Below are 288,358 nucleotides of genomic sequence, written 5' to 3' on the forward strand. Positions count from 1 at the left end.
AGCATTTGCCGAGATGGATAGATGGAACTGGGATATAGAGGAGCAGAGGGCTCACAGGTTTCCTTTAACACAAAGGAAAACATATAGCGGCTCTCAGAAAGACAAACCAAGAGCCATGCTGGTGTTCATAGGGAATTTCCTGGCTAGGCAAGAATTTATGGATAGAGCTAAACCTCAGGATCGCTGTACATTTAACGGAATAACCTTTTTCGCACGACCAGACTTCAGTCAATTTAACGATCAAAGAAGCAGATAAAGGAGGTAACGTTGTTCTCTTAAACACCTCAGATTACCTATTGGAAGCCCAAAGACAACTGGAGGACAAAACATGCTACCAATTGTTGGACCACAACCCCACCCAACATATTCAAGACAAGCTAACTATTCTATTGGACCTCTGGTATGAAAAAGGTTTACTGAGTATAGAAGAAAAAAATCTACTCTTTATCAAAAACCCAATCACACCAACACTATAGCTGTTGCCTAAAGTGCACAAGCCGGGAAGAATACCAAAAGGACGACCAATAATTGCAGGCATAGATTCCATCTGCTCAAATGTAGGAGCATTTATAGATGCAGAATTACAACCCCTAATGAAAGCACTACCATCTTTCCTTAAAGACACCAAGGATGTTTTACAAAAGCTAGAAAACATAACATGGCAAGATGATTATTTTCTCACAACAATTGACATCAGCAGTTTGTACACCTCAATTAGACACTCCGATGGCCTAGCTGCAGCAAGGAAATATTTACAGACCAGATCAGTCCATCTAATTGCACGAAACAAAATGGTCTTGGACCTATTAGAATTCTGCCTCTTCAACAACTACTTCCTCTTTAATGGCAAGTACTATGCTCAACTGCAAGGGACCGCAATGGGGGCTAAATTTGCCCCGCCCTACGCCTGCCTTCTGATGGGAGCAGTCGAAGAACACTGGCTCTGGCAAGAAAGACCTGATGATGTCATTGACAACATAATTATGTGGGGTCACTACATAGATGATATTCTCCTAATTTGGCAGGGCAGCGAACAGAAGTTGAGAACCTTCATCAAATCTCTAGTACCTAATAGATGGGGCATTGAAATTACATATAACATCTCAAGAACAGAAATAGACTTTTTGGATTTAACTATCTAAGTCTCGGATCAGCAACTACAGACAAAAATACACAGGAAACCAACATCTGTAAACTCAATTCTCCATGCCTCCAGCAGTCATCCATCACACACAATCGTAAATATTCCAGGAGGTGAATATAGACGGGCCCGTCTAAACTGCAGTTCAACTGAAGAATATCAAAGCTACTCTGAGGAAGTAACACAACGACTTAAACAAAGAGGCTACAATGAACAATCATTATCCAAAGCACAAGAGAAATTCTCAAAAATTGACAGACAATCCTTACTTCACAACAACATCACCAAAGAGAAAAAATCAATTATCCGCTTCAATACTGAGTACCATAGTGGACAATACACAATTTGAAAAATCTTGAACAGACACTGGCATCTGATGAGAGATAACCCCACTTTATCAGACTCTCTAACAGACAAGCCACAACTAGGGTTCTCCAGAATCAGGAACTTACGCGACATACTTTGTCCCTCTTTCTTTGAAGTAAAGAACAAAATCAGGGACTTTCCACCACAAACCACAGGTTTCTACACCTGTACAAATTGCTCAATCTGCAAACTTGGCAACTCCAAGACAAAAGAAGTCAACATAAATGGACACAGATATAAAATCAGAGACTATATCAACTGCGAAAGCACCAATACAATATACTTGATCACTTGTCCGTATGGCAAAAATTATATTGGGAGCTCAAGGAGACCCCTTAAAATTTGCATTCAAGAACATTATCGGAATATCCATAAAACAGACACGAGACAATCACTAGTGGAACACTATTTGCAACACCATGAACATAATCTAACATTCTCCTTTGTAGGCATCAAAAGAATAAAGACAACAAAACGTGGTGGTGATGTGGACCGCCTCCTACGAAGGGAAGAGAGCTCACTGATTATAAAAATGGAGGCAGTGGAAAAGGGCTTAAATCAAGAATATGAATGGCACCATTGGCTGGAGTAAATTGTGCCTGTGAACTAGATCTTGACACAAGGACGTTGTGGTTGTGAATTGTCCACTATTGTGAGCAACTGCCTTTTACAAACCATAGAAACATACTGCAAGCATTAGATTGGCTAAATTGTGGACATTATCTCTCCTTTTATGTCAACTAAACATTTTTGACCCTGTTATATATTGATCAGAGTTATAAATGAAAGAGCAAGCTATGTGATGCCCATCTGATATAACCGATATACACTGATTTTGGTGTCCATCCATGCTAATCTGAGTGTGGTTATCTCCTTTCCCGTTTAACATTGTCGTAGACCACGTCGGTGTAACTTTGTACACTTCCTCCGCTAGTATAACAACATCGAAAAAAAAAAATTCTAATACCCCTCTTGTAATCGTTGCAACAATACGTTGCTTTACGGACACTTGTTTTGTCCATTGCTACCACTAATCAAAGAATTCATCTAAATAATACCACTCTAAAATGGCAGAGTCCAAAAAACGCGATCCGACGCCTTAAACAAGTCCGTTGTTGACTATGACTAAAAATACGTCAGCCTGTTTGCAACTTCCAGGCAAACTGACGATAACATTTATACATGAACAAATTAATAAAATAACATGATTAGCTACTAGATAATATTGAGTCTACCCAATTTAGAACATATACTCTGCATGTTCCTTTTTGAAGCACAAGAAATAAAGTAAAAAAACACTCCCCGAGCATAACAATACGGACCCTGCCTTCCGGGTTAATTTCTTCTCTTCCGGTTTAAAAGAGGCAGTATTCAGTCATACACAAAACGCGAAAGCGGAAGGAACATCCAGCAGGTTGCCGACGACGCAACTTAGGGATTTTACCCTTACAAGTAAGTGGCAAAACCGTCGCAATGGACACTCTTCTTTTTGTAAAAATCCCGCTGTGTCCGCACGACCTCACCTTGCCCAAATATCGGACCATTTTTTCTTCCGCACGAAGATTACACGCCGGCATTTAATAACCTTGCTAGCGTAAAACAGTAACAACACCCCAGACCGGAATCTACATGCCAGACTATAAAAACCACTCCCAACTAGCAAATCGCTTTTAATAGACTTAAAAAACAATGTCCCCCCTTTTTTGCTTGAGTGCTACAACTTCGGAGTGTAATAACAAAGATGACTTTATTCACCCAAGTCCACCCCTTTGACTTAATTGTATATATCGCTGTGCACTGTGTCTCAATTAAACCTGCCTTAAAAATGTTAAATACCCTAGAATATAGATAATGGCTTGCATTACTAGTACTGTGGAGAGAAGGCAATGAGATGGTTTCAGCAATATTTCATACCTCAAAATTTGAACCCTTGTTTGGTAAAGAAATACATTTAAATGCAATCTTATGAATATAGCGTAGAAAACTCTCTAAAAATGTAAATGTTGTATTAACAGATTCTCACTTTGAAAAACCGGATTCTGTTTGGAAAGTAGCACAAATTATGAAGAATTGTAAAGAACAAACGATATTGTAAATAGGTATGCAGCACCAACTGTAAAGCTTTTTCTCTCGCTTTACATCCCTCTGGCATGTCATCTTGATCACTTGGAACTACACTATCCTGTTTAACCTGTTTAAATTTGATCATTTTGAATCCCTTCTTTTGTCAATAGCCTGACTAACCATAGTTATGATTTATATACAAAATTCTTAAACACTCATGTATTAAAATCACAGAGGTGAATGGTTCTCGCTCACATGCATCCACCCTCTCTTATGTTCCTAACTTGCCACCGGGGCTTACCTTTCCACTGATCACAAATCAGAAACCTAAACTAGGAAACTATACTAGCGCCTTTCTATCTCGCACCACTCACTTTTTCTTTTCATCTCCATCTCACTGGTATTGGGGTCAAAGGCTAGTTCTTTTAAACCACTTGCGTTCATATATGTATCTCTGATCTCTTACAGCCTTGAAAAAGCCCTGGCGCAAATCGCCACAGGGGGCGAAACACGTGTCTGCTGTGCATGTTTTTATCTAAATTAATAAAGAGCATTTTTCTACACAATATGGACTTCTGACTTTGACTATATGAGCAAGGATTCAGCCTAAGGATATCAAGAACTCTTGCTAACACACTCACTACCCCCCTTAAGACTTCAGTCATGTCACCGTTGAATGGAGATGGCGGTTACGCCAGTTGATTGACCCATTTCAGAAACTAGGATGTGAGGCATATCTGCTATTTCCAGCAAGACTCAAAATAATAGTAGATGGGCAGACAAGGATGCTGTTCTCTGAGATTAAGGCACAGGCCTTTTTGGATGAATTGAAGGAGAAAAAGAGACGCAGAGATCCCTGAACTCGGATAATAAGTTGGACTTAAGGGGACACAAACTGTGTTTGATCAGATGGGGTGAAGGTGGTTCTTTTTGTTGATTTTGTTGATTTTTGAATTGATGTGAGGGTAGGATGGACACACTCTAAAAAAATGCGGTAAGGCTTTGTAAACGGGAGGGGGGAGGAATGCGACACTCTGAGGGTCTAGGAAGCAGCCATGCATAGGTCAGGACTGACCTATTTGCCTGTAAGGGGCGGGGGGTTGGGGACAGGGGGGCACAGGACAAAGGACAGTGGTAGGTTTAATCAGGGGCAAGCGGATGCATTTGATTGCCATGTGGAATTCCAATAGAGTGGTTAAGGGTAAGCCAGGAGCAGGATGGAAAGGTATGACTGGTGTGATTATATATAGCTGGAATGTGCATTAATAATAACGCTAACGTCAATATTAGGATATTGACACTCAATGTGTGTGGCCTTAATGATAAGGGCAAAAGGCAGAAAGACGCACTGATGCTTAAGGATACGCGGGCAGATTACATTTTTTTGCAGGAGACTCATATAGAAGGGAATAAGCCGTTTCTGCTCGAACAATTAGGGTTCCGTGTGTTAGCTTACTCCAAACAGAGTGCAAAGAATAGGGGGGTGGCCATTTTAACTAGGAGGTTTGACACACTGACAAGGAAAAAGCTAGAAGACCAATGGGGGAGATGGGCTCTGATAGAATGCTGGACCGGGGAGGAGTGGGTTACACTAGGTTCAGTATACGGCTCTACACAGGATGTTACAGAAGTAATAGACTTTTTGGACACAGAGTTAGCAACTTGGGCACCAAAAATAATTTTAGCCGGTGATTTTAACATAAATGGAGCTATGGGGCTAGGACTGGATATGAACGGACAGTACACAGGCAGAAAAAAAAGAGTTTGCCGGGCAATTCGAAGGTTGGCTAGTAATAACTCCTTAAGTGATGTATGGGGGAAGTTAAAGCCAGCGGAACCTGGATATACCTATTACTCTGCGCCACATAAGATCTGTGTTAGGTTAGATTACTATTTCAAATCTGGTTTCTCTTTTTCTAAACTGCACATAGAGAGACTTCCAGGTATAGTATCGGACCACAACCCACTCATCCTTACAGTTAGAGGAGAAGGCTTTAAGAGACAAGAAAGGGCCTGGACATTTGAAAAGGAGCTCTTGGTAGAACCAAGTTATGTAAATCACATGAACGAACGGATAAAAGAATTCTGGGACAATAATAGGGGTAGTACCACCTCAGGAAATGCTTGGGATGCCTTCAAGGCAGGGGTCCGCGGCAAGACGCTGAGCTATAGCCTGGCTAAGCAGAAAAAGGAAAGGGATTTATCAGAAAAATTAAAGAGAGCAGTGGTAGAGGCAGAGCGGGAGCTCAAGCGGGCTACTATGGATAGACTAGACATAGAGCAACAGCTCCCAAGGGTTATGGTAGTAAAGATGGCAGAGGAAAGAATAGCAAAAAAGGCAGCTAAAATCTTTGATACGAGAGGGGAGAACTGCTATGAATACAATGAAAAGGTGGGCCACACTCTAGCATTAAGAACCAGACAGAGAGTAGCTAGGGGAGTAATTAGAGAAATACGAGATACAGGAGGTAATATTGTTTCGGATGAGCAGGAGATTTTGGAGGTCTTTAGACAGTTTTATCATAAATTATATACAGCGGACCAGGACATACTACCGGGGGGAATAAACAGATATCTTCAGGATATATTAATCAAAGAAATAACGGAGGAAGATATGGATGAGTTGGGGGCACCAGTGATCGAAGATGAAGTTCAGGAGGCCATGTTGAGTCTGCCTTCAGGTAAGGCTTCTGGGCCAGATATGATACCAGGAGAATTCTACAAAGTGTTCTTTAAGACAATGAAATCTGATATAATGAATACAATACATGAGGCACAGAAAGGAGCATCAATTCCTGCAAGTTGGGCGGGGGCTGATATAATAGTAATCCATAAGAAGGGTAAGCCACCAACTGATCCGGGCTCATATCGACCAATCACCTTAATAAACTCGGATGTTAAAATATTCTCTAAATCCTTAGCAACTAGACTCTCTGGGGTAATTGAACGATTGGTCAGTAAGAACCAGCACTGGTTTATTCCAAATAGGAATACTACACAACATATCAGAAAAGTAATTACTCTATTTGATGCCCAGGGGGTGTCACGGGGGGTAGGGAGGCCCATGGCAGTTCTCCTTTTAGACGCCGAGAAGGCTTTCGACCGTGTGGCTTGGGAGTTCTTATGGACAGTAATGAGAAAATCAGGGTGCGGGGAAAATTGTGTGAAAGCAGTACAATCACTATACAGGGCTCCAACGGCATGCATAAGGGTGAATGCGGGATGCTCAAGCCCAATCAAAATCTCGCGAGGCACAAGGCTGGGCTGTCCATGCTCACCCTTATTGTTTGCAATGTATATAGATCCGCTAATCTCTAAACTTGAACAAAATGAGTGTATACGGCCAATAATTACAAAGATGGGCCCGTGCAAATACTTAGCGTACGCTGATGACGTGGCAGTTATTTCATGCACACCCACTGAGGCTATAAGAGAGATAGAAATAGAAGCAGACCACTTTGGTCAGGTGGCAGGGTACGCTCTGAATAAAGCAAAAACACAAATCATACACAATGCACATACAGAATGCACAGATCCACGGGAGGTGGCAGAGGGGGTATATCTGGGAGTCGCTATTACTGCAGACCTGGATAAACTGGTGGAACTGAATATAAACCCGATAATAAGCAAGTCTAAACGAGACATGGACAGGATACATAATATCCATATGTCTATAGTGGGACGAGTGAATTTTCTGAAAATTAATCGGCTTCCAAAGTTTTTATATTTGTTTAGATCAATCCCCTTATTTTTTAATGCTGGCTGGTTTAACATAATAGAACAAATATTGAATTGCTTTATCTGGTACCACAGTAAAACAAGAAGAGCTCTTAGATTCATGTCACTACCACGGGATCGGGGGGGGGGGGGCTGGGCCATGCCTGTTTTAAAACTATATTATTGGGCAGCAGCGTTACAACAAATGTCAGGCCTTTTGGGGGGGGCAGAAATGGAGGAAGAACGCCACACGGGCTCAACAGAAATCTATGGACTGGCTTTAGGAGTGGAGGTAGAGAATGTGCTTTTGAAACACACTGAACCAAGCTTCTTTAATAAAACCAAATATAAAACAGTTGAGGCAGCCTACAAAATCTGGAGGGCCTTTAGGAAGAGTTTTGGCTTGGGTAGATTTAATGCTCATACCAGATTGCCTAATAACCCTACAATGCCGCAGGATATCTTCGGGGATGCAATTTATGGGGAGTGGGAAAGATTGGGGGTTAAGAAGGTGGGGGATCTTATAGGTCCAGAGGGTATACGCCAATTCTCTGTAATTCAAGAGGTATTTGGAATGAATTCAAGAAGCTTTTTTAAATAATTACAGGCAAGAAGCTTCTTGTCGGGCAAAATAGGGGGTGCACGTGGATTTGAAATTAATACGATATTGCAGGTCATTGAAAAGGGGCAAGGTTGTACAATCAGAAGGTTGTATGCAGACCTAATTAAGAACAGAGAAGATGGTCTGGAAAACATTGAATTGAAATGGATGAACAGAATAGGGATACCACGGGGGATATTCAGGAGGTCACTACAGCTGGGTCATGAAATCCTCTGCTCATCTGCTCTGCAAGCACAACATTTTAAAACCTTGTATACATTGTATTATACACCTGCTAAAATAGCTCAATGGGGGGAACACAGGGGATATCATGTCCTGGATGTGACAGCACGGAGGGTGATACAACCCATATGTTTACTACTTGCCCAGCTTTACGGCCCTTTCTAGAAGCCATGGAGGTATTTATGGACAGGTCTTTAAATGTGAAAGTTAAGCTAACAACAGAAATGATTATGCTGGGGGTCTTAAGTGAGAATTCTTGCTGCAATCAGGAATACCTTCTATTTGTAGCGATGGCAGTATTTCGTCTGTGTATTGCTACGGCCTGGAAGGATAGAACACCCCCTACGCTGCAACAATGGTTAGCCAGGATGTTACACAGGTGTAATTTAGAAAACTCGATTTATGCTAGGAGAGGGAAAAAGGGTAGGGTAAAGGGGCAGCAAATCAGGTCCCCGATAAATAAATGGAGAGAAGGGGTGGGGTAGTGTCTGCAATACATATACGTTTTATCTTTATTTGGCACTCTCTCTTCTGCTCATTAACGACAGAAACGTCTATCCTCTTTTGTTCTTTTCCCTACTATTTCAGGATATCTTACATTTATTTTTTATAGAAATTTACTTTGTAAAATGCATTGGGAATGTAATGAAATGCAATGAAATGTTTTTTTGTTTACTCCTGACCTGAGGTTTAATTGATTTGTCCTGTGGGGGAGGGGGGTGGGGAGGTTAAAAAATTGCTGTAAAAACTTCAATAAAACATAAAAAAAAAAACATGTGAGACATTGATTATTGTGGTTTTATAGTGTCTGGTGTATAGGATTATGCATAAAAGGGATACTTTGTAAGTGAATCGTATTATTTGCACTAGCACTATCTGATATATTATTGTCATGATATATATTTTGTGATCACTAACAATTGTTATAAAATAATTTAAAAAAAATAATTTACAGTTCCACATTTATGTTGTTTGATTTCTATTATTGTGATTTTATGTATAGAATTGGAAATTAATGTTCATTTTAATTTTTATTGTATTTATTATCACTACTATAAAACGATTGTTTATTTTGGGAATTCAATTTTCCACAGAAAAGTATTGATTTCTCATAGTGCCATATTGTAAAATTACTAATTGGAAAGGGAATTCGGAATTGTTGTTGCTATATATACCCCGCCCATTCTCCTGTATTAGAGTATTTCCCTTGTGATTTCATGTTTCAAAATATAAAATAAGGATACATTCATGTATAATATTAAAACAAACAAATTTGCCCATCATGAACTCTGTGTCATCCCCAACACAGAAATACGTAGATAGGCAGGCTCTGAGACTCTGGCCTGAGGTCACTGATTAACATGTCACAGGTGGGGTAGCCTGCAGACAAATGCACAAGCAGTATATCCCCGGTCAATCCCACAGATAGGCACAGCAACACCACCATGGTCCAGGGATATTTGCCCCAATGATGCACACATTTCTGGAGGGGTACACATGCTCCTCAAACACCATAAAGTCAGCCATGTTAAAGTTAGGAACATATAGTCAATCGGGACACAGCACACAAAATACATGCAGTAATCACACTTTCCCATTCCGAATATCTGGACACGTTACACACTGGCCACTAGGTATCCATGCAAGGTCGAGGCCAACCTGGATTCCGTACCAGATACATTAATTTGCGACTCCAAAGACAGAGGTTCACACGCCTTACCGAAAATAATTAATGGACCTGTTTATGGCATTCAATCAATGAATCATACTAAAACCCATTTCAGATTGATTGTCCTCAGACAGACAGTCCTCAGACCCTATGCCTGTGGCTGTTCTCCCTGTGCACTGTTTAATTAAACAAACTGTTCCTACTTTGCTAAATGCCTTTTATCTCTTATTGTTTCAAGGTATTTCATGTTCAAGCAACACCTTCAACTTAGCTGCATGTAACAGGTGTGCTTATGCACCTTTAACCCTTAAAGCCATAGACAGATGGTGCAGCTCCTATCATCTTCTTGGGTTTCAAATGCCAAAATCACTTCCTACTTTTACAAACTGGATTGCTTTTTTGAGGAGCCTGTTAGAACCGGCTATCTCTAGTTGGCAGAGGTATACACTCCTGACAAATAGGGACACTCCTTTTCTAGTTAGGGCAAGGGGATCACACCCTTCGATAACCCCTGCTCACCCCCTTGGTAGCTTGGCAGAGCAGAACAGGCTTATCTCAGAGGCTGTGTGTTAAGCAATTATGACCACATACAGTAATACAGTGAATACACTACAAATGGACACGACACCGTAGTATTATAAAAATAAGTATTTTTATATAAGGCTTAGCACAAGACCAAAATAACGGCAAAACTGTACACAATCGGAATAAATACGTTTAGGAAGGAAAAAGGATAGTTCAAAGGTAGTTTCTTCTTTAGCACAAGAGTCTTTTATATCAAGTAAATCTTCTTCTTGGAAACACAGTTCTTTAGCAACAGGGTAACTCACACGGGAGCTACACAACGCTGGGCAGAGATAATCCACAGGTTCGGCGTCGACCGCGAGGAGCGCTGCGTCGGGCCTGGAGTCACACGGACCCCCAACAACACAGTACCTTAGGAAAATGAAGCACACGATGATCAGCGGCGTCGAGCAATCCGGCGTCGCGTCTTCGGTGTCGATCAGGCCACAGCAGGCGTTGTCGATGATGCAGTTGCACAGAGTGAGCAGCGCTCACGGCGTCGCAGGGCACACGGTTGATGCGATCAGCAGCGGGGCAGACACGAGGTCCTCTGGAGTTAGAGCCGTACTCCTACTCACTGGCGTTGCTGCTGGCGTCGGTTGGGCCCAGCGTCCGGTCGTCGTGATGCTGTTCTTTTCAGAGGTGCTGGATTCAAACTTCCAGCGGATAGCACTTTTTAGCAGGTGAAGTCTTTTGGCCCTGTGACTGTGGCAGGAGACTGGCACTCTTCCAGTCCTTGGAGATTTTCTTAGCAAGCGTGAGAGTACACACAAAGTTCCTCTCTCCTGGTTCCTTGGCAAAAATAAAGAAGCACTGCAGGATTCCCCCAACAACAGCACACTGGCAGAAGGGGTAAGCAGTCCTTTAGATCAGCAGGCTTCTTGTCCTTGGTTACAGGGTTCCTTGTCAGAAGTGATCTAAATTCTTGGTTCAGGGGTCCTCCTCTTATACCCCTTTTCGTCTTTGATCCCTTTGTCTATGCCGGGGATTTCCCAACACCCTGGGTCTGTGGTGGGTGGAGCTAGGCAGTGGCACCTGGCCTATTCATTGCGCCGGGCCGGGTCCTCAGACGCCCCACAGGAGGTGGAGCCAGCATTGACACCGGCAGGAGCAGAGCTATCGTCCTCCTGGCAGGAGGTGGGGCCAGGATCGTCCAGGGCAGGCACAGAGCCATCAGTCGCTTGGCAGGAGGTGGAGCCAGCATTGTATCAGGCAAGGCAGGCTATCAACAACTACTCTCCCCCTACTCTCAACGTAATGTCCCACTCATCCCACACTGACTCATCCAGACCTCTTGGAGCCACCCAGCTCCTGTCACACACACGCAAGACCAGCAGAGACCAGATATGGTTAGATAAGAAAATAGACACTTTCTAAAAGTACTATTTTCGAACCCAGAGTCCAAAAACCATCCACACCAACGGATGCGTAATTAAACCCCGAGTTCAGGGATACCAAACTCGACATTGCACCATGCTCCCCGAGCCAGCTAGGATTATAGCGTTAATAACCCCGGCGGCCCATTCTATCCAACGGAGAGCAGGCTACCTCGCCATAGTGAAGTCCTAAGATGGCGGCACTTCACTATCAGGACATGCCAACTTGGTCAGGCTTGTCCTACCTTATACTTACAATGCACCCTGCCCATGGGCCTACCATAGGGGTGACTAACATGAAGCCAAGGGAATGTTGGAGGGGCTGGCAAGTAGGTATACCTGCGCAGCCGACGTGACAGTGCAGGACTGCACGTGGGTCTCGCAATGACCGACCCGTAGACATTCGTTTACAAGGCCGCTCCTGTGGGTGGCACAACACGTGCTGCAAGCCCACGAGCGGCATTTGTATTTACAAGCCCCGGCACTCCTGGTGCACTAGACTAGGGACTGACAGTAAACCAAATAAGCCAAACATGGATACAATAGATACATCAATTTAACATATGGAGCACTTGCGCTATGGCACTGATCAGCAGTGACACGGCGCCCAAAGCATATACCAGCAAAACATCGTAAAACAGTAGAGGCAAACAGAAAAAATGGAGGAGAGACTCAAGCCAATGATGTCAGGTCTAACAGAGCCCCTTCTGAATTCTAAAATAAATCTTGGAAACAGAACAGAATAGTTCAAGGTTTTGCTGCATCTTTTGGGGCTGCTGAGGAAACCATATGTGCCCTCTCAACTGAGACATCCAAATGCTAGACAGGAAAAAAATGCTTTGAGACCAACTAAGTGACTTCTTCAAGTAAATCCTAATTTTGGCCAAAGGTTTCCAGATTCTTGGAATGGATTGCCTGGGACGGTTTTCTAATTCCTCTACCTTATCTTTCACTTGCAGCATATCCCTAGGATCCAAGATGTGATTTCAGTCTGGGACTGCTGCACATCCTCCAAGTTTGATATCCTTTGTTTGGGTTCTGTACATCTGATTATCAGGTTTTGCAAACCCTAATTTATTGAATCAAGGTAACTCTCCATTTTTCACCATTTGCTTGTGTGCAATTTTCAATTCTTGGCTTTCCAACAGCAGCTGTTTAAGAAGGGCACAAAGTGAAGCACTAGATTTTTCTGACGTTTACTCTGGAACTATTTTCTCTGCCACTAACTTAATGTGATTTCCCTGTGGCTGATCAGAACATGTCGCCTTAGCTAGGCTCTGGACATTTTGCTGGTCAGTGACTAGGAGTGTCAAACTTTGGGAGCCACACTTGTTGCTACTCAATTGGTTAGGGAAATTAATTGTCCGAATGCAGTTTACTGATATATGCCACTTTACCGTTCTTCTCCAGAGGGTGAACAGTTCTCATGCTCTCACATTGTGAATCTCGTGCTAACTGTCTGTTGATGATTGAATATTGTGGCAGGCTCATGGAGCACATAGAGCAGTGACTTCAATCACTGTGAGTTCATGTGTATATCAAAGCCGTCTTTAGCTTTCAATAGGCTATCACTAACTACACCCTCCAATGCTAATTCAGGTTGTGAAGCAGCTGATCTCTCAGTATCCTGAACGTTTTCCAAAGGTTGAAATTAAGGAATTGAGCTTCTTCGGATAAAAAAAGATTCATGATAAGGACTTCAAACATTTTCTAACACAAACAAACTTTTAAGACGCAAATCTACACTAAAGCAACTGAGTTCATAAATATAGAAAATCATAGTAAACACATTTTCACAAACTCCAAAGTGAATACTGCTTCTGACTGTCTCTTAGAGACTCAGAAAAATGCTTGAGGAAAATCTAAAAGATGCTCATGCTTATACAACATATCCAAAATGTGGAACACTGACCAGTTTCTAATTTTAGGGCTTTATTTAGAATTTGCTGGGCAACATAATCCATAACAATGTCACTGATTTCTCGTCGATCGTATTACAAATGCATTGTAGCTTATTGCTCTTGTATTCGGTTAGTGGGACATCCATCACGTTTTCAAAAAGCATTTCGCCCGCCAACCTCTAAAAAAAATCTTCTGATTCTAGGATCAAAAGTTCTCACAAATGTACCTGCAATTTTTCATCAACATATGAAAGTGGGTGTGTTGTCAACCAAATTCAATTTTTTTGACAACTAATTAATTTTCAGGTCTTGCCTACTGCTTTTAAAATGCCTATTGTGTACAATACAAATAGTTACAGTAAGCTTTTGGTCAGCCCTTGCTTAGCATTGTTTGGCATGGTTGTGCATTTGTGTTTTTCTGTGTTTTTCTATTCGAACCAGGAGCGCTTTCACCATGCTATACTTTATTTATCACAGCTATATTATACTTATTGCACACTGGGTCTTTCAGAGTAACTTTTGTACATATTTTACAGACGAGCCATCAATTAAGCCACTAACAGGAGCAGAACACTCTTCAAAACAAGCAAGCAATGCATCACTCCCTGCTACACACACCCATTCTTCACTCAACAGAAAAGTGTAATTTTGTCAACCTTTTTTTCCATGAAAAAATATAGAAGATCACATTGACGACACCAAGATCGCCTCAGTTCTTACACCCACCCTTCTTTTTGAATCCCACAATGATCAGCATTTATAGCCCTATCTCTCCCAGATCTCACTGAAAATGCCTCAAAGCCACTTAAAAAGAAAATATTTTTTGTTACCATCGTCCTTCATTAAAGATCTACCTGGAGATGCTCTTTTCTCCTACTTACCAGTGTCAAAGCATCCCTCACTCAAGGCATTTTCCCAGAAGCTCTCAAGACAGGCCAGATCTTTCAACTTCTGAAGAAACCTACACTAGAAGAAGTGGAAAAAAAATATGTATGACAGCAGGCAGTTTCTATCTACTCACTCAGGATTTCGAACAAGATCCCATATCCAGCAGGCCTGTCCGACACTGCCCCAATTTCTGATGAACATTTACCTCTTTAAAGAACAATACACCACAATGCATTAACCATCCATAACACAGCTTCCTCTCCTCTTACATAATGACTTCATGCTTGTCTTTAGCCACATACAACCCTCCGCTTCCTTTTTGCTAGATGTGTGCTGTTGAAATACCTCATATATGCATACATACATACATTGAAGCTCCAGTCTCTCAATGTGTTTTTCCGCTGTCTAGCAATTCCCTTGATATTTTCTAGACTTTAAATGAGTTTAGAAAATGCAGAACATTAGGCAGCTCCAAGAGTACTTCAATGTGTTATCTTGGCTATGTAACGCAGGTTGTTTTGAGCCTCTTCTTTGTAAACAGTGAGAGAAGGCAGGCTCTCTTTAGGTACATTTTCTTGGTTTTGAAGTGTTGACCATCGATTAGGACATTTAGGAAGCTTTGCTTATGGTAGGTAATTATAACTTTGCCTTCTGATACACATGTTTAGCTCTCTGAAGGATAAAAAACTTTGTTAGCTATGCAGCTGTTCAGATCTGAGATTTGCAGGATACACATGTTGGCTTTTTACATGGCTCTTTATCTTTTAAACCTTACATTTGAGGAGCACTGGAGAACTGTGTCAAAATCTGCAGACAGATCAAGCAGTATCAGTGTCGCAGCCCGACCAATATCTAGCAGCACTCTAATGTTGTCAACCACTGACACCACTGTGGTTTCTGTGCTATGGCCACCCCAAAACCAAAACTGCAAAGGGTCCAGTAGCTCCTAGTCCTCAATAACCATCCTTGCTTGCCTATTAAGATGTTTTTCCATAATTTTGTCCTGAGCCAAAGATGGGATATGGACTAATAGTTTTTTGGATTCTTTCGGATCTAAACAAAGTTTGTTTAGGAGGAGGCTAACTGCTGCCTTCTTCCACAGTTTCAGAAAGCACCCAGTTACAATAGATTACTTGATAATAGACATTAATGGAGCAGCAATGGTTTGCACAACCATCTGAAAGATATTTGGTGGACAGGGCTCCAAAGGGCATCTTGATTTGTATTTTAGTACGTTGTGCATCTTGAACCTCTTCGGTAAAGCTGTGCGCTTGTTAGGCAACATTAACATCAGGGTTGTACCAGACTGGTTCCATGCACACCCTCAGGTTAGGTTGGCCTTAAACCCTGCTATCCCACGGTGCATCATCTGCACCCCTAACCTTGCAGGGTAACAAATGTGTTTACAACCTCAGAAAATGACAACCCTGATGCCCCAAGGATATTGTGGTAACAGGTCTAGAAACCATTAATTTAGACTCTCATGCATACCCAAAGAAATGCACAAGTAATACTCAGCAATGCCTTTCAATATATATTTATTGAAACTTTGTGATTCTTGTGTAAAATATGTGTGCTGTGATAATCAATAGAATAAAAGGTTTAGCATAGTTAGCGTTACAAGAATAGTGAAAGAGATTATGAGTTCCATGATTGAGCTCAGACAGTGAATATGGTACACAGTCAAAATATCGAGTTAGAAATATCGATGTACCAAAATATCGTGCCAATAATATCGAAGGTGCAGAATATCGAAGACAAGAATATCGTTGGACAGAATATCGACCCTAAGGTAAGTAATTTAGAAATACCTAATATCGATGTAAGTCATATCGAAGTTAGTAATATCGATAGCATATATATCGATGTTACTAATTTCGATTACACTAATATCAATATTTGTATTATTTCTGTTGTTTTTTATTATGTATGTGTTATATGTTTTACTTAAGTAATTAAAATAAGTAATATTATATGTGTATTACATATATATATATGAATAAATGTATTTATAAGTTAATTATATGTTTTAGTACCGGAGCGGGTTGTGGGTTTATAGGGGAATAGGGTGGGAAGTAATTTATTTATGTTAAATTGATTAATAATTAGTAGTTAATATTAATTAATTATAAATATTTGGTAATTAGATTTAATTAATTGGTTAATCATTTTAAGTAATTGAATAATTGATAAATATGTTTCATAGCGGGTTGTGGGTTTATAGGGGAATAGGGTGGGAAGTAATTTAACTATGTTAATTTGATTAATAATTAGTAGTTAATATTAATTAATTATAAATAATTGGTAATTAAATGTAATTAATTGGTTAATCATTTTAATTAATTGATTAATTGATAAATATGTTTTATAGCGGGTTGTGGGTTTATAGGGGAATAGGGTGGGAAGTTATTTAATTATGTATAATTAATTAATCATTAGTGGGAAATATAAATTATATTTAAATAATTGGTAATTATTTTTAATTAATTGGTAATTAATTTTAATTGATTGGTAAATAATTTTAATTAAATCATAAATAGATAAATGTGTTTTGTTGTGGGTAGTGGGTTTATAGGGGAATATGATGGAAGTAATGTAAATGTAATTAAGTAATAATTTTTTTAAATGATTATTTTGTAAATAATATAATTGTTAAATAATTATTAAGTGGTAATTAAATATTATAAAATGGTATTTTTTAATATGTATTTTTGCTTAAATATACTTAGGTAATCATGTTTTTTATAATTATGTATATGTATTGTATATGGTTTACATTTTTTAAATACTTTATATCATTATTTAAATTAAAAGATTTTATTTATAAGTATGTTATTTTAACCCCTACGCTATCCAACATTTTCCCTACTGTTGCAGTCTCTGGAGTTGGAATAGTAATTGTTACCCCTACGCTATCCAACACTTTCCCTACTGTTGTACTCTCTGGAGTGGGAATAGTAATTTTAACCCCTACGCTATCCAACGCTTTCCCTACTGTTGCACTCTCTGGTGTGGGAATAGTAAATTTTACTCCTACGCTATCCAACGCTTTCTCTACTGATGCACTCTCTGGAGTGGGAATAGTAATTTTTACTCCTACGCTATCCAACGCTTTCCCTACTGTTGCACTCTCTGGAGTGGGAATAGTAATGTTTACCTCTACCCTATCCAACGCTTTCTCTACTGTTGCACTCTCTAGAGTGGGAATAGTAATTTTTACCCCTACGCTATCCAATGCTTTCCCTACTGTTGCACTCTCTGGAGTGGGAATAGTAATTTTTACTCCTACGCTATCCAATGCTTTCCCTACTGTTGCACTCTCTGGAGTTGGAATAGTAATTTTCACCCCTACACTATTCAATGCTTTCCCTACTGTTGCACTCTCTGGAGTGGGATTAGTAATTTTGACCCCTACGCTATCCAATGCTTTCCCTACTGTTGCACTCTCTGGAGTGGGAATAGTAATTTTTACCCCTACGCTATCCAATGCTTTCCCTACTTTTGCACTCTCTGGAGTGGGAATAGTAATTTTTACTCCTAGGCTATCCAACGCTTTCCCTACTGTTGCACTCTCTGGAGTGGGAATAGTAATTTATATTCCTACGCTATCCAACGCTTTCCCTACTGTTGCATTATCTGGAGTGGGAATAGTACATTTTACCTCTACGCTATCCAAAGCTTTCCCTACTGTTGCACTCTCTGGAGTGGGAAGAGTAATTTTTACCCGTACGCTATCCAACATTTTATATAATTATTTTTAAAAATATTAACAGTATATTTAATTTTTTATGTTTTGTACATTTTATTTATGTTATTGTTTTATGTTTGTAAATGTATTAGTAAATTAGAATATATTTTAATATTTTATAAGTTAGTAAAATAATTATTACAACATATTGTTCAGAACATATATATTATATATTTACAGTATATATTTAATTAATATATTATTATTATATATGTACTATTTATTAAGTTTAAACATTATTAGATACTTATAACTATGTATATTATATTCTTTAGTGTTATTTAATTTATTTTACAATTATATTTTAAAAGAAAAAAAAACTATATTTTTAACATCGATATTTTTAACATCTATATTATTTTTTTGATATTTTTGTACTTACCATGTTGTAGATAGGATGTCGATATTCTTGCCCTCGATATTTTGGACTCGATATTTCTGTAGGTCGATATTTTGGTGGTCGAAATGTTGTCAGTGATCCCCTCGGAGCACTCACCTGACACTGCAAGGTGACTAGATGTCGTAATTCAAACTCAGCTGATTCCTGCTTAATAACACAAGGGATGTCCAGCTCTACACCAAGACATACAGCCTTATGACACTTATCCACAGGTAATGGGGAGTTAGACCACCCAGGCAGGGACTTGGCAGATCATCCATCCTAGGCAATACTAGGTTAGGGAGCGCTAACAGGTGTACACTATACACAATACTTATATGCCCACATATATTCACTGGATCCTGAGATTGAATTACGACATCTAGTCACCTCACAGTGTCAGGTGAGTGCTCCTCTTCATAAACAAGGAAGTGGTTCTGTATATATAATAAACAGCACCCATTTGCCCATGTTGCAACCCCTGTCAGGCAGCAATTGTTTACTCAATTTGGATTTGGTAATCGCCTACCAGACAATAACAATTATGAAATTTGCCCTGTGAACTTTATCCCTCCTACTAAATGTTCAAGGTGTCATGATAGTGTGTCTATGAAGTAGAAATGCAAGCTGTGCCAATTCGGAATGTAATCCTGCATTGACATGCATGCAGATGTGTGTCAAATAGAAAGAAACATAAGTTTGTAAATGGCTGAGGGTATTACTAGACCTATCCTGAGCCTGTGACACCCACTTCTTGGGCGTGAGTGGATAAAAGCTATGCCTAGAAAAATGCTAGAACGTAGGGGATAAGTATACAAAACCTACTAAAATCTCCAAAAAAGCATTGTGCTTCTTAATAACGAAGAGTATAGTGAAAGTCACTTAATAATTGTTAAAAGGTATGAAAATGTATTAAAACAAATTTGAAAAGTAATTCCAGCATTAAAAGAAAATCAAATTAAAAAATGTGTCATGATTCAAAACTGCCAGATTGTTTATGTATTCTGAGAGGTAGACAAAACATTGCTGTTCTAGGCAAACGCTGACGAAGTTCTCAGAGGCACCCATTGGATCAGATCCATCGAGCAAACATGTTCCCATCCATCCACTTCAGCATCTGCCAAAGGTGCAGCAGTAAGTGTGTTGTCCACAAAAGCTGAGCCAAGATCCAGTTCACTAGAAGCAGAAACATCACAGGAGGGGTCGTAGAATGCGTTCAGAAGCAAATGGAAGCACAAGGACAAATGGGCCAATAATAGGCTTACAAGAAGGTCAATTTTGGGTAACCAAACCAGTTGTGTTTCTAGACATTTGTCCAGAGCACACTTGAAAGTGTACAGAAGATAGCGTCATACATGCAGTGTAGCTACCCAGGTCAAAATGGTAAGAACCAGTAATGATTTTGTTCCTGAAGCAGGTGTGCACCAAAGCACTGTATCATGTGTTCAAGACGCAGGAGCACATGTGGAAGTGCTTTTTTCATGTGGCCTCTTGATGGGACAATCATTGTGGTGCATAATGAGTGAAAGCAATGTCTCTACAGTCAGGAACTGAACCATCGGAAAACCTCCAAAAATGATTCCCAGCATAGATTGTGGGAATAATACAATTATTCCGAAGACTGTCTGGAAGACGCTAAACAAGCCAGGGCTGTTTTATTGAATGAATCCCACAGTTTTAGACATGTTAAAATTGTGGTGCACCTGTTCCCCAAAATGTAGCGGTAACTTAGTACGGAGTAAGGACTGTATGTCAGAAGAAGACATTGCAACTTGAAGATTAAATGTCTCCTTTGCAGATGGTGAGGCCACATCGTTCTGAAACAATAAAGTGTTCAGTCTGCTCAGAGCATCAAAGTGAACATTCACAAGCTTTATTGAAGGCCAAAGTGTCACCTCCCTAACTGTACAGGCAGGTGGAAACAAAACTTGTGTGCAACAGTTCACAATGGCAGAAACCATCACCAGAAAGTTGATGCCCGGTTTCATAACCCAGCAGTTCTGATTGCTCAACAACAAATAATTCCCATTTGAGAGTAATCTGAAAACCGAATGGATCAATCAATCAATCAATCAATCAATGAAAGTACTTGTAAAGCACGCTACTTACCCGTGACTGAGGAGAGGGGGTGCCGCTACTGCTGAAAGAGCCAGGTCTTGAGGAGTGTTCTGAATGCTAGAAGGTCCTGGGTCTGCCGTAGGTGGGTAGGAAGGGTGTTCCATGTCTTGGCGGCGAGTAGGAGAAGGATCTGCCGCCGGAGGTTGTTCATTGGATGCGGGGGACAGCGACAAAGCCGAGGATGGCAGAGCAGAGCTGGCGGGTGGAGGTGTAGAAGCTGAGTCTGCTGTTAAGGTAGGCTGGTCCGGTGTTGTGGAGTGCTTTGTGTGCATGGGTGAGGAGCTTGAAGGTGATCCTCTTGTCCACGGGGAGCCAGTGTAGGTCTCTCAGGTGGGGGGTGATGTGGCTGCAGCGGGGGACGTTGACGATCAGTCGGGCGGAGTCTTTTTGGATGGGTTGTAGTCGACATAGGTGTTTGGCTGGGATTCCTGCATAGAGTGCGTTGCCGTAGTCCAGTCTGCTGCTGACGAGGGCCTGTGTCACTGTTCTTCTTGTTTCGGTCGGGATCCACTTGTAGATCCTGTGGAGCATGCGGAGGGTATTGTAGCAGGAGGAGGAGACAGCGCCGACCTGTTTAGACATGGAGAGGGAGGAGTCGAGGATGAATCCCAGGTTGCGTGCATGGTCGGTGGTTGTTGGTGCTGTTTCCAGTGTGGTCGGCCACCAGGAGTCGTCCCAGGCTGAGGGGGTGGGTCCGAGGATGAGTACCTCTGTCTTGTCCGAGTTCTGCTTCAGAAGGCTGTTCCTTCTCGGCTACGGCCTTCATTCCCTTGTGGAGGTTGGTTTCGGCAGTCTGCGGGTTCTTGGTGAGGGAGAGGATGAGCTGGGTGTCGTCAGCGTAGGAGATGATGTTGAGGTTGTGCTGGTGGGCCACTTATGCGAGCGGGGCCATGTTGACATTGAACAGCGTTGGGCTGAGGGATGAGCCCTGGGGGACGCTGCAGATGATGTCGGTGGCCTCGGATCGGAAGGGCAGGAGGCGGACGCTCTGCGTTCTGCCGGAGAGGAAGGACGTGGTCCAGTCAAGGACCTTCTCTTGGATTCCAGCTTCTAGGAGGCGTGTCTTTAGAGTGCGATGGCAGACTGTGTCAAAGGCGGCTGACAGGTCCAGGATGATGATGGCTGATGTTTCACCATTGTCTAGTTGGCGACTGATGTCGTCTGTCGCGGCGATGAGGGCTATCTCGGTGCTGTGGTTGCGTCTGAATCCTGACTGGGACGGGTCTAAGATGTTGTTGTCTTCCAGGTGGCGGGCCAGTTGCATGGTGACGATTTTCTCGTTGACCTTCGCCGGGAATGGGAGCAGGGAGATGGGACGGAAGTTCTTGAGGTCCTTGGGGTCTGCCTTGGGCTTCTTGAGGAGGGCGTTGATTTTGGCATGTTTCCAGCTGTTTCGAAGGAGATGTTGATGACCTTCCGTAGTTGGGGTGCGATAGCATCATCTGTTTTGTTGAATACGTGGTGTGGGCACAGGTCTGACGGAGATCCTGAGTGGATGCTTTTCCATTCTTTCCTATGGGCCTACAGGCCTACAGGAATGAATGGGAAAGCATTCTCAATTTGCAATTACCAAATATGTAATCGCAAATTGCGAATGCAATTTAAGGGTGCAAGTTGGCCAAAAGGCCACCCTGATGCTCCCCCAACATTTGATTTGTGCACATGTGCCACATGGCACTTAGAAAAATGAAATTTTGTGCACAGGGATTGCAAACTACCATCAACTTTAAGTTGATGGTAATTTGCGATTCTTTAATGCAAAGTTGCATTCTGAGAATGCTTCTTGCATTTCATTTAGGGAATCGCAATTTGTGATTCCCTAACTGCATTCGCAAAATAGGTAGCCACAAAAATTGCAATGACCTATTTTGCAAATGCCTTTTGGGTTGATGCATCCCAAAAAGCTATTTACTAGTCGCAAAGTGGTGCGACCTGTAAATAGCTTGATACATGTGCCCCTATATTTTTTCTTTTGACATATCATATTTGCTAGGAATATTTTTTTGTTAGAGCATAACTGTTAGACCTGACATCTTTGGTGTGGTAATTCCCTAGAATTTTAGCCTACAATTCCTGATTTTCATTTTTGTTAGCATTAGGACTCTGTGCACTTTCCCCCTTCCAGCCAGTTACAAAGTTCTTGTGCTCTCTCCTCTAAACATTGGAAAATGAGCATAGACCCAATTGGCACCTTTAATTTATTTATACACCCTTAAGAAATGGGACTGTATGTGCCCAGGGCCTGTAAATTAAATGGTGCTTGTGAGAATGTAGCACTCATTGTGCCACCCAACAAAGCAGCCTTTTAAAATAGATCTCAGGCCTGCCACTGCAGCCTTAAGTGCTAATTATAAACTATCATTTCAACCTGGCAAAATCAAAATTTGTTAGGCCTATTCCTTTCTTTTTAATACCTATACTTCACACATAATGAAGGCCCTAGCCCACACAGAGTGGGTACATAATATTTAACATGTAGGAACATGTAGGTTTACGTTTTACATGTCCTGGCAGTCGTTTTTTACTGTTGTATAGGCTACCTTACTAAGTGTTAACTTCAAATTTGGAGCAGATAGAGAAATTATGTTTGCACTCAAATGAATTGTAATTTAAAATCCTTTTTTACCTTGTAAGTTGAATTTTAAAAAATCCACATTTAGAACAATGGCATATTTCTGCTCTAATCAACAAGTTGGTTGAGGAGGAGTTAGGCCTTCTCTTGATTATACTTCAGCACACATTAGGAAGTTCACACTAGCACATATCAGAACCAGTTTTGGGGGTAGGTCAGGAAATTTACTCACACAAAGGCTGGCAATAGGTTTGAAAGTGGAGCTTTCAGAAGCTCTCCTCAGAACAATCCTGTACCAGTGGAAAATTCAGAAGAAGGACTGCTCCACTTTCTGAAGAAGGAAGATTGAACCTGTTTGCCTTGAACTCAGTCTCTCTGGAGTGACTCCAAAGTTAGTTTGGCTCTTTGACCTACAGGGACACACATGAAACTCCAGATGTGCAAATGCCCAGCTTATCAGCACCAAATGGACTTGCCTGTGCTCTGCTGTTGGCTCAAATGGAGTCATTCCTAATCTTCAAGAGGTCACCCTATACCCATGGCTGGCTTCAGTGGTTACTTCTCCCATAAAAAGGTGAAGTTACAGATAGTTTGGACTCTTTGCAACCTACAAAGTGACCTCTTCACACTGAGAATTGACAGCGCAAGACAACTGCAGATGCAAAGCTCCAGCATAACCTGTTCTTCATAGTTTACAATTACCGCCAGCATAAAGCTCCAGTGAGACCAGCTCTTCACGTCAGCAGCAACAGCATGTGTCAATTGCCAATGTGAATCACCAGCGATCACCATCCATGACACTGAACTCGCAACCTTTTCCTCACACAAACAGACTTCTCCTTGCAGCCCCTACAAACACAAATAAAAGTCTTTGCTCAGGACTTGTGAAGGTAACTCTTCATTGGGACTAACCAGGTACAGATATACAACCTGTACTCCACTGCAGTTAGCCTAAATGTGTTACTATCCCCCCGTGCGGCATGAATAGAAAACCGCAAGTGTCTGTTTCTGCTTTTTAGGCACTATTTTCACTTAAAATTATGAGATTTTTGTTTTTTTGTCATCATGTGATTTATTAAACACTACTCTATTTTTCTAAATTAGTTTGGGATTTTTGTTGTCTTGAGTTTTCACGTTATTACTATGTGAGTGCTACATATTGACTTTACACTTTGCCTCTAGATTTAGTCTGAATGCTTTGTTGCAAAGCAACCAGAAAAGTTTGGGTTTTTCTGCTGAAAGAATCAGATTTATATGGCCCAATTTTGCTAGTAAATGTTTTCATCCGCCATTAACTGCAATTCCAACAACCAGGGTATGTTCTCTGACCAGTTACAACATGCACAAATTGGACAATCTCTGATTGCCATATTTAACTCTCCTGTAAAGTATATGATATGGAAACAACACTGAAAACAAGGAAAATGAAATGTCACTTGTGGACTGCAGCACTTATTTTACCATCCACTACTGAGACAGGGAAAACATGGCTTTGGGATTAGCAGTGTAGCCTGGCTGCTGAAGTTTAAGGTAGGCTTTAGAGAAATATGCAGTTCAATTTGCATAATTTTTGGAACTTTACATTACAGGTTTTTATATTTCATTCCAACAATTATGCCATTATGTCGCTTCTCATAATTATGTGCCATTTGTTGTAAACATATTCTGTAAATGGTGCAATTTGTGGTAAACAATTTAACACAAGAGCACAGGAACAGAAGAATGCCAGCAGCTATTGTTTGTGGTGCTTTTGTCTAAATACGTCCTTTCACCAAAAACTGACTAGAGGATACATTTTATAGTAAAATCCAGCACAAAATAAGTTTAGCATTTTGTGTAATTTTGCCATAAATTCACATAATTACATGAAGGCAACTTACACAACTTTTGTAAAACTTTAGTTTAAACCTCAGTCGGTAATGTCAAAATAATATGTTTTGACAGGGAAACTCTCCCTGTTACTTATTAATATGCCACCCCTATGAAGGCCTTGCAGCAAAGAAGGTAGGTATTTAAAAGTGAAACATGCAGAAATGTAATGTTATGATGACCCTACAGTAGCAAGCCCCCAAAGCTATTTGTACTGTGGCAGACTGTGGCTGTCCTTTGAAGTAAGTCAGAGTTTAGATAAATATATAAATACTGCTATGTTGGATCTGGGACCAACTACAAAAATAGTTCAACCTTTATTACTAATATTTTTAAAAGTCCAATTTAAGGTTAAAGTTGGATTTTAAATGAATATATAGGAAGTTACATTTTCCTTGCTTTAAGCTCTTGGAGGGTAATTTGCATTAGCATTCTAGAAGATGCTTAGTGAGTGTGTTACCCTAATGAGGTGTTAAAACTCCTCCCAGAGCAGATACATTGGCCTGGGTGTGAGAGGTATTTTTCTTCCTCTAGCAGCAAGACAAATCAGGGTGTACACAGGAATACAATTAACTTGTAAAGGGTGTGCCTCTTCCCCTGAAAATTTAAGGTGAGACCTGGAGAAGTCAAACCTTTGTTCTCCCTGTCAAGCTTGCACTAAACACAGTGGGAGTGGAACAACCCTCAGCCAGTTTTGTTTGCCCACAGAGTAGGAGACTGCCAAGTTCCCTTGGTTCACTTGTAGACAGGTATACATGCTCTACATAAAGGAAAAGGGTTCCGCTATCTTGTATTTTAGGAGTAAGGTGCACTATGGGATTTGCTTGTAATTGGCCAAACAGGATCCGCTGAAAAAAGTGGGTAGGTTTGCTCCAAAGAACATATACCCCATTGGTTAGGAAGGTGCAAGAGTCACTGCTACCCAGCTACCAAGTGCCAACCGTAAATGTGCCACCCCAGGCATCCTGCTCAGAACACTGAGGAAGTAAAGAAGAAGTTATGCACCACCTGTTTGATATCTGTGAAGAGACCAGAAGACCAGTTGGCTGACCTTCTGTGTGGCTAACAGAAACAAGCTGCAAGAGGTCGGTTCCCTAAAGTGCCCAGCTGACCATTTACTATTGGACATGTATTTGACCCTGCTGGTGGCCTCTACTGGAGTGAGTCTTAACACCTAAGTGCTGTACCTGAGGTCTTAAGACCCTTGGATGTATCTAACTGACCATGGTCATCCTAAGATACCACCTGCAACCTTGCACCACTGGAAGATTTTTACTTCCATTTCAGAGATTAAGGGCCTGATTTGCAGTTTGGCAGAAGGGTTACTCAATTACAAATGTGATGGATATCCTGTGTGCCGTATTACAAATGCTGCTGGATATAATGCACTTGCAATAAGGTGGATGGGATATGATTCATGTTTGTGACAGAATAACCTGTCCACTGAACTTTAAATCAGGCCCTAAGTCCTAAGGTAAAATCTTTTACTGGGATGAGCCTCCATTGTGTATGCTTGGCATATTTCGCCCGCACTCCATCACAGTTGGCCTGAAATTGCACCTTTGCCCTAGTCACCCATGAGCAGTGTCTACTGTTTGGCTCTTTACTTTTTCTTGCTTTTTAATAATTCATATCTTCAGTTTACATTGTTTGACTATTGTCATTTTGGTGAAATGTTTTATTTTTATTTTACTCAGTTTTTTAAATTGCAGTGGTATTTGTATTGGGCTGTGTTTTTTACTTTTTACTTATTTTAGAACTTCTAAATACTTTACACATTTTCGCTAAGTTAGGCCTGTCAGGTCTGTGCCAGGGCTACCAGGTGTTGAGCTCAATTTTGAATTACTGAATCCTTCTCTTGCACCTAAAAGGATTGTGGCCTTATTACTTCTTTTCATGGCCCCCATCCAACCCAGCTAATTATTAAGGGGTTTATTTATGAGCCCGTGTCACTTTTGTGCCACTGTTGCATCACTTTTTGTGACACACGGGCAGCATAAAATATACGCCACATTGTGCATTATGTAGATGTTCACTTTGTAAAGCCCTGCGCCTCATTATACTTGCATCAGGTATAATGTATTTAGGGTGGGCGTTCCCCTGCAAAAAGCCTCGAAGAAGTGGGGCATTGAAATCTATGAGAATTCAGTGCACTACTTCTAGGAAGCCATTACGTCAATATCTTACGCCTGCCTCACAGCAGGTGTAAGACAGATGCAGTGCTATAATCATAGCCCTCTCCCTGCATTGCTGGAGTTGCATCACGCTTACGACACAACTCTAGCAGTGCATCAGTTTTGCGCCAACAGATACATCAGTAATACTGACTTATCTGTCTTTCCTTGCGACATGATGCATCATACAGTAAATATGACACATCCATCATGTTGCCAGGAGGGCGCAGTGAAAAGTGTCACAGCGCTGTTTTCACGCAGCAATGCAACAATTTTCATAAATAAGGGCCCCAATTTCTTACAGTTGGATTTGAAATTGTGAAGAGAAACAGGTAACATTGTATGTTGGCTCTTTTTAATAGCCTCTACTGCATGTGTAGACTGATTTCTACCTGTGAATAGGACTTCAAATTTAAATCCATCTCTAGTTGTGAGCATGTAAAGGTTTTTAAGGGAGATGTCCCAGCCCACGCATTTAACACTAATTTCGATCCTAAAACTAACGCAAATAGAAAGCTATGATAAGAAAAAAATCTGTGAAGAAAGCAAACTGGCAGAGTACTGCATACAAACGTGTTTTCATATGCTAGAGAAATGTTTTGACACAATTTGCTGCATACATTATCAACATCACGCAATTAAAATAGGATATTGCACAGGAAAGAGTAAAATAGCTTGCTTTAAATAGCCATCTAAAACATGCATATGGTTGCAGGAAAACAAAAGAAGAAAGGTACGCGCGAAAGTCCAGTTTTCTAACAATATAAATTAATTTCTGTACATTTACACACTAAATCTTAACCTGGCAAAATATATATTTATGTGTTATTAATATTCATAAAGCAGCTTAGTCTTGTACCTTGCGGATATAATTGTAATATCACCTAATTTAATTTGAATAAATTGCCCAACCACTAATGTCATCAGCAACTGTTAAATTACTCCTCATTGATGCTCATCCTTCTTTTTTGTAATCAGTTTGTGAATCACCTTTTCTGGGATCATTTTGAACAAATGAAGAGAAATGATGCTACTTTATCTTTTGCATTATGAGATTATTAATTTTTTTGCAAGGTGAACGGATATGTTTTTTAATGTACAAGCTTACGTAATTTTGGTTTTCTATTGATAAACACTGTAGACATCGAAAGGTATATGTTTTAACCAAAAATCCCTTTTATTTAATTATAAACATAATTGTTCATGAGCAAGGTTCAATGTTCCTCGTTACAGATGAGTCTGGGTATAAGGATTGCTCACAGCAAGCCAATATCTATGTATTGAAACCACCATGTGATACCTGACCCTTATCCACCAAATGTCACAACTGACACAAATGTTTTTCACTCATTTAAATACCTATGCACCGTTTTCCATGTTATTTATTTAAAAAGCGTGAATGAAACAATACGGTATCAATATGAATATGATACGTTTGTCTGCAATTCAGGAAATGCTACGTGATAACAATCAATAGTGTGAACACTTTCGGATATCCAGTTACACATTATCTGGAACTATATTGCCTTTTTCATTTTGCAACACCACATACGTGATTAACCACCAACTGTAAGCAAAGATGTTCCTCACAAAAAATAGTGGGATATTTACACCATTAGGGGCAGATATACGAGGCACTTGCGATGCATTTACGCCGGCGCTAGGTCACTTCTGTGCTGCAGCGGCGGTGTAAAGCACGTGCCATGCTGCAACGGATTTACAGCGTGACGCATCTAGGGCAATGCGTCACGCCGTATACCCCTACGCCACATCATACCTGCGTCAGGTATAATGTGGGCGCACCATCACAGTGTAGGCGGCCCATCACAGGAAAGCCTCCAAAAAGTGCCTGAGTGAAATCTTCACTCAGTCACTTTTCCGACGCTGATACGTCAAAACCTTGCGCCTGTTTGCAGCAGGCATAAGGCGAGACGCAGCATGTTAGAGTCAGGCCAGGTTGAAACAGGACTGGAGTTGCATCGCGCCCGCGACGCTACTCTAGCTACTGTGCCAACCTTACGTCGGCAGATACAACACGCATCTGCCTATCCATGCGCCACGGCACGCTGCATTGTAAATGGGGCGCATCCGTGGTGGTGCACGGGTAGTTTTCCGTGTCTCAAGTTTTCTGGTGCATCCCTGCAGATTTGCAGAGATGCGCCAGACCTTGTAGATTTGCCCCTTAGTATTTTACCATAGGATTAAACGCTACTTTCATATGTATGAATTTGCCAAGTGCAAACATACATCTGTATATTTACACAAGTGTCACTGCAGCACAAAATGTAGTTGTACTGTAAAAACTCCCCTTCTCTTTTTGAGCACAGGGACAATGGGGCATATTATCAAGGGGGTTTATCTCCGTTTTTTTGGCTTTAAAAGCCAAGAAAGCGGAGATAAAATTATCTCCCTATGACCTAGATGTCGCTAACACCAGTTTGCGACAGCTAGTAGGAGATAGCGACCATCTTGGGACCCATTTTGCATGTCAGTGATATTTATCACTAATGACATGCAAAGTGGGCGTGCCAAGATGTTAGAGACTGAAAACAGTCGCTAACATTGCTATCTCCTATTACCAACTTTTGGAGATATTCGCGCTAAGCGCAAATATCTCCAAAAGCAAACACCTGCCCTGAGCAGTTCTTAGCCATGTTATCCAATGTGGGAGGTGGATAACATGGCTAAGAGCATTAGCTCGGTAATGCATGAATATCGCTGAATTTTCAGCGATATTCATGCATTGCGGCGATTTTTATCGCATTTGCGATAAACCTTGGTAATACCAAGGTTTATTTGCGGTAAAAATCGTCGCAGCTCAGCGGTAAATTTCTATCTCTAACCAAGCAATAGCGATAATTATCGCTATTACTTGGTAATATGCCCCAATATTCTTTGTGTAGAATCACACTCATGCACAGTCCTGCCAATTTTGTGAGTGGTCTCTCTCAATCTCACTCTTGTTACATATTTAATTGTGCCACATACAGAAAAAACCTCTGATTGTATTTAGGGTGGAAATGAGGGTGGAAATGTATCTCGCAAAGGTCTGTGAATTCCCGCAAATTTTCAAAGAGATGACCACCATGGAACATAGCCTTTTACCCCTGTGAGCATGTATAGTCACACTTAAGGAATTTACACTAGTTACATAAGTCATTTTAGCTCCTGAGTCCCTTTTATATGCCTAAAAGGATAAGTCATTCAGGTCCATTGTGCGTATCTGTTTCTGACATAAGTGCTCTATCCCTAGGAGCAGGGCTGTAAAATGGGAAAAAGAAGATAGCGGTTCTTTAAAAGGGGCATGGCCAAAGAGGCTAGGAATCCTTTCCATGAGGCGCTGTGTTTTTAATTAGGAATGTGGTGTAATACATATAAACTAAGGGGCATATTATCAAGGGGCTTTATCTCCGCATTTTTGGCTTTAAAAGTCAAGAAAGCGGAGATAAAATTATCTCCCTATTACCAAGCTGTCGCTAACCCCAGTTAGCGACAGCTAATAGGAGATAGTGACCATCTTGGGCCCCGCTTTGCATGTCAGTGATATTTATCACTAATGACATGCAAAGTGGGCGTGCCAAGATGTTAGCGACTGGAAACAGTCGCTAACATCGCTAGCTCCTATTACCAACTTTTGGAGATATTCGTGCTAAGCGCGAATATCTCCAAAAGCGAACACCCGCCCAGGAGCAGTTCTTAGCCATGTTATCCATTGGGAGGTGGATAACATGGCTAAGAGCATTTGCTCGATAATGCATGAATATCGCTGACTTTTCAGCGATATTCATGCATTGCGGCCGTTTTTTATCGCATTTGCGATAAACCTTGCTAATAGCAAAGTTTATCTGCAAGTTAGAGACATAAATTATCTCTATTGGTTGGTAATATGCGCCTAAGATTCTCTACTTCCTACGTTGTGCCACCTGCCCAGTATTTTGTTACCTCTCTGTTAGCTTTCGTTTATGCACTGAGACTACTCCCAGCTGAACCGCCCTCCCACAGACAACAAACAGCGCTCCCTTACCTGGAAGCGCCGTGACTCGCACTCCGCTTCCAAGCTGAGTGGTCGCTCCCCTGCTGTTGCGGTATCGTTGTGCAGCGCATTCTGGATTCCGATTATTAATTACTGCCTGCTGTGTGCCCTGATTGCCGCTGCGTGCTTTATTCACCGCGCTGCCCATTTGCATAGCTAAATTGCCGATTTGTCCATTTGCTCTGTGTTACTGCCAGCGTGACTTTGTAGCAAACTTTGTGTTCATTTCGCCGCTTTGCTCATTTACATTTTAACTTGCTATCATAACTCTGTTGCAGAAATAGCGTTTTTCCCCCAAGCCCTCTTGCCGGTCTGACCCCTCCGACTCCATTTTGTTGATATTGTCCTCCTCCTTAGCCCGCCCCGCCTCCCAGCTGAACCGCCCTCCCACAGACAACAAACAGCGCTCCCTTACCTGGAAGCGCCGTGACTCGCTCTCCGCTTCCAAGCTGAGTGGTCGCTCCCCTGCTGTTGCGGTATCGTTGTGCAGCGCATTCTGGATTCCGATTATTAATTACTGCCTGCTGTGTGCCCTGATTGCCGCTGCGTGCTTTATTCACCGCGCTGCCCATTTGCATAGCTAAATTGCTGATTTGTCCATTTGCTCTGTGTTACTGCCAGCGTGACTTTGTAGCAAACTTTGTGTTCATTTCGCCGCTTTGCTCATTTACATTTTAACTTGCTATCATAACTCTGTTGCAGAAATAGCATTTTTCCCCCAAGCCCTCTTGCCGGTCTGACCCCTCCGCCTCCATTTTGTTGATATTGTCCTCCTCCTTAGCCCGCCCCACCTCCCAGCTGAACCGCCCTCGCCCCTCCCCCTCCACTATCCATATATGACAGTTGCTCCCGCGTGCAGCGTCCACGCGCAACGTTCGCGCCCAACCCGCGCCGAAGGTGCGCCAAAGGTAAGCCCGTCTACGCCCGTCCGCACCTGGACCGCGCCCAGCGCCAGACCCCCTGCCCCTCGCGCTGCCCTGCCCTCCCGCATTACCTACGATGCCGCAACACTCCTAGCCCTTAACCCCGGTCGCGCCCCCAACTGCGTCCAAGCTGCTCCTGGACACACCCATGGACCTTTCTCCTGCTACTCCTGCAAATTCAGCGGCACCAACAACTACTCCGCTACGACCACTCCACAGACTCCCGACCCCAACCACCTACAATGCATGCTTCTCAACACCCGCTCGGTCCACAGACACGCCATCGACCTATGGAATCTACTAGACACCATCTCTCCAGACGTCGACGTCCTAACAGAAACATGGATGAACGCTTCCTCCGCCCCAGACATCACCATTGCCATCCCTGAAGACTATAAGATCACACGCAAGGACCGTACCAGCCACACAGGAGGAGGGATCGCTATCGTCCATAAGAAATCAATCCGCATCTCAACCAGCTCTGACGCCAACCTCGCCAACTCCGAACACCTTCACTTCCAAATCCACATCGACCCCAAGACCACACTCAGAGGCACCCTCCTCTACAGACCACCAGGACCCCGGGCAACATTCAGTGAAGACATCACGGACTTCATCACTCCACACGCGCTCCCCTCCAAAGACTACATCCTTCTGGGAGACCTCAACTTTCACCTTGAAAAGATCAACGACCGCAACACCACCACCCTCCTGGACAACCTCACCAACCTCGGACTTAAACAACTAGTCACCTCCCCCACCCACATTGCAGGTCACACACTCGACCCCATCTTCTCCTCCAGCAATCATGTCTCCTTCAGCCACACTACGGATCTCCTCTGGACTGACCACAGCTGCGTTCACTTCACCTACAACAAGCCAAAACCCACCAACCACCTCCAACCAACTCTGCAAAGAAACTGGAACAAAATAACCACCGACCAGATCTCCGCATCGCTCCTTCTAAACACCCCAGCCCACTCTTCTAACCCAAACCAAGCCGCCGCCAACCTCACACTATGGTTATCCAACACCGCCGACACCTTAGCACCACTGAAAAAACGTCAAAGCAAACCTGGCAGCAAGAAGGCCTCATGGTTCAACGAGGATCTTAAGAAGTCCAAGAAACTCTGCCGCTCCCTTGAAAAGGCCTGGAAAAAAGACCCAACCACTAACACCAAGGACGCCTTCAAAAACGCCACCCGCACTCACCACCAACTAATCCGAAAGGCCAAGAAAACAGCATTCAAAGATCGACTTGACAACAACGCCCACAACAGCAAGGAACTTTTCAACATCGTCAAGGAATTTTCCAATCCCTCGGCCAACTCCAACGACATCACCCCCTCTCAAGCCCTCTGCGACTCCCTAGCCTCATTCTTCCACAACTAGATTGCAGACATCCACAACAGCTTCGACAACCAACCCGGAGACCAACCCATCCAACCATTTGCTGAACATCCTCCCCCCGTGAACACCCTTAACGACTGGAACCCAATCTCCACTGAGGACACAATCCGCCTGATGAACTCCATCCACTCAGGATCCCCCACAGACCCATGTCCTCACCACATCTTCAACAAAGCAGACTCCGTCATAGCACCGCACCTCCGAGACGTCATCAACTGCTCCTTCAACTCCGCCTCCTTCCCGGAAGACTGGAAACACGCTGAACTCACCGCCCTTCTGAAAAAACCCACAGCGGACCCCACCGAACTCAAAAATTACCGCCCCATTTTGCTCCTTCCATTCCCGGCCAAAGTCATCGAGAAAGCTGTCAACAACCAGCTCGCCGCTTTCCTCGAATCCAACAAATCACTCGACTCCTCACAATCTGGCTTCCGAGCAAAACACAGCACTGAGACCGCCCTCATCGCTGCAACAGACGACATTCGAACTCTACTGGACAATGGAGACACAGTCGCCCTCATCCTCCTCGACCTCTCTGCAACATTCGACACAGTCTGCCACAGCACCCTCTTACAACGCCTCAATAACATCGGAATACAAGGAAAAGCACTTGAATGGATCACCTCGTTCCTCACCGGAAGAACCCAGAGAGTCCGCCTTCCACCATTTAAATCCGAGGCCACTGAAGTAATCTGCGGCGTACCCCAAGGGTCCTCACTCAGCCCCACCCTCTTCAACGTATACATGAGCCCCCTCGCAGCCATCGCACGCCACCACAACCTCAACATCATCTCCTACGCAGACGACACTCAACTAATCCTTTCTCTCACCAATGACCCCAGCACAGCCAAAACTAACCTACACGAAGGAATGAAAGAAGTTGCCGAATGGATGAAACAAAGCCGTCTGAAACTGAACTCAGACAAAACAGAAGTCCTCATCTTAGGCACATCCCCCTCTGCATGGGACGACTCTTGGTGGCCGGAAGCCCTTGGAAAAGCACCCATCCCGACAGACCACGCACGGAACCTAAGCGTCATCCTGGATTCTTCACTCTCAATGAACAGACAAGTCAGCGCCGTATCCTCATCCTGCTTCAACATTCTCCGCATGCTCAAAAAACTTTTCGCTGGATCCCCACCAAAACAAGGAAAACAGTCACCCATGCTCTGGTCACGAGCCGACTGGACTACGGAAACACCCTCTACGCAGGTACTACCGCTAAACTCCAGAAGAAACTCCAACGAATCCAAAACGCCTCAGCTAGGATCATATTAGACATACCGCGCAACGAACACATCTCCGGTCACCTGAAAGACCTCCACTGGCTACCCGTCAATAAGAGAATCACTTTCCGACTGCTAACCCACGCACACAAATCACTCTACGACATCGGACCAGAATGCCTTAACTCACGACTGTCCTTCTACACCCCCTCCCGCCAACTACGTTCTTCCAGCCAAGCCCTCGCTACTGTACCTCGCATCAACAAGACCACCATGGGAGGCAGATCCTACTCATATCTAGCTGCTAAAACATGGAATTCACTCCCCGCTTACCTTCGCCTTACCCAGAACCACCTAGCATTCAGAAAACAACTTAAAACGTGGATATTTGACAAGTAATCCTCCTCCCTTTCTAAGCGCCTTGAGACCCTCTGGGTATGTAGTGCGCTATATAAATTTTCTGACTTGACTTGACTTGACATTTGCCCATCTGATTTGCAGCAGGTTTGACATGGCAACACTTTCATGGGTAATAATCTACGGCATTTAAAATATGCACCCAGTGGTAGTCTTGACAGGAGATTAGCTCAGGGATTGGGATCCGGCCTTTTGTGTATTTTTGAATTATGAGAAAACGAGTACACACACTGGAATACTTCAAAAGAGGAGAGCTCACTATACAGTCCTTCGTCGCTGCGTGTAACTGTCCACTCGGAAGGGTGCTGAAGTATGGGTGGCTGTGAAGTCTGTTGGAATCCCCTCAGGCTCCTTGAAGCCTTTGTTACCAGCCGGAGCAGTGAACAAAGAAACATTGGAATGTTGGAACTCCAGGCTTATACCAGCCATTATAAGCCCTGAGCACTCCATTGTTTTCAATGGAGCTCTCAACATTCCAATGTTCATATATAGCCTTATAGCCCTCCGTAGCGGGCTATACCGGCTATTAAAGGCCCGCTGAATCGTTAAAGGCCCGAGCCGAAGGCGAGGGACTTTAAAGAGACAGCAGGACTTTAATTGACGGTATAGTCCTGCTAAGAAGGGCTATAAGGCAATTAGAACATTCTGCCACTAGAGGGCAGAATGTTCTAACAAATTAAACAAAGGGTTCTCGAAGCTTGAGGGGATATAAATCCCCTCGAGCTTCAAGAAGCCTTTGTAGAACATTGGAATGTTGCTCTGCGGGCCTTTACAGGCCCGTAGAAGCAGGGAGCACTCCATTGTCTGCAATGGAGCTCCCAACATTCCAATGTTCTAATCCTTCTTTCAGCCAGAGAAGTCAGAGATCAGCCCTTTCGGGATCATGGGTGCAGCTTTCAAGATCTGACTCTTGAGAGAGTCAGTGTGGCTTCCAGTGGTTCTTTTCGGACTCTAAGGTTTCACAGGCTCTTCTATTAAATTCAATTTCGAATTATCACAAGCAAGCTAGAAGAGAATTCGCACCCCATCATATTATGAATTTCTGAACATTTCTTCATAAAGAACTAAAGAATCTTCGGTTACATCACCACTTTCTTTGACAAATTGACAGTCCCAATATAGATACTATGCTGAATAGCAGACTTCAGAGCTAACAACCTCCCCATTAATACTATGTCTTTTATGAATTACATAATCATGTTTAACCTTCAAGGTTCACCATAGCATGGATATCTTTGCTTTGTTTATGTATAATTTATCTTTTTCATTAAGTGACATTCATTTTGATTGTGTAAAAGCGCAAACGTGTTTCCTATGTGATAGTTTATTGACATGCATATAGGTGACTTGATCATATGTAGACCACAATGTCAACTTGTAAGTCTGGTTTGCGCTATAAGAGTCTTATAATAAGAAAATAAAAATGCTCATTATTTCCCCACTGTCTACCCAATTCCCAACATGAAGAATTCACTGTTTCTCAGAGGTTTTTCTAAGGGAGTACACAATCTGAGGATGAATATAAATATGCGCGTCCTCCCTTGGCTGGGCATTTTCTTTTCTTTACTAATTCCATTTTGAAACATGACTGCCATCGAATATTCTCTGAGCTAGAGAAACAGAAGAAGATATCATAAGTGCGAGGTGTTTGTATTCCTCAGATGTATCACAGATAGCGATCAACCATCTCACAGCAAGAGATGGAAATATATATTTGAAGGAAAATTTTTGACCATAACAGCACCTACTTTAAAGGCATTTTCTCCTTTGCTTTAAAAGGAATGATTACAAGTGAGCCGGTTATCTCTTTTGTGGCTAGAAAGCTATTGTTTTCGTCTGCAACTGGATTACAAGCTTACAGGTATATCCAGTCAATTTAAATAGATGGTAATGAGCCCTGAAAATTGTCGCGAACAAACATGCGGAAAGCGGTGGAGAAATCCCACTGTCAACATATTATCCAGCATTTTAGATCTGACCTCACGCGACACAGGTGCAATAATACCACCAGTATCAGGAATTCTGAGTGTGGCATTACCTCACCTTGTAACCAAGCAATTTGTGAACAGTCGATCTGAATGCTGGTGAGCAGTATTACAATAGTGAAAATGTGGCAGAACTGGTTCCATATGTCTCTCCAGGCATACTAAAATTGGGACTAAACCATACACATGTGAATATTGAGTACTGTCCATGTCCTAAGAACAATTCTTGGAATGTCTATATTTTTGATGACCCCGCTCAGGTGTGCTTGCTTTACTGTTGGGATATAAATGATTTCACATCAAGTTTGGATTTCCTTAGTAAAGTCCTCCTCATATTTGCTGTTAGTTGCAAGATGAAAGCTTATACTCACACTTGCATTGCAGGGAACCGCCAGTGAGTCGGGTAGAGGTAGAAGGTTCCTGTAGGTTAAAACACCTGAACATGAAGTGATAGATTCAGATGTTCTTCACCCACCATGATGGCTCTGGTTTGTGATGTGATGTTACTGGTTTCATGCCAAGCCACCTGACTTTAATGGCCCATGGCAGGCTTTACATACGTGTTTGGGATGGTGCAACCTAGGAATTGCCTTCTGGTGTTTAAAAATGTTTCTAAAGATGGCAACTGATATGTTTGCTAGTAGTCACCACCAAACCAGCGTAAATCTGTCAATTTACGTGACCTTCACCCCTTTTCAATGTAGGATGGGCTGTTTACCACTATTCCACTTAGAAATGATGGGCTTGATGTTCATTGTTTTGCATTCTTTCCTTGGAAGTTTTTTCTAATGTGTGTTTTGCTGTGCAGTGTCAGTACTGTAGCGGCCTCAAATCATATACAGTAAAGGGTCTCCCATGTGTTATATGTTCATATTTCAAACTCTCAATTGCGTTTGGCCAACTACATACATTGTTATCTATGGTAACAGGTCTCTTTTTCATCCTCACTCAAAATGATCGGTTAATACTCCTTACTTCTGTGGGTTGCCCACTGATACTCTAAAGCCTTTTGAGTTTACAGCATTTTATCAGATCTATGAAGAAAATCAGAAGCATTCTCCTCATGGTCACTTTTATTGATTGGTTGTGATATGAGACCTGACAACTCCTTACAGGGGGTTGCCTGGGTCTCCCTGGATCTCACCTTGTAAAGGTATGGCATTCAAGTCCTTTCTCAGCTCCAGGTGAAACAGTGAATATTTTCTTTCCGATAGACGAAGGTAAGATGTTCAAATTGGGGCAGGCAAGATTTACTCACAACTTGTCCCTTTTCCGAGTACTTTTTCCTCATTTTCAATTATTGATTCTAATCCATGAATATTCTTGAATATCAGTGTACCAATGCTGCTCCTGAATCACAATATTTAAGCCAGTTCTAATGTGAGTCTCTCATCTATTCAATGGCACACTCTAAGAATTTAGTTTTATATTAATATTTGCAAACTTTTTTCAGGTCAATGTAATAAAGTGTATTTGGACTTTTTAAATTGTCGTGATGACCTCTCATATGGTTTATTGCAGTTAACTTTTTCCTGGATGATGCATTTCAATGTTTACAAGATCTAGCGTCACTGTTTCTTCTTTGCTTTATTGTCTGCATTTTCCCTCAGTTGTTTATAGGTTATGCTACCTAAAATTATTTGTGAGTAGTGGCTAGTAAGGAATTGCTCTCTATTGGCTTCCATCAGGTTCAGGAGCTGTATCAGTTAATGTTTTTTCTCCGAGGATGCCAGAGAATATGTATCTAAGTGTCCTAATGACGTTATGCTTTCTTACCATTTGTGCAAGCCAATATGACACAATATATACAACCACAAGCACTTTAAACTCCCCATTCACAACTACAAGGCTTTACAGAGAACCTGCCCCGCATAGCTAAACAGTTGCAACTACAGCTAACAACTATCCAGACTCCTCTGCCCTCCTGGACTCCTACTCACACTTATCCCACGCATCCACAGAAACAGATTCGGAGAATGGGCCTTCTCCTACATCACTGGCTAGGCATTAAACAATACCCACTGTACATCAGAACCACGTCCTCTCTTCTGGAATTCTGCAAGAAGATGAAGATCACACTTTTTCATTAATCCCAAACCCACCCATGATGAGGCTAGCCCGGAAATTGCTCAGTGACAAGATACCCACCTGGGTAATTGTGCGCTCTACAAATTCACATAACATTATATAACATAACTGTTAGACCGGTCAGCCTTAGGGTGGACTTTCCCCATCATTTTGCCTTACTCCTCAATTTTTTCTGATCCCTTCTTTTCAGGCCTTATGACTCTGCATACTTTAACACTGCTAGCCAGTGCTAAAGTGCATGTGTTCACTCCTTAAAACATGGTAACATTGGCTTATCCCCAACTGGCACCATAGTAAACTGGCACTGCATGTGCCCAGGGCCTTTAAATTAAAAGCTACTAGTAGGGCTACAGCACTGATTGCACTGCCCACTTAAGTAGACCTTTAAAACATGTTCCAGGTCTGCCATTGCAGCCTGTGTGCTTGCAGTTTCAGACTGCCATATCGACCTGGCCAAGTAAACTCTTGCTCACTTTGCCACTGTGTTCAGGGTAGCCAGACTAATGAGGGGTGTTACCCCAAAACCGGTTCCAGGATGCTTGTTTCCAGTCCAGGGAAGACCTGACATGGTAGTTCGGGCTGGACTGTTCCCATGAGGAACAAGGTCAAGACTGATTTGCAGATGGCTGGGTCTGAACTGGGGTGGCAAAGTGACCTAAAAAGCGATGATGGATTCAACCCAGATCTGTGACGGGGGTGAGTGTCTGAAAGGTTTCATCGCTCTGTCCATCATCTTCTTGTGTTTGCTTTGTCCGCCCTAAGAAAACCCTTTTGCCAAGCCCGAACCTTCCTTTTTTATACATATAGGGCCCGATGTAGGTCGGTCGGTAATGGCCGAAAATCGGTATTTTCGGCCGTTACCGATCGGTAAATAGGTGATTGGCATGTAGGGGGCTTTATTTTACCGAATCGGTAAAGTTACTGATTCGGTAATTTTACAGATTCGGTAAAATAAAAAATCGGTAAATTTACCGAATCTGAGCCACCCATATGTAGGTGGGACTCTTCAGAGTCCCAGGAGCCTTACCGAATCGGTATTTTACCATCAAATCAAATTTGATGGTAACATACCGATTCCGGTGTGCATCCACATGTGTGCATGCACACCTATGCCATGTGACAGGCAGACCAGCCCTTAGGGCATGTATGCCTGCCACATGGCACCCGAGCCTGTTTTGGGGGTGCCAGAGGGTGTCAAAGTGACACCCCCTGCACCCTTGTGAAATTCGGTATTTACCGATTCGGTAAATACCGAATCGGTAATGCCCATTCATTCCTAAGGGCTTTAAAGCCCATAGGAATGAATGGCCTTTACCGATTTGGTATTTACCGAATCGGTAAATACTGAAATCATCCGATTCGGTATTCCAGCACATCTGGAATACCTACATGTCGACCCCATAGATTTACCGATTTTAAATTACCGAATCGGTAAAATTCGGTAATTTAAAATCGGTAAATCTATTTTACCTACATCTAACCCATAGTGTAGGCCCTGGACAACACAGATGGCAGGGTGCAATGTATTTAAAAATAGCGGTGGTTGAAAAATTCTTCTCTGCTGGCGGAGTTTGTTGGGTTCTGCTCACTCTGTGTGGAATTCACAAAAACTCCGCAAAGTGATAGAGAGCAGAGTTTTTCTCTCAAGTGGCTCACCAACACTAAGTTGGTGAGTGCTCGTGTGAAAATATTGTTCGCTAGAGCTCCTCCATGTGAGATTTCTTAATGCCGGCAGTTTCGCAAGGTCACAACTGCTCAAGTTAAGAAACTGTCAATTATGTTGAGGAAGCTGCTGCTTGAGTAGAATACCCACTCAAGCATCAGAAAGCAGCAGTGCCTTCTGGTGCAACACATAGTGCTGTTCATGATGATTTTACACTGAGGGACAAACTCTCAGCACTGAAAATCAGTGCGAGCAGTGCAACTAGCAGACTCCGCTGCTGGCAGAAGTCCACAGAGTGCATCAGAGTTTGTCTGGTAATTGTTCCGCAGAGTAGAACTCCGCTAACTCTGCCCAGGCTCATTTAAAAAGTGAGAACTGCCACTTTTAGGTTTAAATGTGCTGGTTGTGAAAAACTCTTACATCTGTTTTTCACCACTGCAAGGTGTTCCTCTCCCATACGATGACATTGGAGTTACCTTATTACACCTTATAAGTGTGATATCTGAACTGGAACGGGTAAACAGTTCATGTTTAGTGTCTCTGGAACCCTAATTTAAAATCCTAATTTATGGTAAAGTTGTATTTTAAATACAATTTTAAAAATGATACTTTTAGAAAGTTCATGTAGAATCCACCAGTGGTTCCAGGAAAAAATATGCATATGTATTGCAAATATTACACTAAAATAAACCAGTGCTAACAAGAACATTCAAAGCATTTGAAATTATTATTAGATATTAATTTGACAAATAAATAATATTGCAATACAATATACAGACAATTTCTGCTCACCGTTTTACCCTAAACAAACACATACAAACAATATACAGAAGAAACAACAATGGCAAAGGGTCTTGAATTCAATTAAGTAGTCCATATAAGATGGAACCTATCACAACTAATGTTTCTTCCCCAATTTCCCAATGATGCGCTGACTGTGTTTTAACCCTTACAATTTATTGAGTCATCATCAGGACAGGATAGAGAAAAAGATGAAAAATGCGAAAAAAAAGTGATAACAATATTCAGGGCAACATGTAGAAATTAGAAGATTATAAATAAAACAGTATGTAACCACTGCCAAGTACTCACATTTTTGAGCACTAACAAAATACACTAAGCATCTCAAGGAACTCTTACCTATCAACTGAGATTGGTTCACCTAGATTGAAAGAAGGGGGGCAATAAATATATATGTCCAATGATTACAGAAATAAAGCTAACTATAAGTAGAAAAATGTATCCACAACCAACAATGTAAAATTATCACCCTAACATAAACTAAAAATCCTACACCACACAAAAGAATCAGTGCGCAATAGTGAAGAATAACCAAAAGGCACGAGACGAGGACATGCAAAATATAGTCTCAGGGTTATAGACACATCACTGACAGTCAAGTCCCAATGTGATTAAAAAAAGAAAAATTTAAAAACGCCACCTACTTGTAGTGTATGCATCTCCCTAAAGCTAGGAGGCCACTGGTTCCAAAGACCCTTCAAATATTTAAGTCATGTCAAAGAATTCTCTATTTAGATTAATTGTCTTCAAACAACAAAATGACACATATCATCACCTTAAATTAACATTTGCAAGTTTATATAAAACTATAACACTATGTATAATTGTACATGCAATTTTTAGTTAAACCAATACCGTTTAAACATACCAGGTCATATAAATACCACTTCATTGCTCATAATGGTTCATTAATAAAAATTAACTAAATATATGTAATTAAACTTGATTACCCATACAGGGCCTTTTTAACTGCATTACACATATTATCAAATTACAATATACATTTTCAAATGTATTTAAAGATTTATCACTATCTAAAATTCATCTTCTAAAATCATTATAAGACCAGTACCATTTAAAAATTCCCAGTTATTTTTATATAACTTCTTTTTCTCATTATAGTTTATTATTATAAATTACCTGAGTACGTAATTTATCTTGTTTACCCAAGCAAAGCCTTTTTAACTGCAATCATAAACCTTCCAATAGCAAATGCAATATCCAGCTAGTGCATGCCAACAAAAAGTTCTGCAGCTTGCGCTTGCTTCTTAATTCTACATTTTACAAAGATTGGGCATAAAAACAGTTTCTGCAAGGACAACACTTTTAAGCAGTCCACTAATATGTGCAACGATCGCATTTTGTGCTCAACTCACATGTAAAATTCCCACCGGGTTGGATCATTTCCATTTTTTATTTCTCATTTGTATAACAGGTGTTACCAATTTTTATTCCTAGTAATTCACACCTAAGCCAGCAAATTGATCATATATTCAAATACAGAAAACAGACTTCATTCTGCCAGGAATTTAACATGTAATGTACTGATTTTTTCCTCACTCAGATACTGCCAATCCTTTTCCTGAGACAAATCCTTTACTAATATCCGAAGCTCGCCCTTTGACACTTCTACTTGTAAGGTCTGATAGCCTAATCCCACCTTCATATACCTACATACAGACTCCAAATTCTTTCCGACTCCTTCGGTCCATTTCGGTTCACTTAGATAGATCTCATTTTTACACCAATGGGAGACTTTCTGTTCCTCTCCCGAACCCAGTCTTTTCCAAAATCTTATTAGTGCATTAGGGCCAGTATATTGCATGAGGTCATACCTGTCTCCAATTTTTCAGCCTGTGTCATGAAGGAGCCTGGTAGGGTCTTTATACATTTCCCTTCTTCAGCATCCCACCCGCTTTTAATGCTGATACAAAGAAATTCCGCTCAGTTTTGTAGTTGCGAGGGTATCATGGCCACAAAAGATTTAAAAACCAGTCTGTGCGATATCTCACGATAGTCTCGGGTTTCATTTTTTAAGTTGCTCACTGAGGCAAGGGCCCTAGCCTTTAGGGCCTCTCTATGGGTATGCCAGCTCAGAGATCTTTCAAACTAGACCCATAGATGTAGGTGCTCAGTTACTATTTCCAGTTCTGTGGGGCCCAAATACAGCTAAAAGTATCTACTTTTTTTATCAACACACATCACGTTGGTTTTATCCATATTTGTTGATCACTAAATGTCAATCTTATTAACCACCCAGTCATTTCTAATATAGACACGTTTTTTCCTGCCTTTGGTGCCACTACTGTGATCAAGTCACTTAAGAGTACAGGATTGTGTAACAGTCCATCTTGGCGCTTTCAGGTAGCTGCAACGAACCCAAACTAGATTGAGGGCATGGTCCAGGCTGGATCTTGGGGCTTTTAACCACCACCTGGCAAAAACAGCTCCTGATCTGTTGGATGAGGCTAAGTCGGATAAGCCACATATTGATCACTTGCTCTTAAGTTACTTGGACCATATTTGGCCTTTAAACCCCTGCCACCCTACAAGGCTACACTCTGAACTCATGGTTTTCTGAGGAATTACAAGCAGCTAAAACTTGCTGGAAGCTCAATTATGATTTTTCCTCTAGGCTGACTGACTGACTGACTGCCTGACTGCCTGACTGACTGACTGACTGACTGAAGTATTTGTAGAGCGCACGTATGCCGCGGCGTCTTGGCGCTAAAGGATACAGAGAGGAGGGGAAAGCGGTAGGGCAGATCGGTTTAGGTAAAGGGCCAGGTCTTTAGATCCTTCCTGAAGCTCGTTTTAGATTTTTGGGCACGACGTGCTGGGGGTAATGAGTTCCACATTTTTGCCGCTTGGTAATAGAATGACTTTCCTCCCCAACGAGCTCTGTATATTCTAGGTAGGGTGACTAGGTCGTGGGTGGCTGATCTCAGTGTGCGCAAGAGTACATATCGGGGCAGTAGGTTATTTAAGTCGTCAGGTCCCTTGCCGTGTAGAGATCTGTGTACCAGGCAGAGAGCCTTAAATTGGATGCGACGTCTGACCGGGAGCCAGTGCAGCTCAAATATAAAACGGCTCTGAAAAGTTATCATAGCCTGTGCAGAACGGCTTGAGCCTCCTACTACTACAATCAGATCTTGTAGGACCATAATTGTCCCCGAACACTCTTTCGAACAGTCAAGGAGTTCTCAACTCCTTTACGATTGTGCCTGAACCAACATTAGCACATACTCAATGTGAGGAATTGGTGCTCTTGTTTGTGAGCAATGTACAGGATATACAACACTCTTTTAGAGAGGCTAGAGGGAAATCATCTCAGCTTTACAGCTAGCACCATCAGCTTCTTAAGCCTCTATTTCCTCAGTCACCCCTTCTGTCCCCCAGACATTGGACACTTGGGTTGCCCTAAACCTACCTTGATTGGTATCCCTGCCAGGGAACACTAGCAGGGAGAGAGATCACAATAGGAAGCGTATACACCCCAACCAAGAACAGATCCCTTTCTTAGAAAGGTTCTCAGGTATCTTAGCAGATGTGGATGCTGACAATCTGATCCTCTGTGGTGATTTCAACTGTGTGTGTGACGTAGACTGGGATAGATATAAGCCCCCATTAAGAGGCACACCTGCATCGAATACGGCACAGGGGCTTCGAGATGGGTTGCGGGGAGGGGATTGATGGATATCTGAAGACTTCAAAACAACCAACAAAGAGAATATTCCTAATATTCTTATCTGTATAATCTCCACACACGACTTGATATGTTCTTTTGCTCCACGACACTGACCTACATGCTAGCTGAAGCTGAATACCTGGGGAGGGCCATCTCTGAACATAGCCCCTGCTTATGCGGTTCGCACCTACCCCTGAGAGAACACTGATTCCCTCTTGTGAGATTGGACTCTGCCCTGCTGGAAGATGATGGGTTTCAACAGCTATTATCACCAGCTTTGACTACCTATTTCTTTGAGAATCAGGGTACAGCTAGCTCCTTGTTGTTGGAATGGAAGAAGTTTAAGATGGTCACCAGGGGACAATGCCTGGGACAGGTGGTGGGCCTCCAGCAAAAGATAATAAGAGAACTGGGAGTGTTGGAGCACCAACTCCAAGCCCTAAACAGGGACTTAGCGAGTGGTTTAGCGGTGTATGACAAGATGGCGGACCTTAAGAGCCGGTATAATACTACATGGGATAGATTATGGACAGTGGACCTGACAAAATATAAAGAGCGTCAGCACGATGAAAGAGGCAAAGCCAGCAGATTGTTAGCATGGCTGGCTAGACCTGAAACTCGGGGGTGCACATCCCGAGTATCGCTGATGATATGGGGCAAGTGCTTGATCCCCGAGGGATATCATTGAGGCCTTTCGTAGTTACTATGAATCCCTGTATTGGCAGGTTGCCCCCTGTCTCCAATGTTGTTTGCTCTAGCTATGGAGCCCTTGGCAGAATGCATTTGACAGGAAGATGGGAGGTTAGGGATCAAATTAGATGGAGCCATTCATATGATTTCACTTTATGCATACAATGTGTTGCTCTTTTAACAGGATGGAGCTGTGGGAGTACCTGAGCTACTGCGACTCTTGGGAGAATTTGCTGGGATGTCGGACTTACGCCTTAATAGGTGGAAGACCCATATATTCCTGTTATGTCCATCTTTACAAGACCACTGACTCTCCCCTTGGATCTAGATTGAGCCCTGATTGTCTTTAAATATTTGGGCATCAGAATCTATCATACACAGATGGATCTGCTTGAGGGTAACCTCTGAGGTATCCTAAGGGGACTCCAGCAAAATGTCACCTTTTGGCACTCCTTGAAACTTCCAGTCATGGCTCGGGTGGTGCTGTCTAAGATGGTGATGCTGCCCCACCTTTTGTATTACTTTGTCAACCTACCAATCGTAATACCACTCAGTTGGTTTAAGAAGTTAGATAGCATATTGAGAGATTTGGTGAGGGATGGTGGCCAAATCATAGTATCCCTACAGACCATGCGTCTCCTGTAGTGTAGTTCCTATATTCCCAATAGGCTTTACGCATTAGAATAATATATCTTATAGATTTGACGTAGGACTTAGGTCGACTAGGTCTCTATTGAATATAATAGACTTACTTGTGAGTGCCAGCTAGCTCAAAGGTCACTGGAAACTTTCACGAATAAACAAGAAGGGATTCGTTTCTGACAACCGCATAAACATGACAACTTTGTTTCCTCAAGAATAAAACTGATCTTCAGAGTCATGGAAACAAAGATAGATATTTTACTCAGTCAATCATGCATGCTTCGTTTCATCAGAGATGCAAAGAAATAGAGAGACAAGCGTTTTCAATGAAAAGGATTTATTGAACAGTCTTCTTTCCCATGCAAGTAAAGTGAACTGCTACAATCGTAATACTGGCTGCAAAGTATAATACATACAGTAAGAATAGTATCATACAATAATACTATAAAAGCATTGTATGGTTTCTAGAACATAGATAAATACATACATAAATAACAAAGGCTACAAAGTACTCAACTGGTGCTTCTAAAATACGCCTACCCCAATGTACCTAACCTAAGTCTAGTACGAGGGAAGAAGTAAGTGAGGTGTAGCATAGGTTTAGTTTGTTTTTGCCAAGAATCTATCCAAGATTTCTCTTAGGGTTTAATCAGCTCTGTACCTTGATTTTAGAATGAAGGAGGTCTGGTATCTCTGTCTCGGGACTCGATTTCCCAACACCCCGCGAGGGGAGCTTGGAAACACTGGAGCTGGATTCTCAGCGAGAGAAAAGACAGCTTCTCGATCAGTGCATCAGCTGGAGGGTCGTCTTCCTGGGCACTTGCTGTAGTGAGTTGGGTCGGACAAGTAGATGGTCGAGCTGCTCCGAGCCACTGTGTGTTTGCTAGGGCAAGTGTAGGCATATTTATACCTTGAAGGTGCCTAGTTTGACGTAAAGTTGGACATAATAACGTCATCAAAGAACCCAAGGGAATGGTATTTCTTTGAAAACTCCATGATTTCGAGGACAAATCAATATTCAAGCAAGGGGATGTCCCTGACTGCTAAAGCCGAGTTTTCCAAGAAATCTTTCTGGATTTTTGGAACTAGTGGAAGTAGCCATGCCTGTATTTCGACTGGATGGGTTATGTCTAAATATGGGTATGATTTCTATGTCTATATAAGGGCAATGTGAATTATACCTATATAAGGGCATGAATCAGTAAATTACGCTTGGATTTTAAAATGCTACACAACTCTCCCACTCATTAGCGGTGGCTTGGGGGCCCCAGAATTCGAGGCCTATTACTTGGCAGCCCAATGGGCGTTGTTTGCTCGGTGACTCGATGGGAGAGGGCTGGATATCTTATCTATTACTCCTGGCTTGACAACGGCGACCCTCCTGCCTAGAATGCTTGATTGGCGCCGGAAGATTAAACCAATGGGGGTGCTCCTTTCGGTGGCCCTGGCATGCTAGGATAGATGTGAGTTAAGGTCTAGAGACGTGAGACTCTACTCTCCTTGCGTTCCTTTGGTGGGTTTGCCTCAGATGGGGGAGCCCGCCCCTCACAGGTCACCAGTTACAGGGTTGGGACGGTGCAGGAGTCCAGACAGTAGGAGACTGTTATAGAGATGGGGGCTTCTACCACTCGCAGATTTCTTGGAGTAGCACGAGTTGCCTCCTGGGCAGTTCTTGTACTATCATAGAACTAGGGGAGTTCTGGCGGAGCTATGGGGAAGAGAGGGGATGGAACGTAATGGTAACATTGGGCACGGCCGGCAACCTAGTGAAATGGCTTTACCATGCCATTATTGATATCTCAAGCCGCCCAATACTTCAGATTCGAGAATGATGGGAGGAGATGCTTGCTAAGCAGTTCACTGATAAAGAATGGGAAAGGGTCTAGGGAGGCCCCAAGAAGGTGTCTCAAAACGTGCCCTTTAATATTTGCAGTTTAACTGGTAACATCGACCGAATTAAATTTTTAAGTGTTCAGACCAGGCATGTCCACGCTGTACTTTTGGTGACGTGGATTTTGATAACATAGTCTGGTCCTGCCCTCAGTTCTGAGACTACTTGAGGAAGGTGGTGGAGCTGCTCAGCAAAGTAATGTTTCAGGGTTTGGCGTGCACACCAGCAGCAGGTTGGCTCTTGTGAGCATTCCTGAGGCCTAAAGCCAAACGGCTGCAGTTTTGATATATCAATCTAGCCTTACTTTTGGCCTCACGTTGCATAGCACTGGGGTGCAAAGTTATGCATGCACCACTATTGGTTAAATGGGAAGAGGACTTGATATGTTGGGCCAGAGCTGAGGAATGGGCTCTGCTCAAAGAAGATAGAGTGACTAAACTACACAAACCACTGGCAGAACCCTCAGCTGACTTAGTTAAGGCTTGGGTTAAGCGTTATGCACCACTACAATCTTCAGATATACATATGACTGATTCGGACACCTAGATAGGCAATTCATAACCTAAGAGAAAGTATATGAAACCCTGGTGGGTATTCATATGTGGGGACCTATATCTACCCGTCTGATGTTGGCTATATCTCTATGCATGATGAACTACTTGAAAAATGGTCAGAAACTGGTACACAAAAGTAGTAATCACAGAGTAGAGGGCAAGGTGGGGGATTACTATAAAACTGAAACTGAACATATCTATCTCCTTGGCACACTGCCCCATGGTATCTCGTCATTGAGGTCTTCTTTCTCGAATAATGAGGATTCAGAACTGCTTTCCAGGTGCTCAAGGATTGTCCATTCCAGGTCATTCGGTGTGTGATTAGTTTGTAGAAAATGGGATGTCAATTTTGTTGTTGATTTCTTACAACGTATGTTGCTACGATGTTCGCATATTCTGATTTTTATGCGTCCAGATGTCATCCCCACGTATTGTAGTCTGCATCTGCAAGTAATCAAGTACACAACATTCGAGGTGTTACAATTTGTGTGGCTGCGTTGTTCCCATCGTGTACCGTCTGTCAGATCCAGAAACTTTGTGTGTGAGGTGAGATGGCAAATGTTGCAATTCCCACATGGGTGGTGTCCTGTGACTGGTGGTAATCCCCATGCGTTAAGAACACTCATTGTTTGGTTGTTATTTCTTTCTTCCCTTGGTCGCGTGTGGACCAGGGAGTCTTTAAGACTTGTAGCCCTTTTGTACGAGAAAAGGGGCTTCCGCCAGTGTGTCTTATTGCTGGTGATGATTTTCCAATTTTTGGATATACATTTGCTCACTGCATTTGATAGCGGGTTGAAAGTTGTCACACACGTTAAAGGGATCTCACCATTTTCTGTTGGAGGATTATCTTCCAGAAGAGCATCCCTTTGTTGGTTTCTAGCCATCTTCTGGCTCTTGTTTATTATCCCCTTCGGGTACCCTCTGTTTTCCAGTTTGACGGTCAATGCATTTGCTTGTTGTTTGTAAGTGGACATATTGCTACAATTTCGCCGTATCCTCAAATATTGCCCAGACGGGAGATTTTCCCGAAGGGCCCGGATGTGGTAACTGGTAAAATGTAGTAAATTGTTTTTTGCGGTTGGCTTGTAAAAGGTTTTAGTCTCAAGCCGGTTGCCTTCCCTCCTGATGGTAACATCCAAAAAGGTTAGTTCGTCATGGGAGTGTTCATGGGTGAATCTCAGATGGTCATCGCAAGTGTTGACCCAAGAGAAGAACTCAAATAGTGTGGTCTCATCTCCTTGCCAAATCATAAACACGTCGTCTATGTAGCGTCGCCATACGGCGATGTTATTGCCGTCTGGGTTCCTGGGATTCAGAATGTGTTTTGACTCGAAATCAAACCTAGTAATTCACACCTAAGCCAGCAAATTGATCATATATTCAAATACAGAAAACAGACTTCATTCTGCCAGGAATTTAACATGTAATGTACTGATTTTTTCCTCACTCAGATACTGCCAATCCTTTTCCTGAGACAAATCCTTTACTAATATCCGAAGCTCGCCCTTTGACACTTCTACTTGTAAGGTCTGATAGCCTAATCCCACCTTCATATACCTACATACAGACTCCAAATTCTTTCCGACTCCTTCGGTCCATTTCGGTTCACTTAGATAGATCTCATTTTTACACCAATGGGAGACTTTCTGTTCCTCTCCCGAACCCAGTCTTTTCCAAAATCTTATTAGTGCATTAGGGCCAGTATATTCCATGAGGTCATACCTGTCTTCAATTTTTCAGCCTGTGTCATGAAGGAGCCTGGTAGGGTCTTTATACATTTCCCTTCTTCAGCATCCCACCCGCTTTTAATGCTGATACAAAGAAATTCCGCTCAGTTTTGTAGTTGCGAGGGTATCATGGCCACAAAAGATTTAAAAACCAGTCTGTGCGATATCTCACGATAGTCTCGGGTTTCATTTTTTAAGTTGCTCACTGAGGCAAGGGCCCTAGCCTTTAGGGCCTCTCTATGGGTATGCCAGCTCAGAGATCTTTCAAACTAGACCCATAGATGTAGGTGCTCAGTTACTATTTCCAGTTCTGTGGGGCCCAAATACAGCTAAAAGTATCTACTTTTTTTATCAACACACATCACGTTGGTTTTATCCATATTTGTTGATCACTAAATGTCAATCTTATTAACCACCCAGTCATTTCTAATATAGACACGTTTTTTCCTGCCTTTGGTGCCACTTCTGTGATCAAGTCACTTAAGAGTACAGGATTGTGTAACAGTCCATCTTGGCGCTTTCAGGTAGCTGCAACGAACCCAAACTAGATTGAGGGCATGGTCCAGGCTGGATCTTGGGGCTTTTAACCACCACCTGGCAAAAACAGCTCCTGATCTGTTGGATGAGGCTAAGTCGGATAAGCCACATATTGATCACTTGCTCTTAAGTTACTTGGACCATATTTGGCCTTTAAACCCCTGCCACCCTACAAGGCTACACTCTGAACTCATGGTTTTCTGAGGAATTACAAGCAGCTAAAACTTGCTGGAAGCTCAATTATGATTTTTCCTCTAGGCTGACTGACTGACTGACTGCCTGACTGCCTGACTGACTGACTGACTGACTGAAGTATTTGTAGAGCGCACGTATGCCGCGGCGTCTTGGCGCTAAAGGATACAGAGAGGAGGGGAAAGCGGTAGGGCAGATCGGTTTAGGTAAAGGGCCAGGTCTTTAGATCCTTCCTGAAGCTCGTTTTAGATTTTTGGGCACGACGTGCTGGGGGTAATGAGTTCCACATTTTTGCCGCTTGGTAATAGAATGACTTTCCTCCCCAACGAGCTCTGTATATTCTAGGTAGGGTGACTAGGTCGTGGGTGGCTGATCTCAGTGTGCGCAAGAGTACATATCGGGGCAGTAGGTTATTTAAGTCGTCAGGTCCCTTGCCGTGTAGAGATCTGTGTACCAGGCAGAGAGCCTTAAATTGGATGCGACGTCTGACCGGGAGCCAGTGCAGCTCAAATATAAAACGGCTCTGAAAAGTTATCATAGCCTGTGCAGAACGGCTTGAGCCTCCTACTACTACAATCAGATCTTGTAGGACCATAATTGTCCTCGAACACTCTTTCGAACAGTCAAGGAGTTCTCAACTCCTTTACGATTGTGCCTGAACCAACATTAGCACATACTCAATGTGAGGAATTGGTGCTCTTGTTTGTGAGCAATGTACAGGATATACAACACTCTTTTAGAGAGGCTAGAGGGAAATCATCTCAGCTTTACAGCTAGCACCATCAGCTTCTTAAGCCTCTATTTCCTCAGTCACCCCTTCTGTCCCCCAGACATTGGACACTTGGGTTGCCCTAAACCTACCTTGATTGGTATCCCTGCCAGGGAACACTAGCAGGGAGAGAGATCACAATAGGAAGCGTATACACCCCAACCAAGAACAGATCCCTTTCTTAGAAAGGTTCTCAGGTATCTTAGCAGATGTGGATGCTGACAATCTGATCCTCTGTGGTGATTTCAACTGTGTGTGTGACGTAGACTGGGATAGATATAAGCCCCCATTAAGAGGCACACCTGCATCGAATACGGCACAGGGGCTTCGAGATGGGTTGCGGGGAGGGGATTGATGGATATCTGGAGACTTCAAAACAACCAACAAAGAGAATATTCCTAATATTCTTATCTGTATAATCTCCACACACGACTTGATATGTTCTTTTGCTCCACGACACTGACCTACATGCTAGCTGAAGCTGAATACCTGGGGAGGGCCATCTCTGAACATAGCCCCTGCTTATGCGGTTCGCACCTACCCCTGAGAGAACACTGATTCCCTCTTGTGAGATTGGACTCTGCCCTGCTGGAAGATGATGGGTTTCAACAGCTATTATCACCAGCTTTGACTACCTATTTCTTTGAGAATCAGGGTACAGCTAGCTCCTTGTTGTTGGAATGGAAGAAGTTTAAGATGGTCACCAGGGGACAATGCCTGGGACAGGTGGTGGGCCTCCAGCAAAAGATAATAAGAGAACTGGGAGTGTTGGAGCACCAACTCCAAGCCCTAAACAGGGACTTAGCGAGTGGTTTAGCGGTGTATGACAAGATGGCGGACCTTAAGAGCCGCTATAATACTACATGGGATAGATTATGGACAGTGGACCTGACAAAATATAAAGAGCGTCAGCACGATGAAAGAGGCAAAGCCAGCAGATTGTTAGCATGGCTGGCTAGACCTGAAACTCGGGGGTGCACATCCCGAGTATCGCTGATGATATGGGGCAAGTGCTTGATCCCCGAGGGATATCATTGAGGCCTTTCGTAGTTACTATGAATCCCTGTATTGGCAGGTTGCCCCCTGTCTCCAATGTTGTTTGCTCTAGCTATGGAGCCCTTGGCGGAATGCATTTGACAGGAAGATGGGAGGTTAGGGATCAAATTAGATGGAGCCATTCATATGATTTCACTTTATGCATACAATGTGTTGCTCTTTTAACAGGATGGAGCTGTGGGAGTACCTGAGCTACTGCGACTCTTGGGAGAATTTGCTGGGATGTCGGACTTACGCCTTAATAGGTGGAAGACCCATATATTCCTGTTATGTCCATCTTTACAAGACCACTGACTCTCCCCTTGGATCTAGATTGAGCCCTGATTGTCTTTAAATATTTGGGCATCAGAATCTATCATACACAGATGGATCTGCTTGAGGGTAACCTCTGAGGTATCCTAAGGGGACTCCAGCAAAATGTCACCTTTTGGCACTCCTTGAAACTTCCAGTCATGGCTCGGGTGGTGCTGTCTAAGATGGTGATGCTGCCCCACCTTTTGTATTACTTTGTCAACCTACCAATCGTAATACCACTCAGTTGGTTTAAGAAGTTAGATAGCATATTGAGAGATTTGGTGAGGGATGGTGGCCAAATCATAGTATCCCTACAGACCATGCGTCTCCTGTAGTGTAGTTCCTATATTCCCAATAGGCTTTACGCATTAGAATAATATATCTTATAGATTTGACGTAGGACTTAGGTCGACTAGGTCTCTATTGAATATAATAGACTTACTTGTGAGTGCCAGCTAGCTCAAAGGTCACTGGAAACTTTCACGAATAAACAAGAAGGGATTCGTTTCTGACAACCGCATAAACATGACAACTTTGTTTCCTCAAGAATAAAACTGATCTTCAGAGTCATGGAAACAAAGATAGATATTTTACTCAGTCAATCATGCATGCTTCGTTTCATCAGAGATGCAAAGAAATAGAGAGACAAGCGTTTTCAATGAAAAGGATTTATTGAACAGTCTTCTTTCCCATGCAAGTAAAGTGAACTGCTACAATCGTAATACTGGCTGCAAAGTATAATACATACAGTAAGAATAGTATCATACAATAATACTATAAAAGCATTGTATGGTTTCTAGAACATAGATAAATACATACATAAATAACAAAGGCTACAAAGTACTCAACTGGTGCTTCTAAAATACGCCTACCCCAATGTACCTAACCTAAGTCTAGTACGAGGGAAGAAGTAAGTGAGGTGTAGCATAGGTTTAGTTTGTTTTTGCCAAGAATCTATCCAAGATTTCTCTTAGGGTTTAATCAGCTCTGTACCTTGATTTTAGAATGAAGGAGGTCTGGTATCTCTGTCTCGGGACTCGATTTCCCAACACCCCGCGAGGGGAGCTTGGAAACACTGGAGCTGGATTCTCAGCGAGAGAAAAGACAGCTTCTCGATCAGTGCATCAGCTGGAGGGTCGTCTTCCTGGGCACTTGCTGTAGTGAGTTGGGTCGGACAAGTAGATGGTCGAGCTGCTCCGAGCCACTGTGTGTTTGCTAGGGCAAGTGTAGGCATATTTATACCTTGAAGGTGCCTAGTTTGACGTAAAGTTGGACATAATAACGTCATCAAAGAACCCAAGGGAATGGTATTTCTTTGAAAACTCCATGATTTCGAGGACAAATCAATAATCAAGCAAGGGGATGTCCCTGACTGCTAAAGCCGAGTTTTCCAAGAAATCTTTCTGGATTTTTGGAACTAGTGGAAGTAGCCATGCCTGTATTTCGACTGGATGGGTTATGTCTAAATATGGGTATGATTTCTATGTCTATATAAGGGCAATGTGAATTATACCTATATAAGGGCATGAATCGGTAAATTACGCTTGGATTTTAAAATGCTACACAACTCTCCCACTCATTAGCGGTGGCTTGGGGGCCCCAGAATTCGAGGCCTATTACTTGGCAGCCCAATGGGCGTTGTTTGCTCGGTGACTCGATGGGAGAGGGCTGGATATCTTATCTATTACTCCTGGCTTGACAACGGCGACCCTCCTGCCTAGAATGCTTGATTGGCGCCGGAAGATTAAACCAATGGGGGTGCTCCTTTCGGTGGCCCTGGCATGCTAGGATAGATGTGAGTTAAGGTCTAGAGACGTGAGACTCTACTCTCCTTGCGTTCCTTTGGTGGGTTTGCCTCAGATGGGGGAGCCCGCCCCTCACAGGTCACCAGTTACAGGGTTGGGACGGTGCAGGAGTCCAGACAGTAGGAGACTGTTATAGAGATGGGGGCTTCTACCACTCGCAGATTTCTTGGAGTAGCACGAGTTGCCTCCTGGGCAGTTCTGGCGGAGCTATGGGGAAGAGAGGGGATGGAACGTAATGGTAACATTGGGCACGGCCGGCAACCTAGTGAAATGGCTTTACCATGCCATTATTGATATCTCAAGCCGCCCAATACTTCAGATTCGAGAATGATGGGAGGAGATGCTTGCTAAGCAGTTCACTGATAAAGAATGGGAAAGGGTCTAGGGAGGCCCCAAGAAGGTGTCTCAAAACGTGCCCTTTAATATTTGCAGTTTAACTGGTAACATCGACCGAATTAAATTTTTAAGTGTTCAGACCAGGCATGTCCACGCTGTACTTTTGGTGACGTGGATTTTGATAACATAGTCTGGTCCTGCCCTCAGTTCTGAGACTACTTGAGGAAGGTGGTGGAGCTGCTCAGCAAAGTAATGTTTCAGGGTTTGGCGTGCACACCAGCAGCAGGTTGGCTCTTGTGAGCATTCCTGAGGCCTAAAGCCAAACGGCTGCAGTTTTGATATATCAATCTAGCCTTACTTTTGGCCTCACGTTGCATAGCACTGGGGTGCAAAGTTATGCATGCACCACTATTGGTTAAATGGGAAGAGGACTTGATATGTTGGGCCAGAGCTGAGGAATGGGCTCTGCTCAAAGAAGATAGAGTGACTAAACTACACAAACCACTGGCAGAACCCTCGGCTGACTTAGTTAAGGCTTGGGTTAAGCGTTATGCACCACTACAATCTTCAGATATACATATGACTGATTCGGACACCTAGATAGGCAATTCATAACCTAAGAGAAAGTATATGAAACCCTCGTGGGTATTCATATGTGGGGACCTATATCTACCCGTCTGATGTTGGCTATATCTCTATGCATGATGAACTACTTGAAAAATGGTCAGAAACTGGTACACAAAAGTAGTAATCACAGAGTAGAGGGCAAGGTGGGGGATTACTATAAAACTGAAACTGAACATATCTATCTCCTTGGCACACTGCCCCATGGTATCTCGTCATTGAGGTCTTCTTTCTCGAATAATGAGGATTCAGAACTGCTTTCCAGGTGCTCAAGGATTGTCCATTCCAGGTCATTCGGTGTGTGATTAGTTTGTAGAAAATGGGATGTCAATTTTGTTGTTGATTTCTTACAACGTATGTTGCTACGATGTTCGCATATTCTGATTTTTATGCGTCCAGATGTCATCCCCACGTATTGTAGTCTGCATCTGCAAGTAATCAAGTACACAACATTCGAGGTGTTACAATTTGTGTGGCTGCGTTGTTCCCATCGTGTACCGTCTGTCAGATCCAGAAACTTTGTGTGTGAGGTGAGATGGCAAATGTTGCAATTCCCACATGGGTGGTGTCCTGTGACTGGTGGTAATCCCCATGCGTTAAGAACACTCATTGTTTGGTTGTTATTTCTTTCTTCCCTCGGTCGCGTGTGGACCAGGGAGTCTTTAAGACTTGTAGCCCTTTTGTACGAGAAAAGGGGCTTCCGCCAGTGTGTCTTATTGCTGGTGATGATTTTCCAATTTTTGGATATACATTTGCTCACTGCATTTGATAGCGGGTTGAAAGTTGTCACACACGTTAAAGGGATCTCACCATTTTCTGTTGGAGGATTATCTTCCAGAAGAGCATCCCTTTGTTGGTTTCTAGCCATCTTCTGGCTCTTGTTTATTATCCCCTTCGGGTACCCTCTGTTTTCCAGTTTGACGGTCAATGCATTTGCTTGTTGTTTGTAAGTGGACATATTGCTACAATTTCGCCGTATCCTCAAATATTGCCCAGACGGGAGATTTTCCCGAAGGGCCCGGATGTGGTAACTGGTAAAATGTAGTAAATTGTTTTTTGCGGTTGGCTTGTAAAAGGTTTTAGTCTCAAGCCGGTTGCCTTCCCTCCTGATGGTAACATCCAAAAAGGTTAGTTCGTCATGGGAGTGTTCATGGGTGAATCTCAGATGGTCATCGCAAGTGTTGACCCAAGAGAAGAACTCAAATAGTGTGGTCTCATCTCCTTGCCAAATCATAAACACGTCGTCTATGTAGCGTCGCCATACGGCGATGTTATTGCCGTATGGGTTCCTGGGATTCAGAATGTGTTTTGACTCGAAATCAAACACATAGAGCCCTGCCACCGATGGGGCAAATGTGCTGCTCATCGAAGTTCCTGTTGCTTGCAGGTAGATCTTACCATCGTGTTCGAAAAAGTTCCGTTTCAGGGCGAGGGTGGCGCAGTCAACTACGAAGTCACGGGTGGTGTTGAAATTCCAAACCGCTCGATCTAATGCTTCCTTGACCACCTTAATGGTCTCATCCTGCGGAATGCAGGTATACAAACTCTCGATATCCATCGAGACAAGGAAACAAGAGTCATTGGGCAAGGTGATTGTGCTGAGCAAAAGGAGGAAACTCTTTGTGTCCTTGAGAAAGGTACTGGTGGATTGCACAATAGGTCTTAGAAAAAAATGACAATATTGTGAGAGGGGGTCCAGGAGTGAGCCCAATCCGGAGACGATCGGTCTCCCGGGGGGAGGTAACACATTCTTATGTGTTTTAGGTAGTACGTAGAAGTACGGGACTCGTCCCTCCGACGTTGTCAAAAAGTCTGCCTCATTCTTAGTGATTCAGCCATCCCTTTCTGCAGTTGACACAAGTTCGCAGATTTTGTCTCAGGTCATCTGTTGGGTCCACTTCGAGGGGGATGTAATTAACGACATTGCTCAGAAGTCGTCGACACTCAGTTTCATAATCTCTTTTATTGAGAATCACGATCCCTTCCCCTTTGTCCGCACTCTTGATGACAATGTCCTTGTTCTTTTTTAAGGATTGGATGGCCTTAAACTCATCAGCGGTAAGGTTCTTAAGAGGGGTGGGTTCTTGCAACTGTTCCACTTCCTTGAACACAGCTTGTTCAAAGGCCAGAATCTCTGGTGTGACTGTGTGTGGGGGCGGTGGGAAAGTCGATTTGAGTTTGAAATCGGTATCACTTTCAATCCCTTCTGCTTGGTCTCTCTCAGTGGATTCAAAGAAATTTTTTAAACGGAGTTTCCTGAAAAATTGACTCAGCTCACAATGAAGTTTAAAGCGATCAAGCCTAGGAGTAGGGATGAAACCTAGTCCTTTTTCCAAGACTTCTGTTTCAGCTTAAGAAAGGCTATGGGAGGATAAATTAACCACTAGGGTTTCGCGTTGCTGGGACCCGGTCTCTGGTCTATTGGTGTTGTGTTGGTGAGATCCCCTGTTCCCTCTTGCATGTCCCAGTGTACTTGGTTGGAGCCTTTCTGCCTCCCCCGGTTGCCCCGCCTGCCTCTGTCCTGAAAAGGATGCGGGTATCCTTGGGGTTTGAAATGTGGATATGGCATAAAGTGTGGGTTCCAGCCCATCATGGGAGGGAATGGTGCCTGAAATAGATTAGTATGATACGGACCCATTGCTTGTTTAGGGAATGGTGCTCTCCAATTTGGCGGGTGATATTCGTTTGGAAATTGTTGCTGCCCCCGCCCTGATCCTTTGCCTCTGCCCCTCCCTCTAGGTCTTCTCCCGGTACTCTCAGTGCTAGAACCACTGGTATTAGAATCTACTGAGGTGTCGGAATTATATCCTGCACTCGTAGTAGGGTTGAAATCAGGAGTAGAGTAGGGATAGACTTTGGCGTAGGACCATCTCTTCAGGTCTTTCTGTAGCTTCTGCGATTTGGATTGGGCCAGGTTCTCCTTGAACTCATTCTGCTCTTTGTTGAGCTCATCGAGTCTCTTCTTGTACCCCGTAATGGTGGTTTTGAAATGGGCTTCTGTGGTCTGTATTTCCACCAACAGGGCATCAGAGAGGCGTAGTGCAGTCTTTATAATTAAAATGCCCCAATCCCGCGTGCAGTGCCACGCTATCTGCGCCCACTCTTTGCAAAAAACTGCATCCTCAAGGAATATCCTCGGTGCATTTGTAAATAATAAGCCCTTCGGTGCTGCGTTGTTATTCAAGTATTCTTTGATCATGGTTCCATGTAATATGGCCCTAATCCTGCTACGCTTGAGTTCACCCAACTTTTCCCAGTCCCCAGTTTGCGAGATGGCATGCGCCAATAATGGGTCAGAAAAAAGCGAATCATCCCCTAGTATAGCATCTGCTTCCTCCGTAGTGAAAGAGAGACCCTGATCCTCCATGTTATGATGAAAAAGCTATGACACTGCAGCAAATTAATTATTTGCAATGAAAACTAAATGATACTCTCACAGCTGCACGCTGCTCAGTAATAGTCAATACCAACGAGAGAGGAAGGGCATGAGTAGGCACTCCTGTACCCCAATCAAATGTAAATTAACAACGAAGGAGTGACTGTGGTAAAGGTGCTATCAAACTAAGATAGTGAGGTGTGATGTTATTTCGCTATGTGCTGCAAATTTGATCAATGCTCACACACGTGCATGCACACAGCAAAATCTCTCTGTCTCCCTATGCACGCCCAATAGGTCCTCCTCTGAGGATGAAACCTGGTGGGTTTAGTAGTCACCCAGTGTTAAAAAGAGGGAAAGAACCTTGCTTATTAGAAGGACCCTCACTCACCACTAGTTGGTGACATGCTTCATCATTGGGTCCCCGCTGGGGTGACCGAATGTCCCCCCAGCGTGCTACGACGCCTGATTACAGCGGAGCAGGATGTGGTGAGTGCAACAGTGCCCAAATTAGGAGGTGACTAAACGTGAATGTGTAAGTGTATTAAAAAATGCAAGGGTTGTGCCTTTACAAAAATCTTTTATAATGGCCAACCTGCATTGAGTAAAAACAAAGTGGACGGACTCCTCAGGTTCTGAGTTAAGGAACCGGAGTCCTAGTAAAGATCAGAAGTTGGTCAACATGTTTCTGCTGTAAATTTGCAATTAGCTCAGCATTTGTCAGGACCTACGCAAAAGTCCTCCGGAGGTGTACGCGCGCTAAGGCGTACCCTCCCGGGAGGCTCGAAATGTGAAAAATATATACAGTGATGAAGTTCCGGATGGTTTACGTGATTTACCCACTACAATTTTAGTAGGGATACATAAAAAACCTGTAGGGAGAAAAGAGACAGACAAAAAACATACATGAAGGAAAATTAAATAATTAATTTCTTCAATGAGATGCAATCGTTAGCATTAGTCTTTGACTGTGCAGGCTTTGGCGTAATACTTGATTCATATCCCACCAACTGTGAGGTGCTTGCCCGGGCTCTGGGGTTAATTGCACCTAAATCAACTTGAATAACCGTCCATATAGCAGAACCGGCATCAAGTAATTGCTCAGCTGTTAGATCGTAGCAAGCAATGTACTAATTGTTTCTCGGTCATGAAACGTTAGGTTGAAAATGCAGTGTTTTAAAATTTTTATCATGCCCGAATGGTTAGGATCAAAAACGCTGAGCAGACAGGGAACTCCCCTCTAAGAGCGGGAGAAATACGAAGCAGTTGCAATTGTCGTGAAAGTTAGTGGACTCACTTCCTTAGAGGCATAATACATTAGTATGTCTTGCTAATTGTAATAATATGTACACTGCCGGGAATGTAGTATATCTTTGTTGATTAATTGAATTGATTTTATTGGAAATATTGTATGTATGTGCTTTTATGATTTTGTTTAAAAATCGATTAAAGCTAAATAAACTGAAACTGAACTACTTGCTAAATTACTTTGGCGTCAGTTCTCCTCCACAGTTTTAAGAAAATTCAGGTGCTACGGGTCGATGTGGCAGAGATCCAGGTGCTGTGTTGACTTTTATAGCTGCACACGGTTGATGCAGAAATTTCTTTAGCCACACCCTAGGGCCTGGTTGGATCCAGTGCTGGGGTCTCGGACTTCAGAGACCTTTGCATGGAATTCAGCATGCAGCTATCCTTCGGGCCACTGGCAGTCAGTAAGTAAATTTCTTTGGCAATGCCAATGTGTGCGTCTGGATTTTCTTCTGCATGGTAATGCTGCATCAGAAAATCCAGCTGCAAGAAGAACAAAGAGTCAATTATGCAGATTTCTACAGATCTGTGTATATCTTTGTAACAGGAACAACCTGTAAGGGCCCAGAACTGAAGTTAGCACCACAATGCGAGTCAGAACTCCCAGCAGTGGAGTTCAAGGATGCTGAAGGGGAATTCTGTGTCCCTGAGACTTCAGAACAGGAAGCAAGCACGCACAAGCCCTTGGAGAATCTTCACAAGCAGGAAAGTAGGAAAGTCCAGTCCTTCTCCTCTCTATGGCAGGAGAAAGAACTGCAGGCCAACTCAGCAAAGCAACACACAGCAAAGGGCAGTTCTCCTCCCTCCAGCTCTTCAGTTATTCTCGTTGTCAGAGTTTCCTCTTGATATCAGAAGTAGTCCAACGTTCTGGGGTTTTAGGTCTAACACTTATACCCCTTTTTCCTTCAACACCTTTTTTCAGAAAGTTTCTTTGCTCAGTAAAACCAGTTATGTCCTACCTGGTCCAGCCACACTACAGGGGGCAGAGACAGCACTATGCAGGGCAGCCACAGCCTATTCAGGTCCTCCACCCGCTCTAGTCCATGATGACTTATCAGCATATTCAGGGCACACCTCATGTTCCTTTGTGTGAGTGTCTGGAGTAAATGAACAACCCCTGTCAGTCCAAAACCAGATGGTGAATCCACGCACAGGGAGAGAAGCACAGGATGGTTAAATAAGAAAATGACAACTAAAAGTTGCAATTACAAACACACAATTCAAAAACCATCTTTATTAAAAAGTGTGTTATTACATTCTGAGTTTAGAGAGCCTAAACTCTAAATCTCTAGCTGTTCCCATTGAAAGTTACACTTATAAAATGCAGCTCAAATGTTAGTCTATAGGAGAACTTGTCCTTGCAATAATTAAAAATGAAATACACAGTTTTTCACTATTAGGACATGTAAAACACACCAGTACATGTTATACCTTTAACATACACTGCACCCTGCCCATCGGGGTACCTTGGTCCAACCTTAGGGGTGACATACATGTAAGAAAAAGGAAGTGTATGGGCTGGCAAGTGGGTGCACTTACCAGCTCGACATGGCAGTTAACAACCGTGCGCAGAAAGGGTGGCAGGTCTGAGACACATTTGAAAGTCTACTGGTGTGCTGCAGGCCCCCTAGTAGCATTTGATTTAAAGGCCCTGGGCACACACAGTGCTCTTTACTAAGGACATATCAGGAAATAAGGTATGCCAATCATGGATAATTAATCATAATTACAATTTACACAGAGAGCATATGCACTTTAGCACTGATTAGCAGTGGCAACATACCCGGAGTCTCAAAGCCAACAAAAATGTGGTCAGGAAAATAGGAGACAAAAGGAAAAATGTTTAGAGATAACACTGCAAAAAGGGCCAGGTCCAAAAGTTACATATTAAATAGTTAAGGAATTTTCATTTTTTTTGTCACCTTAACCGGCTTCCGAGCCAAACACAGCACCGAGACCGCCCTCATCGCAGCAACAGACGACATTCGAACTCTACTGGACAACGGAGAAACAGCTGCCCTCATCCTACTTGACCTCTCCACAGCCTTCGACACAGTCTGTCATAGCACCCTTATACAACACCTCAGCAACGTCGGAATACAAGGAAAAGCTTTGGACTGGATCATCTCGTTCCTCGCCGGAATAACCCAGAGAGTCCGCCTCCCCCTTTTAGATCAGAGGCCGCCGAAGTCATCTGCGGCGTACCACAAGGATCATCACTCAGTCCCACCCTCTTCAAAGTGTACATGAGTCCCCTCGCATCCATCGCGCGCCAACACAACCTCAACATCATCTCCTACGCAGACAACACCCAGCTGATCCTCTCCCTCACCAAAGACCCAAACACCGCCAAAACCAACCTACACGAAGGGATGAAAGAAGTAGCCGAGTGGATGAAGAACAGCCGGTTAAAACTGAACTCAGACAAAACGGAAGTCCTCATCTTATGTTCATCCCCCTCCGCCTGGGACGACTCATGGTGGCCACCGGCCCTAGGAAACGCACCCATACCAACGGACCACGCACGCAACCTGGGCTTCATCCTGGACTCCTCCCTCTCGATGACCAGACAAGACAACGCCATCTCATCATCATGCTTCAACATCCTACTTATGCTCAAAAAAATCTTCTGTTGGATCCTCACCGAAACAAGAAAGACGGTCACCCATGCACTGGTCACAAGCCGACTGGACTACGGAAACACCCTTTGCGCCGGAACCACAGCCAAACTACAGAAAAAACTCCAACGCATCCAAAACGCCTCAGCCAGACTCATCCTAGACAGCCCCCGCCAAGCTCACATTTCTGGTCACCTGAAAGACCTCCACTGGCTCCCCGTCAACAAGAGAATAACGTTCCGTCTCCTCACCGACGCACACAAAGCCTTCTATGACCTAGGACCCGAATACCTCAACACACGCCTGTCCTTTTACACCCCAACACGCCAACTACGATCGTCCAATCAAGCCCTCGCAGCAATTCCACGCATCCAAAGATCCACCATGGGGGGAAGATCCTTCTCCTACTTAGCGGCCAAGACCTGGAATTCTCTCCCCACCCACCTCCGCCTTACACAGAACCACCTCTCCTTCAGAAAACAACTAAAAACTTGGATATTCGATAAGTATTCAAGCACCTTGAGACACTCTGGGTGAGTAGTGCGCTATACAAATTTTGAACTTGAACTTGAACTTAAGGAATGATTACATCCTAATTTCAATTACCTTGATCAGTATAATTAGTGATGCGTGTCAGTGTGGAATTGCAGTATATGATCATGCTCCAAATTATATTTCACTTGATCCTCATGCTTGTCCCAGGACATCTCTTACGCAATGGATATAGAAAACAAATGCATGCAATATGAGATATCTCAAAAGTTAGAAATGAATTCGGACTATATAGGTCATGTATAACAGTCTAGGATTCACTTAAAGCTACACAGGGGGCAAAAGCCAGTTTCCGCCCACAACCTCACCCCACTGTCACCTTCCCATAGTGTGATGGTGCTCCACATCGTGGTCAGGGAGCCATGCAACGATATTGTCCAACAAAAGCCATTAATCAGATTCTGAGGGCACACACCAGCTACTTATCTCAGTCAGCCTTGGGGACCGCGCACTAGAGGGCCACGTAGCTAATAAAGATAGCTGAAAGTTACGAATGTGAGTTGCTGTATGCTTTCCCAGCCCAGAAGAAGAAGCATCCCAGCTTCAAAACACGTCAGCAAGTTGCAAATAGGAGGGTTGGGGGCAAGTTGTGAGGAGGAATGCCGAAGGGCTGGCAAGCTGTTGTGTGCCCTCGGAATCTGCTTTAGGGCTTTTTTTGGACAATTCTAATAAGTAAATAGATGTATGTTAGTTTTTATTTTCAGTATTTTTTATGCAAAGAAGTTTATATTTTCATTCACTATTACGTTCTTTTCAATTTCTTTTGTTAGAAAATGGATTATAATATTTAACACAACACATAAATCATAAATGTTGATGTCATTCACATTTTATTATACATTATAGTATATTTGTAATACTCAGTTTTTATGTTTACATGTTAAGCAAATCATATATTTTTATATATACATTTTTATTTTTACAGTTTTAAAAAATAGTAAATTTGTGGGTAGCATAGTCATGTAATGGTAAAGCAAAATTTGTATTGTTCATTATTTTTCAGTACCAAAATGAAAATATTTGTATACATTTTTGTTTACATTTTTATGATACATTTTATATATTTTATTTGTTTGAAAAATTGTATAATGTGTATTTGACAATGTTATAATTTATTATTTAGTGTATTGAATATTACTTTAAATAAATAATATGTAATATGTTAAATAATTTACTATATTTTTAAGAGAAATATTTTGTACAACATATGAATTTTCTTTTACAAAAATAATCTTTGTTGTGCATTTAAAGTGTGTGAAGTAAACATATATTAAATATTATATTTGAGCTTTTTTGGATAATATAACATTTAATGTGTATTTAAAATTTTTTGTACATTTTTTTTAAACATTGGGAAAAAAATCCAATGTATATTAAACATGTTTTTTTTTTTTTTTATAAAATTTTTTATTTTGATTTTGGTTTACAGAGAAAAAACAAGCAGGGCGAGGGCCCCCGAGGTGCCATCAGTTCCCCGCTCAAGGGGCGCATTAAGAAGCAACAGGGCATACATTATATACTGACACTCGTATATCAAGTTCAAAGCAATAGTAGCTGAGTCTGTGGGTACGTCTCAAAAGCTTTCAAAGTCCAACATGAGAGCACAGCGTAAAATATCCACAAGTTCAGGTGTCTAATCAGCTAGATGGCTACCGGCCCAACAGCGCTCTCCTCAGGGGGCTCCCGTACCCGAAACAGAAGAAACCAAACCCCCCCCCTCCCCACAACCCCCTCCCTCCCCCATGGTAGTGATCCCGCAAACACTCCGACTGGTCCACCGTCATTCACACTAGACTTGAAATAGATGAAGTGACCTAATAGAGGCCGGGCAAACTGCCGAAGGCAACCCTTTAGAAAGGAACTCCACTAGAGGACCCCATTGATAACGAAAATTCTTGAAATTGCCCAAATAGATGTCCGCCATTCTCTCCAGACTCAAGTATCTCCACAGTCTAGCGTGCCACAAAGAAATAGCAGGGGCTCCTTTCTGCTTCCAAGCGGCAGCCAGAGTAAGTTTGGCGGCTCCCAAGCATAGCCACAAGATCCTTTTATCCGCCCGGGTCTGGTAGTTCAGGTGGGGATCCCGCAGGCCTAACAAGACCGACGCGATGGAGTCCTCAATGGGATAGCTCAGAATGTCCTTAATATGCGAGAGGATTTCCTCCCAATAGGGCCGAATCACTGGGCAGTCCCACCAGATGTGGCGAAAGTCACCCAGGAGTCCACAACCCCTCCAGCACCTATCGGATGTAGCCGGGTATATGCGATGAAGTCTAGCTGGGCAAAGATACCAGAGTGTAAGGGTCTTAAGGTGTGCCTCCCGTAACTGCAGGGAGTGGTTGAATGCAGTGACATCCCTCCATAATGCCGTCCATTCGGCATCGGAGATTCCTCTCCCCACCATGTCTTCCCACTGAGCCATATACCGCGGCCTTGGGGCCACAGCAGAATGAAGCAGGTGGCGGTATAAAAAGGAGATAGTCCCCTTCATGGTGGACGTCCGAAGTAAAAAGGCCTCAAACGGCGTGGGTGGTCTCGTAGCCGCGTCACGCACCCCAGGCGATGTGGCCCAGTGGAGCATCTGTAGGTGGCGAAATCGCTCAGTCTGGGAAACCCCATAGTCCCTCATGCAGTTGGGAAAGGAGAGGGGATCCAGTCCATGAAACAGGTGCGTCAGTGCCCTACAACCCCCCTCCCTCCAGGCGTCAAAGGCTCCATCATGGAGCGCCGGAGCAAAGGCAGGATTAAAATGGATGGGCGTAAAGGGAGAGGGGAAGGTCGTCCAACGCTCATCCGAGGCGAGCTTGTCCCACACCTTCAGCGTTGTACTCGTCGGAGTACTGATATACGCGTTGAGAGGCCTGTCCCTCTTAGGCTTCCACGCGAGGTCCCATATCGACCTGCCAGCCACACTCCGGTCCATATGGAGCCAGTGCTTTTCAGATGTTTGCTGCGACCACTCCACCATCACCCTCAATTGAGCCGCTTTATAATAGAGTTGCAGGTCTGGGAGGCCCACTCCCCCTTCCGTCCTTGGACGACGCAAGACCGCAAAAGAGAGACGAGCCCGTCCCCCTTGCCATATAAATCGCAGTATTTGCGTCTTGAGGCGCCGAAAGAAATCATTGTCCAGCGGTATAGGCAGTGCCTGAAACAAATAAAGAAACTTAGGAAGGAGAACCATCTTCACTGAGTGGATTCTACCTAACCAAGACAGAAATTTAGGTTTCCACCTATCCAGTTCTGACCGTGTCCTGGCCAAGAGAGGGGGGAAGTTGGCTGAAAACAGTTTGCCCATCGTTGGGGTCAGATGGACCCCCAAGTAGACTATCGAGTTGACGGCCCAGGCTGGGGGTGTCAGCGGACGAACCCTGTCCACTTCTGCTTGCGACAGGGTGAGATTCAGAACATAGGACTTACCGTAGTTGACTTTAAAGCAGGCCACAGTCTCAAACTGCAACAATGCTTCCCTGAGGCAGGGTAACGACCGTTCCGGGTCTGCCACCGAAAACAGAATGTCATCCGCGAAGAGCGTTATTTTATGCTGCTCTCCTGCGAACGGGATGCCCTGTATCCCCTCACATGTCCGAACCGCCAGCGCCAAAGGTTCGATGCTGAGCGCAAACAGCAAGGGTGAGAGAGGACAACCCTGCCTTGTGCTTCTAGAGTGAGGAAAGTACACCGATTTGTGTCCGTTCACCGTCACTCGCGACCTAGGGTTGCTATAATTGGCCTTCACCATAGTGATAAACCTGTCCGAAAAGCCAAACGTCGACATAGTGGCAAATAGAAAGCCCCAATCCACCCGGTCGAAGGCCTTTTCGGCGTCCAGCCCCACAAGGACCGCCGGGATACGAAACCTGTCGGCCTTTTCAATGAGATGCACCACCCTCCACGTGTTATCATGGGTTTGGTGCCCCTTAATAAAGCCGGACTGGTCTGGGTGAATAAGCGCAGGCATCAGGTCTTGCAACCTACGGGCCAGGATCGCTGAATACAATTTAGAGTCTAAGTTTAGAAGCGCTATGGGGCGATAGGAAGCACATTGGGCAGGGTCCTTCCCTGGTTTGGGCAAAACCGTGACCACTGCCTCCGCCAGAGTACCAGCTGACAAGCCAGAAGTGGCCATGTCATTAAACAGGGCCACCAGAAAATCGCAGAGGTCGGAAGCATACGACTTGTAGAAGATGGCCGTGTAGCCATCCGGACCGGGCGCCTTGTGCAATTTGAGGTCCTTGATGACTTGAAGGACCTCTTCCCTGGTGATCGGGGCCTCCAGCAGCTCATTCCACTGCTGTGACACCTGAGGAAGTGGCAGCTGCTGCAAGTATTCCCGCTGTGCTTCCGCGTCTAGCCCGTCCCCTGCGTAAAGGTCCGCATAAAAGCGGCCAAAGATATTCGCCTTCTCCTCGTCCCTATGTTGTAGTACGCCTGCTTCGTCCATCACTCCTCCGATGTATTCCCTCTCCCTCTTCTCCCGCAGCTGACGTGCCAGGTGTCTCCCCACTTTATTCCCAGAGGAGTAGGAGTCTCGTCCCAGTCGCAGCATTGTGAGTTCTGCCCTGTTATTATAGTGGGCCCTCAACTTCCCCCGAATCGCCGTCAGCGGACGCAAGGCCGCCCTGGATGGATTAAGCTTGTGCTCCCGCTCCAGCCTAGACAGTTCGGCTTCCAATTCCTCCCGATCTTTCCTCCGCAGCTTATTAAGCTTGGCATTAAGTGCTAGGCAGGTACCCCTGACTGACGCCTTAAGTGCGTCCCAGGTATTGGCTACCGACGTATCCGATATGGGGTTGAGGGCAATAAATTCCCGAATGGCCTCCCGGAGTGCCCGGCTGGAAGCTTCATCCCTGACCACCGAGGCAGGGAAATACCACTTCCGCAGCCCATCGCCAGATGGCGACCAACGGAGGGTGAGCACTAACAAGCTATGGTCGGAGACCGAGAGTGGGAGAATGGCAGCATCTTGGATATCCCCCTTAAGTGCCTGACTGATGAAAACATAGTCTAGTCTGGAGTAGGACTGATGCACATGTGAAAAGAACGTGTAATCCCGAGAAGTTGGATGAAAGAACCTCCAGCTGTCAGCAAGGCCCAGTTCCCCCAGCAGCCCTTGTGTCGCTGCCGAGAACACCCCCGCATCAGCCCTGTGAGTCCTAGAGCTATCCACAACCTTGTCCCACACCAAATTAAAATCACCCAGAAGAAACAGGCATCCCTCAGCGAATTCCCCCACCCTCTGCAACAGCGCCTGTAGGAACTTATTCTGGCCTGCATTAGGAAGATACAACACAACAAAGGTACACAAGCGACCCTGAACCAACCCCTTCACCATCAGCCACCGGCCGTCCCTGTCAGCCCGTACCTCAACTGGCTGGAAGTGTAGCGCCGCACGGAAGAGGAGAGCCACCCCTCGGTGTTTTGTGGATGCAGAGGCCCTGTAAATGATCGGGTAAGCCCTATGCCTAAGGCGCATTTCATCTTTCCGTGCTAGATGGGTCTCCTGGAGGCCCACCACATCCAGCTGATGGTCCACCAGATACTTCCACACTTTTTGTCGCTTCTGCGGTGAGTTAAGCCCTTTTACGTTCCATGTCCCTACCCTAACTGGCATCGCAAATCCCCTCCCCCCTCCCCCGCCTTACCAAATCACCCCTTGACCAAGCACCCCACTCAACCTTCTCACCACCACCATGGAACCCCCCCAGCCCCTTCCCCCCCCCGACCAACACCCCACAATTCCTCCCTTGGCGGAGGCAGCCACATGCAACTCCCCACAGCCCCCCACCCAATCCCCAAACCCCATGTCAAACAAAAACAATAATACGTTACAGTCTCAACGAAGACTCCCAGAACAGTGCAGCGCACCGGAAAGTCTCTGGGAGTGGGGTGAAAGACCTCGGGTGGGTCCTCCAAGGCCGCGGTCCCGGGGGTCTTCTCACAAACTTCCTGCTGCCCCATGGACCGATGAATGAACGTGTGCCCCTCCGGAGCCTCCAGGCCCCTATTCGGCCGATATGCCGCCCCAGAGCTCTGCTGAGAGGATGTCAACGTTGCAGAGGCGACGGAGGCCACTGTGTCTCCCATCGCTTGTAGGCTGGTAGCCCGATCAGGCCGCCCGCGATCCGCCGCCTGCCCCACTCGATGCCAGGAGGAAGATCGATGTCGCCGTCTAGGTGACGGGCTGCCTGCCCTCGATGTTGGTGTCTCTTCCTCAATGCCTAGCAAGTCCTTGGCCACCTGCAGCGAGCAAATTTGTTCCAGCTTATTGTTCCAGCGAAACACTATGCGGAAAGGGTGGCCCCACGAGTAAGGAATGCTACGCTGCCGAAGGAACGCCGTGACAGGCCTGAATTCACGCCGCTTCTGAAGAGTCGTTGCCGCCAAGTCCTGGAAGAGCTGTGGCCGGTGCCCACGGAACTGGAAGTCAGTGGTGTCCCTCGCCTTCCTGAGGATCCTCTCCTTGAGCTGAAAGTCGTGGACACACACCAGGATGTCTGGGGGTGGTCCACCTCCCCTCCTTGGCAAGCCCACCCGGTGAGCCCGGTCCATTCTAATCTCACGCACATCCTCTTCCCCCAGAAGCTGGATGAAGCGGTCCTGCACGTACTCACGGAGGTCTCCCGCCTCTCCGCCCTGCGGCACCGCCCGAATGCGAATGTTGTTCCTCCGTGAGCGATTCTCTAAATCCTCCGCATGGGATTGCAGGTCTAGGTTCTGTTCGGTGAGCCTCAAAACGTCCTGCTGCAGCTGGTGAACATCATTCGCCATGCTGAGGTCATGGTCCTCCAAAGTGGCCACCCTTTCCCCCACCGCGTCTACATCTCTCCTTACTTCCCGAAGATCAGATGTGAGTTGTGCTCGGAGATCTGAGATATCCTCCTTAATGGACTTAAAAAGGTCCGCCATGAAGGCTTTAGTGGCCGGCGCTTCATCATCTGAGGGCCTAGGAGATGTGCTCGGGCCGGGTGACGCCGGTTGCTGGGTGTTCTTCGGTTGGTCCTTCACCGTCTTTCCCTTGCGTACCACCATAGCCATCGCGGCCCCACGTGTCTTCCTGGGAGGCACCCTAAAGTCCGCTCTGCTGCCCCCAGACCAGGGCTCCACGAGGGCTCGATTCGGCGCCTTCGCGCTAGGCCCAAAAGCAATCACCTCCACAGAAGCATTGAGGCCCACAGACACTCCGCGCCAGTCAGAGCGGGGGCCGCCCCACAGGTGCCGAGAGGGCTCCCCCTCCGTTCAAGCTCCTCTGCCAGGCTACTAGATCCCCAAGTAGGACGTGCCAGGGGTCAGATCGCTCCGCTCCGAGCAGTGCTCCCCCAGTGACTCACCCTCCCAGCTGCCGCCGACCCAGAGCGCTCGTCCGGGGTCGCGCCGTGTGCCTCCTTCCGCACTGCTAATTGTCCGGTGCCCTCTGCTGCCTGCGCCGGTGCAGGGGGCTCGGAGATCCGCTCCAACGGTCTCTCCCCCTTCCTCCAAGCTCCTCCACCTGGCTGCCGAGCCCCCAAGTAGGACGTGCCAGGGTCCGAGTGCTCTGCTCCGAGCAGTGACCCGGCAACGATGCACCTTCCCAGCTGCCGCCGACCCAAAGCGCTCGTCCAGGTCGCGCTGTGTGCCTCCTTCCGCACTACCAACTGTCCGGCGCTTCCCGGTGCCCTGCGCCACCGCAGGGGGCTCGGAAATCCGCTCCGGCGGTCCTCCCGCTAGGCCTCAGACCCCGGCCTAAATTAGTTGGATGGCCGCTCCACTGCTCCAGGCTCGCCGGGCATGAGGCTCCGCCCCCGCCGTGGTCCCGAAGTCCGGCACCGACTGGCTCTCCTTCCTCGCCAGGTACGGTCCGCAGTGCCTCCCCTCAGGGTCCGGCGGGGAGCACTGGTGCTCGCTGCTCCTCTCCCCCCGTCTCCGGTGCGCCGCGGCCACTGCCTCACACCACTCTCCTCGGGCCCGGTACAGCCGCCTGATCGGGTGTTCCGCAGGCGGATCTCCTCGATGTCGGGCAATCGGCTCTGCCGGCCACTGCCACGGAGGGTCACTCCGACCACCAGATACCCCACAAGAGCTCCGGGGGTCTCACCAAACTGCGCTATGTAGGGCCTGGGGCCGGAGGGGACACGAAACACGTCCTACCGCGCCGCCATCTTGGCCACGCCCCCCCTATTAAACATTTTTTTTATATTTTTGATTGTCATCTATGGGGAGTTAGTCTTTTTTTCATTTTATTTATGTAGCCATTTATTTTCATTTTTCCTCACTTTTCTATCTATCGGTTTTGTTTTTAGGTCTTTTTGGAAGATGGAATGTCACGGTTGGGAGCTGTTTTCCGTCCGTTTAGGTAAGTTGAATGTTATATACTTTTAAGTTAGATTTATGGTAGGTGTAAGGTAGTAGTAGTATAAATAGATTTGTTAGGGCGTTATTTGATCGTTTTGGTGTAGTTAGGTGTTGTTTTTATAGTTTAGTGTTGTATGTGTATGGCATAATGCTGGATATGATTAGAATGTTATGTAGTGTTAGTTATGTGTTTAATAACTGTATCATTGTATATTTAATGTTGGTGTTAATGCTTGTGGGTTTGCCTTTGTATTGTGGGTGGGTGTTGTTTTCCTTTGTATTTACTGGTTTTTTCTTTGGTGAACGGATGGAGTTGTCAACACGTATTTCTTTTTTTATTAAAGGGAAATGTAATTTCTTGTTTGATAACAAGTTACTTTACATTTCCTTTTTTTCCCGGTTTGCTGTAGCGTTTTTTATAAACTATTTTTGGGGTTTTGTCATTAAGAACTTTGTGGCTTAGGAATTTTTTCTACAGTTGTATTTTTGTGTTTTCTTTGGGCTTTGTTATCCAATGGATTCCTATGTAATTGGTTTACTGTGGATGTTATCGCTTTCGAGGCTATTCTACTGCTACATAGCTGTAAGTATGGTTTTTGTGTTATTACTATGGGTGGGTAATGTATTGTTTTTACATTATCCCTGTTTTTTTAATATTTATTTTATGTCTTAATTTGTGCTGTTTTTTAAATGTTATGACATAATTATATTTATTAATTGAAAAAACAGAAATCTGTTGACTTTATGTTTCATAGTTGTGAGATTTTAATGATGTTTACTATTTTATTTAGTTTAAAGAACTGATTTAGCAATCATGTCTAGGTATTCTAGACCTTGGGTATTTGGATATTTGGATATAACCTATTTTTATGTTGTAGATATTCGTACTTAGATTTTAGGTTGTTTACTTAATATACAACCTTTTTAATTAGTGATTGCTCTAGTCTTAGTTCTTGGTAGCTCTGTTCTTTTTTAATTGCTTCTGTGTGTCAGTGAGTTTGTGAATTGTTGGTTGTCCCCTTCCTATTGTTGCTTGAAGGCATTATAGCATCCTTCCACCGCATTGTTTGTTTTGTTTTTTTGAGCCACAGTACTGACATACACATTCCACCAGGGAATCTAAAATGTAGGTTGTCTGTGGTGCCTTGACCTATGTAACCTTCCCACCAAGGTGTATTTGAAGTAGTCCAGGAAGGGACTCAGTTTTGTTTCATTAGCTTGATAGAAAGGACTTTCTATATATAAGTAAGTTGTAGTGATTGGCTACTTCATTAGTTTTTACATAGGCCAGGGCTACTATTTTTTTCATGTGATAGGTGAAGTTGGCATTTGTAGAATAATCTATGCTCATAGTTGATTTCTGAAGGTGCCTCCTTATGCTCTGATTAAAATGGTAACAGAAACCTTGTATTGCAGTGTGTAGGTATAGTTTGAGGATGGATTGTATCATTGCCTGCTCAAAGTCTATTATGATTCTTTGGGGACAGCAATTTTCTGTGAATTGTTTGACTATTATTAGTAGTTCTATATAAGTGGTGTTCTGTTTATTAGGCAGTGATGCCTAATAAAGGGGATATGTGTATTCTCATATTCTTCATGGATGGTATACAGCTAATAGAATGGTTTGGGCAAAACATTAAGGGGCCCATTAGGATTTTCAGAAAGACACACATTCACTGGATGGTGTCATCAGTGATGTCATGAGTGATGTCACTGACCATGTCATGAGTGATGTAATATGTGACGTCATCAGCAGTGCATTGCAGGCGTGCAAGTTATAGTGAGTCCAACTAACTATAACGTGGGAATTTCAATGGTTTTATGTCAGTAAAATTTCCAGCTAACTATAACTGGTGTGAAACCTATGTTTTTTTTCAGTGATTTTAATAGGTTTTTAAAATGCTAATTCCTAACTATAACGGATGTGAAACCTATGGTTTTTTCAGTGAATTTCATAGGTTTTTTAAATGCTAATTCCTAACTATAACTGGTGTGAAACCTATGGTTTTTTCAGTGAATGTAATAGGTTTTTTAAATGCTAATTCCTAACTATATATTAGGCCCCAAACCTATGTTTTTTTCTTTGAATTTCAACATTTTGTTAATAGCAAATGTCTATAGCTATGAAATGTAATATTTTTGAAAATGAATGGATCCTATATTATATTTGTATTTACATTTTTTTTAATGTATATATATATATATATATATTTTTTTTTTTGCCCTGGGGCACTCCCGGGGCGCGCCCCGGTGAGCGCCCCCGAAAGCGCCCCGGAAAGCGTAGTCTTTTGAAGCGCCCCAGGGCGCGCTCCGGAGAGCGTCCCATAAGCGCCATTGCCGCGAACGAAAACATCATCGTGACGTATCGCGTAGCCGCGTCCACGTGATACGCACGGCGTAAGCGCACCCGGAAGCACTTGAGTGAATACGATCGCGCAACGTAAACATCTGACGTGCTTACGCGACGCATCTGCACCACCACCACCATCACAACCATCAAGAGGACCACCACAAGATTACATTGGTGGTCAACAAGAGGAGGAGAAGGAGGAGGAGGAGGAGGAGGGGAGGAGAAGGTGGCTGCAAGAACACAATACCCCATACCAGCCAAGACCAAACATTGTATGGGAGTTTTTTTCAATCCCAGAGGGCAAGAAAAAAGTCAATGTGGCCAAGGTGACTTGCCTAATCTGTGGCATGGAACTTTCAAGGGGGAACCCTAACAAAAAATATTCTTTTGGAAACAACACCATGATTCGCCACATGCAGCGCAGGCATCCGATCAACTATTCTGCTGCAGAGATGAGGGAACTGGCCAGTAACCCTCGCCAATCTTCAAGCACCACCTCCAAAAGAAAGCAACCCACTCCATCGGGACCAGAGGCAAGAGAGACGATCCCTTGCATTCAGCCACGGTTTGGGGATTTCCGAATAATATTTTTTCATTGTGGTAAGACCATCTCCTATGGTGAACTGAGCATAAAGCTCATCGTCCTTTTTTCTCCAGTTGAGCCATTTTCAATTCCCTGTTTTTTCGTTTCTTCCCATAAAAATAAAAAAAAACATAAAATAGTTCATAAAAGCCAAAAAAAGTACAAAATGTTCCAAAAACACCCAAAAATATAAAACAACAAAAAGAAAAAAAAACTGTTCTTTTTAGAAATACCTCCAATTTATAAAAAACTCTGTCATTCTTCTTTCCCCATGGGCCGCTCCTCGGTCCGCTCCCGGGTCAGCGTACCGGGCATTCCCCCTGCGCAAATCAAAAAAAAAATATATTATTTTGCACTGCGGGCCCTTTTATAGCCCCCACATCAAACCTAGGGGGACAGGGGGGGTCTACCCTGCCCCCTTATGGTCCTTTCCCCCTTTTTTTTTCCACCTCTTGTGTCTCTATCCTACCGAGACACAAGATGGTGGCCGGTCCGGACTGTTTCGAATGTTTAAAGACACCCGAGAGCCAATCAGCTTTCCGTGCGCACCTCGCGTGTCGCGCCTGCTGCGCTCCCTGGTGCGCGGCCATAGATATATATATTTTTTTTAACCTAAATTACTCAAAATCCACTGGAGCACATATCTTGAGACATAGCAAAGGTACATCGGGCTACCAGTCCCTACAATTTTGCCAAGTTTGGTGGAAATCCATTCAGCCGTTCGGGCTAAAAGTGAGTTCGACCGCCCTATGGAAATTAACATGGAGAAAACACGTTTTGGGAACCCCCTTTTATCTCGGCCCCCGTTTGACGAATCCCCCCCCAAACTTTCAAGGAAGGACCGGAGCTCCGCGAGGCAAATTTGAGGAAATTTTCAGGCAGATTTGTCAACCGGCGCCACAATAGAATTTTGAGATTTTGCTTTGAAAAAAATCCTAACTATAACTACCTACTGGCGAGCGCCAGTAGGTTATATATATATATGTGTATATATATATTCACTGAAAAAACCATAGGTTATAGACCATATATAGTTAGGAATTAGCATTTACAAAACCTTGAAAATTCACTGAAAAAAACATAGGTTATAGACCATATATAGTTAGGAATTAGCATTTACAAAACCTTAATTTACTCGCACAAAACCATAGAAATTCGCATATATAGTTAGTTGCAATAACTATATATCGCGCACCCGCAATCCACTGCTGATGATGTCACATATTACATCATTCATGACATGGTCAGTGACATCACTGATGACATCACTAATGACATCTCAAATGACATCACTGATGACATCACTGATGACAACATCCAGTGACTGTATGTTTCTGTAAAGTTAAAATATGTCTTACATATTGAAGAATGAGTGGATGTATAAGTGTCTGGATGAAGGATTTAGTAGGTGCAGGACTGACTGTATGAGAGAGTGATTAAATGTGTCTCACTGAGTGCATGGGTTAGTGACTAAACTGTCTTAATTTGTGCATCATTATATCTGTTGTTCTATGAACTGCTGCATGTGTTGATCAGTAGCTATATGAGTAACTATATGGGTTATTCATTGGTTGCCCAAGTATTTGTATGGGAGACTGAGTGTGTGTGTGGGTGGCTGGGAGGTGTGTGACTCTGTACATACATGTGTGAACAGTTGATTCACTAGATCTATGGGTTCAAAACTGCATGTGGAAACAGCTGTATGGGTGGTTGACTGTGTACGAGTGTATTGGTGAGTGAATGGATATCTCAGTGCTACATGTCAAAGTAAGTACATATGTAAAACACAGTACATGTGAGAGTTCACATATATAAATTACTGTGTATAAGAGCCAGTGAATGTGTGAGTGGCTGCATGGATCATTGTAAACTTGTATCAGTGATTGTATAAGACAGTAAATATGTGTTAGAATATGTTTGAATAAGTAAGGTGTGTATAACTGTATAGTTGAGCAAATGGAGATGTGATTGATTCTTTGCATGTCTGACTAGGTGTGTGAGTAACTCCATGGATGATTGACAGTATGTGAGTGTCTGTTTACACTGAGTGTATCTAAGGTTATATTAGAGTCTGAAGAGGTTCATCGTATTATCACATGAATGATGTCATCAGTGATGTGATCAGTAATGTCAAATGAGATGTCATCAGTGATGTTATCAGTGATATCATTTGAGATGTCATTAGTGATGTCCTCAGTGATGTCATTTGAGATGTCATCAGTGATGTCATCAGTGATGTCATTTGAGATGTCATCAGTGATGTCATCAGTGATGTCACTGACCATGTCATGAATGATGTAATATGTGACATCATCAGCAGTGGATTGCGGGTGCGCGATATATAGTTATTGCAACTAACTATATATGCGAATTTCTATGGTTTTGTGCGAGTAAATTAAGGTTTTGTAAATGCTAATTCCTAACTATATATGGTCTATAACCTTTGTTTTTTTCAGTGAATTTTCAAGGTTTTGTAAATGCTAATTCCTAACTATATATGGTCTATAACCTATGGTTTTTTCAGTGAATTTCAATGGTTTTTTAATAGCAAATATCAAAAGCTGTCAAATGTCAAGTACGTGATAGGTAAAAACATTTTCGTGTTTATGCACGCTGATGTGCTTTGAACGCTGCCCCCCTCCCTCCCCTCTTTTCTCCTAGGAGTACTCTCTCTTTGCAGATAGTGAAGGGTAGTTAACGCAGGCCTTTACCCCCGTTGTAATCCGTCGTGCCTGCTGCCCTCTCTATTTGATTGATTGTTATCCAAGCATTTACTGCTTTAGAATTGGTTCTCTTTGGTTCATTCTCTATTTACAAACAAGCACATAATCGCAATACTCTGTTTAGTCTTTGCAGATAGTGAAAAATCGTTTAAAAAAACAAAAGGAATCGAGCAAAATCAGTAGGCCACTAATGGGATCTCTTTTTGACGTCGCTAAAATAGAAACATTAAGAACAACCCCTCATGAGAAATACGAAACTAGTGAGATGAACTTAGCTCCACACCATGATGGCTGCAAGACAGCTCGGCTCCGCCACCCACCCCACCCAAAATAACGACAAACCCTATGCAAATATTATAAATATATATAACACACCAGCAAAGTAACAGGGTAAAACATGTTATTAAATAACTATTTACATAACTATTTTATACTTTTTGTTGCCCGATCCGGCTAGCTCAATCGATCGAGCATGAGACTCATGCACTCTGATCTCCTTGGCCTCAGTCAAGCATTAATAGTAAGATTTTCATACATGAGTGTACTTTTTGCCTTTTGGTGACTCTTCCATTCTGAACATTGTCCCACAATCCGTTTGACCTGAAACGATTACACAAATAAAACATTTGTGAGTTTTAAATTTCAGGAGAAGTATAGTTCACCAATACCTTTCTCTCTAGATCTTTTTCCATTAACAATCCCAGTTCCATCACCCGCCCAGGATATCACTACTGTTAGTTGTCATTGTTGCTTCTGTTTTAATAAAAAATGTTTTAAGGTGTTTACTGTTTTTGTTGCGATGTATATATTTATAAGTTATTAAAGTGTTATAATCCTACTAATTTTTTATCGATTATTGCTCTTTGAGATATTCCCTGTCTACAAACAGAGAAGAATAGGAATATTCTGTCTCCCTTTGCAGATAGTGAAGGATAGGTAATGCAGACTTTTGTCCCCCGTTGTAATCCGTCATGCCTGTTTTTCTCCCCACTGATTGATTGATTGGCTGGACATTTATTGTTCAAGGAATAGTTCTCTCGAGGTATTCTCTGTTTGCAAATAACGTGGAATAGAAATATTCTGTCTAGTCTTTGCAAGTAGTGAAGGGTGGGTAATGCGGACCTTTGTCCCCCGTTGTAATCTGTCATGCCCATCTACTCCCCACTGATTGAGAAACTAGTTCCACCCGGACCATTTATTAGAGGTACATCATCTGGCTCAACTGGAGAGTACCCCTAATAAAGAAGACATATGTAAAATACGAAGTAATCACTGTATTCTGTTAAACAGAAACTTTAGCATGAAACACACTTGAAAAGGAAGGGAAAGAAATCGAACAAAATCAGTAGGCCACTGATGAGTTTTTGACTTCGCTAGAAATAAGAAACATGAAAGTAGTGAAAGAAGCCAAGCTTGACGTTAGGGCAGCCACGAGGTCGCTAGGCTCCGCCACCCCCCCACTGCTCCAAGCATGTCTGTCCCACCGCCCGCCACGCCCAATAACGGTAACATGAAATAGATACAAATCAGCAGATACCTACCCCCATTCCGGAAACTCCTGAAGTGCAACAGGTTTGAGGCTACGCCCATCCGGAAGACGAGGCCTTCGGCACGTGTAGGGCGGGTCCTGCTGGCAGCCGTCGGCCGGGGAGGTCATCGCCTAAGGTGGGCCAGGAGAGGAGCCGAGGCCGACGGGATTCTTCTTCTTTCTTAAATAATGGCTGCGACAACGGGGGGGGATGTCTTGCACATGCCACCGACCCCCCCCCCCTTATCGCCTGGTCCGGAGATCACGGATATCAACGTCAGATGTCAGCGTGGGGTGCGCTGGGAGGGAGAGGCGGTGCGAACGAGCCTCTCCCACCCCCACAGGTGGGGGCCCCTCAGCTGCACCCCCAACGCTCCACTCACCCAACAAAAGGGTTGTCGCGTAAGGTGGACCAGGAGAGGAGCCGAGGCCGACGGGATTCTTCTTCTTTTTTCAATAATGGCTGCGACAACGGGGGGGGGGGATGTCTTGCACATGCCACCGACCCCCCCCCTCCCTTTACCTCGTATCTCCTGGTCTGGCCCCGGCTTGATATGAGCTCCCCGTTCGGTCCTGAAGCGGCGCCCTGCAGACAACGGGGGGGGATGTCTTGCCTCTGCCTCCGACCCCCCCCCTCTTATCGCCTGGTCCGGACATCACGGATATCAACGCCAGGTGTCGGCGTGGGGTGCGCTGGGAGGGAGAGGCGGCGCGAACGAGCCTCTCCCACCCCCACAGGTGGGGGCCCCTCAGCTGCACCCCCAACGCTCCACTCACCCAACAAAAGGTCTCGTCCACTATTGCGAGGCAATGATGCTCCGCTCACCCAGCGGGGGTCTCGTCCACTGTTGCGGTGCAACGGCACTTCTGAGTTCAACTAGAAAATGAGTACTGCATCCAGAAACGTTCTCCTCAACTTTGAAGATTCTATAAGAGCCACGGGGGCCCCCGACCCCCGCAGACACCCCCGATGGGGAATGACTGCCTTGATCACCCACGGAACGACCACGACGTAGCCGCGGGACGTCGGCGCGCTCATGCCGGCGCCGGCCTCAGTCTTGAAATGACCAAAATCCTGCAAGACTACCAACTTGATCAGTTCCGGTGGGACAACAGTATGACCCGGTAGGAGAGATTGTTGCATCCCACCCCACTTTGACTGATGGTTCATGTCGGCAGTCCCCTCTGCTACCCTTCAACGAAAACTTTTGGACTGCCGAAAGAGGTCCCGGTCCAACCACGAGTTGGTGGAGACATTTTGACTATACTTGGACCTTCCTGACCTCACCCAAAATGGCGCCGGTACAAATGAAACTCTCAACTCCTTGTTGTGCCCCGATTGCTCAGCCTTGATATCATGAGATATGTATGCAGTTTTTAGCACATGAATTGATATGGGATAAGACTGATTATATGTTCGGACAATGAATTGATCCGGGATGGGTATTAATTATACGTTCGAACAATGAATTGACATGGGACGGGTACTGATTACACGTTCGGACAATGAATTGATATCAAGTTCTAATGCATCATTGATTACTGTATTTATTATTGAAGGTTCGAATTGTCGACACTTTTGGTACTTGCTCACAATGAATTATCGATATGATTTTGTTGCACTTGTCGCACTTTTTACTATGAAATCAACGACCACTGACTCTGTTATGTTTTCCACAAATAAATACCCCCCCCCCATTTACAGTTCCAGCCTGCTCCGTGGCCAGCCCACGGGGTTGTAGGCCCGTATTTGTGCACCAACATTTTTATTAAAGGTTTTGGAAAAAGCAAACATAGTTGTAACGCGTAGATTGGTAAGTTTCGAATAAATGGCCACTGTTTCCGATTTTTTTTTTTTTTTTTAAAAAGCAGGTGAAATGAAGCAGCTCAATTAGTTAAGGGTCAAAAAGTATAGTACGCAGAAACATTGAAAATATGAATGGTCCAGGTTTGTTGTATGTGTTTTTCATTTTTGTACAGCATAAAGCAATCGATAAAGATCCTGGTATTTAGCCTCTACTTTATATGCTACCTGTATCAGGGAAGTTGTTTTAAATGCCCCTAAGCCACCCCGAAGGAATGTCACCTGGCCCCCCTAGTACAAACAAAAACGACCCCGTACCACTGTAGGTTATCTCTCTTCCTCAAAAATGACAAAAATTACTTTCTAGGACGTTTTGGACATTGATGATTTTCATATGATCTATTTATTAAAGTAATACTCATCTCTCCACATGAAATTAATTTTCCACATGCTACACAAGTCAATCTCATCTGGCCAAAGTTCTTTTACAGATTTGGGACCGTTTCCCTTGCCTCTGACTCACTTATTGCTAACTCATTGGTGGATGTTTTTGCCGGTCGGGGGTTATCCACCAAATCTCGAAGTTGCGCTTTAGAATAATTAAGAGGGTGCCACCTCTCCATGTGCCGATGCATGGTATGATTACCATAGCTATATTTGCTTTTCGGTCCCTCTCAAGAGTTTTTTTTTGCAGCTGAGGCAGGTAACGAACCTGGCATTAACTTTCTTTTCATGAGAAGGAAAAGAAAATAATTGCCAGAAAAAATTCACTTTCACATGGGACGTTCTTGGCATTTCTTTCAGAAACTTTTACATCACTGTGTCATTTCTTTGTCTATCCTGGTTAAAGCAATGTCATGTTTAATATAAGCACTTCCACATAGGATTGGGTGCATTGTTATAAGGCATGCTTTAAAAGTGATTTAATGAAATGAGCGACATTTCACTGAGTGAGTTCAGCAACACTGATATATGAAAACATTGGTGGAAAATGATATTAAATGTTACATGGTGTTCTTTGCAGGAGTTTAAGTCCTTTGTTGCAGTGGCAATTCTGCCTCAGGATTAGGGGGCCGGGGGCTGAGTGGTACTTGTATGATATGTAGAGTGAAATAACAGGCTTTCCTCATGAGAAATAAAACTCTGTTCTTGTGTTCCTGCTTCCAGCGCCCGTCTCTTTATTTGGTAACCGTTCAAGATGGGAACTAAGTGGCGTCTTGTGCCAGCAGCCTGGGCATCGGTTGTAATCTGGGCTGAATTTTCCTCAGCACGGGGTGTGATTCTCAGGGAAGAGCAGCGCATATGGGAGGAGGTTTATGGCCCATACATGAGAGAGAGAGCGTGGGTGACCAGTGCATGGGGGAGATGCTTGCGAGGGTGGGGAGCCATGCTGAGGATCGGCAGCGTGCAGAGAGTGGGTCTGGTCAAGGCATCTAAAATGGCTGCTGTGCACGACAAAAGTGTGGCATTGGAAAAAAAGCAAGATGGCGCAGACAATGTTTATCAATACGGATTAATTTATAACAATTATTTTTAACAATATATTTACTCGCAGTGTCAAAATGGCGGTCAACACTTCCTGATTTCGTTCAAATCAAACGTTGACAGAAGTCAAGCAGCAAAACAAAAAAAAAAACGCTCACGCGCAACCGCTGGAAGACAAGTATCAACATATATGAGCCTCCTCAACCACCCTCAGAAAACATAGGGGGTCAGGATACGTCTCCCATACCCCCTTATACCCAATACTCACATTGCTTTTCCTCCATCTTGTAATTTATTTAAATCGAAACACAAAATGACGAATTCCCGTTTCGCTACCAGTTTGCGACCCGGTTCGCGAACCGGGAAGCGCTTCTACCGCGAAAAATCGAATTTTTTTTATTTGCCCCACGGGACCCTTTAATAACCCCAACATCATTCCTAGGGGGTCAAGAGGAGTCTACCTTGCCCACTTTCATTAAATTCCCTCTTTGTTTTTCTCCTCCTCTTGTCTCTCGATCCTACCGAGAGACAAGATGGCGGCCGCACCGGACTGTTTAGAATGTTGACAGACACCAGAGAGCCAATCAGCTTCGCTTCGCAAAGCTCCGTTACGCGAAAAGTACGCGATCTGGAGCGCTATCCGGGATGCTGTCACAGATATATCTGTTTTTTTAAACGTTAATTTCTCAAAATCCACTGGAGCACATATATTGAGACCCAGCAAAGGCACATCGGGCTAACAGTCCCTACAATTTTGCCAAGTTTCGTGTAAATCCATTCAGCCGTTCGAGCTAAAAGTGAGGCCAAACGCCCTATGGAAAAATGAATGGGAAAAACGCGTTTTGGGACCCACCCTTTTTTCTTGGCCCCCCCTTAACGAAACCCCCCCAAATTTTAAGGGGCTGCTCAGAAACAAAATGTGCCATTTTCCTGAAAATTTCAGCCGATTCCGTCCACAAACGCCAAAGTTATTAGACATAGAATTTTCAAAAGTTCCATAGAGAAAAAATCCTAACTATATATACCTACTGGCGACCTCCAGTAGGTAATATATATAATATCATCATATACATGTAACAGCGGGGAAAAATGATTGTGTTTAAAAAACCCATACAACCTAAGAAATCTGAATTCAAAACTCCTTAAAATTAACTTACTTTCCATGACGTCGAAGGATGTCCTATGAACAGCGTACACTCTGTTGTGCTATTAATATTTTCAGCCCGCCACTTTCTGAAAGAAAACCTCCATCGTTTTGAAAAATATGTTACATACAATAAAAGACTTCTCACATTCTACCACATGTTTCCACATGGCCAAATCATGTTGGAGCGATTTACAACTCTTGTAATTCTTGTAATCAAATCCCGTCATTTTCTATTTTCGCAACTTTCAGAAAGAAAACATTTAAGATTACTTTCACAATCCTGGACTACTAATATCTTACCCTTCTTGCTCACTCATGTTCTACTTTTCCTATGACACTGATACTGCTTACTATGAAGCAGGCTTGCTTGCATCAGGTTTATATAGTTGGGTTTTTAAAATGACATTATAATTAAAAGTTTTGGACCAATAATCTAGACAGCATTGCAGACTTACATTCCCTCTACTTCATGAACCTTTTGCAATTCCTCAGAGCAAATCCCGAGATTCTTTCCTTAAAATTTTGGTTTTAAAAACACCAGGTAAGAATTTTTAAGGTCAAACGGCAATTTGTTTTTGAAAGTTACAACAGAATCGTTGCAGAATGACCAGCCGTTTCTAGACTTTAAATAAGCTGTGTAATGTCCTGATGTTGTTGAAGGACCATCCTGATAGATAATTGCTGCAGTTACAAAAGTCCTTCCTGATATTGACAACTGCGAAGCAACAACATTTTTTATTAAAGTTGTCAATTTTGATCCATCAGGCCTACATCGTTGGATCATTAAAATGACATACTGGCCATATCTTCGTATAAATAATGTTGACATCATTTCAGATTTACATTGGCTACACTCCATGTTGTGATCAGCTGCTTTTACTAGCTTATTAAAGGAGACTGATTTACTGTCTGGCAAAGTTAAATATATAAATCTTTCTGAGTCTACACTAGTAGTACTTGATACCATACAGTTCTCGCAGTCATGCTGCCATTGATAAGAAAGCCCAAACAGGTGATCTACATCTACACCCTCATCTTGCAATACATCAAGCATATACATTAAAAACTCCTGACAATCCTGCTGAATATTTTCAGAGAAGTCTGTTTGACCTGAACATTCGTCTAATAGATAACGAACTTCAGACACACTTTCTACTCTCGTTCTATCAGCACTACATTTCTCTAACACAGAATTCAACAAACAGCATAAACTTTGTTCCGAATTGTTCACAATCTGTTCTTTTAAAGTCTCTAGTGAAAAGAGAACATTAACCACTACATTAGCATAGCAGTTGACACCAGAACTGTTTTCAAATTGAAAACCGACAACATCTTCAACAGAATCCATTTTCTTTCTGCTTACAATTTTCGGTTCATCGACTTTTGAGCTTTTTGCTACAACCTCCCTACTATTACTGACATTTCTTCGTTTCCGGCCTACCACACGTATCTCAAACAAAGGATATTGAGGCAAATGTGGCGCATACTCTTTTCTTAACCTATTGTATTCCTTAACACAATCTAGATCCGCACAAATGTTTGTGACATCACAGTCAATCAAGTACAATCCCGATAAAGATCTCACTTGTGACAAAGCCACATATGCCATACCTTCCTTGAACACAGAACTTCCAATATTCACCAATGCACTATCTACACTTAAACCTTGCGATTTATGGATTGTCACCGCATATGCCAAGCAAACAGGAAACTGTTTACGGCGAACATATAAGTCTTTAACAAGCAAAAACCTAGCAGAACAACGACCAATTACCTGTACTTCCTCAATGCCATCAAATTTAATTTTTAAAAATTCAATTCCATCTCTACTTCTGTATTTCTCAAAATCAACAACATTACCCATTGATCCATTTACCAGACCTCTTTCAACATGTAAATTCCTTCTCAAAATGATTCGGCAATTTAAACACACATTCAAATTATTTTCAAAACCCGCTGTTTTAGATATAGTCTTCTCTAATGAATCCAATTTTGATTTCAAATTCTCAGACAAAATAATTGTTGATCCCATATGCTCTATTCTGTCAATAGCTTCAAGTTTCACAATCTCTTGCTTTTCTAAATTCAACATTTTGTTGTTGAAGATGGCACATTCTGCAAGAGTTGGCATCAAACATATTCCGGATTTCTTCTCAGTAATTTTCTGAAAAATATTCTCAGGCACAACGTCTTGTTCTGGATATAAATATGACAGTAATCGTGCATTTAAAGCTTCTTTCCCATGCTCGGTCACTTTTCCAATTCTAATATCTTGTAGAATATTCTTGTAATCTTCATCCTTTGTCTGACGCATATTTTCATGCAGTTCAGCATAATTGAAGTTTAACCATATATTGACATTGCCAATGCTCCCTAGGCACTTCCTAGTATCTTCATGCGTGAGTATTTTGAACACAGGTTGTCCTTTTACTGGTGTCAGCTGCAGAAGATCTCCGAAAACAATGATGTGTTTGCCACCAAATAACACATCATACTCAGTTTTAAGAACTTCTTGCATTCTCAAATGCACAAAGGCAAGCATGACATTGGAAACCATGCTTACTTCGTCAATGATAAGAAGTTTCATTTTCCTCAAGACTCTTGAAACTTCACAACAAGCATCCCCAGATAACTTGTGGTATTGTAATTTGTTGTCATGCTCCACTGGCAGCATCAGTAGACGATGCAAAGTAATACCTTTAATGTTATGTGCTGCCAGTCCAGTAGGAGTGGTAACAACACAAGACAGCGATGACTCAGTCCTTTCCTGCAAATAACAAGAAATTGCTTTAATAAGGAAACTTTTTCCAGTTCCCGCTTCTCCACTCACGTACAGTCGGACAGGCTTCAACGACGTACATGAGCACTCTTTCTTCTCATGACTTAATCCATGATCAATTTGCTTGGTAAGTTCGTCATATATTTTCCTCTGCTCAACGTTGAGTTGTTTTTCCAAGTCTTCTAAGTTAACCGCGTCCTCCTGAGCATGTGCAATGGCTCTTTCCACTTCATTCATAGCAGTGGCAGCTTCATTTTCGATAATAGGTCCTCCTAGTGGATCCTGACTCAATGAAACAGAACTCTGACTGTCCTGAGAACTGTCTCTGGCAATCTCGGCTGCAATCGTTGCTTCCTGCTCAATTTCCAAAGTCAACATTTCTTGATATTTGGGAAAAGCAGGACATTCTATGGTCTCCTTTGCGGCAGTGAAAGAGTCTTCGTAACAGAGGAAATCTCCAAGCAGTTCCTCTTCTGCACGCCAAGGCTTGAACAGTTGCAAAAGTGCTAAATAGAAAAACTCCTTTTTTTCTGGAGATTCGCCACTCAATTTTCGATGGTTTACTAATTGGCATTTTCTTTGCTTGACCAGACATCCCTCACTTCCAATTACAGCATACACTCCTTTCTCAATATCTTCTTTGATGTTCCTCTTGAATATGTAATTTTGTAGAACATCATATAGACAAACATTCTCAAGGTGACTGCTTCGATTTGGATAATATGTATCCAACATGCTGGTCTTCAAAATGTCGGTACTGTTTAGCTCCTTTTCCGCCAAATACTCAATTTCCCGGACAGGTTTTAGAACTCGATTTCGCGTTGCAGCAAGACCAAGACTCGCCCAAACGATACTCCTGGATTTGGCATAGAGACTTGCTGAAGACAACCGGTCAGAACATTCGTAAGCTCCGATTTCTCGATGCGACAACATCTTCAAACTGAAACTGTACAACTTCTTGCTGAGGCTTTTTTCATGGGAAATATCCTCCCACATATCCTTCAATTCTGTCTTTTCTTTTTTGGTGATGTAAGATGTCACATACCGAGCCACAGCCATACAGTTGTCAGCCACAAACTGTATATCCATGTTAGCATTCCACATGGACAAAATCACTGGGTTGTAGTCGTTGATGTACTTGGACTCTTCGTTCCTTTTCAAATTGTATGTATTTTTGGGTGATTTCCTCATCACATTATGTCGCAGAGAAGACATCAAACTGTTCACTCTTTCTTTAGAAATCACCGGTCGTGGAAAGTTGAAACGACATTTGGTGTAGAACTTGTCCTTGTTTCTGAATTTACGACGACAGTACTTTCCACAACGATGGCTTTGGAAACGTAGAACTTGTTCTCTTAGTCTTTTCTTCTCCGTTGCGTTTGGAACAGCACACATAGAATACTGTTCTATGAAATTCATCACTAAGTCATCCGGATCTGTTCCAAATTTAGGTGCATCCTTGATCCACAGCAGCATATGTATATGAGGAGCACCTCTTGCTTGGTACTCCTTTCTCCAGAAGAAATCCAACACCTCTCCAAGAGGTGGATTCTTCTTATTTGTGATGAAAGACATCATAGCTTCAAATCTATGATTGAAGTACCTGCATACATTCACTGGATCCAAAGAACACAGTTCTCCAGGTGTCTTGAATTCAATGTTTTCAATATTTCCATTTGCCTCTCGTAGAAATTCAAGTAAGTCTTCCCAGCCATACTCGGCACAGCTCAGAGTGAGGAACCATGTTGGAGTTCCTAAGTTCCTCAGCATACATTTTAAATCACCATGACGACGGTACCAGTACTCATTAGTACCACGCTGACACGCCATGAGATTAATTAGGTGAGAATCCAAAATACTGTCTTGGACATTGACTTTATGCATAAAGTCACTTGCCGAGATGTTTCGCATCTGTATACCACTTTTTAAGATGTGGTTCACTGCATATGACAGTCCAGACAGATCGCTTTCAAACAGGAGATGAAACAAATAGGGAATGCATTGACGAAACCTAGAATCTTCTGCATACAATCGTAAAGTCCGGAATTCAGACGCAGGAATTTGATGAAGTCGCTCATCATATCTTCCTCCTTGACCTGTTGGAAATAGCTGTGGGAAACACCGAGCTTCCAAACTTTCCTCCCAAACACTAATGGGACTCCCTTTGGCTTGTTTCATTTGAAACAACTCAATAGCATTCCCCATGACTTCCTTGGAATGCAAAGGATGAACACTGTAATGTTCATATATTTCTTCACTTTTAGAGGCCTCTACTTTCTCAATTTGGCCAGCACACAAATCGCTATCCTCTTCATCACTTACTTCCTCTTCTGCAACATATACATTCTTATAGTACTTATTATTTTTCTTCAAATACAATGTTGCCTTTTTGACTTTCCTAACATCCACTAAATCTTGCCACATTTTCTTATTCTTTGTCGGAACCCCATTTACCAAGATAACCAGAGGTTCCTCTTCCACTTTTTCTACTCCAATTGTGTTTATGTTTTTGTTCAAATCTAGAGGCAAATAAACAACTCTTCCCTTTAATCCTCTCTGTAAATCTGATGGAGGCAACTTCCCTGTCTTTGGCTCCATTCTTACAATAGCCTGAAAGGGATGGATACTTTGAATCAAAATAGATTCATAAGTATTTAAATCCTTCAATTCAGAAGGAATCTCAACCAATTACAGATTATTATGAACCACCCTAGCAGGCATCTGGTTTTGGTTTAATTTGTTACAACAATAAGTACACACACGTTGATCCGATCCCAAATCAAAATAATTTTCTACCATCAAGTATGTGGCAAAATCCTTCCATTCACTATTATTTTCCCTTTCACTTTTTGCATATAAATCCACTAACTTAATCTGATTATTGTAATAAGTGCGTCGACAACACACACAAGTGAAATTAGGCCTCTCACTTGATTTCATCTGAAACGTGGCAATTTCCTTCTGAAAATTATCTGTACTGGAAACCTCTACATTATCTTCAACATTACCCTCTACTTCTGGGTCAATTTGAACATTCTCATCTTTACTTCTAAAGTAACAAAACTCAATTTCTTCACAAATATTCTTGACATCTATTTGAGAACCATGCAAACGAGCAGCACATAATTGTTTAAGCATAATTGCTGGACTCTTAGCATAATACAACATTCTCACTAATTTCCTCACTTTATTATGATGCACTGCTAGCATCCTGAAATGATGAAAAACACTCTGGCATACTCTCCTGGAAAGACAAGCCAGTGAATGACAACGCAAACCTGTCATTTGTCTCACTCTGCAAGGATCTAATTCTTGCAACAACTTCATTTTCTGCTTCAAACTTTTCTTATTAAATGTCCGTACAAAATCACAAAGCAAATTGATGGAATCCTGTCGCACACTGCAAATAGAACTACACTTCCAAATGTACACAGGACCTTTAGGACGTCTTTCTAAAACCTCATTACCTAACACCTCTTCTATCTCTGTTGTCACAAGTTTTTCTTTTTCAACTGGACAACCATCCTTCACTTCATAAGCTCGTCCACTGGTGTCAACTGCAAACACCAAATCATTATCCTGAAAATAACTCTCCTCATTAAAAAATGCCTCACAACTTGAACTATGCATCCATTCTCCGGAAAAAACTTCACAAAAGTTACTACGATTAACTACTCTCTTCCATCTACTATTTGATTTGAAATCAGAAATTACCTTGTTTAGTGTCCTAATTCTATTGATTACCAAAATAAACAACTTTCGCTTAATTTCGAAAGCATGATCAATAATTTTCTCTACATTTTTCTTTTTCTTATAAAATGCCACTTTCTGTTGGCCTTTCTTAATATTTTTTAATAAATTAACTATTATCCTGTTGCGGAACATTCGTTTTCGAATGTCCCTAAACTGTTGTTTCCTTCTACTATCATGCACAGAGTTATCTCTTGCTCTAGCAGTAACATTTTTGATTGGTCTTTCCTTTCCATTTAAATTGCTTCTCTTTTTCTGGACTGAAACATTTTTTGTTGAAATACTTTTTTTACTACAAATATTTCTTATGAATGATTTCGTGCTCTTACCCGGAGCTTTCTTGGTGATTTCACAAGTTTTTTTGGGATAGGACTGCTGCAATAATAGATGATCCTGCTGTCTTTGACGTTTTCTAGCCTTTCTAATTCGATTCTTATTTGGCATTTTTCAAATTTTGAAATGATCTGCAGTTGAATCTGTGGAAAAATATAATAAAAAATGTTATTAACCACTATTACCAAACAGTAAATGAACAATAGTCATCAAAAATTTAACACCCTACTTATTATTTAACATAGCAAATCTTTTGCACCACCACTGCGTCACAAAAGTGACGCACAGTGGTACAAAACAGGCATACACCTATCATAAATCTCTCCCTAACATTTTAAATGATTGATTCAGGATGACGATAAGGTGTGGCCTATCTAGAGGTTTGTTTGGGCCCAGATCTTTGGACTGGGGTGAATGTGTGACATTTTTCCACATTCGGTCCATCACCTGTTTTGTTTGTTTGAGGTGAGGCCAACACACGGTTGCAGATGAGATTTTCGCTTGTTGAAGAAAACAAAGGAAATAATACATGTGAAGGCCTACCAATGAAGTAAGTCATGTCCACTTCACTCTTGAACAAAGGGCAGACCTCTTTTGAATCTGTGGTCAGACCTAAACTTCATCTGCACAATGTCATTCATAAACTTAGGAAACACTAGTGATGTAATTGAAAAATGTGGAGTTTCTTTTCCTCATTTCTGAATTACATCACCTGTGTTTCCTCATTGACTTAAAATGTCCTTAAGACACATGAAAGCGTTTTTTTGATTGCCCTTGCACCATTTTTGGGTCATTTTTAACATGGCTATGTAACTCCCATAATCAAAATCTAAATTTGCCAAGCACAGGTGGGAGCGTATTTACAAGAAACTTGCCCCATGGAGAAAGCTCTTCAATTTAAATGGGAAAAATAACATCATAGACACTCAAATGCCTTTTAAATATGCTCCAAACAACCTATGAAGCTCTAGCAGTACATATCCAGAAATGTAATTGATTTAAAAAAACGTTTTTGAACACAACATATAAATCAATTGTATACCTACATTCAGTCGGAAATGACTGAAAATGTCCTTAAGACACATGAAAGCGTTTTTTTGAATGCCTTTGCACCATTTTTGGGACATTTTTAACATGGCTAAGTAACTCCCATAATCAAAATCTAAATTTGCCAAGCACAGGTGGGAGCGTATTTACAAGAAACTTGCCCCATGAAGAACGCTTTCCATTTAAAAAGGGAAAAATAACATCATAGACACTCAAATGCCTTATAAATATGGCCCAAACAACCTATGAAGCTCTAGCAGTACATATCCAGAAATGTAATTGATTTCAAAAAATCGTTTTAAAACACAGCATATAAATCAATTGTATACCTATATTCAAGAGGAAATGACAAAAATGTCCTTAAGACACATGAAAGCGTTTTTTTGAATGCCCTTGCACCATTTTTGGGACATTTTTAACATGGCTAAGTAACTCCCATAATCAAAATCTAAATTTGCCAAGCACAGGTGGGAGCGTATTTACAAGAAACTAGCCCCATGAAGAAAGCTCTTCAATTAAAATGGGAACAATAACATCAGAGACACTCAAATGCCTTATAAATATGGCCCAAACAACCTATGAAGCTCTAGCAGAACATATCCAGAAATGTAATTGTTTTCAAAAATCGTTTTTAAACACAACATATCTGTTTCAGCTTACATGAGAGACCATGGAATGGGCTCCATGTACAACACTAACTTGTGTTACTGCATGCCAGATTTCTACACAGAATATGCATTTACAATTTCTCAAAGAAACAAAATCTATTTATATATCACTTGAGAAAAAGCCACATTTTAAAAACACAGCTTTCTTCATCATTTTCTCCTTAAATCATACTATTCTCTATCTAAATTAAATAAATCTTTTCTCACCTTAGCAAATACTTTTTGATTTTCAAAACAGTCTCAAAAATACACCAAATTGTCTTCAGCAGAACAAAGAGGATGCACTCCAGAGGCTGCAGCTATAGAAAGCCCAGAAATGCTGATATTCATTACACATATCTCTCATATTAGCCAATCATAAGTCTTCCCTCACTTTTTTCAAATCAAAACCCTTCCCCCCTCTGCCCTCTCTGCCTTTTTTGCTTAGCAACCACCTCCTGAAAGACCTCTCATGTTTGCAAGTTCACACAACAATGTTTCAATTGAACTCTGAACTCTCAGTGCACCTGTGCATCCAGTGCAATCTTTCATTAAATGTTTTTTCCTTGACCATTCAAATTACATCTTTCAAAGAACACATCCATGCACCCTAACTTTCTGTTTTCAGAAATGGAAATGCACCAATCACTGCTAATGAATCATTAGCACTGGAAATCCACAGTTTTTTTTCTTTACAAACTCCTACTGTTTCGACTGCCCTTTCATTACCACACTTCATCTGACTGCAGCACAACCTTCTCCCACCATGTTTAATGTCTGGATTGTTGGGCATAGTTACATCTACTGGGCTCAAAGGTATGCTGAGAACAGAAATTTACCTAACCTCAATTTACAAGATGTGGAAATTAAGTGGTTGGGCCAAAGAGGATTAAAATGTCACCAATTGATACCATTGGTGAAAACCTTTATGCATTTGCCAAAACCTGACCTGTTAATTGTGCACTGTGGAGGTAATGATTTGGGCACTTTGACTGGGGTAGGTCTGGAAATGATTTTAAAGGACACCTTTGAGCAATTAATGGCACTTTTTCCTCAAACTGCCTTGGTATATTCCAATATATGCCAAAGACAGAAATGGAGGTGGTCCAACCAATTTTGTCCACAAATTGAGAAGTCGAGGAAGCATGTAAACAAATCTGTTTCAGCTTACATGAGAGACCATGGTATGGGCTCCATGTACAACAATAACTTGCGTTACTACATGCAAGATATCTACAGAGGAGATGGAGTTCACTTCTCAGATGAGGGCAACAGAATTTTCATTTTGAATTTAAGACTGTGCATTGGTACCTACTTTTAAGTACCTAAATGTACCATAAACCCAAAAGCTCTTCTCAGAGCTACCCTACATCTGATCACTCACATTTATTATTTTTCTCTAACTTTTTTCTATAATTTTCAACAAACTACGCTCCCCGGAGCGCTACCCAGTACGCGAACTGGAAGCTAACCGCGCAAAATTTAAAAAAAAAATGTTTTTTTCCGGCACATATGGTCCTCCTCAGCCACCCTCAGAAAACCTAGGGGGTCAAGAAAAATCTACCGTGCCCCCTTCTACCCATTCTGAACATTATTTGCCCTCCATCTTGTATCTTGATTCGACCGAAACACAAAATGGTGGACTCCCGTAACTCTGCTGGTTCGCGGACCGGGACACATACCGGGAAGCGGTCCAATAAAAAAGGTGGGAAAGTAATTCACAGAAAAACGACTGGAGACACTCTCACCAAATATAGATTAGCTCATACTACATAACAATCCCTTTCATTTTCACAAATTTGATTGAAATTCCATTTAGCCATTTAGCCTGTAGACCTCTCTAAATACCGTGAGGTAAATTACTTCACAAAACACATCTGAAGTGTTGGAATTGACAACCAATGAAAATGTTACTTTCATTTTCTACTTTTATTACCTGACATTTGATTGGTTATATACCTGAATATATATAAAGGAAGAGAAGGAAACACAGCCATTTTGACTGCTACTTCTTGTTGTACATTACATTTGAATTATCACTAAACACTTCAACTTGTTTGTAAAGGTAAGTTGTTATTTTTAAAACTGAAGTATATTGTGCACTATAAGTTAATATGGTAAACTTTTTCTGATAATAATATACTATCCCTCTGTAGTAGTTATAGATTTAGATAGACTTCTCTGTTATAGTTATGGATGGAGTTAGGCTTCTCTTGGTTAAATCACATACACTTTTTTTATAGTCCTACTTCCACTCTGATACTATACACTGCCAAAAGATAAATTCACTGATAAAAACTGCCTATCTAAAATTAATCCCAACAGTGCCCTATCTCTACTAATATATATTTTTTTTATCCAAATTTCAGGCAAAATGGAAGGCGAACAGAAAGTCGAATTTAAAATTGTACTGCAAGAGAGCAGCCAAGAAATCATTGATCAAAATGAAAATGAATTTATGGATGAAAGTAGGGACCAGGAACTACTGCAATGTGTGCAAGCAGTAGATAACCTCCTTAAAAATGAGGACATTTTACACCCTCAAAGACTATAAAGTATATTCAATGAGAATTATGAAATTTCTGACATTGAAATGTTAGAAAGTTTAATAAATTATGAAACACAATCACAATAAAAAAATGTATGAAAAAATAAAGAAATAAAAAAATAATCAACAAAAACAACAAACAATTAACATACAGTATTTGAAAAGTCTATCATTCTTTTTTCCTTATAGTACGCTGCCCAGAACGCTTTCTGGTTCGCGGACTGGGCGCTCCCCACGCAAAAAAAAAAAAAAAATTTTTTTTTTTGCCCTGCTGGGCCCTTTTAAAACCTCCACATAAAACCTAGGGGGTCAACGAGGATCTACTATGCCCCCTTATGGTAATTTCCCCCTTTGTTTTGGCCTCCTCTTGTCTCTCGATCCTACCGAGAGACAAGATGGCGGCCGCTCCGGACTGTTTAGAATGTTGACAGACACAGGAGAGCCAATCAGCTTCGCATCGCAAAGTTCCGTTACGCGAAAAGTACGCGAACCGGAGCGCTACCCGGAGCGCTGTTACAGATATATATATTTTTTTGAACGTTAATTTCTCAAAATCTACTGGAGCACATATATTGAGACCTAGCAAAGGCATATCGGGCTAACAGTCCCTACAATTTTGCCAAGTTTCGTGCAAATCCATTCAGCCGTTCGGGCTAAAAGTGAGGCCAACCGCCCTATGGAAATTAACATTGGAAAAACGCGTTTTGGGACCCCCCTTTTTTCTCGGCCCCCCCTTGACAAACCCCCCCCCCCCAAATTTTCAGGGGCTGCTCAGAAACAAAATGTGCCATTTTCCTGAAAATGTCAGCCGATTCCGTCCACAAACGCCAAAGTTATTAGACATAGAATTTTCAAAAATCCCATAGGGAAAAAATCCTAACTATATATACCTACTGGCGACCGCCAGTAGGTAATATATATATATATATATATATATATATATATATATATATATATATATATATATATATATATATATATATATATATATACATTACCTACTGGCGTCTCGCCAGTAGGTATATATAGTTAGGATTTTTTCCCTATGGAATTTTTGAAAATTCTATGTCTAATAACTTTGGCGTTTGTGGACGGAATCGGCTGCAATTTGCAGGAAAATGGCACATTTTGTTTCTTAGCAGCCCTATAAAATTTGGGGGGGTTTTGTCAAGGGGGGGCCGAGAAAAAAGGGGGGTCCCAAAACGCGTTTTCCCCATGTTAATTTTCATAGGGCGGTTGGCCTCACTTTTAGCTCGAACGGCTGAATGCATTTGCACGAAACTTCGCAAAATTGTAGGGACTGTTAGCCCGATGTGCCTTTGCTAGGTCTCAATATATGTGCTCCAGTGGATTTTGAGAAATTAACGTTCAAAACAAGATATATATCTGTAACAGCGCTCCGGCTGCGCTCCGGTCCGCTTACTTTTCGCGTAACGGAGCTTTGCGTAGCGAAGCTGATTGGCTCTCCGGTGTCTGTCAACATTCTAAACAGTCCGGTGCGGCCGCCATCTTGTCTCTCGGTAGGATCGAGAGACAAGAGGAGGAGAAAAACGAAGGGGGAATTTAATGAAAGGGGGCAAGGTAGACCCCTCTTGACCCCCTAGGAATGATGTTGGGGTTATTAAAGGGTCCCGTGGGGAAAATAAAAAAAATTGATTTTTCACGGTAGAAGCGCTTCTCGGGCCGCGAACTGGGCCGCAAACTGGTAGCGAAACGGGAATTCGCCATTTTGTGTTTCGTTTTAATTAAATTACTAGGTATAAGGGGGTGCGGGAGATGTATCCTGATCCCTTATGTTTTCTGAGGGTGGCTGAGGAGGCTCATATATGTTGATATATGCCTTCCAGCGGCTGTGCGGCCGCCATCTTGTCTGTCGGTAGGATCGAGAGAGAAGAAGAGGTGAAAAAGGAAGGGGGAATTTAATGAAAGGAGGCAAGGTAGACCCCTCTTGACCCCCTAGGAATGATGTTGGGGTTATTAAAGGGTCCCGTGGGGAAAATAAAAAAAAAATGATTTTTCACGGTAGAAGTGCTTCTCGGGCCGCGAACTGGGCCGCAAACTGGTAGCGAAACGGGAATTCGCCATTTTGTGTTTCGTTTTAATTAAATTACTAGGTATAAGGGGGTGCGGGAGACGTATCCTGATCCCTTATGTTTTCTGAGGGTGGCTGAGGAGGCTCATATATGTTGATACATGTCCTCCAGCGGCTGTGCGTGAGCGTTTTTTTTTTTTGCTGCGTGACGTCTGTTAACGTTCGATTCGATGGAAATCAGGAAGTGTTGACCGCCAATTTGTCACTGCGATAAAATATTTTGTTATAAATGAATCCTTATTGATAAACATTGTCTGCGCCATCTTGCCTTTTTTCCAATGCCACAATTTTGTCGTGCACGGCAGCCATTTTAGATGCCTTGACCAGACCCACTCTCTGCACGCCGCCGATCCTCAGCACGGCTCCCCACCCTCGCAAGCATCTCCCCCACGCACTGGTCACCCCCGCTCTCTCTCTCATGCATGGGCCATAAACTTCCCCCCATCTGCGCTGCTCTTCCCTGAGAATCACACCCTGTGCCCGCCCGACACCTCCCTTTCACCCTATTCACTACCCCATACATGACAATAACCCGATTCAAGGCCTCATTCACCCGATTTTTAAAAAATATATAGTACTCCAACAAAGTAGGATTATAAAACTTTATTAACTTTATAAATATATCGAACGCAACAAAAACTGTAAATACATTTAAACATTTTTTGGCAAAAAGAAGCAACAATGGTCAGTAGCTGTCTTTTGTGCGAATAGTCCCAAGGCAGCACAACGTGCTGAGTTCTGGACGGCACCCAGGTGATGTTACCTGGGTGCCGCACTGGTTTTTGGTTTCCTACAATGCAGCTCAGAAAAACAGCGTGGGGCGTCCCGGGTGGTGCGCGGGGAGGCCTCGTCTGTAGCGGTCTGTTGTGCGAATAGTCCCAAGGCAGCAGAACGCGCTGAGATGTGGATAGCACCTAGGTGATGTCCAGTAACTTGCCTCACTGGTTTTGGTATCCTACAATGCTGCTCCGAAAAACGGCGTGGGGCGCCCCGGGGGGGGGGCGTGGGGGAGGCGGCGTGAACGGGCGTCCCCGGGTGGAGGCTCGTCTGCTGTACTGGGGCGCCCCTTTACCGTTTCAGTTGCCATTCCGCCTGCTTTTGCTACACTGTGCCTCGTCCTCCATTCAGCTGTTTATCGCCCGCTCTTGCGGCTACAGCATCTCGCTCACCATGTAGTTGAGTTGCGCCCACTCTTGCGGTGCAGCGATAGGCGGCTGCCATTGGATTCTTAAAATGGCGGACGGCTCTTCGGATTTGGGCCTGGTCCACTAAAATGGCCCTGGGACACCTTGGAACTCGGACGGTTGCCTGCTAGGGCTTGGGCTCCATCCTCGAAAGCGTCCCCTCAGCCGTGAAGATTCTACAAAAGTCTTGGGGGCCCTCGACTCCTGCAGGCTTCCGGTTGGGAGCGGCTGCCATGATTGCTCGCGGAATGACCACGACGGAGCCACGAGGTGGTGGTGCTCTCATGCTGACGCCAGCTTCAGTCTGAAACATCCAGAAACAAGGTGGGGCTTTCATCGTTTGGGAAAAAAAAATGTTCTAAACCAATGAAAAGTGTTATTTTTAGGTCATATGACCAAGCCTTCCATCTTTAGGAAACCAAAAGTAAAATGAACCAATGAAAAGTTTTATAAACAAGTCACATGACCTGTTATGCGGCATAGGGCTACAAAAAGCTTAGAAAATCCGTTGGCACGTGAGGCGGCGTCAGTAGCGGACCGATGTGCGAATAGGCCGAAGGCAGCACAACGCGCCGAGATCCGGATGGCACCGTGTTGGTGTCCAGCAAGTTGCTGCACTGGTGTGGCTATCCTACAATGCTGTGCCGAAAGTCGGCGTGGGGCGCCCCGTTGGCCTGTGAGGTCGCGTCAGTCAGTGGGGGCTGTGCGTCTCCCCCAAGATGGAGGCTCCTCGGCTGCAGTGCGGCGCCCCTTATCTTTTCACTCGCCGTCCAACTGAGTTGCGTCCGCACTTGCGGCTACAGTAGGCCGAAGGCAGCACAGCGCGCCGAGATCCGGATGGCACCGAGGTGGTGTCCAGCAAGTTGCCGCACTGGTGTGGCCATCCTACAATGCTGCGCCGAAAGTCGGCGTGGGGTGCCCCGTTGGCTTATGAGGTGATGTCAGTAGTGGACCGATGTGTGAATAGGTCGGAACCAGCACAAGGCGCCAAGATCCGGATGGCAAGTCCTGGATGTTGAGTGCCATAGTTGAGAGTTCTGAGCAGTGCTTGTAAGACTATCTGAAGCTTATTTGCACCTGCTGCAGCTTCACTATTGCCCGAGGTGGTGTCCAGCAAATTGCCGCACTGGTGTGGCCATCCTACAATGCTGCGCCGAAAGACGGCGTGTCCAGCTGAGTTCCGGTCACTCTTGCGGTACAGTGACTCGAACGCGCCGAGATTCGGATGGCACCGAGGTTGTGTTCAGCAAGTTGCCGCACTGGTGTGGCCATCCTACAATGCTGCGCCGAAAGTCGGTGTGGGGTGCCCCGTTGGCTTATGAGGTGATGTCAGTAGTGGACCGATGTGTGAATAGGTCGGAACCAGCACAAGGCGCCAAGATCCGGATGGCAAGTCCTGGATGTTGAGTGCCATCGTTGAGAGTTCTGAGCAGTGTTTGTAACACTGTCTGAAGCTTATTTGCACCTGCTGCAGCTTCACTATTGTCCTGGTGTGGCCAAAGATCGCCCATGACATGGGCGGCCGGCTCCCGGAGTCCGGCGGAACTTTTTCCCTTTTCCATTCTGCATCTTGTCCCACAATCCGTTTGACTTGAAGACACGACCAGGTCCCTGAATGTGTGCAGGGGGATGCTATTGATTGAATCAAAATGGCGGCTTCACACAAAGCTGACTCAAGCGTTGCTGTTGATGCTATACAGACAAAAATTGGTTTTCAGTTTGTACATTCTTCAGGATTTTTTTTTCCATCCAAGGCTGGTTGAGAGTTTGTAGAACAATGGCTTCAGATTTTCAACATACTACTCTTCAACATTCTTCCTAAATGTAACAATGTGAGACTCACTAGGAGAACGGCTGTTTATCTTTCCTTTCAAAATGCTGCCAACAATATTTTCTAAATGGAAGACACCATCTTGTAGCATAAAGGGCCGAAAGGGGTTCTGGTCTGGCCGATGGTTGGTGGAGACATTTTGACTATATCTTGGACCTGCCCGGCCTCGCCCAAAATGGCACCGGTATAAATGGGACTCGTAACTCCTTGTTGTGTACTGGTTGAACAACCTTGATATCACGAGATATGAATGTAGTGTTGATGCTCATGGCGGGCGGGGACGAGAATTGATTGAATATTTCGACATCCCTATTGATATTAAGTTCTGATGTGTTTTTGATTACTGTACTATTGAAAGTTCGAATTAACGTCACCCATGGTACTTGCCCGCAAATGTATATCTAGATGATTTTTTTGTAAGTGGCTTTGTCGTATTTTAATTACAAAATGTACGTCCACCGATTCCGCAACTGTTAGACACCTTAGTTCTTGCAACCTAATGGCCCGCTTGTTACGTTCCTCTACAGTGTAAATGTCTCCTCATCATATACGTTTCCAGTTTGCTCCGTGGCCGGCCCACGTGGTTATAGGCCCGTATTTGTATACTGACATTTTCACAATAAAGGTTTTTAAAACAAAACATGGTAGTAGTATTTACATTGGTAAAGTTTTTACTTTTAGTCACTGTTTTCGAATCAGTAAAAGGCAAGTGAAATAAAGCAGTCCAATTACATGACGGATAAAAGGTATAATACGTAGGAACGCAGTAAAGATAAATGGTCAAGGGCAGTTGTGTTTTCCACTCCTGCAACATAAAGTGATCGATAAGAATCTGATAATCAGGCGTATCGGCGAGTAAAACAGCAGGCCGAGCCTCTTTTACTCAACGGCCCCGTCATGGGACGAAGAAACGCCCTTTTTCTCGAAAAAGGAATATATTTTACTTGCAGGACAGTTGTAAATTTTCCGGGAAAGTACATTAGCCTGGAATATTACAACATATATGTTTAAAAAAAAATAATGTTCGAAACCAATAAAAAGCATAATTTTTAGGTCATATGACCAAGCTTTTCATCATTAAAATAACAAAAGTAAAATGAACCAATGAAAAGTTTTATTAACAAGTCACATGACCTGTTATGCTTACGTTACGCGCTGCGCGCCGCGCCCCGGATCACTTCCGGGTGCGCTAACGCGGCGTGTCATATAACGCATTACGCGACAACGTAGGTCAAGAATATAGTCAAAATGTCTCCACCAACCAGCGTTCGGAACACAACCCCTTTCAGCAGTCCAAAAAGTTCTGTTAAATGACAACAGAGGGGACAGGCAACAAGAACCATCAGTCAAAGAGGGGAGGGCAAGTTCTTTTCTACCGGGTCATGTTGGGGCGCTACCGGAACTGATCGAATTGGTAGTGTACAGTGTTTCTGGATGTTTCAGACTAAAGCTGGCGTCAGCATGAGAGCACCACCATCTCGTAGCTCCGTCGTGGCCATTCCACGAGCAAACATGGCAGCCGCTCCCCACCAGAAGCCTGCGGGAGTCGGGGGCCCCCAAGACTTTTGTAGAATCTTCACGGCTGAGGGGACGCTTTCGAGAATGGGACCCAAGCCCTATCAGGGAAGCGTCCGAGTTCCAAGGTGTCCCAGGGCCATTTTAGTGGACCACGCCCAAATCTGAAGAGCCGGCCGCCATTTTGAGAGTCCTGTGGCAGCCGCTTATCGTTGCATCGCAAGAGCGGGAGCAACTCAACTACATGGTGAGCGAGACGCTGTAGTCGCAAGAGCGGGCGGTAAACAGCTGAATGGCGGAAGAGGCACAGTGTAGCAAAAGCGGGCGGAATGGCAACTAAAACGGTAAAGGGGCGCCCCACTACAGCGTGTCTTCAGGTCAAACAGATTGTGGGACAAGGTCCAGAATAGAAGAGTCATCAAAAGGCAAAAAGTTCCGCCGGACCCCGGGAGCCGGCCGCCTATGTCGGGGGCGATCTCAGGCTACACCAGTGCTATAAGACTTGGGGAGGGGGTCGGAGCCAAGCGTCTTCTCCGAGTCCGTGCCATCACACCGCCCCTCGGGGGCCTCCGTCAAGCGGTTTAGGGAGGTACTATATCACATTGTTTTCAAATGCAGTCAGGTCCACAAACGACCCTCACTTACTTTGAGAATAGTGAAGCTGCAGTAGGTGGAAATCAGCTTCAGACAGTGTTACAAGCGCTGCTCAGAACTCTGAACTATGGCACCCAACATCCAGAACTTATGCCATTTGAGAATGGCAGTGACATCGAAGCAACTCAGGGACCAAAACCATTAACGTACTTTCACGTATGAAAATCTTACTTGGGGAGGGGGCAGGAGCGAAGCGCCCCCTCCCAGTCCGCGCCACCACAACGTATGTGGAAAATCTGAAGCCATCGTTCTACAAACTCAACCAACCTCGGATGGAAAAATCTAGAAAAATGTACAAACTGAAAACCAGTTTTGGTCTGCATAGCATCAGCAGCAACGCTTGCTATCAGAGTGCATGAGTTTCATGCTCGATCGATTGAGCTAGCCGGATCGGGCAACAAACAGTATAAAATAGTTATGTAAATAGTTATTTAATGAAATGTTTTTCCCTGTTACTTTGCTAGTGTGTTGTATATATTTTTAATATTTGCATAGGGTTTGTCGTTATTTTGGGCGGGGTGGGTGACGGAGCCGAGCTGTCTTGCAGCCCTCATGGTGTGGAGCTCAATTCATCTCACTATTTTCGTATTTCTCATGAAGGGTTGTTCCTAATGTTTCTATTTTAGCGACGTCAAAAAGAGATCCAATTAGTGGCCTACTGATTTTGCTCGATTACCTTTATTTTTTTACACGATTTTTCAGTATCTGCAAAGACTAAACAGAGTATTGCGACTTTGTGCTTGTTTGTAAATAGAGAATGAACCAAAGAGAACCAATTCTAAAACAGTAAATGCTTGGATAACAATCAATCAAATGGAGAGACAAGCAGGCACGACGGATTACAACGGGGTTAAAGGTCTGCGTTAACTACCCTTCACTATCTGCAAAGAGAGAGTACTACTAAGAGTAAAGAGGGGAGGGGGGGGCAGCGTTCAAAGCACATCAGCGTGCATAAACACGAAAACGTTTTTACCTATCACGTACTTGACATTTGACAGCTTTTGATATTTGCTATTAAAAAACCATTGAAATTCACAGAAAAAAACATAGGTTATAGTCCATATATAGTTAGGAATTTGCATTTACAAAACCTTGAAAATTCACTGAAAAAACCATTGGTTATAGACCATATATAGTTAGGGATTAGCCTTTTCAAAACCTTATTTTACTCGCATAAAACCATTGAAATTCCATATATAGTTAGTTGCACTAACTATATATCGCGGACCCGCAATCCACTGCTAATGATGTCACATATTACATCATTCATGACATGGTCAGTGACATCACTGATGACATCACTGATGACATCTCAAATGACATCACTGATGACATCTCAAATGACATCACTGATGACATCACTGACATCTCATTTGACATTATTGATCACATCACTGATGATATCATTTATGTGATAATACAATGAACATCTTCAGACTGTAATATAACCTTAGATACACTCAGTGTAAACAGACACTCACAGACTGTCACACATCCATGGAGTTACTCACACACCTAGTCAGTCATGCAAAGAATCAATCACACCTCCATTTCCTCAACTATACAGTTATACACACCTTACTTATTCAAACATATACTAACACATATTTACTCTCTTATACAATCCCTGATACAAGATCACAATGATCCATACAGCCACTCTCACATTAAGTGGCTCTTATGTTCAGTTATTTATATATGTCAATTCTCACATGGACTGTGTTTTACATATGTACTTACTTTGACATGTAGCACTGAGATATCCATTCACTAACCAATACACTCATGCACACAGTCAACTGTCCATACAGCTGTTTCTACATGCACTTTTGAACCCATACACCTAGGGAATTAACTGTTCACACATCTATGCACAGAGGCATACACCTCCCAGCCACCCACACACATACTCAGTCTCCCATACAAATACTTGGGCAACCATTCAATAACCCATATAGTTACACATATAGCTACTGATTTAAACATGCAACAGTTTACAGAACAACATATATAATGATTGCCAAATTAAGACACTTTAGTCACTAACCCATGTACTCAGTGAGACACATTTAATCATTCTCTCATACAGTCAGTCATGCACCTACTAAATCCTTCATCCAGACACTTATACATCCACTCATTCTTCAATATGTAAGACATATTTTAACTTTACAGAAACATACAGTCACTGGGTGTTGTCATCAGTGATGTCATCAGTGATGTCATTTGAGATGTCATCAGTGATGTCATCAGTGATGTCACTGACCATGTCATGAATGATGTAATATGTGACATCATTAGCAGTGGATTGCGGGTCCGCGATATATAGTTAGTGCAACTAACTATATATGGAATTTCAATGGTTTTATGCGAGTAAAATAAGGTTTTGAAAAGGCTAATCCCAAACTATATATGGTCTATAACCAATGGTTTTTTCAGTGAATTTTCAAGGTTTTGTGAATGCAAATTCCTAACTATATATGGACTATAACCTATGGTTTTTTCTGTGAATATATATATATATAATTTCTATGGCAAAATGAAACCCCTCATTTTGTTCCTTTTCAAATTAAATGTATTAAGTGTTACCACTTTATTCCAATCAAGATGACTTCAGGTGTGCCATACTTTTGTCATAAGTAAGACTGTTAGCGTTCTAGTTGTTCTTTAGAACACTCTGGGACATTCTGTCATTGGGCTATAGTTGGGCTACATCTGGCTGATATTTGGGCTACATTTGAGCTCTATTGTCTCTGGTGGCCATCTTGGGAGACTGCATATCAGAATTTTTTTAATGAAATATAAGAGGATTTGAGAAGTCACTCAAAATGTGCCATAATTTTTCTTTCTTCAGCAATAATAATAATTTCTATGGCAAAATGAACCCCCTAATTTTGTTCCTTTGCAAATTAAATGTTTTAAGTGTTAACACTTTATTCCAATCAAGATGACTTCATGTGTGCCATACTTTTGTCATAAGTAAGACTGTTAGCGCTCTAGTTGTTCTTTAGGACACTCTGGGACATTCTGTCATTGGGCTATAGTTGGGCTACATCTGGCTGATATTTGGGCTACATTTGTTTTTTTTTGTCTCTGGTGGCCATCTTTGGGCTACATTGGGCTACATTGGGCTACATTTGGGCTCTAACATATATATAGCCCAATGTAGCCCAATATATATTTTTCAAAGTAAATTTTTGGAAAAACCACAGGAGCATATATCTTGAGACATAGCAAAGGCACATCGGGGTACCAGTCCCTACAATTTTGCCAAGTTTGGTGGAAATCCATTCAGCCGTTCGGGCTAAAAGTGAGTCCAACCGCCCTATGGAAAACTCAATGTTAAAAACATGTTTTAAGACCCCCCTTTTTTCTCAGCCCCCGCTTGACGAACCCCCCCCCATACTTTCAGGGGACGCTCAGAAACAAAATGTGCAATATCCCTGAAAATTTCAGCCAATTCCGTCCATCAACCCCAAAGTTATTCAACATAGAATTTTCAGAAATCCCTATTAAAAAAAATCCTAACTATATATACCTACTGGCGACCGCCAGTAGTTAATATATATATATATATATATATATATATATATATATATATATATATATCACTTCTATGGCAAAATGAAACCCCTCATTTTGTTCCTTTTCAAATTAAATGTATTAAGTGTTACCACTTTATTCCAATCAAGATGACTTCAGGTGTGCCATACTTTTGTCATAAGTAAGACTGTTAGCGTTCTAGTTGTTCTTTAGAACACTCTGGGACATTCTGTCATTGGGCTATAGTTGGGCTACATCTGGCTGATATTTGGGCTACATTTGGGCTCTTTTGTCTCTGGTGGCCATCTTGGGAGACTGAATCGGAAAAACCGAAGAAAGGGAGAAGGGTGCCACCGAGGACTGGATCTCGGCATTGGTTTGGTGCCAGTCTCAATGCAGGCTGACCCAATGAAGCCCGTCATTTTATTGAGGTACTCTGAAGCAAGCGCCGTCAGAACAGCAGCGTAGCGCTCAACCCACTGGAGGGTTTAAAATAAACTACAGACTCCTCAAATCACTGTCCGACTTCTCGTGTCAGAAAACAATCAACTGAACACAACAACACTGAGGGAGACACAAAGTAAAATAAAACAACGTTTAAAGAACCCGGACTGTGAAAGGAAGAGTCTGCAACCAGAGCACGACCACAAGTACCACAATGCATTTTTAACAGGAAGTGATTCCGCAAATGAATGCCATTGGAGGCAAACAAAATACATTGAACATTGGACTGTGGTGTGAACCATGAGCAAAGGCTTACCTTGAAAAAGTTCCAGGCGGAACGAAACATGTCGGACATAAGCCACAAGCTGCTTGTTTTAAACTCATTAAAAACGACTGAAATGAGGCTTCCAGGTGTGACCAACAGTTTTTTCCTCCGGGATGAAACCCTGTTTGAATATATATATATATATATATATATATTACTTCTATGGCAAAATGAAACCCCTCATTTTGTTCCTTTTCAAATTAAATGTATTAAGTGTTACCACTTTATTCCAATCAAGATGACTTCAGGTGTGCCATACTTTTGTCATAAGTAAGACTGTTAGCGTTCTAGTTGTTCTTTAGAACACTCTGGGACATTCTGTCATTGGGCTATAGTTGGGCTACATCTGGCTGATATTTGGGCTCTTTTGTCTCTGGTGGCCATCTTGGGAGACTGCATATCAGAATTGTTTTAATGAAATATAAGAGGATTTGAGAAGTCACTCAAAATGTGCCCTAATTTTTCTTTCTTCAGCAATAATCATAATTTATATGGCAAAATGAACCCCCTCATTTTGTTCCTTTGCAAATTAAATGTTTTAAGTGTTAACACTTTATTCCAATCAAGATGACTTCAGGTGTGCCATACTTTTGTCATAAGTAAGACTGTTAGCGCTCTAGCTGTTCTTTATGACACTCTGGGACATTCTGTCATTGGGCTATAGTTGGGCTACATCTGGCTGATATTTGGGCTACATTTGTTTTTTTTTGTCTCTGGTGGCCATCTTTGGGCTACATTGGGCTACATTGGGCTACATTGGGCTACATTTGGGCTCTAACATATATATAGCCCAATGTAGCCCAATATATATTTTTCAAAGTTAATTTTTGGAAAAACCACTGGAGCATATATCTTGAGACATAGCAAAGGCACATCGGGGTACCAGTCCCTACAATTTTGCCAAGTTTGGTAGAAATCCATTCAGCCGTTCGGGCTAAAAGTGAGTTCAACCGCCCTATGGAAAACTCAATGTTACAAACACGTTTTGGGACCCCCCTTTTTTCTCAGCCCCCGCTTGACGAAATCCCCCCAAACTTCCGGAGGATGCTCAGAAACAAAATGTGCCATTTTCCTGAAAATTTCAGCCACTTCCGTCCATCAACGCCAAAGTTATTCAACATAGAATTTTCAGAAATCCCTATTAAAAAAAATCCTAACTATATGTAGGTAATATATGCCACAAATTCCGCCAAGTCCCCAAATCACAATCCAGGGAAAAAACGAAACCGGACCCTTACGGATATTTTGCAAGTATTAGTTTATTTCATCCAGTAGTGCATAGAACACGCCGCCATGACGCGTTTCGGGACCTCCGTCCCTTGATCACAAGACATGGTCGATCGTACACCCATCCCTCTGAAAGTGCTAGTACACAGTCAGCTGACCCCACAGCCTGTGGAAATAAAAAACATACTTCAGCCTAGTTCAGTAGTGCTTAATTCATAAATTACTTTTTGTTCAATTTCAATAAAGTGCTTAGTGATCCAGAACACATTTAAAGTTTAACCATGCATTTAAAAAAATATAGAAAACCAAACATTTTAAAAAGAGAGTGTCACTCTTCTTTGGTCTTTCAGCTCTTACTCCCAATGTTTCCTCATGATTATTTCCTCATAAATAAATTGATTAAAATTATTGAACCAATTTAGAAAAATAAATTATTTCTACTTAATATATTAAAATCATGGAAAAAAAATATATATATATACATTTATACACTTTATACATTCTGTGCAAATTCGCTATCTCTTGTGCAAATTGTGCAAAAGGAAAAACATCATTATTTAAATGGGAGTACATGGCTTGGATCACTTTTTTCAAAATTGTGCCCCAGTGGGCATTTGCTGCTACATCTAACCACTGCATCCACACTGCTGCAATAAGGGTTCAATTGCTGGGGCACGATAAAAGAATATCATAATCTTGATTATGATACTTAAAACCCTATAACCTGGTGATTTAAAATAATTTATAATCCCTTCACCATGAGTTTAAATTAAAAACACGGGAGGCAGACTATTTACATGTTCGACTCAAATGCATAATTACCCCAATAGACATCTGCAGTTGCTGTTCAAGTATGGGCCCAAACGGTCTGAATAATTAGATCCCTAATAAAGACAAGAGTGTAAGTCTTCCGTTTGATTCAAACCGTAGGGAGCCTTGGAATTAAGCTCTAGAATATAGCGTGTTTCCAAGACTCTCAATTTGGCCTCTCTATCACCACCTCTGCGGAGAGGTGGAATCATATCAATGGCATAGTACTGCAAACATCCTATGTCCCCACCATGGCACGTGTTCACATGTCTGGCGACCGGGTATGCCTCATCCTTATTGCTCACTGCCCTGAGGTGCTGTAGAATGCGCTTAAGGACCTGCAGCTTAGTGCTGCCCATGTAACGCAGGCCACAGGCACATTCCAACACATAGACCACGAAGTCTGACTTGCAGGTGATTTTCTTTTTGATAGTTCTCACCTCGCTGTTGAAAGCAGTCATGTAGGTAGTCTTGTTTCTACCTATCCTACATGCTTTGCAGACTGCACATTTCAAAAAGCCCTTGCTCTTCCCTAGCCAGTTGTCATCGGCTACTTCCGGGCTGCTCTTAACTATCATGTCGCTCATGGACCTAGCTCTGGTATAGGTTATGGCTGGTCTGCTGGCTAGGGTCCGCCCAATGACCGGATCTCCCTTAACCACTTGCCAATTTTTGCGAATGATGTTGAATATTTCTTTGTGCTGTCTGCTATATGCTGTTATCAATCTCGGTTGGCCAGACTCCTTCTCTACGGATGGTGTAGGCACCGCATCTGTTGTTAGACTATGCCCTGAAGTTAAATTGGCACGTCTCATAGCACCCTCCACCACCGTTCGTGAGTAGCCCCTCTCAATAAATCTCTTCTTGCTGGCTTGCTGAGCTCTCTCACAGCTATCATTCGTGCTGCAAATCCTTTTGATCCTCAGCATCTCCCCGTAGGGGATGCTGCAAATCAAATGCGCTGGATGGTGGCTTGTGGCGTGCAACACCGTATTACCTGCCGTCACCTTTCGATGTAGGTCAGTCACTATCCTGCCACTGACAACGCTCACCTCCACATCTAAAAAGGTAACCTTAGCGCTGCTAATCTGGCCAGTGAAATGTAGGTTCAAATCATTTACATTGATGTTGGTTATGAACCTATTCGCATCTGCCTCTGTCCCCCTCCAAATGATGAAGAGGTCATCAATGAACCTATACCAGGCTATGATGTTGTTAGCCATGGTATCCTCATAGGTTCTTGCCAGGACCTGCTCCTCCCAATGCCCCATATGTAGACAGGCATAACTTGGGGAGAAGCAGGCCCCCATTGCAACCCCCCTCAATTGCTGGAAAATCTGCTTTTGGAATAAGAAGAAGTTGCTTTTGAGGCAGATCTCTGTCATCTCTATGACCATGTTATAATACTGTAGCATGCAAGCAGGTCTACGCTTCAAGTAATGTTCTACCGCTCTTAGGCCATCATCGTGGTTTATACTGGTGTCTAAGGAAGTTACATCTAGCGTTAACAATAAGTAATCTTCCTGCCATTTAATGGTTTTGATTTTATCCAAAAAATCACCAGTATCCCTGATGTACGAGGGAAGCCCCTTCACGTGCTCTTGCAAGAAGTGATCAATGTATTTGGAGGCATTCTCAAATGGACCCTGTCTGGCGGAGATGATGGGCCTACCAGGGGGCTTGGTCAGATTCTTGTGGACCTTGGGGATCATATAAAACACCGGGATTACAGGATAATTCATTTTCAGGAACTTTTGTTCATCCCCACTTAGTAGTCCCATTCCCTTCCAAGCATATATTCTGGTGTGGAAAGCATCCCAAGCTTGTCTAGCTGTCCGCCAATCGCTCCTACAATAACAATTCCTGTCATTCAGTTGTAGTAGGGCCTCTTCCATATACATTGTTTTTGGCCACAGGACAATGTTGCCCCCCTTATATGACTGCTTGACAATCACAGTGTTTTCCCCCTGTACTTTTTTCATTAGGCTCCCATAGGCATTATTACACTTTTTGTTACATTTAGTGTCTTTAATCCTAGAGGCCTGATGCAATTCCTTTAAATCAGATATGACCAGATTATTAAATGCTTCAATGTTATCAAAAACTGCTATTGGGTTAAATGTTGATTTGGGTTTAAAGTGCGTGGCCCCTGGGGCATCTGTTCTTACATGCTCTTCTCTTTCAACATCAACTGAAGTTCCCCCCTCTCTGTTTAAATCAACCAAGTCCACATAGAGCTCAACCTCTCCCGCCAGGCATGGACCTGAATCCGGATCAGTTCTATAGTTTTCCTGCGGTGGCATGCGCGTTTTTAACCTGGTCTGCAAGAATAACTTTCTCAATTTATTTTGCGTATATATTTAAAAAAGTCCATTCTTGTTTGCGCATAATCAAATGTACATGGGGGGCAATAAGTCAAGCCCAATGATAAAGTTCTAATCTCATTATTAGTCAAATGAACATTTGAAAGATTAATCACGGAGAGTTGGTCGCTTACTTGTTCGTTCACTTGCGATTCCATCGCTTGCGACCCCGGCCCTTCGCTGGTGGTTTCGCTGCGCCGGTTTGCTGCCCGACTCCTCCTTCGCCACTTGCGTTTGCGGTTGCGTTATATATATATATTACCTACTGGCGATAGCCAGTAGGTATATATAGTTAGGATTTTTTCTCTATGGAACTTTTGAAAATTCTATGTCTAATAACTTTGGTGTTTGTGGACGGAATTGGCTGAAATTTCCAGAAAAATGGCACATTTTGTTTCTGTGCAGCCCCTGAAAATTTGGGGGGGTTCCGTTAAGGGGGGGCCGAGAAAAAAGGGGGGTCCCAAAACGCATTTTTCCCATTCATTTTTCCATAGGGCCTTTGGCCCCACTTTTAGCTCGAACGGCTGAATGGATTTACACGAAACTTGGCAAAATTATAGGGACTGTTAGTCCGATGTGCCTTTGCTGGGTCTCAATATATGTGCTCCAGTGGATTTTGAGAAATTAACGTTTAAAAAAACAGATATATCTGTGACAGCGTCCCAGATAGCACTCCAGATCGCGTACTTTTCGCGTAACGGAGCTTTGCATAGCGAAGCTGATTGGTTCTCCGGTGTCTGTCAACATTCTAAACAGTCCGGTGCGGCCGCCATCTTGTCTCTCGGTAGGATCGAGAGACAAGAGGAGGAGAAAAACAAAGGGGGAATTTAATGAAAGGGGGAAAGGTAGACCCCTCTTGACCCCCTAGGAATGATGTTGGGGTTATTAAAGGGTCCCGTGGGGCAAATAATAAAAATTAGATTTTTCGCGGTAGAAGCGCTTCTCGGTTCGCGAACCGGGTCACAAACTGGTAGCGAAACGTGAATTCGCCATTTTGTGTTTCGATTTAATTAAATTACTAGGTATGAGGGGGTACGGGAGACGTATCCTGACCCCTTATGTTTTCTGAGGGTGGCTGAGGAGGCTCATATATGTTGATACATGTCTTCCAGCGGCTGTGCGTGAGCGTTTTTTTTTTTTTTTGCTGCGTGACGTCTGTTAACGTTCGATTCGATGGAAATCAGGAACTTTTGACCGCCATTTTGTCACTGCGAGTAAATATTTTGTTAAAAATAATTGTTATAAATTAATCCTTATTGATAAACATTGTCTGCGCCATCTTGCCTTTTTTGCAATGCCACACTTTTGTTGTGCACGGCAGCCATTTTAGATGCCTTGACCAGACCCACTCTCTGCACGTCGCCGATCCTCAGCATAGCTCCCCACCCTCGCAAGCATCTCCCCCACACACTGGTCACCCCCGCTCTCTCTCTCATTCATGTGCCAGAAACCTCCTCCCATCTGCGCTGTTCTTCTCTGAGAATCACACTCTGTGCCCGCCCGACACCTCCCTTTCACCCTATTCACTACCGCACCCTCTGACACTCCTCTTCCTCTGTGTCCGATTGTCCAGGCCGGTCCCAAGCTATCACCTAGCCCTGCAGATGTAGTTTATGGCCCCAGCTGTAGAGATTCATCCCTCTTCAAAGGAGTTACAGTAGATCAAGGCCCCCACCCGATGAGATCCGTCACACCACACGCGTTCCTACTATCTGATAACCATCCTGTATTGTGCTTGGGGAGGGGATTCTCACTGTGAGGGTGTGTGGGTCCGAGCCTGAAGCGGAAGATTCCAGGGATGCCTCTTTGTACATCAAAGTTTTTACAATTATGTGTCACATTAAAAATATATAGCACTCTAACAAAGTAGTAGGATAATAACACTTTAATAACTTATAAATATATACAACGCTCCAACAAAGTAAACACGTTAAAAAAAACTTTTTAAACAACTATTTACATGACATTGCTTTAACCAGGATAGACAAAGAAATGACACAGTGATGTAAAAGTTTCTGAAAGAAATGCCAAGAACGTCCCATGTGAAAGTGAATTTTATCTGGCAATTTTTTTCTTTTCCTTCTCATGAAAAGAAAGTTAATGCCAGGTTCGTTACCTGCCTCATCTGCAAAAAAAAAAACTCTCGAGAGGGACCGAAAAAAAATATAGCTATGGTAATCATACCATGCATCGGCACATGGAGAGGTGGCACCCTCTTAATTATTCTAAAGCACAACTTTGAGATTTGGTGGATAATCCCCGACCGGCAAAAACATCCACCAATGACTTAGCAATAAGTGAGTCAGAGGCAAGGGAAACGGTCCCAAATCTGTAAAAGAACTTTAGGCAGATGAGATTGATTTGTGTAGCATGTGGAAAATTTATTTCATGCGGAGAGATGAGTATTACTTTAATAAATAGATCATATGAAAATCATCAATGTCCAAAACGTCCTAGAAAGTAATTTTTGTCATTTTTGAGGAAGACAGATAACCTTCAGTGGTACGGGGTCGTTTTCGTTCGTACTAGGGGGGCCAGGTGACATTCGTTCGGGGTGGCTTAGAGGCATTTAAAACAACTTCCCTGATACAGGTAGCATATAAAGTAGAGGCTAAATACCAGGATCTTTATCGATTGCTTTATGCTGTAGAAAAATGAAAAACACACAACAAACCTGGACCATTCATATTTTCAATGTTTCTGCGTACTATACTTTTTAACCCTTAACTAATTGAGCTGCTTCATTTCACCTGCTTTTTTAAAAAAAAAAAAAAATTGGAAATAGTGGCCATTTATTCTAAACTTACCAATCTACGCATTACAACTACGTTTGCTTTTTCAAAAACCTTTAATAAAAATGTTGGTGCCCAAATACGGGCTTACAATCCCGTGGGCCGGCCACGGAGCAGGCTGGAACTGTAAATGGGGGGGGGTATTTATTTGTGGAAAACATAAGAGAGAGTCAGTGGTCGTTGATTTCATAGTAAAAAGTGCGACAAGTGCAACAAAATCATATCGATAATTCATTGTGAGCAAGTACCAAAAGTGTCGACAATTCGAACCTTCAATAATAAATACAGTAATCAATGATGCATTAGAAGTTAATATCAATTCATTGTTCGAACGTGTAATCAGTACCCGTCCCATGTCAATTCATTGTTTGAACGTATAATCAATACCCATCCTGGATCAATTCATTGTCCGAACATTTAATCAGTCTTATCCCATATCAATTCATGTGCTAAAAACTGCATACATATCTCATGATATCAAGGCTGAGCAATCGGGGCACAACAAGGAGTTGAGAGTTTCATTTTTACCGGCGCCATTTTGGGTGAGGTCAGGAAGGTCCAAGTATAGTCAAAATGTCTCCACCAACTCGTGGTTGGACCGGGACCTCTTTCGGCAGTCCAAAAGTTTTCGTTGAAGGGTAGCAGAGGGGACTGCCGACATGAACCATCAGTCAAAGTGGGGTGGGAGGCAACAATCTCTTCTACCGGGTCATACTGGTGTCCCACCGGAACTGATCAAGTTGGTAGTCTTGCAGGATTTTGGTGGGTCGGGGGCCCCCGTGGCTCTTATTTAATCTTCAAAGTTGAGGAGAACGTTTCTGGACGCAGGAAACTAGAAGCGTCGTTGCACCGGAACAGTGGACGAGACCCCGCTGGGTGAGCGGAGCATCATTGCCTCGCAATAGTGGACGAGACCTTTTGTTGGGTGAGTGGAGCGTTGGGGGTGCAGCTGAGGGGCCCCCACCTGGGGAGGTGGGAGAGGCTCGTTCGCACCGCCTCTCCCTCCCAGCGCACCCCACGCCGACACCTGGCGTTGATATCCGTGATGTCCGGACCAGGCGATAAGAGGGGGAGGGGGGGTCGGTGGCATGTGCAAGACATCCCCCCCCAGTGTTGTCGCAGCCATTATTGAAGAAAGAAGAAGATACGGTCGGCCTCGGCTCCTCTCCTGGTGCACCTTACGCGACGACCCTTTTGATGGGTGAGTGGAGCGTTGGGGGTGTAGCTGAGGGGCCCCCACCTGTGGGGGTGGGAGAGGCTCGTTCGCGCCGCCTCTCCCTCCCAGCGCACCCCACGCCGACACCTGGCGTTGATATCCGTGATGTCCGGACCAGGCGATAAGAGGGGGGGGGTCGGAGGCAGAGGCAAGACATCCCCCCCGTGGCCTGCAGGGCGTCGCTTCAGGCCCGAACGGGGAGCTCATATCAAGCACACGTGGGAAGCGGGTCAGCGAGCCAGTCTAGAAGAACACCCTCCGGCCTTGTTGACTGAAACTTCATGGACTCACACCAGGAATTGAAGGCAGCGAGCACGTCGCCAAGTGTAGGAAAACCTTTACAGTATTCAACAAACGTGCCGACACCTGGCGTTGATATCTGTGATGTCCGGACCAGGCGATAAGAGGGGGGGGGGTCGGAGGCAGAGGCAAGACATCCCCCCCGTGGCCTGTAAGGCGGCAGAAGAAGGGAATCGGGAGACCAGTACATTTTGGGCCATCCACCCCATGGCTGATGGCGGTTAGCCGGGCCCCGCCCTGCACGTGTCGAGGCCTCATCTTCCGGATGGGCGTAACCGTGGCCCTGTTGCACTTCGGGAGTTTCCGGAATGGGGGTAGGTATCTGCTGATTTGTTTCTATTTCATGTTACCGTTAATGGGCGTGGCAGGCGGTGAGACAGACATGCTTGGAGCAGTGGGGGGGTGGCGGAGCCTAGCTACCTCGTGGCTGCCGTAACGTCAAGCTTGGCTTTTTTCACCACTTCTATGTTTCTTATTTCTAGCGAAGTCAAAAACTTATCAGTGGCCTACTGTTTTTGTTCGATTTCTTTCCCTTCCTTTTCAAGTGTGTTTCATGTTAAAGTTTCTGTTTATTAGGATACAGTGATTACTTCGTATTTTACATATGTCTTCTTTATTAGGGGTACTCTCCGGTTGAGCCAGATGATGTACCTCTAATAAATGGTCCGGGTGGAACTAGTTTCTCAATCAGTGGGGAGTAGATGGGCATGACAGATTACAACGGGGGACAAAGGTCCGCATTACCCACCCTTCACTACTTGCAAAGACTAGACAGAATATTTCTTTTCCACGTTATTTTTAAACAGAGAATACCTCGAAAAAACTATTCCTTGAACAATAAATGTCCAGCCAATCAATCAATTAGTGGGGAGAAAAACAGTCATGATGGATTACAACGGGGGACAAAAGTCCGCATTACCTATCCTTCACTATCTGCAAAGGGAGACAGAATATTCCTATTCTTCTCTGTTTGTAGACAGGGTCCGATTATTGCTCTTTGAGATATTCCCTGTGACAGAGAATATCTCAAAGAGCAATAATCGATAAAAAATTAGTAGGATTATAACACTTTAAAACTTATAAATATATACATCGCAACAAAAACAGTAAACACCTTAAAACATTTTTTATTAAAACAGAAGCAAAAATGACAACTAACAGTAGTGATATCCTGGGCGGGTGATGGAACTGGGATTGTTAATGGAAAAAGATCTACAGAGAAAGGTATTGGTGAATTATACTTCTCCGTAAATTTAAAACTTACAAATGTTTTATTTGTGTAATCGTTTCAGGTCAAACGGATTGTGGGACAATGTTCAGAATGGAAGAGTCACCAAAAGAAAAAAAGTTCCGCTTGACCCCGGGAGCCGGCCGCCTATGTCGGGTGCGATCTCAGGCTACACCAGGGCAACAAGACTTGGGGAGGGGGTCGGAGCAAAGCGTCTTCTCCGAGTCCGCGCCATCACACTGCCCCTCGGGGGCTTCCGTCAAGCGGTTTAGGGAGGTACCGTATCACATTGTTTTCAAATGCAGTCAGGTCCACAAACAGCCCCCACTTACTTTGAGAATAGTGAAGCTGCAGCAGGTGCAAATAAGGTTTAGACAGTGTTACAAGCGCTGCTCAGAACTCTGAACTATGGCACCCAACATCCAGGACTTATGCCATTTGTGCAAGGCAGTGACATCGAAGCAACTCAGGGACCAAAACCATGAACGAACACTCATGTATGAAAATCTTACTATTGATGCTTGACTGAGGCCAAGGATATCAGAGTGCATGAGTCTCATGCTCGATCGATTGAGCTAGCCGGATCGGGCAACTAAAAGTATAAAATAGTTATGTAAATAGTTATTTAATAAAATGTTTTACCCTGTTACTTTGCTGGTGTGTTGTATATATTTATAATATTTGCATAGGGTTTGTCGTTATTTTGGGTGGGGTGGGTGGCGGAGCCGAGCTGTCTTGCAGCCATCATCGTGTAGAGCTCAGTTCATCTCACTAGTTTCGTATTTCTCATGAGGGGTTGTTCTTAATGTTTCTATTTTAGCGAGGTCAAAAAGAGATCCCATTAGTGGCCTACTGATTTTGCTCGATTCCTTTTGTTTTTTAAAACGATTTTTCACTATCTGCAAAGACTAAACAGAGTATTGCGACTTGTCTGTTTTTTTGTGGGGGTAGCAGTCATCAATAGAAATTATATTTATAATTTGAAGTATAATGCTGAATGTCACTCATTAGCAACATATTGTGGTGAAATTTGTAACCTATGTGCTGACGTAAGTGTTCCATAAACTACTACTATGGTAACAGGCAAAATACTGTTTGGGGGTAGGGTATAATACGCTGGAATGCAGTAAAAATAAATGGGCAAGGGCTGTTTTGTTTTCCACTGTTGCAACATAAAGTGATCGATAAAAATCCGATAATCAGGCCTATCAGCGACTAAGACAGCAGGTCGAGTCTCTTTTGCTCAATGGCTCCCTCATGGGACGAAGAAACACCCTTTTTCACGAAATAGGAATATTTTACTTGCAGGACAGTTGTTAATTTCTCGTGAAAATACATTAGCCTGGAACATTGTTAGTGATAAACTGTAAACATATCTGGGTCCTTTGCTTAAAAAAAAATATATAAAATATATTTGTGAATTAGAATAAGAATATATGTTACAGCTATAGATATTTGCTATTAAAAAACCATGGAAATTCACTGAAAAAAACATAGGTTTTAGGCCATATATAGTTAGGGATTAGCATTTACAAAACCTTAATTTACTCGCACAAAACCATAGAAATTCGCATATATAGTTAAATGCAATAACTATATATCGCGCACCCGCAACCCACTGCTGATGATGTCACATATTACATCATTCATGACATGGTCAGTGACATCACTGATGACATCACTGATGACATCTCAAATGACATCAGTGATGACATCTCAAATGAGATCACTGATGACATCACTGATAAAATCACTGATAACATCTCATTTGTCATTACTGATCACATCACTGATGATATCATTCATGTGATAATACGATCAACCTCTTCAGACTCTAATATAACCTTAGATACAATCAGTGTAAACAGACTCTCACAGACTGTCACTCATCCATGGAGTTACTCACACACCTAGTCTGTCATGCAAAGAATCAATCACACCTCCATTTCCTCAACTATACAGTTATACACACCTTACTTAATCAAACATATGCTAACACATATTTACTCTCTTATACAATCCCTGATACAAGTTCACAATGATCCATACAGCCACTCACACATTCACTGGCTCTTATGCACAGTTATTTATGTATGTCAACTCTTACAAGTACTGTGTTTTACATATGTACTTACTTTGACATGTAGCACTGAGAAATCCAATTACTCACCATGCACTCATGCAGATAGTCAACCGCCCATACAGCTGTTTCCACATGCACTTTTGAACCCATACATCTACTGAATCAACTGCTCACACATCTATGCACAGAGTCACACACCTCCCAGCCACCCCCACACACACACTCACTCTCCCATACAAATATTTGGGCAACCAATCAATAACCCATATAGTTACTCATATAGCTACTGATCAACACATGCAGCAGTTTACAGAACTACAGTAATAATGATGCACAAATTAAGACAGTTTAGTCACTAACCCATACACTCAGTGAGACACATTTAATCATTCTCTCATACAGTCAGTCATGCACCTACTAAATCCTTCATCCAAACACTTATACATCCACTCATTCTTCAATATGTAAGACATATTTTAACTTTACAGAAACATACAGTCACTGGATGTTGTCATTTGAGATGTCATCAGTGATGTCATTTGAGATGTCATCAGTGATGTCATTTGAGATGTCATCAGTGATGTCATCAGTGATGTCACTGACCATGTCATGAATGATGTAATATGTGACATCATCAGCAGTAGGTTGCGGGTGCGCGATATATAGTTATTGCATCTAACTATATATGCGAATTTCTATGGTTTTGTGCAAGTAAATTAAGGTTTTGTAAATGCTAATCCCTAACTATATATGGCCTAAAACCTATGGTTTTTTCAGTGAATATATATATATATATATATATATATATATATATATATATATATATATATATATATATATATATATATATATATATATATATATATATATATATATATATATATATATATATATATGTGTGTATGTTTAATAATTATGCAACTCTGAATAATAAACATTCTAGTATAATTATTATTATAGAGCATATGTTTACATTAGTGTTGCTTTACTCTTGTTGATGGTATAATTTAATCCCTTCTGTGCACATGATGGCCCCTGGCAGTCCTGCATCACGGTGGGTGTGTGCAGATGATGCCCCCTTCCTTCCGAATCCCGCCCACTATTTAAATCACCTGCATAGGGCGCAAATGTGCGCAGTGCCGAAGGAGTTAATGGTCATTGTTTATTCACTGTTATAATTTCTGTTGGTATGAAAGCAAAATGTTTATGTTATTGAAATTTTATATATATATTTTATTTGATTGTATTGTTTTGTATTTAGTAGTAAAACAAGTAATACTTACTAATTGTAGTTGATGAACTTACTTTTGTGGATTTTTTTTATTGGTGCAGTTTGTAGAAACTGGGAAGAGAAAAGTATTTATTAGTTACAATTGTTTTTAATTTAATTTATTGTTTATTATTTTGTTCTATTTCTTAGTTCCTTTATATACTTACTTACTTTGATGTTTTTATTTAATGTAGACTTTGTTGCTTTGTTCGAAGAATCTGTTGTAGTGAAGTGTAAGCTGTGAAATAAAAGAGAAAAGGTTATATTTTTAGTTTAATATATTATTTTTATATTTTATGACCGCATGAATGAAGCTAAAGAATTGTGAATTTTTAGTAATGGTTTCTAAGGAATTGCTATTTAAGAGTCGCAATTTTTAATGCATGTAGGACTTGATATTTATACACAATCTGTAATAGGAGGTAGAATATTTTGTTATTAATTGCTATGGGTGTAGATGGCTTGAGGAATGAATTGTACATTATTTGCAGTTTAACAGTACCTATTTTTTATTGTGTTTTTAGTTGATGTATTTTAAAAGTACTTTTATCAGCCGTAAATGAGGCTATCTTGAGATTCCGCTGGTTTGCGAACGGTAATAAGTTTGATGCATATGCTCATTAGTCTGTCTTTTAAAACTTTTTATAATACAAATTATTTACTTACTAATTTTCGTTAAAGACGTGTTTTTTTGTTGATATTGATGTTTAGTAGAGTTTTGTGTTAGCTGAAAAAAGAAAAGTAATTGTAAGCTATGTTTGGTACATTTATTATGTTTAAAAAATCAAAATAATGTACTTTCTTTGTAGGTTAAGTTCTGTATTTACTTTTTTATAAATTTAATGATGTTGAGTTAAATATTGTGGGCACGAACATCTGTGTCCTGTATTTTCTAGGTGTATTTGTAATGAAGTTTAATTTGTGATATTTAAAGAAAAACATGTAATGATTTTAGTTAATTAAATTTAAAAAGATGAAGTATTTATATTTTGTTATAAAGTTTTGTTCTTACCTATGTTGTAGATTTTTTGATATAGTTGTTTATGTACCTCTTCTTTCTTTTGTGTTCTCCCTCTCTCAAAGAAGCAGTCTTCCCCCTTGTTTGGCCGATATACAGTAAAATTGCCTTAATTCATTCATTGTTTTTATAAAGTTTATTTCATTAGTTAACGTTTTCTATTGGTTTTGTGTTTCTTTAGTTTAAGTTTATTCATCGAGATTCCTTTTTATGTTTTTAGCTGTTAACCTTTAATTAGTTTAATATATATGTTTATTTAATGTTTGTATTTATGGTATTTATTGTTGTTATTTAAATAGATATGTATATAAATGTCATTTAAATTATTTATAGTCGAAATACTTTAATTTTAGTTTATTTTCGGTTTGTTGGATATTTATTTAATATTGTATTGTTAGTTTATTTATTTATTCGTGTTAAAATATTATAGTATTTGTTTTCAATAATTTAATTTTGTATATATATTGTTATACTTTATTTTAAGTATTTGGGACGTGTAATTTACTTATATAATTGTAAATAGTCTGTTTTTTACTTTAAATGGTATTTTCAATATAGTTTATATGTATTTTGACAATATTTGTGTTGTTGATATTGTTAATATCAATATTTTGGTGTGTTTCATTTTATTTTAATGTTTTCAATATTTTTGTAAGCTATATAATTGTTCTCGATATTTCTGTCATCAATATTTTTATAGACGATATATTTTTATTGATGTTCGTGTTATTTCTTGTTTAAGTATAGGATGTTGATTTTTTTGTCTACAATATTTTTTCCGCCATATTGTTTAGTTTGAGGAATTAGGAGTCAAGATTGTATCAGTGATCCACATGCGCCATCTGAATGATGCCCTTAACTACTTGGTTGGCTCACTCACAAAGACTGTTCCCCTGTGATTTGTACAAAGAGGTTCACTGATGCACTACCCTACACTTGCTAAGAAAGGTTTGCTTGTCACTCAAAGTCCATTGGGTGCCATTGTCAGTGATGATGACAGGGGGAAACCCTCTTCATGGAATAAACTGTTTAAAAAAGTAATAGTACTCTTAATGGTAATGTCCCTCATAAATTTCACACTTAACCATTTGGAAAAGACATAAACCACAATGATAGCAAACCTATCCTGTGAGGGTAATTCATCCGTGGGACCAATGAAGTCCAAACAAATACTGTGTCAAGACATGCCTGGGTCCCTGATGTGACTCATCTCAGCCTTTGACCCCACCTTAAAAGTCCTCTCACCCTCCCTGCACATAGAGCATTGTTCAACCCAGGTAGTCACCTGTTCATCCATGCCTGACCACCAAAGATTTGCCTAAAGGCAGTGTTGGGTCAGCATTTGGCCCAAATGACCCTCATGTGTGAGAGCCAGTAAATTTGTCCTTGATCCAAAAGGTGGAACAAACCTGTCACCTCACATCAAGACGCTACCTCCACACACAGACAACTCTTCCAAAACCGTGAAGAAAGGGTGCACAGACACTAGCGAACAACAACTTTCTCATCTGGAACCCAAATTAACTAGATTCATTACCCCCTTGAGAACCTCACCCGCCTCTATTTCTCTGAACCACTTCTCAGCCGTGGAGGTTCCTTCTCCAACCACAACCACATCTTTCACAGAAGTGACTCCACCATCCTCACTGGAGTGAGAAACCAGAGGTCCATCAACCATTGCCCAATTCAGAGACAACCTAGAGAGACAATCTGCCTGAAGGTTTCTCCAACGCTGAATATGTGTAATCACATACTGGTATTCTTGAAGTCTTGCCGTGAGTCTAGCCATGGATCCTTTGCCCGCACCTCCAAGAGACAAGATTCTCAATAATAGCTTGTTGTCAGTCATAAGTGAAAATATTGTACCCCAGAGATACGTGTGATAATACCAGACTCCCCAACTGCCACCAGTGCCTCCCTTTCTACAACCAAATAGTTCTGCTTGCGTACGTAGGCATCCTGGAAGCAAACGCAACTGTTTTCTCCCCCCCTGGATGCTTCTGCAAGAGAATGGGCCCTAGCCCTGTGGTACTGGCGTCAACCATAACAATCAACTTGAATTTGATATCAAATGGTGCCAAGACTTTTGCCCTACAGATTTCATTTTTGATGTTATTTAAACAGTTGGCATGTCGCTCCATCCCCCACTCAAATGTTACCCCTTTTTTAAACACCTGCCTCAAACACAACATCTTATCAGAAAAGCTATGTACAAGCTTAGAATACTTCTCTATCAGGCCCATAAAGGATCTCAACTGATCCTTGTTGATAGGAGCCAGGCCAGTTCATGGATCTTAGAACGTTCTTTTAGGGTTTTATCCCTAACTCTGATATTTCATAACGATATGCTGAATCTGTTCTACCAGGAATTAGCATTTATCTTTGCATATGGTAAGCCCCACCTCTGCAATCCTCTGCAGTACTGACTTCAAAACTTAAATTTGTTTGACGACAGTTTTGCCAAAAATGAGAATGTCATCTTGAAAGTAAACAGCTTTATCAATACCTTTGAAAATGTCACTGACCATATGCTGAAACACACTAGCAACTGGCGAAAAACCAAAAGGCAAATGTGTGAACTGAAATGTATATTCTGTGGTGATGAACACTGTCAGGTGTTTGGAATCCTCTTGCAATTTTATTTCGTGGTACAGACTTTTTCGATGGAGCTTAGAGAAAAACCTGGCAGCTTTTAATTTGGAAAAATATACCCTATATTGGGTAAAGGAAAAGTGTTTGCGACCATGCACTTATTCATCGCTCTCAGGTCCACACAAAATCTAAGTTTGCCATCAGTCTTTTTGGTGATTACTACCAGAGATACCCAACGAGAAGCTTCTACAGGCTCACTCACCCCACCATCCAACATCTCCTTTATGAGGGACTTCACCTTATCCCTCACCACTAGGGGTACTCTTCTCAGTTTGTGCTGGATCAATTTGGCAGCCTTCCCCAACATGATTTTATGGACATGCCCTTTCAGCTGTCCCAACTCTTGCCTAAATCCACACCAGCCTCTGTGAGAATGTCTTCCCTACCCTCATGATCTATCACCATGACCTGCGTAGGTGCTCTTGGGTTCACTATGATGTGAAGGTCATATTGGTAGATCAAACCCAAAATGGGGGACCCTCCTCTTCAACATACACCTTGCCTCTAGTGGATCTGTTGGAAAATACAATGTCTGCTTCATAATAACCAAAAAGGTCTATAGAGTCCCCCTGATAACCAGTGGGTGAGATATTATTGGGCAGTAGTGGTCTCCCTTCCCACTTATGCTAAAAAATATTTATTTGCATAATGGTGTACCTGGATCCTGTGTCTACTATTAAAGAAACATCTTTGCAATCTACCAGGAATAGGGCTTTAGACCTATTCCTCCTCCTATCATCGTTGATAAGGTCTTCTTCATCATCTTAGCATTCTGTCATTTTGTTCACTCTTCCAAGCTACACTGTCTTGAACAAGTGCTACACTACCACGTGTTCTGGTTTTACACATCCTAGTGAAATGTCCTAAACGACCAAACTTAAGGCATTCCTTGTCTGTGGCCAAACAAAATTTAGAGTCGGATGCATGCCTACTGCTACCACATCCGGAGCAGAACTTCACAGCCATTTTGGTGTTGGTGCTTTTCTTCCCACTGAATTTGCTCTTGTTTTTAAGTACTGCTACACTACTAGCATCATCATCCCCCTGTTAACTCCCTTCACAAGCATAATTCTCAGAAATTACGGCAATGTCATGGCTGAGGTTGCGTTTACTGTAGCTCCTTCATGTAACACTTGGACTGTTCTATAACCTTGGCACAATCAATGGCTACTTTCAACTAAGGGTTTTTGGCCGCCTACAACCTTTCCTGAATATTTTTATTGCTACACTGAACAATTAATTGGTCTCTTATTAATTCATCAGCAATGGCACCTAATTTGCACTTGATGGAAAGCTCTCTTAACCTGGCTACAAACTTATTGAAAGATTATTCGCTTCTTTGGTGGTGGGTACAGAATTTGAAGCAATTCATAACTAAGTTTTTTTATTTTGCATATCTATCTTCAAGTATACACACAGCTTCCTTATATTCACCTGGCATTATTCATTTTCTTGTAGGGCTTGCTGGAGGTATCTAAAAATATGTTGATCCTCCTTACCAAAGGTACTGAGTAATAATTATGTTTTCTTCTTGGAACTAAACTCTTGTATATCTATGTTTAATTTTTTATTATGCATAGTTAATTAAAACCATTGCAATGCATGTTACAAAATTCTTAAAACATCATTATCTAAAACCATTAAAATAAAATATAAAATTGGAAATTCATTACTATTTGCACCAAGGACAACTAAATACGGCTGATCAAAACACACTTTTTACATTGAGTGGTGAACAGTTCTGATCCCCGTGTTGGATTGTTCCCGTCTTGTTCAGCCTTGTGCTATTTTTGCCGCTAGCGTTTTGCTTTCCACAAGAATGACCCTCTGGTGCTAGACGGATGTGTGCAGTGAATTTATCCTTGCATACTATTGTCCGTCTGCTTAACGGCCTGAGTCTGTGGTGTTATCCCCCGATTTTGGCAGTCTTGGCATTCTTTGCTCGGCCGTTGTGAGACATTATACAAATCTGCAGTTTCGTTTGGTGTTTAATGGATTCAGGCAGGGGAGCACCGCTTGCCTTCTGGTGCTGATCCTTTTTTGTGTGAATTGATCTTTAAGAAGCAGTTGGCGTGCTTGTTGCAGTTCTACACATAAGCAGGTAACGTGAAGAATATTGCCATTCTTTGAGTTGCATAGCATGCACGCTTCATTTCCGTCTTTCCTAAGCCATGGTGGTAGGTGCTCTGTACTTGGCAGAATCTCTAGTCTGTTTAAGAGCTTCATTTTTGTGGCTTTCGGGTAACCCTGGTTAAAATATATTTGTGGTGTTAGAGATTTGTAAGAATTGAGGGTCATCCATGCATGCGATATTTTAGAGAATAGTGCCTTATCCTTCAGTAAGGAGAGTGATTTAACATTTTTCCAGATTAGTTTTTTAAAAGTGCTGTGCCCTAGTTGTGTGTCCCAGAGCACTGAGAGTTTGGTAGCTTCCAATGCTGCCTGCAGGTACGTTCTTGCCTCAGAAGCATCCCTGCTTGTATGTCTTGCCATAGCAGAGAGTTTAATGTATCTGTAGTGGCGCTTCTAAGTTTGTGCCAGCAAATGATGTATGCCCAGTACCTGGCTAAATCTTGCTTTTGCAGGCCGAACTCTAGTCTTATTTGAGCCGGTAAGGTGTAAAGCGGGAGCGAGAACATTGTTCTGTAAGCTTTGACCTGTGTGCTATCCAAGTCTTTGGAGTCTCTTCCCCGCATAGTCTAGTTGCCATAGGTAATCGAGGGAAGCAGCTTCGCCTGGATTATTTTCAAGAAGGGGGTCAGAGTCGGCCCCATCAATTGTATATCTATGGCATATAGGTAGTTTTCAAAAATAATGATCCAATCTTCCCAAGGTATGGGAGGAAGACTGGTTTGCTTTAGAACATGAGGATGTAACACAACGGAAAGATGTGGTGCAGACATGGCTGAAGGAAGTGCAAAAGGGTTGAGGCCAAAATCAGGATCTAATTACCCTGCAGTGGAGTGAAGATGAAGAGAGGTGTGCACATTACTGGGAGAAATTTGCGGTATAAGGTGAGCGTGTCACCACAGACACACTTGAGGATGACCTGAAGTGAAGGATGACATGCAGGCAACCGTTTAGGTGTGTGTGCCACCCAAAAACATGCTAAGAAAGGTACAACAATAGTGAAAGAAATCCCACACACAACGGAATACCAGTGGTGTTCCTGTCACCATAGAGGCATGAGCCGATACCGATGAAAAAGGTACCTGGTGGCAGAACTCAAAGACGTAAAGCTTTTGTCTGGTGTGATCGGTGAGCTCTGAAGAAGTTGTACCAATATGACCACCAAGCTTGCTGCCTCACGAATATCGTGCTTGAAAGGCAGGAACGACAAATTTTGTGACATCCAGGGGTGAACTCCTACCGCCAATATGGGCGCTGAGCATCACATTGCATCGTGATGTGGGTTGAGGCAGGCTGGCTGAGGATAACATCACAGGTGGCAGAGGTGAAACCCAAAATAGATGCTCTCACCCCTCCCTCCGACAGGCTCGCAGTGTTCTCTTGACGAGGTCAGGGAAAGGCTGGAACGATGCAAGCAAATGCAAAGCTGGGCGTGGTCCGAAGTGTGCGCTGCTGGGCTCCGCCAATAGGCACTTCAGCGAAACAGGGCATAACGCAGTAAATGCTCTCCTAGTCAGCACTGGCGACATTGTAGCCAAAACCTGTGGTAAATAAAGCATGCAAGACACTTCAAGCAGGTAAGAAACGTCGTCTTTATTGGAGGCAGCAGCGTAACGGACACTTCACAGCTGACCAAGGAGTAACCGACAAGCCAGGAACGTTCACTTAATAAACAGCACAAGAACGTTCAGATAAGGTTATAGAGGGACAGGGCAACAGGGGACATCAAGAAAGGGCTAATAGCACAAGTACAACACATTTCCTTCATGAAGAAAAAGATGCTATTTGGCATGAGTTAGATCTGGTTAAAAGTATTGAATACAAAAATAAGGCATTCTTTTATTCACACATCTATTAGGTAATTGTGTGCTAAAAATAAAATGTATTAATGTGTTTCTCTCCCAGTCACGCAACACAGCGTGCAGCACTTGCCTTCCTGTGCTGCATTTTGCAAACTTTAGTAAATAATTTATATTTTAAAATACTCATTCTTTAGATCTATAAATTCAAAAAATAACATAGAAATGGTAAAAAAAAATGGTGCTACCACTCGTTATTCAGCTCTGCCATAAGTCCATTAGCTACTCTGGCAGATGCACATAAGATGGAGACATCTAGGCCTGGTGTGCAATGATCTCTCGATATGGTGGGTGGTCCTCCACCAGGTGGGTGGAAGTCAAGACCTTAGCTGGCCTGGTAGGCTAGTAGGTAGCGCCAAAGGTCAAAATTACCTGGATGATGTCTAAGCTTAATAAAATTACTGAGATTTGTAATGAAATGTAAATACTGAAGCTGGCTAAATAATTGAAAAATTTGTATTTACAAGACCTGCATTGATGGTATTGCCCTATTGTAGGAGGAATGCGAGTATGTTGAAGAAATGTTGCAAACCACATAAAAAGGAGTCAAGATAATTTTTTTAATATTCAGAGGTGTGAAAACCTTAAATTATTGTGCATATTACATACCTTCTGAAAAAGGACATGACACTCTTGAAAATGGTTATGCTCGCTTAACCCCTTCAGCGCGGCGCGAATTTTCGCGCTGTGCTGAAGGTTCTAATGAGCCTATCGGCTCATGACAGAACGGTTCCGTCATGAGCACAGCTCAACCGACGCTCATGACGGAACCGTTTCGTCATGAGCATGGAAGGGGTTAAGAGATATCATGTCAAACTAATCCATCACTCACAGATGAGTTGATGACAGATGTGTTTAATGTGCTTTTAGACATCAAAGATTGGATAAAGTCAATAGAATGGCTTTTGTGGCCTGCGCCGTAATGCAAGAAGGCACTTTAAATGGTATGTTTCCTCCTTATGTGGTAAACTAAAGAAGGATTTTTATTTTTAACAATCTTCATTGACGAACAAAAAGCAACGTCCACTGCTTAACCTAGACTAATGTCCTAAGGGGCTTATTTACAAGAGGCCTGCGCTGTTGAGTCCCACTTTTTTGATGATCCAGTGGCTCAGGACTCTCAATCATATTTATTATGCGATGCAAAACCACTGCAGTAAGTCTAATAGATGCCTTCTCTGCTTCAAGGAGGCTTTCCACAGACATTGCAAGGGTGTTCCCATGGATTTTGATTCTGCCCCAGAATTGCAAAGTCACATAAACCTGTTCCTGTCCTGCACATCTAGTCTGGGCTTCTTTTGGAATTCTATAATGCATATTAGCAAGACCATTATCACCATTTTAGCTGCAGTTTCCTGCCGTGAAAAGGGCGATAATTTTAACAAGGTTCTTGCTAATATGCTCCAAAGTTCTAGTGATTTGGGTTCTCCTATATGAATTGATAGTGATGTCATTCTTCTTAAATCTTTTACCACAATGCTTGAATTTATAGAACTTGAGCTTAATAATTAGGATACAACTAAGTGCAAAAACCTTACTTTACTGTAAGAAAGAATGGCAGTATCAACTGGAAGAAAATGTTACATAGGACGAGTTACTATAACTCATGGTTCCTCCACAAACAAAATATATCTGTTGAAAGGAGGCTTTCCCATACATCCATGAATATTCCAGAACTACCAACGACTAGCAGTTCCTAGGAGTTCTGAGGAATGTCAAGTAGGTTTAACCATCAGGTGGCTTGGGACCTCAATAGGCACTGATCATCCTCCACTGAGGAATGGAACAGGGTCACCCAGAACGTTTACAATATCTTCAACAGCTCTATGGAGCAGGTTTCCATCAGAAGTGAGCACTGAACAGGCCGCAAAAATACAAATAAACAAATACATAAATTACAAGGTCAACTGTCTAATTGTTGCAAATATGAAACACAGTTTGTTCTCTGTTGCTGGGTAAAAGGACTGTTTATCCAGCTCCCTTATTATGCAAATGTTGTGATATCCCTGATCATGACAACACACTATGCTGGAAATCTAGAATTGTCAAGGCAGCTTTGGCAAAGATATGTTCTGTCTCCATGTCACCAAGTACCACCCAGGATACATGTTAAAATCTGAAAGTCCTCCCATTTTACTCCAGTTTTTGTTAATCTATTCATGAAACAATATGTGCATAATTATAGCCCTACAAAGGGGTGTGTTTTGTTTATCAATATATACAGGTATTTATTACTACGTGAAGATTTTTCTCGAGCGAGCTGCAGATGATACCAATAAAGTGTCTGTTGTTCCTATACAAATAGCACATTGAAGAAAACAAGAATATCAGTATACCTTTATCAATGAAGTCCCATGAAAACAACAAGTGGTAGAAAATGGCTTGGTTGGTTCAGGTGCTGGTCGCATCCAGCTCACCCTCCTCTAAGACCAGACAATGATAATAGTACATTGCAGGGGGAGCATAAAATGGCCTCATCAACAAAACATGAAAAATGCCTGTGCATACAACTGGCAGTACAAGGGGCTAGAGATTCATTTATATTTATTCATATAGGGGCAACAAAAAACTAACTCAGTCCATCATTGTGAGCAAAATCAATGCATGCCATCTCGGAGGCGCAGGCATCCGGCCCTCTCTCTCTGATTAAATGCAAGTCTGTTGTTCTTCATCGGGGCGGGGGGTGGGATTCAATCGACGAGTTTGGATCTATTTTCTAGCACGTAATTTAGCTGAAGAATTATTCAATTATTCAATTAAATTTTATTTGACATAATAGAGCATAATTATTGACTTCTTGCTTCTTTCAAGCTAACACGTCTCGTTGATCAATTGATATGCAGCGCATCTCTAATAGTCAACCTCGGCACGAGCATCATTTGTATAGGCAGTACATATTTCATATTATTCTTCGACCAATCGATATGCATCTCCTTCATTTGTAAAAAAAAAAAAAAAGCAATGACATGCAGAATGCTGTAAAGGAGTTATATGTTATATTGGCATTCACAAACAATCGAACTTTGTAGAGGTTTAACTTAGAACTTGGTGCAGACAGTGCAAATCGTGCTCTTTTTCTGTAATAAATAAAACTCAAATTGTATCTGTTGTTCAAAATTTCCAAATGAAATCTGCGTATAAAATCAGATCATGCAAGATAAATAAAGTAAATATAACCAAAACGGAAGTGGATTTAACATCAGAACAGTGCAGGCAGGCGGCTAATTCTGTTGAAAGCAATTTTTGCCTATGATGGCAAAGAATGGGTGGGCAAACCTATGAGAGATCTCTGTAGATCAATGCACCTGCAACAGAGTCATGTTAAATGAAAGTCATGTCATTGATAAACATTGTGTTTCCTAATCGTCTATGCTCCCAAGGGCCAGTAAATAATATTCACTGTTTTGGGCATTTAGCAAATACATGGGTCATTTAGAATTTGGTGGAACGGGGGATGCTCCATTCCACCAATCTAGCATTTGCCCTGCGCCTTACAGAGGTGTGTGTGTGTGGAGGGGGGGGGGGCACAGCTTTCTGATGACTGAGCCTCATCTGTCTGTACCAATAGGGACCTCTGACCTGGCAACCTGCCTGCCACATGGCAAGCAAGCCGAAGTGACTGTCTCCTCGTCCTATTTACTGTGGGGGGAATTTCTCTCTTTTTCCCTACCAAGGACTGTCAAGCGAGACCTATGTTGGGAAATTGCATGTAGAGAGAGAAAGCTCCCTTTTACATCATGGTCATTATTATTTTATTGAATAGTAATTAAGAATAGTAACTAAGTGGGATGCCAATAATGGCTGTAATTGACTACAAACACAGGGATGGTGCCCACAAAGAACTGCATACCACCATTTCTGTGTCTGCATTACCACCGCAAACCGTTTCTTTTTTTTTAAAGAAGTCTGTGTTCTTTAACGGAACTGATGATGCTGAAAAAGAATTATGGGGCATATTACCAACAACTAGCGATAATTATCGCTATGTTGGCTTAGCAGCAATATTTTTATAGCCGAGCTGCGGCGATTTTTATCGCTTAGGAACCTTGCTATTATCAAGGTTTATCTCCAAAGAGATAAAAATCGGCCGAAATGCATGAATATCGCTTAAAAGTCAGCGATATTCATGCATTACCGAGCTAATGCTCTTAGCCATGTTATCCACCTACCATTGGATAACATGGCTAAGAACTGCTCAGGGGCAGGTGTTAGCTTTTGGAGATAATCACGCTTAGCGTGAATGTCTCCAAAAGTTGGTGATAGGAGATAGCGATGTTAGCGACTGTTTCCAGTCACAAACATCTTGGCACTCCCACTTTGCATGTCATTAGTGATAAATATCACTGACATGCAAAGCGGGGCCCAAGATGGTCGCTATCTTCTACTAGCTGTCGCTAACTGGTGTTAGCGACAGCTAGGTAATAGGGAGATAATTTTATCTCCGCTTTCTTGGCTTTTAAAGCCAAAAAAGCGGAGATAAACCCCCTTGATAATATGCCCCTATGTTTCCGCAAATGGAGGTAACAGACAATTGTGTCTTGGACCCCACTTTGCTAACCTTAGCGTCACCTGACTGATCTCCAAAGGATAATCAGTGTTACAACATCCACTTTGCAAATCTTTTGCAACCTCCTTTGAGGAGTTGGTAACTTTACAATAGTTTGTGACCATAACTACGGTCGCAAACCATTGATAAAACCATTTAAAACTACAATTAGGAAGGAACGGCCTTTTTAGGATCCTTTTGAGAAATGGTCAATAATGCAATTTTGTAACTAGTTAAGACTTTTCTGACTCGCAGAATCGTATAGAGCATTGTCAAAAGCCCTTTTACTGTCATAAACCAAGTCATTTTGCGATTTGCAGGATTTCTGGCCATAAATTTGTTTTGTACATCTGGCCCAAATTATTTTTTTCTATAAAACAGTGAGTAAGTGACTGGTGCTGCAGACTTAATGTAGGAAATTAGAAAAACAGGCTCTTGTCATCTATGTAACAGTTTTTAGCAGTATAGTACTTCATTAATACAGAAACATTTCTCTTTCCCGTAAACGAGACCAATCAGTGCTGAGGCTGTTTAGTCCTCTGGCTTTAAATGCAACTACCACCCTCTCTTTAATTCAGATGTAATAAAAACAACACGAAGCTGCTGCCTATCTATGATTTCTTTTTCAATTTTTTTTTTTTAAAAAACGAAGTTTCAATGTTTAAATAGTCAAGGAAGTGTCAATGTGCAGTTGAGTATCTTTACCCCTGCAAAATGCTGACTAGGTCTCCATTACGCAGACATCATTAATGATGCACTGCAGATATAAAATGCAGCAGTTAGAGTAGATAGCTCTTCTGCGCGGCAATGTGATTAGCAGCAACTGTATTTACTTGTCAGAAAGCCAGAAGGAAACTCCATTAACTAATTACTGAAATATTGCACTATCTAAGGTTTGGTTCATGAAGAAAAGGCGGCATCTCCAAGAAAGACATTATTGAAAAGAAAAATAAATGAAAACACGCTTGTCTTGCAAAACCAAAAACTGCTTGATGGACGGCAGACGGAACAGATTTCCTCATTGCGAAAACAAATGTGCTGAAATGTCTAAAAATGTGGCTAGCCTGCGGACTGCTGCAGTTTAGCTTCAAATAGTCGGCGCTGTATAATTTAGTGTTTGCATTTTGTATGGTCCCATCAGTACTAATGGATATTACATCCGCGCGTTAACCACTCCATCAGAATCAAAAGAGTCGCATGCGCCGGGAAGGGCGTTCTGAGCGCTTTCATGGCTAATGTTCCCAGGCGAGCGCCTTTCCCGCTCTGCACTTGTTCAGCACATCTGTCTCACGGCGCGTCTCTTGGAACTCACAGAGCAGCCACACACTCCGCGTCTCGAGCTCCAGATCCATAAACTGCGTAGGCAGGATCAGAACAAAAAAAACAAAAAAAACAAGCAAGATAATGGACTGAATGTTCCCATTTAGGACTTTTGCAATATAAAATTCCCTGTGAAGTTGGGAATGTGAAAGACTAGAAGAAAACAGGAGAATGGGAGGATTGGGTGGCCTCGTGAAATTATATTGGAAATAAAAGAAGTATTGTAAGTTCCGACAAGATGGACGCTCGGCTGGAGTCTTAGTTACATTCTTTCTTACTTGCAGTGGACATTTTGTTGAAAAATAATTGCAGGGGCTCACGGTCCTTTCATAAATGTAAAAGGCCTATTGCCTTGTTTTGTCCTTTTTGTACTTCTTAATCTGCTGTCTGATGGTGCACTGGTTGTTGGTATGCCTTGATTTAGCAAAGATTCTGAGCTTGTCTGCAAGGTAAGTGGGGGGTGCTGGTCATGATCAACGGCTTTTGTAGCTGATGCAGACAAAGAAGGGGTGCCAAAGGAGTTAAATCAACACTAGTTTGATGTGATCATATTGCCAAACCTGCTGCAGAATGTGGTATGTCTCTAAGAGGTGCCTGATTAGAACCTGGGAAGCCATGAAGCAGAATATTACCACCATCCAGATGCAGCCGTACAAGGGCTTGAACAGCCATGCTGAAATCCATCAGGATGGGAATGATGTTATCATATTTCTTAAGTCCCTGGATGAGGCATGCTGCTGTGTGTAGGATGCCCTTGAGGGTGTGTAGTCTTGATTCCACCTAATACCTCTATCTTTAACTACTCTACACATACTGCCTTTTTATTTCACTTGTCTATCTTTCTGTTTATCCCCTGATTCCTGCTATAATATTCTCCTTTTTCTGCACCTCTTTCTATCACTGGTTCAAAGTTTGATAGTGAAACTTAAGCCCAGCTTCTTGCCAGTCTGGCCTGAGGTAAACCCGAGCACAGTGCACTCATTGTTAAAAACAGAACAAGTCAGAATTAAAATCTATGTAACAGAAGTGACATCTGACTAAAGGTTGGAGGACAGGTGGAAAATGTAAGCCCTACTGGGAAAGACAGGTGCGAAATATGACTCCATACAGATGTGAGATCTGTCAAGAGCCATAGATGCACAGGTGAGAGCTGGGAGCGAAGAGGCAAGTGTCTGACTGATGGCAGAAGTAATATTTAAAAATTCGAATGCCTTATAGGATGATAGGTGCAAACTATGACTATAATAGGGAGTGGTAGTTCCTCTAGCTGACAGCTGGCAGGTGTATAGAAGGCTCATGAAATTATCAGTTGCAAAAAATGAAATGTTTGTTAGTTGGAGATATAAGTGTGAAATGTGATTGTTGGCAGAAGTGAAATGTGACATTTTGTAGGAGTGATCAGTGAAAACACTTACTGCTGGAGAGTGTCAGAGGCAAAATATAGAGAGAAGGGCAGTAAAAGTGTGAAGACGAGTGTAGTTACCCAGGCAGATATCTACTGCCATATACCAGCTTTATTCTTCACAGGTAGGTAACAAGAAACTATAAATAAATTACCTATACCCCCTAAGCTAAGACTAATAAACACGAATAGTATACAATAAGCATTACGTACAACATATCATATTGTACATTCAATGCAGGGTTAATATTTAACAGTTGAATAATACAATTAAAGCAGTAATTCTCCCCTTATCCCTATGGTCCAGTATTTCCACAAATTTCAAAAACTCCACTCCTACCTCCATCTAATGTAACCACAGAACTCTTTACCTTTATTACTTTCCTTAGATGAGAGAACTTAATTTCTCAGTTCTTTTACAAATCCTGCTTTCTTCACCACATTTCAAATGGATGTTCTTCACACCCTTCATGTAATTAAAATATATCTCACAAGATCCTTGCAAACCCACTACTCTTAACTTCATACTTTTATAATTCACCCACATCTGTTTTTTTCTCCTGTATCCAACTAGTGGACTCCTTTGTAGCTGACTCAATTTGCCATGAAAAAATTGAAGTATCTCCATTATATTACAGTTTACTCTCTCTACTAGATCATCTGTCTGAGACATGACCAATGCCACTTTCTCATAGCAGAGACCTAACAGAAATGGACATTGAAATGAATTGTAGTCCATTGTCAGTAACCTAGACGTTATGGTACGTTATGTTATGTCAGTGTTACTTAATATAGCACAACAAATTCTCCCCGGGGGATTATCTTGGCGCTTTGCTGAAGTATTGTTCAGTAGCTAAACTAACTATAACAGCCACGTTTTTAGGAGTTTTTAAAACCTTTCCTTGCTCTGTATGCAGACACATTTGTAGACAAGGTTTTTTTTCAGTAGAGAGGGGCCAAATAGAAAAATGCACCCCTCCCCACCATCCAAATCTAGAGGTATGGAGCCACAGAATCTGAAGTAAGGCTTTATAGGTGGATCTCAGTAATCTAGTCTTCTGATAGTATCTGAGTCTATTTTGCAAATAAGATGGAGCTGTTGCCATTCAGGGATTTATGGGTAACAGCTGAAAAATTAGCCTTTTCCTAAGATGTAGCTGTTAGAAATGGGATGTCTAGTTGACTAAGGCTTGCGCCAAAACCATGCAGAAACCACCACTCTAGTCAGGACAAGGGAGTTACACGCCAAAGATAAGCCCTGCTCACCCCCTTGGTAGCTTGGCACGAACAGTCAGGCTTATCCTGTAGGCAATGTGTAAAGCATTTGCGCAACACACACACAGCAGCAACCCACTAGGCACACCACAAAAGGATCTCCACACAAGGTTATATATAAAAATAGCCTTTGTATTATCATAAACACATTAGAATAGTAATCACACAATATACTCTGTGCCAACTGGCACTAGGCAATATTTACAGGGGATTATATACACCTGACAGGGCCAACTGGACCACTGTTGGGACCATCACAAATTGAACATAGTAAATGTAGAACATATAACAAGGGCAGAACACAACCTGTAATTACTGGCAAACACTGTATTCAGCATTATATTGTGCAACACAAATCATAATATGCATCTGTTAGAACTGGGGGTCTCTAGTTGGCAGAGGTAGGTACCACTGTCCAAATATGGACACTTGATTCTAGCCAGGACAAGGAGATAACCCTCTAAGATTACCCCTGCTCACCCTCTAGGTAGCTTGGCACAAGCAGTCTAGGCTAACCAGAGGCAATGCGTAAAGTATTTGTACCAACACTCACAGTAACGCAGTGAAAACACCACAAACTGACTCCACAACAGTTTAGAAAAATAAAGGTATTTAATCTAAGCTATACAAGACCAAAACGACAAAAATTCAACATACACAGTTCAAGAATATGGTTTCAAAAGAGTTTTTAAGGTTTGCGATAAAATTCTTTAGGTTGCAATACAATAATCCACAGTTGCGTGAAAAGTTCACAGTTGGTTCACCTTACAGACACAGTACCTTTAGTTGCGACAAAGTTCCAAAAGCAGAAGCTGGTGCGGTGGAAAACATAGGATGCGTTGCTCCTGAGACCCTGGGGAGGCGATGCAACAGCCCTACTGCAGCAGCGGGCGTGTTGCGACGAATCCGGTCTGTATGGGGAGAAAGGCCACTTGTATGGATTCCGGTGCGTAGGTTCCGTAGGAAGTTTGTTCTCGCAAAGGCACGATGCAACGATCTCGTAGGGGCTGCGACGATCTCCTGGGCGACGATGCGCGGTCCAGCGGGGATCCTCTCGCAGCTCCTCGATGCGATGGTTCTGTGACGATGCTCGTAGCGACGTAATGCGGTCCGCAAGTAAGCGGTGCGGCGATCTCACCCAGCAACGACAGACTCTGCGACGACACTTGCAGCAATGTTTGGCTTCCCGCACCGATCGGGTGCATCCCGCAAACGAAGGATGCGATGGCTCTGGCAGCGGCGTCAGGCGCTGCGACGATCTCGACCTTCGTAGCGGCGGGGAAACTTCTCGCACTGTCGGGGATGCGCTCTGCAAGCAAGCGATGCAACACTTTTCAATTGCAAAAGTCTCTCAAGCTTAGTTTCAAACTTCCCAGCACAGGTACAACTTCCAGAGGCACCACAACTGGATCAAGCACTCTAGGAAGAACAGAAATCTCCCAGCAGAGTTCAGGGAAGCTGGGGGGTGAAGTCCTTTTGTTCCTGGGACTTCAGAACAGGGAGCCAGCTCTTCTCCGGCCCTTGGAGATTCCTTCAAGACAGGGGACACAGCACACAGCAAAGTCCTTCCCCTCTCCTTGGCAGAAAAGCAACAGGTCAGTCCAGCAGAGTCACAGCAGGACAGTCTTCCTTCTTCAGGTTCAGCTTTCTCCTTGGCAGAGGTTCCTTCTTGATTCCAGGATGATCTAATTTTCTGTTGTCAGGGGTCCTGTTCTTATACCCCTAAAAGTCTTTGTTCTCTTTGTGCAAGTGGGCCCTGAGCCCTGTCTGAACCAGTTTCTGGTTGTCTACTGAGTACTTTGTTTTCCTGGCTGCTCCTTTCCTTTCAGAGTGAGGGGCAGGGTCGTCAGCCGCCCAGCAGGAGGTGGAGCCAGCATTGTGGAAGGCAGGCACAGCCCTATTAAGGCCCAGGTGCTAACTCCTCCCACCACTCCAGTTGCAAATGAAGTCATTCAGCCTAGGGCTGACTCAGCCAGCCTCCTGGGGAATCCCCAGCCCCTGTCACTCTCAAACCAGACAGTCAATCCACAAACAGGCCAAGGCACACAGAAGGGTCAGACAAAAGAACATTAACTTTCTAAAAGTGCTGTTCTCAAACACAGGATTTAAAAACAACCTTTCCTAAAAGATGTGTTATTAAATTCCGAGTTCAGGGATACTAGATACTTATATCCTATCTTGTTCCTATGAGAAAAAATACTGGAAGCCACTGTAGCCAGCATCCCCCATGATAATCTATGGAGCAAGATAGCCTTACAGTAGTGAAAAACGAAAATGGCTGTAATTCACTACCAGAACATGTTACCTGCTCCAGTACATGCTCTACCTTTCACATACACTGCACCCTGCCCAGGGGGTACCTTGGGCCTTCCATAGGGGTGACTGATGTGCACAAAAAGAGAAGGGTTAGGCCTGGTCAGTGGGGACAATGACCAGGAGGATATGGCAGTTTCTATACTGCATACAGGCACTGCAGTGGCAGGCCTGAGACACCATTTTAGGGCTACTCATGTGGGTGGCACAATCAGTGCTGCAGGCCCACTGGTAGCATTTGTCATCACCAGCCCTGGCACACCCAGTGCACTTTACTAGGGACTTCATCGTGATACAAATATGCCAATCATGTATATCCAATCATGATAACAATTTACGCAGAGAGCATATGCACTTTAGCACTGATCAGCAGTGGTAAAGTGCGCAGAGTCCTATTGCCAACAGCCACGGGTCTGGAAAAATAAGGGAGGAAGAAGCAAAAAAGTTTGGGGATGACCCTGCAAGAAGGGCCAGTTCCAACACAACCCCCTTCCAGCCTAAAGCCAGGGTAGACCAAACGATACCTTGATGGGATTCCCGGCTTAAGGCGATAGAACAAGGAACCTGGCCCAAACAGCAGGGCACTATTCCTGTTCTATGCCTTCCTGAACCTAGTTGGATCACTCCATCCATACTCTCAGGGTCCACCATGCCAATCCATGTGGAACCCTTCACCTCACCTGTGGACACCACCTGTGCAGCACCTAACCTTAATTCCTCACAGGTGTGTCCCAACAGACTGACAGCAAGCCACAGGGACCACCAACAGTGATCAGGGATGAGACCCAGGCCTCATGCATCTCATGGCTCTCAAACCCCTGTTGCGTCAGAGGGTAGGGGGCGGTACCCCCAGGTGCTTGGCACCCTTTGTCCCCTCCCTCTCTTGTCAGGTCAGGTCTGACATTCTGACACTGACGAACCAGCCCCGGACCTGTATCCAGCGGCTGGACAGGAGGCTAAGGTGGCCTTCTCCACACCCGGTCATCCTCTTCCTTGGGACTCTGCACCCTCCAACCTGGAGCGGTATCCCCTTCTAGAATAGTCAGGGCACCTGTGGCAGGTGTGCTGCACCATTCATCCACCAGTTCAGGGGTTCTATCCTGCAACTGGTATTCCAGGTCAGGGGGGACACCCCGGACCTGGCCCTCAAACCTAGGCTCCAACGCCTCCAGGTCAGACAACACCTGAACCTGGCTTCCACACCCAGGGACCAACCCCTGCGGTGGAATGCTTGCCTGGCGTACCAGGACTTCACTCACTGGTGAGCCCACACTAGGAGACAGTACCCACCTGGCCAACACCAGGGTGTGGCCTAGTCCACCCCCAGGGTGAGACTCCTGCCCTCCTTCCAGGGGCAACCCTGTCCACCAAGACAACCAGGAACACAACTTTCCTACCAGTCCAGGACCTCCCTCCAGCAACTGGTCTCTCAACCTAGGGTTTAACCCCTCAGGTTGTACCAGGGTCAGAAGCAAGGACTCCCTCCCTCTGCAACTACTTCCAGAGCGCTGCACTCTCCCTACTGGAGGGGTACCCCTGGGAACCAAATTGGTCAGGACACTGGTTACAGATGTCCCTCCTTCCAGGTCAGGCAGATCCTGAACCTGGTCTCCCAACCCAGGGACCAAAACCTGTGGTTGTGCATTCGCCTGGCATGCCAGGACTTCTGGGGACTCACATAGTACCCCCTTGAGGGTGACACACAACTCATGAGTCCTGTGACAGTCTGCCTGGCGCAGATCTCCCGACCCCTGTCACCCTGACAGTGCAGGAAGATCCCCCAGGACAGAAGTGGTGTCACCATGGTCACTCCTGGGAGACTCAGCCCTTCTGACTGGTCCCTGACCGACTGGTTCTCCCACTGGGGACTCTCTCCCCCTCTCACCCCTCAGTCTGGACTTCTGCACCCTCCCAAATGGAGCGGCACCGCCAGACACCAGAACTGATGGAGGCCTGGTTACAGGCACTCCCCGTTCAACAGACACTAGGAGATCCTCCTCAACGGGCCTACAAGTACAGTCTAGGTCCCCAACCTGGTGTTCCCTTAAGGAACCCTCCAGGCCCGAGACTGGGTTTTGAGCACCGTGAGACACACCGTCCCACACTCATTCCTTCTCCACTGAGACCAGACATGAGCCCCCACACCCCTCCCACTACACTGGGACCTAACTGGGCTACACTGAGCCTCTTCCACCTCACAGGTCTGGAAGATATCTAAGCCACTCCTTTTGGGATCACTCCCCAATGCCTCCTCAGACTCTCTGGAATCCACCAAGAGGTCTGCCTCCAACGCAAGCTCTCTGGGGTCAGAGAACTCACACTCCACTGGGTGTTGGCATAGCTCTGGAAAACAGGGACTTAAAATATGCTCTCCAGCAAATGAATCACACAGCCCCCCAGCTACCCTTTGCCTCACCCTCCAGTGCCTCACACAAGTACCCCACACCACTCTCCTGAGACTGGCAAGACAGTATCTGACTGTCTCTGTCACACAACCCACACTCTTCTGGCTGGTCTTCACACACACACACCAAGGTTTCTACCCTGGGGGAACCCCTCTCCCTGTGCCTCTCTTCTAGAGTAGGAGAGTGTTCCTCCCATCACTAGGAATATGGTCCCCTGTGCCAGTCCCCCAATCTACTTAAGGGACACTGCACTCCACTGGAGCTACATCATAAACCTGAACCCCCTGGTGTATGTCAACCCCCTCCCTCAAGTCAGGCGCCACATCTCTGGGTGTTTGCACTTTTCTCTCAGCACTGGAACCTATAATCTTGCTGCCACCATCTGAGCTGGACTCCACCTTCAACTCAGCAAAGCTCACCTCTTGAGCCACCCATGTTTCTTCTTCAGCTGAGACTCTCATGGCCTCAAGCCTCTGGAGCTCGAACTCAATTTTCCTAATTCTTAATTCATGGGCCAAGGTCAATTTCAATTCTTCCAGGGCACGGGCATTTTTTCTCTCCTCCGCCGCCCTTTCTCTTTCTTTTTCCATCTGCTTCATCTTCATTTCGAGCCTCAACATTTCTAACTTATGATCTCTAGCCCTTTGGTTTTCCTCCAACTCCTCTGGGGAAAAACTTTCAGCTGAATGGTTGCTGCTAGCCCTTGAGGCTGCTCTGGACACAGGCAGATCCTGTGGCCTGAAACCATCCCTTTGTGCATCCTTATCCACTTCGGCATCATCTGTCTCCCCAGCCTCTTTGGTCTTCCACCAGGCCCTTACGGCCTCCTGTAGCTCCTCCTTCTTGGAGCTGCGCTTCATGGGACATCCAAAGCTCCTGCAGAACTGCCTGAGTTGACCTACTTTGTAATCACTTAACAGTTCAATATCAAACTCCAGTTCTGCAACATCACTTGCTGGTTTATCATTCTCAGACATGATGCTTGGATCCTTTCAGGAATAAAAAATGTAGTATGCGGTGGCGTAGTGGTCTGCACTCTCTAGTGATGTACACCAATCACTGTGGGTCTAGTACAAATACAAGTTCAAATACCACCGCCTGACCACCAATGTTAGAACTGGGGGTTTCTAGTTGGCAGAGGTAGGTACCACTCTCCAAATAGGGACCCTTGATTCTAGTCAGGGCATGGAGATAACCCTCTAAGATAACCCCTGCTCACCCTCTAGGTAGCTTGGCATGATCAGTCTAGGCTAACCAGAGGCAATGCGTAAAGTATTTGTACCAACACTCACAGTAACACAGTGAAAACACCACAAACTGACTCCACAACAGTTTAGAAAAATAAAGGTATTTAATCTAAACTACACAAGACCAAAACGACAAAAATCCAACATACACAGTGCAAGAATATGATTTCAAAAGAGCTCTTAAGGTTTGCGATAAAATTCTTTAGGTTGCGATAGATTAATCCACAGTTGCGTGAGAAGTTCACAGTTGCGTCACGTTTCAGACACAGTACCTTTAGTTGCGACAAAGTTCCAAAAGCAGAAGCTGGTGCGGTGGAAAACAAGCGATGCGTTCCTCCTGAGACCCTGGGGAGGCGATGCGACAGCCCCGCTGCAGCAGCGGGCGTGTTGCGACGAATCCGGTCTGTATGGGGAGGAAGGCCACTTGTATGGATTCCGGTGCGTAGGTTCCGTAGGAAGTTTGTTCTCGCAAAGGCACGATGTGACGATCTCGTAGGGGTTGCGACGATCTCCGGGGCGACGATGCGTGGTTCAGCGGGGATCCTCTCTCTCGCAGCTCCTTGATGCGATGGTTCTGCGACGATGCTCGCAGCGACATGATGCGGTCCGCAAGCAAGCGGTGCGGCAATCTCATCCAGTGACGACAGGCTCTACTACGACACTCGCAGCGATGTTCGGCTTCCTGCACCGATCGGGTGCGTCCCGCAAATGAAGGATGTGATGGCTCTGGCAGCGCCGTTAGGCGCTGCATCGATCTCGACCTTCGTAGTGGCGGGAAACTTCTCGCACTGTCGGGGATGCGCTCCGCAAGCGAGCGATGCAACACTTTTCAATTGCAAAAGTCTCTCAAGCTTAGTTTCAAGCTTCCCAGCACAGTTCCAACTTCCAGAGGCCCCACAACTGGATCAAGCACTCTAGGAAGGACTGAACTCTCTCAACAGAGTTCAGGGAAGTTGGGAGGTGAAGTCCTTTTGTTCCTGGGACTTCAGAACAGGGAGCCAGCTCTTCTCAGGCCCTTGGAGATTCCTTCGAAACAGGGGACACAGCACACAGCAAAGGCCTTCCCCTCTCCTTGGCAGCAAAGCAACAGGTCAGTCCAGCAGAGCAACAGCAGGACAGTCTTCCTTCTTCAGATTCAGCTTTCTCCTTGGCAGAGGTTCCTTCTTGATTCCAGGATGATCTAATTTTCTGTTGTCAGGGGTCCTGTTCTTATACCCCTAAAAGTCTTTGTTCTCTTTGTGCAAGTGGGCCCTGAGCCCGGTCTGAACCAGTTCTGGGTGTCTCCTGAATACATTGTTCTTCTGGCTGCTCCTTTCCTTTCAGAGTGAGGGGCAGTGTCGTCAGCCGCCCAGCAGGAGGTGGAGCCAGCATTGTGGAAGGCAGGCACAGCCCTATTCAGGCCCAGGTGCTAACTCTTCCCACCACTCCAGTTGCAAATGAAGTCATTCAGCCTAGGGCTGACTCAGCCAGCCTCATGGGGAATCCCCAGCCCCTGTCACTCTCAAACCAGACAGTCAATCCACAAACAAGCCACGGCACACAGAAGGGTCAGACAAGAGAACAGCAACTTTCTAAAAGTGCTGTTCTCAAACATAGGATTTAAAAACAACCTTTCCTATAAGATGTGTTATTAAATTCTGAGTTCAGGGATACTAGATACTTATATCCTATCTTGTTCCTATGAGAAAAAATACTGGAAGCCACTGTAGCCAGCATCCCCCATGATAATCTATGGAGCAAGATAGCCTTACAGTAGTGAAAAACGAAAATGGCTGTAATTCACTACCAGAACATGTTACCTGCTACAGTACATGCTCTACCTTTCACATACACTGCACCCTGCCCAGGGGGGTACCTTGGGCCTTCCATATGGGTGACTGATGTGCACAAAAAGGGAAGGGTTAGGCCTGGTCAGTGGGGACACTGACCAGGAGGACATGGCAGTTTCAAAACTGCATACAGGCACTGCAGTGGCAGGGCTGAGACACCATTTTAGGGCTACTCATGTGGGTGGCACAATCAGTGCTGCAGGCCCACTAGTAGCATTTGTCATCACCAGCCCTGGCACACCCAGTGCACTTTACTAGGGACTTCATGGTGAAACAAATATGCCAATCATGTATATCCAAGCATAATAACAATTTACAGAGAGAGCATATGCACTTTAGCACTGATCAGCAGTGGTAACGTGCGCAAAGTCCTATTGCCAACAGCCACGGGTCTGGAAAAATAAGGGAGGAAGAAGCAAAAAAGTTTGGGGATGACCCTGCAAGAAGGGCCAGTTCCAACACAACCCCCTTCCAGCCTAAAGCCAGGGTAGACCAAACGATACCTTGATGGGATTCCCGGCTTAAGGCGATAGAACAAGGAACCTGGCCCAAACAGCAGGGCACTATTCCTGTTCTATGCCTTCCTGAACCTAGTTGGATCACTCCATCCATACTCTCAGGGTCCACCATGCCAATCCATGTGGAACCCTTCACCTCACCTGTGGACACCACCTGTGCAGCACCTAACCTTAATTCCTCACAGGTGTGTCCCAACAGACTGACAGCAAGCCACAGGGACCACCAACAGTGATCAGGGATGAGACCCAGGCCTCATGCATCTCATGGCTCTCAAACCCCTGTTGCGTCAGAGGGTAGGGGGCGGTACCCCCAGGTGCTTGGCACCCTTTGTCCCCTCCCTCTCTTGTCAGGTCAGGTCTGACATTCTGACACTGACGAACCAGCCCCGGACCTGTATCCAGCGGCTGGACAGGAGGCTAAGGTGGCCTTCTCCACACCCAGTCATCCTCTTCCTTGGGGCTCTGCACCCTCCAACCTGGAGCGGTATCCCCTTCTAGAATAGTCAGGGCACCTGTGGCAGGTGTGCTGCACCATTCATCCACCAGTTCAGGGGTTCTATCCTGCAACTGGTATTCCAGGTCAGGGGGGACACCCCGGACCTGGCCCTCAAACCTAGGCTCCAACGCCTCCAGGTCAGACAACACCTGAACCTGGCTTCCACACCCAGGGACCAACCCCTGCGGTGGAATGCTTGCCTGGCGTACCAGGACTTCACTCACTGGTGAGCCCACACTAGGAGACAGTACCCACCTGGCCAACACCAGGGTGTGGCCTAGTCCACCCCCAGGGTGAGACTCCTGCCCTCCTTCCAGGGGCAACCCTGTCCACCAAGACAACCAGGAACACAGCTTTCCTACCAGTCCAGGACCTCCCACCAGCAACTGGTCTCTCAACCTAGGGTTTAACCCCTCAGGTTGTACCAGGGTCAGAAGCAAGGACTCCCTCCCTCTGCAACCCCTTCCAGAGGGCTGCACTCTCCCTACTGGAGGGGTACCCCTGGGAACCAAATTGGTCAGGACACTGGTTACAGATGTCCCTCCTTCCAGGTCAGGCAGATCCTGAACCTGGTCTCCCAACCCAGGGACCAAAACCTGCGGTTGTGCATTCGCCTGGCATGCCAGGACTTCTGGGGACTCACATAGTACCCCCTTGAGGGTGACACACAACTCATGAGTCCTGTGACAGTCTGCCTGGCGCAGATCTCCCGACCCCTGTCACCCTGACAGTGCAGGAAGATCCCCCAGGACAGAAGTGGTGTCACCATGGTCACTCCTGGGAGACTCAGCCCTTCTGACTGGTCCCTGACCGACTGGTTCTCCCACTGGGGACTCTCTCCCCCTCTCACCCCTCAGTCTGGACTTCTGCACCCTCCCAAATGGAGCAGCACTGCCAGACACCAGAACTGATGGAGGCCTGGTTACAGGCACTCCCTGTTCAACAGACACTAGGAGATCCTCCTCAACGGGCCTACAAGTACAGTCTAGGTCCCCAACCTGGTGTTCCCTTAAGGAACCCTCCAGGCCCGAGACTGGGTTTTGAGCACCGTGAGACACACCGTCCCACACTCATTCCTTCTCCACTGAGACCAGACATGAGCCCCCACACCCCTCCCACTACACTGGGACCTAACTGGGCTACACTGAGCCTCTTCCACCTCACAGGTCTGGAAGATATCTAAGCCACTCCTTTTGGGATCACTCCCCAATGCCTCCTCAGACTCTCTGGAATCCACCAAGAGGTCTGCCTCCAACGCAAGCTCTCTAGGGTCAGAGAACTCACACTCCACTGGGTGTTGGCATAGCTCTGGAAAACAGGGACTTAAAATATGCTCTCCAGCAAATGAATCACACAGCCCCCCAGCTACCCTTTGCCTCACCCTCCAGTGCCTCACACAAGTACCCCACACCACTCTCCTGAGACTGGCAAGACAGTATCTGACTGTCTCTGTCACACAACCCACACTCTTCTGGCTGGTCTTCACACACACACACCAAGGTTTCTACCCTGGGGGAACCCCTCTCCCTGTGCCTCTCTTCTAGAGTCAGTAGAGTGTTCCTCCCATCACTAGGAATATGGTCCCCTGTGCCAGTCCCCCAATCTACTTAAGGGACACTGCACTCCACTGGAGCTACATCATAAACCTGAACCCCCTGGTGTATGTCAACCCCCTCCCTCAAGTCAGGCGCCACATCTCTGGGTGTTTGCACTTTTCTCTCAGCACTGGAACCTATAATCTTGCTGCCACCATCTGAGCTGGACTCCACCTTCAACTCAGCAAAGCTCACCTCTTGAGCCACCCATGTTTCTTCTTCAGCTGAGACTCTCATGGCCTCAAGCCTCTGGAGCTCGAACTCAATTTTCCTCATTCTTAATTCATGGGCCAAGGTCAATTTCAATTCTTCCAGGGCACGGGCATTTTTTCTCTCCTCCGCCGCCCTTTCTCTTTCTTTTTCCATCTGCTTCATCTTCATTTCGAGCCTCAACATTTCTAACTCATGATCTCTAGCCCTTTGGTTTTCCTCCAACTCCTCTGGGGAAAAACTTTCAGCTGAATGGTTGCTGCTAGCCCTTGAGGCTGCTCTGGACACAGGCAGATCCTGTGGCCTGAAACCATCCCTTTGTGCATCCTCATCCACTTCTGCATCATCTGTCTCCCCAGCCTCTTTGGTCTTCCACCAGGCCCTTACGGCCTCCTGTAGCTCCTCCTTCTTGGAGCTGCGCTTCATGGGACATCCAAAGCTCCTGCAGAACTGCCTGAGTTGACCTACTTTGTAATCACTTAACATTTCAATATCAAACTCCAGTTCTGCAACATCACTTGCTGGTTTATCATTCTCAGACATGATGCTTGGATCCTTTCAGGAATAAAAAATGTAGTATGCGGTGGCGTAGTGGTCTGCACTCTCTAGTGATGTACACCAATCACTGTGGGTCTAGTACAAATACAAGTTCAAATACCACCGCCTGACCACCAATGTTAGAACTGGGGGTTTCTAGTTGGCAGAGGTAGGTACCACTCTCCAAATAGGGACCCTTGATTCTAGTCAGGGCATGGAGATAACCCTCTAAGATAACCCCTGCTCACCCTCTAGGTAGCTTGGCATGATCAGTCTAGGCTAACCAGAGGCAATGCGTAAAGTATTTGTACCAACACTCACAGTAACACAGTGAAAACACCACAAACTGACTCCACAACAGTTTAGAAAAATAAAGGTATTTAATCTAAACTACACAAGACCAAAACGACAAAAATCCAACATACACAGTGCAAGAATATGATTTCAAAAGAGCTCTTAAGGTTTGCGATAAAAATTTTTATGTTGCGATAGATTAATCCACAGTTGCGTGAGAAGTTCACAGTTGCGTCACGTTTCAGACACAGTACCTTTAGTTGCGACAAAGTTCCAAAAGCAGAAGCTGGTGCGGTGGAAAACAAGCGATGCGTTCCTCCTGAGACCCTGGGGAGGCGATGCGACAGCCCCGCTGCAGCAGCGGGCGTGTTGCGACGAATCCGGTCTGTATGGGGAGGAAGGCCACTTGTATGGATTCCGGTGCGTAGGTTCCGTAGGAAGTTTGTTCTCGCAAAGGCACGATGCGACGATCTCGTAGGGGTTGCGACGATCTCCGGGGCGACGATGCGTGGTTCAGCGGGGATCCTCTCTCTCGCAGCTCCTCGATGCGATGGTTCTGCGACGATGCTCGCAGCGACATGATGCGGTCCGCAAGCAAGCGGTGCGGCAATCTCATCCAGTGACGACAGGCTCTACTACGACACTCGCAGCGATGTTCGGCTTCCTGCACCGATCGGGTGCGTCCCGCAAATGAAGGATGTGATGGCTCTGGCAGCGCCGTTAGGCGCCGCGTCGATCTCGACCTTCGTAGTAGCGGGAAACTTCTCGCACTGTCGGGGATGCGCTCCGCAAGCGAGCGATGCAACACTTTTCAATTGCGAAAGTCTCTCATGCTTAGTTTCAAGCTTCCCAGCACAGTTACAACTTCCAGAGGCCCCACAACTGGATCAAGCACTCTAGGAAGGACTGAACTCTCTCAACAGAGTTCAGGGAAGTTGGGAGGTGAAGTCCTTTTGTTCCTGGGACTTCAGAACAGGGAGCCAGCTCTTCTCAGGCCCTTGGAGATTCCTTCGAAACAGGGGACACAGCACACAGCAAAGGCCTTCCCCTCTCCTTGGCAGCAAAGCAACAGGTCAGTCCAGCAGAGCAACAGCAGGACAGTCTTCCTTCTTCAGATTCAGCTTTCTCCTTGGCAGAGGTTCCTTCTTGATTCCAGGATGATCTAATTTTCTGTTGTCAGGGGTCCTGTTCTTATACCCCTAAAAGTCTTTGTTCTCTTTGTGCAAGTGGGCCCTGAGCCCGGTCTGAACCAGTTCTGGGTGTCTCCTGAATACATTGTTCTTCTGGCTGCTCCTTTCCTTTCAGAGTGAGGGGCAGTGTCGTCAGCCGCCCAGCAGGAGGTGGAGCCAGCATTGTGGAAGGCAGGCACAGCCCTATTCAGGCCCAGGTGCTAACTCTTCCCACCACTCCAGTTGCAAATGAAGTCATTCAGCCTAGGGCTGACTCAGCCAGGCTCATGGGGAATCCCCAGCCCCTGTCACTCTCAAACCAGACAGTCAATCCACAAACAAGCCACGGCACACAGAAGGGTCAGACAAGAGAACAGCAACTTTCTAAAAGTGCTGTTCTCAAACATAGGATTTAAAAACAACCTTTCCTATAAGATGTGTTATTAAATTCTGAGTTCAGGGATACTAGATACTTATATCCTATCTTGTTCCTATGAGAAAAAATACTGGAAGCCACTGTAGCCAGCATCCCCCATGATAATCTATGGAGCAAGATAGCCTTACAGTAGTGAAAAACGAAAATGGCTGTAATTCACTACCAGAACATGTTACCTGCTACAGTACATGCTCTATCTTTCACATACACTGCACCCTGCCCAGGGGGGTACCTTGGGCCTTCCATAGGGGTGACTGATGTGCACAAAAAGGGAAGGGTTAGGCCTGGTCAGTGGGGACACTGACCAGGAGGACATGGCAGTTTCGAAACTGCATACAGGCACTGCAGTGGCAGGGCTGAGACACCATTTTAGGGCTACTCATGTGGGTGGCACAATCAGTGCTGCAGGCCCACTAGTAGCATTTGTCATCACCAGTCCTGGCACACCCAGTGCACTTTACTAGGGACTTCATGGTGAAACAAATATGCCAATCATTTATATCCAAGCATAATAACAATTTACAGAGAGAGCATATGCACTTTAGCACTGATCAGCAGTGGTAACGTGCGCAGAGTCCTATTGCCAACAGCCACGGGTCAGGACAAATAAGGGAGGAAGAAGCAAAAAAGTTTGGGGATGACCCTGCAAGAAGGGCCAGTTCCAACTGCATCGTATCACATTAGGCTTAAAATACATTATGCACCAACTTCATAAGCCTAAATATATTAGACCATAACCTCCTAATCATAAATCACGCTAGGGGCATAAATCACAGTAGAAAGAAACCTCATGACATTAATCACATTAGGCCTGAATCATAGCAGGCAAAATCCACAGTAGCATAAACACACTAAGTAATAACATGCTGTGCACCATAGAAACACTAATTAGGTGCATACATTACCTTAGCATAATTGCTGATCTGATCCCCAGGTCTACTGGCCTCTAACAGGGGCTCAAATGCCGTACGTCCCAAAATGTCAGGGCCTATCTGCAAATGCAGCCAAATCAAAGTGTGCACTGCTCTGTGGCATGGGGGGAGTGTATCTCCCTCCTGTGCCCTGAGTCCTCCACTGGGACTCTACAAAACCACTATGCCCAATTGTGCGTGGGGGTTGTTCTCACCCCTTCCTTATTATCACTGTAAAATGCCCCCCAAGGTGCAGCTGCCCGCAACTGCAGTGCAGCTGTGAAGAAAAATACACTGCCACTAATAGGGCCTGGGGAAGGGATCACAGGGGAAGGGCACCGACAATGTGCCCCGACACACCCCCTGACTTGGTAGTGGAGGATCAAGTGCCCCCAACATTGGAGCAGCACGCTACCCTGCGGGACCACTCCAGCACCAACAAGTTGCAACACCGAGCCCCCACTCACGGTCTGCTTGGGCACTCTGCTCCTCAACTTGCCTCTCGCACTCCGGTTTGCTGCAGAGAAGCGGGAGACTTCCCCTCATTCTTGCTGCCGGTCTTGGAGGGGACTGCAGGGCAGAGAGGGCCCTCAGGACTCCGGTCCAGTCTACTGGGGCACCACCACTTGTACTTCAACCAGTCCCCCTTCCTGGGACCGTGACTTCGGTGTAGGGCCCGCGAGGCTCCTGACGTGGAAAGCTGAAGGCCCCACCCACAGTCAGGCATCTCTTGCCTGGCTTCCGGGTTGGGCCGAATAATCGGCTGCTGTGTCTCTCTTCCTTTGGCAGTGCGATGTTGGGTGGGCACCCGCTATTCTAAGAGGTGCAATGCGCAGTGGACACCCGCAATAAACACCAAACGCAGGGTGGGCACCCGCTTTTCTTTGCACAAAGCGGTTTGGGCTCCCGCTTCAATAAGGAACTCAAGGGGATATCCCACACACCGGAATTGCCTTGTGCTGCAGCAGGGCCAGCTCCTCTCTCGTTAGGCAATTAATATACAGCACTCAAAAGGCGCTAGGAGCCATAAAGTCATTAAAAGGGCAGAAATAAAATAGTCCTTAGTGCTGGGGAGACCACAGCACAGCGCAACCAGGCATACCAGCACGCAGGGACCCCCAGAAGACAGCAGCTGGGTTCTGCAGTGGTTCCTTCTAGGCAGAGGGTCATCTCCAAGTAAACACAAGCACAGAACCACTACATGGGGTCACACCCCTAAATTTATACCCCATTGTTCTTTGTATGTGGTACAGGGCACGGGGGAACCAGATGAAACTGATTCAGGGGGAATTGGAGCACATTGTTTTCCAAGCTTCTCCTCTCCGTTTGTCAGGTGGGGACTAGGGGATCAGACACAAGACAGGGGGCGGAACCAGCATTCTAAAGGCTGAGCACTGTCCTATTCAGAGTCAGGGGATTGCTCCTCCCACTACCCCAACACAGATATCCCATTCAGCCTAGTGCTGACTCATCCTGCCCCTCCTGGATCCCCACACAGCTCCCATCACCTTTCACTCACAAGCCAGACATGCAATTCACATCAGGCAGGCAGACGCATAGCATACCGAAATGGCAACTTCTAAAAGTGGCATTAACCACTGACACACCGATCAGGGGATCACCAATGTACAAAATGTACACAGAGAGTGCACAAACTTCACACTGGACAGCTGTACTCAAGTGCCCAGAGGCCTAAAACAACCAACATCATGTCAGAAATAAGGCGGAGAGAAAGGCATAAAGTTTAGGGATGACCCTGCCAAAAGGGCCAAGTCCAACAGTAGCCAATACAGAAAGTGTAATATTGGGTAGAGGGAGAACCAGATGTAAGGTTGCACACAAGTCTGGCTGCAGTATTATGTACAACCTGCAGTTTAGACAGTGAAATCTCATTGGCACTTACAAGTAGAGCATTTCTGTGGTCGAGACAATTTGTGATTAAAATTTAAACTAGGGGTTTTCTAGAGGTAGGGCGTGCAGAGTAAAGGCTTTTTTCAATTATTGCATGGTGGCAAAACAGGTTCGGCTGAGAGTTGAAACATGTTCTTTCATAGACAAATGTCCAGCTCGACACCAGCGTTTTTAACTGCTTATTTTGGGGACATGGCAAGTCCAAGTTCAGATGGCCACCAATCCAATTTTCACAGGTGTTGGGCTTTTCGAATAGACAATCCTTGGTTGTTTCCTCATTAAGTTACGGGAAGTTGTTGGACATCCAAGAAGCTGTTTTCTTCATACAATTGGAGAAACAGGATTTTACCCCTTCCAGATCTGAATCACAGGTGATGACTGTTAGAAATGGGGGTCTCTAGTTGCAGAGGTAGGTACCTTTGACCAAATAGGGGCCTGAGCTTCTAGTCAGGGTATGGCGGAAATACACTCTAGATAACCCCTGCTCACCCCCTTGGTAGCTTGGCACAAGCAGACAGATTTATCTTCAAGGCGATGTGTAAAGTATTTGTACCAACACTCACAGTAATGTAATGAAACACTACAAATGGACACCACACAGGTTTTAGAAAAGTAAAGTATTTTTATCTAAGTTATGCAAGACTAAAACGACACACTCCAACATACACAATTAATGCTCTACTTTGAATGGTTCTTTGGAAAGCTCTTTTTAAAAACAAACTTGTAGATTCTGTATTTCCATAGGAAGATGCAAAACAGTCACAGGTGCAAGGTAACCCAGGACGCAGTTCGCGTAGTATTTATTTATTTATTATTATGCATGATTGATTAAAACCGTTGCATACAGTACATTTAACAATAAAATAAATCTCATTGCATTAAAAGGATTAAAATTTAAAGGTTTGAAAAATGTATCGCTACGTATAGCTATGCGAAGTGCACTACGCACTACGTGAGCTACACGAACGGCATAGTGCACTTGCACTGTGCAAATTGCTGTTCGCACTGATTGCACAGTGCCGGATGCTTGTACTCACTGTGCAATCAGTGCAAACTGCATCTTGCAAAGTGCAAGCAGCCGTTTTCTGCCGCTTGAGTAGATTTCTACTCGAGCAGCAGCTTTCTCAACGCGGACTGGTAGTTTCTCATCGCAGGCAGTCGCAAGCATACGCGACCACTCGCAATGAGAAACCTACCCTACCTGCGTTGAGAATCTTACTGAGAGGTTTATTTTACATGCTCACGATCGGCAACTTGAAGTTGCTGATCGTGAAGGAGGAAAAAGTCTCGCTGGGATGTCATTTTGCTCGCTCGCAGTCACCATCTTCATGTTGAGGACCGCGAGCAAGCAAAAAAATGACCTCTACGCTATTCATGTTTGCACTGTGCTACATGCAATTTGCGTAGTGCGAAGAAGCGCAAACTTTGCAAACTACACGAGCGTATCGTAGTACTTTGCCCAGGGTTAGTGCATGGTAGGTTACTTTGCAAAGACTGTTTTAGCTTTAAAAACATATTGTTACAAACACTTGTCACTTGTCACCGGTGCGCGGTGCCTCTCTTACCTTCAATTTTCTTTGCCAAGGAAATTGCTGACTCCGTGGCCAGACACAGTAAACATATGCCCCAACTGCATTGTCGCTAAATAGATTGGTGGGAACAGGCCCCGGTACCACAACTCTCTACTATGCCGGTACGGGCCCATGTTGCAATGAACTTGCAAACAGTCTACGTCAACCCTGCTTTTGAGGGAAAGTGACAAACAGCCCCCCGGCAGGCCCACACGTGGTGACTCAGAACTTAGCTCCGAGCATTACCTGGAGGGACAAGGCAGGAATTGGCTCGAGTCTCCTTCAGTCTCCGAGTCATGGATCCTCCACGGTGCCGCTCGGGGTGAGTGGGGCAGCTTCTTCCTGGTTGGGGACGTGGCCATGCTGAATCGGTGATGACAGCGGACATCTTACAGAGCGGCTGTGGGTGAGATGACTCTTGATTGCTGGGTGATGCTTCGTTGTTGATTATCCTTTCTTCGATCATGGTAGGACAAAGCAGGGGAGCCCTTGTTGCCAGGCAACCCCTTGTAACCATTCTGGTTATGGCATGGCTCCTTCCAGTGTAATCAGTGGCGGTGAACGCATGCAACACTGTGGGGCAATGTAGACTCCCAGAAGGTCTCAAACTGTGTGCTGACACGCACACAGCGTCATAGAGACAATTCTTGGGGCAAATCACTTGCAGGCAAGGCAGGTCTCACGTAGGGCACCAGCTGTGTGCAGGCACACACACACAGTGTTGCAGGGATCTTTAGAAACTTTGGTATCCCTGAGTTTCCACAACAGGAGGCCAGCTCTTCTCAGGCCCTTGAAGATTTCCTTTTCAAGCAGGGGACGCAGCACACAGCAAAGTCCTCTTTCTTCCTTTGGCAGAATAGCAACTGCAAGTCTGCCCCAGAACACACAGCAAGGGTAATCCTTCTTCCCAGTCTCTTCGGCTCTTCTCCTCATCACAGGTTCCTCTTGATTCCAGGATGATCTAAATTACAGGGGTTTCATATCTCATATTTATACCCCAAAAGTCTTTGCTCTCTATGTGTAAGGGGTCCTGGACTCAGTCCAAACCAGTTCTGGGTGCACTCTGCCAGTGTACAACTTCTTCCTGTGTGAATGTGGGCCAAGGTCTTCAGACCCGCCGCAGGAGGTGGTGCCAGTCTTTTGTGCAAATCATAAAGAAAGGTGGGGTACTCAATATACCCTTGCGGGCTTCGGCAAATACTGAAAATTAAAAAAGTGCCAGCAAGGGATTTTTCTTGAAGGAATAATTAGCAGATAACAGAATTGCAACTTGTAGTCTATATTAATCTGTTTCAACTCAATCGATATCTGATCAAATTTAAATTGTACGTCTATCAATTAGACAAAGAAACATTTAAATTAATTAGGAGCAACACAGGAAATCTTTTAATCAAAAATATTTCTATTATATATATTTCGAGCAAAAGTTCATAGGGTACATTTCAACAGTAAGAACTGATCATAATGCTTTCAAATGAACAAGAAATTTAGAAATTATTCCTATAATTCATCTGAACAAAAAGCCCAAACCAGTACATACAAAAAACAAATGACTCTTATTTTTCTTAAAGTAAAGGTCACTTGTGTAGTTAATAGTAGATGAAGTAATGGACTCAGTAGTCAACGTTTCGTTCTTTTGTTGTATGACTCCTTAAGACCTTCCTCAGGACAAAAACATAAGCATATAGCTGTGACCCGCTAAAAAGACATAAGTTAAACCATTACTTATATGCCCCAACAATTTTGAATCTTTATATTCATTTCAAATATCCTGTGTGCAGCAGACAACCATAATGTCTCTATTGATTTCATTTTAACATATTCTTAGTCTCATAAACAAATAAAATTCATTATAGCAAGGTAGTTAGCTAAATTACTTTTTTTTGTTGGTAATTCATTCATATTTAAACAAATTTTTTCGAATTAAACAAATTGTCTCATAAGTCAGCTTACTTTTTTGAGTCAATCCTGTTGTAACTTTAAGGTCAATGTAATATAATAGACTCTTAGCAGTAGTCTTGATAATCTAGGATTAAAAAATCAGCATATCAAGAGATTGTAACTTGAAGTACGGGCATTCATTACCTCTGTTGATATTTAACAGACATATACTTGAGTGATTTGTATCTCATAGCTTAGTATACGTTCAGAATTTCCTTTATTACGAGCAGTCGTTTCTTTTAATCCCTTTGATTTATTGACCTGTGTTCCAATGGCCAATCTGAAAAATTAGAGTTAAAGTACTCATTTAATATACATGCGTGATTAATAGCAGCATCTACGTAGTAGACGCAGAAAAATAAAAAATGTTTTTAAATATCATCTTCAAGCCTCAAGTCAATACAACAACGGCATATTAGAGACAGATACACCGCTTTGTCCAGGAGTTGCCGGGCCACAATGTATTATAAACATATAGGATGCTTAAGCAATTTTGTGGGGTATCAAAAACAAGCAGGTACAGAATCTGCATTTTTAGAATTGTCATGCGTAATTAGTAACAGCAGCTACATAGAAGTCGCAGATAAGTAAAAGATGTTTTCAACTATCATCTTCAAGCCTCAGGTCAATACCGCGTGGGCATATTAGAAACAGATACACCGCTTTATCCAGGATTCACTGTGCCACAATGTTTTTTAAACATATAGACTGTTTAAGGAATTTGTGGAGTGTCAAAAACAAGCGAGTACTAAGTCAGCATTTTTCGAAATTGTCAATTAAGCCAAATATACTGCTTTCTTGAGGAATTAATAGACTGCGGTGTATTTTAAAAAGGAAGACTGTTTTATCAATTTGTAATATCTCACAGGGACATAAAGCACCATGCCTAATGCAGATATCAAGAGTGCACATTGTTGATGTATCATATATTGAACCAAGGCATTGCCCCGTCATATAAATGGTGGTTCCAGGCGGTACGCACTCGCAAAATAATTTATTGTCCAACACATGGATGGTTACCGATGACAACTTCTTTATTATGTAAACACAACTGGCAAGGAAAGGGTATTAGTCATCAGTTGACTTACTTGCAGAAATGAATTCCCCGCAAAAACGTGGAGACGCTGAGATCTTCTGGGGGGAATGCACAAGTTTTACAAATTCACGTGAAATCTGGCATCAGCGTGACTATGGTGTGTCTCTCTTTTTAAAGGTCACACTCCCAATGGGAGCCCTTCTAGATTTGCTGTTTAATGTCGGCCATCTTGGAATGTTTTCTTTGTTCAGCCATTGATACAATTCAATTACATTAATACAAATAACAAATATAAAATGTAACGCCCATTGTGACAAACATTATGGGGATAAATGTCTATTCCTTGGTCAATTTGTCGGGTCCCAACTAATTATGGTTGATTTAAAACGTATAAACTCATAGTGCTCATTTTCTTGATGTATAAAAGATATTGACCCTCCAACTAATCGATAACCTTCAGACGGGTACATTTCAACTCCAACTCGATCATTGATTGAGAAAATTGGCTAGGAAAAGAAGTAAATCAATTTTCGCCATCTTAGATAAGTGTGACACATACGATTTCAACTGTGTAACAGAGACTTAATGTCACATCAGTATTTCGGAGATCGCTGTATAGCTTTATAATATATTACCGAATTTTACCGATTCGGTAATTAAAAATCGATAAATCTAAAGGGTGGATATGTAGGTATTTCCAGATGTGGAAATACCGAATCTGTAACAATCGGTATTTACCGATTCTGTAAATACAGAATCGGTATTTCCATTTGATTCCTATGGGCTTTGAAGCCCATAGGAATCAATGGGAAATACCTATTCTGTATTTACAGAATCGGTAAATACCGAATTTTGCAAGGTTGCAGGGGGTGTCACTTTGACACCCTCTGGCACCCCACAAATAGGCATGTGCGCCATGTGGCACACAGACATGCCCTAAGGGCATGTCTGTCTGTCACATGGCTAGTTGTGCATGCACACATGTGCATGCACACCTGAATTCGGTATTTTACCACACAATAGGATTGTGTGGTAAAATACCGATTTTGTAGGGACTTTGGGACTCAGAAGAGTTCCACCTACATCTGAGATTTACCGAATCGGTAAAAATACCGATTCGGTAAATTTACCGAATCGGTAAATTTACTGCTTCTGTAAAATTGTACCCCTACATGCCAATTCTTGAATACCGGTCGGTAACGGCCGAAAATACCAATTTTCGGCCGTTACCGACCAACCTACATCGGGCCCTAGATGTTGTAGTGTACATAGTTACTTGTCGGATTGAGTTTCGACACTAATATAGCCCGATATAATAATTCAAAAGAGATGTGAAAGAGTTTCGCCATCATAAACGATCAATAAAAATAACATGATTGTTGATGTCATTTTGACCATATGAAAAGTGCCATGAGTATACTTATGAAACTAATTCTGTTGCTGTAAAAATGCGCTCACAGTCTACCCCTGGGGCAAAAAAATTGTCATTAAGGTAGTTCATCTTTTCATTGAATTGATGTATGGAATGCCATATGAGCTTGTTGGTGCTATGATCAAGACTCATTGTATATTCAATAAAACCTGGTTCTAATTAAAAAGGCTACATAACAGTCAGGTAAGTTAGATGTTCACACTATACATGCTAATGTGTTCCACTCTGTAGCTGAATTCAAGCCGAATTTGATACTGTTGGCCTGATGAGTCCACAGGTGAGCACATCGGGTACCTGCCCAACCTTTTCCCAATTCTGCCCTCCCTCGTACAATCCTGTTGAATTTTGCTGATATTCGAATAAAAGAGACCATTTTATCAAGGGCCATTAAACAAGGTCAATTTGCTGCCAGTGCTACAGCTAAATGCAGGATTTTTTCAGACATGTCTCCGGCTGCTGCTCGCCGCAGAAAAGAATTTGTTAAATTACTTCATTGTTTAAGGCTAAGGGAGCCCAGGCCGCAATCGCACAACAGTCTAAACTTAAGGTGCTGATCAAGGGCAAATTTCATTTATTAACCGATGTTGCAGAGGCACAAGAGCTGCTTAGTAAAATGTCGCCTGGCTAACGATATGTGATGGAATTGTGGAGGTTGTGGGTGGGTGGTCAGGGAAGGGGTGCTGGGAGTCAATGGGGTGTAATACCAAGACACCTCTAAGAAAAGGGAAGAGAACCAGTGGCCAGCGTGGGAAATACAGGCAGAAGAGGGCCACAGGTGAAAGTGAGGGTGGGGTTGGGACAATGGATGAAAAAATCGAAAAAATTGAGGTTGTGTGCAGTAGAACTGTTTTTTGTAAAAATTCACTTCCTAGGTACTTTGGTGATATAAGATATTTTGTGGTTAGAATCTTTGTATTATTTTCAGCAGTTAATTATGTATCATGTCGCTCAATAAGGGGTTGAAATTGGTATTGTTTAATGTGAATGGCTTGAATAATGGTAGAAAAATGCAAGCAATGGAATCTTGGACTAGGACTGAAAGTCCTGCGGTGGTAATGTTACAGGAAACTCATATTACTGCTTCTGAAACAGAGGACTTTAATATGTTTAAAACTTGGGCTTCGTATCGAGGTTTTTCATGCGCAATGGGTTCACAACGTGGAGTTGATCTCTTTCTGAATAAAAATTTAGAGACTGAGATTGTTCAGACAGAAAGCGATCCTTCAGGTCGCTGGTGTTGGGCTTCATGCAGATTTAAATCCTATCGTAATCCAATTACTTTTGTTTGCTTTTACGCCCCTATAGACCCCAGATATTTGAAGCTCTGTTTCAATCTCTGTTATTGGTGGGTGGAGACATCGTTATAGGTGGTCATTTCAATATACTTATGAACCCTAATTTAGATTCCACTTCGTCTTTTAAAAGACAGTGCAAACCTAGCTCTTATAGGACTATGTTAAACTATACATCAATATTAGGATTGTGTGATCCATGGTGCCTGATAAATCCTCGAAAAACTGAGTTTACCTGCTGGTCTGGTAGGTTTAAATCCTCATCCCATATAGTTTTTTTTTTGCCTCTAGACAGCTCAAATTTCTCTCGCAGAAATTCTACCATAATGGTTTTTTGGATCATGCCATGCTGGTAATTAATTTTGACTATGAAGAGAACATTCAAACTGCGAAAAGATGGATGTTTAATAAAATTTACTTACAGGATATGAAGTGGGTATCTGGGCTAAAATTAGAGATCACAGAATATATTGATCGAAATATAGGTACAGCCCCTCTTCATATAATTTGGGACTCTTTAAAGGCCTTTATACGGGGTATAGTCATTAGCAAAGATGCGGCTGAGTGGTCTGTTGTGAAAATCACTAGGAACTCTCTATTACAAAAAATTCAGGATCTTACATTAAGTCAACATTGTAAACCAAATGGTGATGTATTAAATCAACTGGGAAAAGGCCAAACATGAACTCAGTGCCCATTACTATGAACAAAGCGAAAAGGCCTTCCGAAAACAATCACAAAAAGAATACGAAGAGAGCAATTTTACTAGAAAATTTCTAGCTTGGCAAGTAAAAGAGCTGGTGGCTTCAAATATGATTAATTCTTTAAGAGATCCTGTCAAGTCAAGTCAAGTCATGAAATTTGTATAGCGCACTACATACCCAGAGGGTTTCAAGGCGCTTAGGAAAGGGGAGGAGGATTATTTGTCAAATATCCACGTTTTAAGCTGCTTTCTGAACGCTAGGTGATTCTGGGTGAGGCGAAGGTAAGCGGGGAGTGAGTTCCATGTTTTGGCAGCCAGGTATGAAAAGGATCTGCCTCCCATGGTGGTCTTGTTGATGCGAGGTACAGTGGCGAAGGCTTGGCTGGAAGAGCGAAGTTGGCGGGCGGGGGTGTAAAAGGACAGCCGAGAGTTGAGGCAATCTGGTCCGATGTCGTAGAGTGATTTGTGTGCGTGGGTAAGCAGTCGGAAAGTGATCCTCTTATTTACGGGTAGCCAGTGGAGGTCTCTAAGGTGACCAGAGATGTGTTCGTTGCGTGGGATGTCCAATATGAGCCTGGCTGATGCGTTTTGGATTCGTTGGAGTTTCTTCTGGAGTTTAGCGGTGGTGCCTGCGTAGAGGGTGTTTCCGTAGTCCAGTCGGCTCGTGACCAGAGCATGGGTGACTGTTTTCCTTGTTTCGGAGGGGATCCAGCGAAATGTTTTTCTGAGCATGCGAAAAATGTTAAAGCAGGAGGAGGATACGGCGCTGACTTGTTTGTCCATTGAGAGTGAAGAATCTAGGATGACGCCTAGGTTCCGTGCGTGGTCTGTCGGGATGGGTGCTTTTCCGAGGGCTTCCGGCCACCAGGAGTCGTCCCAAGCCGAGGGGGATGTACCTAAGATGAGGACTTCTGTTTTGTCCGAGTTCAGTTTCAGACGGCTGTGTTTCATCCATTCTGCGACTTCTTTCATTCTTTCGTGTAGGTTAGTTTTGGCGGTGCTGGGGTCCCTGGTGAGAGAAAGGATCAGTTGAGTGTCATCCGCGTAGGAGATGATGTTGAGATTGTGTTGGCGAGCGATGGCCGCAAGGGGGCTCATGTATACGTTGAAGAGGGTGGGGCTGAGTGAGGATCCTTGTGGTACGCCGCAGATGATTTCAGAGGCCTCGGACTTGAATGGTGGGAGGCGGACTCTCTGGGTTCTTCCAGTGAGGAACGAGGTGATCCAATCAAGTGCTTTTCCTTGGATTCCGATGTTGTTGAGGCGTTGTAGAAGGGTGCTGTGGCAGACTGTATCGAATGCTGCAGAGAGGTCGAGGAGGATGAGGGCGACTGTGTCTCCATTGTCCAGTAGAGTTCGAATGTCGTCTGTTGCTGCGATGAGGGCGGTCTCAGTGCTGTGTTTTGCTCGGAAGCCAGATTGTGAGGGGTCGAGGGATTTGTTGGCTTCGAGGAAGGCGGCGAGCTGGTTGTTGACTGCTTTCTCGATGACTTTGGCCGGGAATGGAAGAAGCGAGATGGGGCGGTAGTTTTTGAGTTCGGTGGGGTCTGCTGTTGGTTTTTTCAGAAGGGCGGTGAGTTCAGCGTGTTTCCAGTCATCCGGGAAGGTGGCGGAGTTGAAGGAGCAGTTGATGACGTCTCGGAGGTGCGGAGCTATGACGGAGTCTGCTTTGTTGAAGATGTGGTGAGGGCATGGGTCTGTGGGGGATCCAGAGTGGATGGAGTTCATCAGGCGGATGGTGTCCTCGGTGGAGATTGGGTTCCAGGCGTTAATGGTGTTAGCGGGGGGAAGATGGTCAGCAGATGGTAGGGTGGGTTGGCTTCCGGGTTGGTTGTCGAAGCTGTTGTGGATGTCAGCAATCTTGTTGTGGAAGAAAGAGGCTAGGGAGTCGCAGAGGGTTTGAGAGGGGGTGATGTCGTTGGAGTTGGCCGAGGGGTTGGAAAATTCCTTGACGATGTTGAAAAGTTCCTTGCTGTTGTGGGCGTTGTTGTCAAGTCGATCCTTGAATGATGTTTTCTTGGCTTTTCGGATCAGTTGGTGGTGAGTACGAATGGCGCTTTTGAAGGCATCCTTGTTGCTGGTGGATGGGTCTTTTTTCCAGGCCTTTTCAAGGGAGCGGCACAGTTTCTTGGATTTCTTGAGGTCATCGTTGAACCATGAGGCCTTCTTGTTGCCAAGTTTGTGATGACGTTTTTTCAGTGGTGCTAAGGTGTCGGCGGTGTTGGATAGCCAAAGGGTGAGGTTGGAGGCGGCTTCGTTGGCATTAGAAGAGAGGGCTGGGGGGTTTAGAAGGAGCGATGAGGAGATCTGGTCGATGGTGATTTTGTTCCAGTTTCTTTGTAGAGTTGGTTGGTGGTGGTTGATGGGTTTTGGTTTGTTGTAGGTGAAGTGAACGCAGCTGTGGTCAGTCCAGAGGAGCTCCGTAGTGTGGCTGAAGGAGACATGGTTGCTGGAGGTGAAGATGGGGTCGAGTGTGTGACCTGCGATGTGGGTGGGGGAAGTGACCAGTTGTTTAAGTCCGAGGTTGGCGAGGTTGTCCAAGAGGGTGGCGGTGTTGCGGTCGTTGAGCTTTTCGAGGTGGAAGTTGAGGTCTCCCAGGAGGATGTAGTCTTTGGAGGGGAGCGCGTGTGGGGTGATGAAGTCCGTGATGTCTTCACTGAATTTTGCGCGGGGTCCTGGTGGTCTGTAGAGGAGGGTGCCTCTAAGAGTTGCCTTGGGGTCGATGTGGATCTGGAAGTGAAGGTGTTCGGAGTTAGCGAGGTTGGCGTCGGAGTTGGTGGAAATGCGGATGGATTTCTTATGGACGATAGCGATTCCACCTCCTGTATGGTCGGTGCGGTCCTTGCGTGTGATCTTATAGTCTTCAGGGATAGCGATGGCGATGTCAGGGGCGGAGGAAGCGTTCATCCATGTTTCAGTTAGGAAGGCGACGTCAGGAGAGATGGTGTCTAGTAGGTTCCAGAGGTCAATGGCGTGCCTGTGGACCGAGCGGGTGTTGAGAAGGATGCATTCTAGGTGGTTGGGGTCGGGAATCCGTGGTGTGATCGTATCGGAGATGTTGTCGGTGCCGCTGAATTTGCAGGAGTGGCATGAGAAAGGTCCATGGGTTTGTCCAGGGGCGGCTTGGACGCAGTTGGGGGCGCGACCGGGGTTAAGGGCTAGGAGGGAGGCGGCTTCGTAGGTAATGCGGGAGGGCTGGGCAGCGCGAGGGGCAGGGGGTCTGGCGCTGGGCGCGGTCCAGGCGCGGACGGGCGTAGACGGGCTTACCTTTGGCGCACCTTCGGCGCGGATTGGGCGCGGTCGCTGCGCGTGAACGCTGCGCGCGGGAGCTACTGTCATATATGGATAGTGGAGGGGGAGGGGCGAGGGCGTATCAGCTGGGAGGCGGGGCGGGTGCACGAGGACGATGAGGACAACAAACAAAATGGAGGCGGGGGGAGGCACAGCGTAGCGCTACAGGTAAATGCGCTGAGAGCGTAGGGGAAGCAGTTCTAATCTTACAGAGCGCAAATGAGGCACAAAGCAAGCAAAATGTCAATAAAGCGGCACAATTTCAGAAGCCACAGAGCGCCAATGCAAAATACACTTTGAGCAGGTAAACAGCGCAGATCAAGCAAAGCGCTACTTAGCTATGCAGCAGGCGAAATGGACCAAGTGAATATTTCTGGCAAGCGAGGCAAAGCAGTGCGGAGAAACCAGCTGTCTGCAGGGACAGTGGGAGCGACTCCTCAGCTCGTGGGAAAGGAGCGAGTCACGGCGCTTCCAGGGGCAGGGAGCTATTTGAGGACAGTGGGAGGGCGTATCAGCTGGGAGGCGGGGCGGGTGCACGAGGACGACGAGGACAACAAACAAAATGGAGGCGGGGGGGGGAGGCACAGCGTAGCGCTACAGGTAAATGCGCTGAGAGCGTAGGGGAAGCAGTTCTAATCTTACAGAGCGCAAATGAGGCACAAAGCAAGCAAAATGTCAATAAAGCGGCACAATTTCAGAAGCCACAGAGCGCCAATGCAAAATACACTTTGAGCAGGTAAACAGCGCAGATCAAGCAAAGCGCTACTTAGCTATGCAGCAGGCGAAATGGACCAAGTGAATATTTCTGGCAAGCGAGGCAAAGCAGCGCGGAGAAACCTGCTGTCTGCAGGGACAGTGGGAGCGACTCCTCAGCTCGTGGGAAAGGAGCGAGTCACGGCGCTTCCAGGGGCAGGGAGCTATTTGAGGACAGTGGGAGGGCGTATCAGCTGGGAGGCGGGGCGGGTGCACGAGGACGACGAGGACAACAAACAAAATGGAGGCGGGGGGGAGGCACAGCGTAGCGCTACAGGTAAATGCGCTGAGAGCGTAGGGGAAGCAGTTCTAATCTTACAGAGCGCAAATGAGGCACAAAGCAAGCAAAATGTCAATAAAGCGGCACAATTTCAGAAGCCACAGAGCGCCAATGCAAAATACACTTTGAGCAGGTAAACAGCGCAGATCAAGCAAAGCGCTACTTAGCTATGCAGCAGGCGAAATGGACCAAGTGAATATTTCTGGCAAGCGAGGCAAAGCAGCGCGGAGAAACCAGCTGTCTGCAGGGACAGTGGGAGCGACTCCTCAGCTCGTGGGAAAGGAGCGATACATTAGTTCAGGACGAAATAAATTCTATTATGCTTCAACATTACAATAGAATTTATACTATAAATCACACTATTGATCACAAAAAAATTATCTGATTTCTTGGGGCGACATGAAATTCCAAGTCTATCTCTGGAAGATCAAATACATAAGCAAAAACCATTTTTTAAAGCAGAATTGGAAGCAGTGGTAAAAGATCTGCCATTCGGTAAAGCTTGCGGCCCTGATGGCCTTTCTTCAGAATTCTTCAAAGTTTTCTTTAGCTCCTTTAGTGATTTATTTCTATTATTATTAAACTCAATGCTTGAAGGAGGGCGAATCCCTGAATCCTCCCATGAAGGTACAGTCATTAGTTTTTTGAAAAAGGGGAAGGAACCCAAAGATCCGAACTCATGTAGGCCAATTACCCTACTAAACTCAGATTATAAAATAACCACCAAATTGCTTTCACTTCGCTTTAATAATTTTACCGCGGAGTTGATCCATCCCGATCAAAACGGGTTCATTATAGGTAGACAAATATTTACAAACACACATTTCTTAGTTGAGGCATTAGATTACTTTGACTCACCGGGGATACAGGCCTTAGTTATTTTACTGGACGCAGAGAAAGCTTTTGATTTGGTGGTTTGGGACACTCTTTTCTTTATTTTAAGAAAGTTTGCGATTTCACAACATATTAATAATTTAATACAGAATCTGTACATGGGTGCTAGAGCAAACATAATTATAAATAAATCATCAGTAGGCTCAATAGCAGTACAATGCGGCACCAGGCAAGGTTGCCCCTTGTCACCTATTCTTTTTGCTTTTATTATCGAACCACTAGCTGTTGCCATCAGGAATTGTCTCCAGATCACTCCACCAGTCACTGCCATGGCCAAGATCAAACTCTACGCAGATGATATCATGTTACTAATTAAACCCAATCTTGCATCACAGACACACATACTCAAAATTTTTGAAGATTTCGAAACCCTGGGAGGTTACCGCATTAAGAAAAAAAAAACTGAAATATTAGTTTGTGGGGGGGCAGACCCAATCCTCCATATAGATCTACAAGGCTGCATCAATTCAAAACCGAAAAGATATTTGGGGATTCTGTTCTCTCCTAATATCCTAGACTTATATACATTAAATTTTGCTCCATTAATTAAAAAGGTTCAATTAATGTTTGCCCGCTGGGACCCTTTACCGTTATCTATTCTTGGCCGCACTGCTTTGATTAAAATGTCGATCCTTCCACTTTTTAATTTCTTATTTTCATCAAATCCAGTTTATTTACCAGGTTCTTTTTTTTTCGAAAATAGAATCTATGTTTTCTAAATTTATTTAGGCAAACAAACCGCCTAGAATAGACTTACGAACTTTAACTGCAGAAACTGAATATGGAGGTCTTTCTTTACCAAATTTGAAAGATTACTATTATGCATACTTTGCGCAGTACCTAGAGAGATTCAAAAATATAAACCCAGGTACCTGGTTTTTTAGAAAAAAAAAATTGATTTAATATGTTCAGAAATTCAAATCCCATCCCCCTTGCTTGTACCGAAATCACCCAAATTTGTTGGCTATAAGACTTTAAATTGGTTCTTTAAACGGCGCAATGCTATGCATAAGAGGTATTCGCTTCCTCCTATCCATTTAGCAACTCCCTTAATTGGCGCCTTTTCTTTTTTAAGGATTAAGATCGATCCAATTGTTATAGAAAATTGGTGGAAGGCAGGGTTTAAAACATTATCTGATTTCCTAATGAATGGGACCTGGTTCTCTGTCAACGATATGATATGTCTGATTTCCGTCAATTTTTTGTTAATCGGGTCCTACACTAACTTGATATATCCTACATTGATGCAATTTGACCCCAGTATTATTACTAATAATTCCTCTCCATTAGAGAAAAGGCCAAGGTGCACCACTTCAACATTTAGAGGAACTAATATATTCAATAAGGTAAACAGTAATGATCACATCAAAGAAGTTTTCCTTCTTATAATCTTGAGAGTTCTTTATTTAGTTCAGATGGTAAAAAAATATACAGGATCTACAGCCGACACGTTTCGTCCACAAGGGACTTCTTCAGGGCTGTTACAAAACAAAACACAATATACAAGACATACAATTAAAAGGTTTTGAAGTTAAAAAATGTTCTTTTTTTTATTTTTTAAATCAGCGACTACGCTAATACAGAGAGTGCCAAGCTTCATCAACAGTACATAACAAGATTTAATAAAGATGAGATCCTAAATTCCTAATGCCAACAAATAAGGGTATACCTAAAGCTAACTTGATTATCTTGGACAGAAAGTTTGTTAACATATTATTGTGAACAAGAGAATGACACACATTTAATAAACTTTTCTGTCTGGTTCACATTTAATGAACTTTTCTGTCTGGTTTGAAAGTGGTATCAAGTTGCATTTACTCTTCTCATTTGTAATCTTATTGTCTTTCACCAACTGCAGTACTTTTTCTTATATATATTTCTATTTCTCACTCTCTCATGACAACATGATGCTAAAATCTGCATCTCATTCTCCATATATTTGATTATCACTTTAAGCTTAAATTCATAATTCTCTCTCTTTCATGACAACATGATGCTAGAATCTGCATCTCCTTCTCCATATATTTGATTACCACTTTACACTCAAATTCATAATTCCCCTTCGAGATCTCAGAAACAGCGGCCCAAAATTGAGAGAAAGAAAAGAAAATGAGAGAGAATACCCAGGGTGTGTTATGCACAAAAATAAGAAAGAGGAAGAGCAATCCTACCAGTATAGTCAATGGCAATGATGTCCCTGGTTCCTGGACCGTTGATAAGGGATGTATGAATATGCCCGAGTAGTTATATTAAGCATCAGATAGCATCTAGAGGTGATCAATGAGAGGTCATTTGATGAGAAAAATGGCTTAGGATTAGGAAAAAAGCCACATGTGAGCACATTCATAAGAGGCCACTAGTGAGTCTATTGGCTTGGGTGAAGTTGAAAACTTTCCACCTACCATGTCTATTTAGAAATCTATCCAATTGGATAAATGGCGTTAGAGATTCAACTGCAATCAGATCGCACCAATGATATGAGGTGTTTCAATATCTTGTGTTCAAGCCACCTATAGAATAGACACAAGAAGTCAGTGAACCCAGAGTTTTTGTCTTACCTGTAGATCCTAATGATGGTCATATTGACCACAGTTGGTTGGATAGATTTCTATTCATTGACTATACTGGTAGGATTGCTCTTCCTCTTTCTTATTTTTGTGCATAACACACCCTGGGTATTCTCTCTCATTTTCTTTTCTTTCTCTCAATTTTGGGCCGCCGTTTCTGAGATCTCGAAGGGGAATTATGAATTCGAGTGTAAAGTGGTAATTAAATATATGGAGAAGGAGATGCAGATTCTAGCATCATGTTGTCATGAAATAGAGAGAATTATGAATTTAAGCTTAAAGTGATAATCAAATATATGGAGAATGAGATGCAGATTTTAGCATCATGTTGTCATGAGAGAGTGAGAAATAGAAATATATATAAGAAAAAGTACTGCAGTTTTCTTTGCAAATGGTGAAAGACAATAAGATTACAAATGAGAAGAGTAAATGCAACTTGATACCACTTTCAAACCAGACAGAAAAGTTCATTAAATGTGAACCAGACAGAAAAGTTTATTAAATGTGTGTCATTCTCTTGTTCGCAATAATATGTTAACAAACTTTCTGTCCAAGATAATCAAGTTAGCTTTAGGTATACCCTTATTTGTTGGCATTAGGAATTTAGGATCTGATCTTTATTAAATCTTGTTATGTACTGTTGATGAAGCTTGGCACTCTCTGTATTAGCGTAGTCGCTGATTTAAAAAAAAAAGAACATTTTTTAACTTCAAAACCTTTTATTGTATGTCTTGTATATTGTGTTTTGTTTTGTAACAGCCCTGAAGAAGTCCCTTGTGGACGAAACGCGTCGGCTGTAGATCCTGTATATTTTTTTACCATCTGAACTAAATAAAGAACTCTCAAGATTATAAGAAGAAAAACTTCTTTGATGTGATCATTACTGTTTACCTTATTGAATATATTAGTTCCTCTAAATGTTGAAGTGGTGCACCTTGGCCTTTTCTCAAATCTTTCTATAGTTCATGTTTTGAACCTACACTGTGACAGTGGGTGTATTTTGAAGTGTGCACACAGACTGCCCCATGTACTAGAGGGTGGGCCTAAAAGAAAGATATTTCTTGGAGAAAATTTGACTAGGTGCTGTTCTTTTGGGAATCCACCACTGTTGCTTTCCTTTTTGAACAATTCCTCTCCATTAGCATTAGATCTTTTTGTTAACAATCAGGTGAATAAACCTGGGGCATGGAAACAGTGCCTGGCACAGAGTAGGGAGGATGAGTTGACCTCTAAAGCTATCCGTAAATGGGATATACAGGAAAATCAAGTACTATCAACTGAAATATTGAAAACTATTAACCAATTTAATTTCTGTGTTTTGCGTGGCGCAAATTGGCGTTGAATGCTTTATTTTTGCAAATGGCTATTACACCGCCCACCAGTAATCATTGCTAAAATGTACAATAATGCATCTGCCAGTTGTTTCAGACATTGCAATTGCGTGCAGGCCAATTGGTCTCATATTATAGTGTATTGTCCCAAAATTAAGTCTTTCTGGGAAGAAATCTTTGTTTTTCTAAAAACTTTCTAAATGTTATTAATTCAATGTAATGCAAAAATGCTTTTATTTGGATATGATCCTGAATGCACATTTACAAATTATTTGACAAAATTGATTTATTTTATAATGGCCATTGCTAGATCTTTATTGTTACAGAACTGGCTTTCAACAAAAGTTCCGACGTTTTTGGAATGGTTCGAAAAAATGAAAAAGGTTAGGAGAAGTGAACAATTGTATGCTAAAAGCGTCGAAAGTACAAAAAAGTTCGATCAAATTTGGGGTTGTTATTTTGAGTAAATTGCTATATATTGGTGTGAATTGAAAATGAATGTAATTATAAGCGTTTGTGAAATGTTTTACTTTGTGATATATACTGTATAATACTAAATACAACTTCAATAAAAAATGTTTAAAAAAATAAATAAATAAATTGACGAAGGAATAGACATTTATCCCCATAATGTTTTTCACGAGGGGCGTTACATTTTTTATTCGTTATTTGTATTAATGTAATTGAAATGCATGAATGACTGAACAAATAAAACATTCCAAGATGGCCGACATTAAACGGCGAATCTAGAAGGGCACCCATTGGGGGTGCGACCTTTAAAAAGAGAGACACACCATAGTCATGCTGATGCCAGATTTCACGTGACTTTGTAAGACTTGTGCACTCCCACCCAGAAGATCTCAGCGTCTCCACGTTTTTGCGGGCAATTCATTTCTGTAAGTAAGTCAACTGATGACTAATACCCTTTCCTTGCTGGTTGTGTTTACCATAATCAAGTAGTTGTTATCGGTAACCTTCCATGTGTTGGACAATAAATTATTTTGCGAGTGCGTACCGCATGGAACCACCATTTATATGACGGGGCAATGCCTTGGTTCAATATATGATACATCGAAAATGTACACTCTTGATATCCGCATTAGGCGCAGTGCTTTATGTCCCTGTGAGATATTCCAAATTGATAAAACAGTCTTAATTTTTAAAATACACCGCAGTCCTCAAGAAAGCGGTATATTTGGCTTAATTGAATATTTCTTAAAATGACGACTTAGTACCCGCTTGTTTTTGACACTCCACAAATGTCTTAAACAGACTATATGTTTAAAATACATTGTGGCCCAGTAAATCCTGGATAAGGCGGTGCATCTGTTTCTAATATACCCACGCTGTATTGACATGAGGCTTGAAGATGATAGTTGAAAACATCTTTTACTTATCTGCTTTGACTATGTAGCTGCTGTTACAATTACGCATGACAATTCTAAAAATGCCGACTCCGTACCCGCTTGTTTTTGATACCCCACAAAATTGCTTAAACATCCTATATGTTTATAATACATTGTGGCCCGGCAACTCCTGGACAAAGCGGTGTATTTGTCTCTAATGTGCCGTTGTTGTATTGACTTGAGGCTTGAAGATGATATTTAAAAACATCTTTTATTTTTCTGCGTCTACAACGTAGCTGCTGCTATTAATAACACATGTATATTAAATGAGTACTTTAACTCTGATTTTTCAGATTGGCCATTGGAACACAAGGTCAATAAATCATAAGGATTAAAAGAAACGACAGCTCGTGATAAAGGAAATGCTGAGCATATACTAACCTATGAGATACAGATCACTCAGGTAAATGTCTGTTAAATATCAACAGAGGCAATGAATGCCCGTACTTCAAGTTACAATCTCTTGATATGCCGATTTTTTAATCCTAGATTATCAAGACTACTGCTAAGAGTCTATTAGGATTACATTGGCCTTAAAGTTACAACAGGATTGATTCGAAACAGTAAGCTGACTTATGAGACAATTTGTTTCACTTCACTTTGATAACTTTATTTTGGTCAAAGACCATAAAAGTGTAATAAAATATGTACAAGCACAATGATAAAGCATAAATACTTCAGAATTAAAAAGTTATTAAACTTTGGTTATCAAATGAATAATAAAGCATAAAAGCAGCAATTTGTTTAATTTGAATGAATTTGCTTAAATATGAATGAATTACCAACAAAAAAATAATTTAGTTAATTACCTTGCTATAAGGAATTTTGTTTGTTCATCGGACCAAGTTTATGTTAATATAATATCATTAGATACATTTTGGTTGTCTGCTGCACACGGGTTATTTTAAATGAATATAAAGATTCAAAATTGTTGGGACATATAAGTAATGGTTTACATTATGTCTTTTTAGGGGGTCACAGCTATATGCTTATGTTTTTTGTCCTGAGGCAGGTCTTAAGGAGTCATACAACAAAAGACCGAAATGTTGACTACTTAGTCCATTACTTCATCTACTATTAACTACACAAGTGACCTTTACTTTAAGAAAAATAAGGGTCATTTGTTTTTTGTATGTACCGGTTTGGGCTTTTTGTTCAGATGAATTATATGAATAATTTCTAAATTTCTTGTTCATTTGAAAGCATTATGATCAGTTTTTACTGTTGGAATGTACCCTATGAACTTTTGCTCAAAATATATATAAAAGAAATATTTTTGATAAAAAAAAAAGATTTCCCGTGTTGCTCCTATTTCATTTAAATGTTTCTTTGTCTAATTGATAGACGCACAATTTAAATTTGATCAGATATCATTTGAGTTGGAACAGATTAATATAGACGACAAGTTGCAAATCTGTTATCTGCTAATTATTCCTTCAAGTAAAATCCCTTGCAGGCACTTTTTTAAATTTCAGTCTTTTGTGCAAGGCAGGCACAGCCCTAGTCAGGGACAGGTACTACTCCGCCCACCACTCCGAATGCAGATTGGCCTATTCAGCCCAGGCTGACTCACCAAGACTCTGAGAGCCACCCCAGCCCCTGTCACTCCAAAGCCAGAGAGCTAATCCACAACCAGGCTGAGGCACACAGGAAGGTTGGACAAGAAAACAGCCACTTTCTAAAAGTGCTATTTTCAAACACAGAATTTAGAAACCATCCTTCCTAAAAGATGTGTTATTAAATTCTGAGTTAAGGGATACTAGACTCTAATTTTCTATCTTACTCTTATGGGAAGATATGCTTGTAAATATGTTACACTGCATTCCCATTCTGTCCCATGGGCAAGATAACCTTACAATAGTGAAAAATGAAATTGGCAGTATTTCATTATCAGGACATTGTACACACAACAGTACATATCCTACCTTTTACATACACTGCACCCTGCCCAGCGGGGTACCTTGGGCCTACCATAGGGGTGTCCTATGTGTAAGAAAAGGGAAGGGGGAGGCCTGGCCAGTGTTTACACTGGCCAGGTCAAAATGGCAGTTAGCAAACTGCTTACAGGCCTGAGACAACATTTTAGGGCTACTCATGTGGGTGGCACATTCAGTGCTGCAGGCCCACTAGAAGCATTTGGATTACCAGCCCTGGCACACTCAGTGCACTTTACTAGGGACCCACTGGTAAACCAAATATACCAATCATGGATAACCAATCACAATAACAATTTACACGGAGAACATATGCACTTTAGCACTGATCAGCAGTGGTTACATGCCCAGAGTCCAAATGTCAACAACCACAGGTCAGGAAAAAGTAGGAGGAAGAAGCAAAAAAGTGTGTGTGATCTGCATAGAATATTGTCTCAAAACTGCATACCTTGATGATTTTAGTGCAAGAAGAGCTATTCAAATATGAGATAAGGTGGGGCTCAGATAAAATCCAAAGTGATTAATACTTCTACAACACACTACCACCTTATAGAAAGGTGGAGTAGTATGTGGTGATGATGTTTAGGCTTCATGCTAACTAGTGTGAAAGATGGGAAGTCCCTTCTTGCTGGTTGGAGCACTGTCACAATACCTCAGGGTATCAACTGGTTCAAACTGATAAAAACCAGAATAAGCACTCTTCAGGAAAATTATATATCCATCGTTAAGATGTTTAATGTTCATTAAGTGCAATATCCAGCATACAAATTCATCACCATAAGCCATCCAAAGATCCATCACATATTAATAAACGTAATGCATTCCGGGTCATCCATTGACCCTTCCTCAGGGGTCACTCAATGAATTCTAAGGAATAAAAATGGAAACAGGAGACCGTTCATCATTCGGTCCACAATGAGCTCAAAATATTCAATGCTCAATGAGGTTTCATTTGCTCATTAAAAAATGAGTTGAAGGAATGACATGTGCTTGATAAGAAAACGTGAAAAATGCCAAGTGGGGGCGTATTCAGATCTGTGCTAAAGCAGTGAAATAGTGGCTCAATCCACAACCGTGGTAATGTATAAATGAATTGCTGGTGATAAAAGTAACACAAACGAAACCAAGGTAAATGCGGGTGTAACAGGTGGTGTAGCAATCACTCGGAGTTCTCCCCCAAATCGGCATCTATGACACTGAGGGTATGTATCGAGTTAGTGCTGGTGGGTCAAGTAACAGTCATTAGTTCTAGTAGTATGCGGCAAAGCTATCACAATAAAAACAGTCCAATGTAAGATTAATGTGGAAATATCTTGCCTTTAATTCCCTTAGATAAAGTTAACAATCCTGTGCGCCAGGGTCTGATACAAATTGTTTAAAGTGAACGTGGAGATTGTAAAGAGAAGTTTCGAGCTTACCTGGATCCCTCCAGCTAATGGAAAGCGAAGCTCGGAAGTAAGTGTGTGACGTGATTACGCGTCCACGTTTTAACGTGATAGTGAAGCCTTAAGGCACAGTGACAAAGTGGTGTTTTAAATCAACCATGTGTAATAAAGTTAGAGAAGAAATAAGAGAAAGAGTGTATACCATTTTTACATTATATCGGGGATAAACAAGATGTATATTGATGTAAATTAAACCACGAGCCTCAAAACTATAAAGATTGTGTATATTTTGAACAAAAGGAGTAAAACCGCTAATCTGTGAAGTGATTTCACGAGCACTTGAGCATGTCATTAGTAGAGCTGTTGTGCATATATAACACAAACAATAATTCAAAGAAGAAAACTGAACAACAAAAAAAATCTACATAATCAACAAGTAAACATGAAGGTTAGTCATAACCATTCAGAGTGTGAGTCCAATGAATTGAGATCAACCTTATAACATCATTACAGAAAGCAATTTGCACTCAATTCTATCATTCATCCCTTGAGGCTGCTAGGGCATGCAATTTTTGGTCCAATAGAATTCAGATCTAGCCAGTGCTTTATGAGGATCAGTGTCATCTCTGAATTTCAGTGCCTCTAATAAGGTGTAACAAAGTTGCGCTATGTTATATTAAGCTTCTAACCAGTGGGTTGCCACAGTAGATTTCACATTTCTGTTGCAAATGTTGCTCTTATGTTCTCCTACACGCACTTTGACTTTTCTTTTAGTTCTCCCCACGTAAATTTTGCTGCAGAGACATTTCAATGCGTAGATGACGTTAGCTGTGTCACACGTGCTGGAGTGTTTGAGTTCAATCGTGTTTCCCTGTGTGGGATGAATAAACCGGTTACCAACTATGACGTTGTTGCAATGCACACAGTTCATGCATTTTTGCATGCCTCTGTAATTCTTTTGTGGTGACTCAGACTTTTTGTTCAATAATTCTTTCAGTTTATGAGATCTCTGCATTGCGAAAGTTGGCCGTTGTGGAAAAAGCTTTTTCTATAGCAAACTGTGTATTACATTTTGAAAGTTTTCGTTTTCACCTTGAGTGCACGTTGGCAACAGTTTTGTTTATATTCGATTTTTAAGCTTCACCATACAATACTCTCACATTAGCTCAGAGATGGTCCTTGGATTCACAATAATAAATCCTGAGATCAGTCCTGCTAGAAGTGCAGTCTGGCTTTACTTGCGGAACATGTGTTAAGCATTTCAGAGAACCAAAATAGATGATAAGTAATTGACACAACTGGAAAGAAATCTGACACCAATTTATAAAAAATAAGCTGATTTGTATTGAATTTTAGACACCAGAATGAATCAATTCAGATCAGTATACTGGAGTTATGGATTTTAGAAGAAATATTAAATCAGTGTAAAACTTTATCATTGCAGACAATGGGAAAATGCACTAATGACAATCGGTCACTTTCAGGTCAAGCTACGTGGAACCCAAGGAGGGTAAAGGTTATGCTGGTCCCAGGACCAAGACACAACAGTCAGTTTGATTTTACCTGGCTCGAAATGTTCGGGTGCAGAGTTGTCCTGGCTGTCCATGGTGCTGAAGTGGAAGCCATGGGAAAACTAGTTTTATCTCTTACACTGTGCACAAAGAGGTAACAGCAAAGTCATTGCTGATGTCAGATGAAGGTTTTGAGGACTTGCAGTTTCAAGTAAACGGGTGGGGGTTGCTGGACTGGCAACCAACAAGCCTTGCAGTAGTAAGCACGGCTGAAGGAGGTCCAGAGGAACAGAGCAGCCACCCAAAACTTTGTGGAGGTCATTACTATGTCTCCCACAATGCACAGGACCATCTACTTCTGGAAGATCCCTTGGAGGGCACCGATGGGAGCAATTCTTTGGTTTCGGGATATTGTTTGTTTCCTGTGGGGTGCAGGGGTCTAGTGCCACTAGTCCAGGGGAGTTTTGCAATGCCTTTAGCCCTCAAAGGGGCACCTCTCTCTGGAGGATCTGAGCTTTGGTCCAGTATAGGTCGCAGTCACGAAGATCCATGAAGGTTGCCCAGATGCAGGGCATCACACCTTTAGTTCATGCAGCTCCTTTTGTCACAGACTTGGGTCTCATCTTATGTTCTTTGCTGCAAGTCAGATCAGAACTGATGTTTTGGTTTCAGGGGTAGCCCTTAAATCCTAGATTTAGGGATGTTAGGGGTGTGGGTGCAAGTGGACAATAGGGTACTAGCCCCAGCAGCTAATCCACCCCTCAGGTGCCCATATCAGGGGGTGTACCTTACCAGTCCTATCCAGAAGCCTCTACTCTACCACTTTCCTAAATACAATTAGTCTTCCTTAGCTGTGCAGACCATGTAGCCCTCCCTAGAGGTGGGGCTAGCCTTCTGGTGGTACACACCTCCTGAATGCCTAATTTTCCTACCTACCTGGGTGCAGTTATGCCTGAGGTCAGGGGGGGCTGTTTCCTCTATTAGGAGGCAGCCTGGTTGCATATTACAGGTTGTACAGCCTTTGAAGCTCACCACCTTGATGTGCCTTTTCACTAGCCCCCCTGTCAGGGAGGTGTGATCTTCTTCCAGACTAGGCCATTGGTTTTGACTCCTGGGAGAGTTCATATCTCCAAGCAAGAGGTTGGATTTCTGTCTTATTGGAAGCAGCTACAGGCTGTCAGCCAGGGTATGAGAAAGTCTGGGGCAACCAGATAGGAAACCCCTAAAGTAGCCGCCTGAGTTTATGCCACATTGTCTCAACATGAGATTCATTTCAAGGGTGATGAGGCACGTTGATTGTTACCAAACACAACATATTTAGGCAGTACCATAATGGAGCTGCCAAGTATCTATCACTTACAGCAGCCTTTAATGGTAAAGGCCATAATAGGGACAAATAATCTTGCACTTATGGGTCTATACCTTTAATATAATTTCACCCTGCATCCTGGGCTGAGGAGGCCTTCCTTATTGGTGTCTGGCATATATTAAAAATGGTGCATTGGTTTTGCCGCACATGGTGAGGGTAAGTTTGAATTTGACCAGTGTGTACTGATCCTAAAGTCTGCAATGGGAGGCCTGCTGTTAGTCGTTTACTTGGGTAAGTCAGGGTGGCACTAACAGTGGTTCAGGCCCTTGTGACCCCTTTAATACCCATACCTCGGGTACTATTGGTTTCTGTTACAAGGGACTTATTAGGGGGTTAAAATCCTTGCCAAATGGGGTTACCAATTCACACATATCAGTTTTATGGTGAGAGCACTGGCACTGGGGCCTGAGCAGAAGGTTCCAATGCACTTTCAGAGTCATAACCATTAGCACTGGAGCCAAATTGCGGGAGTGACTGTTAGAAATGGGGGTTTCTAGTTGGCAATTGTTTGCATCTTTGTCCAAAAAATAAGGACCCTTCCTTCTAGTCAGGAAAAGGGGGATACCCTATTGAAATAACCCCTTCTGGCCCTCTTGGTAGCTTGGCACGAGCAGTGAGTCTCAGAGGCAGTGTGTGAAGCATTTATACATAACATACACCAATGCAGTGAAAACACTACAAAAGACACCACACCAGTTTTAGAAAAATACCCAATATTTATCTGTGCAAACAAGACCAAAATGATAAAAGACCAACATACAGTGATAAAATAATGTACTTTTCAAGAATGACTTTAAAATGCCATTCCTTGAAGCTGGTAGCTCTGCCTGGGGCTACTGCTGTGCTGTAAACAACAGAATCTAACAATTCTGACTGACCACGTCAGTGCGGACCGGCATAAGTGTCATCTGATTCATAAACGGTGCACCGATGCAGGCCAGTTTTGGCAACTATTGCGGTTGCGATGTAAAACGTAGCAGTGTGGCGAGTGGTCCATCAAGTCGCGGTGCCAGCAGCAGCTCGGTGACAGTCGTCCAGTGACTTCGGTGAGATCAGGGCTGCAGTGCGTAGCTGGGCGATGCTCATTGCAGTGCTGACAGGCCATGGTGCAAGCAGCAGTGCCGGTTGATGGAAGCTTGATTCAGCTCTCCCAGACGGCAATGTGGGATGGGGCGGTGCATCATATGACTAACGAGTGGTGCCCCCAAATCATGGTGCAGTCATGGGTGTCGTGGTCAGCATGCAGTGTAGTTGTCAGTGAGACGAGGGTGGTGGAGTGAAGTGAGGCAGTGGGGAGTGTGGTACCCACAGGTCACAGTGCAGGCAGCTGCTCGGTGGCACTGGCAGTCATTGATGTCCTTGAGACCAGGGTTGCGGTGCGAATGCGGTGGTGCCCTCTGTGATGCCTTCAGGACACGGAGCCACCAGCAGTGTCAGTGAAGGATGTCGGCTTCTTTCCCCCTCTGTGAAAACTGAAACCCATAGTTCCAGAGGGGGTACCTAGAGGTAAGTGAAGTCTTTGCTGTCCCTAAAACTTCATGAACATGAGGCAAGCTCTATTTCAAGCCATTGGAGATACTCAGAAAAAATTGAAGTAAGTTCAGTCCAGTCCTTTCACTGCCCAAGGCAGAAGTAGCAACTGCAGGCCAAACCAGCAAAGCAACAACACAGGTAAGGGGCAGTACTCATCCTGGCAGTGCTTCGAGGTTTTCTTCTTGGCAGGTTGCTTGATCTAAGTGATATCTAAAGTTCTGGGATCTGGGCCCCAATATTTCTGTTTGTTCTCCTGGGCAGAGAGTGCCTGTGATTATCCCAAACCAGTTTGTCCCTTTCCGTCCCAGCTTCCTGGCAGGAAGTGGAGAGAGCATTGTCCAAGGCAGACCAGACCCAGCCAGGTTCCAGGGAATCTTCTCTCACTACTCTAAATACAGCCCAGGTCTGTTCAGCTCAGCCCTGACTCATTCAGGAAAGGCAGTACACACATCAACACCCCCAGTAGCTGTCTGAAGAGATTGCATATCCCCAGGCCCTGTCACTCCAAAGCCAGACAGTCAATCCACAACCCAGCAGGGGCACACAGGAAGGCTAAGCAAGAAAATACCTACTTTGTAAAAGTGGTACTTTCAAACAAAGAAAATAAAAATTGTCTTCACTAAAAGATGCATTTCTACATTTTGAGTTCAGGCATACTGAACTCCCTTTCTCCATCTTGTCCCAATGTGAAGATATACTTGTAAAATGTTACCCAGTACTTCCCATTCAATCCTATGGAACAGATAGCCTTTCAATAGTGAAAATCGAAATATACTGTATTTCACTATCAGGACATGTCACACACACCAGTGCATGTCCTACCTTTCCAAATACACTGCACCATGACAATAGGGGTACCTTGAAACTACCTTAGGGGTGACTTACATGTAATGAAAAGGAAGGGAGGTCGTGGCAAGTGGGCGCACTTGCCAAGTCGACATGGCAGTAAAAACTGTGTGCAGACACTGCAGTGGCAGGCCCGAGAACCTTTTGAAAGGCTTCTTGTGCGGGGGCACAATAAGTGCTGGAGGCCCAATAGCAGCATTTGATTTACAGGTCCAGACATTCTCACTGCACTTCACTAGGGACTTACCAGCAAATTCAATATGCCAATCATGGCAGCATTAATCCATAATGTCATTTAAAATAGCAGCACTTTGCACTTTAACACTGAATAGCAGTGAGAAAGTGTGCTGAGAGGCTAAACCAGCAAAAATAGATTCAAAACCGTGAGGTCAAAAAGGAAAAAAAGACAAATGAAACACGCCAAACTTTGCCAGGTATGGGGCGTGACCAAGAAAGCTATCATGGCAGACGCAGCTTAATGGAGCTCCGTCCCGCCTGATCACTAATCCGCCTAATTATCCTGTCTCCCCCTGCTCCCGCGTGCCCCGGAGCGGAGGATCCGGTGTCGGAATCAAGTGGCAAGCACCCGGCTTTCTCCTGCGCCATTTGGGTCAACGGGGGTGGGTGATTGCAGTGGTGAGGAGTGCGGCCTGGGCTGAGGCGTGGAGCCCGGGACCTCGATTTTCGCTGCGGTCGGGGCAGTGGAGGCGCCGACGCGAGTACCACCTACGGCGAGTCCCTGGCCAGGCGAGATTAGTTGTGCAACCCGGGGGTGTAGCTTGACCTCCTCTGAACCCCCGCTGATGGTGGGGCCCGGGTGGAGGGAGCCCCTACGGGTTCTGCACTGCGGCCTCCTGACAGTGGGGCCTGGAGGTGGAGCCGGGGGCTCGAGTTTGGTGCCCATCCGTAGGTGAGATCCTGCGGTCGGCCTAGAGGTGGACAGTCGGGGTGCAGCTCGGCCTTCGGGTCAGGAGCCACGGGAGAATGGACTCGGCCATTGCTGGTCTACAAGGCTGGACTAGGCTAGCAGCCCACTCACGGTGGTCAGGTCGGACCAAGACAGGGGCGAGAGAAGTGTGGGGCCGGAGCGGACCTGGGGCACAAGAGCAGCAGAGCGAGGATTTGGTTCACGACTGGCTTACAAGGGACGGTTGCCTGTCACCAACTTTACACCAGCTGAACTGGGTCACTGAGGTGAACAAAGCGGTGTGGCATACTGCGAGAGATGGACGGCACAGATCCAGAGGGTGAGCTTGTGCCAACAGGTGCCATGTTCAGGGGGGAGCTACCCAGATACGCCCACGCAGCCCTAGTTGCGGTTGAGTGATCCAGCTGGTGAGAGTGGAGACCGGCCTTCCCAGGGGCAGAGCCTAGCACCTGGTGGCCATGACGCGCGGTGATGGAGGGACTACAAAGCAGGGGCCAATCGATAAGTTTACTGAGTCCGGTGGAGGTACGGGGGTGGCGGGCAGCCAGAAGGGCCCGGACCAGACTGACTGATGGCAGCCATAACCCAGTACCGGGACATGTTAGACGCAAAGATAGCTGCAGTGGGATCGGAGGTCACATTACTGCGCCAGGACTTGAGAAACGCAGTATCCCGCATAACTGAGGCAGAAACACGCATATCAGGGTTGGAGGATGATGTCGCCACCCTGAAGCACCCTGAAGCACCAAATGGCCAACATGGAAAGTATACAGAAGGGCCTAGCACTCCATGCTGAGGATGCAGAAGGGAGGGCCCGGTGGAATAACCTGCGCTTCGTGGGGCTACTGGACGGTTGTGAGAAGAGCAATATGGAGGGCTTCTTGACACAGTGGCCCCCCCCGGACTCTCTCTCTAAATGCTTTTAATCGAGCGGGCTCACAGGGTCCTCATGCAAAAGCAGCCGGTGGGGGCTCATCCACGGCCAGTGAAAGCCAAGCTATCAAACTATCACGATCGAGACACTATATTGTGACAGGCCAGGGTGAAGGAACCGCTTCTTTATGAAAATCAGCGTATTTTGATCTTTCCAGACAATACCCGTTTGGTGCAGCAGCAGAGGCAATCAATCACAGCGGCAAAAGCTCATCTTAGGGACCTCAAGCTCCCATATGCCTTGCTTTACCCAGCCCGCCTGCGGGTCGAGTTTCAGTCCAGAGCCCATTTCTTTGATAACCCGGAAGAGGTGTTCCGATGGACAGATGAAACAGTGGTGGTGAGAGTGCATACACCACCGGGGTTGGAGTCGGATTCGTCTCTGAGTGGGACGCAGCCGCAGGCCTCGAGCAGGTCACGGAGGAGGGGTAACTGAAGGTCACGGTCCCGCCGACCATCGGCGTCTGGCGGTGCCCCCGAGGAGGAGAAGAGAGCTCCCGAACATCCGCCAGAGGGTACCTGATGTGTCCAAGAGGTGGCCTAAATAGACTAGATTTGTGAAGTACCATGCCATGTCTTTCTGTTTCTGTTCATATTTGTGCGGACACTGATATGCGGGCAAGAATACGGGGCTATATGGCTTGTATTGCGACAGGATGTACGGTGGTGGGGCAGGGGGGGATATGTTTGTGGGTGGGCTTGTCCCCCTAGTTGAGGGTTGGCTGAGGGTGGTTCAAAGGTTTGGGGGCTTTTAGAAGGGGATCCATTGGCATGCTCGGCATGCCACAACAGGTACTTCACTGTTTTTGAGGTATGGAGTTGGGGGGATAGGGGGGTTGGTTGTTTCCTGGGGGGTCTTTAGTTGGGGTGGGGGGTGAGTCACACAGTTACAAGGAAGCTTCAATAGTGGGTATGTGTGCACATTCATGGCGTGAGTTGTGGCTATTTGATCCAGATGTTCCCTAATGTCAAACCCTGATGATATGGCCAGTGGGCCCAGGGTTCCCTTCGTGTCCTCAGTTGGAATGTTTGGGGAGTGCTAGATAAGATAAAATGGGGCGGTTTTGCGGCAGGCAAAGAGGGCAGTGGCTGATGTTGTGATGCTACAGGAAACACATCTTTTAGGTAATAAAATATTGTGTCTGCAGCGCTATGGCTTTCACCAGGTCTTTCATGCTGGCTTCACTAGGGGCTCCAGGGGGGGTGTCCATCTTAGTGCACCGTCAGATCCCTTATGTCCATTTCACCGACTGGTTAGATACACAGGGCCACTATATATTTGTTAAGGGTACAATGGGGAGGAGCCTCGTGTGCTGCGATGTGTGTACCACCCAACCCTCTCTACAGTGGTCATTGAATAAGAAGATATTTGCAGTGTGGGCAGACATCCCGAACATACTGGCAGTGGTGAGGGGAGATTGGAATGATGTCATGGATAGCGCTCAGGACAGATACAGACCGGAGGGGTGGTCAGGGGGTAGATAATCCCACCAAATTGAGTGACATGATCAGGAGCCTAGACTGGGTAGATACATGGAGACACCTGCATGATACCAAGCTGGAGTATACGTTCCTATCAGCTGTCCACAAATCCTTCTCCAGGCTGGATTACGTTTTTGTCCCCAGGGCTCTAGGTAGAGTGGAGTCCGCGGACATATTACCACGTGGGCTGTCGGACCATGCCCCCACTGCAGTCGACATCTGCTTGGACAGGAGAAGACAGCCGTTTTGCTGGCGTCTCTCTGTTTTTGGCATCTGCAGATGGCGGACTATCAGAAGCACGTGGGTGAGGCCATTGCTCATTACTTGACCGAGATTGTGGGGACGGTTGCGGATACTGTGACATTATGGGAGGCCATGAAACCCACATTGCGGGGAGTAGACATTGCCTGGTGCGCGGCTGCCCAGAGGAGGCGCATGGGAGAGTTAATTCAGGCCGAGGCTGAGATTGAGGTGTTGGAGCGCCGCGGAAATACAGAGGGCGAGGGCCTGGCAGTGGGGCAGTTAATACTAGCAAAACAGTCCTATGCCTCGTTATTGCTGGATGAGGCGCGGCAGCTATGGCTGGCGACGTGCAGCAGAATATACCAGTGGGGGGACAAATCGGGGACGATGCTACACCGGCTGTGTCAGGGCGTTTTTCAGGAGCAGACCCTGCCGGGGATACGGGATAGTACAGGGTCCCCTGTCACGGACCCCAAAGAGCTTGCTGAGGGATTTGCTGCCTACTACGCGGATCTCTTTGCCCCGAATGAATGTATTCCCGCAGATTTGGTAGACAAGTTCATTGCTGACCTGTCACCGCGGGCAGTCTCCGATGATGTACGGAACCGCCTTGAGCTTCCATTGAGGGAGGAGGAGCGGGGTACCGCTCTGGGTGAACTTAACACTGGAAAGGCTCCCGGACCTAATGGGTTCCCTAGCGAATTCTATAAGAAGTATCATCTGCAACTCGATGCCCACTATAGAACAGTAGTGGAGGAGGCCAGGGAATGAGGTAGCCTCCCTCCAGACTGGAGGCATGCTGAGGTGGTGGTGTTCTACAAGCCAGGTCAGCCCCCAGAGCAGAACGCCTCATACCGCCCAATCTCCCTGTTGAACGTAGAGGCCAAGATTTTGGCCAAGGCATTGGCCAATAGGTTACTGCTGTATATTACGGACCTTATACTCCCCGATCAAGCTGGCTTTATGACTCAGAGGGTGACAAGGCACAATATTTGATGGGCTCATGTGGCAGTGGCGGCAATTCGGTCAACAGGGGTGCAGGCAGCACTTTTCCTGGCCGATATGGACAGGGCGTTTGACTCGCTGAGTTGGATATACCTGTTTAACTTTGGACCCCACTTCATGTCATATTTGCGATTACTATATACCGATTTGACGGCATCGGTTAGAGTGGCGGGGCTATGTCCTCAAGTTTTGCCAACGGGCTGCCCCCTTTCTCCGCACCTATTTGCTCTGGCTATGGAGCCGTTGGCCGCATGGGTGCGTGTGGATGCGCAGATGCGGGGGTTTGAATGGGAGCAGGGACTGTCCGATGGAATAGCGCTATACGCGGATGATGTCCTGTTCTTTCTAACGGACCTCAATTGGTCGGCCCACCTCCTGCGCATCTTACAGATCTTCAGTGAGACCTCAGGGCTATATATGAACTCACTTAAATCTACCCTTTGGGTGTTGGGGAATGGCCCGGGGGTTGGGAACTGGGCCTCATTGCTTCAGGTGGTGGTTGGGGGCGTTAAATATTTGGAGGTATTCCTGTCGGAGATCCCCACGGTTTCTTGCGAGCAAAATATAGCACTGGTCTGGGAGCGGGTCCTCTGGGAGGGAGGCGCGGTCCGTGTGGCGCTACGCACCTGCTTTCTGTCAACGTATTGTGGCGGTTTGGTGACCTCAGATGTCCTCTCTTATTATCAAGCTTCACATCTTCTAGTGTTAAATGAATGGTGGGAGACCCAGCCTTTGCCTTGGAGCGTTTCCTGATGGGGCCTCACACGCTGCATACTATCCTATATGTGGCGCAGGTGAGAAAGTCGCTGCCGCCGGTTACACAGGTAGTGTTTGAAATTTGGAAACAAGCTCTACATCGCATGGGGTGGTGGAAAACCCTGACAGGGGAAACTCCCCTTTGGCATAATGGACGTCTACCTGGACTGACGACGTTGCAGGGCTTTAAGGGATGGGATGATATAGGGATATCTGAACTGGGAGTTGTCATGTCAGGTGTGACTCTTAAGTCCTTCCAGGATCTAAGCAGTGAATATGGTATGCCCCGCTCTCAATTTTTCAAGTACGTACAGCTCCGCCACGCTCTTGCCCTGTGCCTGGAGGGGCTGGACTCCTCCCTGAGTTTAGCCCTTTGGAAACCAGGGTGTTCACGGGAGACTTGTAGACAAAAAAATATCACACATATATCAGTCCCTGATCATACACTGTTCCTCCTCATTGCAGAAATTAAGGGAAAACTGGGAAAACGACATCTGAACACTGGAGGAAGAAGACTGGAGGGAGGCTTTGGCAAGCCCCAGGGGTGCTGCCATATCAATTCGCGTAAGCTTATCCAATTTAAGTACCTGCATAGGGTATATTTTAGTAGGCAGCGGCTGTTGTGTGCGGGCCTTTTTGCATCACTGGACTGCCTTAGATGTGGCCAGGAAGTAGGGGCATTCCTACACACAGTGTGGAGCTGTGGCTCCCTGGACAGGTTCTGGAAAAGGGTGTTGGATGGACTAGCTGAGGCTCTGGGGTGGGAGCTTCCTCGTACACCACAGTTAGGTCTATTGCATGTGATGTCTGGGGTGGGGGCAACATCTAAAAGAGGCACCTGTTACTACTAGGACTTACGTTAGCCAAGAGAGATGTAGCCAGGGCATGGAAGGATGCGCATGCCCCATCTATAGTGGCAAGGAAGAGAGGGCTTGATTTTTACATGGGGATGGAGAGGCCCATATTTTTTGCCCGGGGATGCTCACGTAAGCACTATAAAATTTGGAAGAGGTGGGCCGGCTTCAGGGGATTATGGCTTGAGCCTCCGGCAGAGCAGGACCCTTCATTGGATATATGAGGGCGCTATGATATCCGGTGTGTGCATACTGTCAGCGGAAAGTATTGTGAATAAGAGAAGTGTGATGGTAATCGTGTGGCGGGGGAGGGATCCGGGAGGGGGGAGGTGTTTGGGGGGGAGAGTTGGAGGGGGGGTTCTCATTGATTAGATCATGTTTCATTGTTCACTGTACAAAAAACAAAGTGGATTGCGATGTCATTACTGTGCATATTTGACTGGCAGATACCTCTGGGGTACAGAGTTCTGCGATATGTTTGCGATCTGTCAATAACATTAATTTTTTTTTAACTTTGCCAGGTATAACACATGTCCCCTTCAGCTCAAAGTAGGGAGAACTACCCAACCTCATTAGAGTTCTCTTTACTAAGACGAAAGAACCTGGGCAGACCATCAGCATTGGCGTGTTCTGTGCCAGTGTGGTCTTCCTCCCTAAAGTCCATTCCCTGTAGGGAGATGGACCACCTCAACAGTTTTGGGTTCTCACCCCTCATTTGCATCAACCGTCTGAGGGGGCCTGTGGTCTGTCTGAACTCGGAAGTGAGTCCCCCAAACAGATAGGGTCTTAGCTTCTTCAGTGCCCAGACCACAGCAAAAGCTTCTCTCTCTATGGCACTCCACCATGTTCTCTGGGGAGTAGTCTACTGTTAAGGAAAACTAAAGGCTGGTCTAGGCTTTCATCATTCAGTTGTGAGAGCACCACTCCCACACCATGCTCTGAAGCTTCATTCTGCACTATGAATTCCTTGGAGAAGTCGGGTGCCTTGAGCATGGGTGCTGTGCACATTGCTGCCTTCAGTGCATCAAAAGCCTTCTGGCAGGCATCAGTCCACATCACCTTCCTGGGCTGTTTCTTGGAATTAATTTCTGTCAAAGGGGCAGCAATGGTGCGATAGCCCTTGGCAAATTTCTTATAGTAGTTGGTGTCAGTCTTAGGCTATAGGGGCACCACCGGGCCATTATGCCTTAAGTACACCACAGATCCCTGGCACTTACTGGTCTTTATCATGAGGCCTGCCCTCTGTAGAGCCTTCAACACTTCCCAGAGGTATTGCAAGTGTTCCTTCCAGCTGAAAGTGAACACTGCAGTGTCGTCCAGGTAGGCTGCACTGAAGTCCTCAAGTTCAGCCAACACCTGGTTGACCAACCCCCGAAAGCCATGTCTTGTGGCTCACTGGACTGATGTGTCCTCTTCAGGGGCCTTTGTTAGACCTCATGGTCCCAGGTTCAAATCCCGGCAGGTCCACTCAGCCTTTCTTACATCTGATGTCGATAAAATGAGTACCATTGTGTTGGGTAACAATACACATCTGTTATTCAGCACCAAGATACCCTTCTGGGTGAACATGTGCTTTACAAATACAGATGTTATGTTATGAAAGGGTGCACAGGCATTCTTCAGCCCAAAGGGCATCACCTGAAACTGGTAGTACCCCTCTTGGGTTGAAAATGGTGCCCTCTCCCTGGCCCCATCGGTTAAGGCAATCTGCCAGTACCCAGACATCAAATCAAACATGCTGAGGAACTTGTCAGGGCCTAACCGATCAATGAGCTCATCAGCTCTGGGGTTTTGGGGGTGGGGTGCTCGTCAGTCTTGGTGATGGCGTTGAGCCCATGGTAGACCACACAGAACCACAGTTCAGGAGTTGCACCAGATGCAGCAGCCTTTGGGACCAAGACCACCGGGCTGGCCCAAGGACTGTTGGAGGGCTCTATCACCCCTAACGCAAAAATCTAGGAGAACTCCACTTTGATGCTGGCTCTGACCTGCTCATAAAACTGTAACTCTTGTGTTTCACAGGAGGGCTGTCCCCAGTGTCCATGTCATGGGTATACCAGTGAGTAACACCTGGGGGCAGGGAGAACAACATGGCGAACTGCCCCAAACATTGGTGAGTTAATCTGCTGCTCTGGGGTCAGTGTAGGGGAGAGGATCACACCTTCCACTCACCCATCATGCTCCTTGGTAGACAGGAGGTCAGGGAGAGGTTCACTCTCCTCTTCCACCCCATGTTGCCAAAAGCATGCTCACTTCGGACCTCCCAAAGTGAGGCTTCAAGTGGTCCACATGGAGAACCCTCAAAGGATTCCTGAGAGTCTGCACATTTGCCAAGTAGGTGACATTACTTTTGTGCTCCACTACCTAAAATGGCCCAGCCTACTTGTCCTGCAAGTGTATACAAAACAATATCCCAAAGGGTGTAATTAAATGAAACAATAACCAATATCTGATAAGGATATCTGTACAGTATTATCCTAAAAGGAAGATCAAGGAGTCAATTATTTTGTTCATGATTGTGCTAAAAAAGCATCAGTTTATGATTTTCAAAATTATGAAAGGAAGAATGAATAAATACAAACAGTTACAGCACTGTATAAATATTTAAACAATTAACATAAATCAGCCCAAGGAGTATGTACAAGGTGCACGAGTGCAGTGAGTGGTGACACTACGGCAGCGCAAATGACAAGAGATACAGCGTGAACGGCGCAAAGTGCGAAGTGCAAATATATACAGTGAAAATGCAATGGTTTCCAATTCATTTAGTGTTTTAGTTCAAAGTTCATTAGGGAAACCACTGAAGGGGCGCCTAAAGTCTGGCTGTGTAGTCGACGGCGTTTCGATCCGTATCACTATGGATCATCTTCAGGACAGGTAGGGCTGGGTGCAGTGCGTGGTCCAGTGAATTTCTGGCCAAAATGAGTAACCTTGATACGAATCAGGTAAGGGAAGGTGTTGATCTGGGTCGTGGAGCACAACAGAGTCCTGGAAGGTCCAGGAGGGGCAAGGGCCGTGAGGTGGCGTGAAAACGTCCACTGCGGCGTCAAGAATTTCAATTATCTTTGAGCTGAAAATTGCGTCTCCAGACGAAGGAGCAAATCGTCTTCTCTTTACACGATGAATCAAATGACTGCTGCAATTCGATTCATCGTGTAAAGAGAAGACGATTTGCTCCTTCGTCTGGAGACGCAATTTTCAGCTCAAAGATAATTGAAATTCTTGACGCCGCAGTGGACGTTTTCACGCCACCTCACGGCCCTTGCCCCTCCTGGACCTTCCAGGACTCTGTTGTGCTCCACGACCCCGATCAAGACCTTCCCTTACCTGATTCGTATCAAGGTTACTCATTTTGGCCAGAAATTCACTGGACCACGCACTGCACCCAGCCCTACCTGTCCTGAAGATGATCCATAGTGATACGGATCGAAACGCCGTCGACTACACAGCCAGACTTTAGGCGCCCCTTCAGTGGTTTCCCTAATGAACTTTGAACTAAAACACTAAATGAATTGGAAACCATTGCATTTTCACTGTATATATTTGCACTTCGCACTTTGCGCCGTTCACGCTGTATCTCTTGTCACTTGCGCTGCTGTAGTGTCAACACTCACTGCACTCGTGCATCTTGTACATACTCCTTGGGCTGATTTATGTTAATTGTTTAAATATTTATACAGTGCTGTAACTGTTTGTATTTATTCATTCTTCCTTTCATAATTTTGAAAATCATAAACTGATGCTTTTTTAGCACAATCATAAACAAAATAATTGACTCCTTGATCTTCCTTTTAGGATAATACTGTACAGATATCCTTATCAGATATTGGTTATTGTTTCATTTAATTACACCCTTTGGGATATTGTTTTGTATACACTTACTTATACCCTAATCCCAATTGGTTGATGGGTTCATTTATTTTTATTTTAAAATCTTATATAGCGCGCAGCTACCCTAGGGCATCCCGGCGCTTCAAGACAACATCGGATGGTAAAAGGACACAGCATCAAGGCGTTATGCTGGAAACAGGAAGGTTTTAAGACTCCTGTTCTCAGTACATCCTTGTCCTGCAAGGCACAAGGTTGACTGGGGCTATGACCCACACTTTTTTGCAATGCTGAAGCTCCCCCAGATTGGCATTCTGGTCATACCAGCTTTTCATCTCCTCCTGGCTTTCTTCTAGGTTCTCCTGAACTAGTTCTCTGAAGTGTAAAGTTTGGTTCCAAAAGAGCTAGGCCAGCAAGTGGCTAAATACATCCTGGGGAGTTTTCTGGGAGCTTTCTCCCAGCCTCCCTTGACCAAACTGAGAGGTCCTCTCACAGGGTGCCCATACAAAAGCTCAAAGGGACTGAACCTTACTGACTTCTGTGGTATCTCCCTATATACAAAGAGAAGGTATGCAAAGAAGCCATCCCACTTACGTCTTCAGGGTTATGTTAGACCCTTGATCATGCTCTTCAAGGTTTAGTTGAATCTCTCCACCAAACCATTACCTTGTGGGTGGTAATGAGTGGTGAACTTGCAGGTCACACTGCACTCTCCCCACAAGGATGTCATATACTTGGATTTGAAATTGGTCCCATGGTCAGATACCACCTCTCTGGGAAAACCCATACAGGAAAAGTTCCACCACTGGCACCATCGTTGTCCTGAGAGGGAGAGCCTCTGGGTACTGGATAGCATGGTCCACCAAGACCAGGATGCCTCTGTTGCCCATGGCTGTCATGGGATCCAGTGGCCCTACAATGTCCATTCCAACCCTTTCAAAAGGGTTTCCTACAACTCAAAAAGGTTGGATAGGAGCCTTACATTTCCTCCCATGTGCATCTGAATGCCTTTGCATTTTGTGCCAAAAGAAGTGGGTGACAATCCTGTTAAAGGTCTTGTCCTGTCCTAAATGTCCCGCCAAAGGCATGTTTTGAGCCAGAACCAGTAGGAAGGTCCAGAAGTGCTGGGTACCATCATCACGCAGGCTGACCCAGGCTCAGCAAACTTAGGCTCGCTGTACAGGAGACCTTTCTCCCAGTAGATCCAGTATGATCCAGACTGATCACCAGCTGCATGGTTTGCAGCTTGCCACCACAAGCCTTCCATAGAAAGGCATTCCTTCTGCTCCCTGCAGAATTCTTTCCTGGTGGGACCACATTCTTACTGCCAAAGGGTCAGCCCAGATAATTCCCCAGTTCAGCCACTTGCTCCCCTGTAGGTACCAGGTTCTTCCCATCAAGGTCAGCCTCCTCTGTCAGGAACCGTGTACCCTACAACAGTGCGCCTGCCTAATGACAAAGAACTACCAGTCCCACAAACCCATGTGGCGAGTAGGCTGGAAATAAGAACTTCCTGAACCCGGGGGACGTGTTGTATTGGATTCCGCGTTTGCATCGGCTGGTGTGTGGTGCGACTTTGTACTGACTTGTGATCTGTGGTGCTTTGCATGTTTTCCGCGAAGACACAGCCGCCATCTGGTTGCTGTTGGTGAAGGGAGGAAGGGCTCTTTCTCCCCGCTGGTAGAAGCATCGTGAGTCGGCTGACTCACGGCTACGGGTCCTGTGGTGTTTCGCTGGCTTCTTTCGCAAAAACACAGGCCCGCTATGATCCGGACTTTGTTTACCGTTTATGAGAGGATCGGCTGATTATTTCCCGGGGTGCGTGGTGCTTCGCGGCTTGCTGTGCGAAGACACGGCCACCCATTGTTTAAAATCCAGGCGATCCGAGACGAGGCGCTGCTCGTTGGTTCAGTCTCGCCTAGCTCCACGGAAGTGTCCTCCTTTGGTGAATTATCTTGTGTGGACGCCGGCTTCAATCTGGATTTTTGTTTAACCTCAAGTTACCTCTGGAACGCTATATTAACGGAAGAGCCCAGAGACTCTGTTGACTCATTCGTTTGGCGGTGAGGTACTGAGGAGAACTTCCCACTCAGGATTCCTTGTGTTTTCTTTATCTTTTTATTTGGGATTTTGGTGCATGTTAGACATCGCTTCTGTGACGTAACAGAAGGGATATTTTGAGTCTGCAAAGGGCTGGTTTGACTAATTTATCTAGGTACTCTGGCTTCCTTGTTCATTAAGGAAAGTCCTGTTGTAGTCACCAGGTATGTAGAAGGTAGGCTTTCGAGCACTGAGAGGGAGGGGCGATATAGAACAGAGAAAGTAAGACCTGTGTTTGAGTTCACAGGACAGAGTCCTGGAGTTCCAAGGTAGAAGAGACCCCAGTGTATACCCTGGTCACCAACTTCACGGGTTCGAGGTAGGCGGAGTTCCAAGGGAATTAGGGGAGAGGGGGGATCCTGGGGATGAGACACCGGATTACACTAATGGTTTGTCCTTTATATTTCCAGGTTACCAGCCCACAGAGCACGGAACCGGTCCCCCTATTTTCCCTCGCCAGATCACCTCTAGGCTCTGGGTGCTACCTAGAACCAGGCCTGGGGAGATCCGGAGGTGGACCCTCTATTGCATCACTCGGATCTCGAAGAGCATCGGATATCCCTGACATCCTCCTGGAGCATGGGAAAGGTGGAAAAAGATTATTTTTCGTAGTTTATGTCCCATCAAACACCCTCTCAGTCACGTCCCCTAGCCCATCATGTCGGAAAACAAGCAAACGAGAACACGAACAAACCCGATCACGCGAACACAAAGTTGCACACGCACTCTCCTTCCTCTTAAATTCAAAGCTACATTCTTATGGTTAGGGCGATTCCGAGAAACAGCTTCCTCACTCAAACTGTACATTACAATGGTTAAGCTGATTCCGAGAACAAGACCCCCCCATTTGTAACCATTTCTCTATAATCGGGCCGATTCCGAGAAATAGGCCCCGTTTTGCTAAACCACAACAACCAATTCCGAGAAGAAGCGCCCCCGAATGCTGAAACACGACAAACAGACATCCTGTCACGACCATCTCTCTCTTATCTAAGGAACCAGCCTAGGGTTATTTATCCACATTTCTGCTTCTCTCGTGCTTCCTCATTTAATCATAACGAGCCTCATCTCCTCTGCCATGTTTCCTCTTTTTTATGATGCAGTCTCTTTTCTTTTGTCATGACTCCTGTTTTATTGCAACATATGACACGTGCCTGCATTAAAGGGAAGCTCCTTCCTCATTTCAATGTATAAATATACTGTGTTCTGAGAATAAAGTTAGAGATTGTTCCGATCCTCCTCAGGTGACGGAGCTCTCCCTTAACTCGAGTTACTGAATAAAGACCCTGATTTCGAACCACCACGGACTCTGCTCTTCATACTTGACCTTATTGATATTATAGAAATTCCTATCAAGGTAAATTACTAAAATGTTTACCACAGCAAATTGGCGCGCGAACAGGAACTTCTCTTTCTCCCCACACGCCGGTGATGCGGACCCAAACCGGTCTCTTCAAGACATCGACGGACTTCAAAAGAGTGCACGCTGCAGGGTGTTCCTGCATGAACTCCTTCGTGTCCGAGAGAGACTGAACCGAGGTCCGAGCATCCATACGAGGTGGTGAGGACGACAGCGGAAGTCTCGACCCAGAGCCCGAAACCTGTGAAGATTGCCGAGTCCGAGGTTTTCAGAATCCCGCCAAGTCCCCCGATTAAGAGCGCAGCGCAACTAGTACAGTGTCCAGATCTTCAAGATCTTCAAGTTCTCTGCACCTTGGTGAGTACTGCTGGGGGTGTATCAAGACGGGTTCTGATTTTTCAGAGCACGATCAAGACGGGTTCTGATTTTTCAGAGCACGGTCAAGACGGGTTGTAGGTTTCTAGAAAACAATATGTTTGTATTCTGATACTCAGGATATATCAAGTTATCAAGTGTAATTTTTGTTGTTTGTTGTTTTTTGTCACAATGCCTTTGTTTTCAAAGTTGTGTAAACTGGGTACCCGGAGGGGGTTACTGGAACAAGATGTACCAGTCCCCCCAAAGGATACTCCTGGTTTTCTTATGTATACAAAATATGGCATAGGTGCCGTTTTGTACTTGGATTTGTGGAAAGAGTACACTCAAGATTTAGAAATTGCGATTAGATGGCCAAAGAGTGGCACATGGGATTTGAATTGTATCATGGCAGTTGAAAAGAAATGTTGGGAAAAGAAAGCAAGACCCTCGATGTTAGAAAGTATCAAATTATGGCGAAAGGAAGCACATCAAAGGGAACAGAAAGAGCAAAGGAAAGTAGAGAAAGCAAATAGAATGTCAGAAGAAAGTAATATGAGAAAGTTATGAGAACAGAATGCGGATATTAATTTTGAACAAATAAAGAGAGAGGCCTCGGCCTCCGTGACAGGAATGTACCCCGTCCTTTCACAAAAGACAGAGTCCGATGATAACCCTAGTATTCCCACAGCACCTCCATGTCTTAAAACTCCTTCTGCTCCCAAAGACTTCATTACCACTTACTTAATGGAACCTCCTCCTGCTTATACCAATCAAATAACAGCCAGACGAATAGTCACCCATACCGAAACTATCTCTGACACCTCAAGCAGGGATCCACCCATGGTAGAATGTGATTACGACCCAACCCCAGGGGAAGGTTCACAAGTAGATATCTCCCTTCAGCTACGAGAATCTCTAGAAGGTATACAAGAGGTACCGAATGTCTCAAATTGCCTGAACAAGATTTACGAGACTCTCCGAACAGGAGGAAATTTAGAAGCCCTACAGGAAGCTATTAAAAATAGACCCATAGTGCATAGAAAATGCCTCTCACGATTCATGATCACTTGTTTTATCAGGATGATAGCCAGTGCAGGAAAAAGAGTTCCTGATGATTTATTACAACTATATCAAGCAGTAGTCGCAGGTAGTTATAATAAGATAAAAGAAATAGATCTTTTTATTCCACTCTTTACAAGCAAGGTTTCTGACTTCCATCGAAAAGACAACCCTTCTCAGGAAATAGAGAATGAGAGTAGAGACAGGGAAGAAGAAACTCTTTTTCAAGGAGCAGTACGCTCCTGTATCCCTCGTTCCCAGAATAGTGGACAAATCAAGATTAAAAGTAAGAAATTGTCAGCTCCTACAGATAGGTTCTTCCAACGAACACAAGAAGCTCTAGATGATTGGATGGACGACGAACCTCCACTCACTACCCAAGAAAAAGAACTAGCTCGATCAAGCACCCATTGGGTATCTCAATACTCTATATATGGCCCTTATGTAGTCGCTCAAATGTTTTTATCGATCCCTCTAACATCCCAAAGGCTAGCAAGCATCTATATGGTTCTACACCTCATTACGATGTACGAAGATACTGGTTGCCTGCCCAAAAAGTTACATTCTCTCTTGTGAGACTGCTTAGAAGGGAGGTGGGTGGCCAGGGGACAAGAATTCCTTAATATCTTCTTTGACCTACGACAGCGATATGTCCAATATTTTTCAGACAGTTATGACGCAAATCCCCATCACTATGATCAAGGACAGTTCCCCCTCCAAGAAGTACATCCCATTGTAGATTCTGGAGGAAAGCTACAACAAACATATGTCTACACACCCCTGACAAAAATAGAAATATTAGAAATGAAGAAAATGGTCCCTTCTCACGAAAAAGATCCTTCAGGTTTCCATAGGGAACTCAGGGATATTCTCCAAATGGGTTCCTTTACCTATAAAGATCTCAATATTCTCCTCAAAGTCCTACTGCCTCAAGGGACATATGACAAACTAAAAGGAAAAGATTGGGAGGTAGAAGGGAAAAAGATAGCATGGACAGCTTTAGAGACAGAAGAAAGTACTTGTGCTGCTGGAAAAGGCTTGGGACCTCTAGTCCTAGAACTCCCTTGCCTTCTCCCGAAAAAACTCTCCCAGTTGCTGATCACTAAGAAAGAAGATTGGGATGCTATCTCTGCATGCAAACAGAAACCAGATGAGGATATAGGGGACTATTATACAAGGTTAGAAAAATGTTTTCTCATCAACAGCGGCCTCTCCTCAGGTGGAGCTGCCTATAGTCGATTATTTGTCTCCAAATTCGTAGAAAATGCCTTGCCTGCAATCAGAAATAGAGTACTGGAGGTAGAGAGTACTTGGCAAGCAAGCTCCCCTTCACAAGCACTGCAGATGCTCCAATATCACCAAAATAGAATTAGAGATGAACAAGAACAAGAAAAGAAAAGAACAAAGGATACTAAAATGAAGGTATTGGTAGCACAGACTAATACAATACAGCAGACCCCTAAACAACCTCAAATGTCACAAGAAAAAGTTACTTGCAATTCTTGTAAAAAGCCAGGTCACTTTGTGCGTGACTGTCCAGTATTACAACATAATATTGCCACTGGGAAGACCCAACCCCGTAACTATCCCCCACGACCCTCTGTTCCCACATCAGCTCCTCCAACTGATACTAAACCTGCCACCCAACTCTACCAGTACCCAGTGTCATCCTATCCTGAATTCCCCTCAATTTCATGAGACAGCTGGGAGGAACATGATAGTCGTCCACTGATCCCGGTCCCAGTCGACCAAAAGGGTCCCTATGTAAATGCTAAGCTCTTAGTTAAGGAAACTAAATTTCTAAAAGACACCGGGGCCAGTAGGACGACAGTACAGCACAACAAAGTTCCCAAGGTACCCCTCTGTGGCTCGAATAGTATTTCCTTGGGTTTTTCAGGTACACCAGTCATCAACCAGGTTTCTAAACCAGTATCACTTCAAGTTGTTCCTCTCACAACATCCACTGATTTGGTGCTTACTAAGTCATGTCCCGAAAACTTACTCGGCATCCAGACATTAAAGGAACTGGGTGCTGTGATATGCTGTTCCCCGAAAGGAATACGACTATTCCTCAGAGATTTCAAAGGTCATTTCACCACACGAGAATTAGACATCAGACTAAGAGACATTCCTGCTACATTATGGGCTACAGATCTGACTGACGTAGGGTTCATGGACATCACACCACACATGGTCACATTAAAAGAAGGTGTTGTCCTACCTCGTGTCCGACAATACAAGTTACCTCCAGGTGCAGAACAAGCCCTCATCCATATTATCGATGACTTAATACAGAAAGGAGTAGTCAGAGAAGTACCTTCCAACATGTGTAATTCACCAGTCTTATCAGTAAGAAAGAAAACAGATGACGGTGCACCACCAGTTTACAGACTAGTAGTTGACTTACGTGAAATAAACAAATGTGTGGTACCACAATACCCTGTGGTCTCTGACATCAGTACTCTGCTAACAGCTATAGATCCTGAAGCCACACATTTTACTGTAACCGACCTGAAAAACTCTTTCTTCAGTGTACCCATTCACCAAGACAGTCAGTACCTATTCGTATTCTCACTACAAGGTTGTAGCTTCTGTTTCACAAGAGCTCATCAAGGGTACACAGAAAGTCCCAGTATCTACAGTCAGGCACTTAACAGACAGTTAGACGACATTGTTATGCCCTCAAATACAACATTGTTACAATATGTCGATGACCTACTGATCACCGCACGCTCTGAACCAGAATGTGAACAAGCATCACGAATTGTCCTAATGTTCCTTGCACAACATGGCCACAAAGTGTCACCCTCGAAATTACAATTGTGTTTACAGCAGGTGGCCTACATAGGACACCTGCTGTCGAAGGAGGGTAGGGCACTCACACCTGACTCTAAGACACAGAAAGAAGTCCATGCCTTTATTGGCCTCAAGTCCTACTGTAGACAGTGGATTCCCCAATTTGCATACTTGGCCAAACCCCTGATACAGCTAACGACCACGACCTCTTCCCCATTGCCATGGACACCTGATCATACTTTTGCTTCTGATACCCTTAAACAAGCATTCTGCTCTGCACCCGTCCTAGCTACACCCGATTATGCCAAACCTTTTGTCCTCTTTGTCACAGAACGGGAAGGTACAGCCTTGTCAGTACTCACACAAACACAAGCCAACAAACATCGTGCCTGTGCTTATTTCTCTAGCACTCTTGACCCTGTTGCACAGGGTTTGCCTGCCTGTTTGAAATCTGTCGCAGCTACAGCTCTAGCAATACGACAAAGTGATTCCATAGTACTAGGACACTTTCTTGAAGTACAAGTTCCACATGCAGTAGAACTACTCTTGAATAGGACACAAACACAACACTTGACCATAGCCCGCCTCACAGGTAACAAAGTCACTCTGTTCCAACCCCACATCATCATCAAAAGATGCAATATCCTCAACCCAGCTACATTACTGCCTACTATTCCAGTTGACAATCAGATTCACGACTGCTTAGAGGTAGTCGAACTAGTCACAAAGCCCCGGTCTGATCTTACAGATGTCCCTCTAAGTACACCAGAACACACACTGTTTGTAGACGGTTCCGGTATGCGCCTCCAATCAGGCGAACTTTCAGCAGCCTATGCTGTCACTACAGAAAACACAGTCCTCTTAGCAGCTAGGATATCCATACATTCAGTGCAAGCAACAGAGCTAACAGCTCTCACAAAAGCATGTGAGTGGTCTAAAGGAAAACGAGTCAACATCTACACCGATTCACAGTACCCATTCGGGGTAGTCCACAATTTTGGTATTTTGTGGAGAGAGAGAGGTTTCCTAACCTCTCATGGAACAAAGATCCAACATGGAGATCTTATCCTCCAGCTACTAGAAGCAGTACACAGACCCACAGAAGTAGCTATACTGAAATGCAAAGCACATACCAAAGTCATAGACTCTATCACTAGAGGCAATGCTCTGGCGGACGCCACAGCTAAACATGCTGCTCAGACAGGAACAATAATCACTGAAACCATAATTAGAACTATCTGTCCAGTTATCGATCCCACCAAAGATGTAGTAGACATCCAAAACCAAGCCACAGAGACCGAAAAGAGAAAATGGGAGGAAGAGGGAGGCTCACACACAGATCAAGGTTGGGTAACAAAAGACAAGTCCAAATGGTTTCTCCCTGACAAAATGGTTCCCGTAATGATAGAAACTGCCCATGGTCCTGCCCATCTAGGAGAGAAAGGAATGTTAGACAGTCTGAATTTGATATGGCACAACAAGCATCTGCGTGCAGCAGCCAAACAAAAAGTACGAACCTGTATGATTTGCTGTCAGTTCAATCCCGGGAAAAGTGCATCAGTTGAACAAGGAGGGTTCCATCCTCCAGATCACCCCTTTGAAGTCCTCCAAATGGATTATATCCAAATGGAAAGATGTTGAGGATACAAGTATGTCCTCGTACTAGTCTGTAATTTAACCCGATGGATTGAATCTTACCCTGTCCCAGACTATGGTGCCCAAATGACAGCTAAACAATTGGTGAGGGAATTTTTCCGAAGATACGGGTTGCCCAGAGTCATCTACTCTGACAATGGACAACTCTTCTCCTCTAAATTAATGGAAGCAGTTTTCCTACTGTTAAGTTACACCTGGAAATTTCACTGTCTTAGGCATCCTCAAGCAGCAGGCCTGGTGGAGCGACACAACCAGACATTAAAAACCAAGGTGGCAAAAATATGCACTGACAAGCAAATAGACTGGGTGACAGCCCTTCCAGTTGCCCTGTTCTACATGCGAATGGTGGCACATTCTCGGATGGGCCTGTCACCCTATGAGGTAACATATGGGAGACCTCCAAATATCTGGGGTGTCCCATCTCCTAAAAAGCTAACTGATATTGACGCAAATGTACTGACAGATTACTTGGCTTCTTTGATGTCTGCACTACGTTCTTGCCATTCACAGATGGCTGCAGCCTTTCCAGACAAGACCACGCCCGCCAAGCACTCCCTTCAGCCTGGCCAATGGGTGTTCGTCAGAAACTTTGACCAAACCAGCCCTCTGGAAAGAAGGTGGACGTCTCCCAAACTGGTGCTGCTCACAACGAGGACCGCAGTCAAAGTCGAAGGAAGAAAAGGGTGGCTCCACGTAAGCCACTACAAGCCTTTCTATGGACCAACTCCTTTGGACGCTGTTGCTGATCCCGAGACCAGAGACACTAAACCATCAGACTTTAAAGACACTGAAACGACAGACTTTATTTCACCCCTTCCAGAACGTTTGCCCAAAAGAAGAGTACAAATCGTGGCTGCGATCTTATCCAAAACAGACTTGAGAAATTGTGCCTGACCTCGACCTACCAGTGGCTAATTGAACCCAAGACGGACGCTTGGTGAAGCGGTTGCTGGGAAGTGTCCGGTCACTGGCGCATACTTTACTCAGACTAAGCAGCGGAAATCATGAAGACAAAGACTCATTGTACGAAACTGTTACTAAACAAAGTTCACATTTTCCTTTCTATCATGATTCCTATTTTCTGCATCATGGCTTGTCTAGGTTGGTTCCTTCATCTAGCTTTTCCACTTTCTTCCCCTACGCTTTTGAACAACACTGCTATGTATTCACACGCAGATCTTCCCCCGCATCTCGAAAGTAGGAGAAAAGAATTCTTCAATAACACATTCATCTCCACACTCCATCAACACCAACCAGTTATCAACAAAACCAACTGTTGGGTCTGCGGCCTAATGCCACACTCCGTACACGGAGGTATGCCTTTTATCCCTCTCCCTTTCGGCTATGCTGGATCTACCTATGCTCTCTCTGTGATAATTTCCGCCTCTGTTAGAAACATTCCTGAGACCAAGACCAAGAACACTAGTACCCGGAACGAGATAAAAACAAAGACTGTGCGCGCTGTTCAAAAGATGGTAGATTTCACCGCAACATGGGGACGAGCAGATAATAGTGAAAATACCAGTTATTCCCTCTTTAACGACACTACCTCCTTTAGAGAAACATTCTCAGTTCAGAAGAGACAGACAGAGCAGGGAGGATGGGCTGTGCCTCATAAGGGCCTGTTTGTGTAAGAGGTAAGGGCAAGGGTCAGAAGATGGGAGACATACAACCCACCTGATTTAAACTTCCCAACAATGACCACCGCCCCAACACTTATTTTATTTGTGGACCTCACGCACGTACTTGGCTACCTCAAGGCTGGTCCGGGAAGTGCTACATTGCATTTCTCCTCTCCCCTACCCACACCGCCCCAGCAGATTATCATTTAAGTGATCCTCCGACCGTGATTAATGGACGGCGAAGGGGGGTCATGGATGCTGAAGACACAGTGGATCAGGAGGCTGGCGATTTCTTCAAAGGAATCATCCCTTTCTGGGGGCCCATGATCAATAGCCGCCGCATAAGACAACTGTTTCGTGTAGTTCAGGGAGCCGTAAACGAAACAGCTGGTGCATTAAGTAACATCACCGCTGAGATGGCTTCCGATAGGCTCATGACGTTACCGAACCGTATGGTCCTAGATATCATATTAGCGGACCGTGGTGGCGTATGTGAACTGATTGGATCCAGCTGCTGTATATACATTCCAGATAATGCTCCCTCAGTATATTCTGCAATTTCCCGCCTTCATGTACTTTCAAAGAAACTAGACGCAGACACCGGTGCCTGGTCCCTGACGGGATGGCTCTGGGGCCTCCTGTCCTCATGGGGGTGGAAGATCCTTACGATAATAGGTCTTGCTCTAGCCATTCTCTTCACCTGTTGCCTCTGTATTCAGTATGGCCCAGCTCTCTGTAGTTTCTGTACCACTGCCTGCATTCCCAAACCCCAGTCCAGAAAGAAAGAATAAGAAAGAATCATGTTACAGGAACAAGTAGACGCCCTGATGAGTATAGAGGTAGACTAAAAAGAAGAAGAATTTTAAAAGGGTATATTATGGGACAAGGAGGGAATGTGGAAAAAGATTATTTTTCGTAGTTTATGTCCCATCATACATCCTCTCAGTCACGTCCCCGAGCCCATCATGTCGGAAAACAAGGAAACGAGAACACGAACAAACCCGATCACGCGCACACAAAGTTACACATGCACTCTCCTTCCTCTTAAATTCAAAGCTACATTCTTATGGTTAGGGCGATTCCGAGAAACAGCTTCCTCACTCAAACTGTACATTCCAATGGTTAAGCCGATTCCGAGAACAAGACCCCCCCATTTGTAACCATTTCCCTATAATCGGACCGATTCCGAGAAATAGGCCCCGTTTTGCTAAACCACAACAACCAATTCCGAGAAGAAGAGCCCCCGAATGCTGAAACACGACAAACAGACATCCTGTCACGACCATCTCTCTCTTATCTAAGGAACCAGCCTAGGGTTATTTCTCCACATTTCTGCTTCTCTCGTGCTTCCTCATTTAATCATGACGAGCCTCATCTCCTCTGCCATGTTTCCTCTTTTTTATGATTCAGTCTCTTTTTTTTAGTCATGACTCCTGTTTTATTGCAACATATGACACATGCCTGCATAAAAGGGAAGCTCCTTCCTCATTTCTATGTATAAATATACTGTGTTCTGAGAATAAAGTTAGAGATTGTTCCAATCCTCCTCAGGTGACGGAGCTCTCCCTTAAGTCGAGTTACTGAATAAAGACCCTGAATTCGAACCACCACGGACTCTGCTCTTCATACTTGACCTTATTGATATTATAGAAATTCCGATCAAGGTAAATTACTAAAATATTTACCACAGAACCTCAGGGATGGGTTTCTCTCACCCCTGCTCTTTCTCTGCAGGATCCCGGGCAACTGTTTCAGGCTCAAGGTCCTTCTGATCACCCTCACTGGCTGCCGTAGTTCATGCATGCTCACTCTGGCAACCCAAGCATCTCCAAGTGAGACAGGAGTTCAACATCCTTCCACAATGACTGCTCCGGGTCATTACCTAGCAGACAATCTACAGGCAAGGTAGGGCTCACAACCACCCTCGTGGGACCTGAGACCTCTCCAATTCTAAGGTAACCTGTGCCACCAAAAATTGGCACTCTGAGTTGTCCACAGCAACTACTTGGTGGAATGCCCCGGGGACTACTTGCTCCTCAGAGACCAGGTGGCACAGAACTGAGGTCACTTTGGCTCCAGAATCTCTTAGAGCCTCTACCCTCCTCCCATTGATTGTTACCCAGGTGCTGTATTTCTTAGTGTTAACAGGCACCTGGTTTCCTGGGACCACCTCACTGTCCCCTAGGTAGATGAAGGTAATTTATATGAGATCCCCACCCTCCTGTGGGTACCCCTCCTTCCCAAGCACTACACTAGCCAACACCTTGGACACCCACTGGTGGGTAACTGTGTCCTCTTGGGATACTTGGGGTCCACCTTCAAGTGCCCACCTGCCCCCAGGCATAGCACTTGAAGACATCCCTTGTTTTCTATCTCCTGGAGTATGGGAACCTTTACCCTGGGTATTGGTTTGGTGCCCTTTAGAGAACTCCTGTGCTTACCCTTGCCCTCCCACTCTTCTGCTGGGGACCCTGCCCACCTTTGGCAGAGTTTACCCACTATACCTTCTTGTGGACACTGGTACTCACCCAACAATCCGCCTCCATAGCAAGCTTCCTGAGGTCAGTCAGCTTACTATCAGTCAAGTGCTGGCAGAGCTCTGAAAAACATAGACTAGACTGGTGCTCCAATGCAATCAAATTATAGAGCCGTTGGAAAGCTGTCACATTACTGCCCTTCACCCAACCAGTGACCTGTAAAAAGAATCCGCACATTTCAACCAAGTGTTTGTATCAGTTTTCATTACTGGACCTAAACTGATCCCTCTTCTTGCCAGGAGTGGGACCATACCTGTTGAGAAGGGCCTCCTTCATGTCAGCATAGGTGAGGCTCTGTCCTTTACCCAAAGCACTAAAGTGTGCCTCCCCTCTTCTGGGAAAAGAGGCTGGAATCCTGCTCCCCAATTCCATTTCAGGGACCCTTTTCATGTGTTTAGATTCCTCTTAACCATGAAACCTACTTTGTATGTCATCCCCTTCTTGAATTCCTTGCCTACATTCTTAGGGATGTGCACAATTATATCTGCCTGCATAGAGGAATTGCTACAACCATCTGTGATGGACCTAATTCTTAGCTCCAGCCTCTTAATTCCACATTAATAATCCACGATCATATTCCTTTCTTTCATGGCTATTCTTTGTCTTCCCTCTCATTCTCCAGTCAGAGTTTTTCCAGTTAAAACTTCCTTGTCTTCTGCCTGTCCTACAGCTCCACTGGGGACAAGTCACTGCTGCTTGGCCTGGAGGATTCTCCCCTCCCAAAATCAAACCTTTTGTAGAGCTTCTTTTCTGGTGAGGTCCCTTATTTAGATTTTGAGGTTTTTGCAGATAGCCTTCAACTCCTTCACATTGTAGGTTTCTAGGCTCTCCTCTTTAAAGGCTGTTTCCAAGGATGCAACCAATGATGCTCTTGATTCAGGCATGATACAATGGAAAGTTCAGGTTAAAAAATGATGGGATCACAAAAATAGACTAAATAAAAACAGTATGTGGTACGTAATGGTCTGTGATATGGTAGTAGCATACACCAATCCCTGTGGGTCAAGTGCAAACGCAAGTCCTATCCTCACCCGTGACAACCAATGTTAGAAATGGGGGTCTCTAGTTGCAATGGTTTGCAACTTTGTCAAAATAGGGACTCTTCCTTCTTGTCAGGATAAGGGGGATACCCTACTGAAATAACCACAGTTCACCCATTGGTAGCTTGGCATGAGCAGTCAGGGTTATCTCAGTGGCATTGTGTAAGGCATTTACACATAACATACAGTAATACATTGAAAACACAATGAAAGGACACCTCACTAATATTTATCTATGCAAACAAGACCAAAACGATAAAAGACCAACATACAGTAATCAAAAATATGCACTTGTGTAATTTACAATGGGAGCACTTGCTCTTTAACACTGAACAATAGTGAGAAAGAGCACAGAGACACTAGATGAGCAAAAACAGAGTAAAAACCAGGAGGTTGGAAAGCAGCAGAGATGGGAGAAACATGCCACAAGATTCCAGGTCCAACAGTGACCATACAAGGAGGACAATTTCAAATACACCTTTTTTATATAGCAGAATAAGTCTGTCCTGTCCCTTGCAGTCAACAAGAAACAACACCAATATCTCTCTGTTTCCCATTTATCTTCTGCAACAATGCAGCTCCATGGTCTACATTGCTAGCATCAGTTATGACAATCTTTATTGACATCAAAATGACCTAGGCCCAGATGTACGACTGTTATTTGCGATCGCAAATGAGCTTTCATCACCTTTGCAACTGCAAAATACTAGGTCAGCCCAATGTACTAACCCGATTTTGCAAGTCACTAACCCATTAGCGACTCCCAAAATCAGGTTAGCGACACGCTAGTAGGAAGGGGCCTCTCAAGCCCATCCCTTACGAATAGCGAGTCCTTACCCAATGTATGATTGTTTTGCAATCGTAATTGCGGTTGCAAAACACTTGCAGTTTACCACCCTTCTCAGAAGGGTGGTAAGGCAACTGCAAATGGGAAGGAGTCCCCAGGGGACCCGTTCCCCTTTGTGAATGGATGCACAAATCTTTTTTAGAGCAGGTGGTGATCCCAGGGACCACTGCCTGCCCTTAAATAATGAAACTGAAATGTTTTCTTTTTCTTTTTAAATGCATCCCATTTTCCTTTAAGGAAAACGAGATACATTTAAATTTAAAAAATTGCTATATTGATAAAGCAGTCCCAGACATGGTGATCTGATGACCCCAGCAGGCCATCATCCCTGGGGGTACCAGCCATTCCCAATGGGGTCGCAAATTGCGACAGCCTCATTATTCTTCATGAGGCATGCAATTTGAAACTCCATTGGGAATTGCAAACATTGTCTGAGACACGTTGTGTATTGAATTTTGACAGTCGCAAACTGCAACTCGCAATTTGTAGCAATTTGCGAGTCACAAAACTCAATGGTCATACATCTGGCCCAAAATGTTTGTGCCTTAACATTGGACTTTTGGATTTTGCCAAATGCAGACTCACATTGCTTTCCCCATTCAAATACACAATCTTTTTTAATAACATTCACATGGGTCCCACTCCCACAGCAACATTATATATAAACTTTGCAAAGTCTAAGATACATTTCAGTTGCACTTTATTGCACAACCATTTGGATGACTCTATTAGCTCAACGGATCTCTGTTTAATTACATTACATAATGTTTGTGGGAGTAGTTGATTCTTGTCTTCAACCAGTTTTATAATTTACACTTGCACTCCGTGCTTTTTTTTTGATCTGCACAATTTAACACAGGGCCTTCTGTTGCCACAAGACCAACAAATTCCGTTCTTTGCTCTACATGCATTACTTATATCAAGGTGTCAAGGACACTCACACTTGCAATACACAATACTTCTACATTTACTAGTGGTGTCACTATTTGAGTTTACATACTTGGTTGCTTTTTTCAAATTAATTTTCTTTACTTCTACTATTTCCTCTTTCTGTGTAGCCTTGGTATTTTTCTCACTCATGTCAACTTCTTTGAGCCAGATGGCAGCATGCTCCATACTTCTTGCAATTTGAATCAAATTGGGATCCTTAGATAATAACTTTTCATTCAATTTCTTATAATTTGTTCATCCGACAATTTGGTCACTCATTAGAGGATCTGTCAGATTTTGAAAGTCACAGGAAACTGCTAAGCCTCTTAACGTGTCTACATCATAACTCATTAGATACTCATTACGTTTTTGTGTACAACAAAATTATTTATGTTTTCAAAAGACATTGGCTTTGATTAGAATGCCGTTCAGACACGTGTCTGACCTACATTGTTTTGCAATGGAAACCGACCGATTAGGATGCGACTGCACATGAGGCAGTCCGAAACATCAATTTTTCCATTGCGGCCCATGCTGTTGCCAAAAAAGCCGCATTGGAAAAATTGATGTTTTCAAACACAGGTGCCCCCCCAGGCCTCATAGCGGAGTCTGCGGAGGGACAGGGGCAATGCTATTTCCTACAGCCTTTCAATGGCGGTCGGACCTAACCATCTAAAATTCTAAATAACTACATTAGTCTTTCTTCTTTTTGTTAAGAAATCCTTCTTCTACTTCACTTATGAGGTAGTGTTTCTATCTTTCTGTCATTAGAAGTTGCAGCATGCAGGTTTAGATCTCTCTTCTTCAGCAATGACCCAAAACTCTTTCAGGCTGAAGGCAGAATGCACTTCAATCAACACATGCCACATTTTTCCCCATGTATGTGGAGAATTCCGCTGCCAAATGACCAGAGTGTACTTTGTGAGGTGAAACATTCTCATGCCCTCCTTTATTTAGCCTTGTTGAGTGGAGAAATATATAAACCGAGGCAAGATACTTCCCCACGCTCCTTTGTTCTGTTTTAGAGTGCTCGCTAAATGGAAGCACCCAGTGAGTGAGCAATCCACATGTTTTTTTTTATTTTTGATGTGCTTGGCATGGGGGAGACACTTGTGCGCTCCTTGCGCTTCTTTAATGTCTTAAAATAAACACTGTGTCGAGAACGGGTCGGACTGGAGTCGGAGAAGGTCCCAATATTAATCCCAGGTGCTGATCGCTCATTAGTCTATTCGCTTGTAGCAACCCCCATAGACAGCAGCACTACCTGGAACAGTAACAACAGAGAGGCTTGCACCCTATGCTAGGACTGGCCAAGTAGTCCAACTGAATGTTCCTGATCGATCACCAATATGATGTTCATTCTGCAGTTACAATCAGTGTGATTCATTAGCCAAGTCATTCCTTCATATGATTCCTCTCCTTCATAGCTGGTATTTATCTGCCGAGAGTGCTGAGTTTTTGTGGGGAAGTGAAAACGAAAAGTTTTGCATCTAAATATATATATGGATATATGTATATATATATCCAAGTAAAGTCCCTCCAAAAGAAAAGACCAGAGGACAACAACAGGGATTCCAGGTAACCTTTAATTTGTCGCATTAGGGTATAATGCATTTCGGCGTTTTTGTTGCCTTCATCAGATGCCTGTCCATGCCATAGGTCTGTCTTTTTCCCTCTCAAGGCTATCGCGGTAACTCCAAATATTTAGAGTCATGCAAACTCCGCCTTGATGTTCTGCAGCTGTGGTTGTTACCTCCAGGACTCCATATCCCAGAATGCACTCATCAGTTCAAAGTTAGTGCGGAGGAAGCTAATGCTTCAGTGCGCCTTGATGTACCTGTTGCCAAGGGGGGAAGGGGACAATTTTGAGTCCAGACAGTCCCGTAATTAATGACGTGAAAGGCCACCTCAGGTCCCCAACGCTGCAACCCCAAGACCAGTTTCAGACGGGGCCGTGACGCCGTGATACAGTGATCCAGCGTCTCTGTACAATGACAGACTGCATTCAGCAGCAGCTCCTTGTCCGTAGTGTTTCTCACGGTGGACCCTTGCAAACTACCAATACCTTGGTGAATTCTGCCACGATGCCTTCACTGTTTGCAGGCCACTTGTGCAGCGGGTCCTCTGTTTACACGCGCCAAGGCACAGCTCGTGAAATGTATCCTAGTAAAGTCCCTCCAAAAGAAAATGGAAAGGGAAGACCACTCGGTCCCCCCGAACGTATGGATGGGTGCCCCGATCCCCCTGGGAAACCGTTGTGGGCGGGGGTGTGTCTCGGCTGGTATGCCCAAAGCGGCGACAGCCGGAGCACGCCCTTCCCGCCCAGAAGGGGTTGTCCAAGACACCCGCCCAGAAGTCCGCGCACGGATGGGCGTACCTGAGGCGAGCCCCCGCCCTCCCGCAGATGGATAAATAGAGCGGGAATCCAACGAAGCTTCCTCTTGTTCCAGTGCTCTGAACGCTGCACCAGTCGTCGCTCGTGAGCCCTCGAAGGAACAAGCAGCAATTTTGAGAACTTGTAATCTTTGTTCTTTCTCTTTCAGTGTCAGGTGTGTGGAAGATCGAGAACCCTTGAGGATCGAGTCGGACGGAGTAACCGATGTCTGGCAAGAAAGCAGGAAAGAGCTCTGAGATGGAGAGGATGCTACGCACCTTGGTGAACCTAGTAGCGGTGATGGACCGGAAGATGGGTAAAGTGGATGAACTCGGTCAGGGCTTAGCGGCCATCAAGAAGCAGATGGCGGCCCAGAATACCCCCTCGGGCGGCCTAAAAAAGTCATAGGACCGGCCTTGCCGAATGTCGCCCCAGGGGGTAAGGGTAAGAGGAATAAGGGGAGGGCAGGTTCCAGGGAGGTCCCAGTCCCAGAAGTGCCTCCATCGAGCCCGGGCGCAGACAGCCCAGTCGCGCCGGTAGATAGCCCGGTACCAGGTCCGGATGGGGGTTTACCGATCCCCGTAGTGATAACGCCAATTGGGGATGACCAAATGCCCCCTGAACTGGCCCTTCAGTTAGCAGCGGTGTTACCTTGGCTAAAAAAAGGAGCATGGGGATCAGTCGCTGCGGGCGATCCGGCTGAAGAAGCCAGATTAATTATTGAGCAGTTGCGGCAGTCAAGGGATGCCGGGACAGCGAATGTACCTTTTATTCACCCGCAGGTAGCGACGGGGGTCACGACGGACGGTCGAGCTAAGACAACGGACACGGCTGGGAAGACGGCTGAACCCGGTAAGACACCATTGCCATTGATGGGGGGGAGTTCAGTACCTTCAAGGCGGGAAAGTTTATCGCAGCATATTCCTATGGCTACGAAAGAAATGATATGGGGAGATAAATACATCAACATGTTTTCATTTTTGACTGACCATTGTGAGGTGGAATATGCAAAGACCCAGAAAGATTTGTGGCACCCCAGCGTATGGCGAGCCAAGATGGCGGAATTCAGGGTCGACGAGACCATGGTGAACTGGGTCAGGGCCTTTTCTATTTTTACGGCAGTTATGGGTGAGCGTAAACCTGAAGTGTTGCCCGACTTATCATGTTATCAGAATTGGATCATGAATTTCTATGCAATGTACGGGGGGAATGAATGGAAAGGTTATGACGTTACCTTTAGAAAAGCAAAAGAGTTTAACGAGGCTTTAAGATGGGATTGTCTGGACACGGTGTCGTGGCATAACCAGCTTTTGCCGGGACCGGCGAGTACGTCGGTACCAAGCACGAGCGTGCCTGGGACATTCCAACAGAAGCCGGCACAGCCCTTTTGGGCGAACGCCGGAGGGGATCCGCATCCCAGGTCCGGCGGTAACGGAGGCAAGCGGGGGGTTTGTTGGGGATTCAACAAAAGAACCTGTAACAGGCCTCAAGGGACGTGTAGGTTCCGGCATGCTTGTTCGGGCTGTGGGAACTCCTCACACCCAGAAGCTAGCTGTCGATCCAAGTCCAATGGTGCGGGAGGAAAGGGGGGATCCAAGCAGGATTGAGGTGGTGCCTTGGAAGAAAACATCTTCGCCCATTGATATCTTGGCTTTGACCCCCTGGCTGAACCCATACCCAGATCATGTGTCCGCCGGGATTTTGAGGAATGGCTTTCTGTATGGCTTCAAAATCCCGGCGGGAAATTTTCAGGGGAGCCCCTTCTGTAAGAACAAACTGTCTATTCAGCATAACCCGGCGGTGGCCGCCAGAAAAATAGCGAAAGAAGTCAGCTTGGGGCGGGTAGTGGGGCCATTTGCCTGCCCGCCAGTTGCAGAATTTGTGTGTTCACCTTTAGGAGTGGTTCCGAAGAAAAACCCAGGGGAATATAGACTCATCCACAATCTATCGGCCCCTAAGGGGGCCTCAGTAAATGAGGCTATTGACCCTGAGGTATGCTCAGTCAGATAGGCATCGTTCGATGATGCAGTCGTTCTGTTGAATCGCCTGGGCCCCGGTGCACTGTTGGCAAAATCAGACATCGAATCGGCATTCAGGTTGCTCCCGGTACACCCTCAGGACCAGCGCTTGCTGGGATTCACGTTCCAAGGAAAATATTACATGGATAAATGTATGCCCATGGGTTGTTCAATTTCATGTGCATATTTTGAAATGTTCAGCTCCTTTTTGGAATGGGCGTTCACCGAGGCCACAGGGCATAGACAGGTGATGCACTATCTGGATGATTTCCTTTTTTCTAGGTCCGGCGGGCACTCCGGAATGTGCACAAACACTGCAGGACTTCTGCACACTCATGCGGGAGTTTGGGGTCCCATTGGCGCCAGGTAAAACGGTGGGGCCATCTACCTCACTGGAGTTTCTGGGGATTGAGCTGGACTCAGTGGAGGGGTGTTTCCGTCTGCCAATTGAGAAGGTGGGCAAGTTCAGGGCTTCTTTGATACAATGTCTTCGTAAGGACAAGGTGACCCTACATCAGTTACAACAGGCAGTGGGTCAGCTTAATTTTGCCTTAAAAGTGATACCGATGGCTCGCCCCTTCTCACGTTCCATAGCACAAGCTATGGTGGGCCTGAGGGAAGGTCACCACCGCACTAGACTGTCGGCAGAGGTTCGCCAGGACATGCGCATTTGGTTAGCATTCCTGGCGGATTTCAATGGTCAAGTGGCGTGGAACAAGCCCCCAGCATCGTCTGACGAACTGGGCTTGTGGACCGACTCGGCTGGGAGTGTGGGATTTGGCGCAATCTTTGGTAACCGATGGTCGGCGCAAACATGGCCGGCGTGGTGGCACTCAAGTGGCCTAACAGGTAACATTGGGTTCCTGGAGCTATTCCCCATTTGGGTGGCTCTGTTGGCATGGCCGGATGACTTTAGGAACCGCTCAGTGGTGTTTTGGTCAGACTACATGACGGTGGTCGAGTGTATTAATCACCAGGCAGCACGCTGCAAGTGGATCTTGAGACTGTTGAAAGAAATTGTATTGCGATGCATGAGATTGAATATACAATTCAGGGCAAAGCATGTACCAGGTGTACTGAATAATGCAGCTGATGCACTCTCTCGTTCACACATGCAGGCTTTCAGGGGTTATCTACCCACAGCGGAACTAGTGGCGGCACCGTTCCCCAAAGCACTATGGCAGATCGGTGCCCCGGATTACAAGACCTCGTGGCAGCCAGTTTATTGCCCAGGACAAGAAAAGCTTATGAGGGAGCGTTTCGTTCATACTGCGCCTTTTTAGGGCCGGTAGGGACGGGAGACATAGCTGGGGGTGGGAAGAATCCTTCCTCGGGTTTTTGGTGGCACTTCATAAGGAAGGCCGATCGGCGGCAACTGCCATCAGATATAGGGCAGCCATATCATTCATGGCACAGCTCCACGGGGTACGGAACCCGACGGGTTCCTTCTTAGTCAGGAAGGCGCTCCGCGGAAGCAGCGCCTGGAAGGTCGCAGACAAGATACAAGGCACCCGATTGGGCTAGACAGATTGTCCTTGCTACTAGCAAAACTGGATGAGACATGCTCCTCGCCCAGCGAGGTAATTCTGTTCCGAGCGGCTTTCGCATTGGCATTCCATGGGGCCATGCGGGTAAGTGAACTCGTAGCAAGGAACAAGAAGGATGTGGAGGGAGGTTCATGCAGGGATCATGTTCAATTACGGGGTGATTCTCTGTTGATCTCGATAGCCAGGTCCAAGACAGACCAGGAAGCTTTGGGGAATAGTGTGGTTTTGCAGCGCGCCCGAGGGAACCCCAGTTGTCCCATAAGGTATTTAGAGGACTACCTGGCACAGAGGTCGACAACAGGGGGGGGCCCTGCTTAGACACAAGGACGGCACCCTGTTGACGAGATTTCAGTTTCGGAGGGTGCTGGCAATTACGATTGCTGCGGCGGGCTTGAACCCATGCGATTTTGGGACCCACTCATTCAGAATAGGGGCCGCTACTGAGGCTACGGCTCGGGGTCTGGGTACGGAAGAAGTGAAACAGTTGGGCCGTTGGTCTTCGAACTGTTTCAAGAGGTATGTGCGACTGCACATGTTGTAAAAGACTGATGAAATACACTCACGCTTGTTGTCTTTTGTTTGGATTACAGTTTCGCAAGCCTGTGACGCGGGGCGGAAATTGGGATCGACCCAACACCAGAGGACCAGCGGTCAAGGATCACCGACTGGAGATCAAGTGGTATGGGTCGTAGGCCACTCATACGTGAGGCGTGCTGGGGACGTATTCAAGGCAGGTGACGCAACTCACGCATCTGGGGAATACGAGTTTAGAGTGACCTTCCATGGAAAGGGAGGCCTCTGTTTTGACCAATTTCAAACCTTTGTGGAGGAACTCTTAGGGCGGCAAAGGTCACCGCCATCTGTAATCATAGTACTTCTAGGAGGCAATGACTTGATAAGACTGGGAAGACAGGTGTTAGTAGAACACATATTGTCGGCAGTCAGCTGGTTGGCTAAGAGGCTCCCGGGGTGTACAATTGCCTGGTCCCACATGATCCCCAGAAGAATCTGGCGGGGGGGTATCTCTGTGTCGGCGTTCAACCACTCGGTAAAGAGGGTCAACATCAAAATTGAGAAATTGTTTCGCTCCGTGCATTTACAAAGCATCCCCCATGGGTGTATTCGGGGTGATCACTGTTATTTGAATGATGGGGTTCACCTGTCCCGGGCTGGGAATGATTTACTCATAGGAGACTTCATAGCATGGCTAGTGGCATTGAGGAGACATGACCTTTAGGAGGTGTGGGGGGGCCGGATAGTCGGTCAACTATCCGGCCTGTGGCGGTAAGGTAGCAGTGATTTCAAGGTCCCTAGGGGGGGCGCCACCCAGTACGGATGGGAGCACCCGGGTGGAGGCGGCCATTGGCCCCTCCCACGGGGAGGCGGCACCCACTACGGATGGGTCACCTAGGGGGAGACGGCCATAGGCCCCTCCCAGGGGGAGACGGCTATATGCCCCTCCTACGAATTTCCCGGGGGCCGGATATCCGCTCCGGCGGAAGAAAATGTGGGGAAGGGGGGGAGTCCACGCTGTCTTTCTTACGGATACCTTGCACGAGAACTCGGACGACCTTTAAGATGGCGTCGAGTGAAAGGGGGCCCCCACGACAAGGGAAGTTACAGTTGGCAGCGAGGGTAAAGTCCTCTGCGCATGCGCCACTCACACCGTGAGGGCGGGAATTTGGTAGTAGGGATCTGACACCGGTTAAGACCTTACGTTGGCCCTTAATGCTAGGATGTACAATTTTATTTTAGAATGTTATGCATTTTCAGGATGCTAGACTCGGCTAGGAAACCTTTGTATTAGAGATTTGTTAAGGTTAGCCAAAGAACTTGTCTTCATCAAAATGTAATGGAAGTAAAATTGTACATGATTCATGAAACGTTTTTAATTTAAAGTTTTAAATGTTGTTTCATATTTTAATAAATACGGCCGGGGGGTAACTCCCCCCGCCTTCCAAAAGTTCAAACTTGTGTCTGTCTCCTCCCATGGGGAATTGTTGTTGGGATGGGGTGGCGGGCATCCCGGCCCATAGACCAGAGGACAACAACGGGGATTCCAGGTAACCTTTAATTTGTCGGATTAGGGCATAATGCATTTCGGCGTTTTTGTTGCCTTCATCAGATGCCTGTCCATGCCATAGGTCAGTCTTTTTCCCTCTCACGGATATCGCGGTAACTCCGAATATTTAGAGTCATGCAAACTCCGCCTTGATGTTCTGCAGCTGTGGTTGTTACCTCCAGGACTCCGTATCCCAGAATGCACTCATCAGTTCAAAGTTAGTGCGGAGGAAGCTAATGCTTCAGTGCGCCTTGATGTACCTGTTGCCAAGGGGGGAAGGGGACAATTTTGAGTCCAGACAGTCCCGTAATTAATGACGTGAAAGGCCACCTCAGGTCCCCAACGCTGCAACCCCAAGACCAGTTTCAGACGGGGCCGTGACGCTGTGATACAGTGATCCAGCGTCTCTGTACAATGACAGACTGCATTCAGCAGCAGCTCCTTGTCCGTAGTGTTTCTCGCGGTGGACCCTTGCAAACTACCAAATATATATATATATATATATATATATATATATATATATATATATATATATATATATATATATATATATATATATATATATATATACATATATATTCATACACATTTATATTCACTGAAAAAAAAAAGGTTTCAGGAACATTGTAGTTAGTCTGACATTACACTAGGACAAAACCAGAGAAATTCAGCTGTTATAGTTAGCTAAGATGAATATGACTCACACACCCGCAATGCACTGCTGATAACGTCACATATTACATCACTCATGAGATGGTCAGTGACATCACTGGTGACATCTCAAATAACATCAATGATGACATTATCTAGTGACTGAGTTTTTCTTAAAAGAATATATCCTCACCGTGCGAATTCCAAATGAGCGAGCGGCGCTCGCACTATTGGCGGTGCGTTTTTTTCTCCGGCAGAACCACTCCAGTCCCAATTTTCAATATATATATATATGATAACCATGAGAGTGATCCGGGATTCCTCAATTATTTTGCAGTTGACAGAGTTCCCCTGAAAGTCAGAGGAGGAAATAGGATGATGAAACTTAGACGCCTGGAATCGAAATATGTCCTCGATCGCAATACAAAATTCCCTGCATGCTTGAATAGGGACACAAAAATGAAAGTGCATCTGGGTTAATTATATGCAGTGTGCTGCAGTTTCCCTTATTATATACAAATAATTGAGTTCTCCAAGACATTCATTGATTAAAGGACTTTTAGTGGTGTAGTATGAATTGCATGAATTAGTTTTTTTGCTGTCCTATGTATTTATTCCCCGAAAGATATTTTCTTATTTATGAATAACTGTTGGATATCAAATGATCAGTCAACCGAGTGGGGGGGATTTATTATGTTGAAAGCTTATTTGTTTACATGTTGCTACATTTTTCCACAATAGGGGGAGGTTTGTTCAGAGTGAAATCATAATGAAGATATAAAGCGAATATGAAATACTCTTAACCCTCAGTGGGGCATAGTGAAATAGGAGGAATATAATGATCATTTATGTGCCTCCTATGGATGTTTTTCCAAACACTAATCTATATGTATTCATTTAGATGTTTATTCTTGTACTTTTACATTAGGTATGTTTGAATTTCCTTTGAGGGCAGGTTAAGGAGAATAAGATGTATGAGGGGAATATTAATTGTGGCGTCTCCATGGACAATATATGATAGTATATGAGTTTGATAAATGAGAGTATCAACATCATGAGATATGGGCACTGGCCCAGTGTTACATTGATGAGCTCAATTCCCTCATGTCTTGAATACTATGCACAGTGAATAAAGTTTGTTTGATGAAATTTCATACAAAAAATTTAAAAAATTGCAAAAAATAGAAAATGTATGGTAATTTAATGTCAAAAAATGTATATGATTTTTATGCATTATGAATTTTAGCTGCAAGGAAAAAAGAAAAAAGAGCTGAAAAATGTGTTTTAAATAGTCTGTTGTCTATATCCATGATGTTGATGTGTAACGCTTGCACTGGCTTGTGGGTCATGGATACTTTGAAAAAGGCTGGGATCAGTCGTAACGTATTAGTATAGAATTACTGCAATAAAGAACGTTGAATTATTTGCCTTGCCTGGAGTACCCACCTCTTTTTCTCTTAGTGAGGAGAAAATAATAATATGAATATTCAAAGATGAATAAGCAGATATTATTATATATATAAATATGATATATATGTTCTCCAACTTTCCCCCAAATTGAGGATGAACTCAACAAAGAGATGACTCTCTAAATCCTTTATTTTCTAAAAAGAGGCATTAACATTCCAAATCAATTCCTGGTCTGACATCGTTCTGAGCATGCAGCTCCTTACTCATAGGCTGCATTGAAAAGTCTGAAGTTCTGCTGACACACCCTCTATACTCTGCATGCTGCTGATTAGTTGCCCTCCGGTGGGCCTACCAAGTGAGTAGATTTTCAATCCATGCTGGAACTTCCAGTGCATGTTAGCACAATTCCTACCCTCCAGTGAGTCCTGTGTTATTTCAATGAATATATTTCAAAGTTCAAGGCCCTCCAGTGGGCCTCAGAATAAAATGCATTTTTTATTTATAAATCTGTTTTGCTGCCGTTGGGCTTAGCATACTTCCAAGCCCCCACAGCCCCACATGATATTTCAGTGGTTGTGCAGTCCTTCTTGGCTGGGCTGCCATGATTTATGTTCTCCAACTTTGCCCCAAATTGAGGACGCACTCGACAAACAGATGACTCTCCGAATCCTTTATTTTCTAAAAAATGACATTAACATTACAAATCTGTTCTTGGCCTGAAGTATTTCGGACCGTCAGCTCCTTACCCATAGGCTGCCTTGAAAAGTCCACAGTACTGCTGACACACCCTTTATCCTCTGCATACTGCTAATTAGTTGCCCTCTGGTGGGCCTCCCAGGTGAGTAGATTTTCGATGCATGCTTAAACTTGCAGGGCATGTCAGCACAAATCCTTCCCTTCAGTGGGTTCGGTGTTAGGTCAATGAATACCGTTTAAAGTTTAGAGCCCACCAGTGGGCCTCAGTATGAAATGCGTTTTAAAAAATATATATATAAATCTTTGTTTCTGCCTGTGGGCTTAGCATACTTCCAAGCCCCTGAGGCCCCACATGGCATTTCAGTGGTGGTGCAGTCCTATGTAAAAGGAAGCAGGGAAATCAGAGTGGTTACCAATTTTAGTTGGAGAAAAGCTCCTTTATATGGAATACCCTACAACACCCCCAACACTCTGAATTTGCTCACCTCAAATGTATATTTCTCTAGCTGAGTTTTTAAGCACTTTAACTCCAAGCTAGAGATTGACAACGTCTTTTGTCATTTTTGCAGCAAATTCTTTAAGCCTGGAATTAGGAAGTGCCATGTAGGACGAGCTGCAAAATGAAAAAAAACTTTTACTGTCCAGGAACAGTGTTTCAGCTAATCCAAAGCTTCTCCACTTGAAAGTTCACATTACACAATTCGAAGTAATTTTTGCAAGCAAGAGACTTGTTCAGCTAGGAAACATCTCTCCAAGAAACATTTTTTGCTTAATACAGTTTCCTGTCTGTACCACACAACACTTTTTTACCCAATGTGCACACGCACATTAAAAAACGTGGACGATATACCAGCAAACAACATTTTGCTGTGAAAGCATATTTTAAGAAAATGTCAAAGATAAAAATGATGCTATTTCTCCCACGTGTAATGTACCATTGTTACATTGCCTTTAATGAAGAACGGTTGTCACTTTGTAATTTATTTCAGTTTCTGTGAAAATTCTCATCCCTTTTGAGTAACAGACAGTCCAAGTGAGCATTTGATAATCAACTAGACAAAAAACCCACATAAACTCTGACCTTCCCACTTGCTGAATGAAACTCTATGGGGCATATTCTCAAGATAAATTTATCGCCGCTTTAGCGGCAGAAAACTGCCGCTAAAGCGGCGATAATGGGCTTATCGCCGCTTTAGCGGACGTTTTCTGCCGCTAAAGCGGCGATAATTTTAATGCCCGTCCTTGATAATATGCTCTTATGTGCTTTACAATTGGGTGTACATCACAGTAAAAGCACGAGTAGTGGGAAGCATTATAATCTTATAATAGTCATATTTATGAAAACATAATCCAATCTCATCACATTCATGTGTTAAAACCATTATTTTTCTGATTATTTAATGATGACTCATTACCCTTAGTTTTCATCTCTAATGCCATTCATTGATTTGTTTCTACCCCTTGGGTGAATATATTATTTATTTTTCCAGAGGAACATTGTTTTTCACCCAGGTTTGCTTCTATTTTAGAGGGCTTCCTTGTTTTCTAACAGAATTGTTCTGTTAGAGGGCATCTGGGGGTACTGCCAGGGCGATAGCATATTGGATGGCACTTTCTCATCTTAAGTTTAATGGGGACAAGACAGAACTGATGTTCCTGGGTAAGTCTCCCTCTCCCAGAGCAGCGTTGGTGTGGCCTACCTGTCTCTGCAATATGAAGGTGCCTAAAGAGCAGATTAAGAGTCTGGGAGTGTGGCTGGATAGCACACTATGCTTTAATCACCAAGCCACCAAGCTCTCCGCCACTTGCTTCGGCCTTATGAGGTTACTGAGGAAAATGTTGCCCCTTCTCCCTTTCAAGGCTCATTGGATTATGGTGCAGGCTCTCATCCTGTCCCGCCTAGATTACGGGAATGCTCTGTATCTGGGTGCACCACTGGCCACCATCAAAAAATTGCAGGTGACCCAGAATTGCACGGCCCGTTTACTTCTGGAGCTTCTTTGGATGCAGTCTGTTTCACCTGCCTTGAAGAAGCCCCACTGGCTGCCTATCCAGGCCAGAATTCGAATTAAGGCAATATTTATTGCTCATAGAGCCATGTGGAAATCAGGCCCTGCTATGATCTGTTCTTTAGTGACCCCCTACCACCCTTCTAGAAGCTTGCGCTCCAGTACAGCCTTCCTTGCAATCCCACGGAAAGTACAATGAGCCAGATGGGGGGACGCTCCTTCTCGTGGAATACTGCCACTTTTTGGAACTATCTGCCACCCACTCTGCGCAGTGAACCCAATCTACGCACTTTTTGTAGACTTTTGAAAACTTTCTTCTTCCGCTAATCTGTATACTCTGGAATCATTTTCGTGCCTGCCCGCCCCAAGCGCCACAAGGCATCAGGGTAGAAGTGCGCTATATAAATTTAAATTTCATTCATTCATTCATCTAGCTGTGTGTCCAATACTTCCAGTGTGCTGCATTATTGTCTGGTGGTCAATTTTACCTAATTCTGAGGTTGGGTCTTTGTGTGTTAGAGATATGTTTGTGTGCCACAAATTCTCAAACGTTGCTATTAAGAGAGTACCCAGAGACCAGACACCACATAACTGGGCACTGAGCTCCGGCTTTGTTTGTCCCAGTTCTCTGATCCCTCTACTGTTGGTTAGCAGTGAAAAGATACAAAAGTTAGCAATTGACATCAGATATCTTAGTTTTCTTGGAATGCACAAAAGTGGCAGATGGATTACTACTGCTGACGCACTGCCCAAGTTCTTCTAATTAGATTGGGAAAGTTTGAATGGCTCTTGAATCAAGCTTAGATTAAGAAGAACTTGACAAAGAAGTTTATATACAGAGTGGAGGATAATCACAAACCTATCTACAGGTCTGCTAAACTTTCTTGAGCACTGACTCTTAATGGAATCAAGTATTGCAGTCACTGCCAGCTTCAAGTGGCCCACCAATGGTGCTCGTGGCCTCTCCGTCCTCCTTCTCAGACACAGTCTCTTTACTTAGGCCACAACATGGTGCAGTTGCTAACTTTGGTCCTTATGCTGCACCCGGTCCAACACCATCCATGACCCTGGATAGGCTACAGTAGAGATGGTAGCCTCTTCTTGGTTTCGCAGCAAACAATCAAGGCACTGAACGTATCCTCTTCCCTTGTAGAGATTTCCCTTGTGCAGAATGTCCCACTCCCTTTAGCGCACACCATCCCTATATCCTCTGATCTGTCAAAGGGCACACGTTCGACTACACTATACCACACCATAGCGTTCTGCTATGCAATTGCATTGAATCTCAAGCTTTCACTGCTTTGTCCTATGTTTATATGTTTTACCCCACCCCCTTCTCTCCATTTCTTTTCTTTTTACTAGTTTCCACCCCTTATGGGTTCCAAACTGTTTCATCCACAATACTCTATCACAATGCTTGGATGGCATCATTGTTCTTGATTGCCCATTTGGTGCGCACCTACTGTACTGTGGGTTTGTATTTTGGATAATTCCTGGGTGTGATTGCTGTGCGCCTGTGATTCGGGTTGGTCCATTTCTGATCTTTTGTAAACTCTGAAAATTACAAATATTGATTTTTTTAAAAGAGGGACGTGACAGATTAGCAAATAATATGCATTCTGTTTTGCTTCTGAACCTCCAATTTACTGACAATGGTTAAGAGCTGAGGCTGAGTCACTTCAGATTCATATGTAGCATGGTGCACGACAGTAGGAAAGCATTGGCACTAACACATAAGACATACTGATTGTATCCATAGGATAATTATGAATATAAAGTAACTATTATTTTGGATCTGTTCAATAGTGACAGCAAGTAAATGAGATCCTCAAGATCAATTGCCCTCTAAAATATCAAGGTTATTATCAACACCAGTGGTGCTATATTATCAGTTATTTCCAACACAGTAGATAATACATCAACAATTGAGTCCTCTCATCATTTAAGGTACACACTGACATAAAATATCTCATCAATCACTCATTTGTTAGTATATTACGTGACTTTGAATACAAGGAACACACTTGTGCTCAATTTTCACCACCAAGTGAGTTTTGCAACATTCCAAATAATTTTGAATAACTTTCATGAAATATTATTAAATGTTGGAAAAAAGTCAAGATTTTGCACATCCCTAATCTGAATGAGCGAATATCAGAGTCTGTCTGCAGTAGGCAATGAAATGACTTCTAAGGGCAATCTGCCAACTCCTTTGGTCAAGATTCTCTGTGATCACTCTTGGTGAGCATTTTGCAATGAGACACTTTTAGATTTCTGCCTTTAAAATAAGGTCTATTTATGTTTATGTTTGATAACTTTCTCAATCTTCCTGGCCTAGGTCAGTTATACGACTGGGATTCCTGTCTGGATACTTTTTTAAGATTGGAAAATACCTTAGTAAATCAAACCCATGTGTCTTAAATGGATAATTAAAAAAAAAATGAAAGTAAAGGGGCAAAACAAAAATGGATAAGTCATTATGAGTTTAGTGAAACCCTGCCGATCAGAGGGGGGGAAAGAGCTAAAATACATCTGGAGTAAACTGCCCCACTCCTTGCAGACACTCCAAATAAAAAACTTAAATTAAAAAAACACACTAATTCAAGTATGTGTTAGTGAAACATCTGGCATTCCATTTGATAACACTGTCCTGTGCTACCCCTGGCGTGCCTGTTTTGATGCATTTCCAAAACTCTGTGCTGTGAGAAATCCAAGTTATACGTTAAAACGTAACACTGACAAAAAACTCATTTTCTTCCACATTTTGAATAACCAAGCACAGAAAACATCTATTAACCATGCTACACAGATCTGTGTTCTATTTTATTTTACCACAGTAAATGTGAAAATACACTATTTTGTTTAAGCATGGCAGGTCTTACACATTTTGGGTGTAAAATATGTTCCATGTTTGGATTTACAGTTTTGCTTTTGTGTCAGTCCCAAACACGAGTGCACCTATAGTGTTCATTTCATCATATAATTGTACATGCTGTTAGAGACACTCCTTTTCACTCATTGGAATGTGTCATGATGACAATGCTATTGTATATAATACTGTTCAGCTGGAGACTGATACTAAATGTAATAATAGTCTGAAAAAACTATATGCTAAATTGCAATGCACTACATCTGCTGTCCTACTACATTGTACACTGAATTATGTTTTATATATATTAATTTAGCTTACTTTTCTTGAAAAATGTATTCTTTTGCACTGTTTTATTTATATTATACTTATACTTCATTGATTTCTATTTTACCGGCGCACAAGGCATGTAGAACAAGGTCATATGCAGAATTAATGAATTCAAATCTGCCCTCATATAGAAATCCTTCCCAAACCCATCAATGTGGTTCTTCAATAATCTACAAGAACTATCCGCCTGATTCATCAAGCTTTTTTGCGCTCGCAAAGGGTCAGATTCTGAGAATCTGGCCCTTTGCAAGTGCAATTTTTGCTTTTGGGATTCATCATCCCAAAAGCAAAAGTCTCTATTTAAGAAATCGCATATTTGCGAGGAATTGGATTTAAGGAATCTCTAATAGAGATTCCTTAAATCCAATTCATCAACCAATTAGAAAATGCGAAATCTCAATATTTGGTCGCAATTTACCACCAAGTCGGACTTGGTGGTAAATTGCGAAAAAAGAATAAAAAGCACTTTAGTGCATTTTTTTCTTTTGCATGTTACACACACACATGTCCTTTGGACATGTGTGTGCGCAACACCTGTTCAAATGTGCATTTAAGGGGTGCTACAGGGTGTCCTTTGGACTCCCCTGGCACCCTTCAAATCGCTATCTTATTTGCGATTAGCAAATTGCTAATCGCAAATAAGGAAAAACTCCCCATTCATTCCTATGGGCCTTTTGGCCCATAGGAATGAATGGGGAGTTTTTCCTTATTTGCGATTAGCAATTTGCTAATCGCAAATAAGGAATTTGTAGGAATCGCATTTTATTTTGCGATTCCTACATGAATACCGTTTTGCAAGTCTCTAATAGCGATTCCTTATGATTCTCTATTAGAGACTATCAAAACGGTACCTTGATGAATCAGGCTGTATGCCTTTAATTAGGAAATCTTAACTAAGGGGCCGATTACGAGCCATTTGGAAACTGTTCCGAACAAATCGGTCTCGGAATCGTTTCCATATGAATCGGGTCCAGCGAGTCGGACCGACCGATTACGATGCTTCCCAACATCAATCGGTCGGATTCGCATTGACGTCAAAGGGAGCCTGCGTTCCGCATGAGAACACAGGCTCCAATGAAAAAAGGGGTGGTTGGGGAAAACCTTGCACCCTGTAGTGGGTTCCCCATGGTGCCTGCCGCATTGTGCATGTTTGGGAAGAGAGGTACCTTGAATACCCCCACGGGCCCAAATCGGACGCCTCCGGGAAAAGGGGGCCCCACAACGGGCCCCCAAAGACAGATTCCTACAGCCGTTTCATGTCAGGAAGACCGAATCGGAATGACTGTCCGAATTAGTCATTTTAATTGCTCATTCAGAAGCCGTGTCCATAAAGCTGTACGATTTGGCTCTGAACGACTCAGGGTGTCTGAATGTATTTAGGAACAGATTTGGACTGCCCAAACGGTTTCCGAGCATTGTAATTGGTAGTTGGGAAATGTGTATGATTCGATCGTAAACAAGGGTTCTGAATCAGATTCTGCAATACTGAATCCCATCAGGAGCCTTTCCGAACTACATTGTAATCAGCCCCTAAATGCTTTTACAAAGACCTTGTGATTTCACTTCTGTGTTGGCATCAAGGTAACATATGGTTACTTTGATGTGATAATGGTCATTTCCCATGTAGACAAATAATGTGTGATATCACTTCCACTAATCCTGATGTTTCTGGAAATAGATATATATGCATTTCAGATAGACGCTAGGTCATGGAATTTTTACCCAGTAAAAGCACATTTAGAAGTAGACTATGTTCTGCTTTTCTTGTAGAGAAAAGCTGCTAAAGTAAAAGCCAATTGAAGTTTAAAAATTGTGTGGTTTTATTCGTAGTATAAATAGATATTTAATTGAAGTACTTAAATACATGTCTAAAAAGCTGACTGCTAGAATCGTAGAGGTGATATTTTGGGTCTTTCACCGAATGCTTAATTTGTAATAGAACAAGTGCTGGGCACAACGTTTTACTCAGAAACCTGCAGTCAGCCCTATCGACTGTGGGTGCCAAATAACAAAGCTGCAGAGTCTTGATTCCCCCTCATGCCCATTTCATCGAATAAGTGGCACTGACACCACTTTATCTCACTCTTGCAGGTTCTTTTCGTCCCTGCTTTCTCCCTTTGTTGCTCTTTTTCCACCTTTTCTTTCCTCCTTTTATTTTTTATTTTTTTACTCTAGGTCAAAACTCTGATGTGGAAAAAAAGTGCCAGTTCCCCACTGGCTCCTCAAATTAAGCACTGCTTCTACCCAACTTATGCATTCAAATATGGAACACAAGTTTGCGTTGCCAGTATTTTCACATTTAAAACCTTACAGTGGTTTTGCTCCTTCAGTTTCAGCATGTATCTTTCTGTGTCTATAAGTATCATGTTTATTTTGGGTAAACGTTCAGCCCTCTGAAGCATCTCTGTCTAGGTTTGCTCTATAAAAGTGTGCACAAGAAAGTGATAAATCCGAACACTTGCTATCAAACCGGAATGCTTGCGACCAAAAATAGCAGTATCAGACAAAAAAAAACACCAGTACATCTTAGATGCACCTTGACCTACTGTTCACGCAAATACCTCATTGTGAAAGGCTGCACAGACAGACAACATAGCACAGAATAACATAACATAACATAGCAATAGGACTAAATAAAAGAAAGGAACAACACATTTGTAATACTTTCAGTGCTAAACTCGTGCGCATAATAAACAGCAAAAAAGTTAGTATTATCTCTCTGAAAGCTCCATTTACTCCAGTAACCTCTAGCTGAAATAGTGACGCCCATTTTCAATATTGTCTTTCGCCAATGCCAATCATGTTCTGAACATTGATAAAGCGCGGCGTCTTCTTGCCAGTGGCAGCATTCATCGAGGAATGCTGGCAAGAAAACTATTTTGAACAGCCCTGACCAAATAATTAAAAATATTCAATTTTTTTACTAAAATGCTGCAGGAAAGTCAGGTTCATCACCTCGGGGATAACGAAAAAACATCGAACCAATTTAATAACAGGCTTTAGTTCATTATTTATCCTCCAGCATGTAAATTATAGATTGCCATAAATATTTCAAACCTTTTTGTGCCCACTGCCTAATTCATGCGAGAAACATAAGGTGGTGTTACAAAGAGCGAGCTCTGCAGCTCTGTGCGCGAGAAGCATCTCCTCTGCTTTATGACAGACCATAATCTGTCAAAATGAAAAATTAGCAGAGGCGCTCTAATTCATCATCTTCTCCCTCTGTTCTATTAATGACTTTCTTTTCTCTTTTTTATTGCACTTCCTCAGCTCTAGCTCAGTCACACTACGCAGGGCTGGTACCCGAGGGAGGGGGTTTGTGGGGTTGGGAAGATAAACAGATCAGATGACTGCTCAGGCTTATGGCTCGTACCATAATTCATCCGATAGACGAATGGCATGTTTAATATATTAAATGGTTTGGGAGCGACGGGGTTTAGGCAGCTTCTATGTTGTTTTATGTATTAAAAATGCATTCCTAAAGTTCTAGCCGCTGAATTCACCCTGGTTCGTAACTCCAAACAGAATTCACTGAGATTAAACCGAAATAAAAAAGCACTCGTCAAAGCACCCCTAAACCGGAAACGTAATATAAAAAAAAAAAAAAAAAAATAGGCGCAAAACCAGGCCCACATCTAGACTAAGCAAATCATATAATTTTGAATGGTTAAAGGAAGGGTTTGCTTTAAATTAAATGCGGTCTGTATTCCATTTAATAAAAAAAAAACAGCATTTGCAATGCAATAGGTCTCGCATTTACGCGAATTTGAGCTATTGGCATTGTAAATGACAATGACTTTTATTTATGTTTTAAAAACAAAAAATTAAATAAAAGGCATTGCTATTTGCAATGTCAATAGCTCAAACTCGTGTAAATGCGAGACCTATTGCATTGCAAATGCTGGTTAGATTAGTGAGTAGAAATTTTCCTTTTTCGGCCTGAGCGGCAAATAAAAACAAAAATAGGGCTTACCGACTTATAAAGGAGACTGTGTAACACCTCAAGTAAAATATCCAGTCCTGATGGGAGGTAACAAATGGCGACAGGGCAGTAGAAGGAGGGACTAGCAAGCCTCATTATCAATTGGAAGCCAGTATTTACCAAGGACAAGGACACCATCAAATCAAAAATATGGGCGCAGAGAAGGGAAGGCTTCCACAGCATACTTGACTACTGCATGCCTCGCAGAGCAAGAAGCACATGCGTGCTGCCGCTAGACTCGACCTAATAAATGGGGGGGTTTAATTTTAACACACTTGATTAACATATGCACTAAAATCGTAAAAACTGGCCCATTTCAACTTCAAATGAAGGCAAAACTCATAATCATTGCATATATTGAGGTCTGATATGTCATATCACAAGTACACAAGCACCTAAAATACCACACCTCCCCCACACTGGTAAAAAATCCAGTGGGTTAGTAAAAAAAAATCGGATACTTAGCATTAGCCGCTCACATATTTTATTTTGGACACCCACTGAACAACTCCCAATTGAAGCATATTCCATCTTGGTAGTGGTTGTAACTGTCTAATGAAGTCTATTAGTTACATTTATAAAAAAAGTATGGAATATAGTTTTCTTTTCGTATGCTGTTTTCCTTATGCATGTATGTCGGTATGTATGTAGATGGAACTTAGTCAAAAGGCAGCTGTGCACTGTACAGGACAACAACAAGCATAAAGTCATTCAGTAATTGAGAAGGTGGCTGGTCTGTGAGCTGTTATTCATTGGGATGTAGTGCACTTTAAAGATATGTGTCTTTGTCTCTTTCCTATATTAGAGCAGCTTGGGAGAGTTCTGATGGACACCAGGATGTTCTATATCCTAGGTGTAGGGATGGAAAAGGCCTGTTGCCTTGTTTATTTTCTTTCTTGCAGTTCCTAGTCTGTAGATTGGTAGCATTTTGGCTGCAGGTGATGCGAGAACCACCACAGATTATGTGCTTGTCTGCAAGATAAGCAGGATTGTTGGTTGTACGGGCTTTGTAAATGATGCAGCTGGCTTTCAAGATGTTCTGGCCATCAAGGAAAACTAATGCATTTACATCATTGTTGGGTTGGCGGGAAAGGGATTGGATGGGTGTGATGCAATCATATTTCTTTTAGCGCTGATTGAGATCTTAAAGTTGGCTTACACCTGATTCACATATTTAATTTACTTATAGTTTCCTAGTAAAGTGGTATACCATACACCCAGAGCCTGTAAATGAAATGCTACTGGTGGGCTTGTGGTGCTTTCTGTGACACCCAATTAAGTAGCCCCTTAAAAAACATGTCCCAGGTCTCCCATTGCAGTCTGAATACAGTTTTAAACTCCTACTTCAATTTAGCAGTATACCCCGCTCAAAGATATATTTTTAAAACAAATCCCCTCAAAGGCACCTTTTACTTTTTCACTGTCTTCACACCTGCATTGTTCATGCAACCAGCTCTGAGCCAGGTCAGGGGAAGCTGGAAACTTCAAACACTTCAAAGAGAATTCTCTAGAAATGTCTCTGGGTATAAACATAGGACCCTCACACCCACTCTTCAGTTCACTTTCATGACCTGCGTAGAACTCTCAGAGAACTGCCTGCTACTGTGGCCTGCTGTGTACTCCACAAGACTGCTCTGCTGCACCTGGAAGGACTGTTGTGCAGTCTGGAGCATGTCTCCACGCCTCAGAGGACAGAACTGCTGCTTGAGGCCTGCATCACTGCTTGACTACCAGAGTGCCTCCAGGGGCTAGTTGGCTGTTTGTCTGATAAGATCAGATCCTCAGGGAGAGAAAAGGCTCCAACCATCTTGAATCCAAACCTGGACACAGCTTGAGTGAGTCCTAATCCCTCAAGTAGTATCCTTCCAGTCCTGGACCCTTAGTTGTGGTTATAAAGGTGCCCACTGAAGCAAAATCCAAAACTTGGGACTTGGAAATTTGTGGGCTAAAAACTGCTCTGTGAATTGAGAGGAGACTAGTAAAACCCTGCTCATCTATCTACCCAAGGTGCATTGCCGGGCAGCCTGACTTCATGGCAGATCCTGCTACATTTTTCTCTGCATCAGCAAATACTGTGCAGTGATCCTTCACCAAATGAGTTGCTGACCTTGTGCAACTCTAGTCAGCTACAGCCTCCAGCCTTGCCTCACTGGAGATTTTTTAATTCCAAAAAAGAGACTAATTCAGAATGTTGACATCTTCACCATGACTTTATCCTGTGCCTCCCTTGACTCGCTGACCATTACCTTCTCAGACAACTTTTGCTGTAATTTCTTCTAAGTACGAAAGTAATCACTGACCGGTCTCAATCCACTTTTTTGTATCTAACTTGTGCTCCATCGCAATTGGCTATATATTTTGACTTTAAGCTAGTCTCACGTGACTAGATGACCGTAGTTGGCACTTTGATCTTTTAGATGCTAGTTTTTACCTTAAACTTTAAACTTCCATAACTTTGGTTCTACTGATTGGTTTTTTTGTTTTGAAAGTCAAATCATTTATTAAAATTTACTAAATTGGTGCAGGATTTTTCTTGTGTTTTGTTTTCGCTTTATTACTGTTTGTGTGCTGCATTAATACTGTACACATTGCCTCTAAGTTAAGGCTGACTGCTTTTGTGCCATGCTACCAGAGAGATAAGCACAGGTTAGTTTAGTGACATTTATGGTTCATCCTAACAGGGATTGTGGCTGTGTCTTGTGCAGGGATAACACCTGACTCAAACAATAACCCACTTTCTCAAATTTTAGTTCACTTTTCTTGGCAGATAACAGGAATTCTATCTTGGTTAGATCGAGCTTCCAGTTGGGGCTGCACATATCAGGTCTGGATGATGTACTGTCAGTGTATCAGCTGTTGGATGCCTGAAGCAGGGGAGACTTTCAAGTAGTATTGTGTATCATTGCCATACCAGTGCTTCTTGATGCTGCTATCTGTGAATGGAGCAACAAGCATCTCCATGTAGAGGTTGAACATGACAGGACACAGTATGGATCTCTGGAGGACTCTCGATAGAGATCTGTTATTACCTGGAGGTGGCCATGTGTACAAACTGGTGGCAGTTGGAGTGGTAGAAGAACCAGTGAAGGACATTTGTAGCAATGTGCATTAAAGACTTGTAGGTGCCTACGAGGTTGGAATGGTCAACCGTGTTGAAGGCAGTTGAGAGGTCTAGCAGAATCCTGAGGCAGGGGTCCCTTTCCTCTCTGGTCAGGAGGGCATTGTCCATGTTGAATAAGGAGCTGATGATATTGTATGTCTCTATTTTACAAAGCATACCTTCAAAATGGTAAGTGTACTTATCGCTACACCTATACAAGTTTGAATGTGTTATCAGTACCACGCCTTTCAATGTCTCACATGGGGGTAGCAGGTGATACGTAAATGTTGCACTGAAATAGATTATAATATGTTATGCACTGTTCATAATCCAATGAAAAATATGCATTGCCATTTGCCCTTAAAAACATTTTTGTCACAGTGTGACATCTGAAAAGCAAAAAACTACTTCCCTCCAAAATAAATGTTTGCGATTACACGATGGTCATCCTCAAAAAATGAACATTAGCTTCTTGAGTAAAAATTAGATATAGTGCACACTGGGTTTAATGATTTACTTATTTATCCACTGTCTTCCATAGTGATAACGCCAACCAACCTGGTTTCAAAGCGCTGTACAGAAATACAATTTGACCATGCATTGCTTGTGGTAGCATAAGAATCATATTGTAAAATATTTCACAATTGATTATTATGTTTCCAGATGTAAGTACATTCGCATCACATGATATGAACATAGAACATAAATAGCAAGCAGCACATTGGCCTTGAAGACCAATTGCAAACATTACCACGTTCACAATCAATACTATACATTCATATAGTTCAGGGGAACAAACATGACACTATGAGAACAATGAGGAGAGACACAGAGAACGACCAGGGTAGCGTTAAAATAGAACAATTATTTGTTCAGTGAGGAAGGAAGCAGGAAGGATTACATATGTATTGAACCTCTAGGCCAGAAAACGGAAATGGAGGACAGCTATTCTAAGAGAAACAAGCAGGAAATATAGACTGTATAATCAGTAGTTGAAAGGAGCAATATACACATGCAGGTTTCGCAGCAAAGTGGTATATGCGACTAAGGATAAATCAGGAACAGAGAAAAGCAGATGAGTGAATACATGTCATATGCATAAAACGTTAGGCAGCAGTACCTTAGCCTGGGTAAAATCATTCCTGATTTGGTTAAGAGTGTGGCCAATCTCTGAAGCTTGGCATGCCATCAAGCACTGCAGGAACTCTTAAGTAAGGCTGTCACAGACCACCTTTCATGGGTAGCTCATGTTAGAGCTTTGGCCATGGAACTGATTGGGCCTCCACAACCACACGTCATTGCAAGGCTCTCCAGGGTGGCAGTACTTCTAGAATTGTAATCGAATAGTTGGGCAAAATACTTTGTTTAAGAAAGGTGGTATTAGAATATGTATGGTCGCCCTGCCTTAGATTTTGATGAGAAGTGTTAACTTAGGCAACAGTCCAAAGCAGAAAAAAGTTCTAATGAGAGAAACATTTCCAGTTGCATGCATTTGCAATGATGTGTGTTATGAAACACATGGGAAATTAGTAAGAAATATATTCTTTCAGCATTAAACTTGTCAGAAGTTGGATCTCACAATTTGCACTAGCCTTCCGTAAAGCATCCAATAATTTAGGTGTTCTACTTAGTGTGGCCCATTACATTGAATGTGCCTCCGTATGGAAAAATAGTCATCGAACAGAAGAGAGGTTTTGCTTAGCCATAGTTGGGGTTTATTAAACTTTTTAATTCAATTATTTTAATGAAATTTTAAGTTAACAAAGTATACAATTGTGAGTTAATCTTACAGTTTTTCACAATGCCTGGCATTCATCAGACCAGGACGGATCTTCTCTTTAAGAAAAATATCGGGGCAAATATATCAAGACTTTGCATGGCCACAAAGTGATGCAAATTGATACAATGGGCCTAATTGCAATGTTGGTCGGAGGCTTTGTAGGTTTAAAGTACGGGTGTTGTATTATGATGACGAAGGTCAGAGTTTAAATAGGCCGGGAAATCCGACACGGTTTTGCTCAAGGAGCCCTTCGGCCAGTTGGAAAGGCCTCATAATCCCTTAAGGACTGCGTTTCCGCAATCAGGTTTATGATGTTGGTTTCCGACAGCCAATCCATGTCACCTTTCTGACATGTTTGGGTGTCATAAACTGACTTTGTCCCTCAGTCACTCCTCATTTGGCACTGGGGGCACATATGGTGCCCCCCTAGTGCCCCCTAAATATCCCTGCGCCATTTGGCAGGCACTATGGGAGTTTATGCTGTGGGCGTTTTCCGTCCAACGCACAAGCTCCCATAGAAAAATGGTTGTTTCTGACCGCATTGTGTAAGGTCAAATCCAAAGATACGGTCCGAACCACCAACCTGAGGTCAGTCAGTTACCATTGCGCAATGCTGACATCATAATCAGAGCAAAAGTCTTGGAAGGGTATTTACTAAAATGCTCCCTTTTCCTGAAGCAAACAGCTCTTTGCACCACTTTGTACCACTTTGCGTCTAAGGGGTGTTACATGGGTGTAGCTTTTGCTAATCAGCGCAAGCGCCCATACTTTGATATAAAGCCTGATCTTAATTGCTTTAAACATTCATTGCATGTGTGCTGCTCAATACGACACAAATAAAATCAGGGTCACTGAAATTATGCAATTTTTGGCTGCATCATTTTCTGCATAATCATAGATTTGACTCATTTGCCACACAGATCATCACCTGCTACATAAACTGCAGATTTTAACAAAAAAACTTTGATTCTAGCTCAAATGGATCAACAAATTAATAAAAACACAGCAACACATGTTGCAGCACAGTGGAAGGCCCTCTGCAAAGGTTGACTGGTCCACTTTGTGTTGCATATTGCTGTATTTGGGTGCTAAACTGGGGCTAAGAACATGAAACTTTTGTCTAGACAGTGTTAACCTGTGTGCAAATAACAGAAACGAAATTAATGCTATCACAAAATGCGCCACATTACACCGCTTAATTTACCTTTTCTTGCCACATAATTTGGTCCTCCCTTGTCACATAATTCCGGTGGCCCTACATATAATGTGTAGCGTGTTTTACAAAATGTCTAGTCAAATTATTTTTTACTGGAAATGTATGCTTCTGGTAGAAATTCATATACTACTCAGTACTACCTCTGTACCATGATGCAAAGGTTGTGTGTAAGTTTCAGATGCTTCTTTATATGCCATGCAGAGGTACTGAGAAGCAGCAGGCCATTTTTTATAAATACGGCTTTGCACTGATTTCTCCCTCTTGCACAATGAAGAGCAGCAATTTTGGATGCTGAGCTCGTTGCAAAAAAAATAAAAAGAAAGCAATAAATCTACCTACAGTAGTTTAGTAAGACTGGTGTTTTAGGAGGATAACATGTTTTGATTTTTGATTATCTTTTAGTCAGGATTTATTATTGAAACCACCATTAGTGATTGGTGGCATTTCAAAAATATTGAGCAGCATTTGCATACTTTTGTTTCAGTCCGTGTGTATCATTGATTCTCTGCATAATCCGTGACTGATTTAATAGTCATAATAACGAATGGATTTCCTATATATTAAACGGATTCTACGTTATTGTTATTATTGCTGAAAAGGATTTCAAATGGGTGTGAAATGTTTCGATGATCTAGTTCCCATTGAAATATGTCAGTAGTTAAGTATTCCAAATTCCTACACAATTAGAAAACCGCACCACTTTAGCATTGTCAACTGGAAAAATCCAATATCCACATTTTTTGAATTTTTTTTATAATCCTTGTAAAATCACAAAAATGTTTAAACATGTGACAAGAAAAGAGAAATACGTATACTCAGTAAACCTCACACAGTGGCATGCTGCCACAGTGATTGACCTGGCATCTTGGCACAGAGGAAATGGCAATTAATGAAAGCGACAGAGTCGGACAGATTTCTCAGATCATAAACACTTCCGAAAATCATAGTCCGGGTTAAATATTTGGCAGTTTAGTTCAGGCCACAGCTTGTTCACTGGTTGCTATAGTTTCTGGATGGTTGATTTATTGTCCTGTTTCCGCTCCACCCATTATCACACTTTTTATTTTAACAGAGGTAGGTTGGACATCCTGAAGAAGAGTGAGGACGTTAATAAATAATTTACTTGTGGGGGCCCTTCATTGGGGCTGAGCGTTTGACATTTGCGAGAATCAATGTGTGTAATTCAAACCATGGGCCTCATTTATGAAAAGTGACGCATCGCTGCGTGAAAACAGCGATGCGTCACTTTTTACTGCGCACTCCTTGCGACACCAATGATGTGTCATATTTAATGTATGACGCATCATGTCGCAAGGACTTACAGATACGTCAGTATTTCTGACGCATCTGTAAGCGCAAAAGTGACGCATTGCTGGAGTGTGTCACAAAAGTGACGCAACTCCAGCAATGCCTCCTTTCACATGGGGAAAGCCCCATGTGAAAGGGCTTGCTTCAGTCTTACGCCTGCTGTGAGGCAGGTGCAAGATTTTGACGCAACAGCATCCTAAAAGTGACGCAGTGAAATCTCATAGATTTCACTGCGTCACTATTACGAGGCTTTTTGCGGGGGAACGCCCCCTCTGCATACATTATACCTGACGCAGGTATAATGTGGCGCAGGGGTTTAAAAAGTGACACATCTACCTAGATGCATCACTTTTTAAATATGGCGCAACAAGGCGCATTTTGTACGCCGCGGGTGCGTCACAAAAAGTGACGCACCGGCGGCGCAAAACTGACGCAAGGCCTCATAAATAAGGGCCCATGAGTTTTGGTGTGCTTCATGGCAGTCCCAAAAAAAGGCTCTTCGCGTGATTGGAGCGGAGCAAGCAGTGAGCTGCAGGGCATGTCTTTGTTTCCTGATCCCTTTAACAAACAATCAATGTGCTTTAGTTATTAATGTACACACACTGTATTTTTTCCAGGTGTAGTTTAATACGTTTCTGGTTATCTGAAACAAATGCCCTATGTTTTTGATATAATCCCTATGATAAAGGTAGAATATTGCTCATTGCATCCAGTGCCTAATTTTTGCCGTTGTTTGCCAGTGCTCAGCATTGACACTTATTTCTTTACAATGGCACATGTTTATGACAGTCCACCACATGGCGGCTCTTTCTGTCTTGTTTTTAAAACATTAGCATTTGTCTTGTAAAATACATTAAAAATAGTAATACGAGCACCACCAGGCTGTTCTTACAGCTGTGGATGGCCAGGAACAGTCTCCACATTGTCACATTTGCAGGAGTGTGATGGTAAGTAGCTAGCATTGGTACTGACATTCGGCAGAACTGGTAGGGAGAGTGGATGGGGAAAGCTACAGTGGTCTCCTGAGAGATAGCTTTTACCCTGAAACATATTTTTCCGCAAATTAGGCACTGATCAAATAGGCAGGCATACATACATGACAGAATGATAACAAATTTAGCTTATTTACTTCCACAAAAACTCTGTTAAGCTGGCAAACCTTGCTGAAAATGAGAGGAGGGGCCTATTGATAAGGTTTACATTTATATCTGTCAATGTTTTCCTGAATTATACGTTTGTACTAAGCATGTACGATCAGTATGCAACTTCTTCTGAGGCTCTCCAATTATTTCACATTGATGTTCTGAGCATTTACAGTGTGCAGTGCCTTATTGTCCAGCTGGTTTCAACTGGACTCACTGTCCCACCGTGCCACAGGGCTCATATCACCTAGGAAGGTGGGGTTGCTGTGCTGCTGCCATAAGAGGAGCCTGGGCTTGGAGCCAGTCGGGTGTTCCTCCAAAACTACAGCAACTACAGCGACTACCGCCATTGGACTCTCTGTCTTGGGGTGCCGCTGGGCTCTCATTGCCTAGTACTGTGGGAGTGCTGTGCTGCTGCCAAAAGAAAAGCCTGGGCCATCCAGCCCAGCACTACCCAGGCAAAGACCAGCCAGAACATGAATCAACTGGGCCACCTCTTTTGACTTTAAGACTTCAATGCATTGATTTTACTCTATTTAACCAAGAATCATGATGAAAAGCAAATCCACAGTTTCTGTTGGCGAAGATCCTTCCATATCTAATTCAATTGTGGACTTTCTAACAAAATCCATGGTTGCCCTAGATCAGGAAATTGGTTCAGCAGAAGAGCAGTTGTCTACTGACATCAAGTCGGTTCTTGATAAAACATCTAGTAATGCCAAGAGTTCACTGATTGCTCTATTGCTGCCTGGCTCAGGCACTTCAGAGAAGGGCTAAGGGTCTAACTGCTGTCTCTTTGATTATCATTCAACAACTACAGAGTGTGACAATCTGAGTTCCAAAGCAACTTTTAATTTGCCTTGTTCCTCCTACCAGCAAAAAATGAAAAAAAAAATCAAGCACGCCCATTGCGGGAAATAGAAACTTGGGACAAACACATAAGAGCTCATAGGTAAGGACAATCCCTCCAATGCTGGGAAAGATTGTTGGGCAGTTAATGAACTTACCTTAATTAGTTATAAGAGGGAATCCCTAGAGAGTCAATCTATAGATTTCTTGGACCATATTATAAGCCAGCTAAATTATATCAAAATTCAAATATCAAAGTTGCAGACAAATGAGACACATTCTGCTATGTTTGTTAAATCTGATGCATCAACTTCAACAACCTTGGACTGGACAGATTTCAATAAGCATTAATAGTGATTCTTTTAACTCCACCTATGTGTCTTTGCCTGAGTACTTGCCTGTTTTAACATCTGTCGCATCAGCACCATTGGTGGGGAAAACCAAAACTTTGAACCCAAACCTACCCATTAAGGAATCTCAATCATTACATCTTCCACAAGAAGCTACACCAGTTACCATCATCCTCAAAGAGGTCCCACAACTTAGGCCACTCCAAATTGAGTCACATGATCTGTTGGTTATCAATGTTCCCTCGGGCTAAAAAGGAGAACTGGTGTCAATTGTTCATTTCATTCTGAAATATCCATGGTGTGGAGGAATCCTTCAGTATGAAACATGCCTTGACATGTCTACTTTGGGGTCAGCTTTAGGAATTAACTTGTTGTTTGCGATCTTCAAATCAAGCTTAATTTTACAACCCAGAGCCAAAGTAAGCTTGAAACACCTCCTCTTGACTACTTTTATCATCCAAGACAACAAGTGATGAGACTGGACAAGGTATAGAAAGTAACTCTCTGTACTGTTTTAGTGTCCCGGTTGTGAACGGACATGCAGCTTTATTTAAGTTTGAATCTTTTGACTGAAAATGCAGCTTGGCTGCAGCTTTATCTCCAAATGCAACCATAAATGTGGTCAATATGCTCCAAGGAAAGGACACCCGAAACAATGTGACCTAAGCCTGTTTGTCTCTCCGATCGACATCTATTAGTCATCAGATTCTAATCTGTGTTGATAGTTGAAAAGTGTGGCCTGAAACTGTTTTTAAATTCACAACATGGAATATTGCAGGTTTAGGGGCATAGCTAGATAATCCATAATGGGAAAGCTTTATAAAAGGCATTGATATTATTTGCTGCCAGGAAACTTAGGCTTTAGAAATACAACATGTAGACGGCTGTAGTTTGTTTTTTTTATAGCTCATGCTCCCTCCCTGGCTGCTAGAGCTCAGGTCCCAATCACATTACCTGGAAAGTATTTATGGTCCTATCTGGGTTCCCCATATTCTCAATTGTTTTGATTAGCTTGCAGCCCCATGCATTTCTTACTAATTATCTTTCGTAATAATAACTTTGATTTGCACAATACTGAAATTGTGAATTCCCTTTTGAGGGTAATAGCAGGGTTTCTAGATAATCAAAAGAGCCCTGTATCATTCCTATGGATGAGGGACTTTAATCACAAATCATGACCTCTCTTTAATTTGGATTCTTGTCTGCTTATGGATCAGAGAAGAGAAGCTTTAACTCATTTATGCCACTGACTTCATGGGAAAGTTCTTAACTTGCTTCTTTCTATCTATAGTTTTCTCTTGACTCCTTGTCCACAACTCTGATTTTAAAACCTGCCTTTATCAGAATTGATTGTAACAGTCTAATGGATTTCACGCTATTTGCATCAGACATTGTGAACTTCCTATCCAATTATTCTGCATTAGAAACCGCCCAGAGGTTTGCTCAAGGAAAGATAGCAGATCATTTTCACAGGTGATTAACCTCTTGTTTTTCAGAGATTCTTCTGACCCAAGGCTCAATGTTGTTATTTACGCTGACAACTGGTTTGCCCACTTTTTGGAGGTTAACAGTGGTGACATTTCAAGTAAGCATGGGCGAATTTTGCGAATCTCGCGTTCGTGAATTTTGCGGATTTGCGAACTCGCAATTCGCAAAATCCGCGAATTCTCGCGAATTTGCGGATTTTTTTTTTGTGTTCGCGCGGGTTTCTGCCAGTTCGCGAGGGTTTTGTACAATTTCGCAAACGCGAAATTACCTGTCGGGTCGCAAGTTTTGCGAACTTGTTTCTACGTGTCCAGCCTGTTTGGGACACTCTTCTTCATCACTGCCACTCTCTGTCACCACTGCCACTCTCTGACTACTCATGCCACCCTCTGGTCCACCCATGCCACGTTCTGTTTCATCACAGCACCCTCTGGTTGTCCAGTCAGTGTACATTATTGTGGCAAAGCAAAGCACACCTTCCCTGCCTCAAGTGACCTGAATTAATTTGGGGCTGATTAATGTGTCACAGAATATTTTTTTAGCTGGCACCTGCTTCCTTAGTGCTTCCTGATTAGTGATCTTTTGAACTTGCTAAGTGCTTTCAATGTTGCAAAATTAGTTACAACACCTGCCCTGCCCCAACTGACAATAATGAATTAGGGGCTGATTAATGGATTTGAACTTCCAGCCTGGCTCCTGCTTGTCTCCCTTAGCTGTAATTCAGGATCTTTGTGGCATATGTGTAACTATTCTGAGGTTCAGAGCAGGGTCACATAATAGTTGCAAGTAGGCAACTGAACTCTGGAGGGGCCCCTCAGGAAGCACTACAGGAAATGGCTACTAATGATGAGCCTGAACTTTTGAACCTGGTAAGTAGTTTCAGTTTTGCTAAGATCGTATTTCTGCAATTTAGTGCTTATTCGCGGGGCGTGAAGTTGTACTGGGAAGCCACGAACTCACGCGAACAGTGCGAGCAAAATCCGCTGCTCGCGGATTTGCGGATTTTGCGGGAGATTCGCGAATCTCGCGGATTGCAAATTTACCGAAAATCCGCAAAATCCGCGAGCGAAACGGATTTTCCGCCCATGCTTAATTTCAAGTGCCATGCTCATTGGCAGTAAGGCTATAAAGTTCTGAGGCTTTTCCATGGATCTCAACAATGTACTTTAAGCCATTAGCCGATACTCTATGGGTAAGGTTCCGGACCATTAAGGGGGACTTGTAGATTTATTCAGGGCAACACAGATTTGTTTTGAGGGCCTTTGCCAGCTTCGGTCCCTCTCGCTCTTGGCCCCGGGCTATTATTGTGCTGATCTATAAAAAGGGCAATAAAGGTGATCCAAACAAAGCGTTATTCCCCTATGGAGCACTGACATAATTTTGATGCATACGTTATCAAAACACACAAGTATCAGAAAATGAATATTGATAACAAAACTATTGACTTTCTATACTTAACTAGTAAAATAACAAATATTGAGAACACAAATGTTGTTGATACAATATTGAATTTACTTATATCTAAAATACAAATATAAGAAACACAAATATTGTTACCTTTTAATAAACATATAATATGACAAAAATATCATTTCATAAAATATTGACTACAATAATATCATTAAATAATTAAATTAACAATAATAATATATTTTGAAAAAGCACTTTTCACATAAAACAGTTATTAGATATCAGCCTAAAACATTTTATATACATGTTTAAATGAAACATATAACTAAAACCATAACAATATAACCTCCAAAAATTAACATTTACTACAAACACTTTGATAACAGCCTAAATATTTATATATATATATATATATAAATCTGCACTTGAATAGAGGCCATGGCTCCTGTGTGATTCCTTGTCTACTATCTAAGGAAGGATTGCGCTGGGTTTGAACGTGTCGAATATATATATATATATATATATATATATTCAATGAAAAAACCATTGGTTATAGTCCATATATAGTTAAGAATTAGCATTTACAAAACCTTATTTTACTCGCATAAAACCATTGAAATTCCATATATAGTTAGAAGCGCTAACTATATATCGCGCACCCGCAATCCACTGCTGATGATGTCACATATTACATCATTCATGACATGGTCAGTGACATCACTGATGACATCACTGATGACATCTCAAATGACATCACTGATGACATCACTGATGACAACATCCAGTGACTGTCTGTTTCTGTAAAGTTAAAATATGTCTTACATATTGAAGAATGAGTGGATGTGTAAGTGTCTGGATGAAGGATTTAGTAGGTGCATGACTGACTGTATGAGAGAGTGATTAAATGTGTCTCACTGAGTGCATGGGTTAGTGACTAAACTGTCTTAATTTGTGCATCATTATATCTGTTGTTCTACAAACTGCTGCATGTGTTGATCAGTAGCTTTATGAGTAACTGTATGGGTTATTGATTGGTTGTCCAAGTATTTGTATGGGAGAGTGAGTGTGTGTGTGGGGGTGGCTGGGAGGTGTCTGACTCTGTGCATACATGTGTGAACAGTTTATTCACTAGATCTATGGGTTCAAAACTGCATGTGGAAACAGCTGTATGGGTGGTTGACTGTGTACGAGTGTATTGGTGAGTGAATGGATATCTCAGTGCTACATGTCAAAGTAAGTACATATGTAAAACACAGTACATGTGAGAGTTCACATATATAAATTACTGTGCATAAGAGCCAGTGAATGTGTGAGTGGCTGTATGGATCATTGTGAACTTGTATCAGGGATTGTATAAAAGAGTAAATATGTGTTAGTATATGTTCGAATAAGTAAGGTGTGTATAACTGTATAGTTGAGGAAATGGAGGTGTGATTGATTCTTTGCATGACTGACTAGGTGTGTGAGTAACTCCATGGATAAGTGACAGTCTCTGAGTGTCTGTTTACATTGAGTGTATCTAAGGTTATATCAGAGTCTGAAGAGGTTCATCGTATAATCACATGAATGATGTCATCAGTGATGTGATCAGTAATGTCAAATGAGATGTCATCAGTGATGTCATCAGTGATGTCATTTGAGATGTCATCAGTGATGTCATCAGTGATGTCACTGACCATGTCATGAATGATGTAATATGTGACATCATCAGCAGTGGATTGCGGGTGCGCGATATATAGTTAGCGCTTCTAACTATATATGGAATTTCAATGGTTTTATGCGAGTAAAATAAGGTTTTGTAAATGCTAATTCCTAACTATATATGGACTATAACCAATGGTTTTTTCATTGAATTTTCAAGGTTTTGTAAATGCAAATTCCTAACTATATATCCACTATAACCTATGGTTTTTTCTGTGAATTTCATTGGTTTTTTAATAGCAAATATGAAAAGCTTTAAAATGTCAAGTACGTGATAGATAAAAACATTTTCGTATTTATGCACGCTGATGTGCTTTGAACGCTGCACCCCCCCCCCCCTCCCCTCTTTTGTCTTAGTAGTACTCTCTCTTTGCAGATACTGAAGGGTAGTTAACGCAGGCCTTTACCCCCGTTGTAATCCGTCGTGCCTCCTTGTCTCTCCATTTGATTGATTGTTGTCCAAGCATTTACTGTTTTAGAATTGGTTCTCTTTGGATCATTCTCTATTTACAAACAAGCACAAAGTCGCAATACTCTGTTTAGTCTTTGCAGATAGTGAAAAATCGTGTAAAAAAATAAAAGTAATCGAGCAAAATCAGTAGGCCACTAATTGGATCTCTTTTTGACCTCGCTAAAATAGAAATATTAGGAACAACCCTTCATGAGAAATACGAAAATAGTGAGATGAACTGAGCTCCACACCATGAGGGCTGCAAGACAGCTCGGCTCCATCACCCATCCCGCACAAAATAACGACAAACCCTATGCAAATATTAAAAATATAGACAACACACCAGCAAAGAAACAGGGTAAAACATTTTATTAAAAAACTATTTACATAACGTTGGTTTATAAGATGATGTCAGTAGTGGACCGATGTGTGAATAGATCGAAAACAGCACAAGGCTCCAAGATCCGGATGGCAAGCTCCTGGATGTTGGGTGCCATAGTTTAGAGTTCTGAATTTCAGCCTTTTTCAATGCCTGTGATTTGTTGAATCAAAATGGCGGCTTGACACAAAGCTGACTCAAGCGTTGCTACTGATGCTATGCAGACCAAAACTGGTTTTCAGTTTGTACATTTTTCTAGATTTTTCAATCCAAGTTTGGTTGACTTTGTAGAACGATGGCTTCAGATTTTCAACATACGGTGTGGTGGCGCTGACTGGGAGGGGGCGCTTCGCTCCTGCCCCCTCCCCAAGTAAGATTTTCATACGTGAAAGTACGTTAATGGTTTTGGTCCCTGAGATGCTTCGATGTCACTACCATTCTCAAATAGCATAAGTTCTGGATGTTGGGTGCCATAGTTAAGAGTTCTGAGCAGTGCTTGTAACACTGTCTGAAGCTTATTTCCACCTACTGCAGCTTCACTATTCTCAAAGTAAGTGAGTGTCGTTTGTGGACCTGACTGCATTAGAAAACAATGTGATATGTTACCTTCCTAAACAGCTTGACGGAGGCCCCTGAGGGGCGGTGTGATGGCCATGGACTCGGAGAAGACGCTTGGCTCCGACACCCTCCCCAAGTCTTATAGCACTGGTGTAGCCTGAGATCGCCCCCGACATAGGCGGCCGGCTCCCGGGGTCCGGCGGAACTTTTTGCCTTTTGATGACTCTTCAATTCTGGACCTTGTCCCACAATCCGTTTGACCTGAAGACAAGCTGTAGTGGGGCGCCCCTTTATCGTTTTAGTTGCCATTCCGCCCGCTTTTGCTACACTGTGCCTCTTCCGCCATTCAGCTGTTTACCGCCCGCTCTTGCGACTACAGCGTCTCGCTCACCATGTAGTTGAGATGCGCCCGCTCTTGCGGTGCAGCGATAGGCGGCTGCCACAGGACTCTCAAAATGGCGGCCGGCTCTTCGGTTTTGGGCCTGGTCCACTAAAATGGCCCTGGGACACCTTGGAACTCGGACGCTTGTCTGCTAGGGCTTGGGTCCCATTCTCGAAAAGCGTCCCCTCAGCCGTGAAGATTCTACAAAAGTCTTGGGGGCCTCCGACTCCCGCAGGCTTCTGGTGGGGAGCGGCTGCCATGATTGCTCGTGGAATGGCCACGACGGAGCTACGAGATGGTAGTGGTCTCATGCTGACGCCAGCTTTAGTCTGAAACATCCAGAAACACTATAGACTACCAATTCGATCAGTTCCGGTAGCGCCCCAACATGACCCGGAAGAGAAGAACTTGCCCTCCCCTCTTTGACTGATGGTTCTTGTTGCCTGTCCCCTCTGTTGTCATTTAACAGAACTTTTTGGACTGCTGAAAGGGGTTGTGTTCTGAACGCTGGTTGGTGGAGACATTTAGACTATATTCTTGACCTACGTTGTCGCGTAATGCGTTTTATGACACGCCGCGTTAGCGCACCCGGAAGTGATCCGAGGCGCGGCGCGCAGCGCGTAACGTAAGCATAACAGGTCATGTGACTTGTTAATAAAACTTTTCATTGGTTCATTTTACTTTTGTTAATTTAATGATGAAAAGCTTGGTCATATGACCTAAAAATTACGCTTTTTATTATTTTCGAACAATATTTTTTTTTCAAACATATGTTATAATATTCCAGGCTAATGTACTTTCCCGGAAAATTTACAACTGTCTTGCAAGTAAAATATATTCCTTTTTCGAGAAAAAGGGCGTTTCTTCCTTCCATGACGGAGCCGTTGAGTAAAAGAGATTCGGCCTGCTGTCTTAGTCGCCGATACGCCTGATTATCAGATTCTTATCGATCACTTTATGTTGCAGACATGAAAAACACAACTGCCCTTGACCATTTATCTTTACTGCGTTCCTACATATTATACCTTTTATCCGTCATGTAATTGGACTGCTTTATTTCACTTGCCTTTTACTGATTCGAAAACAGTCACTAAAAGTAAAAACTTTACAAATGTAAATACTACTACCGTGTTTTGTTTTAAAAACCTTTATTGTGAAAATGTCAGTATACAAATACGGGCCTATAACCACGTGGGCCGGCCACGGAGCAAACTGAAATCGTATATGATGAGGAGACATTTACACTGTAGAAGAACGTAACGAGCGGGCCATTAGGTGACAAGAACAAAGGTGTCTAACAGTTGCGGAATCGGTGGACGTACATTTTGTAATTAAAATACGACAGGGCCACTTACAATAACATTTTCTAGATATACATTTGCGGGCAAGGAGTTACGAGTCCCATTTATACCGGCGCCATTTTGGGCGAGGCCGGGCAGGTCCAAGATATAGTCAAAATGTCTCCACCAACCATCGGCCAGACCAGAACCCCTTTCGGCCCTTTATGCTACAAGATGGTGTCTTCCATTCAGAAAATATTGGTGGCAGCATTTTGAAAGGAAACAGAAACAGCCGTTCTCCTAGTGAGTTTCACATTGTTACATTTAGGAAGAATGTTGAAGAGTAGTATGTGGAAAATCTGAAGCCATTTTTCTACAAACTCTCAATCAGACTTGGATGGAAAAAAAAAACCTGAAGAATGTACAAACTGAAAACCAATTTTTGTCTGTATAGCACCAACAGTAACGCTTGAGTCAGCTTTGTGTCAAGCCGCCATTTTCATTCAATCAATAGCGTCCCCCTGCACACATTCAGGGACCTGGTCGTGTCTTCAGATGAAACGCATTGTAGGAAAAGAAGCAGAAAGGAAAAGGAAAAAAGTTCCGCCGGACCTAGTGAAGCTGCAGCAGGTGCAAATAAGCTTCAGACAGTCTTACAAGCACTGCTCAGAACTCTCAACTGAGGCACTCAACATCCAGGACTTGCCATTCGGATCTTGGTGCCTTGTGCTGGTTCCGACCTATTCACACATCGGTCCACTACTGACATCACCTCATAAGCCAACGGGGCACCCCACGCCGACTTTCGGCGCAGCATTGTAGGATGGCCACACCAGTGCGGCAACTTGCTGGACACAACATCGGGGCCATCCAGATCTCGGCGCGTTCGACTCACTGTACCGCAACAGTGACCGCAACTCAGCTGGACACGCCGTCTTTCGGCGCAGCATTGTAGGATGGCCACACCAGTGCGGCAATTTGCTGGACACCACCTCGGTGCCATCCGGATCTCGGCGCGTTCGAGTCACTGTACCGCAACAGTGACCGCAATTCAGCTGGACACGCCGTCTTTCGGCGCAGCATTGTAGGATGGCCACACCAGTGCGGCAATTTGCTGGACACCACCTCGGTGCCATCAGGATCTCGGCGCGTTCGAGTCACTGTACCGCAACAGTGACCGCAATTCAGCTGGACACGCCGTCTTTCGGCGCAGCATTGTAGGATGGCCACACCAGTGCGGCAATTTGCTGGACACCACCTCGGTGCCATCCGGATCTCGGCGCGTTCGAGTCACTGTACCGCAACAGTGACCGCAACTCAGCTGGACACGCCGTCTTTCGGCGCAGCATTGTAGGATGGCCACACCAGTGCGGCAATTTGCTGGACACCACCTCGGTACCATCCGGATCTCGGCCCGTTGTGCTGCCTTCAGCCTATTCGCACATCGGTCCGCTACTGACGCCGCCTCACGTGCCAACGGATTTTCTACGCTTTTTGTAGCCCTATGCCGCATAACAGGTCATGTGACTTGTTTATAAAACTTTTCATTAGTTCATTTTACTTTTGGTTTCCTAAAGATGGAAGGCTTGGTCATATGACCTAAAAATAACACTTTTCATTGGTTTAGAACATTTTTTTTTCCCAAACGATGAAAGCCCCACCTTGTTTCTGGATCATTCAGACTGAAGCTGGCGTCAGCATGAGAGCACCACCATCTCGTGGCTCCGTCGTGGTCATTCCGCGAGCAATCATGGCAGCCGCTCCCCACCGGAAGCCTGCGGGAGTCGGGGGCCCCCAAGACTTTTATACAATCTTCACGGCTGAGGGGACGCTTTTCGAGAATGGAGCCCAAGCCCTAGCAGGCAAGCGTCCGAGTTCCAAAGTGTCCCAGGGCCATTTCAGTGGACCAGGCCTAAAACCGAGGAGCTGTCCGCCATTTTAAGAGCCATGTGGCAGCCGCCTATCGCTGCACTGCAAGAGTGGGAGCAACTCAACAACATGGTGAGCGAGACGCTGTGGCCGCAAGAGCGAGCGCAACTCAGCTAGATGGCCGCCACCTGGGGAGGCCCGTTCACGCCGGCTCCCCCACGCCCCCCCCCCCCGGGCCGCCGCACGCCAATTTTCGGAGCAGCATTGTAGGATACCAAAACCAGTGCGGCAGTTTACTGGACATCACCTGGGTGCCTGTCGTACATGTTGTATCAGCCATGTGACACTGGACACAGACCGCTACTGACGAGGCCTCCCCCTGCACCACCCGGGACGCCCCACGCTGTTTTTCTGTGCTGCATTGTAGGATCCCTAAACCAGTGCGGCACCCAGGCGACATCACCTGGGTGCCGTCCAGAACTCTGCACGTTGTGCTGCCTTGGGACTATTCGCACAACAGACCGCTACTGACGAGGCCTCCCCCCGCCCCACCCGGGACGCCCCACGCCAATTTTCGGAGCAGCATTGTAGGATCCCTAAACCAGTGCGGCACCCAGGCGACATCACCTGGGTGCCGTCCAGAACTCTGCACGTTGTGCTGCCTTGGGACTATTCGCACAAAAGACAGCTTCTAACCATTGTTGCTTTTTGTGTTGAGAAATGTTTAAATGTTTTTAGTTTTTGTTCCGTTCGTTAAAGTTAGTAGTTAATAAAGTTTTATAACCTTACTTTGTTGGAGTGTTATCTATTTTTTTAAAAACGGGTGAATGGGGCCTTGAATCGGGTTATTGTCATGTGTGGGCTTTGGAAGTGTGCTGCTGCAGGATCGGACATTTCAAACTCAAATGCACGTTCTTTTTCTTACCTTTCCGAAGCATGGAGCGCAATAGCAGGCAGAGAAAGGGTGATGCACGTGTTGAACACTACCTGACCTGGCAAGTTGCTGGCAGTGCCCCCCCGCCCGCTCCTGAAAGAGGGCACACACACACCGCCGCCCCGAGTACTTCACAAATCTTTAAAAGACCATGCGCTTGTTCATGAGGCTTAAATGGTTTATCACCTCTTCTAGAACCCCTGCATCGACCCTCTGACGTTTCATGGAAAAATTACCATGTAACACAATACCAAGCCCTGTCAGCTGAAACCCCAAGGAATCGTGGGGCATATTATCAAGGGGGTTTATCTCCGCTTTTTTGGCTTTAAAAGCCATGAAAGCGGAGATAAAATTATTTCCCTATTACCAAGCTGTCGCTAACACCAGTTAGTGACAGCTAAAAGGAGATAGCGACCATCTTGGGCCCCGCTTTGCATGTCAGTGATACTTATCACTAATGACATGCAAAGTGGCGTGCCAAGATGTTAGCGACTGGAAACAGTCCCTAACATCGCTACCTTCTATTACCAACTTTTGGAGATATTCGCGCTAAGCGCGAATATCTCCAAAATCTAACACCTGCCCTGAGCAGTTCTTAGCCATGTTATCCAATGGGAGGTGGATAACATGGCTAAGAGCATTAGGTCGATAATACATGAATATCGCTGACTTTTCTGCGATAATAGCAAGGTTTATCTGCGATAAAAATCGCCGATGTGCGGCGATAATTTTTGTCTCTAAACAAGTTAGAGACAAAAATTATCGCTAGTTGTTCGTAATATGCCCCCGGGTTTTTGCTTGCAGAAATCGGGAGGCGGGAGACTAGCACTGAAATCAGTAGTCATACGCCTGAATCAGGAGGATTGGCATGTCTGAATTCTCTACAGCTGGGGCCATAAACTACATCCGCAGGGTTAGGTGATAGCCTGGGACCAGCCTGGCATCTAAAATGGCTGCCGTGCACGACAAAATTGTGGCATTCGAAAAAAGGCAAGATGGCGCAGCCGCTGGAAGAGATGTATCAACATATATCAGCCTCCTCAGCCACCCTCAGGAAACATAGGGGATTAGGATACGTCTCCCGCACCCCCTTATACCTAGTACTTTAATTAACGAAGCACAAAATGGCGAATTCCCGTTTCGCTACCAGTTTGCGGCCCAGTTCGCGGCCCGTGAAGCGCTTCTACCGTGAAAAATCATTTTTTTTTTATTTTCCCCACGGGACCCTTTAATAACCCCAACAACATTCCTAGGGGGTAAAGAGGGGGATACCTTGCCCCCTTTCATTAAATTCCCCCTTAGTTTTTCACCTTTTCTTCTCTCTCGATCCTACCGAGAGACAAGATGGCGGCCGCTCCGGACTGTCACGCAGCAAAAAAAAAAAAAAGCTCACGCACAGCCTCTGGAAGAGATGTATCAACATATATCAGCCTCCTCAGCCACCCTCAGGAAACATAGGGGATTAGGATACGTCTCCCGCACCCACTTATAACTAGTAATTTAATTAACGAAGCACAAAATGGCGAATTCCCGTTTCGCTACCAGTTCGCGGCCGCGCTTCTACCGTGAAAAATCATTTTTTTTTTATTTTCCCCACGGGACCCTTTAATAACCCCAACAACATTCCTAGGGGGTCAAGAGGGGGATACCTTGCCCCCTTTCATTAAATTCCCCTTTCGTTTTCCACCTCTTCTTCTCTCTCGATCCTACCGAGAGACAAGATGGCGTCCGCTCCGGACTGTTTAGAATGTTGACAGACACCGGAGAGCCAATCAGCTTTCTGCGCGCAAAGTTCCGATAAGCGAAAAGTAAGCGGACCGGATCGCTGCCCAGAGCGCTGTTACAGATATATATCTTGGTTTGAACGTTAATTTCTCAAAAACTACTGGAGCACATATATTGAGACCTAGCAAAGGCACATCGGGCTAACAGTCCCTACAATTTTGCCAAGTTTCGTGCAAATCCATTCAGCCGTTCGAGCTAAAAGTGAGTCCAACCGCCCTATGGAAAAATGAATGGAAAAAACGCGTTTTGGGACCCCCCTTTTTTCTCAGCCCCCCCTTGACGAAACTCCACCAAATTTTCAGGGGCTGCTCAGAATCAAAATGTGCCACTTTCCTGAAAATTTCAGCCGATTCCGTCCACAAACGCCAAAGTTATTAGACATAGAATTTTCAAAAGTCCCATAGAGAAAAAATTCTAACTATATATACCTACTGGCTATCGCCAGTAGGTAATATATATATTACCTACTGGCGGTCGCCAGTAGGTATATATAGTTAGGATTTTTTCCCTATGGGATTTCTGAAAATTCTATGCCTAATAACTTTTGCGTTCGTGGACGGAATTGGCTGAAATTTTCAGGAAAATGGCACATTTTGTTTCTGAGCAGACCTTGAAAATTTGGGGGGGTTTTGTGGAGGGGGGGCCGAGAAAAAAGGGGGGTCCCAAAACGCCTTTTTCCCATGTTAATTTCCATAGGGCGGTTGGACTCACTTTTAGCCCGAACGGCTGAATGGATTTTCACGAAACTTGGCAAAATTGTAGGGACTGTTAGCCCGATGTGCCTTTGCTAGGTCTCAATATATGTGCTTCAGTGGATTTTGAGAAATTAACGTTTAAATCAAGATATATATCTGTAACAGCGCTCCGGGCAGCTATCCGGTTAGCGAACCTTTCGCGTAACGGAACTTTGCGATGAGAAGCTGATTGGCCCTCCGGTGTCTGTCAACATTCTAAACAGTCCGGAGCGGCCGCCATCTTGTCTCTCGGTAGGATCGAGAGACAAGAGGAGGCCAAAACAAAGGGGGAAATTACCATAAGGGGGCATAGTAGATCCTCGTTGACCCCCTAGGTTTTATGTGGAGGTTTTAAAAGGGCCTAGGAGGGTCCAAAAAAAAAAATTTTTTTTTGCGTGGTAAGCGCCAAGTTCGCGAACCGGATAGCTTTCTGGGCAGCGAACTTTATGGATAAAAGAATGAAAGACTTTTCTAATACTGTATGTTAATTGTTTGTTGTTTTTCTTGTTTTTTTTTGTTTTCTTTATTTATTTTTTTTTTTTATTATGATTGTGTTTCATACTTTATTAAATTTTCTAACATTTCATTGTCAGAAATGTCATAATTTATTATAGGGTGTAATTGTTTTTCATTTTGAAGCAAGTTGTCTACTGCTTCAACACATTGTAGAAGTTCGTGGTCTCTACTGTCATCCATAAAGTCATCAAGTTTGTCTTGGCTGCTCTCCTTCAGTTCAATCGAAAATGAAACTTGCTGCTCGCCTTCCATTTTGCCTGAAATTTGGATTAAAAAAATATATATTAGTAGAGATAGGGCACTGTTGGGATTAATTTTAGATAGGCAGTTTTTATCAGTGAATTTATCTTTTGGCAGTGTATAGTATGAGAGTGGAAATAGGACTAAAAAAAAGTGTATGTGATTTAACCAAGACACTACTACTACAGAGGGATAGTGTATATGTAGCAGAAAAAGTCTACTATATTAAGTCATAGTGCACAATATATTAAATTATAACTTACCTTCACAAAGAAGTTGAAGTTTTTTGAAGCTTTTGAAATAGGAGGTACAACAAGAAGTAGTAGTCAAAATGGCTGTGTTTCCTTCTCTCCCTTTATATATATACAGGTATATAACCAATCAAATGTCAGGTAATAAAAGTAGAAAATGAAAGTAACATTTTCATTGGTTGTCAATTCCAACAATTCAGATGTGTTTTGTGAAGTAATTTACCTCACGGTACTTGGAGAGGTCTACAGGCTAAATGGCTAAATGGAATTTCAATGAAATTTGTGAGAATGGAAGGGATTGTTATGTAGTATGAGCTAATCTATATTTGGTGAGAGTGTTTCTAGTCGTTATTCTGTAAATTACTTTCCCGCCTTTTTTTAGGACCGCTTTCCGGGAAGCTGCCCGGTTAGCGAACCTTAAGCGTCACGGGAGTCCACCATTTTGTGTTTCGTTCGCATTAAGATACAAGATGGAGGGCAAATAATGTTTAGAATGGGTAGAAGGGGTCATGGTAGACTTATCTTGACCCCCTAGGTTTTCTGAGCGTGGCTGAGGAGGCTTATATGTGCGGAAAAAAATTTTTTTTTAAAAAAATTCCGCGAGGTTAGCTTTCGGTTAGCGAACCGGGTAGCGCTCCGGGGAGCGAATTTTGTGGAAAATTAGTGAAAAAAGTTAGAGAAAAATAATAATTGTGAGTGATCAGATGTAGGGTAGCTCTGAGAAGAGCTTTTGGGTTTATGGTACATTTAGGTACTTATAAGTAGGTACCAATGCAGAGTCTTAAATTCAGAATGAAAATTCTGTTGCCCTCATCTGAGAAGTGAACTCCATCTCCTCTGTAGATATCTTGCATGTAGTAACGCAAGTTATTGTTGTACAGAGAGCCCATTCCATGGTCTCTCATGTAAGCTGAAACAGATTTGTTTACATGCTTCCTCGCTTTCTCAATTTGTGGACAAAATTGGTTGGACCACCTCCATTTCTGTCTTTGGCATATATTGGAATATACCAAGGCAGTTTGAGGAAAAAGTGCCATTAATTGCTCCAAGGTGTCCTTTAAAAGCATTTCCAGACCTACCCCTGTCAAAGTGCCCAAATCATTACCTCCACAGTGCACTATTAACAGGTCAGGTTTTGGCAAATGCATAAAGGTTTTCACCAATGGTATCAATTGGTGACATTTTAATCCTCTTTGGCCCAACCACTTAATTTCCACATCTTGTAAATTGAGGTTGTGTAAATTTCTGCTCTCAGCATACCTTTGAGCCCAGTGGATGTAACTATGTCCAACAATCCAGACGTTAAACATGGTGGAAGAAGGTTGTTCTGCAGTCAGATGAAGTGTGGTAATGAAAGGGCAGTTGAAACAGTAGGAGTTTCTAAAGAAAAAAAACTGTGGATTTACAATGCTAATGATTCATTAGCAGTGATTGGTGCATTTCCATTTCTGAAAACAGAAAGTTAGGGTGCATGGATGTGTTCTTTGAAAGATGTAATTTGAATGGTCAAGGAAGAAACATTTAATGAAAGATTGCACTGGATACGCAGGTGCACTGAGAGTTCAGAGTTCAATTGAAACATTGTTGTGTGAATTTGCAAACATGAGAGGTCTTCCAGGAGGTGGTTGCTATGGAAACAAGGCAGACAGGGCAGAGGGGGGAAGGGTTTTGATTTGAAAAAAGTGAGGGAAGAGGTATGATTGGCTAATATGAGAGATATGTGAAAAGAATATCTGTATTTCTGTGCTTTCAATAGCTGCAGCCTTTGGAGTGCATCCTTTTTCTTCTGCTGAAGACAATTTGGTGTATTTCTGAGACTGTTTTCAAAACTCAAAAAATATTTGCTAAGGTGAGAAAAGATTTATTTAATTTAGATAGAGAATAGTATGATTTAAGGAGAAAATGATGAAGAAAGCTGTGTTTTTAAAATGTGGTTTTGTCTCTAGTGATATACTAATAGAATTAGTTTCAAAGAGAAATTATAATTGCATATTTGGTGTAACATTCTGGCATGCAGTTACACAAGATATTGTAATACATGGAGGCCATTTCATGGTCTGTTATGTAAGCTGAAACAGATATGTTGCTTTTAAAAACGATTTAAGAAATCAATTACATTTCTAGATATGTACTGCTAGAGCTTCATAGGTTGTTTTGGGCCATATTTATAAGGTATTTGAGTGTCTAAGATGTTGTGTTCGCCTTTTAAAATGTAAAGTGTTCCTCATGGGACAAGTGTCTTGTAAATACGCTCCCACTTGTGCTTGGCAAATTTAGATTTTGATTATGGGAGTTACCTAGCCATGTTAATAGTGTCCCAAAAATGGTGCTAGGGCATTCCAGAAAACACTTTCATGTGTCTCAAGGACATTTTTAGTCATTTCTTCATGAATGCAGGTATAAATTGATTTATATGCTGTGTTTAAAAACGAATTTTGAAATGAATTAAATTTCAGGATATGTACTGTTAGAGCTTCATAGGTTGTTTGGGGTCATATTTAGAAGGCATTTTAGTGTCTTTGAAGTTATTTTTCCCTTTTTAAATGGAAAGCGTTCCTCATGGGGCCCTGAGCAGTTCTTAGCCATGTTATTTAATAGGAAGTGGATAACATGGCTAAGAGCATTTGCTGGGAAATGCATGAATATCGCTGATTTTTCTGCTATATTCATGCATTGTGGCCGTTTTTTTTCACATTGCTTCATAGGTTGTTTGGGTTCATATTTAGAAGGCATTTTAGTGTCTTTGATGTTATTTTTCCCTTTTTAAATGGAAAGCGTTCCTCATGGGGCCCTGAGCAGTTCTTAGCCATGTTATTTAATAGGAAGTGGATCACATGGCTAAGAGCATTTGCTGGAAAATGCATGAATATCGCTGATTTTTCTGCTATATTCATGCATTGTGGCCGTTTTTTTCACATTGCTTCATAGGTTGTTTGGGTTCATATTTAGAAGGTATTTTAGTGTCTTTGATGTTATTTTTCCCTTTTTAAATGGAAAGCGTTCCTCATGGGGCCCTGAGCAGTTCTTAGCCATGTTATTTAATTGGAAGTGGATAACATGGCTAAGAGCATTTGCTGGAAAATGCATGAATATCGCTGATTTTTCTGCTATATTCATGCATTGCGGCAGTTTTTTTTCACATTGCTTCATAGGTTGTTTGGGTTCATATTTAGAAGGCATTTTAGTGTCTTTGATGTTATTTTTCCCTTTTTAAATGGAAAGCGTTCCTCATGGTGCCCTGAGCAGTTCTTAGCCATGTTATTTAATAGGAAGTGGATAACATGGCTAAGAGCATTTGTTGGAAAATGCATGAATATCGCTGATTTTTCTGCGTTATTCATGCATTGCAGGCCTTTTTTTATCACATTTGCAAGCATTTCTTAGCCATGTTATCCAATGGGAGGTGGATAACATGGCTAAGAGCATTTGCTTCAAAGGTTGTTTGGGGTTATATACCATTTTTGGGAAATTATTAACATGCCTATCTAACTCCCATAATCAAAATCTAAATTTGCCAACCGCAGGTGGGAGCGTATTTACAATAAATTTGCACCATGAAGAATGTAAAATAGCATACTAGATACTCAAATAACTTATAAATATGATCCAAAACATCTTATGAAGCACTAGTAGTGCATATTTCCAGAAATGTATTGGTTTTCATTTAATGATTTACTTCATTGGTAGGCCTTCACATGTTTTTTTACCTTGGTTTTTTTTCAGTGAAAATCTTATCTGCAACCATGTGTTGGCCTCACCTCAAATAAACAAAACAGGTGATGGACTGAATGTGGATCAATGACACACATTCACCCCAGTCCAAAGATCTGGGCCTAAACAAACCTTTAGATAGGCTACATCTTATCGTCATCCTGAATTAATGATTTAAAATATTAGGGAGTGATTTATGAGTGTTGTATGCCTGTTTTGTACCATTGAGTGTCATTTTTGTGATGCAGTGCTGGTGGAAAATATTTGCTATGTTAAATAATTAGTACAGCATTAAGTTTTAGATGACTGTTATTTATTTACTGTTTGGTAATAGTGGTTAATAACATTTTATATTATATTTTTTCACAGATTCAACTGCAGATTCTTTCATAGTTTGGAAAATGCCTTCCAGAAGTCGAATACGAAAGGCTAGAAAACGTCAAAGACAGCAGGATGATGTTTTATTGCAGCAGTCCTCTTCCCCAAATACTTGTCAAAACACCAAGAAAGGTCCGGGTAAGAGCACGAAATCATTCTTAAGAAATATTTGTAGTAAAAAAAATTTTTGCTCAAAAAAATGTGTCTCTTAACAAAAAGAGAAGTAATTTAAATGGAAAGGAGAGACCCATCACAAATGTTACTGGTAGAGGAAGAGATAACTCTGTGCATGATAGTAGAAGGAAACAACAGTTTAGGGACATTCGACAACGAATGTTCCGTAATAGGATATTAGTTAATTTATTGAAAAATATTAAAAAGAAAGGCCAACAGAAAGCGGCATTTTATAGGAAGAAGAAAAATGTAGAGAAAATTATTGATCATGCTTTTGAAATCAAGCGAAAGTTGTTTATTTTGGTAATCAATAGAATTAGGAAACTAAGCAAGGTAATTTCTGATTTCAAAACAAAAAGTAGATGGAAGAGAGTAGTAAATCGTACTAACTTTTGTGAAGTTTTTTCTGGAGAATGGATGCATAGTTCAAGTTCTGAGGCATTTTTTAATGAGGAGACTTATTTTCAGGATAATGATTTGGTGCATGCAGTTGACATCAGTGGTCGAGCTTATGAAGTGAAGGATGGTTGTCCAGTTGAAAAAGAACTACTTGTGACAACAGAGACAGAAGAGGCGCTAAGTGATGAGGTTTTAGGAAGACGTCCTAAGGGTCCTGTGTACATTTGGAAGTGTAGTTCTATTTGCAGTGTGCGACAGGTTTCCATCAATTTGCTATGTGATTTTATACGGACATTTAATAAGAAAAGTTTGAAGCAGAAAATGAAGTTGTTGCAAGATTTAGATCCTTGCAGAGTGAGACAAATGACAGGTTTGCGTGGTCATTCACTGGCTTGTCTTTCCAGGAGAGTATGCCAGAGTGTTTTTCATCATTTCAGGATGCTAGCAGTGCATCATAATAAAGTGAGAAAATTAGTGAGAATGTTGTATTATGCTAAGAGTCCAGCAATTATGCTTAAACAGTTATGTGCTGCTCTTTTGCATGGTTCTGAAATAGATGTGAAGAATCTTTGTGAAGAAATTGAGTTTTGTTACTTTGGTAGTAAAGATGAGAATGTTCAAATTGACCCTGAAGTAGAGGGTAATGTGGAAGATAATGTACAGGTTTCCAGTACAGATAATTTTCAGAAGGAAATTGCCACGTTTCAGATGAAATCAAGTGAGAGGCCTAATTTCACTTGTGTATGTTGTCGACGCACTTATTATAAGAATCAGACTAAGGTAGTGGATTTATATGCAAAAAGTGAAAGGGAAAATAATAGTGAATGGAAGGATTTAGCCACATACTTGATGGTAGAAAATTATTTTGATTTGGGATCGGATCAACGTGTGTGTACTTATTGTTGTAATAAATTAAACCAAAACCAGATGCCTGCTAGGGCAGTTCATAATAATCTGGAATTGGTTGAGATTCCTTCTGAATTGAAGGATTTAAATACTTATGAATCTATTTTGATTCAAAGTATCCATCCCTTTCAGGCTATTGTAAGAATGGAGCCAAAGACAGGGAAATTGCCTCCAGCAGATTTACAGAGAGGATTAAAGGGAAGAGTTGTTTATTTGCCTCTAGATTTGAACAAAAACATTAACACAATTGGAATAGAAAAAGTGGAAGAGGAACCTCTGGTTATCTTGGTTAATGGGGTTCCGACAAAGAATAAGAAAATATGGCAAGATTTAGTGGATGTTAGGAAAGTCAAAAAGGCAACAGTGTATTTGAAGAAAAATAATAAGTACTATAAGAATGTATATGTTGCAGAAGAGGAAGTAAGTGATGAAGAGGATAGCGATTTGTGTGCTGGCCAAATTGAGAAAGTAGAGGCCTCTAAAAGTGAAGAAATATATGAACATTATAGTGTTCATCCTTTGCATTCCAAGGAAGTGATGGGGAATGCTATTGAGTTGTTTCAAATGAAACAAGCCAAAGGGAGTCCCATTAGTGTTTGGGAGGAAAGTTTGGAAGCTCGGTGTTTCCCACAGCTATTTCCCACAGGTCAAGGAGGAAGATATGATGAGCGACCTCGTGAAATTCCTGCGTCTGAATACCGGACTTTACGATTGTATGCAGAAGATCCTAGGTTTCGGCAATGCATTCCCTATTTGTTTCATCTCCTGTTTGAAAGCGATCTGTCTGGACTGTCATATGCAGTGAACCACATCTTAAAAAGTGGTATACAGATGCGAAACATCTCGGCAAGTGACTTTATGCATAAAGTCAATGTCCAAGACAGTATTTTGGATTCTCACTTAATTAATCTCATGGCGTGTCAGCGTGGTACTAATGAGTACTGGTACCGTCGTCATGGTGACTTAAAATGTATGCTGAGGAACTTAGGAACTCCGACATGGTTCCTCACTCTGAGCTGTGCCGAGTATGGCTGGGATGACTTACTTGAATTTCTACGAGAGGCAAATGGAAATATTGAAAACATTGAATTCAAGACACCTGGAGAACTGTGTTCTTTGGATCCTGTGAATGTATGCAGGTACTTCAATCATAGATTTGAAGCTATGATGTCTTTCATCACAAATAAAAAGAATCCACCTCTTGGAGAGGTGTTGGATTTCTTCTGGAGAAAGGAGTACCAAGCAAGAGGTGCCCCTCATATACATATGTTGCTGTGGATCAAGGATGCACCTAAATTTGGAACAGATCCGGATGACTTAGTGATGAATTTCATCGAACAGTATTCTACGTGTGCTGTTCCAAACGCAACGGAGAAGAAAAGTCTAAGAGAACAAGTTCTACGTTTCCAAAGCCATCGTTGTGGAAAGTACTGTCGTCGTAAATTCAGAAACAAGGACAAGTTCTACACCAAATGTCGTTTCAACTTTCCACGACCGGTGATTTCTAAAGGAAGAGTGAACAGTTTGATGTCTTCGCTGCGACATAATGTGACGAGGAAATCACCCAAGAATACATACAATTTGAAAAGGAACGAAGAGTCCAAGTACATCAATGACTACAACCCAGTGATTTTGTCCATGTGGAATGCCAACATGGATATACAGTTTGTGGCTGACAACTGTATGGCTGTGGCTCGGTATGTGACATCTTACATCACCAAAAAAGAAAAGACCGAACTGAAGGATATGTGGGAGGACATTTCCCATGAAAAGAGCCTCAGCAAGAAGTTGTACAGTTTCAGTCTGAAGATGTTGTCGCATCGAGAAATCGGAGCTTACGAATGTTCTGATCGATTGTCTTCAGCAAGTCTCTATGCCAAATCCAGGAGTCTCGTTTGGGCGAGTCTTGGTCTTGCTGCAACGCGAAATCGAGTTCTAAAACCTGTTCGGGAAATTGAGTATTTGGCAGAAAAGGAACCAAACAGTACCGACATTTTGAAGACCAACATGTTGGATACATATTATCCAAATCGAAGCAGTCACCTTGAGAATATTTGTCTATATGAGGTTCTCCAAAATTATATATTCAAGAGGAACATCAAAGAAGATATTGAGAAAGGAGTGTATGCTGTAATTGGAAGTGAGGGATGCCTGGTCAAGCAAAGAAAATGCCAATTAGTAAACCATCGAAAATTAAGTGGCGAATCTCCAGAAAAAAAGGAGTTTTTCTATTTAGCACTTTTGCAACTTTTCAAGCCTTGGCGTGCAGAAGAGGAACTGCTTGGAGATTTCCTCTGTTACGAAGACTCTTTCAATGCAGCCAAGGAGTCCATAGAATGTCCTGCTTTTTCTAAATATCAAGAAATGCTAACTTTGGAAATTGAGCAGGAAGCAACGATTGCAGCCGAGATTGCCAGAGACAGTTCTCAGGACAGTCAGAGTTCTGTTTCATTGAGTCAAGATCCACTTGGAGGACCTATTATCGAAAATGAAGCTGCCACTGCTATGAATGAAGTAGAAAGAGCCATGGCACATGCTCAGGAGGATTCAGTTAACTTACAAGACTTGGAAAAACAACTCAACGTTGAGCAGAGGAAAATATATGATGAAGTTACCAAGGAAATTGAGCACGGATTAAGTCATGAGAAGAAAGAGTGCTCGTGTACGTCGTTGAAGCCTGTCCGACTGTACGTGAGTGGAGAAGCGGGAACTGGAAAAAGTTTCCTCATTAAAGCAATCTCTTGTTATTTGCAGGAAAGGACTGAGTCATCGCTGTCTTGTGTTGTCACCGCTCCTACTGGACTGGCAGCACATAATATTAAAGGTATTACTTTGCATCGTCTATTGATGCTGCCGGTGGAGCATGACAACAAATTACAATACAACAAGTTATCTGGAGATGCTTGCTGTGAAGTTTCAAGAGTTTTGAGGAAAATGAAACTACTTATCATTGACGAAGTAAGCATGGTTTCCAATGTCATGCTTGCCTTTGTGCATTTGAGAATGCAAGAAGTACTTAAAACTGAATATGATGTCTTATTTGGTGGGAAACACATTATTGTTTTCGGAGATCTTCTACAGCTGACACCAGTAAAAGGTCAACCTGTGTTCAAAATACTCACGCATGAAGATACCAGGAAGTGCCTAGGGAGCATTGGCAACGTCAATATATGGTTAAACTTCAATTATGCAGAACTGCATCAAAATATGCGTCAGGCAAAGGATGAAGATTACAAGAATATTCTACAAGATATTAGAATTGGAAAAGTGACCGAGCATGGGAAAGAAGCTTTAAATGCACGGTTACTGTCAAATTTGTATCCCAAACAAGATATTGTGCCTGAGAATATTTTTCAGAAAATTACTGAGAAGAAATCCGGGATATGTCTCATGCCAACTCTTGCAGAATGTGCCATCTTCAACAACAAAATGTTGAATTTAGAAAAGCAAGAGATTGTGAAACTTGAAGCTATCGACAAATTAGAGCATATGGGATCAACAATTATTTTGTCAGACAATTTGAAATCAAAATTGGATTCATTAGAGAAGACTATATCTAAAACAGCGGGTTTTGAAAAGACTTTGAATGTGTGTTTAAATTGCCGAATTATTTTGAGAAGGAATTTACATGTAGAAAGAGGTCTGGTAAATGGATCAATGGGTAATGTTGTTGATTTTGAGAAATACAGAAATAGAGATGGAATAGAATTTTTAAAAATTAAATTTGATGGCATTGAGGAAGTACAGCAAATTGGTCGTTGTTCTGCTAGGTTTTTGCTTGTTAAAGATTTATATGTTCGCCGTAAACAGTTTCCTGTTTGCTTGGCATATGCGGTGACAATCCATAAATCGCAAGGTTTAAGTGTAGACTGTGCATTGGTGAATATTGGCAGTTCTGTGTTCAAGGAGGGTATGGCATATGTGGCATTGTCACGAGTTAGAACTTTATCGGGATTGTACTTGATTGACTGTGATGTCACAAACATTTGTGCGGATCTAGATTGTGTTAAGGAATACAATAGGTTAAGAAGAGAGTATGCGCCACATTTGCCTCAATATCCTTTGTTTGAGAAACGTGTGGTAGGCCGCAAACGTAGAAATAGCAGTAATAGTAGGGAGGTTGTTGCAAAAAGACTAAAAGTCAATGAACCGAAAATTGTTAGCAGAAAGAAAGTGGATTCTGTTGAAGATGTTGTCGGTTTTCAATTTGAAAACAGTTCTGGTGTCAACTGCTATGCAAATGTAGTGGTTAATGTTCTCTTTTCACTAGAGAGTTTAAAAGAACAGATTCTGTTGAATTCTGAACAAATTTTATGCTGTTTGTTGAATTCTGTTTTCGAGAAATGTAGCAGTGATCGAACAAAAGTAGAAAGTGTGTCTGAAGTTCGTTATCTGTTAGATGAATGTTCAGGTCAAACAGACTTCTCTGAAAATAATCAGCAAGATTGTCAGGAGTTTTTAATGTATATGCTTGATATATTGCAAGTTGAGGGTGTAGATGTAGATCACCTGTTTGGGCTTTCTTATCAATGGCAGCATGACTGCGAGAACTGTATGGTATCAAGTACTACTAGTGTAGACTCAGAAAGATTTATATATTTAACTTTGCCAGACAGTAAATCAGTCTCCTTTAATAAGCTAGTAAATGCAGCGGATCACAACATGGAGTGTAGCCAATGTAAATGTGATATGATGTCAACATTATTTATACGTAGATATGGCCAGTATGTCATTTTAATGATGCAACGATGTAGGCCTGATGGAACAAAATTGTCAACTTTAATAAAAAATTTTGTGGCTTCTCAGCTGTCAATATCAGGGAGGACTTTTGTTACTGTAGCAATTATCTATCACGATGGTCCATCAACAACATCAGGACATTATACAGCTTACTTAAAGTCTGGAAACGGCTGGTCATTCTGTAATGATTCTGTTGTAACGTTCAAAAAAAAATTGCCGTTTGACCTTAAAAATTCTTACCTGGTGTTTTTAAAACCAAAATTTTAAGTAGAGGGAATGTAAGTCTGCAATGCTGTCTCGATTAAAAATTCAACTATATAAACCTAATGCAAGTAAGTCTGCTTCATAGTAAGCAGTATCAGTGTCATAGGAAAAGGAGAACATGACTGACAAAGAAGAGTAAGATATTAGTAGTCCAGGATTGTGAAAATAATCTCAAATATTTTATTTTTGAAAGTTGCGAAAATAGAAAATGTCGGGATTTGATTGGAAGAATTACAAGATTTGCGAATCGCGGCAACATGATTTGGCCTAGTGGAAACATGTGATATAATGAGAGAAGTTTTTTTTCTATGTAACATATTTCACGTATCGATGGAGGTTTTCTTTCAGAAAGTGGCGGGCTGAAAATATTTAAAGCACAACAGAGTGGATGCTGTTTATAGGAGATCCTTCGACGTCATTGAAAGTAAGTTAATTTTAAGAAGTTTTGAAATCAGATTTCTTAGGTTGTATGGGTTTTTTAAACACAGTCATTTTGATTGTGTTTTTTTTTCCCCGCTGTTACATGATGAATACCTTCAAGTCACTGATTTAAGTGAAATTTGATACATTCTGAGAACAGCAAAAATAAACCATTTAACATGTATAATTAATGTTATGCTTTTTGTCCTTATGATATACATTTAGAAATGTGTGGTACATATGGGTAAGGTGAGTTCTGTAAATATCAATTTTAATGCTTAGAGTGCTGTACTTCTGGGTAGTGTTTTTTTTTTATAAAAAAAAGAGGCCTCACCTCAAAGAAAGCTCTTGAAAGCACACATCTTATTTGCATCCTAAAACAATCATTTACAATGTTAGACACAATTTTATTATGACTTTACATCTTTTTTGCGCTGCTATTGCATCACTATTGTGAGACATTAGCAGTGCAAGAAAAACATCATGTTTCAAAATAGGCCTCAGTTCAGCAATATCAAGATACAGTTTCTTTCGAATATATATCTTTAGGATTGTGTAGGGAACGTAGAGAAGCAGAGACTTCTGTAAATGTCAAAGTTGTTGAAAAACTGTTTGTTTTTGAACCTTTTCCCTTGTCTTTTCTAATTTTTAAATACATGTTTTAATATTTTTTGAAATGTTTGTTCTTTGTTTTACAGATTGAAAGTATGAAAAAATATTTAAAAAAGGTAACAAGAATTATAAGGTAAATGTTTTCCACTCTTTTTACCCGCAATGCACTGCTGATGATGTCATTGACAGTATCTCTCATTTACTCTCTCTAGCTGTCTTTCTTTTTACATTATTCTCTGTTTACTTCCCTTATACTAACTCTTCTTTTTTTTAAAAAAAATATTTTTTTTAGTTCGCTTAAAGTTCGCGAACCGGTCAGCGAACTTGAAGCGAACCAAAAGAAATAGAGCTTGCCAGAGTGATAAACATTCTAGCAATTTTGTTTGAAAGGGGAGGTAGTTCTGAAAAGAACTGTTTTTTTTTGTTTTTGTTGTTTTATGTTTTTTTTGTAATTTTTTGAACATTTTTTGATTTTTTTGTATTTTTAGAACTGTTTTATGTTTTTTTTGTGTTTTTTAAGGAGGGGAGACAACAAAAAACAGGCTTTCAAAACGGCTCAACTGGAGCAAAAAAAAAGAAAATTACTTTTTGGGTGCATTAGGGCACTTATGATTTTCATATGCAATGTTCATGAGGTTGACACTCATGTTGCCATATGACAGCATAGCACCACAGTAAATACAAGACACCTTCATGTGCTGGAAGTTACGTTGGATGTTTGGCACAGTCTCTTGTGCCTCTCTTCCCGTCAAAGACAATGTGGATGTAGATCTTGCCACAGGAGTTGCCGTCGGATTGTCTTCAAGATCCCTCAACTCAGCCCGGCTGTAGTTCAAGGGATGCCACCTGCTCATGTGACGGTGCATTGTATAGTTCCCCATACTGTACTTCTTTTCTGTGCCTCTCGACAATCTGTGGTCACAGATGAGGCAGGTGGCATATTTTGCATTCACTTTCTTGGTTCCAGGAGGGATGGTGAAAAACTGCCAGATGAAACTGGTTTTTCGTTTAGAAACCCGGGGCAACTCATCAACAAATTGTTGTCCCTCTCTCTCCTCTTCTTCTTCTTCCTCATCTTCCTCCTCTCTGTTAGTCATAATTTGACTGGGTGGTCCTCTCTTCTTATGGGGAGGTGGAGGTGGTGGTGGGGGTGCACCAGCTGCAGCAACAATGGAAGCCATTGTGGATCTTCAGATAAATGGTCTTTCTCTCACCAAGATGAAAGTCAGAGTGAGGAAATAAGGAGGGGTTTACTTGATTTGGGGAAAACAAAAGTTCTGAGCCAATGAAAAGTGTTATTTTTAGGTCACATGACCTAGTCATACATCATTTGGAAACCAAAAGTGAAATGAACCAATGAGAAGTTTGATAAACAAGTCACATGACCTGTTCCGCTTACGTTACGCGGCGCGCGCCGCGTCCCAGATCGCTTCCGGTTCGCGGTCCGGAGCACTTCCGGGAGCGCTAACGCGGCGCGTCATTAGACGCATTACGCGATAACGTGATACGTCGCGCTTCCGCGGCGCGTCACTGTTCCGCTAACGTAACGTTGACCGGTTCGCGGACTAGATCGCGGCATCAAGATGAGCTAACGGAAAGCTTCCCGGTTCGCGAACTAGAAGCGAAGAAAAAAAATATTAAAAAAAAAATTATCAATAAACATCTAAATATATTTTGGGATTTAAAGAATAATACATTTTACAGCTACAGATGTTAGCTTTTAAAAAACCAATGAAATTCACTGAAAAAACCATAGGTTATAGACCATATATAGTTAGAAATTTGCATTTAAAAAACCATTGAAATTCAATGAAAAAACCATAGGTTATAGACCATATATAGTTAGGAATTCGCATTTACAAAACCTTATTTTACTCGCATAAAACCATTGAAATTCCATATATAGTTAGTTGCGCTAACTATATATCGCGCACCCGCAATCCACTGCTGATGATGTCACATATTACATCATTCATGACATGGTCAGTGACATCACTGATGACATCACTGATGACATCTCAAATGACATCACTGATGACAACATCCAGTGACTGTATGTTTCTGTGAAGTTAAAATATGTCTTACATATTGAAGAATGAGTGGATGTATAAGTGTCTGGATGAAGGATTTAGTAGGTGCATGACTGACTGTATGAGTGAGTGATTAAATGTGTCTCACTGAGTGCATGGGTTAGTGACTAAACTGTCTTAATTTGTGCATCATTATGTCTGTTGTTCTGTAAACTGTTGCATGTGTTGATAAGTAGCTATATGAGTAACTATATGGGTTATTGATTGGTTACCTTAGTATTTGTATGGGAGACTGAGTGTGTGTGTGGGTGGCTGGGAGGTGTATGACTCTGTGCATAGATGTGTGAGCAGTTGATTCACTAGAGGTATGGTTTCAAAAGTGCATGTGGTAACAGCTGTATGGGCGGTTGACTGTGTGCATGAGTGTATTGGTGAGTGAATGGATATCTCAGTGCTACATGTCAAAGTAAGTACATATGTAAAACACAGTACATGTGAGAGTTGACATATATAAATAACTGTGCATAAGAGCCAGTGAATGTGTGAGTGGCTGTATGGATCATTGTGAACTTGTATCAGGGATTGTATAAGAGAGTAAATATGTGTTAGTATATGTTTGAATAAGTAAAGTTTGTATAACTGTATAGTTGAGGAAATGGAGGTGTGATTGATTCTTTGCATGACTGACTAGGTGTGTGAGTAACTCCATGGATGAGTGACAGTCTGTGAGTGTCTGTTTACACTGATTGTATCTAAGGTTATATTAGAGTCTGAAGAGGTTCATCGTATTATCACATGAATGATATCATCAGTGATGTGATCAGTAATGTCAAATGAGATGTCATCAGTGATGTCATCAGTGATGTCATTTGAGATGTCATCAGTGATGTCATCAGTGATGTCACTGACCATGTCATGAATGATGTAATATGTGACATCATCAGCAGTGGATTGCGGGTGCGCGATATATAGTTAGCGCAACTAACTATATATGGAATTTCAATGGTTTTATGCGAGTAAAATAAGGTTTTGTAAATGCGAATTCCTAACTATATATGGTCTATAACCTATGGTTTTTTCATTGAATATATATATATTGCTTCACGCAGCAGGCACTTCTTGGCTCGTCAAAATGAAAGGCGCACACGGAGCAGATTTAAAGCTTAGGAATGCTTCATTCGGTGCATTAGTCTTCTCCCCCCTATCGACAGACGCGTTTCGCCTCGCGGCTTTTTCAGTGTCGACTACCATTGTGTAACACAACCATTTTTAACCCTTCATGCGTTGTCATAACCATGAAAACAAACGATGGACATTTCACCAACCCCAATGATGTAAATTGTACGGAGGCGATCTTGCTTTGGGTTAATATAGTACAAACAATATATTAAGTTTGTTTTTAAAGTGCAAGTGCAAAACCAAAACATAAATATGAACCAAAATTAAGGAGTTGAAAACAATTTCATTAACAGGCATGTTTTTGTATGCAAATAATTCATTACTTGCAATATAAGCTGCCTGTTATAATTCTTGACCACTACAGGGACAGAGAAAAACCTGGATAATATCTACACCATTCATAAATCAAGACCAATTTCCCTGTCACAGAACCTATTACCTACTGGCTATCGCCAGTAGGTATATATAGTTAGGATTTATTCCCTATGGGATTTTTGAAAATTCTATGTCTAATAACTTTGGCGTTTGTGGACGGAATCGGCTGAAATTTTCAGAAAAATGGCACATTTTGTTTCTGAGCAGCCCTTGAAAATTTGGGGGGGTTTTGTCGAGGGGGGGCCGAGAAAAAAGGGGGGTCCCAAAACGCGTTTTTCCCATGTTAATTTCCATAGGGCGGTTGGACTCACTTTTAGCTCAAACGGCTGAATGGATTTGCACGAAACTTGGCAAAATTGTAGGGACTGTTAGCCCGATGTGCCTTTGCTAGGTCTCAATATATGTGCTCCAGTAGTTTTTGAGAAATTAATGTTCAAAACAAGATATATATCTGTAACAGCGCTCCGGGCTGCGGTCCGGTTCGCTTACTTTTCGCGAAACGGAACTTTGCGCGCAGAAAGCTGATTGGCTCTCCGGTGTCTGTCAACATTCTAAACAGTCCGGAGCGGCCGCCATCTTATCTCTCGGTAGGATCGAGAGAGAAGAAGAGGTGAAAAACGAAGGGGGAATTTAATGAAAGGGGGCAAGGTATACTCCTCTTGACCCCCTAGGAATGTTGTTGGGGTTATTAAAGGGTCCCGTGGGGAAAATAAAAAAAAAAAGATTTTTCACGGTAGAAGCGCTTCACGGGCCACGAACTGGGCCGCAAACTGGTAGCGAAACGGGAATTCGCCATTTTGTGCTTCGTTTTAATTAAATTACTAGGTATAAGGGGGTGCGGGAGATGTATCCTAATCCCCTATGTTTCCTGAGGGTGGCTGAGGAGGCTCATATATGTTGATACATCTCTTCCAGCGGCTGTGCGTGAGCTTTTTTTTTTTTTGCTGCGTGACGTCTGTTAACGTTCGATTCGATGGAAATCAGGAAGTGTTGACCGCCAATTTGTCACTGCGATAAAATATTTTGTTATAAATGAATCCTTATTGATAAACATTGTCTGCGCCATCTTGCCCTTTTTCCAATGCCACAATTTTGTCGTGCACGGCAGCCATTTTAGATGCCAGGCTGGTCCCAGGCTATCACCTACCCCTGCGGATGTAGTTTATGGCCCCAGCTGTAGAGAATCCAGACATGCCAACCCTCCCGATTCAGGCGTGAGACTACGGATTTCAGTGCTAGTCTCCCGCCTCCCGATTTCTGCAAGCAAAAACCCGGGGGCATATTACCAACAACTAGCGTTAATTTTTGTCTCTAACTTGTTTAGAGACAAAAATTGTCGCCGCAAATCGGCGATTTTTATCGCAGATAAACCTTGCTATTAGCAAGGTTTATCGCAATTGCGATAAAAAACGGCCGCAATGCATGAATATCGCAGAAAAGTCAGCGATATTCATGTATTATCGAGCAAATGCTCTTAGCCATGTTATCCACCTCCCATTGGATAACATGGCTAAGAACTGCTCAGGTCAGGTGTTAGCTTTTGGAGATATTCGCGCTTAGCGCGAATATCTCCAAAAGTTGGTAATAGGAGATAGCGATGTTAGGGACTGTTTCCAGTCGCTAACATTTTGGCACGCCCACTTTGCATGTCATTAGTGATAAATATCACTGACATTCAAAGCGGGGCCCAAGATGGTCGCTATCTCCTTTTAGCTGTCACTAACTGGTGTTAGCGACAGCTTGGTAATAGGGAGATAATTTTATTTCCGCTTTTTGGCTTTTAAAGCCAAAAAAGCGGAGATAAACCCCCTTGATAATATGCCCCACGATTCCTCGGGGGTTTCAGCTGACAAGGCTTGGTATTGTGTTACGTGGTAATTCTTCCAGGAAACGTCAGAGGGTCGATGCAGGGGTTCTAGAAGGGGTGATAAACCATTTAAGCCTCATGAACAAGCGCATGGTCTTTTAAAGATCTGTGAAGTACTCGGGGCGGCGGTGTGTGTGTGTCCTCTTTCAGGAGCGGGCGGGGGCACTGCCAGCAACTTCCAGGCCAGGCAGTGTTCAACACTTGCATCACCCTTTCTCTGCCTGCTATTGCGCTCCATGCTTCGGAAAGGTAAGAAAAAGAACGTGCATTTGAGTTTGAAATGTCCGATCCTGTAGCAGTACACTTGCAAAGCCCACACATGACAATAACCCGATTCAAGGCCCCATTCACCCCTTTTTTTAAAAAAAAAAAACACTCCAACAAAGTAGGATTATAAAACTTTATTAACTTTTAAATATAACGAACGGAACAAAAACTGTAAAAGCATTTAAAAATTTTTCACAAAAAAAAGCAACAATGGTCAGAAGCTGTCTTTTGTGCGAATAGTCCCAAGGCAGCACAACGTGCTGAGTTCTGGACGGCACCCAGGTGATGTCACCTGGGTGCCGCACTGGTTTTTGGGATCCTACAATGCAGCAAAGAAAAACAGCGTGGGGCGTCCAGGGTGGTGAGGAGGGAGGCCTCGTCAGTAGCGGTCTGTTGTGCGAATAGTCCCAAGGCAGCAGAACGCGCTGAGATGTTGATGGCACCCAGGTGATGTCCAGTAAACTGCCGCACTGGTTTTGGTATCCTACAATGCTGCTCCGAAAATTGGCGTGGGGCGGCCCGGGGGGGGGGGGCGTGGGGGAGGCGGCGTGAACGGGCCTCCCCAGGTGGCGGACATCCAGCTGTTTACCGCCCGCTCTTGCGACTACAGCGTCTCGCTCACCATGTTGTTGAGTTGCTCCCACTCTTGCAGTGCAGCGATAGGCGGCTGCCACATGACTCTTAAAATGGCGGACGGCTCTTCGGTTTTGGGCCTGGTCCACTAAAATGGCCCTGGGACACCTTGGAACTCGGACGCTTGCCTGCTAGGGCTTGGGCTCCATTCTCGAAAAGCGTCCCCTGAGCCGTGAAGATTCTACAAAAGTCTTGGGGGCCCTCGACTCCTGCAGGCTTCCGGTGGGGAGCAGCTGCCATGATTGCTCTCGGAATGACCACGACGGAGCCACGAGATGGTGGTGCTCTCATGCTGACGCCAGCTTCAGTCTGAATCATCCAGAAACAAGGTGGGGCTTTCATCGTTTGGGAAAAAAAATGTTCTAAACCAATAAAAAGTGTTATTTTTAGGTCATATGACCAAGCCTTCCATCTTTAGGAAACCAAAAGTAAAATGAACCAATGAAAAGTTTTATAAACAAGTCACATGACCTGTTATGCGGCATAGGGCTACAAAAAGCGTAGAAAATCCGTTGGCACGTGAGGCGGCGTCAGTAGCGGACCGATGTGCGAATAGGCCGAAGGCAGCACAACGCGCCGAGATCCGGATGGCACCGAGGTGGTGTCCAGCAAATTGCCGCACTGGTGTGGCCATCCTACAATGCTGCGCCGAAAGACGGCGTGTCCAGCTGAGTTTCGGTCACTCTTGCGGTACAGTGACTCGAACGCGCCGAGATCCGGATGGCACCGAGGTTGTGTCCAGCAAGTTGCCGCACTGGTGTGGCCATCCTACAATGATGTGCCGAAAGTCGGCGTGGGGTGCCCCGTTGGCTTATGAGGTGATGTCAGTAGTGGACCGATGTGTGAATAGGTCGGAACCAGCACAAGGCGCCAAGATTCGAATGGCAAGTCCTGGATGTTGAGTGCCATAGTTGAGAGTTCTGAGCAGTGCTTGTAAGACTATCTGAAGCTTATTTGCACCTGCTGCAGCTTCACTATTGCCCAAGGTGGTGTCCAGCAAATTGCTGCACTGGTGTGGCCATCCTACAATGCTGCGCCGAAAGACGGCGTGTTCAGCTGAGTTCCGGTCACTCTTGCGGTACAGTGACTCGAACGCGCCGAGATCCGGATGGCACCGAGGTGGTGTCCAGCAAGTTGCCGCACTGGTATGGCCATCCTACAATGCTACGCCGAAAGACGGCGTGACCAGCTGAGTTCCGGTCACTCTTGCGGTACAGTGACTCGAACGCTCCGAGATCCGGATGGCACCGAGGTGGTGTCCAGCAAGTTGCCGCACTGGTGTGGCCATCCTACAATGCTGCGCTGAAAGTCAGTGTGGGGTGCCCCGTTGGCTTATGAGGTGATGTCAGTAGTGGACCGATGTGTGAATAGGTCGGAACCAGCAAAGGCGCCCTGCACTGTTGAGCTTTTTTCAATGCCTGTTTTTTGTTGTTTCCCCTCCATCAAAAACAAAAAAATATATAAAACTGTGCAAAAATACAAAAAAATGTTTAGAAAAGCAGTGCTTGTAAGACTGTCTGAAGCTCTTTTGCACCTGCTGCAGCTTCACTATTGCCCTGGTGTGGCCAAAGATCGCCCATGACATAGGCGGCCGGCTCCCGAGGTCCGGCGGAACTTTTTTCCTTTTCCTTTCTGCTTCTTGTCCCACAATCCGTTTCACCTGAAGACACGACCAGGTTCCTGAATGTGTGCAGGGGGACGCTATTGATTGAATGAAAATGGCGGCTTGACACAAAGCTGACTCAAGCGTTGCTGTTGATGCTATACAGACAAAAATTGGTTTTCAGTTTGTACATTCTTCAGGATTTTTTTTTCCATCCAAGGCCGATTGAGAGTTTGTAGAAAAATGGCTTCAGATTTTCCACATATTACTCTTCAACATTCTTCCTAAATGTAACAATGTGAGACTCACTAGGAGAACGGCTGTTTATCTTTCCTTTCAAAATGCTGCCAACAATATTTTCTGAATGGAAGACACCATCTTGTAGCATAAAGGGCCGAAAGGGGTTCTGGTCTGGCCGATTGTTGGTGGAGACATTTTGACTATATCTTGGACCTGCCCGGCCTTGCCCAAAATGGCGCCGGTATAAATGGGACTCGTAACTCCTTGCCCGCAAATGTATATCTAGAAAATTTTATTGTAAGTGGCCCTGTCTTATTTTAATTACAAAATGTACGTCCACCGATTCCGCAACTGTTAGACACCTTAGTTCTTGCAACCTAATGGCCCACTCGTTACGTTCCTCTACAGTGTAAATGTCTCCTCATCATATACGATTTCAGTTTGCTCCGTGGCCGGCCCACGTGGTTATAGGCCCGTATTTGTATACTGACATTTTCACAATAAAGGTTTTTAAAACAAAACACGGTAGTAGTATTTACATTGGTAAAGTTTTTACTTTTAGTCACTGTTTTCGAATCAGTAAAAGGCAAGTGAAATAAAGTAGTCCAATTACATGACGGATAAAAGGTATAATATGTAGGAACGTAGTAAAGATAAATGGTCAAGGGCAGTTGTGTTTTCCACTCCTGCAACATAAAGTGATCGATAAGAATCTGATAATCAGGCGTATCGGCGACTAAGACAGCAGGCCGAGTCTCTTTTACTCAACGGCTCCGTCATGGAACGAAGAAACGCCCTTTTTCTCGCAAAAGGAATATATTTTACTTGCAGGACAGTTGTAAATTTTCCGGGAAAGTACATTAGCCTGGAATATTATAACATATATGTTTAAAAAAAAAAATGTTCGAAAACAATAAAAAGCGTAATTTTTAGGTCATATGACCAAGCTTTTCATCATTAAAATAACAAAAGTAAAATGAACCAATGAAAAGTTTTATTAACAAGTCACATGACCTGTTATGCTTACGTTACGCGCTGCGCGCCGCGCCCCGGATCACTTCCGGGTGCGCTAACGCGGCGTGTCATATAACGCATTACGCGACAACGTAGGTCAAGAATATAGTCAAAATGTCTCCACCAACCAGCGTTCGGAACACAACCCCTTTCAGCAGTCCAAAAAGTTCTGTTAAATGACAACAGAGGGGACAGGCAACAAGAACCATCAGTCAAAGAGGGGAGGGCAAGTTCTTCTCTTCCGGGTCATGTTGGGGCGCTACCGGAACTGATCGAATTGGTAGTCTACAGTGTTTCTGGATGTTTCAGAATAAAGCTGGCGTCAGCATGAGAGCACTACCATCTCGTAGCTCCGTCGTGTCCATTCCACGAGCAGACATGGCAGCCGCTCCCCACCAGAAGCCTGCGGGAGTCGGGCCCCGAAGACTTTTGTAGAATCTTGACGGCTGAGGGGACGCTTTCGAGAATGGGACCCAAGCCCTATCAGGGAAGCGTCCGAGTTTCAAGGTGTCCCAGGGCCATTTTAGTGGACCAGGCCCAAAACCGAAGAGCCGGCCGCCATTTTGAGAGTCCTGTGGCAGCCGCCTATCGCTGCACCGCAAGAGCGGGAGCAACTTAACTACATGGTGAGCGAGACACTGTAGTTGCAAGAGCGGGCGGAAAACAGCTGAATGGCGGAAGAGGCACAGTGTAGCAAAAGCGGGCGGAATGGCAACTAAAACGGTAAAGGGGCGCCCCACTACAGCGTGTCTTCAGGTCAAACGGATTGTGGGACAAAGTCCAGAATAGAAGAGTCATCAAAAGGCAAAAAGTTCCGCCGGATCCCGGGAGCCGGCCGCCTATGTCGGGGGCGATCTCAGGCTACACCAGTGCTATAAGACTTGGGGAGGGGGTCGGAGCCAAGCGTCTTCTCCGAGTCTGTGCCATCACACCGCCCCTCGGGGGCCTCCGTCAAGCGGTTTAGGGAGGTACCATATAACATTGTTTTCAAATGCAGTCAGGTCCACAAACGACCCTCACTTACTTTGAGAATAGTGAAGCTGCGGTAGGTGGAAATAAGCTTCAGACAGTCTTACAAGCACTGCTTTTGTAAACATTTTTTGATTTTTTTGTATTTTTGCACAGTTTTATATTTGTTTTTTGTTTTTGATGGAGGGGAAACAACAAAGCACAGGCATTGAAAAAGGCTCAAACTCAGAACTCTGAACTATGGCACCCAACATCCAGGACTTGCCATCCGGATCTTGGCGCCTTGTGCTGCTTCCGACCTATTCACACATCGGTCCACTACTGACATCATCTTATAAACCAACGTTATGTAAATAGTTATTTAATAAAATGTTTTACCCTGTTCCTTTGCTGGTGTGTTGTCTATATTTTTAATATTTGCATAGGGTTTGTCGTTATTTTGGGCGGGATGGGTGACGGAGCCGAGCTGTCTTGCAGCCCTCATGGTGTGGAGCTCAGTTCATCTCACTATTTTCGTATTTCTCATGAAGGGTTGTTTATAATATTTCTATTTTAGCGAGGTCAAAAAGAGATCCAATTAGTGGCCTACTGATTTTGCTCGATTACTTTTATTTTTTTACACGATTTTTCACGATCTGCAAAGACTAAACAGAGTATTGCGACTTTGTGCTTGTTTGTAAATAGAGAATGAACCAAAGAGAATCAATTGTAAAACAGTAAATGCTTGGATAATAATCAATCAAATGGAGAGACAAGCAGGCAGGACGGATTACAACGGGGGTAAAGGCCTGCGTTAACTACTCTTCACTATCTGCAAAGAGAGAGTACTACTAAGAGAAAAGAGGGGAGGGGGGCAGCGTTCAAAGCACATCAGCGTGCATATACACGAAAAAGTTTTTATCTATCACGTACTTGACATTTTAAAGCTTTTCATATTTGCTATTAAAAAACCATTGAAATTCACTGAAAAAAACATAGGTTATAGTCGATATATAGTTAGGAGTTTGCATTTATAAAACCTTGAAAATTCAATGAAAAAACCATTGGTTTTAGGCCATATATAGTTAGGGATTTGCATTTACAAAACCTTATTTTACTCGCATAAAACCATTGAAATTCCATATATAGTTAGATACGCTAACTATATATCGCGCACCCGCAATCCACTGCTGATGATGTCACATATTACATCATTCATGACATGGTCAGTGACATCACTGATGACATCACTGATGACAACTCAAATGACATCACTGACAACATCACAGATGACATCATTCATGTGTTAATACGATGAACCTCTACAGACTCTGATATATCCTTAGATACACTCAGTGAAAACAGACACTCACAGATTGTCACTCATCCATGGAGTTACTCATACACCTAGACAGTCATGCAAAGAATCAATCACACCTCCAATTCCTCAACTATACAGTTATACACACCTTACTTATTGAAACATATTCTAACACATATTTACTCTCTTATACAATCACTGATACAAGTTTTCAATGATCCATGCAGCTACTCACACATTCACTGGCTCTTAAACACAGTAATTTATATATGTCAACTCTCGCATGTACTGTGTTTTACATATGTACTTACTTTGACATGTAGCATTGAGATATCCAATCACTCACCAATACACTCATGCACACAGTCAACCACCCATACAGCTGTTTCCACATGCAGTTTTGAACCCATACATCTAGTGAATCAGCTGTTCACACATCTATGCACAGAGTCACACATTTCCCAGCCACTCACACACATACTCAGTCTCCCATACAAATACTTGGGCAACCAATCAATAACCCATATAGTTACTCATATAGCTACTGATCAACACATGCAGCAGTTTTCAGAACAACAGATATAATGATGCACAAATTAATACAGTTTAATCACTAACCCATGCACTCAGTGAGACACATTTAATCACTCCCTCATACAATCAGTTGCACCTACTAAATCCTTCATCCAGACATTTATACATCCACTCATTCTTCAATATGTAAGACATATTTTAACTTTACAGAAACATACAGTCACTGGATGTTGTCATCAGTGATGTCATCAGTGATGTCACTGACCATGTCATGAATGATGTAATATGTGACATCATCAGCAGTGGATTGCGGGTGCGCGATATATAGTTAGCGCATCTAACTAGATATGGAATTTCAATGGTTTTATGCGAGTAAAATAAGGTTTTGTAAATGCAAATCCCTAACTATATATGGCCTAAAACCAATGGTTTTTTCATTGAATTTTCAAGGTTTTGTAAATGCAAATTCCTAACTATATATCGACTATAACCTATGGTTTTTTCAGTGAATATATATATATATATATATATATATACACCCCCCCCAGTTTTCGGTGGGAAATCCCTTTTAGTGAATTCCTGAGAGCTAAAAGGAATTGCTCAACAGAATCACACTTCCAAAACGTTAAGGAGGAGATGAAAGAAAGATTCAAAGCCAGGGGGTATTCCACCAAATCCCTCAAGGAAGCTGAATCTAGAATTGACAAAATATCAAGAGAGAAAGCCCTAACACCTAAAACTACTACTGATCTGATTCCCAAAACAGAAACCCTAAAAGTGAGGTTGGAGTTCTGGACTTTTTGGTTCCGTCCAGAGGTGTCAGGGTACAACACCCAAAGACCCCGGAGTTCCACCTGCCTTGGTGCACAAATGAACAGAAACACGGGCTTCTCGATGGTGGCGTCAAAGACCAAAGGTTTATTACTGCAGGGACACAGAAGTCACAGAATCTACACACGGGCAGAGACTAGGAGCCTGTTCGATTTGTACAAAGTGGGTTGCTCCTTATATACGGTTTTTTATGCTAGGGGCAAATTCTTTACATGTAATACATTCCCAAAACCTTTGTGTCTAAAACAATAAATATTTGGTGTTACACAGGAACCGTCGATAATATCTGAGGCCAAACATTGCGAAGAGAGGGGTTCCCACTAGTTTGTCACAATTCCCTGTCAATATTGCATTCAGGACCCGGACCGCCTCATCGTAAAGTTCGTTACCTCCCCCTAATAAAGATTCAGAAAGAAAGAAACAGAGCCAGGTGTGGAAGATAGAAAAGTGGGATAAGGGATGTTTGTGGGTCGTAAATGGGCAAGGCTACCGGCTTCGGCCGCCTAATCATGATCAGGTACAATGGACACGAAGACCAGTTTGGCAGGACTGGCCTCGGGCAGAGGAGGCAGCCTTTGTCGAGTCATGCAGCTACAGCGTGATCTGGTTTAAGGTGCACGTGTCATATAAGAGGTGAATCTCCGGCTAAGGCTACGTGTCCTTAATCAAAGTGGAGTGAATGAAGTGATCAGAGGCTATTGCATATGTGAGGGCAAGGAAACACAAAATGGCGGCCATGATCTAAGATGGATGCCATGGGTATATCAGAAATATGTCAATGGAAGGAGTGCTCTTGCTCGTAGCGTAGCGAAAACACTAGGATATACTAAATGGATCATTTGCGGTTCACTGATACCAATATTAGGTATTTCCGACAAACTTGAAAACACGGGTTCAAGTCGTCACGGAACCGTCACGGAACCTCAGACCCTCCTTTTGCCCTTACATAGGCAATTACTCAGTCTGTGTCAGAATCTAGTTCTATGCTCATCAGGTCAGTGACATGTTGCTGTATCATCATCCTTTCTCGTGTCTTTTCTCCAAACGCAGGTGGTTTTCTGAGACAAGTCGTAGCGCAAAGACTACACGGAGCAGGACCACACTGGATAATCAGACAACATGAGAATAGGAATACTAGGATGACACCAATGACCATTAGAACCTTCCATCCCCACGCTGAGATCAGAGTCCAAAACCACTCCATGAAGGACCAGTTTCCTTTGTCTACATGTATGGAGTCTGAAATCTTGTGCAACTTAGAGATCGCCTCATAGACTGTTGGAGCATTATTAGGAATAAAGACACAGCAGCTCGATTGGATCATTCTGCATACCCTACCTCGATCTGCAAGTATAACGTCTAGAACCATACGGTTCTGCAACGTCATGAGCCTATCCGCCTGAAGCTCAGCTGTCAGATTGCTAAGGGCACCAGCAGTTTCAGTAATAGTAGATTCAACTACCCGTGTTAGCTGACGTATGTTTCTACTATTGGCCATAGGTCCCCAGAACGGAAGGAAGCCTTTAAAGAAGTCTCCGGCTTCCTGACCAGCGGTATCTTCCTTGCTGAAGACACCTCTTGCTACTCTTGTTCTGTGGTAATCAGGTGAAGCAGTGTATGTCGGAGGCAATAATCGAGCAATATAACATGATCCTGAGAAGTCGGCAGGCAACCATGTATAAGCTCTGTCTCGACAAATGAAATAGGTACCCCTAGCAGTAAGAAAGGCAGGGGAAGAGTTAGCCGGAAACACATAAGTCTCTACGCACTCACTCCTCCCTAGCTGAGCTCTCGGATTTCTCCCATTACCTCGCAAACAGACCTGACCTCGGTGAGGTACGACCCAGATTGGAGTTGAGCTTTTACGCTTGCTTTCTCCTAAACTAAGGCGATACTCTGAAGTATTCCAACTTAAATATACTCGCAATTCGTCTCTAGGGTATGATGGAGTATTATTGACGTCCTTGACCATGTCAATAATTCCCTGGACTAAAGCTTTGTTAGCAGAGTTATATTTAGTGGAACGTGGCGGACGTGGAGGATAAGTTTCAAGGGCATAAGCAAAGATGGTTTGGAAGGCCTGAAATGATCCATTATAGCTGTAAGGCAAAACCAAATATGGAATACCTTTATCCATAGTGTGAGGTATCAAGCCACATACCCAGCAGTCTGTAGTGTTAACTACCAGTTGGTGTTGGTGCAAGAGCTGTACAAAAGTGTTGTTGGTGAATTCTGAGCGTCTGGCTTGCTCATGTTCCGGAAACGAGTGAAAAGAGTGTATAGAAGAAACAGTAGAAATAGCAGGATCAAGGGGAGGTACTGTAGAAACTGGCACAAAAATCAAATTTATGCTAAAGACGATTCCACCCACCAATGTTGCTAAAACAATCAAAAATGTAACGGCACATTGCATCAAGAAACATTTGCTGTGAAGAATTCTATTAAGTCTGTTTCTGCGAACGTAAATCACATTCTTTCGTTGCAGCGCAGGAAGCTCCATCTTCTACAATCCGCTCGCGACCACTGATGATGTGTACGTAGATGAAAATGCCTCTATCAGCCCTGGGAGTTCCCAGAACTAACAGAAAGATCGACCTTGTGTCAGACCCCTGCAAATTCAAACTAGGCACACAGCCACGACCCTACGGCTACCCAGACGGCAAGGCAATTTTAACAACAATAAACAATAGCAAACTTCCTGGCTGAAGGCAAAAGTTCAATATATCAAAATCACAATATGCAGTTGCCTGCTTTATTTGTCCTTTTTATGGCTTCTAAGGTTGTATCTCTTCTTCGCTGGTACTGTCTGATCGGAAAATAATGTATCACTAGCAGCTGTTGCAGAGTTTAAGTTCGCAGATAGCAAAGTTTCTTCTGATGCTGGAGACAAACGTTCAGTGTTCAAAGGAGTCTTTTCAGGAGGAGAGTCAAGTTTCAAAGTGTCAGTAATCAAATCGGCATCGCTGAAAGGGATAAACTTCGGAGTGATTTCAGATTCGGAGGCACCAATTCCCTTCTTCACCCAGTCGTCGTAAGGCAGTGGCAAAGGAACACGCTTTACGTGAGAAGCGTGAATCCAGTGCTTACGGCCAGCGACACGTACGGCTGTCCTCGTTGCCAGTAGGACCAGGAAGGGGCCGATGTAGCGAGGCTGAAGATTCTTTGTCCTCGCGAAGTTTCTGACCACCACGTGGTCGCCGGGTTTCAGCTGATGCCCTGGACTCTCCGGAGGTTTTGGCAAAGCATCGAAGACCTGTTGATGAATAAGACTTAATTTAGCAGTCAAGTCGTAAAGGTAGTCTATCAACATAGGATATTCAATGGAGCAAAATTGTTTAGGCCTTGGCACACCCCAGATATTTGCCGGGCGGCCAAACACAATCTCGTATGGAGAAAGCCCTATTCTAGAATGCACTGTTGCTCTCGTTGATAACAAGGCCAAAGGGAGTGCGTCTGGCCAGGCTAAACCTGTGGATGCTTGTATTTTGGCTATCTTAAGCTTCAGAGTGCCATTGTAACCCTCGACTAAACCAGCAGATTGGGGATGGTTTGCACTATGGAATTTTTGTTTCAATCCTAGACCAGCACACACACTCTGCATAACTTTCCCTATAAACTCACTTCCGTTATCTGACCATACAATCCGTGGCATTCCATACCTAGGGAAAAATTCCTTGAGAAGAATTTTGGCAGTTGATAGGGCAGTGTTGTCTTTTAGTGGGTATGCTTCTATCCACCTGGAAAAAGCACAAACTACCACCAGGACGTATTTTAAATTGTTGCAGCGTTCCATGTGAATGAAGTCTAACTGAATCACTTCAAAGGGGCAGGAAGGAGGAGCGAAATGACCAGCTGGAGTTGGAGTTCCCTTGCCAGGATTATGCATCAAGCACACCATGCAATTTTTCACCACTCTCTCTGCACACTTATTGATTCCCTCATTCTTCCAGACCGGAGCCAACATCTTACATATCCCTTTAGAACTTATATGCGCAACTCCATGCGCCATCGTCACTACTGCAAGCACATACGCATCAGGCAACATCCAGCGCTGCTGTTCTGTCAAATCAATCCAACATCCATTCGAGTCCAACTTGCCCGTACTTTCTCTCCATACACGTTTCTCTTCCTCAGTCGCTTCTTTCTGAATCTCTTTCACACTTTCCATAGTGTCCTCACACATTCCAGACTCAGCAATCCATCTTGCAGAAGTAGCAACGTACATTCTACTCATCATGTCTCTAGCTGTCTGTTTAGCAGTTTCATCAGCAAAGGCATTCCCACGACCAACATCATCCGTGATTGCTTTATGAGCACTGCACTTCACAATCGCAACTTCAGTCGGTAAGGTTAGAGATTCCAACAAGTCGTTAACTAGCTGACCATGTTGGATCTTAGTCCCATGGGACGTAATGAAACCTCTTTCTCTCCACAACCGGCCAAAACTATGGGCCACGCCAAATGCGTACTGACTATCTGTAAACACATTCACTCTCTTTCCCTTAGCTAAAACACACGCTCTCGTTAGAGCTATTAATTCTGCAGCTTGGGCAGAATTCTGACTCACTCTTGCAGTCTCCACAATCGTCTTCAAAGTCGTTACCGCGTAGGCAGCAGTCACATCACCAGTCTCCAATTTAAAACATGACCCGTCCACATATAGCGTACCATCTGGGTCGGATAGGGGAGTATCTTTCAAATCGATACGTCCTTTTGTCTCTTCCTCCGTTTTGAAATAGCAGTCATGTGGCTCAGAATCACTCGACTCTTGATCAGTCGGCAACAATGGTGCTGGATTCAATACATTGCATCTTTTGATCTGAATATGACTCGCTAATAATGTCAGCTCGTAACCAGATAATCTCGCACTAGTAAGGTGTTGTGTCTTCGTTCGGTTCATGAGTGTATCCACTGCATGAGGAACCATGACCACTAGCATATTGTTCATCACCAAACCAGCAGATTGTCGAATGGAAGCCGCAGCTGCCGCTGTAGCCCTCAAACAACTAGGTAACGCTCTGGCTACCGGATCTAATGTTGATGAAAAATACGCACAAGGGCGTTGTTTATCACCAAATTTCTGTGTCAGAACACTCAACGCGCAACCTTCTCTTTCGTGAACGTAGAGCGTGAATGGCTTGCTGTAATCAGGTGTACCCAATACAGGAGCTGAACACAATGCTTTTCGTAATTCAGTAAAACTCTCTTGACATTCATCAGACCATGGCACCGGACTCGGAACATTTTTCCCAATCAAAGCTACCAATGGTTTTGCTAAAAGAGAAAAATTTGGGATCCACTGCCTACAGTAAGAGGTAATACCTAGGAAGGCACGTACCTCTCTCTGTGTGCGCGGAACACTCATCTGCGTAATTGCTTTTATTCTTTCTGGGGTCAACTTCCTTCCCTCCTTTGACAAGAGATGACCTAGGTAGGTCACTTCTTGGCAGCAGTATTGCATCTTGGAAGGAGACACCTTATGATTCAAATTAGACAAATGATGCAATAGGGAAATTGTAGCTGCTTTGCAAGTTTCCTTGTCATCGGCAGCCACTAAAAGATCGTCTACGTACTGTACTAGGGCAGAACCTGGAGGAAGGACAAAAGAATCTAGCTGACTTTTTAAAGCTTGACTGTAAATGGATGGACTTTCACAATAGCCTTGTGGAGCGCGTTTAAATCTGAAACTTCGACCTCCTAAACAGAAGCCGAAAATATCCCTACTTTCTTCGGCTATCGGAATGCTAAAGAAGGGCATTCTTTAGGTCAATAACTGAGAACCATGTAGCTGTAGCAGGTATCAATGTTAACAAGGCAGTAATGTCTGGTACTACAGGAAACTGCGGAATTACAATCTTATTAACTTCTCTAAGGTCTATGACAAACCTATAAACTGGAGGTTTTGTAGGGTCAGTTCGTTTCAGAATCGGTAATACAGGACTGTTACAGACATTTCCTCTAGTTTCTTCAACCACACCCTTCTTAATCAAGTCTTGCACAATCAATAAAAGTGCACGCTCACCTTCACTCGATATTTTATATTGGGGAATTCTTGGAAATTTCACATTTGCTTTCAAAGTTACTACATGTGGTGGAATTTCTAGGAGACCTACATCATTAGGACCAGTCGCCCAAAGAGAATCAGGGAGTGAACGTAGCTCCGGCGGGAGTGCGTCCATTGACAAGTACATCGGAGAGGTGATATTTTTACCCAGTGTAAGCTGTACTCCTTCCGGAGAACAGTACAATGTCGCATATAGTCGTTTTAACAAATCTAAACCAAGCAGATTTTCATTACAACCTGTCGTCAAAATCAGGGGTGCTTTCAATTGGCACGGTCCAACAGAAATAGACAAAGGACCAGATATCGGGTTGTACACAGGGGCGCCTGAAAAACCTACTGAAACATTTGTTGAGCCAGACAAAGGTGCGCCAGGGAGTTTCGCATGCATGATAGAACTTTTTGCGGCACCAGTATCCAACAGAAACGGTTCGACTACACCTGATGTTGCTACTGCGACATAAGGCCCACTCTGATCCACTGGAACTGATACTACTCCCTCTCTCTGTCCATGGCTGTCCTAGTACACATTTTGTTGAAAACCCTCTTCTACTTCACAATAATCTTCAACAAGATATTGCTGTGATCTATTTTGCTGAACAGATTGTCCATTTCTCTGATCAAAGTGATTGGAGGGACGATCATTCGTTTGTGGAGGCATAGTACCTCGTCCTCGTCCTCTAGAATTCTGCACAAAACCACCACGACCTCTTTGAGCTGCTGCTGCATTATTTTGAGCTAAGATCGGACATTCATTTTTATAGTGACCCTCTTTCTTGCAGTACGCGCATTGATTCCATTGATATTGAGGTCTTGATGTACTATAATCTGCCCTTTGGTATGTGTTTTGCTGCGTATTAGTCTGATTCGCGCGAGGCGGATACGCCTGCTGCAAAAGAACTTTAGTTTTTAAATCTTTCGTTTTCTTTTCTGATTTTTCCTTTTCCTCTTTATCTCTATTTTCGTAGTATTGTGCAGTCGCAAGTATTTGCGCTGTCGTAGATACAGCCCACGCACTTTCTGAGTCTTTTAATTTATTGCATAATTCAGGTAACAAATTATGCACAAATTTATCGACAAACAATCTTTGTCCTCCTTCTGTACTCATGTCCTGACCACTATGATCTACAAAAGTCTCTTCGAACCTCGTGAAGAAGTCCGAGACACTTTCGTCTTTCTTTTGCCTACATGCTGACAACTTGTCCCAATTAACACGCAATGCTGGCATCAGAGTCTTCATCAGATCAATTATTCTACCTGGCAGATTAGCAATCAAAGGTTCGGGTTTCGCACCACCTATTTGTTGATTATCTGCTGCAGTGATAGCTGCCCAATCACCACCTAAAGCAGCCTGATGATCCTCTCTACGAATTTTAGCCCACACTGGTTGCGGAACTACATTACCAAACAACATATCAATGTCGGCTAAGTTCATTATACAAGCCTCAACTGTCTGTGTTAATTCCTTGTAATATCCGGCTGGATTCTTACGCGGATCTGGCAAGGCCTGTTTCACTGCTAACACTTCTGCTCGCTTCCATGGAATGTGTATCCACACTCGTTGGAACTGTGCTGGAGCAGCTACAACACCATTCGGTGCGTCAGCTTGCACAGCTTCGCGCCAAATTGGAGGAACCTCCCTCATAGGATATTGGCGACTTAGCTTCATTTTACCTTTCTCTAAATCTCTCGGTGAACGAAGAGATGGATCATTCCTTAAACTTAAAATGAGTTCCATCGCTTGTTTTATTTTCTCACCCACTATCATTCCAGCAGCAAATTCTTTTTGAACCCTAATTAAATCTTCCAAATCTGATTCGACATCGTCTTCTTCTATCTCTTCACGTAACAACGAGCACATCTCATCAAAGACGTATCGTTGCGTTGGTTCTCCCCACTGCATAAATGTGTCTAGCACATCTCTTGTACTATATCTTCTACCCTTCGAAATCCATCTGAGAGCCGTGGAATCTAAAACTCCCCGTTCCTCAGTACTCGGAAGCTGACTCCGTCTCTGAACAGAGTCAGGAGTAGGAGTCTTAATCAAAGTTTTATATATAGGAGACAGCATATTAGTAACCGAATCAGTGATTCTTCGACGAACAGAAAGTGGAGTTAGTACACTCGCAGACATAGAGAATGCAGTGGAGGTAGGAATAGATGAGGAAGCAGTAGGAGTATCGAGGAAAATAGTTTCTGGAGCAGTAGGTACAGAGGTAGGTATAGGGGTTGGCAGTGTAGGAAGAGGAGGAGCTGTAGGAACATTCACATTCATCACAGGAAGTACAGGAACTTGATTCTGAGGGATAGGAGCAGGAGCACCAGGTTGTCCAGCAACCGGCAATTGAACATTCGGGACGAGTGGAGTCGTAGCACCTTGTGCATACGGTGGAGGTGACCGTAACAGATAAGATAGCAGAGGATCGTTTTCGGAGTCCTCCAGTATCTTAGCCATTTTCGATGGCAAGGCAGGATAGCACTTGTCAATCGCTAAGTTATGCTCTCTAATGGCTACATCTATGACCTTCTCACACTCGTAAGCCTGCAACTGTTTAGTCGCTTGCTCTAGAGTTAACTCTTCTTGTTCTTTCTGCTCTTTCTTCAACCTTCTCATTTCTCTCTGTTTGGATTCTTTCCGCCAATAACGGAAGGAATCAAACATTGCCGGCCGGGCTTTCTTCTTGAACAATTTCGCTTCTAAATTGTCGAGAATCTCTTGCTCAAAACTACCATGCAGTGGCCAACTAAGGACACCATCCTTTTTACAATAGCGGACCCATATCTCATTATAAGTTATAGGACCTACGCCATATTTGCAATATAAATCATATAGGGGAGTCCCAATCGGAGGAACCAGACAAGAGTCCTCCAATCGCGAGTCACTGTTGCAACTAAAGCAAGACAACATTTTCCGACTTACCATTTTCAGTCCGGAACACAAAAACAAACAAACACGGAACAAATATGTGCACTCGAACCAAGAACTTAGGCCTACCAAAACGAACTGATGTATCGATACCCAAAACTAAACCAGATAGATTATCGTAACTAGAACAACCAGTGATAATCTGACAAAACCAAACCAAACCAAGAACCGATCAAGGATTTTTAACAATCCTCACAAAGTAACCAGCTAGCTATCACTAAATACTTAACTGAGTCACTGAAGACGTCACCAAGGAGAAACCCGTCACGTTTCGCCGTACTAAGGACTGCACCACTTCGGGTCCAAGACAGGGCGACGGTCAAGGCAACGGCCCACTGCAGCCGTCCTGAACGGGAAACCCTCGTGGAAGAGAACTTCGGGCCACTTTTGCGATATGCCGGGATCGATGAAGTGGGGCGCCTCCCTCAGGAATCTTCACACGAAGCTTCTCGAACTCTTCAGGCTTTTGGACCGGTACCGAATGACGTCGCCCCACGTTGGGCGCCAATTGGAGTTCTGGACTTTTTGGTTCCGTCCAGAGGTGTCAGGGTACAACACCCAAAGACCCCGGAGTTCCACCTGCCTTGGTGCACAAATGAACAGAAACACGGGCTTCTCGATGGTGGCGTCAAAGACCAAAGGTTTATTACTGCAGGGACACAGAAGTCACAGAATCTACACACGGGCAGAGACTAGGAGCCTGTTCGATTTGTACAAAGTGGGTTGCTCCTTATATACGGTTTTTTATGCTAGGGGCAAATTCTTTACATGTAATACATTCCCAAAACCTTTGTGTCTAAAACAATAAATATTTGGTGTTACACAGGAACCGTCGATAATATCTGAGGCCAAACATTGCGAAGAGAGGGGTTCCCACTAGTTTGTCACAATTCCCTGTCAATATTGCATTCAGGACCCGGACCGCCTCATCGTAAAGTTCGTTACCTCCCCCTAATAAAGATTCAGAAAGAAAGAAACAGAGCCAGGTGTGGAAGATAGAAAAGTGGGATAAGGGATGTTTGTGGGTCGTAAATGGGCAAGGCTACCGGCTTCGGCCGCCTAATCATGATCAGGTACAATGGACACGAAGACCAGTTTGGCAGGACTGGCCTCGGGCAGAGGAGGCAGCCTTTGTCGAGTCATGCAGCTACAGCGTGATCTGGTTTAAGGTGCACGTGTCATATAAGAGGTGAATCTCCGGCTAAGGCTACGTGTCCTTAATCAAAGTGGAGTGAATGAAGTGATCAGAGGCTATTGCATATGTGAGGGCAAGGAAACACAAAATGGCGGCCATGATCTAAGATGGATGCCATGGGTATATCAGAAATATGTCAATGGAAGGAGTGCTCTTGCTCGTAGCGTAGCGAAAACACTAGGATATACTAAATGGATCATTTGCGGTTCACTGATACCAATATTAGGTATTTCCGACAAACTTGAAAACACGGGTTCAAGTCGTCACGGAACCGTCACGGAACCTCAAGGTTTATCACCAAATACTGCAACCAGTCTAACCAGATAAGACAAATACTGAGAAATAGGTGGGACATACTGAGGCAAGATCCCATACTAAGAAACGCCATTGGCAACTCACCGGGCATTTCGTATCAACGTGGCCATTCATTGAGGGATTGCCTAGTACAGAGTCACCTAGCCCCCCAAAGAGACTGACTGGCTGAAAACAACTAAGGGTTTCTGGAAATGTTGAAATTGCAAGGCTTGCAAATATAGTCAAAATTGTAATGAGATCCTCCTTCCTAAAACGAAAATGAAATGGAAGATTAACACCTTGATAACATGCACCACAGAATACATTGTATACCTGATTCGTTGCCCATGCAACTTATGGTATATTGGGTCAACCACAGCACCTGTCAAGAAACGTTTCCTCGAGCATTTCCAAGCGATTACTAACCAAGACTTTTCTAACAGCACAGGTAGGCATTTTAGTCAATTCCACCAGAGTGATGCTTCTAAAGCAAACTACATAGGAATTGCCACTATCAAAAACAGCATCAGGGGTGGTGACAGATTGGGAGCACTACTCAAATTAGAATCAAGATTGATTCTTTTGGCAGGCACCCGTTTCCCTGTTGGTTTAAATATGGACGAGGAATTACATTCCCATCTTTAGAAAAATGTTTTCCCTTGTGAAAAATAGGACAGCTGAACTCTCACCTAAAATAGTACACCTCTTGTTTTATTTACCCTTCCCGCACATTCTCACCCCCTAAACCCCTTTCTCTTACATGTGAAACCAGTCTCTATTTAGCCATGATGTAGTTTGTGTAACATGCAATTAAGTAGGTCCTCTGAGTATTATCATGAACTCTATAGACTGCCTTTCTCTTGCACTGGATAAATCATTGAACTATTTCCTCTCCTTCCTTTAGGTTGTGAAGAAGAGGATACTACTTTTGAGCGACGTCCATGCTTGAGATATTTACGTTCTTCCTACAATGTTTTTTTTTTGTGTGTGTATTATCACAGTTGACACCTGTAGAATCCTATATAGAGTTATTTGCATGGAATAGGTTTAAGGTACTATACCATACTTGTCCTTGGAGTATTCATGCATTATGATGTATACGGGTACTGCACCGTAATTTTTGGACCTTGCTAAATCACACTTGTGAACGGAGTTCCTCCTTCAGATATGAAAAGAGAGATGGTTGTGTTAATTTGAATCTCAATTTATAAAAAAGGGGCACTTTCTCTTTTATTTGCACTTTGTTTACATTGAGAAACTTTGTATACATTTCTGCCAGTGACTGTAACTGATACAGAAGCTTAAACACTGCTCTGAGTTTTTAAAGAGAAATGTTGTTTATGTCTATGATTAAATGTGTTTACACCTTTAGATAGTGGGTTGTGAAAAAACGCGGGTCATGTGACCAAGAACATCTTGTTGTTCGAAACGCGTTATCTCTTGACCTCTGTGCCTGCCGAATAAAGAACTTTTTCGGATGAACTGTGGGCTTGTCTGAATTCAGTGGATCGGATTCTATCTTTGCATATATATATATCTACTCCCAAAAATTCATAAGCAGGTTAAACCAGTCCCTGGTCGGCCTATCATCTCAGCCATTGGGGGGGTGGCTGAGCATGTTACACAGTATATTGACTACTTCCTGCAGGACTTGGTTAAAGATTTACCTACTTATGTTAAAGACACCAGTGACTTCATTGCTAAAATTAACAATATTCCATGGAGCAGTGATATGTTAATGATCACCTTGGATATCGAGTCGCTCTATACGAGCATAGAGCATACATCTGGCCTAAGAGCGCTCGATTTCTTTCTTGGCAAGAGACCTATCAATTGTTATTGCCATAACAAGGTATTAATTGAGTTAACTACTTGGTGTTTGAACAATAATTTCTTTTTATTTGGGAATGATATTTTTGTTCAGAAGCGTGGAGTTGCTATGGGGGCCTGTTTTTCCCCCAGCTATGCGTGTTTACACGTAGGCTGGAGGGAGGAACAGGTCCTCAGGCAGCAACATGCGTTTATTTTTGATGAACATGTTTTGCTGTGGATTTGTTATATAGACGATGTTTTTGTTTTGTGGCGTGGAGATGTTGTTAGTGCTGATGACTTTGTGACTAGCCTCAATACCAACCAGGAAAATCTAAGATTCACTAAATCTATCAGTGACTGTGAGGCTGAGTTTTTGGATGTTAAAATCTTTGTACATAACGGACACCTAGCAACTAAACTGCATAGAAAAAGCACTGCTGGCAACAGTATTCTTCATGCCAGCAGTGCCCACCCTAGACATGTGGTGGAAAATATCCCCCTAGGCGAGTTACTCAGGATCAAAAGAATATGCAGCACAGACTCTGATCTTGAGGTCTGCACTAAAGAAGCCTTGGAGAGATTCAGACAAAGGGGCTACCGGGAATCTACTCTCAAAGTGGCTTTGCAGAAAGCGAACAATAGAGCTCGCAAATTTTTGCTAGACCAAACGCAGAACGCTAGATCTGTCAGTGTCCCTGAGAATAGTACTGAAGCACCAAGACTCATAACTGCCTATAGCAGGCAAGCAAGACTAATAAAATCTATCATGTCACAAAGGTGGCCAGTCTTGCTTACTGATCAGGTGTTAAAACCTAGACTGCCTGATGGTCCAATTGTGACCTTTCGGAAGGGCCCTTCCTTAAGATCACATATCTGTCATGATTTTCCTGAACTTAGGAAGAAACAAGAGTGGATGAAATCTCGTTTTGGTTTCAAACGCTGCACTTCCTGCAGGGCGTGCAAATTTGGTAAATCTACTACTCAGTATTACACACCGTTCAGTGCGGACCCAATTAACATCAGGGGCCAGTTCACTTGTAAAACTGAGTTTGCCATATACGTCCTGACATGCACATGTGGACTTAGGTATGTCGGCAGTACGCGACAACCCGTGCATGTCAGGATCCTTCAACATCTCCGTGCCATCGTAAACAACGATCCATCATATCCGGTGGCCAGGCATTTTAAAAGCAATCATAAAAATGATTTGCAATGCCTATCATACTTTGTCATCGCCTCTGTAGACAAACCTGCGAGGGGTGGGGACAGAGATAGGATGCTGAGGAGACTTGAGTCCCAGTTTATTTTGGAATTAGACAGCAGATTTCCAAATGGGCTCAACAACACAGAAGATTTGCACGTTTTCCTATAAACCTTTGTTGCCTGTTTTTCTACTTACCGCATAATAACATCTGTCAGTAATATCATTGGTTTTGGTATATCTTTGTACATAGAATTTCATATACACACTTTTTTACTTTCTCATTTTCCCTATCATAAATTGCTTCATGGGTGTTACCATATAGCTTTTTTCCACCTGTTAATTTTTTTTTTTTGGGATACACTTTTTTACTTTATTAGGACATAGCCACACGGGACTACTTGTCATTTCCTGTTTTCCTTACTTATAACCACGTCAGAATTCATCTACAGTGGTTTCTCTACTACAGATCCATCTTTTTTGGTTTAATTACGTTGTTGGCCTTCTTGCATTTCGAGCATTCTGGTTTCAGATTGCCTTGTTACACAAAAAGAGACATAGAACCCATTCATATTGAATTTTATCCAATTGTTTACATTTATGCAATTTTTGCACAGAATGGCACTTTGACACTTTATAATGCTGACAAAATAAATTGCACATTGCATTTGCACTTTATGAGGATGTTTACTTGCAAATTTGCACATGATTGCATAGTTTGCACAATATATGGGTTTTATTTAAATG

Source organism: Lissotriton vulgaris, chromosome 10 (genome assembly GCF_964263255.1).
Source record: "Lissotriton vulgaris chromosome 10, aLisVul1.2, whole genome shotgun sequence".
In the NCBI taxonomy this organism is placed as follows: domain Eukaryota; kingdom Metazoa; phylum Chordata; class Amphibia; order Caudata; family Salamandridae; genus Lissotriton; species Lissotriton vulgaris.